The sequence below is a fragment of the Anastrepha obliqua genome, chromosome 2, assembly GCF_027943255.1.
Source record: "Anastrepha obliqua isolate idAnaObli1 chromosome 2, idAnaObli1_1.0, whole genome shotgun sequence".
Classification (NCBI taxonomy): Eukaryota; Metazoa; Arthropoda; class Insecta; order Diptera; family Tephritidae; genus Anastrepha; species Anastrepha obliqua.
Window position 1 is genome coordinate 95,125,034 of NC_072893.1, and position 288,358 is coordinate 95,413,391.

Below are 288,358 nucleotides of genomic sequence, written 5' to 3' on the forward strand. Positions count from 1 at the left end.
ATTCCTAAGAAATTTTCTGCTGGAAAAGTTTTGCTGTCGAAGTATGCAACCAAAATTTTATTCTGCTGGAAAGCGTGTACGAGATTATGCATTCATAGTTATACATAAGTACGTAGGTACATATCGAACTCAATAATTGCATTTTGCGTCTAGCAAAAAAAAAAAAAAGATTTACGAGAAAAATTATAAGCCAAATCCCTTTTATAATACAGGAAGTTTTAATAAACACAGACTCCTCAAACTTTTCGGAATTAGAGAACAAAGCAAAAATTTAGGAATCCTATGTATCAAAAAATGATATTACAGAATTTTCAGTATATACATACATACATATGATTCCATCGATTAACCGATTTTAACGAACCACTGAATATAAGTTAGATTAGGTAAAGATAGATGAGAGCAGATAATTCATATGAAAGAATTGAGTTTGGATTGAACTCGAATGTAAAGTGTTCCGGCTTTTTAATAAGGTAGACGTAGGTAGAGAAAAGTGTTAACATCTTAATAAAACTCACACATTTGCGCATAGACTTTAAAAATCCGCAAGTTTTGTGTATATTTTAATTTTCAAATAAGCTTGCATTTAAAATGATATTTTTTGCTAACAAACATAATGGCCCCTATTATGAGTTACATTCGATCTTCGATATTCGTTGGTTGTCGAAGATCGAAAATCGAATGTCAATTTGGTATTATGAGCGGTGCAACCCTATCCAAATTTTCGTTGCTTACCGAATTTAGAGTCGAATGCAATTTTGCTTTCGATTGTGTAGCGTATTGAGGGAAAACTTGTTAAAGTGTAAGTTGTTTGCGATTATTTATGGTTTTATAGTAACCAAATAATAAATATATACTAATTTTGTTAATTTTATGCAGGTCGAAAGTCGTGAGTACCAAACAACAATTAGAAAGGCGAATCCACAATTCGCAAAAGGGATTTGCACCAAAGTTCGAGCAGCAAAAAAATGGGAGGAATTTACGACGGAGCTGAATTGCTTGGGACCACCAGTGAGAACGGCAGCAAAATGGATTAAGCTTAATAATGTTTTTTTTTGTGATGTTTATAGAAATACATTTTTATTTTCCCTTGGCAGGTATGGGCTGAAATACGTAGAGGAACTGAAATACATATTTTTTTCGAATGGCGAATAATTGAATAAAGAAAATTTATAACAAAAATAAAACAGAAACTGTGGCGTAAAGGTTTCTATTTAATACTTTTTAGATTTTTCTATAATATTCTCAAAATTTCATTTCTTATGTTTTCTACTTCTCCGTTATTTGACTCCACTTCAATATCTTCAGCATCATCGTACACAGTGGGGTGAGCAAGTCCTAGCATACCTTCATTACCAATACTCAATTGGTACGATCCCTGAGCACAAAATCGCAGAACTGTGTCTAGCTTTAACATACTTGGAATCAATTTGGCTCGGGTGTACTGCTGCAACTGGTTTTCTGTACTGGACAGTAGGTTCACAAACACCTCTTTAGATAATCTAAAGTTCTTTAAAAATCTGTAAGGAAATTTATGTAATATTAAGTACGTCAACACATTTTGAAAATTCTAAATTTACTCAGTGAAAGCCATTTCTAGGGGGTTGGATGCGTCCCTCAACTGTTTTCTACTTCTAACTAGTTCCACTAATCTTTCATCGTCCGATGAATCGTCAAACCACAACTCCGTTGCACTCATTTTCACAAAAAATACTTATTTTAACTTTTAAAAATAATGTTAGCAAAGAATTTCAACACAATCGGTTTTTCTTTTATTTTGATTTGCTGTATCAGCTGAGAAAAAATTATCTATTGTAAATGCGTCGAGCGATCGAAATTCACAATAGTCCTATTCTTCAACGAATGAGCACCATAATACCAAATGAAAATTCGTTCGATCAGCACTTTCGACTACAGTCGAAGATCGAATGTTGCTCATAATAGGGGCCAATATTTCACATAATATGCTCAAATGTGTTCAAATCATAGATGTTAAATAATGATTAGATAATGCTAATGATTGCTAATTAGCTTTCTTTTGTGAAATTCTCTAATTCATTAAACAATTAGAATTAGTTCAACTAATTCCCATTAGATAATTGAAATTTTTATTCCAATGGTAAAACTAATTGCAATTGGTTGCCATTGGCAAAAAAAATTGGTTGACCTTTACAATTAGAAATCTAATTGACTTCTGCTAATGCAATTAGATATTCAATTAGTTAATTCTAATTCGAGCTAATTAAATATCTAATTGCATTAGCAGAAGTCAATTAGATTTCTAATTGTAAAGGTAAACCAATTTTTTTTGCTAATGGCAACTAATTGCAATTAGTTTTACCATTGGAATAAAAATTTCAATTATCTAATGGGAATTAGTTGAACTCATTCTAATTGTTTGATGAATTAGAGAATATAAACCAATTGCATCAATTGCTAATTCTAATTGGAATTTAACATGTTTGGTTCAAATTAATAGGGAGCGTGAGGAATTATGAAATTAATTTTTTTTTTTTTGTTTTTATGCTTTATATAAGTATAGTGCATTCTACAACAAAACCCATATAACGCAAAGCTCAAATTTTGAAACTTCAAGGTATGAATGTAAATTTGAAGCCGCACGAAGTACGCCTTAATTTTTGGGATTTTTTTCGCATACGATGTGATCAATTTTCTTACATGTAAAACGCATATTCGGCAGTATTTTATATGAAAGAAAATGCGCAACACCTCAGCGAAAAAAATTAGCAAAAACCAATAACACTTTTGAGCCATTTGAAGCTTCCACTTTGCGTTACCAATAATAATTGGACTATTTTTTTAGTTTCTGAATAAAAAGTCGGAAATTTTGATGTAATTGATTTTTTTTTAATTTGTTAAGTTTTTGTGCGTCTCGCACTATGTTTGGAGCTTTGAGTTATATGGTTTTTGTTGTAGAATGCACTATACCTTTATAGGAACATAAAAACTAGTTAAAACCTGGTAGTTCGTTGTGCTCTAATTATCTTGAACACATTTGATATTATGCAATAGATATTATGAACAAAAAATATCTTTACAAATACATGAGTTTGTGTTTTAATTATTTTAAATTATTTAAAATTGTCTTCTCCTCAGATATGTTCTCGGCATAGCTGTTAGGATGAGAATATCCCCGATGCAGCTGGTGTAATAAACTAAAACTGAATGAAAATAAAACAATTGGTTATTTTTGAATAAAAATGAAACGATTTAATTAAGTTAAATTGTTTACTTAAATTCTGTATTATTGTATACTTCTTGTTCTTGCACTTAACGCATTGTAGATATTCGTTGAAAAAAGTATTTTTGTTGTTAAGTTTGCATGTTTTTCTGCATATTTGTTTTTGTTTGTTTGTTGCGTTATTGTGTATGTGGTATGTACTACGATTGTTGTAATAACTTGTACAATATTAAATAATAATTTAAAAATAAGACAAAGAAAATATTGTTCTAAAAAAAACATTACATACATATGCACTTCGACACATTAAGTGGAGTTGAAGTAGCGTTAGAAATAGTAATAGTAGTAGTGTACATACATATTGTAGTACGAATGGACTAATGAAGTTCATTTACTTTACATATAAATGTGACTGCTGCTGCTGCGGCTGAGGCAACGCATTAAACTAAATCTATTTATGTTTTCTCCTGCGGTAAGCTTCTGAAATTCACACAGCAGCGCCTACATGAGCGGGACCAAATGTCTCTTGATTGCCGCTAGAAGACAAAACCAATCAGACGAATACGGCTAACAATTAAATACAAAGATATCCAGTTGGAAGAGAATGTACTACATTTAAATATGAAATAAAATTATATAAAATTGTAAAATAACTTATAATTAAAAAATGGAATTGTAACAGAAACAGAGTTGTCATAGTGTGAAAATATAACTTAAACTCGGAAAGCAAACTAGGAGGATTGTCAAACTTATATTTATAGCATATTCGAATTTAACTGCGCTCTGATGACTATAAAAACGCGTACGTGTACGTGCACATTCACAAGACTCAGAAGCGTTTCAGAAGCGTAAGGTAAGTTGCTGTTGTATGCAACACACAACCAACTGGATATTAGACAAAAGATGTATAAATTAAAAACGAAAAGAATACTCGTACAGCACAGTGTGTTATTTCTTGCTCGTGTGTGGGTGTGAAATAGATTGTTATTGCTGCATACGTGACGCACTTGGAAAGTATTGAAACAAAACATACAAGCACATATTTGTTTGAACTGATTTCATTTGTATCCCTTCACTGCTCTGTTACACGATTACATCAATTCAAATTGTGACAGTTTGGAAAGAAGCATTAAAATAATAATAATCATAAAATTGTGATTTAATAGAATTTAAAAACATTTATAATTATAATAATGTGTTGTAGTTTTGTTTCGAATTTTTTGTGTTCCATTAATGACAAATACATTTTTAACATCCACTTCTTACTCTACCCGATGTTTTCATACTTTTTTACTTTTCTATATATATAAATAAATTATTGTACGTTATAACGTTAATAAAACAATTTTAATTTTATTCTCATTAGCTACGCATATTTCATATTTAAATCGCAAACTTTTCTTATTTTTTAATTACGTTGCGATTTATTCTACTTCAACGTTTACTGTACTCTTGTAGGTACTCAACGGTACTTTAATTCGGATTCAAAGTCATTACGTGTTTTAAACGAGTTTCTTCCTCGACACTGGAAATAATTTTTATATTCATACTCATTTAATTTAAATTTAATTTAATTTTTTTAAACTTTCAGTTACTCAAAATTCGTAGCAAATTTGCTTCAACACTTTGTTTTTAACGATTTTTATAAATCTTATTTTAAATCTTAATCGCAGTTTGTGTAGTTTTATGTGCTTTTCTTTTGCAATTTCATGGTATATGTAAGCAGGTATGTATGTATGTACGTACGTCAGTATGTAATATTTGCAATTCATATGGAGTGTGGCCATACCCACAGTTCATTACAATTTTTCGTTTCTAATTAGTTTTATATATAATTATATATATTTATGTATATATATATGTATGTAGTATATATGTATAATCATGGATTATCGAAATTTTAATTGCTAGCGGTAACAAACAAACAACAAATGCACCATCATCAGTATATAGTAGTCGCAGCCTGCCTTATTCTTATTATAATTATTATTTCCAATAGCTACAACATTGTCTTATATCTTTTTTTTTATTTTTTTTTTTTATTTTTTTGTTCTTTGTAACACACTGTTACACCAACGACGTAAACACCCAGCTACACTTAGGCGCGCGCACACACGCATACTGCCACCAGCCAGTCAAACGGCTGGATTTGCTTGTATGTGTTTGCTTGGGGCTGGGATTTAGTGTGTGATTTAGTTTTATACTCGTTTGACGGCATCAACGAAGTTGCTGTCGTTGCATAGTATGTATAGTTTTTATTGCCGTTGTAGACTGCGTAGACTGCGATTTTCAATTGCATACTGAATTGTCAGCTACGTTTGTAGTAGTTATATCGTCCATATCGTTCAAAATCAGTGCGTTTGCTGTTGATGTTGATTTGTTGTAGATCTCGAGACTGGTCGACAGCGTACTCGAGGCGGCAGTGTCCATGTCGTAGTGGCTGTAGGTCATAGAGATTCTTTGGATGGTACCCAAATGATTGGTCCCGATTGTGACCAGATCATCGCTTTGACTTTACTGTAGATCTCTTCGATGGTGTCTCCTTGGACAACTCCTAATCAAATATGCGAAATAATGAATAAATAAAAAATTTATATAATTATTCGCAAAAAGTTCATTAAAGTTAATGGTAACCTGTAAAGTATTCCCCGAATTCTTGCTCCATTTTAATTGCTCTTTCGTATGTTTTCTTCGCTTGCTCTTCTGTCATACGTCGATTCATTTCCCTGTAAAAATAAAATACATATATACATATATTTATAATTTTGTTATTGTTTGCACTAAGGTGTTACAACTTCATTCATATAACAATACCACAGTAGGCATGAAACATCAAATGATACAGAAAAGATTTTATAATAGCGGGTGCCCCTCAGTACACAATGACAAATGCCCGAGTACATATCTGCCATGAAAAAACTCTCCATTTGTAGGACAACATCAATACGACCACCACAAATTGGAGAAGGAGCGCGGCCAAACACCCAGCAAAAGGCGTACGCGACAATTACACTATTATATATATTTTTATAGCATATACAAACACCTCTCGACCAAAACTAATGACCCCTAACGAAGTTTCGGCGCCTCAAGTAATTAAGCGAGTTCACTTTTTGAAGCAATTCGAACGAGTAAGGATGGCCGTCCCTAACTTTTCCCGACGTTTTCACTTTAACAGATCATAAACTACATTAAGGGGGGAGCCTGGTTTATAAGGTCAAAAAAATCAATTTTTTTTTTTCGTTTTAAGCGATTCCTAATATATTTCAGAATATTCACACAAAGTCACAGAGCCTAATTCTCAATATTTCCGTAGATACAAAGCCAAAGGTAGGCGAGCGTTAGGTAGTTACGCTGTGACCGGACAGCTATAGTATAAACTTTATCTTCTTTTCTCGACTTTTCATTTTTATGATTTTTTTGAATTGGCGTACATGAATGAAAAAAAACTAATGAACCTTTTGAAATGAATCATAGCTTGTTCCCTTCAGTATTAAATTCTCTTCTATTTGAACTAACAAAATAGATTAAAAAAAATTTTCAAGATTTTTATACCAAGTTGAAGTGAATTTTTTTTTATAGAAAGGCATTTTTTTCTTTAAAACCTCCAAAAAGTTGAAATTTTGGAATTCCTCTCAGTTTTCTTAGTTCAACTAGAATAAAAAATTATGATAATTAGAAATCCATTTAAATTTTTTGCTTTAGATAATAATTACGAGCCTTATCTTGTACGCCAGTTGGAAACTCCAGCGTTGCAGCGCCCTACTAATTTCTATGTTAAAAATTTTTTCAACTTATTATAACCTGTACAACATTTTTTTATACTTTTTAAATGTTCATCAAAAGATAGAAAAAACTTTGCAGTGCTAAATAAATTTTTTCCTTAAAAAAAAATCGCAAAGAGATGCAATTTTTAGACTTCATAAACCAGGCTCCCCCCTTAAATCATATCTACGAAAATGTTCCGAATGAAAGAGTAATCGCAAATAATGTAGGCAAACTGAGTGCCTTTATTCAAATGAACCAATAAATCAAGCACAGTATTACAGTTGCTGAAGTTTTACTGTTGCCAAATACCGTTAGATGGAATAATATTTTGATGCATGTTTATTTTCGAGCGAAGTACAGTCTTCACTGGAATTATCTGAAACCCTTGGATTACTAGACCAAACACAGTTGTTTTAATAGCCATTTTCTCCCATAAAAATTATTGCCTCTAATCAAGTGAAGCGGACTGCACGATACTGATTTTATCTCAAAATTAACACCGCGGAAGAGCTGTTACTGTCAAAATAACATATGATTAAAAAAATACTATATAGACCACCCTGTACATTGATCTTCCAGCTATATTAGGCTAAGCAGCCGCAAAAACTAAAATGCTTACCAAGCTCCTCCCAAAACCCTCTAGGACATCCGTGTTAGTTAAAATCGGGCAATTGCAAATAAGATGTTGCTGTATTGTCTTCTCGACAGCTTCCGTCCACTCTATCTGCTTGAGTGTATCCCTATCACGCAATGCCTAATAGGGACGGATGTTGGTGGACGAAAATGTAGTCTACTGAGATTAAAGACAGAAAAGAATTGGTGTCTTCAATCGTCAACAGATTCCATACAAATTCCACGACCCTCAATTGAATGAAATTTTTCGTTTAATAGAAACTGATAAGTTCGTAAAGATATCCGTTGGTATCTATTTATGTTTTCTATTTCAAAGCCAGCTATAGAGACCAACTAGTCTTTGTCTAAGTGGCAAATAAATCAGATAATTTATGTACGAAATCTATCAGCCGTTCGTTAAAGATGCTGGCGCCATTACGTTTGATGTCAGAGAATATTTGGTTAAGGTTTGGCAGTCACCTGACTGTCAGTCAAAACATAGATATTTTCGATATTTAAAAGTCACTGCAGCCCTCAGACATGTACAGGGTGGGCCATATAGCGTTTGCTTTTTGAACCACCTATTTTTTTGAGAATGGTAACACAAATGACATGTCAAATGTGTTCATAATTTACTTAAAGATTTGACATTTACGAAATGGGACGCTATACGCTTGAACAAAATTGGAAAATATTGAAAACCTATTTCCAAAGTGGTGAGTCTTCTTCTTTTTCCGCGGTTACAGTAAATGGCGAGCGTTACCGTGACATGCTCAACGAGTTTTTGTTTCCAAAAATTGAAGAGGATTGAAATGGACGACATTTGGTTTCAATAGGACGGCGCAACTTGTCACACTGCCAAAGTTACACTCCAACTTTTGGCTACCGTTTTTGAATTCCGATATCAATTGGGCGCCTCGGAGCTGTGATTTAAACCCGTTGGACTATTTTTTGTGGGGAGCCGTTAAGGACAAATGCTATGCGAACCATCCAGAGACGATTGATGCTTTAAAACACGAAATCGAAGTTGCCATTCATGAAATTGGAGCCCAAACAATCGAAAATGTGCTTAAAAATTGAGTTGATCGAAGGCCTACTGTAAACCCAGACATGGCAGTCATTTGAACGATATTATTTTTTATTCATAAATGACAATGTTAAATCTTCAAAATAAAAAAAAAAGTTTTAAAAAATATTGATTAGTTTTTTTTTTTTTTATAGCCGATTCAAAAAGCAAATTTTACATGGCCCGCCCTATATATAGAAGCAGAAATATGTCGATAGAAATAAGGAATTACGCTATGCATGGATGGACCAACCAGTTTTTCCAAACCACGTCTAATTGATTGCCACTCATCGCTAGAGGATTAGCGAGTTAAGAATCTTTTAGTAGGTGATAAAGTTAGTTTCATTGGAACTTAAACACTTTTTTACTTGTTATAATCAACTTTAAAAATAGTCACAAAATGAATTACTTAAATCTTGATCACTTACATTATCGAATCCACAGATTTCGGTTTGATAAATATTGCAATTGGATAGAGTTGAGCGACTTGTAGCCGCTTAATGGCATTGCCCGACACATCCAAAATGCAATGTTTACCCTTCTCCGCTACTTCACGCACACTCGCCACCGATGTGCCATAAAGGTTGTCATTGTACTGTCCCGCTTCGATGAATAGATGGTTTTGTATATCGCGTTCCATTTGCTCACGTGACGATACAAAGTGATAATCACGACCATCTACTTCGTAATCACGTTTCGGCCGAGTCGTATCTAAAAAACAGACGAACGCAAAAATAAAATTTATAAAAATTTATTACATAATACGAGTATACATAAATACATATATTGCCGCTCTACTCACGTGGTACACAGGAACCAAATTTCTCTGGATATTCCGATATCAAGTCGTCATTGATGCGATCTTTTAATGGGCCGAGCACGATAACCGGCCGCGTATAGTTAATGGATAGCCGCTGTACGGCCTCATACGATAGGACATTCTCTTCGGATGCTGTAAAATACATATAAAACGGGATGTCATGGCGGCAATGAAGAAATGGACGAATGAACGAAATAGATGTATTCAATGCAAAATATGCAATTGATATCTCATTGGCATTATAAGATTAAAATTATATATTGTAAATAAGTTAATTTCATAAATATTTATTGGAAAAACGTTACTAAAGTATTTGCGGATCCCTACAAACGCTATGTGGAATGCAATGACTGCATCACGCAGTCTTTTATTTTAAAACGGTTACTTTTTTGCTTGCATTCACTGTTTTGCTAAAAAATATTAATTTTTAATTAATCATGGTTTATTTTTATTTTTCAAACATTTTTTACAATTTAAACAAATAATTAGCTATTTTCTATAAAAAGAGTAAATCCTAATTTATTTATACTAAGTATTTGTAAGCGGCTGAACAAAAAAGGCAACAGACACAACAAAGCGCAAACGAGGGACAGTTTAAGATACACAAATAAAACGGTTCATCTGAACAAATTAAAAAAAAAAAAAACGAGTATACAGGAACTGAGCTTATGCAAATGATACTGAGACACCACAGATTTTTATAAACACAGGACATTATTATACGATTATATTAGACTAAGTATATGCACTAGACCATTACTTTAATCCAGAAAACACAAGTAAAAAGGAAAATTCAAATAAAATTAATACTGAGCCTAAGGAGATGATCTGAACATTTCTCTGCCTTATATAGTTATACTGATTTTAAAGGAGTATATACAAATCTTTACCAAATAAAATTCAGTATTAAATAATGCACTATTTAAGGCAGGATGGTCCAATTACAAGACTTTAAGGGACAACTCTATGCGGAATAACGAACTACCATTTAATTTAAAATATACACTGGTACTTGACGAGCCCAATAACAATATTTTACACAAGATCACGGATTAAGCACATCAAAACCCAATCGTCTGCCAAACTGGACGCAAACGAACGAACATATTCCTGATGTTGTAAAATCATAAAAATATAGTAAATTGTGCGATATGCTGCTGGAGTGGAGCATAAGCGCGACTATCGTAGAAACGACCTTACCCACCATTCCATTGTTGCTTCTTTAGTTGGGCATCGAAAAATAATCTTTACAGATACGTTTTTTCCCTGGCTGCTACTGAATTACCCCATATTGTGATCGGAAAACGCACAATTGGTTGCCGTTTTTTGTTTAAAAAATGTGGGGTATCCTAGAATATCAAAATTAGTATGTGTCTAATTTAACAAAGATTCAGTGCGAGGCAGTTAAATGAATGAAATCGTAGCACAGAAGTAAAAGATTATTCAAAAACAAAATTGGATGTTTAATTTTGCGCCACCTCGTATTTGGACCACCCTTAACATAAATTAATAACTGGTATTGATAAAAAAATTTCTTATCAGACTTCACACAAAACGGTTTCCAGCTATGAAAGCCCTTGCTCCTCAACGCTATTAAAGACAGAATGTTCTAAGTCTAACAATTCAAAGGGCATAATAATTTTTTTTAAAAGACAATAATATTATTAAACACTAAAAATTAACAAAAATATATTTTCATTCTACATTCAACATGCTGAGAAAAATATAAAACAAAATATACTATAAAGCTAATCAGAATTGGCATAGCATCACATAAACATTCACAATGTACACTTTGATGGCTAAGACAATTAAAGTTTCAATTCAATTACTAAAAGTCTTAACTTCTCTACCAAAAATAATTTAACAAACAAACAAACTCGCATGATGGCATGCCTTAAAAAACAAAGATAATCTTGGCTTATATTTAATTACTGCTACTCAATCTCATAATTAGGGTCGCTAACTGATATTAAATATAGGAAAATTTGAAATTATTTTTATGAGTTAGGTATTGTTAAACGGTATCGACCGATTTTCTAATAACAACAAAAACATCTATGTACACCTACTTATAATATTGCAAAAGTTCGAATTTGTTTCTAAGAGCCGTGGTTTCGAAAGATCTCGCCTTCAATAATAAACAATGGCATATTTCTTACGACAGCAGCCGTAGTCGAATGGGCTGGTGCGTGACTACCATTCAGAGAAATCGTAGGTTCGAATCTCGGTGAAACACCAAAATGAAGAAACAGTTTTTTCCAGCAGCGTAATATATATGTAATGGTGGTTACACACTTTATTAAGAGTTTGACCAAGCTTCTTCTCCCATTTGTGGTTTGCGTCTTGATTTTTTCCACAAATGCAGGACCCTCACTAAGGAAAATAAACAAGGGCAACTCAAAGCTATTCTATAACACTACTTTTCTACAACTGTATGAACCATCTATTATGCGAAATTATAGTTGATTTTTTGTATTAATTTAAAAATTGAAGACGTGGCACTATGAACTATAATTTATCAGTAAACTGGAAAATTAACTGGAAGCTGAATGTAACTTCCGCCATAAAATCATCTCTGGCAATGAGGTTCATTGCTTGTTTATAAGGTATGTGAATATATAAAATAAACACTTTGATGTGAAAACAGTCCTCATGAAACTTTCGAAAAAGTAACTGTATGATGGGGTTTTCGTACTTGGTTTTCCATCTCACCCGTGTTGCATGTCATAATCATAAAATCTCAAGAAATTGGCAGCATAGCTAATTTAATTTTACTCCTTTCGACTACGTTTTCATATGTTTTCGTACGGCAAGTCACTGATCTTGTTTTTAAGTCTGCTCCGATGCAATGATCACTTTTACCCAGAATGGCTTTTCAAACCAAATCGTAATGCAGTAATGACCTGATAAAAATTTCGGTGAAGCATTAATCGTATTGACTTCATTGAAGACGAAATCCCCCAGAATATCTTAAAAATCCTTCACAATTCATAAATGAAGATTATGTTTTGACACTGTTAACTCTATGCTGTCAACTATCAATGCTTTTCATTTCAATCTATATAAAAACAGGTATTTCTTAATCTGCTACTTAAAGATGCTTTCCATTTCAATTCAACCGGGCTATTCGAGTCATGTTCTTCGATTTCGATGTAACTCAAATATGTTGCTCTCTGGTCAAAATAATGAGACACGTATTTTTTTGTTCGCCCGAAAAAAATTTTTTTCAAGAGTTATCGGCAATTTTGTTTTTCAGCTCAAACTCGATTTTTTTTAATTATATAAGAAAAAAAATTTTTTAAATGCCCATAACTTAGCTAAAAATGAACCGATTTTAATAATTCTGGGTTCAAAATGATCGTAATTACTTACACGAGCGACTTCATGTAGAAACAATTGCAAAAAAGTAGTTGAAAATTTTTTATTTAGCAAAAAAGAAAAAAAATTGAAATTTTTTCGAAATTCAATATTTCAAAAAGTGTATTTTTTTTTTTTTATAACTTTTTCCAAATCAAAAGGACATCTCAAACTTTAATTGAGTTGAATGCCTAGTAGCTAAAATGAGTTATTTTTGAGTAATGAATTTTTGAGTAAAAAACCCGTTTCGCACTTTTTGTTTTTTCCAAAATAAAAAATTTTCAACTACTTTTTTGCAACTGTTTCTACATTAAATCGCTTGTGTAAGTAAAAACGATTATTTTGAATCCAAAGTTATTAAAATCGGTTCATTTTTGACTAAGTTATGAGCATTTAAAAAAGAAATTTTCTTATATTATTAAAAAAAAATCGATTTTAAGCCGAAAAACAAAACTGCCGATAAAGCTTGAAAAAAAATTTTTTCGGGCGAACAAAAAAATACGTGTCTCATTATTTTGACCAGAGAGCAACATATTTGAGTTACATCGAAATCAAAGAACATGTCCTTTTGAATTGAAATGGAAAGAATCTATATAAGAACATTTTTTTAATTACTCATAACTTAGTCAAAAATATGCCAATTTGAATGATTCTGGGTTCAAAATAATCGTAATTACTTACACGAGCGACTTCATGCAGAAACAATTGCAAAAAAGAAGTTGAAAATGTTTTATTTTGCAAAAAACAAAAAGTGCGAAACAGGTTTTTTACTCAAAAATTCATTACTCAAAAACAACTCATTTTAGCTACTAGGCATTCAGCTCAATTAAAGTTTGAGATGTCCTTTTGATTTGGAAAAAGTTATAAAAAAAAAAAAATACACTTTTTGAAATATTGAATTTCGAAAAAATTTCAATTTTTTTTCTTTTTTGCTAAATAAAAAATTTTCAACTACTTTTTTGCAATTGTTTCTACATGAAGTCGCTCGAAGTCGCTCGTGTAAGTAATTACGATCATTTTGAACCCAGAATTATTAAAATCGGTTCATTTTTGACTAAGTTATGGGCATTTAAAAAAATTTGTTTCTTATATAATTAAAAAAAATCGAGTTTGAGCTGAAAAACAAAATTGCCGATAACTCTTGAAAAAAATTTTTTTCGGGCGAACAAAAAAATACGTGTCTCATTATTTTGACCAGAGAGCAACATATTTGAGTTACATCGAAATCGAAGAACATGACCCGAATAGCCCGGTTGAATTGAAATGGAAAGCATCTAAATCATTTTCGAAATTCGAATTTTTATAGACTATTCTGCATATTTCTGGTAAACGTAAAAACTACAAAACAAATAATAATAAACGTCCTTTGACTGCTAGAACAAAGTGCAAAAATTTAGCCATCGCCTCGAAACAAGCTTGGTTTTAGGATGTCGCGCGAATGGGTCGTTTAATAGTTTAACTTAAATGCATGTCGTTCCTTGGTGTCTTGGAGTTTTAAATTTTCTCTAATCTATAAAACATAGAATATGTTTTTAAAGGACTCTTACTTGCCGAAGAGGGGGAAAATCGGAGCGCTAATTATAAGATACTATTAGAAATATGGTAAATTATATTCTACATACACAAACAAGTTAATTACATTACAACAACAATAAAACAATTCTTAACTTTATATGCAATTAGCACTTACAAACCAAACCGAAACCATAACAAAACCAAAAACGAACCAAAATAAAAGAAATCAAGTGTCAAATGTCGAAAATGCGACTATTTTCCGGTTTCGTTAGGTGGTTTGGTAGGTGGATGCGTTGAGAACCTAAAAGGGGCAAAAAGGTTTGCTAGAACTACAGTATACGAATTAACGAGCGAATGCGACGAAGGGTAGGAAGCACAAAAAAGGACAAGTCATAAGTATGTGATAAAGACTAGAAGGAGGCAAAAATCCATTGTTTTCTCGCTACAGATTGCTTTTTCATACAAAATTCAAAGTAAAAAATCAATCGAATTCCAACTACGTATTTAAACAGTGTGAGTGTATGTTTTTACGGGTAGGGTGTATACGAAACAGAATGTTCGATAATGGGTCGATAACTGTGATAGTGGTTGAATGGGTGATGGTGATGGGCAGGTTGTGTGAAGACGAGCAAGGAACAAGAGAATATATGAGGATCATACAAACGAACTAACGTAAAAGCTAGTTGAGAATAAAACGAGTAAAGTGAAACTGAAGAGCAAACCAAAAAATACAAACAAATATATCAAATAACAGCCAAACCCAGAACAAAAGTCAAACTGAAGAACTCAAGTCAAATGCAAAGTCAACAGCCAAAGAAAAAACGGAAAATTAAAGATAGTTTTACCAAATCAATTTCTTTGTTGACATACTTAAAAATTCAGTGGTCTAAGTTCTATACGTCAGCCCAAAACGAGCAGAAAGGCACAAAAGGGGAGAAAACTAAAATAACTTCATTAACACAAAAATAATTGATATGTGAAGGTATGTTTGGAAAATTTTACTACAAATTAAAGTAGCTTTACAAATTATAATTATTAACAATCAAGGATATCAATCAAGCAACTGCAGCACGTCGGGTTTCAAACGTAAAACAAGCCAACGTAACCGTAACGTAACATAACTCTTGTGTCAAAACGTAACGTAATTAGTATAAGATTGAGAATAACAATGTAGGAATGAAACAATTTGTGACTATTATTAAGACGTTGCGCTGAAACGAAACATGGACCAGCAAAACAATTGTGTAGTGAAGGAGTTAGAGAAAGAAAACGAAATATAAAAAATGCACAATCGAACGAACGCACGAACAAAATATACCAGAAAGAAGACGCTTTAAGAAAAATTAATATTGAAATTAAGAGAACATAATACTGTCATTTTAATACTTTCTTTCTTTAATGTATGCTTAACTTTGATACTACGATTTCATTTAAATTGCTTTGGCTTTTAATATTTTTGTTTCGCTCATCAGAAACACTAACATAGAATACTTTTGTTTTTTTACTTGTAAACTTCTAAGCTTGTTTTTTGTTGGTTACTTAAACAAACTAACTTTTAACGGTAATTAATTCAAATGTTTCACTTGTTACTTAAAATTTGCTTTAACATTAATATTTTTTTTTTTTTTTGTTATTTAAAACATTTTTAATGTTAACACTTTTTAATACTTTATTTTTTTTATTTCTGAATTTATTCATTTACGTATTACTTCAGCCGCTGAACTTACGATAGTCAGCATCACTATTCTCCAAATAGATTAGTGTTATCTGCTCCATATCTGGCAACTCCACACGGTAGATAATTTCGGCTTTTAGTGCAGAGGATGTGATGTTGATTCATTGGTTGTTTGAACAGTTGTTTGATTGGTAGTAGTTAAATAGTAGTAGTAGTTGTTGTTGTTGTTATGATGGCAGAATCGTATTTTTGATGGTTGGTAGTAGTGACACAAAATAGTAGTAGTAGAAGTTATATTTGTTGGACGCAGATATATATGCATTCCATATCGGATGTTTTCAATGTGATTTCGATTTCAATTTCGCATTCGATTTGATTTATTGTACCAAATTGATTTGTGGTTTGGTTTGGCCATTTGTCAATAACGAGATTTTTTCGAATTAAAACATTACAATCAATCAATCAGTCAATTAATCGATATCGATTTAGAAGAGCAGTTGAAATAGTAGCAGAGTAGTAGTAGTAGGTAGTTGGTAGTGGAGTAGGTAGTAAAAGTAGAGGTGGTAGAGTAGTAGGAGCAGAAAATACGACAAAATTCAAAAGAAAAAGAAAATCTATTATTTTTGTACATTGACGGTGTATATTATTTCAATTCAATTTTCAGTGTGTCTATGAATCTTGAAACCAAATATAATTGATGTTGACGTAAATAAGTATACATGTTTGAAACTTTACGTTCGAATTTTAATACTACATAAATTGCAACCAATTGATGAATTTGCAACGAAATGGTACGAACTTATCTACGGGTTCCAACAAAGGCAGGAAGGAAACGAACAAAAGGTAGGATCGCAATGAGAGAAGACGCAAAACGAAAAACCTACGATGAGAACGCAAAAACCGAATCAAAGCAATTAAAGGCAATAAAAAAAAAACACAAAAAAAAATTAAGTGATTTATGCCGAGTATGCTTTGTTGCTAACCGAGTAATGGTGGTGATGAATAGTGTGTAAAGCCATATAGAGCTGAGGGTTCTATGCGGAGTCAATATGATATTTGCTAAATAAAAAATCTTTTTCAGAAATTCACTTCGTTAAAACAACTCAAAAATCGATAATGTAATGAATAGTACATAAAACCAGGGCGCGTTTTATGTGTCAACCACGTGTAGCAATACATGCCGCAGGTGTTGCATATTCTCAGGCACACTAATTGCTTACGACAAATTTGTATTGCAAAATTCAACAAAGCAAATATTAGAATGTCATTGTCAGCCTAGTAATTTTCTTGTGTGGGTGATAAATATTTTTAAGACAATTTATTTCGGGTTCAAATATGGTTTGTCTGAGGATATGTTGGAGGTATGTAAAGCCATTACTCTTCCTGGAATAATAGACGTTGTAGCTTAAATACAGGTGGTTCAGCCTACAAACAGATAAAAAAAAATTAAGAAATAAAAAGAAAGTAACCGGTGTAATAAAATGAAAGCCCAATGGAGCAATGCCTTAGCAAATTCACAATATATTGTTCGATAAACTAACTGGATCACCAAAGAACACAAATCCAAAACACAGATAGCCGATGGTAAAGTTACAGGAATTTTTCAAAAAATATTTATGGGCAAAGCTATATTTATCAGGCTGATAAGCAAAGAAAACAAAATCGCGGAGTATATATTGAGTTTTAGAAAGTAATAAGAAAACTTTTCGATAGTTAGTTCACATATGCGTAGAAATATAAGTATATCTATTAAAAGTCTGAGCATTTCTAAGAGTACGATGTACCGAGTTTCGGTGTCAAGATGAACCTCTGAGACGCAATGGCCTTAAACCTAGAAAATGTACTACTACATTTTCTTATGAGCTCGTGAAGATACGGCGGCATTTCGGAATCAGCAACGGTTTGTTTTAGGTTTTGATAGTCCGCTGGCTGGCGAACATAATCAAGATCAGTAATGCACGTGCAGGAGCCTTCATTTGCAAAAATAAACAATAACATCAACTCTCAAGCCTCACAGCATCTCAAGCAAGTGGAATTTGGTTCTTGTTGTTGTTTTAACAGTAATAGACCAGTGATACATCCCGTCAGTGAAGGGTGTATCACCGGTCGCCTTCGTCTGGCTCATCTAAAGGTAGGCCCAGGAAACTTGCTGTTTCGACAGGTTGGGTCCAGAGGAAGAGGGGAGGGGTGTTCGATGAGTAGGTTTTAGAGGACATGTGAAAAGGTGGTTAGTGTCGTGCGGGGTGCCTTCACTTGCCGGACATAAGTTAGGTATATCGGGGTCAATTCTGGATAAGTAGGAGTTTAACCTGCTACAGTATCCAGAACGTAATTGTGCCAAGATTACGCGGGACTCTCGGGGAAGCTGGAGCTCTTAATCTGCGATGGGTGGTGGTTGGACTCCGATAACGGCATTCAGTGGACGGGAGCTTAAGAAAGTGGTGACGGTCTCCCGGTGAATGTCGTTCAATGACTGTCTAAATACTGTCTGGTCGAGTAGATTTCTGTCCTGTTTTGTCCTGGATCTCGTCGGCGTAGTTCAAAAGATGTATCCTAACGTGCCTAGGAGGCGGCTCTGGCTCAAGCAGGTGTCTGCAAGGATGAAACCTACAGTAGCACCCTAATAGGAACTGCTTGCTAAGCAGTTTGTTGTGCTCCATTACAGGGAGCATCTGTGCCTCATTGTGAAGGTATTGAAAGGGGGGACATCAGGACGCAGGTTGGGGTGATACACTGCTCACTAGACAGGGCTAGTGGGGAAAACCGCCCCGAGTCATTCCGGTAACGTAGACCCGGCTGCCATGGGAATGAGTGGTAATGGATTCGGCTTCAGAAGATGTTCAGAGAGTATGATTGTGTATATAACACCTTTTACTAAGTTTAATTTAAGAGGAGCTCTTTTGTTAGATATTCTTTGTAAAAAGATCCATGGGTACGAACCTACGGAATGTAGTATTATGGCACCCCACCACATAAAACTATTAAGCAATCTCGCGATACAAATCCGTAAGAGATGTACTGCAGTTGGATATAAAGGAAAGCGTGAGTTGTGAGATTTTTTATTTTTACTGCGATTTAGACACAAAGTAGCGTTACTACTCATTAAAACCAAGTAAACTTAACTTTTTGCAGAAATCGTTAATTAAAACTCTTCTACGCAGATTTCTTTCTGCTTATGTTTATGTTTTGACTTTTATCACCATTACTAAAACAAATCTATTTCGTTTCATAATACAGGGAAAGTTTTTGGATTTGAGCTGTTTACTTCGTATTCGTCGTGCATATGTTATTGGAATCGACTTTTCATCCCGCAAACGATTATGAAATTACTGAACTATTTTTTATGAAACAACTCTTTGAAAATATACAAAGCATACAAAATAAATAGTATTGTCCTTTTTTGTAAGAAACTTATTTTCTTTTGCACATAATTAGGGCGATCGGATAAAGGTGAATGCAAGTGAAAGTTTAGCCGTTATCAACTGGCATATACCCCGAGGGAAACTGTGTGTGTGTGTGTGTTTAATTTACATTTTCGTTAAATTTACTGGTTAAAAAATATCACTGCTTGACGGGATACATGATTTTGGAGAGATAACAGTAAATTATTTTCTTCGTTTTTTTTATAGAAGATGAAGTAAGGAAATCCAGCAATTGCCTTAACTTCGCCCACTTATTTCGAAGAAACTGGAATATTTAGCATTTTTTGTTGCCTTAAAGAAATAAGTGAGGAGATTTATTATTATAGTTTCAAATAATAAATGTAAACGTTAAAAATAAGGACAATCCTAATACATATGAACTTACTCTTATTTAAATTATTTCATGCATTTACGCCATACTGTCTCATATACGGCGTTCACGAATCAATACCATATGGGAATCCCCATTCGCACAACACAAAGGCAAATAGAAACATAAAATAAATGCACATTCTACAAAGAATATAAAATTTTGAAAAATTAAAAGAAAAATAAACGATCATAACTAAGAAAAATATACAACCAAACGTTTGGAATCTGAAATCTGCCAAGCCAAAGCAATAATGAATGTGGCTTCACACAAATGCAGCGGGACAAGAAGCTAAGCAGGATTTGGCGTATGCTGGATATGACACAATATCGCCAATTTTATAGTAAAAAGATGTACATACATATATAGGAATATAAGAATATGTAGTGAATTTTGTCGTAAAAACTAACATGTGGATAGGTTTTTGAGTTTAGTGAAAAAGCCACAAACGATCGGGTTGTTTCTTAGAATCTGCATACAAATTTCTGAATGTGTTCATTTGTCCATCTGACATACTACTCGTATATTCATATCCATACTATATTGACATGTGGGGATAGACGAATTTCTCTGTTCAACCTTAAGGCTATGATAAGTAGCACAAAACGGGAGTGTGGACGTGGGCATAATACAATGTTCACTGCTTGTATGTACATATGTACATATATATGTGTGTATATGTGTATGTGTGTATTTCACTAGAAAACTATGAGATGCATACGAATTTGCAATAAGGTATTTGTTATTTTTAATCAAATATGCATGAAATTAAAATATTATATAATGATTTTAAAGTATTTGTTTTTTAGTTTAAAAAGATTCTTAATTAAGGAAATAAGTATTTAAAATATATAAATATTTTATCTTTTTTTATGATTTAGTAAATTAAAAAAAGAACTACAAATTTTATAAAATCAGACAAACTCGTTTGGTTTCGAATATTCAAAGTATTTGTATATCGAACTGAAAAATACGATATGTATGCACGTAAAATAGTTTTGAAAAACCAATTTCTTATTTTCCAAACTTCTTTTTTGGTTATTGCAGCCTCTGTGTGATCGGATCTTTTATTATTTCGCTTATCGCATGGGCAACCATAATTTCTTATTAAAAAATCAACTGATCTTGATTGGAAATGGATTGTGATTACAATACACAGATCAGTTTGGGCGAACAATTCTTGGAGCACGGCTTATGAGAGAATTTTGAATTGAATTTGTCAAAATTTTCATACACGTTCCAGGTGTTCAGAAGGGAAAGTAAATATTTCTGGCTTCAAAACAAGTTTAAGACACGCTTTATAGCAAATGTCTGACCGCACCTTTAGAGGGCGGCAAAGCATATTTCAAAAAATACTATATTGAAACATTTTTATGGCAATGTAAGTACACGTACGCTACAGATTAAAATTTTAATTTGGAATTCGCGCAGAAAAATATATCACTCCGATTAGTTTTTAGTACATATTTGGCATACAAGGAGTTTTCAAGGGAAACCAATTTGTAAAGATGTTATTAATATGTCATTTTATAATTCAAATTTATTATCCTGAGATACTTGTTACTATGAAGACCAGCTAATGTAATCCTAAAATTCGATTCTCGCTTAGCCAATTTTTAAACTTTACTACTACAATGCACAAATGAGTATTTTTATTCGGCTGCGAGTAATCTTTATATCTATTGGATTTAATTTTTTTCCTAAATTTTTTCTAGATATTTGGGATTTCAGAAATGAATAGAAGATTTTTTTTCGGAAAAAAAATAGGTGGTTCAAAAAGCAAACGCTATATGGCCCACCCTGTATAAAATATAGATCGAAAAGATCCATATTTTTTTATATAACACTTGTTTTGTTGTAAAATCGATCAATACTCTAGATATTAGAAAGTTTTCTGATCAACCTTTTTTCTTTAATCCAAAATCTTTGGCGATATCTCGAAAACTATATGAATTTCCAGACCTAGGGTCCGATTTTACTTAGGGATTGGACGGTCTGATTCTGAGGTAAAAAAAGAATAATTAATTATTTGTAAACATCTATTTTATTGTGAACTAAAGCTAATCTAATAACAAAACAAAATATTTAAATTTTTACACTCCCTCAATAACATTTCCCTATTTGTGGGCATCAATGATTTTGCAAACCAATAAAAAAAATTATAAAACAATACACTTACTTGCACAAGAGATGTATGTACGTATAAATAATATGATTTTTATGTAAACATTATTTGATTTAAATGGTATTAATAATACACCTACATAGATTAAGAAACTTGTAAAAAATATATGGAAAATAATGAATTACGTACAAGTACACGTGTGTGTATATTTTCAACTACTTATGTATAAGACTCTTGGTCGTTTGGCGATTTTTGGTTGGTTAGTTTCATTTGTACTGTACATTGTAAGTATTTATAAGTATGTATGGGTATTAAAAGCGCTACTGCATAGGTGAATGAAGGCCTACGTGAGTTTCAAATAGTCAAAAGAGAAATACAAATGGTTATGTATTTTTAAGTATTTTTACATGTTAATGTAAGTGATCAGGTAAGAAAATCAAAAATTACTGAATCACAATAATCAAGAATAATCGAAAGAAATTAGCAAATATGTGAACTACAGTTAAAAGTACGTTAATAAGTAGTATGTTGTAGAGATAAGAGTTGTACAGAGTATATCATAGATATATATATATATACATATATATACGTATGTACATATATATGCATGTAGTATGTGGTAAACGGTTAAACAACAGTAAAGTAACTGGTACATACCTCCTTCAGCATTGGCATCGTCTTGTGTGTAGCAAAGCATAAAAGCTAGAAAATTAAAGAATTAAGAAGAGATTTCTTTCAGTTAAAACAGAACAGCAGCAGTAGTAGAAAAACACAAAAGAGTAAATGGACGGGGTGTGGGGGAAAATAGGCGGATGGGAAAAAGGTGTACCTATGTATGTAATAATGTATAGAGTTTATTGTTTGGCCAGCACATATAAAAAGCTGCTGGAAATGTATGTTTGGCTGAAGAGAAATTCAGTACTAAACTTAATTTCTCATGGCTTGGAGTTTTTGTAATTGATGAAAGGCAAAGAGATCAAACTGGTATACTTTTTGAGCAGCAAATGTTAAATGTTAAATGTTTGAAGATTGCATATTTCTCATTATACATATGTACTTGCTGTGATTTTTTTCGTTGGCATAAGCAATAGCGATTTTACATATAGAAGTTAGAGTAAAAGCAATTTCAAATGCATCACATTTTTTGCTTTGTGTTTTTTTCGAGGTGTTGGAGTAGAACAATGAGTTTTTGGAATAAAAAAAAAAACTACGTGGGAAGGTGATTTTTTAATAAAGTCAAGTGAAAAAGAATTGCACATGATGTATGTTTGTAATTAAAAGTTTTCAATTCGAAAATTAAATGGTAAAAAAGTAAATAATATTAATTGAAGAGCAATTAAGTCAATTTAAAAATTATTGCTTTTGGTCCAAAGATGTTCTTGTATATACTCGTACGTAGCACAGATGTAGGCTAAGTCATTTGCTTGCGTTTTAGATGTACAGTAAGGTGCAAAAATGGAACATAAATAACATAAGTTACGTTTAGTACCATATCTACGCAAACAAGCTTGTTTATTTGAATCCAATTGTACATGTATTATATAATTAGTGTGTAAGCTTTCAAATGAGCCCATAACGGTTAAAATCTAACAACACCAACTACTCATTGGAAGAGCTGAAAATAAAAACACAAATGTTCCAATTATGCACCGCTTACTTCATTGTTGTTCAATGCTTTATTTTAACGGTTCTTTTTAAATTTGGCTATGGTTTCTTTTGTTCTTTTTCTGGAATTGGTGTCATAAAGTGGTAAAGTGTCAAGTCATTAATAAATAAAACTATGAAACCAAGTGTTGAAGAAAATATTGTAAAATCTGTGCGGGACGGGTTGTCAATTCGAGAATGTGCCCAAAAATTCAAAGTTAGTCACACCACAGTGCAAAGGCTTAAAAAAAAACATGATTTATTACAAGTTAAGCAAAATCCTGGGCGTCCACAAAAAAAGACCGAGAGGGAAAGCCGGCATTTGGCTAAACTAGTTGCAAGCGGTAGCGTAAAGACACCGTCAGAAGTCATTCAGACAATGAATTTGAAAATCAGCAAATGGACAGCGAGACGAAATTTGAAAAATTAGGATTGAAAGCTGCAGAAAAGAAGAAAAAACCGCTGCTTTCAAAAAAAAAAAACATAATGAGCCGAAAAAAGTTTGCTGAAGTACACACCGATTGGACTAATGCAGATTGGCAGCAGGTACTAAGCAGTAAAGGTTCAATAATTAATATAATTTAATGCATATTTTTGTTTTTTACAGGTGATATGGTCAGATGAAACAAAAATCAACCGATTTGAATCGGATGGCTGTTCATGGGCTTGGTCAAAAGATCCCCAGCAGTTAACAAAATCAAGCGTGAAAGAAACAGTGGAGCATGGTGGTGGCAACATAATGGTTTGGGGGTGCATAACTTGCACTGGTGTGGGTCCTTTGATCAAAAACGAAGGAAGAATGAAAAAGGAGCAGTACTTGACGATCTTGCAAGAAAATTTGACTGCTGCCATCCACAAAACCGGTCTTGCTGTTGAAAAAGATATTTTTCAACAAGACAATGACCCTAAACATACGGCAAAAATGGTGTCCAGCTGGCTGAAGTCCCAAAAATTTTCGGTTATGCAGTGGCCAGCACAAAGACCTCACATGAACCCCATTGAGAATTTGTGGATTCTCGTAAAACAAAGCTCGTACACTATAAAAACCCGCCAAAAGGGATGAATGAGGTCTGGGAGCGAGTCCAGGATGTGTGGTACTCCATTTCGCCACAAACTGTGGCTAAATATACAGAAAGTATGCCAAACCGTATAAAGGCATTAAAAAAATCGAAGGGGCTTTGGACGAAATATTAAAATAATTTGTTTTTTGTACTTTTTTTATAAATAAATAAGCGGTGCATAATTGGAACATTTGTGTTTTTATTTTCAGCTCTTCCAATGAGTAGTTGTTGTTGTTAGATTTTAACCGTTATGGGCTCATTTGAAAGCTTACACACTAATTATATAATACATGTACAATTGGATTCAAATAAACAAGCTTGTTTGCGTAGATATGGTACTAAACGTAACTTATGTTATTTATGTTCCATTTTTGCACCTCACTGTACATAGAGTTACTGTGTGCGCACTCTTAGACGATACCAAAAACTAAATACAAAGTAATCAGTAGTGATTTAGTTTTAAATTTGATTGTATCCATCGTATGCTCTTCTGCTGCATTTTTGTGTACCAGTAAAAATTACCATATTAATAGATCCCTAAACCGAGAAGAAAACACTCTAAATTATGACTATATGAGTATTGTTAAATACCGGGTAAACCAAAAATGTAAAACGAGGAAAAGATTGTACGTAGAAAGACGCACTGAAGGTATCAGCGATTGAAAAATATTGTTAGATTTGTAATATTGCAGAAGATATGTTATGTTAAAAGCCTGCCGCTGTGCTTAAAAGGACCAATTCTATTTCCAGTATTAATTTGTTAATATTTACAAAGTCACCAAGCTATCAATGACAAAACTTTTTTATATATATTAATATACATACATATAAATTTATTGAATTTAAAGTAACTTTTAAAAAGTAAGTATAAGGTTTTATTTTTTGTTTGTTTTTAATTGTCATTTACTATCCGAAGCAAAACTTAGCGGGAACTTCATACGCGAATGGCTCAACCAATAATCTGGACAAGTTGAAGTGAGTATTAAACAAAAACGGCGTCTGCCAGAACACTAAAGGCAGTTGTCGCAGACAATGATGGCATGCCAATGTTGGACCTAACAACTAGTCGAAGTAAGCATGCAATATTTTTGATAAAGTATTCAAGATTACTAATTACTGCCTCTAATCAATTTTCCATGTAGAAAACGGAATTAACTCCTCTGTCATGCGGCATACGGAAGACCTCGTGGTCTTTTGTGCCATCTTCCCTTATTCAACTTAAGATAGAGCTGGATTGGGCTGAGCATATATATAAGGTTGGCCAAAAAGTCTTGCTGTATTTCCGTAAGCTTGTCTTTGGAAGCGCGTAGTTCTAACTGTATTCGTCGCATCGGTTCACGCTAGAGCTTTTTGGAAAGCTCTTTTCACGTGCTAACACGTGTTTGATTAATTGTTTTTTGCTTTTAGTCGTTCGTGAGTTATAGCGTCGCAAACATGGAGCAAAATAAAGAGAAAATACGGCATATTTTACAGTACTACTACGATAAAGGCAAAAATGCAACTCATGCTGCCAATAAAATTTGTGCAGTTTATGGACCCGATACAGTTTCTATTTCCACCGCACAACGATGGTTTCAACGTTTTCGTTCTGGTGCAGAGGTGATCGAAGATGCGCCATGGTCCGGAAGGCCTGTCGTCGAAAATTGCGATAAAATCGCTGAATTGACCGAAAGAGATCGGCATAGTAGCAGCCGTAGCATCGGCCAAGAGCTGGGCATGAGTCATCAAACCGTTATAAACCATTTGAAGAAGCTTGGATTCAAAAAGAAGCTCTATGTATGGGTGCCACACGACTTGACGCAAAAAAACATTTTTGCCCGTATGGATGCATGCGAATCGCTTCTGAATCGCAACAAAATCGACCCGTTTTTGAAGCAGATGGTGACTGGCGATGAAAAGTGGGTCACTTACGACAACGTGAAGCGCAAACGGTCGTGGTCGAAAAGCGATGAAGCTGCCCAGACGGCGGCCAAGCCTGGATTGACGGGCAGGAAGGTTCTTCTGTGTGTTTGGTGGGATTGGCATGGAATCATCCACTATGAGCTGCTCCCCTATGGCCAAACGCTCAATTCGGACCTGTACTGCCAACAACTGGACCGCTTGAATGCAGCACTCATGCAGAAGAGGCCATCTTTGATCAACAGAGGCCGAATTGTCTTCCATCAGGACAACGCCAGGCCACACACATCTTTGGTGACGCGCCAGAAGCTCCGGGAGCTCGGATGGGAGGTTCTTTTGCATCCACCGTATAGTCCGGATCTCGCACCAAGTGATTACCACCTATTTATGTCCATGGCGAACGAGCTTGGTAGTCGGAAGTTGTCCTCAAGAGAGTCCTGTGAAAATTGGCTCTCCGAGTTTTTTGACAATAGGGAAGCGAGCTTCTATAAGAGGGGCATTATGAAGTTGGCATCTCGTTGGGAACTCGTCATCGAACAAAACGACGCATATTTGACTTAAATCGCATTATTATAACCAATTTTATGAACAATTGAAAATTCAATAAAAATACCGCAAGACTTTTTTGACAACCTTATATTTTTCTTCTGAATGCAATTGACCGAGATGTCGCGCTATAGCGCCACTCTAATAAGTACAATGAAATAAAAATGTTAGAGTACCGGAAGAAAATTCCACAACTTCCGTTGTTAGATTTTTCAATATTTGTAATAATAATAATATACATATCTACATCCTTTGGTAGGTGCCTAGACTTTTTTAATTTCTATAATTTGTTGTTTCGTTTGATACTTGGTGACGTTAGAGTAAATATATTATAAAAAATTAGAACTTCTACAGATCGCTTCAACCAAATTAGTAAAAAGTGGTAAGTATGTTGTATAGTAAGTGAATATTTTTTACAATTAGCATTACCCAACATACTTTTAATTATTATGCTAATTTCTTAAAATTGATATTATTCTAAGTAATTAATATGTAGTACAAATTGTGTAGAAAATATACTAAACGACTAGAAAAACTTGGGTTCAACACTTACGTTGTGGTTCATTTGAATCATTGTTGTTAACACTGTTAACATCAAGTTCGCTATTGCTGTTTACAACTCCGTTTGCTGTACACAGGCACGCATACACACGCATATGTGTATGACGTGTTGATGACGATAGGGCAAATAGCCACGCGTAGAGATGGAGATGATGATGACGAAAACGGAGACAACGGATAGGCCCGTAATAGTTAAGGGCAAGTGTGTTATGAGTATAACAAGCGAGCGTTTAATTTTTGTTTTTTTTTTTCATTTGTAATTATTAATAAATTCAAATTGTACACAATTACATTCCGTATTATATGTATTTGCGAGTTCATGTATGCAAATTAATGAACGGATAGATGAGCGATCAAACATAAGTGGCAGGTGGTTACGGAGTACGAGGTCGATGCATGTTGATGTTGGACGCCACAAAAGATATTTGTTTTAATATATAGTTTTTCAAATGTTTGGTTTGTTGTTTGTACGTGGTGGTAAGTAGTGTACGTGATTTTCATGTAAAAGCAAAAAATTTATTAATTAAAAATTATATTAAAATATGCAATAACATAACAAGAAAACACAAACATTATTACAAATCAAACGCATGAACTAATTATTGTAATCAAATGACAAACTAACAAAAAGCATAAGCAAAACCAAACAAAAGAAAGTAATAATTTACATAAACAGACATTAAAAAATTGGTATAGGGACAGTCGAGAAAGATAATATATAACAGCAGTGCTCAGAATGGCCTTACACTGCCTAAAAAGGGGAGGAGATACTTAAAAGCCTGCATAGAAGAAAACTATCATAAGGCCATTGAGAATTGTTTGCGTTTCATAAAGCCTGTTACGCAGCTAACTTTACTACAAAAGCGCACACACACACACACTAACGGCCTTACATTCTCATTTACATACTTATACGCACACTTTCCACACACCCTTATTACTACTTACGCTCTTGATCACTGCCATCTTCTCCCAACTTCTCGTCCCGACTCTTCATAAACGGAAATTTTCGTGAAAATGTGAAATTCTTCTTCTTACGGTCGAGCGTTGATTGCTGCATGAAAGTACGCGCATAGTATTATAATAAATGCAAGAGACTTGTATTAATTAAAATTCCATATTACATACTACAACTACGGCTACTCCAACCGATCAAGTTCTACTGTACCTCATTACTGACCTTGTCCAGGTTGTTGTTGGCAGCGGCATGACCTTGAAATTTGACGCTGCGATCACGTGCACGCATCTTTCGCTCCCATCGTCGTTTCGATGGCACAATACCGATTTGTTCGTCTTCGCTGTCGCCCAGCACGCGACGTGCCTGCCACCATTCGTCATCGGATGCGTTGGTCACATGCAATATATCGCCATGGCGGAATGGCAGACCACGCGATGGCAGACCATCATCACGGTTAGGGTCGTAATCGAAGAGCGCGCGCACGTACAATGAACGCTTTTGGGAGGTGCGCAACAGGGTGCCAGTACCGCCAGCCGACAGCGCAGCCTGCTGTTTTAGCTCCTGTATGCGCGCCTCAAAGCGATTGTACTCCTCGGGGCGATATTGTGCGACTAAGGTGACAACGCCACCGGAACTCTGTGAACGGGACGGAAGGAGGAGAATGATTATTATGAACATTGAAAGAAAAATATATTTAGACAAGTTCGATAATTAAACATTATAATTGAAGAAACGAATTGTTTTTAGTATTTATTTAAAAAATTTATATTTATAGTTGACACGCACTGGCTAGAGCGCATTGGAAAGGTTTTTCGCATTTCTGCTCACGCACCTAAATTTAAGTAAAGAGCTGGCACTAGCACTCACACGCCTTCTCTATAAACGACGAAACTAGTTTGCCGTTCAAAGGTGCAGTAATTTTTTTTTTTATGAAAATAAAATAAGATATTTAGCCTATAGAAATATCGTTAAAAATTCAGTTGTTTTCTAAAAATAAGCTTTTTATAAAAATATTTTTCGACATTTTACAAACTAACTACTTTATTTCGTTGCTCAATAAGTTTTCTAATTGATGACAAAGAATAAGATTCGAATGAATTGTTACTCAAATATTGCAAAATGTATTGCACAGCCTCCATACAAATTTGTTAACAAAAAACTCGTCGAAAATTTTAAATTAATGCAAACTCTTTAGTGGCAATGTTCCACATCTTTCAATGTAGCCTAACTTTGAAAGCCGGCGAATGACATACAAAAAATCTGAAGATCAACTTTGGCTGGCCTACTTGGAAAAAACTTGACTCAATATAATACAAATAAGATATAGGCTTTTACAGTGTCGTATTTCATAACATTTCCGAAACTTAATCTAATTAAAGAGTTTTTATGAAGAAAAAATAGAATGGTAAGCAGAAGTTTGAGATAATAGTACAGACTTAGTTTGAAAAGACAGGATGCATAGCCAATTTGAAGCGGCTTGAATTTGAATTCAATATTGTTTATAATGCAATGAATTCCACAGCGGTACGGCTGTAACGAAGACCATTCTAGACATATGTAGCTGAAAACTTAAATATGATGCATTAAAGTTGCATGCACCAGATGACCGCGCAAACGTTAAATTGAAAAAAAAAAGTTAATTCGAGCAATGGGTGTACGGGATAACACCAAATGGAGGCCAAAGAGTTTAGATAAGCTGCAGTCAATAATTTGGATCGAACAATCGAAAATTATCATAAAATCTACATTTAAGATATACTTCCTGCCAGTATTGTTGATTAATAGTTGATATTTGTTTAGCGATGCTTTGTCCAGACAACCATAAATCAACTCTTGGTAAGATATGTATAAGAGGCAGCAATTTTAACGAGGTTAAGTTTGATGTCTAGAGGAGCATAGGAAGCAGTTTTCCAAAGGTGCCTCAATACAAAATACAACTTACAAACTAAACGCATTAGGGTAGTATTCAGTTTAAAGTTAAGAGTTTTAACAACTTTCTCTAACTTAACAACAATGTCATTCAATATAATTAGAGAAACATCAACTAGGTTGTGGGGAAATATGCTATGACTATTGCCTGTGTTTTGGACACATTACGGTTAAGCTTATTATATTTCGACCACAAAGATGTAGGTTCCAAGTCCGCGTTAATTCTATAAACGAAATCCTCCACTAGACCTGGAGAGCTGAGAGGTATATTGGAGCATCATCAGTAGACATCGGATTCTTATGCAAGTGCATATTTTGCTTAACATCACATGAAGTTCGCACCTAGATAGAAACTCATCATAAAAAAATATTCAATTTGCATTAAAAACCGATCTCTAATCATCAGCATAGAGATTAATTTATACATTTTTGCAGTATTTTCCTACTTCTTTGATCAAATCGGGCCACGAATAGAGCCTTGCAATACACCATGTTTTATCGGCATTAAGCCGGAGTGATTACCCCTAGTTGGTATTGTTTTTCAAATCCACCATTCATGATGGATCCTAGTGCCTAGGATTTATACAGCCGAACCTGGTGGCGAGTTTTGAAAAAGTAAATTCATCATGCCTATCAACCTTTTCGCTCTGCCAATTACCCAGATAACAGCCAGAAAAACACTGCAACACGTTGAAACTTTCGTGACCTTTATCAAGCCAAATAGTTTATGTTAAAAATTAACGTGTTGACTTCAGAGTAATCGGTATTTAGCTCACTATCAGTATCTTGTAGCCAATTCCAACTGTGCAAGAAAGAAATCGCGCCTAGTGACACAACAAAGGGTCTAATCGTTTCTCAGCTAAAGCCAGCAAACAGATTTGACACTCACGAAAAGAATCGAAATTCATGGGTGCAAATACATAGATAAGATGCTGGTCCGCAGGAAAGATACGTAACATTTTTGAAACTCCGGTAGATTACAGAGGATTCAACGAAAAATTTTGTAAGGAATTTAGTACAAATAATAATTTTGCTACTTTCAGTTTTTTGTGAGTGTTCTTAGCCTTTGAAGTGATGTTGGTTTTTAAGCTTATTTCACAAAAAGTATATAATTTTTGAAACGCCAACTTTAAGATATGCAACATACAAAAAATACAAAATTACACTCACCTTCAACGCCTGAGCAGCCTCTTCATGAGTAGCGTTCTTGAGGCTGACATTATTTACGCTCATCAGCTGATCGCCACGCTTCAGCTCTCCGCCTGCATCAGCGGGTCCGCCAGCAAGTATAAATGAAACATAGATGCCTTGACCATCCTCACCACCGACGATGTTAAAGCCCAAACCTTGTGGACCCTTTTGTATGGTGATTGTGCGCGGTTCACTGAAAATGGGAAAAGAGAGAACGGAAGGTGAGGAAATTCCAAAGTAATTGACACAATTACACACAAATAATTGATAAAGACAATTACGTGAACTAAATACACAATAACACAATACCGAGTTTATATAAATGTACATATACTCGTATATGTACGTAATTGAATGCAAAATTTGAGTTGTGCGTAAAAACTTCTGATTTGAAAAATATTGAACAGCTGAAGGCCATATTAGTATGTACACCGGCATACGCACTTTACTACGCCAAGTTCACCGGCGGCGGTGGCAGTCTTAACTCCAATTTGTAATCGCAGCACGTCGCTGTCACTGTCGCCTCCGTCTAAGCTATTTTGCGATTCACTGACGTGAGAGCCGCGTTCCAATCGCGATGTCACTTTCTTCTTAGATTTAGACTTAGGCTCCAACTCCAGTTTGGCATTTGAAGGCAACGAATTGGATTTTTCGAGCTTATGCGATTTGCGTAGCCGCGAAATGCGCTCATCCATGTTGAGCAGATGCAGCTGCAAGCAACTCATTTTGATGGTGGTTTGCGCTCGGCGCGTACCCACCCACTCGTTGTTAATCACTACTGACTTGCTGATGTGAATTAATTCAATTAGCCACAAATTCGATTCGACTTGCAATTGACAATTTATTTAATGCAACACGACAGCCAATACCAATTGGCACAGCTGGTTGGCCGACCACCCGCTTTGGACTTGTGTATGCAACGAAATGTACAATTATTTTCGGAATTCCGCTTTGAAAGCGGCAATGACGCCAACTACGACGTCGACGCGCGTTTGCATAAACAAATTCAAGTTTCAATTAAAAAACCAAACAAAAAGTCCAAACTGGGAGGTAAAAAACCTCGCGCAACACCTTCAATAAACACAATGGCAGCGCGAAAATAAAATACACACTAGCAACAACGACGACGCTGATAGCGGGCTAGCTGAAAGTCAACGACAGTGCGGTTTGACCAAGCCAGGCCCGGCCAGCTCTGGCCGCAACAGCTGTATCCGTTCAAGCTGCGTCAGATGCGTCAGTGCAAACCAAACTTGTATTGAACAAAATAAATATATACAAAAAGTAATTAAAATAAAATTGAATGCACGTTTATCGTTGGAATTGCAAAAGTTAACTGAAATAAAAATAAAGTAAAAAAATTAAGCACCGCGCGTTGCGATTATATGCGAAAAGCGTTCGAGCACAGACGAGATGAGCGCGGCGGGTACAGTCGCCGCAGCAGCACATAAAAGTGCCTAGCCAGCTCACTTGCGTTTTGCACCTAAGTATATGTATGTACTCGTATACCTTTAAGTAACACAAGCTCACTCAAAATATGGTTAGCAAGTGAATGAGCGATGCGACATGCCAACCGCTCAGAGCCAAAGCTTCGTCAACGCGTTAGCACACTGTCACCACCGCTTATAGTCATCCATCAGTTAGTCAGTCAGTCAGCTAGCAGTTAGCCAGTTGCCAGTTATGCAGTAAGTCAACAACAGTCGGTGGATGTTAATTATCCGCACTGTGACGCCTATTTTCAAACGTTTCGGATTCTGGCGCAACAAACAGATATACAGATAAATATACAGAAACGCGAGCACCTAAGAATGTTAGCTTGCTTAAAAGTTGCGCATATTGAATCATAATACAATGCCCCTAAAGAGCGTCACTTGATAAGAATAAGGAGATAACGATGATGACTTAGTAAGGAAAGTAGAGAAATAATTTTCCCTAGACTCATACAATCAGTTTAAGTTGATGAGTTTTGATTAGAAAATATTTCAATAGCCATTATAAACAATTTATAAGATCTGGTGGCTCAAAATAGATCTCAAATTGGTAGCTGCGAGGTATAAATTTTAGGTCTAAGCTAATAAAAATATAAAACTATATATAAATTTTCGATGCGCGTTACATGGTTTGAATCTTGATTGAAAGAATTCATATCAAAGTCCTTAGAATTATACTATAATTGGCGCGTACACCTTTTTTGGATATGTGGCCGAGCTCCTCCTCCTGTTTGTGGCGTGCGTTTTGTTGTTGTTCCACACAAATGGAGGGACCTACAGGTTCAAGCCGGCTCCGAACGGCAGATATTTCTATGAGGAGCTTTTTCGTGGCAGAAATACACTTGGAGGTTTGCCATTGCTTGCCGAAGGGCGACCGCTATTAGAAAAATGTTTTTCTTGTGGTGGGAGAAATGATGAAAAAGTGTCAAAATTGTTTTTGCATAAAATCCTCCTGCGCCGCAAAAAACCGTTTTATCACTCTATTTCCACACCAATTACCAAGGATGATGATTCCCAAGTTTGGTCAATCTGTAATGATGAGAAACAAATTTGTGCGAGCAACTGCGGCTGCCACGCCACTGGGAAACTGTTCTTCAGACGGCAACGAAGCAACATGAGTAGACACTGTGTTGATTTTTTTTTCGTAAACAAACCGCTATCATGACCCCGGTGATGTCAGCCAATCAGTTTTACTTTCAAATTCGCTAAGAGCAGGTTAACGATATAATCTTGGCCACACCGTCTGAATTCTTTTCCTCATGCCAATTATACCCCTCATCGCATATCAATTGATTTAAAAATAACTTATTGATGTAACTATAATAAGCGTGATACTAAAATTGTCTATATCTTTTTAAAACTCAATCGAACCTGAAAAAAATTGCTAAACATTGAATTGCATTCGGAGTTTGATCTAGCTCATAGGTAAGTTGCTTGAAAATCGGCTGCAAAGTTCCTACTGAAGTCTGGAATAAACAAGAAAGCGAGTTGATATCAACGTGGTAAAAATGCTTGGCTTATGGTAGAGCGAGTTTTTTTCGTGTTCCTCTTACAATACTTTCGAGTAATTTAGAGTGTGCTAAGATAGCCTCTACCTTCGTCACTCAAATCTCTCCTCAACACGTTGCTTGCGAAGATAGGTTATCCCCACAAGGCGACTCCCAAAAATGGAGCATTACATATTTAATGCTTAGAAAACTTCTGTACAGCTCGGTACTGATTCTACTCCCTGGTATGAAAATCGCAAAATATACGACGATCCATCTAAAAAATACGCAGTTATGCCCTTGAGCCCCGACTATTTGCATTCGTCATAGATAGTGGGAGCTCACGCCTCAGCAGTTGTGGTCGCAAAATTAATGGAAATAGGGTCCCAACTCGTTTCATACCCCCCCTATTCTCCAGACTTGGCTCGAATCCCTTCGACTATTACTTGTTCCCCAATTTGAATAAATGGTTGGGGGGAAAAAGGTTTTATTCAAATGAGGTGATTACGGAAACTAATGGCTATAATTTAGGCTTGGACAAATCCAATTACTCGGAAGGGATCAACAAACTACAACAGCGTTGAACGAAAAGTGTAAGCCTAAAAAAAGAGTATGTCGAAAAATAAAAAAAAAGGTTTAGCCGAAACAATTACTACTTAATTTTTTGCTTTTGCACGGACTTTCTAAACGACAATGGTATAACCTTTCTCAGATGTTTTTTGTTTTTCAAAAGCCAACTCGGCACGGCAACCGCGGTATTTATCATTCCCGTGGCTGCGGGTTCTACGTTACCGGAATGACTTGAGTATTTCCCGACCAAGAGCTGCCGGCCTAGTTAACTAGCCCTGTCTAGTGAACCGTACCTCACCGCGGTATTTATATATTTGAAATATGTTTGTAAATGTTGTTATAGCAATTCACTAGGCCTTGCCAGTGCAGGGTAGTCAATAATCGCCATCGTGTAACTCATCTAACGGTAGGCCAGTAAACGTGCTGTTTCGGCAAGTTATGTCTAGAGGGAGAGGGGTGTTAGGTTAGCGCGTTTAAGAGGCCATGTGAACGTGTATCGTGCGGGGTACCTTCACATGCCGGACATATAGTATATTGAGGATGTAGGGGTTGATTCTGGAAAGGTAGGTGTTTAACCTGCTACAATATCCAGACCGTAATTGAGCCAACGTCTTGTAAATCGTATAGGTTGCTTGCACTTTAACGACTTAAGCCCACCTTCTGCCTCTAGAAAAATATCTCACTTGCTTAGCCCTAACAGCCTTATTTCTAGCTGTTACAGTTGAATGTCATTAAATTTTCGGATTTTTCTGACGATAATTTTATTCTTAAAGAGCTCACGATAAAAAAGGGTTATGAACTTCACAACAGCTATGTGAAAGTTCATTGATGCGAAACAGCTGTAAAAATAATTAAGAGAATACAAAAATTCTTTTTAAATGGGCCACGTGTATCTGAGGAAGCTAAGAGTAAATAGAATAAAGAATTTGTGTGTGCCAAAATGTTCTAATTGCTGAAACAGCAAAACTTTATTGCAAAAGCAAAAGTTTGGATGAACACCCGCGGGGAAAGCAGAGGAATCACTCACTATGCCCACACAATTCTCTCAACTCAGAAGCCTTATTTATTCCACCACTGCCTTTCATTTATCTAAAACAGAATTTAAAAAATTAATAATAATAATCACTTATTACTTTTTGCTTTGCTCTTTAACATTTGTTTTTACTTGTGACCTAGGAGCTGGTGCTCGCAGTTTTTCTCTCAATTGAAATGATTGAGCTTTTGTAAGAAAACCAAGACGTACAAGTTGTGATCAAAAGCGATTGATTTATTTATTATTTATTAATTTACATAAAATATATTTGGCCCAATGGGATGGTGCGGGACCAATAGTCGGGAGTGCACAGGTTCGAATCTCTGGGCGTTAAACACCGAATGACAAACAAGTTTTCTCTAATGGCGGTCGCTCCTCGGCAGACAATGGCAAACCTCCCATCGTTTTTCCGCCGCAAAAATCTCCTTAAAAAAACCATCTGCCGGCCGGAGGTGGTGTCCGTCTGAAAAAACTATGCAGACGATAAGATCGACCAAACACCTAATAAAGAGTGTAAGCGTCAATTATATACAATATTGGCAAAAACTGGCCCCTCTCCTTGCAGGATTTTTATATTGCCAAATAATTCAATAAAATCAACGTAAATAAAATATTGCATATTTTTGTACCATATTTTTCTTATTAATTCGGTATTAATAAAACACAACAAAAATTATTCAACACTTTTATATAAAAAAACAAAAATTGAAAATATCCATAGTATTCAAGAATGAAATGGCCAATTAGAGCAAAGACCATCGGCTGGGACACTATGTAGTTTACGACGGAAAATCTACGGTCACCTTTCAAACAAAAGTTGTATAATTGCGATGGCTGTTCATTACAAATATATACATTCAAAAGAGCGTCCAGTAAGCCAAGAAGTACAGAGCACTGCTCTATTTCAAGCAACAACGTGAATGGAAAACAACCACATAGGAAAATACGTTCATAATGTTTTATTTCAATGTGTTAACATTCATATGTGGGTATACCCAAATATTTTGCGGAGAAATTCATAAAATTATACGGCAATTGATAATCTAAATATTCTATAGGCTCTATTTATAATTTTTTATTTTTATTACTATGAAATATTTCCGTGCAATATTACTATCTGTTGTCATAATAAATGTATGTTTGCCTGAGATAAACAATGGTTATCTTTGAGATCGTAATGTTTTTATAGAAATAAAAATGTTAGGTAAGTGTATGCAATGAGAAAACGAGTATATTAGTTCTTGGACGAATGCTAAAGGAAAATGTTGCTATTTTGCACGAACAAAACGTAATTACGAAAAAAAAATGGATTTAAACGAGAGGATCGCCGTAAAAAGTCTTCTCCGTTTAACGTGTCTTCTAAGAGAATATAATCATGAGGTTTTTAACGACTAAACACTATGCTCGAGGTAAATCAAGTATATAATTCTGAATATCTGATTTTTGTGGCAAAATATAATTACTCAATCTCATTTAGTGGTCATCAATAATCAACTTCAGTTCATCTAAAAACTATTTCCATTTTTCTGGGCCAATTAGTTAAAGCGGCGCAATCCATGAAACATTTGTAAATATTTTCTAACGGTGAAATAATCAAAGCATCTGCTTATGTGTAAGCGTATATATGTATTTTTTTATATTTTTACAAATATATATACACTGAATACATACATAACTCGAAAGCACGCTAATAGGGCTGGCACAATGGGTCCTTTGTGTACATTGCGGCAACGCATTTGACTGACGCGACGTGTAAAATATACCTGCCACAATGAAAGTATTGTATATAAACAAAAAAGCAGCAGATGTTCTTTTCGTGAAAGCAAATACCATATTTCGTGTTGTATGTATAAAGAGGTTTTTGTTGGTTGTGAAATATATTATAAAGAGTCAAACCACGTCAAGTGGGCCCCGAATTTTCCACCAAATTCCCGATTTTAAAATCAAATGCATTTTTGGATAGAGAATTTGTCACATATTAATTGCTGTGAATAGTTTTTTTTTATTTCGCTTTTTGTTTATGTTATTAACAATTGAATTTTTTTGCATGATATTCTTGTAAAATCAATATCTCAGAAACTACAATTGATATTTTGATGAAATTTATTTTGGTTACCGAAAAATGTTTACTCTACCGATTTAACGTCCAAAGACTGTGTATTTGTTGAAACAATAATTTTTAACAATAATTTTTATGAAAAATCGCAATTATTTTTGCGTTCTTCACGCTCTAAGTGTACAATATTACAGCCAGATTAAGCGCACAATGCTCACCTTTAATAATCTGTAAAAAAAACTTTGTTCATCCAATCCGTTCTGAAGATATCGAATTTTTTGTCAGTCGAGGCACTACTAGTCCAGTCAAAAGAGACAAAAAAAAAAATAGCCAAGTAAGCAATTTTAGGAGTATGCGAGTTTATGGTTTTATTATGTAAAACCCATCACTGTGAACTTAAGTTTGAGTTTTCGGGGTCGTGGGTTCTGTCCCGCGGCCGCGATCTTAGAAATAAGGGTGCAACTGGTTTTTTGCGTTTATCTCGTGAATTCCGAAAGTTACGAAAATTTTGTTAGATACTTTTTTGTAGATAATAATATTATATATAACTTTCATTCAAAACTTTTTATTGTAAAATTAATCGTAAAAAAGTTATAAACAAAATTACGCGAAAAATTAAGGGATGCATTTTTTTCAAGCGTAATAACTTTTATTTGTTGATTTTATGGAAAATATACATCAGAGCTTTTTTATAGAGCATTCTTTTGTGAACATTTTTGTCTATAAGTTTTTTCCGCTATCTTTATTTAGTCTTATGATTTTGAGCTGCTAAGCGGAGCAACCAATACATAAGCGAAGCCTATAAGCGTATATGAATATCATATTCATTGCATTTATCTACTTTTCTTAGTGATGGTATAATGTATTATTGTATTGTTAATTTTGTACGCAATTATATTCATATTTTATATAAATTATTCAGAAAACCGGACCATAAAATAACGTTTGCTTCAGAAATATGGTAACGATATTTCAATTTGGAATTTATCAGCGCGAGAAACAATCATACGTTTCCGCAATACTGGCTATGAAACTTTATCAAAGTCATTGAACATGACGACCTTGACTTATCACCCATCGACATACAGGTAGGACCTGACATTGACATTGACATGGACGATCCAGAACCTGGACTATCAAAAAAAAAATTGAATAATAAATAAAAAATTAGTGGATTAGGCCTACAGAGGAGACCACATAAAAAAAAAACGCGCTGCAGACTCTACCTCTTAGGTAGTGTGGAAAGAAGTCTCAATAATTTATATAAAATATGAATATAATAAAAATATAATAAAAAAAAGTTATTATGCTTTAAAACAATTCATCCCTTAATTTTGTTTATAAATTTTTTACGATTAATTTTACAATAAAAAGTTTTGAATGAAAGTTGTATATATAATAGCATTATCTACAAAAAAGTATCTAACAAAATTTTCGTAACTTTCGGAATTCACGAGATTAACGCAAAAAACCAGTTGCACCCTTATTTCTAAGATGGCGGCAGCGGGACAGAACCCACGACCCCGAAAACTCAAACTTAAGTTCACAGTGATGGGTTTTACATAATAAAACCATAAACTCGCATACTCCTAAAATTGCTTACTTGGCTATTTTTTTTTTTGTCTCTTTTGACTGGACTAGTAGTGCCTCGACTGACAAAAAATTCGATATCTTCAGAACGGATTGGATGAACAAAGTTTTTTTTACAGATTATTAAAGGTGAGCATTGTGCGCTTAATCTGGCTGTAATATTGTACACTTAGAGCGTGAAGAACGCAAAAATAATTGCGATTTTTCATAAAAATTATTGTTAAAAATTATTGTTTCAACAAATACACAGTCTTTGGACGTTAAATCGGTAGAGTAAACATTTTTCGGTAACCAAAATAAATTTCATCAAAATATCAATTGTAGTTTCTGAGATATTGATTTTACAAGAATATCATGCAAAAAAATTCAATTGTTAATAACATAAACAAAAAGCGAAATAAAAAAAAACTATTCACAGCAATTAATATGTGACAAATTCTCTATCCAAAAATGCATTTGATTTTAAAATCGGGAATTTGGTGGAAAATTCGGGGCCCACTTGACGTGGTTTGACTCAAAATTAATGCTTATTGAAGCGAAAGAGGCTTTTAATAGAATTGATGATAGTCGTAGACCGTGCGCACGACCATAACTTCGAGATCTGGACGCACATTAATTTTGCAGGACAACTTGGTTAAACATAGCCTTTTCTCTACGCTTTCAAGCTTATATCGAAAAAATAATGATGCATTTGGATTGATTTAATTCATTTAAATTCCATTTATTTTCTGCATTTGTGGAATGTCTTCCGTACATGAAACAACAAAATGAAACATTTTTTTTAATTGTGGCCGGCCCTCGGCAGACAATGGCACGATTGTAATTCTGGCACGAAAAAGCTCCTCATAAAAACCCATTTGTCGTTCGGAGCCGGCTTAAAACAGTAGGTCCCCCTATTTGTGGAATAATATCAAGACGCACGCCACAAATAGGAGGAAGATCTCGGCCAAACACCTAACAAAAGTGTACGCGCCAAATATTTATTTATTTTTTATTTATTTACAGCTGCTGAAAGAATCTAACTTAACTAAAATGGATCAAAGAAGTTGCATCAAATTTTGTGTAAAAAATGGGATTACATAAGTGCTCAATAACACTTGAAATGTTGACAGTGGCATGCGGTGAGAGTACTCTGAGTCAAAAAAATATTCTCAAGTGGTACAAGCTTTCCACAGAAGGTCGAGAAGATTTAAATGACGATGCTCGCCCTGGACGCCCCAGCTCATCAACAACCGATGAAAATGTTGAGAAAGTGAAGAAAATTGTTATGGAGAATCGTCAAATCACAATTAGAGAAGTTGCTGAGGGTGTCGGCAAATCGGTTGACTCATGCCATGCAATTTTTTCGGAACTTTCGGGGATGAAGCGTGTGGCAGCGAAGTTCGTTCCAAAATTGCTGAATTTTGACCAAAAACAATAATAATACGTGGTCACAATAATAACACATCGAAGCCAAAGCCCAATTGTCCCAATGGAAGGAGAGCAAAGAGTCGATAGCAGAAAATCGTCTTATTTATCCCTCTCACTACCAAACTAAACATGCTATATTGTTAAAACTGTGAACACATCTTCGAGACGAGTGTATCAACATAAAAATAATAATAATCGAAAGTCGAGTGTATGTAGTCCGCGAAATGTGAAACCTTCACTTGAACATACCTCGTACTCACTGATACTGATGGAATCGTTGTAGTATAACCTATATATTTTTAAAAAAGAGGTTGCCTGTAAAGTCGGTTTACTGACAATAGTTTAACGTGACAACGTCATAAGAAAATACTGATGGAATGGTTGCATTTTTCAAAAAAAAATTTTAATTTTATTTGTTTGACAGATATTTTGTATGGATATAGAGAAGGAGGGAAATGGAATCGCAATGGAATTGATCAAGTTACATTTACACAAACGTGAAAAATTAGGAAACATTTATCAAATTCATAAAAGATATGTTCAATTTCGATTGTTCATCGGACGTTAATAAGTCAACAACACTAAGAGGCACCATCATCGATTTGACAGATTACACTCGAAACACTCCCTTTCATTTCCTACTTTTCCTAATATCGTCCAATTCTCAACAGAGAAATGGTTCATTACCATGCACACAGAAAGAAGGCATATGCAAATACATACAAATATGTGAATTTATATACATATGCGCATATACATACATATATAGTATATTCTCACTCAAGCAAGAGAGAGCCAGATGTCGAACGTTGCCGAACGCGGGGGCCGATTGTGTATCTTTGTCGTTCATTCCACGCTCTCTCTTGTAGTTCAAGCAAGGTAACGACGCATGAAAAGATAACGCCGCATGAGCATTTTTTAGTGCGTGCAGCCGGCTACATCGAATTATAAGACGTTATTACATCAAAAATAAATATTATTATAATTATTTAGATTTATTTATTTGAGCATTCGTTACCGAGGCCATCAGCTGCAAAAAAAATCAAATATTGTAAATAGTTACAACTTGGCTAAATTTTGCCGTGCTATTATTGTGAACACGGCTGTATGTACATACATATATATATACATATATATATTTACGAAGTAAGACAAGCGTCCTGGCCCTTATGTAATTATATTTAATTTCGAAGTATCCCGCCTGAAAGTATGCAATGAAACATTGCAAGAAGCTTGGTCCCCTCGTGGGACGGGCTCACTAGAACGTGTATATACCAGCAAAAACACGGTATGCTCTACTCCGTCGTTAGGGGGCGTCCATAAATTACGTGAGATGTTTAAGGGGGGAGGGGGTCGAGTCAAATCTCATCTAATCTTACGTTGGAGAGAGGGGGGGTCTCGGCAAATATCACGCAATTTGTTTTCTGATTGAAACAAAAAAAAATTATACTATTTTGGTCCATTATCCAGATTGTACATGCTTAAGATTTAATCTTAAGCGTAATCGTAGTATGATTAAGATCATTCACTAATTCGTTCGAAAGAAAATAATTTCATTCATACTTCGGCGTTATACATTACTACTGTCAAACCACCATATTTGTTTTATACCAAATAGCTCAATTTAATCTGAATTTACTGTACAGTGTAGCCCGTCGTTTGTTTTCGCGCCACTATCAGCCGAACGCGCGACTCGATGAACAAGAGCGTACGAGCTGAGTGGCAGCGACACACGGACAGGTTCCAACCTTCTTTGTTTATCCTTGTAAATGTTTTACTCGACTCAGTTCATGCTCTTACTAATTTAAAATAAGTTATCAAGATTTTTATAACGCATACGTCAAAAGATACGTCCATAAGACGAAGAAGTCCTGCCACGACGATGTGATAAAATTATGGAATACTGCGAAGCAAAAATTCCCGAAGAAAGAAGAGTTAATACATCACATTAAACATGAGATTGAACGGCTTCTCAGGGAATCCACTGAGAGGAAAGTTCGGTCTACTTTAGCAAGTTGTTTCATATAGTGGAGCAACTTATATAGCAATACGAAGTGGCAAGCACTCTTCGTCAACTGCAACTAGTCACGCTCAAGACTTGGACACTCTTTTAACAATTGAGTCTTTTTCAAAATTTATAAAGAATATAGACGGCAAAGTTAAACTTGTTCTTATAACCGTCACGGTGGGCCTGACGAGGATAATTTCAAAAAGGCAGGGGATATTTTGGCTGAAATATGGTCTGCAGTGTGCATTAAATATAAAGACCCGAATAATGACACTTCCAGCGTTCCAGACCTGCCAGCCGAAGAATGGTATACTGAGCACGTTAGAGAGAGCCAATATTTACTCCAGGCATATTGCAGTTGATTCATTTTTATGCGTGCCTATTTTATTTTTTTTTTTGTTTTTAGTTTTTTAACGAGCGCGAATGTCAACAAATTTTTATTAAGAGTTACTATACAGTCATAACTCTTATAACTCTCAGCAATATTGATTACTAGTCTTAACTAGTCGTAAATAAAAGCACGAAGCAATTTTTTTTCTTTTTACAATAACAATCCAACGCGTTTACATAAGAAACCCACATTTTGAAAAATCTCACGTGAGATTGGGGGATGGGGAAAGGGGTTGAATAAAATCTCACGACATCTCCCCAGGGGTGAGGGAGGGTCAGAAAATTTAAAAAAACACCTCACGTAATTTATGGACGCCCCCTTATGACAAAGTTGATGTGTTTACAGTTCATTACAAATTTGTTATAAAATGTTGGTGTGGACATTTCGTAACCCATTTTGACCCAATTTAGCACCACTTAAAGGGTCTAAATAAATTTATAAACCATCCCTGGAATACCTACAACAATGCACCAAAAATATAGGAGTATATACTGGATAGACACGCAAACAAACAAACATTAATTTTTTATATATTAGATATGCTTATATAATTAGATATACTTATATAATTGGCACATATTTTTTGATAAGCTTTTCTTGGCAATGTTATTGGGAAAAAAAATCAAGCATAAACGCACTCGGCTAAGGCGGCGACATTAACATAACATTGCATATTCTAAAAAGTATTTTTCAGTACTTTGTGGAACCTCTTTTAGATTATATATCCGTTTTTTGCGTTCCGTCATTGATTTCAGCGAATTTGTTATTGACCCTTCTATATAATTGTCATATAAAACTACCCACAGGTTGTCTTGGGTTTCCTCTTTCTTGTTTGCAAACAGTCTACACGTCAATAAAATTGCATTCTTTGATTCGCGTTAAGTCCGTATGAAGCAATAATTTACTAAATAATTTCTATTTGTTTATACCTGACATAAAAAGTTCAATTTGTGATTGTTTGCCCTACGACACACCGCTTAATTTAACGATACATAAATATAATAAACACCAATACACAAATTATAATGCACTTAACGAATATATATGTAGTATATAGTATAGTGTCATAGTATAGTATAGACAAGGTGGTGCAAAGTTAATCACTGCATCAGAAAATTTATAATTTTTGCATATGGTGCCGTACGCCAATCATATTGGATACTTGTAAACTAGACAGCTCAAGCAATGGTAAAAAAAATTATTCAAAACCAAAAATTTTGACTAATTTGGCGCCATCTTGTACATATACAATTCAATTAGTGAGTGCACTTACCGAGTAATATCCTCAGTGCTGACGGCACGTGGCGTTCCAGGTGGCACAGTGGCCAGTACATTCGATGACGCATACCTAGATGCTGGTTCTATAATTCGCATAATTATCAAAAAATCCGACGAATAATTGAACACAACACGCACACACAAACATTGCATTTCGATGGAATTTTGGCATTTGTACAACAGAACACGAATTTGTACGAATGTATGTTTTTAGTTTTTTCGGATGTATGTTTTTGGAGAAGAAATGTGAAGATACGAGGATGAAAACAGGTGAAAGAATTAATGTGATTTGCGGATTATAAATAAGATTAAGAAGAAAAATATACATTTGTAAGTTCATATTTATATCGTTAACTATTGGAAAGACTTAAATGTAAAAAACAAATCCTAAGTAAAATTCCTTTTGGGCGGATATAAATAGAAAATAAAAGGCGATTCCACAATTTCTTGTGTAGCTTCCGCAACGTGCTATTGGCCGCATAACCAAAGCAAACAAATTGAGAACATAAACATCTTAAGTATTTGTAACCAATTTCAAATAACTTTTCATAAGCTGCAGGGGACTAATAAAGTAGCATTGGCATATCCATGCACGCAGTGCGCGCTAATGCAAAATACGTGACACCATTCGAGTAACGAACAAGTTGAGTTTTGTACAGTAGATGCATACATATTTGTTTTGCACTTAGACGGATTGGAGAAAAAGTAAAATTAATACAGCCTTTTGCAAGCTATTTGCATACATAAATTGAGCTTGAGCATGCGTAAATAATTTCGTGAATATAAAAATACATATTTCTATTTGAAAGCTAGCGCTAGTTAAATGAAAACGAATGTGCAACATAAGCGCTGCTCACAGAGAAGTTTACGGAAACAAAAAGAAAAAACCGCTAGAAGCATTAAATTCAAAGGCTAATTATTTGTGTATATGGCCCTCATGTTGTAGTGTACTATGTCTATGTCTATGTACATATGTATAAACAAATGGGTGAAACCTAAAGAGTGATTGCAAACATCAAAAGTTATTGTACTTATGAATTATACTACACAGCGATCAGTTCCTATGTGTATTTTTACGACCAGAGCATAAATGGAAATTACTTTTTAAATAGCGAAGTTCCATATCTGAGCTGTCATATCGGCCAGTTGATGGATTTTTTCTGACTTCATGGTTTCGTATTTTAAATTTTTTTTAAAAATAATTCTTCAGTTGTTTGTCCCTTAGAGCTAGTACAGATATTCAAACTTAGCATTGTGCTCTTTAATACGTTTAATAAAAAATATATATTTTCCTCAAAATGTTAAAGATTCGTCTCGTTGTTTCGCATTTTCATTAGAACTTAAGTCACACTTAAATGAGATCAAACGGTCAGTCTACATCAAATTGGGATAGTAATTTTGTAATTTGAAGTACATATTAACTTGAAGTTGATGATGACACAAATTTTTGAAAATTATCGTTATATGGAAGCAGTGCATCATGTGTGTTGTTTGCAGATGAACGAACAGACAAATATATATGGTAACATGTATAACCTGTATATATGTATATAATAAAATACATATTTTTTTTTTTTTTAATTGGCGCGTACACTTCTGTTAGGTGTTTGGCCGAGCTCCTCCTCCTATTTGTGCTGTGCGTCTTGATGTTGTTCCACAAATGGAGGGACCTACAGTTTCAAGCCGACTCCGAACGGCAGATATTTTTATGAGGAGCTTTTTCATGGCAAAAATTCACTCGGAGGTTTGCCATTGCCTGCCGAGGGGCGACCGCTATTAGAAAAATGTTTTTATTAATTTTGCTTTCACCGAGATTCGAACCAACGACCTCTCTGTGAATTCCGAATGGTAATCACGCACCAACCCATTCGGCTATCTCATTTCTCATTCGAATTACTTATCTTACATTTATTTATCTACAACCACAAACGAACCCAATGCACCACATAGATTTCATTTTGCTGATTTTGGAACTACCAACATGGACATCTGACTGGTGGAAATTTGTTTCCAATAATGCTAGTTTTTATTAAATTTTTAAATATTTGTTTTGCGTTAACATCATAGACGATTAGGCCACGACATAGCGTAAGTAGATTGTCTAAGACAGCTTTTATGAAGCACACCACACATACAAGTCTGCAGCCGGTTCTACGTTAGCGGAATGACTCGAGTTTTTCCCCGACAAAGGGTTGGCGCCCCAGTAAACTAGTCCTGTCTAGTGCACTGTACCCTACCAGTTTGCAAATTGCGAAAATTAAAAAAAAAAACCATGTGTAAAAACAGGCGATCAAGCATTTACTGAACGAAATCTTATACGTTTATTAGTGGTCTGTCGGTGGTTGCCACTTAGAGCTTGCCTACAAAATATAGGTTGCAAAAGGTCATTCTCGGTCATCATATATACACGTATTTTGTAAGCTCTACTTTTTATTCAATTCCCACTGAACTTCTACTTGATTTTCTCGTCAAACAACGAAGAGTTTTTTTTTCCATTCCGGTGCTAAATTTTTTCTATATCTGATGAAGGCAATCACTCTACCCAACATTTGTTTCCAAAAGTGTGCTAACAAATGGATAAATGGCTCGAACTATATATAAAATATAGTATAAGACATGTATGTATGTTTGTATGCCTAACTACAATAGCAATAACTTTGTTTTTGTAGTGCTAACTTTAAATAAATCAGCTTGAAATGATTTATCTTCGAAGCTAAGTAGTATATTGCTGTTTGTATATGGTTTTTTTTCCTGATATGAGTATGCATGTATGTTTGTATGTATGTTTTGTCTTACGAGGCAAAGGTGAATGGGATCTGGATGCTGTTGCTACAACACCAGCTGCTGTGGAGGAGGCGGGTACTGAGGATTGAATATTGTTGTTGATGTTGTTGGTGGTAGCTGTGTGGCTGGCATTGTTGTTATTCGTGGTGATGATTTGGGGTGATGGTGAGCGAGCAAAATCAACAACTGTTTTTCCAATATTATTAATCGCACCTGTTGAATGCGAATTTATTTGACCGAATTGTGACTGTGATGAGCTGACTTGGTGTTGCGTTTTGCCAACGATCAGAGTTACTTTGTCCGTAATTGACTTGAGTGTGGCAACCGCCTGCTCATGTGTCACATTCTCCAGATTGGTTTCGGCCTGCAAGAGAAATTTATAATTAATGAGATATACGCGACTAATACAAAATAATATTAACATACCGCATTGGTGCGCACCGCAATCAGTTTATCGCCGATCGACAGGCGTCCATCTACCGCGGCGGCACCGCCTTCCATTATTTTCGTTACATAGATACCGTTATCGCCCGGTATATGCTGATTACCAATACCACCGGCAATGGAGAAGCCCAAGCCTTTGCTTCCTTTCACCAAATCAATCTCAACTACTTTTGGGCCTGTAGGAGCACTAGCCGCTGCTGGGGCAGCACTACGCGGCAAGGTGGCAGAAGTTGCTGTATTAGTGTCAGCAACAGCACCACCGCCACCGCCACCGCCTCCACGTTTTCTTTTCACATGCAATTTCACCACATTGCCGGCTTTCTTCAGTGCATCCACAGCGGACGCATGTGGCACGTCCACCACAGAAACATCGTTCACTGACACAATGATATCGTTAATGGCCAAACGACCGTCTGCGGCAGCGGCACCGCCCGGTATAAGTTTCGTTATATAGATGGATGTATCCGTGCCGATGTGAGGATTATCTGTACCGCCTGCAATCGAAAATCCAAGACCAGAATTGCCGCGCTCCAAGGTTATATCCTCATATTGCCAACTCTCATCACCGTTCACCTGGAAAAGTAAGGGAAAGAGATAATCTGAATTAGTAAATTTAAAGGCAATGAAGAGGTTAGTGTTTTTATGAAGGATTAAAAAGACAATAACAACAACAGCAACAACAGTAAAAGGTACGGTATCTCGGTTTGCTATGAAATGAATACAAAAAAAGTTATGAAGAGTGATAGTATGGGAGGAATCGATAAATATACCGGACGCCCTTTTTCAGTGAAGTGTCATGGTCAGGTAATGTCATATAAAGAAAGATGATGCCACGCCGTTTTACAAAAATGTTATATAAACGCATTCTATCATCTAAATCATCCATACCCACTACTAATTTTATGTTAATTAAGTAATTTCTTACGATTGAGAAAATACAGAAGGTCGCGCATATCACGGCGCCGTTACTCAGTTTCTAAAGTCATCAGAATCAGCTGTTGGACTTGCGAAATTGAAATATATGGCAATTTTCTTTCAATACGTTTTTCGACACGGTTTGTTATTGCATTAAGTCATTGCCAGTAGCAACTTTAAATTTGTATGAGAACATATTTCAAATTTATAAAAAAACTGCCATTCAATTGAACCGAAAACCTTTCGCTGCTTCTGAATTTGTAACGGTTTTTCTTTTTAAACATATTAACCTGTCAGCAGGCTGTGCCTGGTTTATACAGAGCGCCAAAAATAGCACAATCACTTTTTGCCATGATAAAGTTCTTAATGGCCGACTTCTCGGGTTCTGTTTCTGTAGATTCATCGGTCAATAGCACTCCATAAGCCCAATGTGATAAGTAAGCTCTTCAGCTAGATAAGCATACCATATATTGTTTCTAGCCACGGATCAATAATTTAATTTAAGGTTTAATGTTACGTTTTAATTGGCAAATAAGCGTAAGTCAGAAATTGATTTCAATTTGCTTAATACACCTTGCCAAATTGGAGTTTTGTATCATGATTCAATTATAGTTGAATAAAAGTTTTGCATGACTTTTTTAAAATTTATCTTCATTATCCTTTCTCTTACACATATTGTTTTCATCAACCTAATCTAACTTTTCAGTTTTGTTTACTACATCTGGGCAAAGAGTGTAAACTCTTCTTAGTTCTCACTAAGCTCATCTCCATTTTGGTCACGGCAAAGTTATGATAATTTTAGAGCTTCAATCGGCGCAATCTCATATTCCTACATTCGTGACATTTTTTTCTACTATTATTTGGAATGCCCAGCTGCCACTATACCAAAAAGGTTTCTACTGATTGGATTTCCGATCGATATCTGCTCGAGTTATTCGTTGGTTCCTCTCATTATTTAGCACATTTCTGTCTACATCACACGTTTGTTTACATACATACATATAGATATTTATCTCAATTCCATTAGCTCTTGTAAAAAACCATTATATGAACAAAATTATATACATACATACATGTAAATGTATTATATTTATATATAAACAATATCACAATTGAGATATGATAACAAAATTTACACAGGAAAAGCAAAGACAAAAATTTAACCAAACCGAGGACGAGAACAAGAACGGGACAACACATCAAGTTAAATACTATATACCGCCCAAACAGGTGAATATTTTAAAATTGCCACAAATATACACTTAAAGAACTAACAATGACGAAATGACCCAGGTGGGTCCGCTAATTGTGCCAATTTGTGACAAAACACTTGTTATTATGACCAGGTTAACCTAGGCAGTCAACACACACACCACACAGTTCTTTCAACAAGCAGCAAGCAACATTCAATGCAGTTAATTGAGAGTATTCAATATTAGTCAGCACATATTTACATACACATATAAAAAAGAATAAAAAATTATAAAGAATAAATTGCTGACAATCCTCTAGTACTCAGCTTACCTTCGTCGATGATGCTCTGTGTATCTGAAAAGCAATAAAAGCAAATTAAGAAATAACAAAAAACCAAACATAAGCATAAGTAATATGAAAATTACAAACAATAAGAAGAAAAAATATGAAGCGGAAAATATTCCACAGTGCAAAGTTCCTTGACATTTGCATGACAGAGCAGTAACGCCCAGTCGAGTAACTACTCAACAATAGCTGAATAACATCAATGGTAATAGGCCGCCGATGTCGATGCCCTTGCCGCCGTCGCCCCCATACCTACACTACGCATGTTACTCTTGCTGTTTTACAATGACCCAATTCACTTATGGGACTGTGAGGCAGCAGCATTTTTTTGTTGGACAACATTTGTATATCCGCTGTCATTGCTGTTTTTCTTGTTGCCAGCATTAGTATTATTGTATGTATTTTCCTTTCTTATTGCACAGTATAGAGTACGCACACGCCCAATCGCTTAACCGTTTTATGGACAACGCACGACTCACATCCGATGAAAGATAAGCCAAGGCAAATGCGGAAGTCAAAAGATCATTGCCATGCTATGCTGCCTAAATAATACTTAGCTTTGCGCTCATGTGTATGTGTAATGTAAACTAAAAATCAGTAGTGGCCAAAAATGGGGGAGAAATAAATTAAGTTTAAAAGATAAAGAGAAATTAGCAAAAAATAGCAAGAAAATCATGTACACAAAACTTTTTCTTAAGTGCCGCTTACATCGCCTAAGATCGAAGTTATAGCCGCTTCTCAATGAATTTGACTGAATCAGCTGTTGAATTACATACGTCACAGCAGATATTTTTTGCATAGTCTATACAACAAACTGCATCATTAAGTGTTGCTTAGAAACATAAAAACTTTTAGAGAGAATTGACGTAACTAACTAATATATAAAAATTCAAACCACCTTTTAGGGTATCCTAAACCCACAAACACTTTCAACACACCTCGTATTTTTGTAGTGATTCTTAAAATTCTGCATTGTATAAAATCACGATAGTTGAAAGCACCTTAAAAATGTTCATAAAATTTTATTCAAATTTATTGGAACTGCACAATTTTCTATGCATTTCTAATATTTACATAAGCCTAACATAATTTTGAACTGTTAATTTTGACAGCTGAATTTGATATCCGCGCTAACTAATACGAGTACGGCTGTGTATGCCAGAATTCGGAATTGATACCAAACGAAGTTTCAGACAAAATGACGCCATGTCCTGTCCGCAATTATTAATAATCCATTTAATTAACACAAAAACAAAAACAAACAAATGCATGCAACCAAATCGTCAATTCATAATGAGACCACCTTACTTTAATTAATTACCTAATACTCATTAAGTCATTTAACATTTGCGAAGAGAATAATGAGCTCTGCAATAAGTGAAGTGCCTATAAAACCGTTGCTAAATATATAAAAAGATAAAAGGTACGAAAATCTACAGGCGTAGACATGTCATTCGCATCAGGCAGCTTACTTAAATAACTGTATATACATACTTAGCGAAATTTACTTCGTTAATTAACAGCGAATCAAGCTAGCTGGTTCCCAACTAGGGGCCACGCGTTAGTCAATCAGCTAAGCGACCAGCCAGCCAGCCATTCGTCTATTCATTCATCATCACGCGGACCAGCAAGGAAGTCAAAGATTTATACTTGTCTATATTGTTAATGGTACTTTTGTTGTTATTTGTTTGTTTGCGCAAATAGACAACAACAAACGGGTATTCAAATTATAAACGGATAACTCGACAAACAGCGAATAAAAGCACTTAATTGTAATTGAGAAGATTAAAAGTCAAATACATAGGTGGAGTTGGACTTACGGATGAATGGATATAAACGAAGCGAAAAGAATTTACAACTGAGATGAAGAAATGGAAAAGTGAAACATACTATTATATTTTTATTAGTTCTATAGAAACTGCTTGATTTAAGATTGAATGGATCAAAATATTTTATATTCATTATCGGTATTTAATTATTGGTATTCATCCTCCCAGGAATTCTCGGAGGAAAATTTGTACAGGGATTTCCAGGTTCGAGCTTCTTTTTTTAAATTAAAACTAAACACATACTTTAAATAAGAACTCTTTATCTCTTTGTTTACATACATATGCAGTAGGGGGAATTTTATAATTTTTGAATGATATTTAACATTTCCCAATTGCACACTTCCATATATCAATTCTTTTCGCGAAATTTTCAATGATATTCAGGCATAATTGGAGCTCTTTTTCAGAGCTTCAGTTGTTTCTGGTTTAGTTACATAAACCATATTTTTGAGATGGCTCCGTAGAAAATACGAAGCATTTCCTTTCTTAAGTATTACACTGTCTAATGGAAGCGTGACCGTCAAAATTCAAACATAGAGTTCTGTTATAAAAAAATGTTAATGCTGCTAAATAGACCTATTCTTGTCGCAATACGCGTTTTGCAATTTGTTAGTTTTGTGAGAAATTTAGAAAGCGTACATAAGTCGTTAACGGATTAGGACCAAAAAAATACATCTTTATCATGGATTGATAAAAGACTTGCAAGGGCTAAGGCAAACTCAGAACAGAATTGGGCAAATCTTACTTTTGTGCGAATAGTTGCATACGCCACTCCTGGTGCACTGCTGATAATCGACAACTTCAATATGAACAATTGTTAAGCATCCAGTAAAGGTTCATGTTTGAAGCTGATTCTCCAAAAAACGTTTTTGGCCGTTTATCTGATCAATTTGTATGCAGTTTTGACTAAAATTGACCAAAAAGCATAAGTAACGTGATCTGCGAAGGTGTTTGGAAGAACCAGCCAATCTTGGATTTTACAAGAAGAAAACGATAGCAAGCATCGAAGGTGTGTAGGGTAGAAACGGCAAAATGGAATTAAAATGTTGGATTGACCTTACAGTCGCCTGATGCCAACCCTATTGAAAATGTTCGAGCAAAAACACGAAGTAAAAGAAATATACACGTTCAAAGAGTTATCAAGATAGTCCCTGGCCGGATATAAATCCGGGTCGTTCCGGTAACGTACGACGCGTGTTATGTTTTTTGAAACCAGCGTTTTAAATCATCGTAGGTTTCACCCTTGCAGACACCTGCTTGACCCAGAGGCGCTTCCTAGGCACGTCAGGAGACACCTACTACACTACGCCAACGAGATCCAGGACAAAACAAACAGAGACTCACTGGACCGGACAGTGTTTAGGCAGTCATTAAACGACATTCTCCGGGGGACTGTTACCACCTTCTTAAGCTCCCGTCCTATGAATGCTGTAATCGGAGTCCAACCACCCCCTATTGCAGATTAAGACCTCCAGCTTCCCCGTGAGACACGTGTAAAACTGGTACAATTACGTTCTGGATATTGTAGCAGGTTAAACTCCTACTTATCCGGAATTGACCCCGACATACCTAACTTATGTCCGGCATGTGAAGGCACCCCGCATGACACTAACCACCTTTTCACATGCCCTTTAAAACCGACTCATCTAACACCCCTCTCCCTCTGGACCCAACCTATCTAAACAGCATGCTTCCTGGGCCTACCTTTAGATGAGCCTGACGAAGACGACCGATGATTTACTCTACACTGACGGGGCTTCTCTTACTGCTACAACAACAACAACAATCATCGGACTCATTCAATATAAAAAAATTAAATATTGTACCAAATAAAATGCCTTTGTATTAGAAATCGTGGAAGGTAAACATGTTAACCTAATTTAGCTATGATTGATGCAACCCTTTCTAAGTCATTGGTATATAAGTATACACTATTACCCCCTTTAGTATTACAATTGGTAAAACAAAAACAAAAATTATGATAAAAAGTTAAGAAGTGTTAAATTCAGTCCAGACTAAACTTTACATACCCCCGCACATTTTATTAAATTTAATTTGAGCTGGCTGCTAATTTTTGGAAACACGCAAACTCATAGACAATAAGAGTTATAACTTGTAACATCAGAAGAACGATCGGATGTCAAGCCTTAACATATAAAAAGTAGGCGTGGTTTTTACCCGAGCTCAATAATATTTAAGTCGTGGCACCGGACATTGTTCATAATTAAATTTGCGACGAATTTATTTTATTTGGTTCCTCATTTGTACCAAATTTGAGTAATTTTGCATTATTTATGCATAAGAAAAATATCACGTTTTTGCTTTTTGATTAAAATGTTCAATAACTATTCACCCTGAAGAAGAAGTGATATGTGTACCAAGTTTTATTCAAATATGTAAGTTAATTTTTGCTCGAGTTATCGTCTCATGGACGTACGGACATACCATTTCTCTCGTCATTCGGAGCATTTCAGTCTATATCTAACATTATATTTTATGCTGTTACATATAACCGTCACATTAATACTCGCAGTTATAAAACAGATGTGAGCGCAAATCTGTAATAGGTAGTTGTTATTTTTTTGGAACGAGAGAGTACACAGATGTACAAATAAAATTATGCGGCAAAAATAGGTAATTCATTATAGCATAGAAAATGAGAAATTGCTACTTTGTTACAGTATTGCATGTCAGTGAATCTCAATTTTGATGTATTATGTAATATTTACCAAAAACGGTAGCTTCAGCAAGAAATGGAAACGCTCAAAGTAAATTTCTCATGCAATAATGCAAGAAGCATTGAGTTAGCTGCACTTGCATTTTAAAGTAGCTTCCACTTTGTAGTAAAAAGTAATATTCATTTCATACTTATAAAATGTAATTTCAACTCAATTTTTAATTATGAAGCGAACTAGTTGCTATTATATTTCTTCAATAATTAAATTATAAAAGCGAGTCATTTCTTTCAAGTATAGATATGGTAGTAACACAACATTTTCAAACTCTGAGTTCCCCAACAAAAACATTAATAGCATTTTCAGCGCGAATTTGTGACTTTAATGAGCTCTTTGCAAAAGTTAATGTAAAGTGAAGTGAATTTAGCTCAGTGCAATTAGGTATTTTTGGTAAGATATTAAACTTTTCATAGTGATACAGTATGAGCTCGTATATCTGAGTACTTGATACTCAGACTGATAAATTTCTTAACCGACTACATTACGGCGCAAATAATATATCGATTTTCTTGTAAATATAAACTGCATAGTTTTATGTGCCAACAGTCGGAGTTATTTCACTTAAAGAAGTAATGAAAGAAAACAAAGAGGAGTTTGTTTTTGAATAGATGAATTTAAAAGTAGTCGAATCTACTCAAAGACTGAGTCAAATTCAAGAATAAAAGCTCTTGCTGAAAAACTTCTTACAAAAATGTATGCAAATACGTGAGAAGCTGTGAAGAGAAAATAAAATTAACTTTTTTTGATTCTGTTCTTTTTCTTTGTGTCTCAACTACAGGGTTTTTCAATTGGCGCGGGTCGATTTTGGCGCCCTGAGGCAGCAATTTTGATTTGGTGACATCTATCAAATCTTTTGTTTATTATTCAGTTGTTTATGCCAAATCATCATGGCAGGTTACACAATTGAACAGCACGTCCAAATGATAAAACTTTATTATCAAAATGACGTTGCGCGCATTGCACCCATTTTTCGGTAGACGTGGTGGCCCTTCCAATTTCTTATGGCCCATATTGAACCATATGGACCTAGACGACATGTGGTTCCAGCAGGACGGCGCTACGTGCCACACAGCAAACGCCATTTTATTCTATTTCAACATCTACCCGCCCTTATTGAAAAACCCTTTACTTAAAAATATTTGCTCTTGTAACATAATCTTACTATACTTATTTTGAAAGAGCTTCGTAAGACTGCTGATGTAAAAATCCTCGGTAAGAAAAAAAGCGCAACATGTCCCGTAATTGCCTCGATTTTTATTAATTGCCGTTACCTCGTTCAACTGTGTTTAATTTTTCGTCATTCGCTATCGTACGTCATTGTTCCTTGTAGTTAAGTGGCGGACGTTTTACACTGACTTAACTGACAAACTTAACTAACTTATGAACACACTGACGGTTGTTTTCTTAACAATGGCCAACAGCAACGGTAGGCAACAACAAATGTACGAAACGGCGAAAGAATTTATCGCGGTCAACGTTTGGTAGTTATGCCACTAAACTGAGATGGATAGTGTGATTTGGTCAACCCTTCGGGCCTTCCAATGACCTAGTGCCTACCCACACAATGAGGCAAAAAAAGCAACAAGCAAACTTTTCTACATACATACTCGTATGTACTTACATACATATTTATAAGCCAATTTAGATCGTCTATGCGAAACTGTCATTCACGGCATGAAAATCACAGGAGAGCAATACTTTGCAACTCTACTCCCTACAACACTGACCATCTTGCCACTTCCCATATTCACTCACAACTGATGCACGCGAATTTTCAAGCGATTATTTCCACTATGTAACGTTAAAGTACTTTTGACCCTATGAGGTCGGAAAGGGGGTAACTAACAATCGTTACCCCATATATTTCGTATTAAGTCTCTACAAGGAAAAGTCGAAAAGTGTGGGGCGTGCAGGGGAATAAAAACTAGAAAATCGCATAAATTACAGGTTAGTGGTTAGACACGCTAGCGACAAATGGGACAGCAAAACAAAAAAAAAACAAAAACAAAATAGAAATACACAGCAATGTAGATATTCAAGCAGTTTCTTTAAGCTTAAAAAATCGTTAAAATTCAAGTATTTTAAATTAGAGTTGCCTTTTATACTGCATTGATCACACAATTTATTCGCACACTCAAAGTTTATAAACAGATACACTCGATACTTAGGACGATTTAAACAAAGGAATAAAGTATTTAATTTAAATATTTTTATTCAGTACTTAAGAAACAACAACTTCCAAACTCATTTCTGGAATTAGAGAACTTAAGGTAATAACGAAATAAGTCAGAAGTTAATGCAAAAATATTATTCGTACATAGCCATATAAGGAATATTTTATTAAAAATATTTTATTAATAACTGCTTCCAAACGTCGGTGCATACCTTTTACCAATAGTTTGGTTTCATTAGCTGCAATTTTCTCCCACTCAACACTTAAAGCTGTCTTTAATGACGCCTTTGACGTTATTTTTTGCTCTGATTCTCCTTTCTAAGAGCTCCCAGACATGCTCAATTGGGTTCAGATTCGGTGATTGAGGTGGAGTTTTAAGCTGCTAAGTGGTAAATAAGCCATTTTTGCACGAGATGGGAGTATTTTGGGTCATTGTTCAAGTTTAACGGCACTATAATGCAAATTATTCTTCAAAGCTTTTAAATACAGATGTTTGTCCATTTTATCCATGCTTAATGGCAGGAATAAGATTTTTTTCATTCAGTTCTGTATTGTTTTTTCTCGAAACTTTTGGAGAGCCATCTGATTCGAAAATATTAAATCTCGACTAATCTAATATATCTAATCTAATATATAGCGTTTGGCGAGCTCCAATCTTTTCTTTCTGTTAATATCTGAAATGTAGGACCTGCGGCGTGCCTCTCTGCTATGATAACCATGCAGACAATTAATTATTTATTTTTATTTTATTTATTTATTTATTATTAAAGTCAAAACATACAACCATAGGTTATTTTTACAATGATTGACCTTAAGAATATTTTACATAAAAGGATTAACAGTAAAATCAAAACTAAAATTAGAATTAAAATTACAGATAGTAGTAAAGAAGTATAAGATGGAGAAAGTATTAGAAGGAAAGTAAGGTAAAAAATAGTAGTAGCAGGAGAAGGGATTAATGGGAAGAGATTTAAAGTACATTCAGCAATTTTCGGCAAGATAGCGAAGCAATTTATTTTTGAAACACGAGCTTTCTTTTATACGTTTAATTTTGTAAGGTAAGGTATTCCAAAGACGGACAGAGAACACAAAGTATTGACGTTCAGTCACCAAACAACTGTATTTCATCGGGACTAAGTTTAACGAACGGCAGGACTTTGAAGGCATAAGTCGATCTTTGAGGTATCTGGGTTTCTGAGTGTTTATAATCTTGTGGAGTAAAACTAAACATTTAAACCTAAGCAAGTCGTTAAAGGATACGGAAGCAATTTTTTTCGCAAATACTGTAATATGGTCATAACGTTTTTTACAGTACACGTATCTAGCAATGTTGTTATAAAAAACATTAAGCTTGCTACGACACACACTATCACAAGGAGTATATAACTCGCAACCATACAGTAACGTTGGTAACAAATACGTTTTAGCTAGTAGCAGTCGAGTGTTTACTGGTGTAAAATATTGAGTTGTCCATAAATTTCGGAGCATACCATAAACTTTGCCTATGACAGTAAAAACGTGGTTGCTCCATGTCAAAGTTCTATTAAATGTAACCCCTAGATTTTTAACATTGTCCACATATTTAATCGCAGCGCCATTTAGTTTGACTTGTGTATAGCCATCGAGCTTGATATATTTTTTGTAAATAACGATGCATTGGGACTTATCAGGATTGAGAATTAACCCATTTTCAGAAGCCCACTTGCTTGTGAGGCTCAAGTCAGAATTCATATTACTTATGCAAATGTCAATGCAGCTAATGGGACAACTAACATATAATTGAACGTCATCAGCATATATGTACATGGACATCACTATATTTAATCACACCGAACAAATCGTTAATGTACAAGACAAATAAAAGAAGGCCAAGGATAGAGCCTTGAGGTACACCTCTGGTTACAGGGAGAAAGTTTGACATGGTATTATCACTACATACGGTTTGTAATCGGTCACTAAGATACGTTTCTATAAGAGTCAAGGCCGACGTTGACGGACTGTTTGTGGACTTACTTTTTTATGCAAAGACTCTTGAATATTTCGGCATAGTATCGTGGTCTAGTATCGTATCCGAATGGTTTGGTGCGTGACTACCACTCCGAATTCAGGGAGAACGTAGGTTCGAATCTCGGTGAAAGACCAAAATGAAGAAAAAGTGTTTTCCAATAGCTGTCGCCCCTCGGCAGGCAATAGCAAACCTCCGAGTGTATTTCTGTCATGAAAAATCTCCTTGTAAAAAAAATCTGCCGTTCGGAGCCGGCTTCAAACTGTAGGTCCCTCCATTTGTGGAACAACATCAAGAGGCACGCCACAAATAGGAGGAGGAGCTTGGGCAAAAACTCAAAAAGGGTGTACGCGCCAAATATTTTTTAAATTTTGCGACTGATGCTACTTTGTTGCGTTCCTCACGTAGAGTCGATATTTTTCGCCATCCCGCCACCAATCTTATTTCGTTTTCAGCAATATTAGTAAAAACACAAACGATTTTTACTGTTACTTTTGCCGCAACAATATTATGAGCTGAATGTGTACGAATAAATGTTTTGCAGCATTTTTCCATCATCAACCATGACTTCATTGTTTTACAATGTTGGGTACCGAAGCATCTCAATCCCATCTCCTGACACTTTTCCATCAATGATATTTAATTTGACTGCTTTGTATTACCTTTTGAGAGAGTATTTTGAGTCACTGGTTAGACATAATGAAATTATAATGAACTTAAATCTGCACGACAAACTTAAGGCAATTAAGTCAGCGTACAACTAAGTGATAGGTGGCTAGTCTAGTTGTTTTATATCAAGGAACTTTTGTAATTTTCCAGGTACAGACATGATTTGAGCAAAGTAGATTAGGTTAAAAAGTAATTTCCAGGATTCCTTGAATTCAATTTACTTCATCAGCAGAGTTTTACAGAGAAAGAAAGAAGAAATTTTCAAAGGGCGCAAGGCCTGAGCTGATATATTCTGACCCAGCGGTGTTGTTGTTTTAGTAGTGCAGTGTCATTTGAATTATTTTCCTAACTCGCATTTAAGTAAAAGGCTAATCCGTAAGAATTCAATTTTTTGGAGTCTAAATTTTTTTGGTCTCAATTGCATATTTAAAGTAACTGGATGAAATTGAATGAATTAGATGGCGTTGGAGAGTAATTATAAATTTAAATATTTGTAAAAAAATGATTTAGAATAAAAAATTACAGAGGAAAGCAAAGGTGTTCCCTGTTTTGAATATTTTCGTTTCGAATCGAACTTTCGAATGCAATAAGGTGCTTTCCCCAGCCAGTATCAAATTTAGAGAAAAATAAGTTAATTAAAACAAAATTAAGTGAAACTTCAAATCTATATGTAATCTTGGCAGAAAGTCAGTATCATATCTCCGCGGAATAACATTGGGAAATACGGCAAATTTATTTGCAAAGCCAGCCGAAGGGGTTTTTCATCTTGGTGGCTTTGTTAGCAAGCAAAACTGCCGGATCTGGGCATCTGAAGCAGTATACTTTGCCCTTTCAGTGTAGTGTGAATCACCCGTCGTCTTCGTCTAGCTCATCTAACGGTTCCTGTTTTGACAGGTTGGGTCCAGAGGCAGAGAGGTGTTAGATGAGTGGGTTTGATGGGGCATGTGAAACATACCGGACATATGTTTAGTATGTCGGAGTTAATTCAGGATAAGTAGGAGTTTAACCTGCTACAGTATCCAGAACGTAATTGTGCCAAGGTTACGGGGAAGCTGCAGCTTTTCGTCTGCAACGAGTGTTAGTTGGACTCCGATAACGGCATTCAAAGGTCGGGAGCTTCAGAAGGTGGTAAATGTCTCCCGATGAATGCCGTTTCTTGTCTGTCTGTACACTGTCTGGCCCAGTGATTGTTGGTCTGTTTTGTTTTGGAACTCGTCGGCGTAACTGAGGAAATGCCTCCTGACGTGTCTGCAAGAGTGGGACCTACGCAGCACCCTTACAGAAACTGCTTGCCTAGCAGTTTGTTGTACTCCCTCACAGGGAGCATCTGAGACTCGTCGTGTAAATGTTAGGTGGGGACATCAGTAGACATCCCGTCGCAGTCCGCATGGTAGTGTTTTGACAAGTCTGAAGCTTCGCCCACTGCGAATCACTAGTTCCAGGCGACCAGACTGGCGCAGCATAGCTTAGAATCGGCTGGCCAATTGCCTTATATGTCGATAGCACCATTTCTCTGTCTTTGGCCCAAGTGTTGCCCGCAAGCGATTTGGGAACCTTGTTGCGATTTTTGACTTTAGTTGTATGCGCCGAGATGGAGAGCAAACAAGGTTACACCCAAAATTGTGGGTTTGTTAACAGTCGGAATTGGTGTGTCGTTGAGTTTTACTTAAATTGCAGTTTGACCTCCTTTATGCAGGTCCTTTAAAATGTTCACCGTGGACTTCGTGGGGGAAAGTTGTAGGTTCCTCCCAGTGAAGAAGGGAGACAGGCAGGCGAGGTAGTCGTTTACTTTGGCGAACAGGCCATCAATGTCATTGCCTGCCGCCATAATCGTGCAGTCGTCGGCGATTCGTGCTATTTCGGTCATCTATGAAAACTACAGAAGTATGATGAACGATTTTTTGTGGCCGGAAATTGAAGCCATGGATTGTATTTGGTTACAGCAAGATGGCGCGGCATATTCCACAACCGAACTTTGCGCGTCAAGTTCGGTAATCGTATTATCTGCCGTCTTAGAGAAGGTAATTCGATATTTCGGAGCTGCGATTTAACGCTGTTAGACTTCTTTGTGGGCTGCCTTGAAGAAGCGAAGTTATGCGAATAATCCGTTATAGATTCAGACTTTTAAAGGCGAATATCGTGAGATAGAACCAGAAACTGTTACTAAGGTCTTGGAAAACTGGGTTAACAGGATGCCCTGAGGTAGCCACATGAATGAGATTTTTACTTCTTCGAATAAACCAAAAAAATGTGTTGTTTTTTGTTTTTGAATATTTACAAAACAAAAACACCATTATAAGGATCACCCTGTACAACAGTTGCATAACCAATGTATGTACGTAGAATACTCGATAAGACACCACACCCAAATGCTAGAGGCTAACAATAGAGCGTCTGATAGCAACTAAGCTGTTCCAGTTGGGTGCCACACATACAAACACAAGTATGGTGCGTTGTGGAACGGCTATGACTAAGTTGTTTTTCGTTTCATTGCAAGTATATATGTACACGTGTAAGTATTTAAACAAGGCGAAAAGTCAAATCGCTATTGGCAGCTAATGTCGCTGAATGCTCAATAATTTCATAAAGTATATTTATTTTGTTCATAATATTTACACTTCTTCCCCCTTTTATTGCAGCAGTGAGGGGCTACGCACCCCCTGGGCATCACTGACCAAGGTGATGATGAAAGTGGTGGCGAACCTGCTGGACGCTGACGTAGTTATTTACTTGGCGGCTTTGAGTGATTATATCATATCAGCATACATATCTACATACATACTTTATCAAACTAAATCGACGACGTAGCATGCATACTATACTATTGTTTATAAATATGTATGTACAGGTATTGACAAAAAGGTATTAGAATTCGCTTTGATAAAAGCTACATTCAATTATTTTATTTATTTGATTTTTTAGTTGTTTTCGGTTATGCGTATTTTTATGTACTTCTAGGTGAACTGAACTCATAAGTAGCTAGCATAACGTATTGGGTGTTTTATTAGAGGTATAGGATTTTTTTCTTTCAAAAGTTTAAAATTGGACTCACTATGCAGGCTTGCCATAATGACATACTGATAATGTTAAGGCATTACCTGTTTTTTGTTCATAATATTTACACTTCTTCCCCCTTTTATTGCAGCAGTGAGGGGCTACGCACCCCCTGGGCATCACTGACCAAGGTGATGATGAAAGTGGTGGCGAACCTGCTGGACGCTGACGTAGTTATTTACTTGGCGGCTTTGAGTGATTATATCATATCAGCATACATATCTACATACATACTTTATCAAACTAAATCGACGACGTAGCATGCATACTATACTATTGTTTATAAATATGTATGTACAGGTATTGACAAAAAGGTATTAGAATTCGCTTTGATAAAAGCTACATTCAATTATTTTATTTATTTGATTTTTTAGTTGTTTTCGGTTATGCGTATTTTTATGTACTTCTAGGTGAACTGAACTCATAAGTAGCTAGCATAACGTATTGGGTGTTTTATTAGAGGTATAGGATTTTTTTCTTTCAAAAGTTTAAAATTGGACTCACTATGCAGGCTTGCCATAATGACATACTGATAATGTTAAGGCATTACCTGCATCCACTTGGTCATTGGTAGCAAATTATATTGCTCGCTCTTTAAACCAGTCCTACGACTTTGCTATATGATTGTTAATTTCAGGGTATACTTCAATCAAATCTATAATATTTTCAATCAAAATACAAACATCGTATTAAATCGATGTGCCCACTTGTCGTTGGAAGCTGCCCGATAACAATTTTCAGCAAATTACGAGCAAAAAGTGCATTGCCTTGTCCGGAAGTAAGAGTTCTCATATATTTTTTAAGCTGCGGCGCATTTATATGCCTCCACAGGTAAGACATTGTCAAAGCGTTCCCACGACAGTCGGTTCCACGTAACCGGAACGACCCGGATTTATAATGAATTTTGCTCTAATAATGCTAAAAACAAAAACACATTCAAAATAATAGAAATGCAAAGGTAAATATTGTTAAGCATCGCCAAACTCAAAAAGCAAAAAGACAGTAAGTAATAAATCAAATGAGCAGATAAGCGAACACAGCTTTGCCTGCATATTCCCACTGAACTCAGCTGCACATTTGGCACACAGCGAACACACACAAACAGTTTTTTTGCGAAAAAGTGTAGTTTCGTTTAAAAAATTTTGGTTACATTAAAAAATAGTTAACTAATTTTATTGATGCAATACAGAGTAAAATTTAAAATATTAACTACAAAGAAAAAATCCACTCGACTGATTAGTTTTTGATGTAGCAGCAACAATTACGATTTTTACCACATTTTTGCATATTGCAACGCACCTTTACACTCCTTCAGAATGTTACGTTATAATTAACCTTCCCAGATATCTAAACTTTATACAGCAAAAACCCCGTGCAAATCGAAGCATTCTGTGCGAAGTTAATACATTGCATACGTATTGTATTTAGGGACTTTGGTTTATAGCTGTATAGGTTTGTCATTGCCTGTAACCCCCTATTAGAAAAAATCCTTTCTATCATTTGATGTTTCATGCCAAAGTTGGTTTCGAGTCCGAGCCCATGGCTTTATTTATTCAGTCAAAGGAAACCAAATTCTTACTGACTATAACAATCATAACAAAAATACTTAAGTATTAAACTAAAGCTAGAAAAAAAATTTAAAATCATATTCTGGAAATCATGTCATTGTCATAATCAAATAATGGAAATAATATTCCCGTTTGCCGCAATTCGACAGGGTCAGCATCAAAGGAGCATTATTGATGTAAATAGAATTAGTAATCACGAAATGGTACATTAAAAACAAAAAAAAAACATTAAAAAGGAGGTCAATCCATTGATTATATTAAACACAATACTTCAAGCAAACTTCGAAAAGAGCTTGCACTGTACAAGGTTTTTAAACCCAAAAGCAAACAACGAGATTCATACATAGGGATAGGCTCGCTAAATTTCACGGAGCGCAGAGCAAATTTTATCAAATCTGTTTGAACTCGCCCGAATACATGGTCTGGTCTCCATATAAGTCGAACCTAGGTCGTACTAAAATTTAAGGGCATATACATATGTAGATCCGAGAATGAGCGCATAAGATTTAGAAACAATGTAAGAAACACAATGTAATGTGAGTAGTAGACTTCTTCGTAGTCCAAAGTGTTAATTCCAATTGGAAATTTACTGGTACATTTCTTGAGATGATGACACTTGCTGGAACCACTTAGTACTCAGACGACCACCGTTACATGAGATTGACGAGGACGGCCGATAACTTCCAGGCGCTTAACAGGGACTAGTAAGCTGCTACAACAACAACATCTTTCCTGGACGAAGGTTGATACGCTCAGTATGAGCTCGTATTGACTGAATATTATCCATAAGCCGCTAAGAGGAACGATTATGACCATTTGAGAAGTATTCCGTTTTAAAAAAATTTGCACGATTTGCAACATTGTTCGGGCACAGAACTTTGTATTTGCCAAAGTATACTTCACAGTAACGTTAAAACTTATTTACTTAGACTGCTGGTTTAACTGATATCCCTCCTATCGAAAGTTTTAAAAATATAAACACACCCGTTACTATTGCGATTGCGTATGGAGTGCGTAATAATGAAAGAATGTCACGGGCCTTGGCGATTTGAAAAAGTAAATGAAAAAATACATTTGATAAAATATTTTAAGTGCAAACTAACTTAACCATTACATGCTTTTGTGAGGCGCGTGCTGTAAGGTGAAACTATTTCACACCTTAGTTTGACCTCTCAGTGTTAAGCAATATTTTATGAACGTCTAAATGCTTCCGTTGCTGTGGTGAGTATTGAAGAGGCTTTTTTTAAGCGTAAGTGTGCATGTGTGCATTTGTGTTATGCTGTATGTATATAAGTGCTACCTTTTCAGTGACACTTTCGAAGGGAGCTCACATTTAGCACATACTGTACCTAGAGACACAAAACTATATTTAAATAAAATTAAATATCTAATACGAGCACAACAGCTCGAGATGATTAATTACGGTTCTTAGTCACAGTAACACTACATATACATATGTGTATAGAAGAAAATATGCCGTTATTTTTACTTAGGGAGCAGTAGTAAATTGAAAAACTTTAAAATTGTATTTTCTAAATTTTGTGTTGTGATTCTTGCAGCAAACAAAGTATGCGTATGTAAATAAAAACCAAATTTTATTTAGTCACTATGCAAAAAGTGTTTGAACAACTTATACACTTATATTATAAACATCTACATAAACTGGGCTGGAAAACTGAGCTGTAAATAACGAAGCTGTGCATGGATCCATGTTAGTACGAAAGAAGCTGTTGACACGCTGCATCGCAAAAATAATTAACATCTCTATGTCGAAATGGCAAACATTTAGTTATATATATTTTTTGCGAAAACTTAATTAATACAGCATTTGTACTCAATGCCAATTTTCTGTTGCCAATTGTGTGTTTATACGTACATATGTGCACATAAAATATTTACTCATCCAAACACATATTCACAATACTACCAATGGAAAAGTAATAAAATTCAACCGTAGCAAAAAATATCTAGTTTTTGTTTACATAATCATTTCTTTAAATTTACATCTGCGGTGGGCGGCTTCAATATTTATACGTAGAGCCAGGCCCATAAATTTCATGCAACATGTTAATAAAACCAAAGCCAGATGCAATATCTGGAACGGCTTTAGTACTTTCATATTTTCATTGGTATGAATTGGCGTATTTCCTGAAAGACTATTTATGAAAAAAAAATTTTATTATTATTATTACTTATTAAACATAGTATAAAATACAGTGCCTAATGTCTAAAGAAATATAGTACAAGTAGCTTAGGCCATCGACTCTTTAGTTTAATGTTAAGTACAGGGTGGGTCGTATAGCGTTTGCTTTTTGAACCACCTATTTTTTTGAGAATGGTAACACAAATAACATGTCAAATGTGTTCATAATTTACTTAAAGGTTTGACATTTACGAAATGGGACGCTGTACGCTTGAAAAAAATTGGGAAATATTGAAAACCTATTTCCAAAGTGGTGAGTCTTCTTCTTCTTTTCTGATTTTCACATCGGTGACTACGTCAATAAGCAAAATAGTCGGATTTGGGGCTCAGAAAATCCACACGTTACTGTAGAGAAGCAAATGCATCCACAACGAGTCACTGTTTGGTGCGGTTTTTGGTCTGGCGGCATCATCGGGCCATTTTTTTTTCGAAAATGAGCGAGGAGCCGCGGTTAAATGGCGAGGGTTACCGTGACATGCTCGACGAGTTTTTGTTTCCAAAAATTGAAGAGGATGACATGGACGACATTTGGTTTCAACAGGACGGCGCAACTTGTCACACTGCCAAAGTTACACTCGAACTTTTGGCTACCGTTTTTGAAAACCGAATAATCAGCCGAAATTCCGATATCAATTGGCCGCCTCGGAGCTGTGATTTAAGCCCGTTGGACTATTTTTTGTAAGGAGCCGTTAACGACAAATGCTATGCGAACCATCCAGAGACGATTGATGCGTTAAAACACGAAATCGAAGTTGCCATTCATGAAATTGGCCCCCAAACAATCGAAAATGTGCTTTACAATTGGGTTGATTGAATGGCCTACTGTAAAGCCAGTCGCGGCAGTCATTGGAACGATATTATATTATTTTTTATTCATAAATGACAATGTTCAATCTTCAAAATAAAAAAAAAAAGTCTGAAAAAATATTGATTAGTTTTTTTTATAGCCGATTCAAAAAGCAAATTTTACATGGCACACCCTATAGTAGATACATATGAAGTACGTGAAAAATAAAGATAATTAGAACCAAAATTATTAATTACATACATTATTACAAAATTTCATATACTTAAATTGCTTTCTTGAATGAAATTATATATACTTAAAATGTTTCGCGATGTTACAGATTTTAGAGTAGAGCGGAGTTCGCAGAGCCAAATTAAACATTCATTGCTCCGCTGATGCTAATCTGAAGCAGAAAGGACAGGAAGCAGGAGAACCTCCAGTGAGTAAATGCTGATGCGTTACGTTGGTGTGGCCAATCCTCAGGCGGGTAAAAATTGTTGATTGGTGACGGGTGGTATTACTAGGGTAAACTAGCTTACTACGATCTGGGTTGACACTTTTATACTTGTGAATGAAACACGAGCTGTATGCGATTCTTTAGGTCTTTTTTTATCTAAAGACGCAAACTGGAAGGTCGGTACTGCTTCAAAATAACTTCCAGTTTGATCGGCAAACTCATTTCCAGTTATACCGGAATGACCAGGCGCCCAGAGCAATTTAATTTTATTTATGTATTTGATGCACATGTCACGTATTTGAGAAACTGCTGTGGTGAAATTGTAAACGTTTCTTTTAGGAGGAAAAATTCCAATATTTTTTGCGTATGCAACACATCGTCGCAGATTGGAGTTGAGTTTAAAAGAACGTTTGTGACGAGAAGCTGCAACCAGGTTTTTCTGAATATCCCTGTTGGTTGAATTAAATAATTTTGGAATGAGCGGCAAAGTAAATTCATATAGCCTCTCTTTTATTGCAGGGAATCCGCTTTCACCCAGGATGCATAATATTGGAGATGTTGGAAACGCATTAATGCTGCGACGCCCTGGTGCATGATATTGGAGTTTGCACACCAACCAAAAACGGGCAGGGCGTAATCAATTTTGGAGAGAATTAAGGCTCTTGTAACATTAACTAGCGTGTTGGTATGAATAAAAGAATGCATACATGAGAGATACTTAATTACATTTAATCTTGACAAAAGCTGTATTCTTAAATTAATACATCGATCCCGAAAAGTTAAGTTTTTATCAAAGTAAACACCTAAAATTTTTAAACAATTTACCCTTTCTATAATATTATTGAGTTTATCCAAGTATTATGCAAGTATTTGGCGGTAAGCGATATATTAGCAGGGGTGTATGCTGTGGAAAGCCAAATTTCTTTTTCATTTGTATATTCCTGTGGAAAATTACTATCTTTGGAGTAATTAGACCATTACTGGGCAAACCGCTGTGCCGTGGCAAAGGAATCTGTTACAACATTATTGTTGGATATTATAGCTTTAATTTGGTTTTGTCTGACTCCGATTAACAATCTAATATCAGACCAAATGTTTTTTTGGTGTTGAAAGTGGGGAAATTTTGGACGTAAATGATTCAAAGCTTTGTTTTTTTGACTCCTTAACAGCCCTCTTAAATAAAGCATTTGATTTTTTGTAATTAAGAAGGTTTGTTACAGTCATACAACGCTTACAAATTTTCCAGTGCTCTCTTTTTTGAGTACGCAGATTTTGCAGAATTTTGGTCCAACAAACGGGGAAAAGATCTCGAAAATTTATTTTTGGTCTGAGGTATAAATTTATTGGCCCCTGAACGTATTATTTTTGTCAATACTGCTGTTTCTTTATTAATATTTACGGGTGAAGATAATTCATTATTGGCGACTAAGTCAACAATTTCTAATTGATACGAGTTCCAGTTGGCTAGTTCGGTCTTAAAACTAGGAATATGCTTGAAATTTTCAAATGTTTAATTTGTTTGTATAGATATAGAAATGTGGAAATGAACGCTACCTCTTAGAATGGAAGAAATTTGCCAATGAGTTCGAGGCTTAAATTGGGGAGAAATGAAAGAAAGGTCTACATTAGTAAAAGAAGAATGTGTAGAAAAATGAGTAGTTGAACAGTCATTTAGGACGGGGATACGGTACACTAGACAGGGCTAGTTTACTGGGGCGGCAGCCCTGGGTCGGGAAAAACCCGAGTTATTCCGGTAGCGTAGAACCGGCTGTCATGGGAATGAACAGTCATTTAGTAAAATGAGTTGATGCTGAAAAATAAAATTTTCTAAGACCAGTCCCCTTGCATTGGAACTTTTTGCACCCCACAGAGGACTCTATGAGTTGAAGTCACCAGTCCACAACACAGGAGAAGGGAATTGGGAAAATAAATTATTCAATTCGGATTGAGAAAATTTTTGTTGTGGAAGCATGTAAGAGTTTACTAAAGAAATGTATTGATTTAAATTTATTTTAAATACCATAGTGGATATTAAACTAACAACATTGATAAGCTCGTGTGGAATGTGGGATTTTATTAATATACCAAATCCTTGTTTGTTGGATTGTATATTTGGTAGGTTTGAGAAATAGCCAATGTTTTGTCTTGGATAGCATATGGTATTTGGATCTATATTATATGAAAAATGGGTTTCTTGAAAACATACATATTATGCCAGGATCTTCTTCTTTGATTAGTAGTAGTAGCTCATTGTAATTATTATGGTAACCGTTTATGTTCCATTGAATGATTTTTACTGGCATCATTCAGCCTTTTATAAAGTTGCCTTTAAAGAAGCGGGAAGTGTTTGGAATATTTATAAATAAGTATAAGTACAAAAAAATAAACGTATGCTGTTTGTAGATGGTATATGTCTACATACTTATTTACATATACAATTTTGACTTAGAGAACAAAATCTTTAAAATCGTTGGTGCTCCTTACCCACAGGCTGGTACAAAAATTGTGCCATGCCGAATAGGCAGCGAAGTTATTTAATTTATGGCAAACTGCCAATGAAAAACAGCCATGAATAAAAATTGGCTATAAACAAATAAGAAAATTCACACGCTGAAAATCATAACAAAAAATCGTTTTCGTGCGCTCAATTCAAAAATGTTCTTACATATTTTAATTCACTTATTCCTTAAAATTTCAATGTACGCATGCATTAGTGCCTGAAACCTGCGACCAGACCAATTGGAAAAGATCCCAAGAGATAACTTGTAAAACAGGATATGCAAAATCTTGTAAGAGCTTCCTGCTGACATCTAACCATTAACTAGCCGATATTAACGCATTCGAAAGAAAGGAGAGAAAGAAAGAGAGAGTAGGCAAATGCCAGAAGAGTTTCCTATTTTCAGCAGCAATTATCAGACATGAATCAGGTTCAACACGTTTCCGTGCAGCAACAACTATACAAAAGTAAGTACAAGAAAAAAGACAGAGTAATCTAAAACTAGAAGAAGGTATGCGGGAATTTATACGAAACATAGAAGAAGCAATAATTAAAAAGTCAACATTTTCGCCGGTGGCAGCGCACCCAAGTGGGACTGGGTGACGCACCAAATCGTAGACAACTATAGCTACAACGGCAAGTGTGCGAAATATGTATATATTAGCAGCCCAATAGAAAAAGAAAAAACAAGTGTGAGGCAGCAACAAATGCTGCGGCACAATAGCGTGATTGAGCAAGTTGTTAGTAAAAGTTCTACCGCGCGGAAGGTACAACGATCAACGAAAATATTGCTTTTTACTCGCAGCAGCAGCGTGTACGTTATAAACATCCACGACGAAAACAGACGAAGTAGGCCATACTGGGCTTAGCAAAATAATATGATGCCAGTATTGTAATCCGGTGAAGATGGATAAAAAACACCACGAAAGCGAATACGCGCTGTGCAAGAGAAGTTGTGTAAGATGAACGCGCAAAGATCCAACTAATCTCGAGATATACCGACTTCATGTAGTCCTATTAGAGCTCTAAATATAATCTAGTAGCCGTCACATATAGCTACATTTGGTGTGTTTTCTTACGTTACACATCTCAGTATCGCGATCAATCCCTAACCATTTTTAAGGGCGTTGGCAGCACTGATACAGAATTTGTGTTTTGGTATTCTTCACAACATTTGCTGTGTAAGGGGGGGGTAGGGTCTCCAAATCGAAATTTTTTTCTTCACTCATCTTATAGTAAATCTTTTCATACTTTAACTGAAAAATTCGACTTTTTTAGTTTCAGATGATTCTACGACGAATGCCGATTGGCACCGCAGAGCACCTCTCGAAAAACATATCTCCAAAAAACTCTGTCATGGGCTTATTTGTCAATATTTTATTATTAATATTTTTTAAAAACTTATTGAAAAGATGTACAATAACATGCAACTGATTTTATTAAAGTATCTTAAGCCATATTTCTGTAAAAAATTCAAACAAAAAGTGTTTTTTTTTAGCGCTAAACCCTACCACCCCCTTAAAGCAAAACAGCATTGAGATAATGCATTAACAGAAAATGAATGACCTGTAACTGAAAATCGGGATAACATGGTTTTTTAAGAGCTAACCAATTCAAACGTTATCATTGTTGTTGTAACATCATAAATATTCCGCATTAATATTTAAAGAATGCTGCTGACTGACGTAGAACCGACTGTAGTGAAAACTCGCCATAATTCTTTATGTATAATGGCGTAGCCTTGAAATTTTCTCCAAAAAGTCTCATTCCACACAAATTACGTTTATCTCTGAAAAAAATCTTTTTTTTTTTAATTTATTTCATATAACCTCATGTTTGTGCACCTATACAATCACTTGCCAGTATTACCAATTACAAAACAAAACGAAGAGAGGGGATCATAAATTGAATCTGATCTCTATAAGGTGGCATCGATGTTGACGCATTTGCGTAAATTATTTAAATCCGCATCCCGATCACAGTTATCGTTCTTTTGTTCACTTCCACAGCTGCCAACTTGGTACTTTAAACTCTAGATTTAGAGTTTTTTGAAAATGAAAGTGATATGAATGGATTTAGTGCCCTTTTTAGTGATTTTTCCCCCCTGAACTCAAATGCAGAAATTAATGTACATATGCTCTTATAAGACAAATTCGTACCGTTTATCTCTTTTTCAGTAAATGTATTGTTCTACAAAAAAAGGATTAAAACGAGAAAATTATTCTTTGATTATTATTATTATCCAAGAAAAATTTCATAGGCCCTTATTGCGGATACTCATTTTTTCATTTTCTCAACAGATAAATTTTTTAAAAGATTTTAAAATTTTAAAGGACTATGGCTAAAAGTTAAGAGCAAATAGACTTTGAAATCAATTAGAGGTAGAACTTTTCTTTTTATAGAGGATAATGTATAGAGAGTAATTGATTTTACAAAATCTTTATGGGCAAATAAATTTATTTCTTTTGTCAAATAAAAACTGTTATAAAAAGTACTCTTAGATTAAACCAAATTTAATACTTTTAGTGTTGTAAAATGATTTGGTTCAAAGTTTTGCTGCTTTTTAAAACTTACAAGTTGGCAACATTGAACACACCCAGTAGTGATTAGGTACAATAAGCGGGCGTCGCCATGCTATCGATATCGCGTTGTCGATGTTTGTGGACAGCTGTTGCCCCTTCTCACTTCGCTCAACGCATAAGCCATTTCGCGTTCAAACGCATAAAATTAGTCGCCACTGGCGTACTAGCTGGTGCCAGCGAATGCCAGCCAGTGAATTTAAAAATAAACTATGGAATCATCCAACGAATGTGTCCATAACACCCTGATACATCGCTCACAAAATTGGAACATTTGGAGAGAAGTCACATAATTATTTTAGTTTGACGTAATTCGTAATTTATCAATTTCAAATTTTTATTCTAGCTTTATAAATATATAGCGACCTATAGTACAGATAGTGTATTTAAGTTCTGTATTATTTTGGGAATTTATACAAAATTTTATTTACCGAATCCAAGTTAAAAAGCGATGACACTTTTTTAATGAAACCACCACCACTCCCACTGCCATCCGGACGCTTCTTCTTTCGAGTTGTCATTTCGTTGCACCACAACACCGATCCTCAAGAAATTACAAAATTATCCTACACAGTATATGAAAAGTAATTTTGCTTCACTTATATTTTGCGATTTTTCTGTCCTAAATACACTGTCCGCCAGTTGCTTTGGGTGTCACTCGTTGCGCTATTGCGCTTATTCGACTTTATTTCAAATTCAATTCAGAATTTCTTTTACGCGCACCAAAAATAAAAAAAAAATACACTTTTCATATGTTAGAAAACACTGCGCGCTGAGCTAAAGCTGCTCCTTCTTATTCTTCTTCTTTCACTCGCCGCTACTGTTTGTTGTTGCACTCTTTTGTTGACCACTTTTTGCTCTCACGCTGCCGAACGCTTTTAAACAAATTACTTGCTCTCTGCTTGACTATTTTCCCGTTTACTTTCTGTCACTTTTTCCTCTCAGCGGCAGATTCGCGTGCTCCTATGCCACTACGCTGCCACCACTACAACTTTTTTCTGTTGTTACTCATACGACCATCACAATTTATTTTCATGTGTGCAACTTTTGCTATTTACTTTTCGAGTCATTTATTTTTAGCACATCTGTTATTTTTCGCTTTTTTCGTTCGTGCATTCAATTGCACGACAACTGCACCCCACTGGAGCTGCGTCTAAAAAACTAAACCAACAAACTGTTCACAAATGCTAAAGCCGCAACACTTTGCTGACGATGAACATGTAACGCGGCAATAGCGACCACCTTCAACCATTCATTACTCTTGCTACGACCGCTGAGCATTACAACACCACCAAAAATACTACATGAAAAGCAGCAGCACCAGTGCTATGTATCACCAATTTCAAATGGTTTCAAACTTTTATAAATATAATAAACTTTACGGAAAGATAAGCCGCGTTTACAAATAAATACAAAATTAGGAAACAACTTTCCTAAATCCAACATTCCAATTCGTTCATTCACTGCCAGCGCAACATGTTTATCACCACTTCAATTCGATACTCGAAACGAAAATTATTTCACTAATTAAAACATAGCTGGCAATGCTGTTCAACTATTTGACACTCATGAATTGGAATTGGGCTTCTTTTTTAGATTCATTCATTCGCACTTTCATACCACTTTTTAAAACTATTCAGTTTACGCGCTACTTTCGACACTTTAACCACCATTCTTTACATTTAAACATTGCACAATTAACTAGCATTAATAAACAATTGTTTTCTTTAATTACACACATGAAAATACCGATTTTTTCGCGCACTAAAACGCCGCTACACAAGCAATACTTAACGTTCTCTGCAATACTCGTATATGCAATATAAGCAACAAAAGAGATGAGAACGTTCACAGAGCAGAGTTCCCACCGTTCATTGGCGTTCGAGTTAGAGAAAAGGTGAAAAGAAGAAAACAAAGGATAGCGAATAACCGAATCCATGAACAGCCATTGGCAACATTTTAGTGAACTTGTTGCGGTGCTCAGAGATGCCACATCGCATAAGTACGGCAGAGGTAGCTGTGGTGAATATGTTGAACAGCGACTTGTATATCTAATTGCCAGGACAAGTTGAACCTTGCAAAATTTAATGTTTAATAGTGGTATTTCTGTATCTTTTTTCGGTTCTTTATTAACCTTTTCTGTCAAACCTGCTCCTTATATATGAAGACAACAAACTTTCAATTTAAACATTTTGAGTACTCTATAAAGGCCAACTTAAAGTACGTTCACATATGCATTATTTCCAATAAATCCACGAAATTAACCTATCCGTTCACATATGGCAAATTACCTGCAAAATTGGAAATCAGCTGTCAATACTGTTGTGAAAGCTTTCTTTATAGAAATTATTTTGGTGAAATATTTCGGTGTTTTTGGTATTTTTAATTATTATTAACGATAGCTAATTTAGAAGGAGAAGAAATAGCTAATTTAATTGTGCAATTGGCTGCTAATAATAAACAGTTGGAAGAAATCCGTAAACGACGTTTACAGAGGTTTCAAAAAGTTATGGCAGCAATACGCATTAAAAGTTCGATATTACATTTTATAATGAGGACAAATCGTTCATGGAAACACGCTTTTTATCTATTATATGAATGCATAGTTAATGATACCTAACAAATATTTTATTAGAATTATATCTACAAACGTGTTTCCTTTGCCGTCATCAATTTTATTTAGTTTTTACTTTGACGTTTTTCTTTACACGCGGAAAAATAATGATCTATTAAACAGAAAGCACAGGGTTGTATGTATGCCAAAAAGTATGTTTATTATCTAGGACTAATTTATAATCTCAGATTTTGGGAGAGACATTATGTAAGGGGAATCTCGCTTTTTAATTACGGACTGGGAGTTAAGTATGAAAAAGTAGATCATCTGCTGAAGGTATTATAACAGTAAAAAAGTATAAACAAAAACATTAAAGAAAGTTTTTGGAAAATTAAATTAAATTCCCCTAAAAGTTTTACAATCTATTGTCCATTAGCTAATCCCATTCGGCAGATCTTAAGCTCGAAACCTGCACTGGACAGAAAACTTCAAATTATTAAAAGCATTTGCTGATACTGGTTATCTCTCGACAGGTAGGGCTCGTAGTTCATTGTTCGCCTTGATCACTAGCCATAAATTCAAATCAAGAGCGTAATCGAAAATAATCTTCCAAAGAGAGGTAAAGGAAAAAAGTTAACGAAGCACAAATTTGCCCTCACTTACAAAAACCGGTAGAAAACACATCAGCTGAGTTTGTTTAAAAGTCTTTGTTTTGTTCAAAAATTTACCGTACAACTTTATATACTCATTTCTTTTTCGATTTTATCGTTTCTGATTATAAACTACAAATTTCAAGCCGGCGCAAGGGCTAAAGTGCACAAAATACCAAATTCCACAAAAAATCACATTGTTTGTTTACAACAACTTCAATCATAAGCTTACAGATATATTTTCGTGACCAACATTTTTTGCTATTTTCTCACCAAGACGCCATCGTCTATGTCATCCCTTGCAATTTGAGGAATGAAAAATTTGCTTAAGGCTTAACCCGACCGAAAATGGTACTTAAGAGTGTGGAACAATATTGAAGTATCGGATATTCTTTGTGGACCCCAAATACGGCGATTCTTTTGATTATTGCAGCTAGCGAGATGAAATTATTCATCTGAATTTTCGGGTTTTTACATTTTCTAATATATCTCAACTGTGTAACCAAACACTGAATTTCTGCCTCACCACCGGTTATATTTTAGGTATCAAAGTCAAAAAAATTCGATAGTTCAAATCCTTAACGAGACGCCCTGTATATTTTTGAACTTCGAAATATACAATATACTGTACAAATATTCGACTTGCGTATAATTAAATGCGACCTGATTCATAGTAACGTAAAGTCAAAAAAGATACGATACTATTGTGAATAGTCGCATCCATACTAGGTGCTAGCAGTAGAATAATTGATTTGGTGATTTCAATGTCTAGTTATATTGTTGTTTCGTTTGTTTGCTTACATTTTGATTGAAATTTTGACACTCAAACCAACAAATTGCAAATACATACATGTGAAATACGTGAAAAACATGCAAATTTTGGTTTTGTACTGCTGCTATTACCTTGCTGTAAACAAAATTATCTCAATATTCGAGAAAATGGTAACCAATTATTCTTTACATAAAAAAATTAATTGAATGCAATACAAGGTACAAAAATTTAATATATGTAGCACTAGTGCAAGTCAGAAGTTCGGATTGGAGCTGTAAAGCATTTTATTCACTTTCTCGATTCATCATTTTCTGCTCGCTGGAAAACTCCGCTGCTCGCCAAGCGAAAAATTTGTATGTGAAAGGAGCAACAATTTAGCGACGATAGCCGCTTAGTTCACAAGTTAGTTATGCTTCGGCCAGTGCTCACAAGTATGAGTGGCGACACTTTTTCATTATATTTTGAGTACTCTAGGCGTGATGCTTAGAAAGGCAGTTTGAGCGACATGCCGTGAAGAGTAGGCTGCTTGTCTTTCGACCGCCCTTTGACGGGATGAAATAATTTTGCGTACTTTTGAGCATAGATAACTAGATGTGAAACTTATTCATTTTGAGGGAGAGCGCGCCCATGAGGACGTTTCAAAACTTGGCAGCACTCACACATTATGGGATTTTGAACAGCTGATAGGCGAAATGGCAGACTGCCAGAAGAAACGCGCCAAAAATAACAGACGAAAACAGTTCGTTTTTGCTTAATGGAGAAATGACGTGTTGAAATGTTTATAATTATTTGTCTTAAAATTAATTCAATTGAAATGTAATAATTTGAATTTAAGTGAGTTTGTAGAATCCAAAGCTCGTTATATCCTTTTCGACTTCTACTTTTAATTAGTCTTATGTACATAATGTAATTTTATTGAAAACTGTGTGTTGGTTTATGTAAATTTGTATATACGTAAATATTCTATGGTTGAAAAGCGTAGGTAAGGGAACTGAATTTGTGTTTGAGATATTTTACAAAAATTAAAGGTAATTTGCTTTAACTTATTCTGTTCGTTGTTTGAGAATTTTTTTTTGTTACCCAATTTTTGTGTTATATTAAAAAATCGCACGTTTTTAATTATAACTTATGTTCTTCGCGTTCATTACTTTATTATTATTAAATTACTTTTGTATTTCAGTTTTAAATAATTTCATTTACATATAAATTTTTAAATTTTTTGCTTATTTATGTACATATTTCATACGGATTGTGCTTATTTTTAGTATATGTAGGTGTTTACGAGTAATATACTATTGGGCAACCGCACACTAAATACTAACCTCAATGGTGGTGTGGAAACTAAAAATTCCAGACCTTTGGTTCAAAAATACCCAATTCATGTTTCTACCGGTGTGGCAATATTGGAAAATGTTATAAAAAATGCACATTTTTCAGCGCTCTCACGAGAAAAAGAGTTTCACATCTAGTCATCTATGCTTTTGAGTGGGACACTTTGAAAAACACTGCTTTTACATAAAAATTTTATTCACTACAGTTGGTGAAGTCGCTAACATTACCTGCATAGAATTTCGTAGTGCCTTTCAATGGGGGAAAAGTTTAACCATTACGCATCTTGAGTTTTTCATTCTCATTTAAAGTAAGGGCGGCCGCCGTACCCAAATACATTGGTACGTGACTACCATTCGGTAGTGCGCTGGTTCGAAACCCCGAGCATAAAGCATTTCTAAAAACAGTCGCCCCTCGGCAGACAAACTACTACTAAACGTTTACTTTTTATAAACATTTTTCAATGACTCTAAATTTGTTTATGAACACAATGAAAATAATAAATTTAAAATTTTCACCGTTTGGAAAAGGTAGATTACTTTGATGTATAAATTAATCACTACTTACAGTCACTGATATAAGCAATGCAGTAGCTGAACCCAAAACATCAACGAGAAGAGTTTTAGCTATTTTTGTAGTACTTTAGTAATACTATTCAATATTGCGAAATCTCTCTTCTGATAACAGGCAAGTTTCATTAGACCGCGTTCAACAAAGCAAATTTTGTTGCTCAAACTTTGCAAATTTTCGTTTGGTGCTAGCCGTCGTGTTCATCTACATGCCTTGCAATTGTTAGTTTTTGGTCTACAGTCAACAACAACATTGAAAAGAACGAGAACACAAAGATTTTTGATAGCGCACGAGCATCAAAAGTAATCACTTGAAGCAACAAATGTTTAGTTGTACGAATGCGATTTAACTAATACTCATTAAGTGCTTCCAAACAAATGTAAATTTTGGCAGCTGTTGTTGTAGCAGCATAAACATTCTTCATACATATGTACTGCTGTGGGCAAAAGGTAAGGGAAATTTGGTTGTAAAATGAAAAATCTTTATTTATTCTTGTAAATCAATTTCATCCCCTTCAAAATAATACCCTCTCGATGAAATACACTTATGCCAACGATTTTTCCAATCCCCGAAACATGCCAAATAGTTCATTTCCGGTATAGCCATCAACACCTTCTTCAATTCAGCTTTTATCTCCTCAATCGACTAGAAACGCGTTCTCCGGAGTGGTCTCTTGAGTTTTGGGAATAGCCAGAAGTCACACGGAGCCAAATCAGGCGAATACGGTGGTACGGTGGAACGATATGCGTGGAATTTTTGGCGAAATGGTCACGAAGAACGCGTGCAGTGTGAGACGGTGCATTATCGTGATGCAAAAACCAAGAGTTGTTGGCCTATAATTCTGGTCTTTTTAGACGAATTGCTTCACGTAAACGACGCATAACGGTCAAATAATATTCCTTATTAACAGTTTGGCCACGTGGAAGGAGTTCATAGTGCACCACACCACGAAAATCGAAAAAAAACTGTCATCATGACCTTTATTTTTGAACGACTTTGACGTGCTCTTTTCGATCTGGCCTCGCCTTTAGCCCGATATTCGCTTGATTGGTCGGCTGTGTCAGGGTCGTAAGCATAAATGCAAGTCTCATCTCCCGTAATGATGCATTTGAGCTTGTCCTGATAGTCTGAAAGCATTGTTTCACACACATCAACTCGACGACTTTTTTCCAAGAAATTGAGAGTTTTCGGTACCAAACGAGATTTGACTTTTCGTAGGCCCAAATGGTCTTTCAAAATGGTTTTCACAGATCCTTCTGATATTCCGATTATTTTTGAGCACTAACTCCTTCACTTTATTGACGTGTTGGTCATCTGTCGACGTCGATGGTCGTCCGGAGCGCTGCAAGTCATCAACACGTTCTCGACCCTCTTTGAAGTCTTTGTACCACTTATAAACATTTTTCTGCGACTTGGTCGAATCACCAAATGCCTTCTGCAACATGCTAAAGTTTCCGCAGCCGAAATTTCATTCCGCAAACAAAACTTGATGGCACTTCTCTACTCAATCAAATCAGACATTGTAAAAATCGAAAAATGCACTCTTGGTCGTTTGGTAAACACAAGCGTAAATATATTACTGATAATGACATTCACATGAAAGTTGGCCCAGATGTTATTAACAGTGCTGCCAACTCATGAAAAAAATAACTAGATCGAAATTTTAATCCCGCGAACTTTGACAAATAAATTCACCTTACTTTTTGCCCACAGTAGTATATGGGGAATGCTGCTGAAGTGTCAGTCCTTAGCCGGATGTAAATCCGGGACATTTCGGTAACGTAGAACCGACTGTCGTGGGAACGAGCTCTTTTCCAGTGCTGCCAGCACACCACCTTGATCAAAAAGTTCCTGGAACAACTGTTAGGTGACGCTCTAATTTGAGTTGCTGAGCCAACTGTTTTTTTGTTTTTCTTTATGAGGTTTCCGCAACTGTAATTAACATTCCTACCAAAATTGTATCGCCATTGTTTGACATTTGTAAAAGTTACGATGTCTTGAGTAAATCTACCTCTGCACGTTCTCTCGATTTTTTACAGTTTTAAAAATGGATCTGAATTTGGAACAACGAGTTTGTATTAAATTTTGAGTTGCAAATGGATTTAATGATGCGAAAACTTGAGAAATGTTGGGGAACTGTTAATAGTAGACTGAAACGGTAAAGACACTCTATAGAAAACAGCCGTTTATGAAAGCTTCAGAAGAGGGTGAGAGTCCACCGCGGATGACAAAACTGGCAGGTCGCCGACATGGAAAAGTGATGAAAACAGTGCCATAAATTCCATAAATTTTGACCAAGAACGAAACGAATACCATCCAAAAGCCATCGAATTCACTTGATGTAGCTCCCTGTGATATTTTTGTTTGATCAAGTCAAAAAACCCTACGAGGTATGCGTTTTAGCAGCCAAAAGGAAGTAATGGGAAAAATCGAAGACGGCTCTGATGGCTATACTGAAAATAGGGCTCCAGAAATGTTTCAAGAGCTGAAAGCGATAATATCAATTTTGAGGAATAAACTTGTATTTTGGCTTTTCTGAATATATTCCGGGGTCTTTTTGTTCAAGGTCGTATGTTTTTTATACCACTTGATACATCTATTCGCTACTCGGAAACGCTTGGCGAATTGAATTTGCCTAATAAAATTAAATAATAAAGTTCATAGAAAAATTCATAAAATATAGCAAGTGAAGAAATTAATCATATTACACAGTGTGACAAAAAAAAATTAAATATACTTTTATGGAGACCTAGCACAACTTGTGGCTATAGAAAAACTAAACAAAATGATATAAAAAAAAAATGTGTGATAATATGTCAGATATTTTCGTAAGTTTTAACCAGTTCTGTTGTACGCAGTATAGTACATATATACTCCAATAAATATTACGTATCTAATAACGCATCAAAACACGTCCTTATTCCCATTTAGCGTAAGTTATACCTACATACCAAATTAGTAAAAAAAAAATAGAATCTTAAAACTCACACAACTCTATGAATTTTAATTCAATTACAGTAAAATATAGCTCATTCGACGCAAAATTAAATTTACTATAACAGTAGTGTACTAAAAAAAATCCTCAATATCGGATAATATCGTAAAAATTATGTCAAAGTTGAAAAAATAGAGAAAAAATAAAAAAATTCCAAATACTTCCCCCTACATTCTCGTCAGTTGACATTTCAGAAAAATTGTCAACACACTGTCAAAAAGGCTTGTTTTTGTTCTTTCGAACTAAAAAAACAAATTCGAAATCGGATGGAAATTGGCGAAGTCAGGAGTGATTCTTCACATCAGCCTACTGAAAAACGGTTTTATGGCCATAAAACGAGATTTTGGGGGTGTATTGGAAATTTCTCCTATACCATTTTTCTTAGTTTTACTATACCTACAAGTTGTACTAGGTCTCCATAAAAGTATAAAAACACTGTCGCACAGTGTTATAGAGAATAATTTCAAAACAATATAATGTAATTCAGGTGATAAAACACCCCAGCTTAACTTTTCGAAACAGACTGAAATGCAAAACCTTACACAAATAAATATTATATTTTGTCAATATCTTTAAATTATAAAATTTCCGTCTTAAAGCATTTTGGTAGGTGCATATTAGAACCGCTAACTACTTTTTTAAACAATAAAAATCTTACCAATATTAAAAGAAAATTTAAATATTGTGATAAATATATACGACACAATTAAAAAATAAACAAAAAATGCATACAAACCTCTTAGTTCGGAGAAATAAAATCAAATGCAGCATGCCATATAAAAAACCAAGGAGCAGTTTATTTATTTAAAATTAGCAAACAAAATGATAAGCAAGTACAAAAACGAATAAAAATGCAAACTGTATACAAACATATTAATTAATTTAATAAAAATTAGTAAAATATACACAACAAAATGGAAGTGCAATGGGAAATATTATTATAGTAATAAAATGGTGGTCAGGCAGAACACACCCACCCTGCCCACAACCGTAATAAAAACAATAAAAGCTCAGCGTAAAAATTTACGAAAATAAATTTGTTTGTGCTGCGTAAAATGTAATAAAAAAATAGTATATTTACGGCACACGACAATAAATTGGAAGGCAAACGAGCGCGGAAAATATTCCTTATGGGGATAGAGAATCGAAATACGAAAGCAAAGGAGCGGAAATGGTAAATTGCTAAAAGGTGCAGCGATAATACGAATATACTTTATATACTCGTAGTAAGGAAGGAAGCTACTGCCGCACCCCAGTTTGTTGTATTTGCTTAACGCCATATTTATACATTTCTTTCATATCCGGTTAAATTAATATGAGAAGTCTGCAGTGAAAACTGAAATAAATATTTCCCAGCTTTATTAAATTTAGGCGTTGCCTGTATTGAACTTGAATTCCGCCTTTAGAATTAATTAAGGAGAGAGGCAATAAAAAATACATCCAAATTAATTCAAAGCTCAGCAATGGCGAATTAGCTAATTATACACAGCGAATAAATCAAAGCAATTCGTTTAGTACTCAATGAGTATTTCGTTCTGGGATAGATGCAAGCAGATGTGTATCAACGTATAAAACTATGGTATTTTGGTATTAATTTCCCATCTGAAGGCAATTAAAATGATAAATTGGTGATTCACAAACGATCGAGCTGGAAACAGAGCTATTGCTGTTTTTGTTATTGTACATACTATTATTATTGTTATTACTGTAGACATTGGCACTTACAGCTTCGCTGCTTGCAGTGTCCACATTAGCACTTGACTGCTGCTGTTGGCGATTATGGTAGGGCGCCGCTTCGGGTGAACGAGCCGCTTTGACAGCACCGCCGCTACCACTTTCACTTGCTGCTGCACCGCTTGCGCTTACTCCGGCAGTCTCCTTCGATATTTCGGACTCACCATCCACTTTCATGCGCTGATTCTATGAAAGAAGAGAAAACGACAAAAAATACATAATTAATACTTGGCCACAAACGTATCAGTTCGCAAGCACGATTAGTATTAAAAACACTAGCAAAAATGTTTCTTAAAGTATGTAAATATTGCAATGCACTCTTAGGTAATTGTTCTAGATTTATAGAGCGCACTCGTACGTTTCCAGTACGTACACTTACATTCGCGCAACAGCAGGCATATTGAGTACCGCCGCCCCCGCCGCCAGTATCGCCACCAATACCACCACTGCTGCCACTACCCCTATTGCTGGCACCACTACTGGTGGGCGTCTTTGCCACAGTCGACGCACTGCTGCTTGTGTGCTTAGTAGATGTAGATGTTGATGTTGCTGGGGGTGGCGCCACCAACTGCCTTCTTCGTCGACGTATACGCACCGGCGAACGTGTACCCACATAATTTGAGAACCGACGGCGCGAATGTCGAACGATTGACACCCAGTCAATCATAGTAGGTTTTAGAGTTTTTTTTTTGGAACTAATATTTTTTTAAATGGAATTGATATGCATGCAACTGATTTTTGCAGCTGCTACGCGTTCAGGAAAAAGCGGAGTGGAATTTCATTTGAGTGGAAAATTATTTATATTCTTATTTTTTGCAGTAATTATACTAACGCACTCTACTCTCTCTTTTCTCTCACATAAGTACTCATTTTAAAAACACTTTGTAATATTTTTCGCTTCCGAACTTTAAACATTTTGGCACGCACTAAATTGCAGCTACACGAAGATGATATATATATAATACATACATACATACGTAGTACCTATAATCACTGTCTCTAGACACATGCTAAAGGTGTGAGTCACGCTTTTACGGTAAAATAATTGCAAATTACAGTCTTAGCCCATTCTTCTGAACAAGTTTATCCCTAATGACAGTACACATGTACATTAGGGCGGGTCATATGTTTCTTTTACTTCGTTTCAGTGCTAAAATATAATATTTCACTGGGAATTCTGAACCAAAAAATCCAGGGAAGCATAGCTCAAAAAAGTATTTCGAGCCTCCTTATTTTTAATTTTAGTTATTAATTCTCAATCATGTTTTTATGTTTTTTTTGCTAAATTTTGTTGAAAGAAAATTTACGTATGAAATGTGTGTTTCTTCAGTAAACCATAGAATAGAGTTTATATGCACAATCATACGAATGTTTCCGCCAAAACATAGCACTTATTCACTTATGAATATTTTTCATTTTGTTTGTAGGATAAACCTTTAGACGGTAACTGAATTAAAAAAAACGAGTTTCGAGAAATTGTGGGAAATGCACACAATTATTTATATATTACATATTTTAAAGGTATGACCTTTCCATTTTTATAATATATGTATATACATATGTACAGTGAAACCTCCCACAAGCGGACACTCACGGTTCCACAATTTTCGTCCGCTTATGGGGGTTGAAAAAAACTCTAGGTTAAAATTACTGTCCCACCTCTTTAAATAATTTTTGTATGTTCTTTTATGATACGTTCAGTTTTTTTCATCATTTTTTTCATCTAAAGTCTTGGCGTATTGGAATCCAGTAATATCGTCTCTTAGAAATTGTTTAATGCGACGCAGTTGTTCTAATGCTTCAGGATATGACTTGATCTGACATTCATCCTGGACACATACATGATTTGAGTCTTCGCTTTCTCCGTCAGATAATTCCTCAGTATTAATTTCGTCAATGACAACGTCAATATTATTGTCTTTCAACTTCGTCGATTAACAAAAACTCTTCTGTATACTGACCTTGCTGATTTTCATTTAAAATCTTTATCAAAGCCGCTAGTGTCGATATGGGAATATCATCCTCTGCCTCGAAGTCAGAACATTCAAGCGGAGCTTTTTGAAACCCGGCTTTCGAAAAACAATTCTTAATTGTTTCTGCCGTTACGTTGTCCCATGAAGATTTAATAAAAAAACAGCCTCCAAAATGTCAAAAGTTTTTGAAAGTCTGTCCATTGGAATGTTTCCTAATTTTGTCAAAATATGTTTGATTATATGGCATCTGTAATGACACTAAAAATTTTGTATTATACCCTGATCGAGGGGCTGACAAACGGATGTTGTATTAGCAGGTAAAAAGATCAACTTTATGGTATCTAGTTTAATATCTCGAGGGTGAGTTGTAGCATTGTTCCAAAATAATAAAATTTTTCTCTTCTGGCAGCCCATTTTTTTATCAAGCATTTCTAGCCACTCACACATAATTTCACGAGACGTCCAAGCTTTCCGGTTTGACTTCCATTCGACTGGCAAACTTCCTATATTGCCCCTTTTAAAGGCGCGTGGGCATGCTGCTTTTCCGATAACCAATGGCTTTTCTTTATCTTCAACCATATTGGCACACAATCCTCGAAATTAACCTCGGAAGATTCCCCACATATTCTTTTGAAAGTCACATTATGACGCCTACGCCATTTCTCCAACCATCCATTTGACGCAGAAAAATTTTGAATACCTAATCGGCCAGCGATTTCTTTTGCTTTTTCCTTTTAATAATACCCGATATTGGTATATTTTGGCTTCTGGCCTTAACCAACCATTCGAAACTCAAATGGTCAGTTTTTGAGCCATCCGCGTTTAAGAACTTTTTCTTTTTGTTGACGCCATCACCGCCCATCCATATTCTTTTAATATCTTTTATTTCAACTATTGTCTATCTACTATCTTTGTTGTCCGTGGATTAGAGTATCGCGTCCGCTTATGAGAGGTTTTTATTGTTTTCTTTACACAATTTTTCAGTGATATATTTTGCTTGTCCGTTACCGAGAGGTCCGCGTCCGCTTTCAAGTGGTGATTAGAACAAAAAAAAAAATGAGAAAAAGTGTCCGCGTCCGGTTATTAGAGTGTCTGGTTATTAGAGTGGAATTCGCTCTAAAAACACAACATAAACCTTGGTTCCTCAGTTTTTGTCCGGTTATGGGGAGTGTCCGCTTATTGGAGGTGTTCGCAAGGGTAGGTTTCACTGTATATGTATCAGGGCTGTAGGGAGCATATCCGGGCCCCGGGGGAAAACTGCAAATGCGGGCTCTTTCCAATTATGTCTAATTCATATAAATACGTATAATCTCGAGTCCGGGCCCCTCTGAAAACTCCGGGCCCGGGGGAAAAGTACCCGTGACTTATTACGTTATTATGATACCTTAAGTTCACTAATTCCAGAAATGAATTTGGAAGTTGTCACTTAAATACTGAATAAAAATGTTACTTTTTACCAATATATTAAATACTTTGTTCCTTTGTATAAATCGTGTTAAGTATCAGGTGTAACTGTTGATAAACTGTGAGTGTACGAATAACTTGTGTGACCACTGTTGTATCATATTTTGCTTATCGAACAGTCGCGAATTGATTTTCTATCATCGAATAACATTCTTAGCACGATATTTTCGCTATGTGTAAAAAAGTACATTATTCTGTGTTACAGAATTTATGAATTAGGGCAAATCAACATTCAAAAATCGCGTCTAAAGTATGAATTGCGATATTAGTACACCACCATAAATTATTAAATTGTGGAACTTTACTTATATATTAAAGTAAATTGGTATTATAAGTTATTTGGCAGTTGCATGGATACATACAATTCTGCTCGCTTTTAACCGAGCCAAGAAAATCTACATCCTATTTACGTAAAACAATCAAATTCATATTTTCTACTGTTGAAAGAAAATGCAATCACATCAGTGAGGTTCAGCGCACTAGACAGAGATAATTTACTGGGGCGACAGCTCTTGGCCAGAAAAAACCCGAGTCATTCCGGTACATAGCACCGGCTACCATGCGGTTAGGTATCGGTCTCTACATTTACATAATTTTCTCTCTAGCAACTTTAAATTTGTGTACAACTACAGGCTCTCCACGCTGGGCTTTGAATTCAATATTTGAGAAAGGAATATATATTCCACACAAACTGCTACCCTGTCCGGTATTCCTAACCGATCACAAGCCATGGCAGACTCCAAAGTGTCGTATCTCTGAGTATAATGACCACGTTGCGAGGCGAGTAATTGCACTTCGTCCATTGCAAGATCACCACACCACATTACGCAGATTTTGTCGGATCTAGATCGTATGTTGTGTTGGAAACAGAAAGTATTCTTGGTATGAATTTGGATTGGCACTCATTTTTTACATGTTCTGGTATAGTCAGTTTTCTCTCATTGCTCATTGATTATGAATTCTCGTAATTTTCTTTTTTAGCTCAACGCCCTTTTTGGGTGTTTGCCCGAGCTCCTTCTCCTATATGTGGCGTGCGTCTTGAGGTTGTTTCGCAAATGGAGGGAAAAGATTTTTCATGGCAGAAGCACAGTGAAAGGTTTGGCATTGTCTGTCGAAAGCCGACCGGTAGAAAAAAACATTTTTCATGTTAAAATAAATATCAAAACTAAAATGACTAACTAAGAACTTGCACGAACCTTTTGTTCAGAATTTCCAGTGGAATACTTTAGTTGCCGCAAGAAGGTCGGTTATATTAATTAAGAACAAACTGACCTGCCCTAACATACATATATATAATACTTAGGACTGTACGTAATAATACGTATTTACATATATATCTAAGAATGTCGGAAAGTGTTAATGATATCTGAGCGCAAACACTTTCAAGGTGATATCAAGTCAACGCGCGGAAGTAATTATCAGCATCTAAAGCCATTAAGGACGCTCACCTACGCATACTCGGATGGGCATATGAACATATGTATTATATTATATATTGTATGTATATGTATATCGTTATTCGTTATTAAATAAATAGTCTTCTTAATTTTTTTAGATGTTTACATTTTCATTACATCGAATTAGCATCCCTTTGGGGTACTCGCAAATACCTAACAACAGAGGCATAGAGAAATATTCATTGTTTTCCAAAAATAAGTATGTTTTCTAAACATTTCAAACGAATTTTCAAAGGCGCACTTACGCCAGAAGTGAGCAGAAAAAGAGCAACTGAAAGGCCATGCAAGTTCGGCTACACACTGAAAAACTAGAAAAGGAATGCACCAACAAAAGAATGCGCCTTAAACAACGAATAGCTTGTGACTAACACATGCTGACAGGATCATTGTGCTCATCACAATGCCCGTTGAGAATTTCAGAAAAATACATTCATTCGAGCATTCAAAACAAAAAAGGAAGAAAAGAAAAAAAAAAAACACCAAAATCTGTTCTAGCACAAAGTTTAACTCTTTCCCCTCAACACATAGGTTTCTATGCACCAGAAGCGTGTCTGAATAATGGCACAAGTCTTACGAGAGGAGCCAACACCATCAAGCAAAGTGTGCGGAGCGTGACAGTCAACCTCAGTTGTGGGTCAAATGTTAGCATAAATCCACACTGCCAAAGAGCTGAGTGAATAATGCCCAGGTGGCGTTAAATTATGTGTAAAGGCATCACCGTATAATGGGATTTATGCTGATATACAATACTTTTGTACTATTTCGATGTAAATACTTAGTGATTCGTTTTATTAATGAAAGGAAAAGATAATAACGCATTAGCAGAGATTTCCAAGGCGCATATATGTATGTATGAATTTATTCTCTTTCGGGATGTTTGTTATAGGCCACAGCGCTATGCAATGTACAGCCTCTTCTTAGGAGGTGGATACAGAAGTGGTCACATAATTAGAAACAATAAGTTATTAAGTTTTATTACTTATTAAGTCTATGATTACAAATCCTTCCTACAGATACTCACACTGCTTTGTAACATAAGTTATGAGCAGTAATACTCAATCTTTGAGCCTAAAAATAGATCTACGCAAGATGAAATCAGGATCGTGCTTTCAATAAATGCTGTCTACCTCTGATAATGACGACAGTTTGTCTAGTAATATGGAATTATGATCTTATGATGATATTCTGGGCATTGGTTATGAGTTGGATAATAACACAGTCCAAGCAATTTACAAAACTGTTAATCAACGAGGATGTCTCCAGCATCGACGACCTTTGGTTCCAGCAAGACGGCACAACTTGCCATACAGCGCGCTTAACAATCGCGCATTTCCACGACAGTCGGTTCTATGTTACCGAAACGACCCGGATTTATATCCGGCCAATGACTGTCACTCCAGCAGCATTCCCCGTATGTAAGTATGGGGAATCTTTATGCTGCCACAACAACAAAAACATCGTTTTATTGTAATATTCAAGCCACTTTGGACGCCATAGGACCAGATTTATTGGAAAAAGTAGTCAAAAATTGGACTGATCGAATGGACCATGTAACTCGTATCCGCGGCGGACATATGCCGGATTTCACATTTAAAAAATAAATACCATCAAGTTATCTACCAGATTATAATAAAAAAAATTCATTCCATCAATATTTCTGTTGTGTATGGCAGGCAATGGCAAACCTCCGAGTGTATTTCTGCCATGAAAATGCTCCTGATAAAACTATCTGCCGTTCGGAGTCGGCTTGAAACTATAGGTCCCTCCATTTGTGGAACAACATCAAGACCCACGCCACAAATAGGAGGAGGAGCTGGGGCAAACACCCAAAAAGGGTGTAAGCGCCAATCATATATATATAACAAGAGTAATCGAATATACCCTTTTATTTTATTTTCTGCATAAGGAGGATATTTTTCTGTATTACATATTTGTGATCTATTCATGGAACTTTCAATTTCCTTCTTTATCTACCACTTTTCTGTGTTGTATATGTACTCAGCTTAAAATATAGTACCTGGTGCTCAATTGTACGGCCATCACTGTATCTGGATAAGTAAGTACACGTAAGCACTTTCAATTATATTCGCAATTTGCTTAAACAATTCCTCATTGCAATAAGCAAAGAAGCGTTGTTATTGTTATTGTACAAATACTGTTGTCAGCAATCTGTTGGGGGCATAGCCGCTTTTTTTAATTCATATTTATTGCATGGCCTTAACCATTCTTTTGGAGTTTTATTTTTGCCAGTCCTTCTTTGTAAAATCTCATTGTTTTGCTGTGATCTGTTCGTTTGTATGTTTTTGACAGCGGTAGAATTTTAAAAACATTGTTCATTTAATTCTTCCAACAGCGCAGATGCCACAAAGTATGTTAAATGGTACAAGTCTTTAGTGGGTCACGGATAAAAGGATGAAAGTTGGTTGGTTAATTGCACTGCTGCCAGAATGTGATGCCACAATACAGCGCACAAAATCACATAATATACAAAATTTATAACTCGCAGCATCAAGCAGTGCCGGATGCCTGTAAAAATATTTTTTTCTTTTATAATAGCCTGCACTGTACTAATGGAGCTATTCTAAACTTATATAAGCATGTTCTCGGTCTACGACGTAAAACAGTCTTCTCCTCTTGATATAAAAAAAATGATGATCAGACGTGCTTTGCTTGATTCGGAAGATGGAGGTCTGAAAGTGGGCCTCTGTACAGTACGGGCCTCTTTACTGGTACGTACCAATATCATATCAAGCCGTTGATCACCACTACATACGTATTCCCATGCCATTCAAGAGCGCAGTATTGGCTGGAGAAGAGCTAACTATAAATACTATTAACCAATAGTTTAGCGTAGTGTAAAGTCCAACTAATTCTGATTGTCTGCTCAGTCGCTGCCAGTTGAATTGCAAAATGCGCGCACTATAACTGAGCAGCATATCAAAAGAAAAAGTAATTTTATTTTTCTGCAGTGCAACCCAAATTACGATTATTTTTCTAGGTTTCAGGATGTTAGACGTTACCTTTTTTCTGCCTTTTCAGGGTCAAAATATGCCTCACACATATTATTTCTAAACATCTATCCGGTGATTTTTGTCCTAACGGTTAAATTTTCATTGGATTTAAAAGACTTCTTTTGATTGCAATCATTCACTCATCCATTATGGCTTCACAGCGTGGTTCGGATGCAACTTATGTAAGACCAAAACCCCACCAATAATTGCGCCTCTCCGCAGTTTTAAGCCGACTGCAAACGGCAGATGATTTTTTTGTTGCCATTGCCTGCCGAGGATTGAGCGCTATTAGAAACAACTTTTTCTAGAATTTGGTGTTTCATGCACGGATATTCGAACCCGCATACTTTCAAATATAGTCACGCGCCTACCCATTGAGCTACGGCGGACGCCATTTGTGAAAGAACATCACAACACGCAACAAGGGACGCCACAAATGAAAGAAGGAGTTCAGCCAAACATCCAAAAAAGGGTGTAAGCGCCAATTATAAAAATATAAGGCACGCAATGAAATATCGAGAAGATCGCTTCATTAGTCGAGTTTGATATTCATAGGCCAGACATAGGCTGTGACATAACAACTTAACCCACTTTTTCTTACAAAACTAATCACTAATTAGTCCAAAATCTTATTTAAATTCAGATTTATTTCAGAAGGTGCAGTTAGTCATCTAGTTACTGTGACGAAAGGAGCTCAATTGCGCGTTTCTAAGAAATCTTGCTTTTCTAGTGCTTCATACTCTTCTGAAGAATGCTGCTGGAGTGACAGCCTCTCACCAGATACAAATCCTTTAAATCCGATCGATTCAGGAACACACGCACGACTGTCATTGAACAGGAACCTCGAATGTACTTTGGTGAGCCGTCATTAGAGGGCAATTGCTGTCAGATACGACGAGAATAAGAAGCGAAGTCTGGAATTTTTAAGAGCTACTCCTTGGCGCAATATGCGTGCTTCAGATTCTTTTATTGTGATTATTTAATGCCCACATTTTACAAGCTTCATAACTTGGAGAAAACTGAAAAAAACTTCATCCGTACTTCTTGTTAGTAGTTTCGCTTTTCACTCATGTGGATATAAGGCAAAAGCTTCACGGTTAGTTGATATTGCGAGTGTTTTATGATTCCAATTAGTTTGAAGTGGTCCGAAAAATTATTTCGCTTCATCGTAATAAAGTGAGTTTTGAGTGAAAACAGTTTCTGTTTAACACTTCATTCACCAAACATTTTTTATACTTTATGTAGAACCCTATAATATCATTTATCCCCACTTGCTGATGCATACAATGTAAAATATAAATAAAGAAAATTAATTTCCGACTCAGTTTCTGAAAATTAAAAAATGAATTGAGTCAAGTAGATAAGTATCTATTGCCTGTACACTTGTTTGCATAGGTACATATATACACATACATACGAACGCGTCAAATGCATGTAATTCGGGTATGTATGTATGTATTTTTAAGATTTATCGTCAAGCACAATTCATCAACATCAAGTTATTCACTTCTACTACAATTGATTCGGTTATTTATAGAAATGGTGATTTTTTGTTGATTTAGAAGTTTATAGCCATCCTGACTTCTAAGCAGATTTCACATTCTCGGTGACGTGTTTAAGCAGTTGTGTTTATTGCATGCTACACTTTCGAGTTAGGAAAAAAAATCAAACGAAAAGACGCTATAAAACGCCATAATAAGCATATAGCTGCATACTTTTTTGTCTTTCTCTAATTGTCTATACATTTCGTTAGTTTTTTTCTCCGGCCCAACAATACACGAAACATTGCAAAATTTCAACAAATATTCGAAATGTTTGATTTTTTTAAATTACTCATACGCACACGCCGCCCAAAATGCTTATCGAAAAAACCGACCGATTCGCGGCACTGTCCGCACCGCAAAAACGCACTACTCTTCGACATTTGCACTTCTCTGCTATCACCGACTGACAGCATTGGAGAAGCACCACGACACTCGAACCTATCCGCTTGGCCTAACTAGCGCAGCTTACTGGTTCGCCTGCCTGGCTACCTATGTATGTAGGCTGGATGGCTGGATGGCTGGCTAGCTGGCTGGCTGTCTGCTTCGTTGACTCGCTGCCGGCGTGAGTGTGTTGGCGGCGCTCATCATTTCGTTGTTGGCTTTGCAGCGCAGTAAATTTACTGTTTTAGTACGCATGTCCCAGGCAACGCGTCGTTAAACGTCCGCCCCCGAAGCCAGCATCACCGCGCATCTACATTTAATGACACTTTACTTTTTAAATGGCTTATAGACACCCTGTATGTGGCTCGCTCGCATAGTTTCATTGCTTTCACTGTTTTGCTTATTTTTGTTATTTTCTTTTATTTTTGTTGCCTCTGTTTTTGTATTCGTATTTTTTCCATACTCTTTCAATAGAATAATAGACAATGGAATGTCTTCAATACTTTTGGCATTCGGTGTTTTATTTTTACGACTTGTTATCTTTGTTTGTTTTGTTTTTCCTTTGTAGTTCATCTACTACATATATATATCTCTACCATTTCCTGTGGTTTTATCAACATTACATATTTTTAGCATTTTTCTATACTTTTCTCCTACCTTTGCCTCTCACAAAACTTTTGCCTTCCTATCCTTTTTTGCTTTCGAATTTCTTAAGACTTTTAGGTAGATAAGATATTCAAACATTTCCATGGCATATCAAGGATATGTGAACACAACGGCATCAACACAAAAGTCAAAGTGTAGTTTTTGTTGCACGCATACATACATACTCGTATATTTTACATTTACGATGTGACGTTTACAAATCAAACAAGTAATGAAATAAACAAGATGAAAGCATACAAGCTGACAGCCAGACACGAGCGCAAAACGACACACCTGAATACATATACACAGTTAAATGTATTTATGTATGTATGTACATTTAAAAGCATATACACGAATACACATGCAAACGTGTACCCCACGTTGATACGAGTGATTGATTGAATAGGGCAGAAGAAATTTTTGTTATGGCAGTGCTTTGCTCGCATCAACTCGGCCGCATCGTATGGAATTTCGCACAACGACCTGTGATCGAGTACACATACACACTAACAAACACAAAATAAACATAGTGTTGCACAGTGTGAGCTATGTTGCTTTAAACAGGGTTAAACAGGTTCTTCTTTTTTTTAGGATGGGCGGTATGTAATGGGAAGGTTGCATATAGCTCCAGCGAAATTAATGGCTTCGTAACTGTATTTGCGGCCGCCGTAACCGAATGAGTTGGTGCGTGATTACCATTCGGATTTCAGAGAGAGAACGTTGGTTCGAATCTCGGTGAAAGACCAAAATACAGGAAAAGTTTTTTCTAACAGCAAACCTCCGAGTGTATTTATGCCATGAAAAAGCTCCTCATAAAAATATCTGCTGTTCGGAATCGGCTTGAATCTGTAGGTCCCTCCATTTTGTAGAATAACATCAAGACGCACGCCACAAATAGGAGGAGAAGCTCGGCCAAACACCCAAAAAAAGTTGTACGCCACAATATATGTATATCAAAATCGCGAAAACAAAGTAACTGTTTTTTAGTAGCGTCACCATAGTACTCAATTAAGGCGAAGTTTATTACATATAGATACGCCTTGGGCAGCACCTTAACAAAAGTTGTCATCGATGTATCTCATCTTTTCCGATACTCAATATATCGTTAATTATCAAATCGATGAATCGTTTGCATACATACTTAAATAATATATAACTGTATTTGCTCAAAGTATTGTAAATATTTGGTCGAAATAATCCTCCTACTCTACTCTGTGTATCTGAGTAATGTCACCAGTAACCCATTTTTTTTTCAAAAACACTGGTTCGTCCAATTTTTGGATGCGATCTGTAGGAAAACTCATCATGCCAGTCACCCCATCAAGCAATCGATATTTTCTGCGCGAAATTCGGGTTCCCAATTTTTTTGGAGGTTTCCATTAACCACCTCGGAGCTACGATATAAATCCTTTAGACTTTTTTACGGGGCGCTCTGAATAAAGCGCTAATTAAAGCCAGCCGTGGAAACCAGCCATATATTTACTTTTTAAAGATAAACTTTTATTTAGATTACCTTGTGTGTACTTTCGCTTAGAACATCCTCTAGTTAATTTGTATTTCACTTCGGTGTTTAAAAAGGTTCCGGTAATTATGTTTATCCTTTTTTTGTAAGTTGATTGACGAGTTGACCTGAAACCAAAGTGAGCCAACTTCGCCTGACTATTATTTGCATTGTTATTAAGCTTAATTCTAAGAAAATTGCGCGACTACCGCCCACTGTGGGATAGAAAATAGAGCGTATGTAGAGAGAGCACTTTGATTTCGGAGATTTTTTTTCATAAATTTCGCTATATTCAATTCGATGGAGCACCTAAACATCTGTCAACAGCGACGTGTCATGAACTTTGAATTCACGATGTTACCTGCTAATCAAAACAAATCTCCGCACACTTTACTGCCAATATGCTAAATTGAGACACAACGGAACTAGAGCTTTTTATTTATTTTATTTTTGCTTTTTTTCGTTCTCCACATAAAGTTTTATATTTTACAGATACACATTCGCTTTCGCCGTGACACGATTATTACCACCTGTGTGCTATTTCTTTTCGGCAAGTTGTTGTTTCTCTGACGCAGTTCGCAGCGGGATTTTAAAATGCTCTGCCACTTAGGTTACGTATACAACATGTACGTGTTCTATATATGTATGGATGTGTGCCGTACACTAAACAGGGTAAGAGTGTGGAAGAAAAAAGTTTGCAGCTTAAAACCAAGTAAGTTAAATTATGTGTGCGTGCCTACGTGTGTGGTGAAAAATGAAATAAGAATAAGAGTCGTTTAACTGGGGAGTGGAATGTTGTGTGGTAGATGTATATGTACGTAATTTCATACCTAAAAAGCTTTTACATTTGTTTTCTTCCCAATAAATGCTAACTTGCAAGAAGTTCTATCAGACCAATTATCGTTCCAATACTCTTCAATAGAATTTTTTTAGATTTAAACTTATATATTAAATGCTTAATTAGCGGTTAATTTATTAACTTAACTAAATAATTTCTTCTAAGTAAAATATGTTTTGTTCATTATATCTATATATATAAAAGAAAGTCATGTTAGTTACACTACTTATAACTCGAGAACGGCTGAACCGATTTGGCTGAAAATTGGTGGAGAGGTAGCCTAGAACCAGGAGACGGATATATCATACTTTTTATCCCACTCGAACGCGTTTCCGTGAAGTCACTATAAAATGTGGTATAACAAAAACGCATCTGATAATTTAAAGATCTTAGAATATTTCCTACATAGTCCCATTCTTCATAGGGATGATATACTATCACCCAAACCAATACTCTTCAGGAACATCCAAGTTATAATTAATGAACGCACAGACTGGAGAACTAATTCTATCACTTTCAAACCTGGCTCTCAGCTATGGTCTACTGATAGGTCCAAATTAGAAAATGGTAGAACAAGGGCAGGAATCAATGGGCCTAAATTCAAAAAATCGATTCCGATGGGACTCTACCCAACAATATTCCAGGCAGAAATACATGCCATTGAAATATGTGTGAGAGAATGCCTTAGCAGGAAAATGAGGGGTACTCACATCTACATACTTTCAGATAGCCAAGCGTCTCTAAAAGCCCTTCTATCAACAACTATCACCTCTTAATTGGTAAATGATTGCCTAAACCTTCTCAACACGTTAGGAAACCTCAACATAGTAACACTAGGCTGGATTCCGGGACATGAAGGACATGAGGGAAATGAAATGGCTGATGACCTTGCAAAACAAGGAGCAAATATGCAGCTTACTGGTCCTGAGACTTTCTGGGGACTCACAAAAGGACACATTAATGAATTTCTCAGAAAATGGGAAGAAAGAAAATTTGCTGCACACTGGCTAAACTGTGCCGGTCAGCGTCAAGCCAAACTATTCCTAGGTTCCAACAAAGGAATATCTGACAAGCTTCTCTCACTAACCAGAGTAGATCTGCGTCTTTTAACAGGATATCTTACAGGTCACTGCAGCCTGAGGTATCATCTAAATAATATTGGTCTATCTGAGACCAATGTCTGCCGCTTTTGCGAAATGGACATAGAAAGCTCAGAACATGCGCTTTGTGAATGTCCTGCGTTGGGCAGACAGAGACTTCATCACCTTGGTGGTATCGTAGTATCTCCATGCAAACTTTGGAACAACAAACCCAAAATTGTGCTAAAATGTTTAAAAAGCTTAAAACTCTAGGGTTACAAAAATAGGTCTTTCACAATAGACCAGCTCTGTTCGCAGTGCGTAATGGCCTTCTAATACTAATAATAATAATAATAATAATAGGTCTATTGCAAAAAACATAAAAACAACTTTTTAAATGACAGTTTGCACGATGGTCATGCTCGACATGTAGGAACTGCCCCTATGTACGTATGTAACTTCAAATTCGTTTGTTAAAAATAAGAACGGCCTTAACCGAAACCCATTTACGTGCATACATATAAACATATGTACGCATATCGGTAATTACGTTTCAACTAATACACATGTGCCTACTAACATACATGCGGTTATTGCTTTTTGCCAACATCGCCGAACAAATTACAGGAGCAGCATTAAAAATATTGATGAGCCAAATATTAACAGACGCAAGTAGTTGCTGTTGCTGTGCAACAACAAGAGAAAAATATTGGAAAATAACTGCAGCAACAGCAGAAATATTGAGTTATAAAAATATAGGCACTAAGCCACGCATTAGCACAATTCGCAAGTGTTTACCTTGCTGTGGCTGCCACATATTCAAAATCCATATACACAATTGCAAACATGTGTAGGTACAGCCGTTGAAAAATACTTAAGAACTTTGCGTTAGCAGCCATATATGCCCATGTTTTATATTTGCTTAGATCGCATTCACTGAAATACGTTCATTTATGTATTTCTTTTGAAGTTTTCGCATTGATTTTTTGCGTTTTAGTAGAAGCACTGATATTTTTGTAAGAAATGTACTGTAAGAACGATTCGGTCTTCGTCCAAAATTTTGTGAATGGTTTTCTGTTTTATATTGTAACTGGTAAGTACGTAAAAAATAAATTATCTGGAGTATTCTTCATTTAGTTGAAACGATTCGTTAATAGCGAAAGAGAAAAGTTGCACCTCAACTCTTCTAAAAAGAACAGTTGCGCTTCGGTTGACACAAGCAGCGCTTTACGGTCGACTGGCACGGAAGAAACCATTGATAACAGCATCGCAATGAAAACGCCGAATTTAAAATCCCGGATTCAAAGTTAGTGGCGTTATATTTTATTCAGTGATGAGGCGAAAAGAGAGTTGGTCCAGACGGATGCAGGATTCGACCCCAAGTTTGTCTCACCAATCATAAAGCACGGGGGAAGCTTAATAATGGTGTGGGGCTGCTCTTGATGGAACGGTGTCGGACCAATTCATCGTATTGAAGGTAATATGGGTGCGGTCAAATACATTCAGATACTTTAGAATGTACCTCATGCAGAAAAGAATTTACCGGTGATTTCGAAAATTCATCTTCGAGTGCCCACTTAAATATAAAAAATATACTCCGTACGCAGAATATCGCAAATCTGGATCAGCCATTTGAAAAGGCCAAGGCAGCATGGGAATTCAATCTTGTTGAGCGTTATATACGTTTAATAATGTCAATGCAAAGGCGCTGTGCAGCAGTAATAAAGCACAAAGGATTTACAACAAAAGACGAATATATACTTCCCCTTTGGCACCTTTTTTATGGTTTTACTATTATTTTGCTTCGTTCTAAAGTATTTTTCTCAAACGATTTTCGAATTGTAGAAACTTTTGTACATGAAGAAAACAATACTGATACAGATTCAAAACATTTTAAATTTACAATATAAAAGCAAAAATGCAAAACATTTAAGTGATTTTATTGAAAAAAGTCTCAAATGGAGAGAACTGGGAAGCTGGTAGTTCTTAAATATTTTTCAACGGCTGTATGTATGTATATATATACAGAAATGCCCATTCGCTTTACCGCACATCCAGGCAACCAGCTTTGTGATTTTGCGAGAATCCTTCTGGGAAATCGACAAGCTGACGCGTGCAAAAATGCTTTCATTTCTGTATACTTATGCGTGGGCGTGTGTTCATTTGGTCGCCATAAAGCTATTCCCCGTCATAAAAGCTTCAGTAGTTGAATAAAATCAGGTGCAATAATTCTAGGTTTTTTCTCTCATTTTGCCATCGCTTTAATAACCCATAAAATCGCATTGTTTGTTTGGCACATTTCAAACGGTAGATATTCATTCACTTATTCCTTCGCTCGCTCACTCACTCATTAATTTGTTGTACATTCAATCACATGTACGAGTATATATGTAAAAACACTCATTCACACATTCGCTTAGTAATTTGCTCTTCGATTACCAAAAATTACTTCGAACTGAGTGTGTACCTATTACTTATACTTTTGTGTGTGCGTGTGTGTGTTTATGCTTATACATATGTATGTATTTATTGTATTCAAGCTGGTGAGTGTATTTTTACAATTTCCGGTCGGTACTTGAAAACACGTTCGTTTGTTAAGTAGCATCCGCTCTCATCTCTCCTTACAAATACTTACTTAACTTGAACCTTGTACTGTGGACAAAGAGTGTACAACTGGTAAAAAACACGGAAAGCTGAACTCCTCTAATTGGAAAACAAATGAAAAAGGGATTGTTTGTATTATATTTAAAAGAAAGAAGGAGAGATACTTCGAAGTTTGCGAAGTATTTGCGGGTGGGTGTCTGCAACGAACGCCAAAGAAGTATATTATTTTAGTATAATACATATATAAATATGTAGTATGGTGTATATTTTAAAAGCTTGCAAAAGCTAAGCTCTTTGAGGATTTTTACTGATATGAGTATTTAAAAAAAAATGTAAGTGAAGAACATTTTTGGTGCCTAAAACATTAAAAACTTCACCCATGAATGCACGCCAAAAAGTGTTTTAATTTATTTACGCTGATAATTATAATATACAGTATTATTAAAATTGCGATAAAAAAAATCGTGTTTTAATTTGCTCCTTGATGGAAAGAAATACCGTTCAAGCGAAGCAATGGCTTGAAAAGTATTGTGGGGACTCCGCTCCATCAGAAACAACAATAAAACGATGGCTTGCTGACTTTAACCGGTAACACCTGAAAACATCAAAACAATCCACAAAATCGTTTTGAATGATCGAAAAGTGAAGTTGCGTGAGTTAATTGAGATCGTAAAGATATCAAAAGAACGTGTTGGCTTTATACTCGTATTGCATGAACATTTGACTATGAGAAAGCTCTGTTCAAAGTAGATGCCGCGTTTGCTCACTTTCAATACAACGCACCGTGTCGCAAGTCAATCAAAACAATAGCAAAACTACATGAATTGAACTTCGAATTGCTCCTACATCCACCGTATGCACCAGATATGGCTTCCAGCGACTACTGGCTGTTCGCAGCCCTAAAAAAATGCTCTGTTATTGCTGAAACTGATGCCTATTTTGAGGCAAAAGATAAATCGTTCTACAAAAGTGGTATTAAAATGTTAGAGCGGCGCTGAACTGATTGCGTTGCTTTTGATCGAAATTTTGATGAATAAAGCTAATTTTGAACAAAACAAAACGTGTTTTCTTTGTTGGACCCGGACTGTTCAGCCCATGTGTTATATAAGGAAAGTAGTTCAGAAGAGTATACTTTGATACCAATGCCTTGACTTTTTAGGAGAATCACTTAAGGGGTAACACCACTGTAGAAATTTCAAAAAATTGATTTTTTTTTATAAGCTTAAAAAATTCTTTGAACCTTTTAAAAAACAGAACAAAAAGTTTTATACGTTACCGAAGTCTATTTCATAAATATTTTAAGCTTTTAACCAAGCGTTAGTGACTGCTACCTAACGACTTCTCCAAATTTCCAAACTTTAAACGCGTTTTTCTCAAAACACGTTTTCTGAAATTGGCACGCAGCATAACTCAAACCATTTTAAATATTTTTAATCAGGTTTTTCACTACGTCTGTATAATAACCTTCTTAAGAGAAGAGCGTAGGGGATTTTCGATAGATTAATTTAAACGATTGTTATAATTATTTAAGTGCCGTTTTTTTAGTCCAAAATAGAGTTTTTTCCTTCAAATGCTAATTCCACAAAAATAAATATTTTTTAAATCCCCTACGTGTTTCTCTAGCTATTCTTATCTAGATTAAGAAAAAAAATGTTTCTTTGTTCCAGATTAAAATTTGCACCCTCTGTGCTGCGTGCCGCGGAGCTCCTTCAAGAGAAACCACATTACAAAAATGTCTCTAATGCCGCCATTTTGTAAAATTTTTCGATCAAACTTTGTAGTTTTGTATTTTAGTATATAAGTAATAACTTCCCAAATCAGAGTGATTGTTTCCCCTTTCCTTCTCTACAAAAAAATTCTTTAAAAATCGTGTTTATTTTACGCGTGTACAGTGGTGTTACCCCTTAAGCTACAATCAATTGATGATCCACACTTTTAAAACTGTATGGATGAGAATTTTGGTTTAATAATTACAAAGTGGCGCAAAATTAATCACCTAATTATATTTTTGAATACTTTTTTTTACTAAATAAAAAATTTTTTGAGTAATGGAAATCTTTATTTTGATCTTTACGCACTCCACCATTTGCCTGTTTGTATGATGCGGTAGGCTATTTAACAAGTGTCAAATATGATTGACTTACGACGCAATTTGCAAAATTAGAAATTAGAAATAGAGTGATTAATTTTGGACTAGTTCTGAAAATATTATATTCATGACAATGCTTTGACTTTTTGGAAAAGTTTCTCAATTTATAAAAATAATTATTATAAAACCTGCTTGGATTATCCATCTAAATACTCGACTTATTTGGGAGTGATGTTATAAGGAAGTTCGATGACTTTTTATTAAAAAACATAACTATTATAATAATAATCATACGACTATGAGAAATTCACTGGTAGTAATATGTCGCATCCGAACAGCTTATGATTTTTATGAAAAGGTTTTTCATGACAAAACACTCAGAGGATTAGCTTCAATTATTATTTCTGAATCCAAAACCCACTGGCGATATGTTGCGCACAAACACACAATACTGCTTATATTGGGTAGTCGTAAAAGTCTTTTCGTATTTTGTCAATAGATGTCGTTGGAGTCATCTATCTCCAGTGCTACCAATCACATTGTGTCATATCATATGGTGTTAGAAAGGTGACATTTTAAGCTTCATTTAACAAAAAAAAATTAAATTCGGAGGAGTTGAAAAAAAGTTATAGCTGTTCAAATATGAGTGAAAATAATGAAAAAATCGCTATATTTTGAAATTTTTGTATAAAAAAGAGAAGAATGCCACGCAAGCCACCAATGACATTTGTGAAGTTTACGGAGACGATGCTGTATCAGTTCGTGTAGCACAACAATGGTTCGTTCGCTTCCGTTCTGAAAAATTCGATGTGTAAGATGCACCTCGCTCCGGTCGACCTATCGTTGAAAAAGTCGATGAAATTATGGAAAAAATTGACCAAGACCGTCACATAAGCTGCCATGATATCGCCAAGGCACTAAACATTCATCATCAAACGGTTTTGAACCATTTAAAAAAGGCTGGTTTCAAAAAGAAGCTCGATGTTTGGGTACGACATGAATTGTCTGTAAAAAATTTAATGGACCGAATTAACATCTGCGATTCTTTGCTGAAACGAAATGAAATCGAACCATTTCTGAAGCGAATGGTAACAGGAGACGAAAAGTGGATCAAATATGACAATAATGTGCGAAAAAGATCATGGTGCAAGGGTGGTGAAGCTCAACAAATGATCACAAAGCCAGGATTGACGCCTCGAAAGGTTATGCTGTGCGTTTAGTGGAATTGGAAAGGAATCATCCACTATGAGCTGCTCCAGCCTGCACGAACGATTGATTCTACACTTTACTGTCAACAACTGATGAGATTGAAGCAAGCAATCGAAAAAAAACGGCCAGAACTGATCAGCAGAAAGGGCGTCGTCTTCCATCAGGACAACGCTAGGCCACACAAATCTTTGATGTCTCGGCAAAAACTGGGAGAGCTTGGAAGTTTTGATGCATCCACCATATAACCCTGACCTTGCACCATCGGACTACTATTTGTTTCGGTCAATGCAGAACTCCCTTAATGGAGTAATGTTGGCTTCAAGAGAAGCCTGTGAAAATTACTTGTCGCAGTTTTTCGCCGAGAAACCACAAAAGTTTTATAGTGATGGAATAATGTCTCTAGAAGTAAAATGGCAAAAGGTTGTCGACCAAAATGGTACATATTTGGTTTAATAAAGTTCATTATAAATATAAAAAAATATGAGTCGAAGTTTGATTAGAAATACAAAAAGAGTTTTTCGACTACCCAATATTTTGATATCATTGGTAATTGTATATTTTAAACGCTTTACAGCAATTAGGTAATAGCGCAAAACTGTTTTGCCTTGGGTACCAGGTAGCATGGGAGTATCTGCATTCATCGGCAATTAATGATTTCAAAACAAAATCACATTGGCTTTTTTTGAATAAGGGAACGATTTGTATGTGAAAAAAAATCTTCATAACATTTTCGTTCGCAAAAAAAAAAAAAAACAAAGCCGTGGGAGCTGACGAACAGCCGGCTGAGCTATTCAAACATGGCGGTAAGGAGCTGGTAAGTTGCATGCATCAGCTCTTATGCAAAATATGGTCGGATGGCTTCTAAATAACGCGTATAAGGTTCTAGGGAGCATATCGTGTGAAAGCTTAAGGGGTTATATACCTTGTGTTTTTCAAAAAAATCAAAATAAATTTTATTTCTTTATCGTAAAGTACAATCCCTTGAGAACATTTTCCAAAAATTTCATAGAGATCTGAGCAATAGATCGAAAGTTACAGCGTTTTAAATTGTGCGTCGTCACGGCCTGAGCGTACGGCCTCATGCGGCGCTTGAAACTTTAAACGCGATTATCTCAAAAACGTGTTTTTCCAAAAATGCTTTTGCGGTGGACGCGATTGCAAAAAAAGTATTCAACCGATTTTTATAATTTTTTTTTTAAATTGTTCGTAATTGATGTCGCCTCTTAGTGAACGATCAACTTTTTATGTATAAATTTTTATTTTGCAGATATGAATTTTTTAATGCCAATTTTAGGACTGTAGAAGTGGAGTTTTTTAAAAACATGTTCCTATTTTCACAAAAATCAAAATATTTAATATATTGATCGTTCACTAAGAAGATATAACCCTATACTAATGAAATCTTTTCGATTTTTTGATTTCAGTTGACTTGGTGGACTTGAATCGCGTCCACCGCAAGCCTCTTCCAAAAAAAGGGTCTTGGGGGAAAACGCCATAACTCCGCCATTTTTAAATATTTTTACACAAACAAAGCCTTTTTTTTCTTTAAACATTGTAATATCCAATAATAAAAACTTTTATACAATAAAATTATTGCTACATATCTTTAAAAAAAACCCAACTTTCGCTAATTTCACCGGACCACAAGGTATATAACCCCTTAAGCCACCATCAACCAACTGATTGGACCTTATCAGTATGGCTTTAGACCTGGAAAATCCAAAATCGACAAGATAGTCACACTCCGCCAACTCTTGGAAAAGACCCATGAAAGGATAATCGACACACACCATATTTTCGTTGATTTTAAAGACGCATCCGACAGCACGAAAAGGAATTGCTTCTATGGCGCGATGTCTGAATTTCGTATCCCTGCGAAACTAATACGGCTATGCAAAATGACAAAATGCTCAATATTAGTAACGCTGTTAGAATTGGGACGGACCTCTCCAAACGAGGTTTAAGACAGGGTGACTCGCTGTGGTGTGATTTCTTTAACCTGATGTTGGAGAGCATCGTACGAGCCGCAGAACTTAATCGCTCAGGCACAATATTTTATAAGAGCGTACAATTGCTGGCGTATGCCAATGATATTGACATCATCGGCCTTAACAACCGCGCTGTTAGTTCTGCCTTCTCCAAACTGGATAAAGAGGAAAAGCGAATGAATTTGGTGGTGAACGAGGACAAAACGAAGTACCTCCTGTCATCAAACAAACAGTCGGCGCACTCGCGCATCGGCACCCACGTCACTGTTGACAGCTAGCATTTCGAGGTTGTAAGAGACTTCGTTTATTTAGGAACCAGCATTAGCACCGAGTAATAACGTCTGCCTTGAAATCCAACGTAGATTCTCTCTTTTCAACAAGTGCTACTTTGGACTAAGCAGGCAATTGAGTAGTAAAGACCTCTCTCGACGTACAAAACTAATACTCTATAAGGCTCTCATCATACCCGTCCTAACATATGGCGCAGAAGCGTGGACGATGACAACATCCGATGAAGCGACGCTTGGAGTGTTTGATAGAAAGATTCTGCGGAAGATTTTTGGACCTTTGCACGTTGGCAACGGCGAGTAACGCAGGCGATGTATGAGCTTTATGACGACATAGACATAGCGCAGCGAATAAAGATCCAGCGACTTCGTTGGCTGGGCCATGTCGTCCGACTGGAAATACACGCTCAGGCTCTGAAAGTATTCGATGCGGTACCAGCTTGTGGTAGCAGAGGGAGAAAAAGGCTTTCTCTGCGTTGGAAAAATCAGACCGAGAGAGACTTGGCTTCTAACTGGAGCCGGTTAGCACGAGAAAGAGCCGACTGGCGCGCTTTGTTAAACTCGGTCAAAATCGCGTAAGCGGTTATCGCGTCAATCAAAAAGAAGAAGGTGTATGTATGCAGTGAATTTTTATACGTACATACCTACATACATATATAATTATTAGTTTACATATAATTATGCAGCGCAAATTTTTAAGAGTATCCTTAAATTAATTTTTGCTTTCACCGAGATTCGAACCAACGACCTCTCTGTGAATTCCGAATGGTAATCACGCACCAACCCATTCGGCTACGGCGGCCGAATATCATAAAAATATCTGCCGTTCGGAGTCGGCTTGAAACTGTAGGTCCCTCCATTTGTGGAACAACATCAAGACGCACACCACAAATAGGAGGAGGAGCTCGGCCAAACACCTAACAGAAGTGTACGCGCCAATTATTTATTTTTTTTTTTATCCTTAAATTCGCCTCAGACTGCCTAGCTCACTCGTAGCAACGTTGCGTTAACGGCTGTGTAACTACTTCTGGCTTATATTCATATGTACATGCATACATAAGTATTCTTACATATGTATGTATTTTATTAATAAAAGTGCAAACACGAAATATCGTATATATGTATGTAAGTGTGAGCGTAAGAGTAAGAGTAAGTAGATAAATATATTTGCGTGTGCTGCATTCATTTTTAATTAAATTTCAAGCAAACTAATATATATGAATGTATGTATGTACATCTGTATATGCAGAAGGAACGTTACGATTTCTTTAAAAAACGAGCACCAGGAAATGAGATAAAAGTTGCGTGATAGGCATACAATACCTCGATAATAATAATGTAGCGACTTATACAAAGGCTAGCACTAGACTAAGCATACATACATAAATACGAGCACAAAAAATACATCTAGGTACATACATATGTATATATAAGTATAAGTATATAAATTGTAACATATGAAAGCAATTTATTTAGAAGACAGAAGCTAAATAAATTCGAAATAGTCTTTCGAGCTGCCAAAATCATGTGAAAAATGCAAAAAAAAAAATATATATAAACGAAATAAGCGAAGCATATATTTGTAGCGTCTAATATCGTTATGTGTTTGTGTATACTGTGTATAGGTGTATATGTGTATTTATGTTAAGATAAATAAAATATTTTTTCTCTTCCGAGCAAGACAAACATTCCACTAAATCAGAAACATTTTGACAATTGACAAACAGGACATTCAATCCTACATAATAGGTATGCAGCGAAAATCTCTTACCAACAGCAACTCATCCACACCAGTGTGATCGCCAAGCGGAATTATCGAATGTAATGGTTTTGGATCTGATATTGGTTCCGTGGCAAATGCATAATTTCGATTAAAATTTCTCATAAACTGTAATAGAAAGAGCGAACAAAGGAAGAGCACAGAGAAAGAAAAGAAGAAATTGGGAGAAATAAGCTGGATGTAGTTTTTTATTGGTTATTAAAGATATTATTTATATACGAGGTGAGTAGATAAATAAATGTCTCAATGGCAGGGAATGGCTAATTTTTATGCGGAAAAGGGATAAGATAAAATAATAATAAATACAATTTTATGCATACAAAAATAAATGCTATATATCTTCTCTCAGTGGAACTGGTTTTATCATTCCAATATTCCCCAATTTTCCCTACCCTTCTGTGTATAAGTATTCTATGTTGGGTACTTCTCTTTTTGAAGCGAGTAATAAACATGTAAACAAAAATTTTCTTTGACCTTCCAAAGGAGGATGAAAGAGCACAGAAAAACTCTGCTTCACCTTCCAAGCTAGTAATGAGGGGGTGCTCGCAGAAAAATATCCCGCAAGCCTCCGAAAAGAGTAAGAAGAGACGACTACACAAACCTTTTTATTTACCTTCAAGCGACAACAAAGTGACCAAAATTATTAATATTATTGGGAGGTTGAGTTAGTTTTAAAGATTTTTTCGAAGATTTGGGGCTTTATTGTGGAAAAACGGTACAAAATATTTTATTCGAAGTATTGGCCATCGCTAGCTACAACTTTCGCCCATCTTTCGGGCAATTTCCGGATGCCGTTTCTCCAAAATTCTGGCCGCTGCTTGGCTATCCATGACTCAACCCATATTTTGGTAGCCTCGTACGAGGAAAACCGCTGGTCCGCCAAATCGAGACTCATATGCCGGAACAAATGATAATCGGAGGGAGCTATGTCTGGACTATATGGCGGGTGGGGTAACATTTCCCAGCCAAGCGTTCCAAGGTATTTTTTGACAGGTTGAGCAGCATGCGGCCGAGCGTTGTCATGTTGCAAAATAACCTTGTCGTGCCTTTTTACCGTTTCCGGCCGTTTTTCTTTCAATGCCCGGCTTAAACGCATCAATTGCAGTCGGTAACGATCCCCCGTGATTGTTTCGCCCAGTTGGAGCAGCTCAAAATATACGACGCCGACCTGATCCCATCCCAGAAATTCGCACGTAAAAAATCGCCGTTCGACGTCGCGCAGCTTCAACTCGTACGGGACCCAATGTCCTTGCTTTTGGATCATTCCCATCGCGTTTAGACGCTTGCAAACGGTTGATTTATCAACGCCCAATGATTCAGCAAGCTCTTCTTGGGTTTGGCACGAGTCCTCGTTTACCAATTCCCCCAATTCCGCGTCCTCGAACTTTTTGGGCTGGCCAAGACGCTCCTTGTCTTCGGTGTGAAAATCACCACTTTTGAATCGTCAAAACCAGTACTCACATGTTGAAATCGACGGAGTATGGTCTGGGTAGGCCTCCTGCAGCAATTCACGGGCTTGGGCTGTATTTTTTTTTCAAATTGAAGCAGAAAAGCAAAGCTTCCCGCAAATTGCGTTTCGACGGCACGAAAGTTGGCATACTCGGAGCACGAAAACACTGCGTTGTTTATACTTCAGCGAAATGACAGATACTGATAAACAAAGCTTAGGGATGAGGCTTTGTCATGAATATATATTCAGTATTGCCAACGCGATAAAGTGATAAATAGCGCCATCTGTGTGTCACCTTTAAAACTAATTCAACCTCCCAATATTTTTACATACTTCCGAGATAACATCAGATTTGCAGTACTTAAAGTCTTGTTTGCACAATAATTCACAGAAATAATGAATTTCAGTTTATTTTCAGTATACTTTGATGCAAACGCAAGTTTTTTACTTTTTAAAGCTTTTCTCCGTATTTCCCTTAATCCGTAGGAATGATCCCTATTAAAAATATAATCCTTATTTACTTATCATCAAAACTTTGATCACCTGGTCACTTAAATTTACAACTAACTTAAATCGGTGGATCAGCTATCCTTCAGAAGGAGGAACAGCGCTCTACAAACATACCCCGTTGATTAAAAAAATTCCGAAATGTATTAAAAAAGATCCAAAATATTCTTCAAAAGTGAAATTATCGCCTTAAAAGTACTCCCCATCAATTGCAAACCACTTATGCCAGGATTTGATCCAGCGCTCGAAACATTTCTGGAGCACTATTTTCGGTATAGCCATCAGAGCCGTTAAAACGCGTACCCCGTGGTGGTTTTTTAACTCGATGAAATAGAAAAATATCGCATGGAACCATATCAGATGAATTCGATGGCTGTTTCGTTCTTGGTCAAAAATTCACGAATAATGATGGCACTGTGCGACGGTGCGTTCTCATAGTGGGAAATCCACGAGTTTTTTTCAATACATCCTTGCTTTTTCGACGAATTGCTTCACGCACGCGTCTCATAACACCCAAATAATAATCTTTATTAACTGTCTGACCTTCTGGCTAAAATTCGTGGTGTCATTGTAATCCATAAAAACCGTGAGCATCGCTTTCTTTTTTGATTAAAAACGACGTGTCGTACTGATAAACCCACGTCTCGTCATTCTCGATGGATCCCCGATCTCTTTTGAAGCGTTCATGCCACTCATAAACGGCTGGCGCCCTCTGGCGATTGTTCCGGGAACTTTTTGATCAAGGTGATATACCTGTATATTAGTTTAAACTTCAAAGACTCACACGCGTAACGCAATATCAATCAGAACACATACACCTACTTAGTTACCCAACAGTGATTCGTAATAAAATTAGATGTCAAACTAATCCATTACTAACAAGCATTTAATTCAATTTCTCCATAGCGCTGGCGATTATGTGCTAAACAACTTTTGCATTGTGCATACAAATTTCCTTAATGCTTACAAGTAAGTATGTATGTATGTGCATATGCATTTATAAGCATTTTCATGACTGTGGCTTATTCACCGCAGCCAAAAGCACGCGGCTAAGCATTGAAGGAAATAGTTAGTAATGGCATGCAATATTGCATTGCATACATATGTATGTAATATAGTGCCTATTTTGCACACAGTTAACTACATACATACATATACATACATATGTTTAAGTGTGTAAGTGCCTGATAAGTATTTTTACCATATAATATTTGATTACGTTTCAAAAGTTTTGAGCGAGCAAACAGATCCATTTGAAAACATAGCTATATATACATAGATGTAAAGGGTGATCAATTTAGAAGTATCCGATTTCAAATTGAAGTATTTAAAACAACGAAAACTCAAATTGATTGGTCAATCTTTATTATTTTTGTGTCGAAGTATTCATGTCATTTATTTTTTAAAGATAATCCCTTTCAAATGTTGGCCGCAAGTGCGCCGTAATTCGGCCAGCCGTAAACACCAATTTTGAATGAGGAACGGAACACTAGACAGGGCTAGTTTACTGGGACAACAGCCCTTGGTCGGGAAAAATCCGAGTCACTCCGGTAACGTAGAACCGGCTGTTATGGGAATGAATACCTTCTTAACCTCCCGACCCCCGAATGCGCCGTTATCGGAGTCCAACCACCACCCATAGCAGACGAAGAACTCCAGCTACCCCGAGAGTCCCGCGTACCCTTGGTACAATTACGTTCTGGATATTGTAGCAGATTAAACTCCTACTTATCCAGAATTCAGTCTGACATACTAAACAGATGTCCTGCATGTGAAGGCACCCCGTACGATACCTTTTCACTTCAGTGGTAACTTGGGAAACAAGCTCGCACGGGGCCATACTCGTATCAGGTGAATACGGTGCTTGCTTGATGGTATTTACTTGGTATTTACATGGGTTTCGTCGGGTAAAAAATGCCTATTTTCAATATTTTTTTTTTCTATGTAAAAAATTATTTATTTAATTCAAACTTTTTTCTGTCTTATAGATACATATTTAAAGAATAATTTCTGAAATTTTCAAAAAAATTAAAACTCCTCCATTGCGACGTCATTTTCGGTGACCCCTCGAAAAAAAGGTGCGTCCGCGTTGTCAGCATAACTCCTGACAGGCTCATCAAAAATGAAAAAACAAAAATAAGTGCTTTAGTTAAGACCATAAACTCGTGCTTGAACGAAGGAAAGAAAAAAAAGTAAAAATTGGAATTTTGGCAGACATTTTTGCAAACAAATGAAAATTTCGGTCAAATTTGCTTGACATTTTGTTTTTTTTAAATAGTTGTAATTGAAAAAAAAAAAAATCCTTCGTTCAAGCACGAGTAAATTGTATTTCGAACACTTGTGTAAAATTTCATCAAAATCGGTTGAGTAGTTTTTGAGAACATTTGACAACCGACTTTGAAAACACGGGTCCGAGAAAATCGCGTTTAAGGTTTTGAGTAACAATAAAAGTGGCTTTGAGCGCACACATTCCAAAGGCTGTATCTCCGAATTTATTATTCGAATCGATTTGAAAATTTTGGATAATATTCCTGAGAAGTTGTAGAAATTATTAAGGGGTTAGGTGGGTTACAGAGGTTCAAAAAAAGGGTATTTTTACTATTTTTTTTTTAATATATACAATCATATATTTTATTTAAACAATTCAGCATATAAAAGATACATATTTAAACAGTATTTTGTGAAATTTTTATTTAAAAATTCCGAAAACTCAGCCGTTGGTACCTCATCTCCCTTAACGTCTCACAAAAAAATGCTCTTGCCGTGGACAGCATAACTCATTATTGGTTCATTTAAAATCAAAAAACCAAAAATATTTCGTTAGTACATGGATAAATCTCGTTACTGGACGAAGGAAAAAAAAATAAAATTTAATTTGAATTTTTGACAGACTTTGAACAAAAAAACACATTTTTTGGTCAAATTTTCGTCATGTGTTGGCTCGAAAAAATTAGTTGTAATAAAAATAAAAAAAAATCCTTCGTTCAATAACTTGATAATGTTATTCCAAAGATGTGTGCAAAATTTGAACAAAACCGCTTCATAACTTTTCGAGAAATCGTGTCCACCGACTTAAAAAATCGAGTTTTGAGATAAACGCGTATACCTGCGAAACGCTGCACTGACATGGCCTGATGGGCGGAACTTCTGAAGGGTCTATCTCGTAGAACTTTACTCGGATCAATTTGAAATTTTAGGAGAATATTTTAAACATATTATACTATTTAATAAGACAAAAAAAAAAAATCGATTTTTTGAAATTTTCAAACCCACCTAACCCCTTAAGCAAAAAAAAAAAATAAATCGATTTTTTGAACCAACGAAACCCATGTAACCCCTTAAATAATCCAGCACAATTTGGTTTGCCCACATTTCCGGCCGTTTACGACGTACAGTAACTATCAAACGCTTCAAAACGGATAAATAATATTCTTTATTCACTGTCTGGCCCGATGGAAGGTACTCATGGTGCACTACGCCTTCGCTATCAAAGAAAACAGTCAACATCACCTTCTCGGCACATTTTGATCATAGGGTAAGGGCCGATGATTCCTCCAGCTCATGAGCAAGTATACTTTCGTATACTTATACTTATTGCTCGATTTGTAAACGTTGTTGAGGCCTAAGTCTATCCATGATGAAATGTCAATGAATACTAAAAAAACTATGTATTTAGGATAACAGTAGTCATACGTGATCTGTCAGAAAAAAAAACCCTATGGGGTTTAACTCCAATCTGACCACCCTTTATATATGATTGTGCACGTGTAGAGACATAAGCCCTTATGTAATAAAAATTGCAAAGTGGGGCAACAATTTGCAGATTGACAAACCAGCCACCACCGTATCACTGCGCCAATTGATGTAGCCGACACTTAACAAATTACCTTGCAATGACTGCACGAGAAATGTTACTTACGCATCCTCCGCTACTGCAGTCAGCTATGTAAGCCAATAGCGTTTTCTAGTTTATTTTCCAAGAGCTTTGTGGTTATAAAATGAATTCAACTTTGAAATAAGTTTATAATCACAAAATCGATAAAATGCAAATGTACAAAGTAATTTACATAGTTACGTACATACATATGCATGTAAATATATAATTTCCTCACTGCCAACGGAAATTTACATATTACATATTTCCTTCACGTGAAGTGGGTTAGTGCTCGGCTTGAAGGTTATTAAAGCACAAATAACTGAAATAAACAGCTTTCCTTCCTTACATTTAGAGCCGTTACTAGATTTCTCCATGTCCTTTCACTACTTTCACCTTCTACTTGCATTTTTGTTCTGAAAATTTGCCCCAGAACATATCTTAAATTCTTAGAATTATTCGTTTTAGATTTATTGGCAGTTGCTTGATTTATTGACGGGGGAGTAGATAATGGCAGTGACGTCTGGAAAAACGGGAAAATATGCCAAATGATTTTATATGTTACATAGTGTATGTATGTACATGCATACTTGTACATATTTATTTACTTCCTCCAAAACTTTTTGCTTTGGACATTGTTACGTCGAAGTATTCTTTGGAAAACTTTGTGCATCAGCAACTTTCAAACTAGTTGAAAGTTTCCCATTTCACTTGTATTGAGCAAAATACTACGAAGTAAATGCGAACAAACAAGCTTAAATACCAGGGTGATCCGACCAGTCGGTTCCACGTTGGCGGTTGGTTGGTTAAAGTGATGATTCATCCAGAATCCGACTAGCGCTTCCGCACCATTTTTTTGCCACATTCTTGTTACCAACTTGTTTAACAGTTATTTACAGCAAGACTATATCCAGTCTGTGCGGTTTAGGAACCTTATTAAGTTGTTGACATCTAAGTCAGAAAGTTGTTCGAGACTCTCTCGTTACGTATACGTTGGGTATAACGTCTATTGGCGTAACTGAAACTGTTAATTTCAAAATGTCATAACTTTTTTTTTTAAAATCGTACAATAATTTAAAAAAATGGGTTTTAAAGCTAAAGAGTTGTACTACGCGACCATTTCATCGAAAATTGAAAAAAAAAATTTTCTATCCCAAAAAAAAATTATCAAAAATGGCTAAAATGGCCATTTTTTGACCTTTTAGGCTTCATTTACCAAAAATCCTGACGTGATGGAGCATTTTGAAGGTCAGATTCGTTTTCAGCGCATAAAAAACTACAAGAAACAAGTACAGCCATTCTAGAAACTCAACCTCGCAGAACTGTGTTATTAATTGCAATGAAAATGATGTAAGCCCTCTAAGCCCACTTTTTAACTTTTCAAAGAGTGTCGCTCAATAGGCAGTGGGAAGCCCTAGAGAAATTTCTACATAAAAGCAGTTCAGTTTGGGAATAGGCCTCAAGAAGCAATTTATTTATAATTTATAAATTATAATTTTACTGTAAACTATGGCTATAGAGTCCGTCAACTGTTTAGATATAAAAATATACATACAGTGACTCACAGAAGTATTTTGCCTAGTCCCTTGTTTGTAAAAAATTCAAATTCTTATGTATTAATTAGACGAATTTACTTGTTTAATGCGTATTCTAATTATTGGGCTTTTCCCAAAGAAATTGGGTAGTCAGCAAACACAAATATTGTACCTTCAAATAGTTTCAGCAAAAAACATTTGCGGAAATGAGAATGTGTGCTCACAGAAGCATTTTGCTTATTATTTTTTAAAGCGTTACACGATCAAGTTTCGTTGGTTTATTTATCTTTAGCTGAGCCAGCGGCTACTTTTTCTTCTTCTTCAGGTATTAAATTCCTTGTGGAACATAGGGCATCAACCACGCCTGCGCCCCATCTCGTACGACTTTTGATAATGTACTTCAAATGGTTTTAGCTCTTTCCGATGCCTCCAGCTTCCCTTTCAACTGTTCGCCTCCAAATTTCCCTTGGTCTACCAGGCTTGCGACCAACATTCGTAAAAAGGTTCAACTCCAATGCCTTTCATGCAATGCATGCATCGTTTTTGCGTAGAGTGTGCCCAATCCATCTCCATTTTTGGCGTTGCGGAAGCATTTCGACTGGCTCCATTTGCGCCTTTTTCAGTAGATCTGGGCTCCATGTACAGCAAGCATGAAGTAGAACCGATACTTTGGATTTGAAAATTCTCATTTTAGTGTGAACGTTGATGGCAGAAGACAGCATACATCGTTAGGTTGGTTAAATGGCAGCCCTAGCTAAAGGGCTCAATTGGACAAATGTTAGGAAATTCGTCCGTTGTGGTGCCATACATGGGAGAGGAGGAAGGAGATGGGAAGGAATAAGGAGCCTTGGGATTAGAAACGATGATGACCATACATTTTTTTTTTTTTTTACGACGGCGCCGACGGGGGCTGATTTGCGTTCGTAGTTAGCCGTAACAAGCTACTAATGAACTTCACCAAATTTATGATATGACCGGCTATATCCGCAGGCGTAACGAAAAAGTGAGAGCCCAGATTTCTAAGTCTTTGCCAGACGAGAGCAGGGCAGCTGAGAAGAAGGTGTTGAGATGATTCCACCTCGTCCTCCAGACAGTTTCTGCAGAACGGACTTGAGGCAATCCCAACGGACAATGTCCGGTAAGGATGCCCACCAAATTTGAGAGCTGGGGCTTGGTTAGCCTTAGGAGTTCCCTTGAGCGTCTCCGATCTACCCGTGGCCAGAAGGATCTCGAGACCTTGCACGTTTGCGCACTAGCCCAGCGCTCGCTGAGTTGACTCGAGGCCCATCTTTCCAGGAGCAGACCACAGGTTCTCAGGGGAACCCCAATTTTCTCATTTCGCGAAGAGACCGTCTCCAAAGTTCCCTGTCTAGCCAGCTCATCAGCCCAGCAGTTTCCCTCTATGCCGCTGTGCCCGGGAACCCAAATGAGCCTGATGATGAAGTATTCGGATGCAATCGTGAGAGAAGCCAGACATTCCCCGACCAATCTCGATCGCACAAACAGCGAGCCCAAAGCCCTAATTGCCGATTGGCTATCGGAGTAGATATTTACTTCCTTAACGGTAATTACCGAAGTAAGCAACCAGTCCACCGCTTCCTTAATTGCGGATACCTCCGCTTGGAAAACACTACAGTGGTCCGGGAGCCTAAATTTAAGTTTGATGGGAGGCTCCTTACAGAATACTCCCCCACCAACCCTTCCGTCCAACTTCGAGCCATCCGTGAACATGTTTGCCATGCCTTGCCGCCGAATGTTGCACCCCGCCCACTCATCCCTTGAGGGAATGTGAGTAGAAAAAGGTCCGCTCGGACCTAGCGTGGGTGTACAGTGGTCCAGCACCATAGAAATGAACTCAAAGTTTTTAAGAATGCTAGAGTGTCCGTAACTTAAGTCTAGCCTATGGTCCGAACACTTTAATCTGATTGCGGCGCGTGCAGCGGTAGTTTTTCATTTCACTCCGCAATTTGGATGCGGTAGCAGGGCAGCTTCCAAGATATCACCAATAACAAGCAAAAACACCACAGGTTATAGAATACACCCTTGGTGAACGCCGCTTTGTATACCAAAGGGGTCAGACAGTTTCCCTTTATGTATAGGTAGCATGCGGCAGCAAGCAATCTAATATGTTGCCCGTATTAGAGATAAAATTTTATCAGGCACATTTCTTTGTCGTAAAGCCGCCAAAATGAAGTCCCGCTTAACGCTGTTAAAAGCTTTCATAAAATCTATAAACACAACATGCAAGTCTGGGTTATACTCCGCACTCTGCTCGATGATAATTCCTAGCGTATTAAGGTGATCAATACACAAGGATCACTCTTGCTATAGCCACAGCGGGGAGTACACAAATACCGCGCCAGTTATCGCAGATCTGCAAATCGCATTTTTTGAGATCTTAACGACTATGCCCACATTCTATTCCTTCGGGAAGTGTTCATTATTCCAAGCAGTTTGAATACGGGGGCACAAAAGTGAGGCAGATTGCGCTGGATGGCATTTATAAAACTCGGCGGGAATTCCGTCATTGCCGGGAGCCTTGCTGTGCAATTGCCCAACGAGATCTTGTGATTTAAAACCTTGTGACTTTTTTCTTTGGGGCTACGTGAAAGAGAAGGTCTACGTCAACAGCCCAGAATCGATTAAAGAGCTCAAAGATGGAATTCGTGAGGCTATCGAGGACATAGGGCAGCCACTTTGCAATTCGGTTATGGAAAATTTTATGGGAAGGATATTGTCCTGTAAGCGTGGCCGTGGTGGTCATTTGCCTGATGTTATTTTCCACTATTAATGGCATACCTTCCTCTTTATAACGAAATAAACATCCGATCATTTATATTAAAAAATATAATTTTTCTTTGAATATCAAAATAACACCTCTGTTTGAATGCATTTTGATCATAATTGTGGTACTGTGCCATATATGTGTGTGTATCGAAATTGCCATAGGATAAAGAACTAGCAATTAATCTGCCAAATTTCGTCGAAGTTGAATGATACCTAGATTAGGTTAGGTTTTAGTGGCAGTTTGTTTGAAATTAGACAATGTAGGTCCGTTGTGGACCCACGGTGTACCATGTGAACCTCAGTGTTTATTTATCATGGAACCTTTTAGACACTCTTATGAAGCGTAGAATAGGTTTTATCCCAACACCGGATAGTTCCATAAGAGAGTCAAAATAGTATTTTCCTAACAACCTTGCTCTACTCCTACTCCTGGACAATTTCAGAGGAAGTCTTCTACTGTTTCTTCCTCGTCTCCACCACTTTTGCAGTATAATCCATACCTAAATGCATTAAAAAATTATTTAATAAACTACAAAAATTTTAAGATTTACTTAATTCTTTTTACATGCAAAATACTCGTGTGAGCCACTGTGTGTATATATAAATATACATATGTATGTAGTTATGATACACCGAGCGGCATGCACAGTGCGGCCGATTCCCAAAAAGCTGGCCAAAAGTCGAAAAAAAAAGTTTCTAGATAGAGTTTTTTTGTCTTTGAGTTGGCTACAGTAATGCCTTGAGTAGTGAAAACCGTTCATAGCAACGTCTTGTACCCTAAGTATCCTCTGTATTTTCAGTCGCAACGTGGCCTTCGTTTGAGCATCGTATTACTGTCGATGAATAGTGAAAGTTGTACACATTTGAAAGATTTTGTAATGGAGTAAATTGAACAAAACCAAATGGAATCATCTTCGGAAGGTTAGTAAAATACGAGAAATCTTTAGTACATATCAATACCTCGACACAAAATTTTTAGCTGCAGCAATACGTAGATACATTTTTTGCAGTTTTTTTTATAAAATTTGAGTTTTCAAACTGTATAGTAATACAACACCGTCATATGCTGCTTTGAAACCTACTAGAGGTTACTCAAAAAAGTAATGGTTACTGAATAAAACAAGATTCAGCTGCTACCACTTGCTACCGTGCGACCCCGAAAACATATAAATTTACATGCATCTTGATTATGTTCTTGAATATACGCTATTTCACGTGAGGGGGTGGCCAATAGGGGTGGAAGGGGGTGGATTTTCAAAATTTTAAGATCAAATTCGTAATCAGCGACCCCGACAACCCCCGAGTAAGAAATTTTGAATCAATTACTTAATTTTTTGAGTTTTGGCCAGCTTTTCGGGAATCGGCCGCACTGTGCGGCAGTAAAAGTTATTCAGGAAAAGTTGCATGTGAACATAACTCGATTTTTCATTTAATATCAAACGAATTAAAAAAATCCGTTTACATTTCATCTGGACAATAATGCCAAGACTTGGTACGGGCGGTACATGGTTCGAAATAAGAAATTCAAAGGATAAGATAGAGAATGGTAGAGGTAAGATTTTGCTTGATTTTTGTAATGATTTAGGATTAATTGTTTTAAATGGAGAACAAAAGGGGATCTCGAAGAAAATTTCACTTTCATCAGTCAAGTGGGAGAATCGACAATAGATTACTGTATAGCCAACAAAGATGTGTTACAACGCTTAATTTTGGACTTTGAAGTTGAATTTGTCCGACCATTTACCAATTAAATTGAAGTTGGGTGGAAGAGCCAGGAAACTATCAAAATGTTGCTTATTGCCAAAGTTGAATTGGAATATCCAAAAAATGGAGAAGTATCAAGAAAACTTAAATAAGAATATACAAAGTATAAAAGATATTAATATTCAAGATCTCCAAGAAGCAATGGAACAGTCATCGATAAGGAACCAAAGGAAATCAAAAAGGTTAGGCAAGAATGAGTGGTTTAACAAAGAATGTGAAGAAGCAAGAATCTCGTAATTTCAAAGTTTAAGTGCCCTTAGAGAAAACTATAATGAAACAAATAAATTCTTATACAGGTCAGTCCATAAGTTCGTGCGTATTTTATCCATAATTTCACTTTTGTACGATTTTTGCACACAAAAAATTACTCGCGGAATATAACGGAACTACAGGGTGGGCCATATAGCGTTTGCTTTTTGAACCACCTGTTTTTTTGAGAATGGTAACAAAAATGACATGTCAAATGTGTTCATAATTTACTTAAAGGTTTGACATATACGAAATGGGACGCTGTACGCTTGAACAAAAGTGGGAAATATTGAAAACCTATTTCCAAAGTGGTGAGTCTTCTACTCAAACTGTGAGAAATTTGAAAAAAAAAATTACAAAAAAAAGATTTGCCAACAAGACAGTTTGTGGATCAATTTGTTAATCACGTTCGTGAAAGTGGATCGTTCATGGATAAAACAACACGTGAACGTACTCCTACAGTGCGTACACCCGAAAACATTGCTGCTGTAGCCGAAAATGTATTGTACGTGAACATCCAACAACCTCAACTCGTCATCGTTCCCAAGAATTGAACATTTCACGCACTTCTTTGAGGAGAATTTTGCATAAAGACCTCGGTATGAAGCTTACAAAGTTCAATTGGTGCAAGAACAGAAGCCTAATGACTAGAGATCGGATTTTTATGCAAATTGAATATTTTATTATGATGAGTTTCTACCTATGTGCGAACTTCATGTGATGTTAAACAAAATATGCACTTGCATAAGAATCCGATCTCTACTAATGACCATCCAATGCGTTTTCGGTTCGCTCAATGGGCAGAAAATCGTTTGACCGAAGATGAGCATTTTTACCGAAAAATCATCTTTTCTGATGAAGCTCATTTTCACATCGGTGGCTACGTCATTAAGCAAAATTGTAAAGGACAAATGCTATGCGAACCATCCAGAGACGATTCATGAAATTGGAGCCCAAACAATCGAAAATGTGCTTAAAAATTGGGTTGATCGAATGGCCTACTGTAAAGTCAGTCGTGGCAGTCATTTGAACGATATTATTTTTCATTCATAAATGACAATGTTCAATCTTCAAAATAAAAAAAAAAGTTTGAAAAAATATTGATTATTTTTTTTTTTATAGCCGATTCAAAAAGCAAATTTTACATGGCCCACCCTATACATACTCAGAGAAGTAATAGTTTTAGACTACCACTGTTTAGAACAGAAGTCGATAAGAAAAATATATTCTATAAAGGATTAAAATGTTTTAACGAGTTACCAACTCAAATAAAAAAATTTGTTAACATGAGCACTTTCAATAGGCTGCTATTTAATCACTGTAAAACGTTGCCGATTAGATAGAAACTACACCCTTCTTTTACTTTAGATAGAAACTAGACCCTTCCCTTCCAGTGGGAATATATGTGTTACATTAACTATGTTGAACTATAAATTACGCCGTAAAAACTTGATAACTGTAAACTATAATTGTTTTATTGTACACACATATGTAGGAATATTATTATTGTACTACTTAGCATATAAGCATATAAATGTATATATTAGGTTTTAAGACCGTAAAAACTAAATAAATAAAAAAATAAAAGATTGGACCAACACGATGTCCTAAGGAGTTCAATGGCCCCAGTAAGTCAATTTGAAAATTTTTTAAAAAGCTGTTCGCCAAACAAAAATATCAAAACATTCGCATGTTGAATGTAGTACCGATTTTCTTAGCCCACAACTGTACATGGAAATATTCGTTTCAGCACTTTAATAGCCTTCGTTTATTTCCTCGAGATGCCAGCACACATATGCATACACGTACAACTTTGTAGCTAAACGAAGGCGATGCTTGTTGCTACTCGTCTGCGAAAAATAGCAAACATATCCCAAATGTTTATTATTGCACATTGCCAAAAAATATTGAGTTTCGCAGAAAACTTATGAAAGAAGAAATAAACTTGAACACTCATACAAACGCATTCATATATACACAAACGTCAGGCTGAAGTACTTAAAAGTACTTGATTTCATTTTCCAATATATAATTGCAATCGCGAAATTTCACGCGCACATATTATATATGTACATATGTATGTAAATCAAAAGCTTCTTTCAAGCTGGCATTTTTGGCATTGTTATAGTTGGGGTGCAAAATAAATTAATTAGGACACGTCGAAAAGCAACGACTGGCGAGTGGGGTTTTAACGAAACTAGGTCAACACCATTTTAACATCAAGGCAGAAACTATTATTACTCGAACACGGCAATAAATGTATGTACTTATACATTTTTACTTTTATACAATTTAGTACACTCAGAAAAATATAAGATTTCCCCTGACATGGAATAATTTTGGATATAATGTACTTATGTATATACATTAGATGGTGCCACCTTACAAGAAAACAAAAAGTTTGCCGTACACTCCTGAGTCTAAACTATTTTTGCAAAGCGATTTCGCAAATTATTTTTTATGGCCGAACACAGGGGCCTTTTTGTTTTTTGCTATTTTTCGGCATAACTTCGGCGTCCACAGTCGGATTTTAAAGTGTGATATATCAATTTCCTTGCCTGCAGTTTGGTTGGCTTTTGTTTAAAGTTCATTGTCAGATGTGTCTCGTTATAGTACTTACCACCCTAATGACAGTAAATTAAATCCCGCCAAAAATCATTAAACTCTTGCAAAGGAAGTATTTCGAGTATACCAGTAGAACTATTTGAACCCATTTGATTATTGCTGAATGTAGAGGTCGCCCTTTTACATTTTTCATCAAGTCTTCGGCATTTAGCAAAAAATTCCATGCTTTCAAGTTATAGACCCAATGATAGATAGATAGAAGTTCATTTTTATCTATACTAATATTATAAAGAGGAAAACTTTGTTTGTTTGTTTGTTTGGTTGTAATGAATAGGCTCAAAAACTACTGGACCGATTTTAAAAATTCTTTCACCATTCGAAAGCTACATCATCCACGAGTAACATGGATTATATTTTATTTTGGAAATAGGGCACGAGATATAGGTCAAAACGTGGACCCGGGTAACCTTCGGATGTGTATGTACAATATGGGTATCAAATGGAAGCTGTTGGTGAATGCTTTAGTCCAGAGTATTTTTCATGCCGCTCCGTGACTAGGGTCTCGAGATAGAGACCAAAACGTGGACCCTAGAATGTGTTTGTACAATATGGATATCAAATTGAAGCTGTTAGTGAATGCTTTAGTACAGAGTATTTTCCATGCCGCTCCGTGACTGGGGTCTCGAGATATAGGTCAAAACGTGGACCCGGGTAACCTTCGGATGTGTATGTACAATATGGGTATCAAATGGAAGCTGTTGGTGAATGCTTTAGTTCAGAGTATTTCCATCCGCTCCGTGACTAGGGTCTCGAGATAGAGACCAAAACGTGGACTCTAGAATGTGTTTGTACAATATGGATATCAAATGAAAGCTGTTGATAAGTGCTTTAATACGGGGTAATTTTCATACCTATTGATGACTAGGGTCTCGAAATATATGCCAAAACGTGGACCCGCCGTGTCTTTGCACCGAATTAAACCAAACTTACGCACATTGTTAAGTAAGTATTGAAAATGGGTTTCGTAAAGTTTGGTTGTAATTCGGAGCACTGGCAACGGGTACAGCATTCTTTTGAACCAGCCATAATGTCGCTTACTTTTTTAACGCTTGGAACTGAACTGTCAAATTGACAGTGTGAGTTACAATGTGTCAATATTTCTTTCTGATTTGGATGCCATAAGGAAAAAACGTAAGTGCAACATGTAAAAATTGTTTGTGAATTTTTTTGGAGTGGATTTCGGAACAGTGAATAATTTCTTACGAAATTTGAGAATTTAATGTGAAATCCGAATGAAATTATGTGTTCGTGGAAAAAAAATTTTTTTTCGTTTTTTTTTTTGAAAAATATAAATGGATAATGGTTAAAAAAGCTCCAATGCTTAATAAAACATATAAATTGAAACGAAAAATTCATGGATGATCAGGAAAAAAGACGATTGTTTCTTAGTTATTCATATGCGTTGAATTGAAATTTAAAAACAATCTTCTTTTTTCTCGATTTTCAATTTATATTTTATATTTACTCAAAAACAAATAGAAAGACAAAAAATATTGTTTATGCCAAAGCGCTTGAATAAAGAATAAAGAAATAAATAATATGAAAACCATATATTTTCTGTTCTAAACCATATCTATTCTATTTTAGTGTGCCCAGCGAAGGGGGCCGGGTTTGCTAGTTAATTATTAAATATGAAATACAAAAAATATATAAAAATATTATATGACATAGAAGTCGTTTGCCGGAAAAAATATCAATATTATTCATCTAATATTAATTGCCTACATCGTAGAGCACCAATAACAAAGCTCGTAAGATTTCTCGAATTTGGATCGGTATCGATGATTTTGTACTATTTCAGACTGCACTAGAAAGTTATTTCCAAAAGCTGTGTGTCGATAAAATTTTAATATGGGGCATCTTCCTAGAAAATTTTGGATTGTTTCAATTTCATTTAAGTTACAGATGGAGCAGCCTTTCTTATACAGCCCATTTAGCATAACGCTCCCACTCTTAGTTTTCAAAATCAAGAAAATTCTAAAGTAGTTATGTGCTATATTATGATCCAAAAGCTATATTTAGCATTCAAATTTCTTGTGTCATTTTGCCCATCATCCCATATTATATCCTATTTTGTTGAGTTCTCTAACCCAAAAAAATTTCCTTTTAAAACCGCTTTTGACAGAAAATAAGGCAGTCTCTCATTCGTATATTCGAATGATATACATACGACATATATTTCAAGTGTAGTGATAGAGTATAAATGTGTCTTTGTTGTAATCCTGTATCAAGATATCAAGATACCTCACACTAGAGGGTGCGCAGTCAGGTAATTTGAAAATCTTCTTTATAAAACACAAATGTAATTTATCCATCCATTATATTTATATATATAATTGGCGCGTACACCCTTTTTAGGTGTTTGGCCGAGCTCCTCCTCCTATTTGTGGTGTGCGTCTTGATGTTGTTCCACAAATGGAGAGACCTACAGTTTCAAGCCGACTCCGAACGACAGATATTTTTTATGAGGAGCTTTTTAATGGTAGAAATACAATCAGAGGTTTGCCAATGCCTGCCGAGGGGCGGCCGCTATTAGAAAAACTTTTTCTTCATTTTGGTGTTTTACCGAGATTCGAACCGACGTTCTCTCTCTGAATTCCGAATGGTAGTCACGAAAAACCCATCCATTACATCTTCAAATAATCCATGCCCCTACACCTGAGTAGCATAAGAGACCCAATATGTGCAATACAATTTTGAAAAGGCAGATAATATGTAGAGCTAAATAGAGGGCCACAGCCGAATGGGTTGGTGCGAGACTACCATTCGGAACTCGGAGAAAACGTAGGTTCGAATCTCGGTGAAAGACCAAAATGAAGAAAACGTTTTTTTTAATAGCGGTCGCCCCTTGGCAGGCAATGACAAACCTCCAGTGTATTTCTGCCATGAAAAAGAAGTTCCTCATAAAAATATATCTGCCGTTCGGAGTCGGCTTGAAACTGTAGGTCCCTCCCTTTGTGGAACAACATCAAGACGCGCACCGCAAATAGAAGGACGAGCACGACCATACAGCCAAAAAGGGTGTAAGTTCCAATAATAAATGTAATATAAATAGGGGGAACCTGACCTAAAATGAAAGACGTTAAACAATATATTGGAGGTTGAATTAGTTTTAAAGGTGACACACAGATGGCGCTATTTATCACTTTATCGCGTTGGCAATACTGAATATATATTCATGACAAAGCCTCATCCCTAGGCTTTGTTTATCAGTATCTGTCATTTCGCTGAAGTATAAACAACGCAGTGTTTTCGTGCTCCGAGTATGTCAACTTTCGTGCCGTCGAAACGCAATTTGCGGGAAGCTTTGCTTTTCTGCTTCAATTTGAAAAAAAAATACAGCCCAAGCCCGTGAATTGCTGCAGGAGGCCTACCCAGACCATACTCCGTCGATTTCAACATGTGAGTATTGGTTTCGACGATTCAAAGGTGGTGATTTTCACACCGAAGACAAGGAGCGTCTTGGCCAGCCCAAAAAGTTCGAGGACGCGGAATTGGGGGAATTGGTAAACGAGGACTCGTGCCAAACCCAAGAAGAGCTTGCTGAATCATTGGGCGTTGATAAATCAACCGTTTACAAGCGTCTAAAAGCGATGGGAATGATCCAAAAGCAAGGACATTGGGTCCCGTACGAGTTGAAGCTGCGCGACGTCGAACGGCGATTTTTTACGTGCGAATTGCTGATCGAGCGACAAAATCGGAAGGGTTTTTTGCATCGGGTGGTGACTGGCGACGAAAAATGGATCCACTACGATAACCCAAAACGCAAAAAATCATGGGGTTTGCCCGGCCACGCATCAACGTCGACGGCCAAGCAGAATATTCACGGCAAGAAAATCATGCTCTGCATTTGGTGGGATCAGGTCGGCGTCGTATATTTTGAGCTGCTCCAACCGGGCGAAACAATCACGGGGGATCGTTACCGACTGCAATTGATGCGTTTAAGCCGGGCATTGAAAGAAAAACGGCCGGAAACGGTAAAAAGGCACGACAAGGTTATTTTGCAACATGACAACGCTCGGCCGCATGTTGCTCAACCTGTCAAAAAATACCTTGGAACGCTTGGCTGGGAAGTGTTACCCCACCCGCCGTATAGTCCAGACATAGCTCCCTCCGATTATCATTTGTTCCGGCATATGAGTCTCGATTTGGCGGACCAGCGGTTCTCCTCGTACGAGGCTATCAAAATATGGGTTGAGTCATGGATAGCCAAGCAGCGGCCAGAATTTTGGAGAAACGGCATCCGGAAATTGCCCGAAAGATGGGCGAAAGTTGTAGCTAGCGATGGCCAATACTTCGAATAAAATATTTTGTACCGTTTTTTCACAATAAAGCCCCAAATCTTGGAAAAAAAACCTTTAAAACTAATTCAACCTCCTATATAAATATAATTACTTGTATAATTGGCGCTTACATCCTTTTTGGGTGTTTGGCCGAGCGCAATTTAAATTAGATTTTTATAAATATATTTTTGGTTTCTAATTGAATGAAATAACAACATTTTTTGCTTTTGGCAAAAAGTTTAAAGTATTTTTTTTTTTACAAAAAAATCTAATTAATGATCTAATCTAATTTGCTGATCTATAAGTAGGTACTGATGTCACCTTCTCAATGCACTTTGAGTGAACTTTATTTTTACAAAGCAATAATTATAAATAAAAAATAAATAAATAGTCAAAAATTGTCAATTTGTGGTGCTACCATAATTTTGCAACGGACTATATTTCCGCTCTGAAAATGATTGAACCAACGGTTTACTGTCCTTTTCTTACGATATTCGTGTTCTATACTTCCTGCCGGAGCGGAAATCTCGTTTCTAAACTGAAGTAGATAAAGTGACCGAAAATCCCTTGGAGTAAAAAAGAGAAACATAGAGCATTGAAATTAGCAGGGAACGATCGTTACCAATACCCTCACAACTTACACAACCTTCTAGTTGTGTCACAAACGTGATGTGCGCATTTCATAGTTAGCAACAATTTTTTTTTAATTATAAGAGATATTACTTTCCATCAACTCATCATTAACTGTAGTGAGACCTCAAAGCTGCATGCAAATATGAAATTTACGAAAGTTAAATGTGCAACCACAAAGGCTAGACAACAGCATTTTTTCACACTGGTTTGCAACTCAAGCTTTTGGCAATTGGCAAGTTCACTGGCTTTTTGCCAGCCGGTGGTAGTAAGTATTAAAATTTTGCCAGTACTGAAAAAAATAACAAGAAACTACTTGGTGGCTTTTTTACTTACGTCAGCGATTTTTATTGCATGGCCATCCTGTTCCCATTTGCTAGCGATTTGCAGGGTTTCCGCTGTCTTCTGTTGTATTGTCTTCGAGTCGTCCAGCAGCGTTAATTCATAGAATTCTTGAATATCTGCAAAATAAAAATACAAAAATTATTAGTTCAGCAAAGTCGTATTCGTTGAATACATACGCATACATATGCACACATATAATTTTATGTACAAAAACAGATTTACACTAAGTAAAATTAAAAAAAAATAAAGATAAATATACCTAAATCCAAGTTTAGATTCCGATCTGAATAGGATTAGATTACTAAACCAGCACTTGGTAGAGAAAAATGTGAGCTACTCCAGAGCTAAGAGCCAAAAGTTGTGGACCAAGCTGACAACTGCAACAGGTGGGGTAATCTTTTAACCAACTACTCAAAGAGATATATTTGTAACTCCTTGATATGTTCAGATCGAGGAGATTAAAGATAATGCGGTCGTTGTTGTTGTAACAGTTTGTAACAGAGACGGTTTGTTTATAAGTTGCCGCCAATATAACCCAACGGTAGGTCCAACAGGCGAGCTGTTTCGACATTCAGGACAAAACAGGAAAGGTGTTCCAGGGCCGTGTAGAGAGCATTCGGGCCCCAGGGGAAACTTGAGATGCGGGCCCTTTCAAATTTTTTTATTTATCAAAATGCGTATTATGTTATAGTGAGCCTCGAGTCCGGGCCCCTCTGAAAACTCCAAGCCCGGGGGAAAAAGTACCCGATCCGCCCCCCTCTCGTCGGGCCTGGGTGTGTCAGATGAGTTTATTTATAGGTGCAGGGAAAAAGATGATGTATTAGTGAAACGCAGAAGACATGAATATTGTTTTATCGGTGTAAATTTAGCATAAGTAGGACTTTTACATCCTACAGTAGCAGTACGTGCTAGTGTAAAAGGGGGTTTGTTCTTCTTGTTGTTGTTGTTGTAGCAGCATAAACATTCTCCATACATGTACGGTGAATGCTGCTGGAGTGACAGCCCTTGGTCGTATATAAATCCGGGCCGTCCCGGTAACGTAGAATCAACTGCCGTGGGTCTCTCGAGACAACTAAATCTGTGCATCGGGATCAAAACACTGAAATAATGGTTCTTTATCGAGTAAAATCAAAGTTATTCCGGCGGGTACAACCTAATGTCTTGTGAATGTCGTTATTCCATTGTTTTTGTTGTAACAACATACACTCGCCGGAAATGTTAGGGGAAGTGGCAGTTCTTAACCAGCTGTAAATCCGAGCCATTCCGGTAACGTAGAACCAAATGTCGGGGAAACGTCTACCGATATTCCCAAAACTGAAGTTACTGTAGGATGTATTTCTGAATTGTGTCAGTGTATTCAATGATACAGCTGCGGGCAGGTTTAGGACGGCTTGGCTTCCAGCAGTAAATGCTGTTCGGAGACACCAGAAGTCCGGTGAGTGGTGTTTTGGCAAATCCTATTAGATCCCAGCAACTAATTGGGCACCGCGTTGTTTAAAACTGGGTTCTCGATCACTTTTTATGTTGCCATCTACGAAGGCGACTCCCAGTAATGTGGGGTTGACACAAATCGTAATTTGTGCGTGATGATCCGCGACTTGATGAATCCCGTTATCGTTGTTTTCATAGAGCGAAAATTGAGTAGTTTCTTATAATGGAGCTAGGTGAAACCTAGAAGTAACCCCTTACTTTGGGTACTACTCTTGTTCACAAGCGTCTTTTAATTAGGATTAAAAGCATATTTCTTACATTGGATATTTCATTATACGTTATCGCATTTCTGCAGTAAGAAATAGCTAATCTTATTTATTTGCTTTTTTTCTTTCTTTCTTACAGTTATACATATGCCATAATTATCAGTTCAGAAGTTCTATTAGCGGAATTCGATGTATATCTAACATTTAATACAATAAAATACATTCGAATAGCGTACCATAGTTTTTGGTATACAATTGATTTATAAATAACTTAAAGATCCTGGTGCGTGAGGCTCTGCGCCACACATCAGCCGCTCCTAGGAAACTGTATTGAGTGGTGGAAATGGATTCTGCTTCGACACCACCAGCTTATTGTGACTGTACGATATGTATCCCTTGATTTTACCCTCAAAAATTAAATTTGCCACTATGCAATGCGTTTCATCGATGCTCATGTCTGTTTCGCCAACAAACTGCAATGCCGCCTGAAATGCGCGCAAATCCAATTGATGTGTCTGCTTAATTATATATACACGCTTGAAGAGATTGCGATAAACAATGAACTTCAATTTTTCAACCAGCAAATAAATGCCACATTTGATAAAGAATATCTCATGACGCTGTATAACTTCGTCGAACTTGCGAACATTGCCCTCTTTAAGCGCCACAGCAAGTTCATGAAACTGTAGTAGGTCAAAACGTTCGAGGTTATGCTTCTTGGGCAAATAGCCAAGTAGCATTTTTACCGGCACTAAGTAGATCAGTATTAGCCGCTTGTTGCGTGGAAAATTGCGTGGGCAGTTGCGCAACGCAAATGAGAGAAATTCATCAGCGCTCTTGTAGTCCGAGTCAAACATTGCTTTTCGTCCTACAAAATATTTATACGTAATCTGTTCTGGCAATGGAAAGGATTCTTTGAAGGTGCTGCTATCGATGGCGCGTATCAATGGCTTACACAAATGCAATTTGTTGATGCGAAAGTAAACTTTGAATAACTGATTAACAAGATTGAGCATGCCAAGGCGTTTGGTGTCATCATCGGAAGATCTAAAAAACGAAGGTAAGGACAAAAAATTAAGGCTTTCGAGGATTAAAGAAGACTTTGTAAGGCAATAAAACGTACCTATTATCGGCCGCGCATACACGGAAGCAGCTCATAAGGCAGTCGGCAGCCTTTTCAAGAATTTCACCTGGCTTGTTACTGCTGCCAAGTTCTTCACACTTCTGCGCTAGTATACGTAAATCCAAGCAGGTTGTGTACATAATAGGCAGACACCAGTTCTCTTCCTTCAGCTGTTGCAACATTTTCACTACGGACTGGATGCATTGTGATTGTTGGCGATATGCTTGCATGAAGTCCCGTGCTACAAAAAACTTAGAGTTATTGAAGGGCGAAACAAGAAAAAATACACCGTGTATAAAATTTCTACTCACTTTCCAAACCTAAGTAATACAGCACTTTCAGATGAACGCAGACAATTTCATCAATAGGCGGATCCAGCATACGCTCCACTGTATTCTCTGGACACTCGACATATAAATTACGATTCATTATATGTTTGTCTTTGAGTGAAATAAAAGATGCCAATGTTTCGCCATCTGCCGCAGACCAGGCGCGCTGCACACCGCTAAGATAATTTTGCAGAGTGCCGAACATGCCAACGCTGGGGAAGAGAACGAGCAAGTTTCAAACCGATTTTTGAGAATTTAATTGTAAAATTGTTACTGCTTGCTTACCTTAATGAATCTTTATTGTTTTAGTGATATATTTCATAAAAACGGAGACCGTTGAATATTTCGCCAATAATTTAATAAACGTTTGACACTTTTGAGATGACTACACACACACATACATGGCACTGTCAAATTCCATGACATAAAAATCGATAAACAGGGAAAAAACAGTGAACACTTCACTTGCAGTGCAGAGCAAGACAGGCAACACTGTACAGTTACATTTGCACTGCTTTACCGACAACTACCTTTGCGTATGGTTGTTCAAATGAAAGGCGAGAAGAATTATTTTTGTATAGTCAGCATCTTTTTTGCACATCCGGATACCTTTTATTTTCTAGATCAGTGTTTCTTATTTAAATTTGTATGAAATACAAGTTTATGGCTAGAATATGAGGTAACTCAAGTGTATGAATTTGAATCAGGTATCCTTAATGCCATAAATGTTTGCCTGGCTCGGTATATTAATAACACCGAAAAACACAGTATTCACGTTAAGATAGATATATAAATAACTAGCATTTCCCAGTGGGCTTCGCACCACCATACATAAAATGTTTTCTTTATATCGCAAGAAATTTTTCATATTAAGTTTTCTTTATAGAACTCGTAAACTGTTTAAACAGTTAATTAGTTGATTTTTTTCATTCAACATACTTTCTAAAGATGTCACAATAGCCTTTTCTGTACTTTTTTAAAATTTCATTGTGGTGGTCACCTATATACAGGTAAGGTGAAAGAGCCGATAAAAACTTGTAATTAAACTTTGATTCTTTACAATAATTTCCATTTCAATTTTTTACGCTAAATAAATTATGCTAAAATAAATAAAGTTAAAAATGTTTTTCCAGTTCCTTGAATGCTCCAGTTTTTATTATATTTTCGTCCAAAATTAATATTAACATAATACAACACACAACACACAACACTTACAACCACAACAGTACAACAGAAACGCTCATAAGCGGCTGTGTATTTGTTGTTGTTTATCCCATACAGGCATTTCGTATGAGAGGAAACCATTACTCACATAAAATGTCATAACTCAGGAGCGGCTGCACCGATTTCAATCAAACTTCACACAAACCACCTCCTCAAAGATAGAAAAGAACTCTAAAATTTTTGTGGCAATCGGTTCGGCGGTTCTTGAGTTATAAGATTACCAAGGAAATGTAACTTCTTTTTATATATTATATATAGATAACAATTTTGGATACCATCTTAAGGGGTTAGGTGGGTTTGAAAATTTCAAAAAATCGATTTTTTTTTGTCTTATTAAATAGCATATTATGTTTAAAATATTCTCCTAAAATTTCAAATTGATCCGAGTAAAATTCTACGAGATAGACCCTTCAGAAGTTCCGCCCCTCAGGCCATGTCAGTGCAGCGTTTCGTTTTTAAACGCGTTTATCTCAAAACTCGATTTTTTAAGTCGGTGGACACGATTTCTCGAAAAGTTATGAAGCGATTTTGTTCAAATTTTGCACACATCTTTGGAATAACATTATCAAGTTATTGAACGAAGGATTATTTTTTTTTTATTACAACTAATTTTTTCGAGCCAACACATGGCGAAAATTTGACCAAAAAATGTGTTTTTTTGTTCAAAGTCTGTCAAAAATTCAAATTAAATTTTTTTTTCTTCGTCCAGTAACGAGATTTATCCATGTACTAACGAAATACTTTTGGTTTTTTGATTTTAGATGAACCAATAATGAGTTATGCTGTCCACGGCAAGAGCATTTTTTTGTGAGACGTTAAGGGAGATGAGGTACCAACGGCTGAGTTTTCGGAATTTTTAAATAAAAATTTCACAAAATACTGTTTAAATATGTATCTTTGATATGCTGAATTGCTTAAATAAAATATATGATTGTGTATATTAAAAAAAAAATTGTAAAAATACCCTTTTTTTGAACCTCTGTAACCCACCTAACCCCTTAATTGTTATTGAACACTATTAAATGCTTACAGACAAATGGTATACAAACTGAAATGAAGGCTATACAAAATTGACCTGTAAGATAAAGCGCGCGCTGTACATACACACCTGCATACATATATATACATACTATATGTATACATGAAGTGCGTTTCGTAACTATTTTTTTTCAACTTTCATTTAAATGGGATGAAAATCCACAAAGCGGCAGGGTATTTCACCGTCTATGATAACTGGTATGTAAGAAATGCTAAAATTCAAGGTTAGGTTCTTTAATAAACGAAAGCAAATTTACTATGTCCCTTTTCATTTGCATGTGATAACACTGATTTAAAGTCTTTATAGTTAATGGATAGTTTATATTTACTCCTTATTGGATTAAATCTGGCACAATGAAAAAACGCACATAGCTCTGCATCGATGGTCGTCGCGTGGCATTATTTGTTTCTTATATACCTTTAATAATGTTTTATGGAAATATAATTCACTCCACTACAAAAACTATATAAATCCAAATTTCAAACTTGCAAGTTTTAAAAAACATTCAGCAAATTTTCATAAAATTTCAAACCTTTTAAACAGAATTTTTAGAAAAATTTCCAGCGTGCAGTTTTATATATACTTGTATACATACATATATATAATTAGCCTTCACACCCTTTATTGTGTGTTTGGCCAGCTCTTCCTCCGATTTGTGGAGTGCGTCTTAATTTTTTTTTTTAACAAATGGGACTTTCAGTTTTATGCCGTCTATGAACGGTATATGGTGTTTTATTAGGAGCTCTTTCATGCAGAAATACGGTCGGAGGTTTGTCATTGTTTGCCGAAGGGCGATCGCTATTAGAAACAACTTACTTCATTTTGGGTTTCATGCACAAAGATTCGAACTTATGCACTTCCGAATGGTAGTCATGCACCAACTGATTACCAAGCTGGCTTAAAAAGTCCCAAAATTAGGCAGTGATTATTTTGTACGTACATATTTACATCTAGTGTACAGCCTGCGACAATTAAATACATCTCTGTGAATACTTTGTGCAATTATAGATTGGTTTTTTTTCGTTTGCGTTCAGCGGAGTCAAAGAAATATTACTGTTTTTCTAAAGGATGCATAGAACCAAATATACAGAAACCGTTTAACTTCACAATATTTTGCGAAAAACTGAATAATATCGAAAATAATGCGTTTAGCTTTTTAGAAAGGGTATTAATGGGATTATTAAGGATTAAGCGTGATTTAACCCTCCGTTGGACGATTTTTTAAAACCTTCGGTTGGGCTCCCGAGTCTGGCCTTTTTTCGTTCTGTTCGAGGATTCTTTTTAAAAGGTTATATCCATAAATTGATACAACATTAAATTCTAGGAAGCAACCTGGAAGCTCAAGTCGTTAGCTATAGTAGAAATATGTTAAATTCACGTCCAAAGTAGAAAAAGTCTGGCCAGACCCGAGTGCCTAAATTGTACTGAGTCTGAAAACATACATTATATATGAAGTTGTTTTATACAAGATATATTCGATAAATTAATTGCACTTTAGGCCGAAATGTTAAATCCTTAGCCCCCGTGAAGAGAATCCGACCATCTGCAATAGTAATTTCTTCGCCAAAGCTTCACCCTTTTTGATTTTGTTTTAATTAAAAAAATTCCATTGGCTCAGAAAAAAAACAATAACTGAAACCAAATAAATAAAAATTATGCTTTTTCAAATTAATACGAACACACATCTCTACATATATGTATGTATGTATAAGTATAGTATTCATAAGCAGATATGCATAAATAGGCGCCGTATAGCATAAGTGGCATTTAAAAATTCAAGAGTGTTTACAAGAGGCAATGGCGGGCAATAGCCAAAGTACAACATTTTCGTAACCAAGAAATGCCAATCTAAATAAAGCACAGTATTTTGTTAGAAAACTTTTTGTTTGTGAAAAGTATTTTAGTGAATCTTATTTAGTAGTATTTACGTTGCTCTTCGACTGTTTTTTGCTTTAATAAGCAATAGGCTATGTAATCGCCGGGCCAGCTGACACAATCAATCTCAGCAGTGCATCACCTAAATGGGAAGGCACTAGCAAAGACTTTTACGTATACTTGGTCCGTAAACGTATAAATCTGTGGAAAGCTACCTTTTTTCATGAAATCGTGTCAGTTGATCGTTCTCTTCTAGAGAACTGGACAGGTTATAATTTTTGGAAGTAATAAAAACAACGGAAAAAATTAGTTACGAGGGCGGATCAATAAGTCCGTGACTTTTTGTATTTCTGACCTCTTTACTGAAAAAGAAATACTGCTCCTGTCAACAGGCATCTGTCAGTTGACTCCTATCAAAATTTGAACGTGCTGCGTCAGTTAGTTTGTGTTTTACAACTACCTTTATCAGACTACCCAGTAATTTGAGGAGAAAATTGAGAAAACTGTGCTTATTAAGCCGATTCACCCTTAGAAACCCACTGTTTCGACTGTTGTTTGGTCTCTGGTGTGTAGTGATGGATCCATGTTTTGTCCACGCTTACAAAACGGCGCAAAAACTCCTCCATATTGCGATTAAACAACGCCAAACCTTTCTGTGAAGTTGTTACACGATTGCGTTTGTGGTCGACTGTGAATTACTGGGTAGTCTGATAAAGGTAGCTGTAAAACACAAACTAACTGACGCAGCACGTTCAAATTTTGATAGGAGTCAACTGACAGATGCCTGTTGACAGGAACAGTATTTCTTTTTCAGTAAAGAGGTCAGAAATACAAAAAGTCACGGACTTATTGACCCGCCCTCATATGTTTCGAAAATTTTTACTAGGCGATATGGTAATGGGCTAAATTATTCTTCAAATTAAATAAAAAGGGGCAACCAAATGCATATGTCCATCAGGAGTTGGTGCAAGAATGATAAGCAGCAATATTATGCAGATTAAAGTGAGGTTTTGGGAGTCATTTTTGCGTGGCGTAAGCTGGGATGATCTCTCTCATAGAATTGGGTGCAAGGAATCAACATATCGACCTCGTATAAACGAAAATGAAAAGTTAAGTTAATGTAAACACGGTATGGAATTAAAAAGACAACTGTGTTAGTCCAACAACTGGCTATAAAATTTACCAAGAATCGAATAATGTTATCATGATAAGTGCCACCATGATAAAAAAAATGGAAGGTGGTGCCACTCAATGATTTTTGTCGCTATGTTAGCCATTTGACAGAAGCATACGCACAGTTGAGATTAAAAGAGTTGCAGTGTACTGCAAAAAAAATTTGAAATTTAAACTAATAGCAAAGTCCAATAACAGTGAAAATGAATACTTATTTACTTAAGTAAGTATATGATGGCATGAATAAAATTTTAATTGCATGTGTTTACAATCCTAACTAAAGTATTGCTCTTGATACACTATTTGTCGACCTGTCTGAATTTGTCTTAAATTACGTGCGTATCCTGTTGTGTGGTGATTTTAATGTTAACATTTTAAAAAATGAGCCTATTGTACTAAACTATTCGACCAGTTGGCAACAGCAGGACTTTGTGTTGTTAATGGAATTACACAACCGAGATATTCAAATAACTCCCAACCTAGTCTTCTTAATTATTTTATAACATGTGACTTGTCACATATTCTTAAATTCGACCAAGCTGACTTTATATCTGACCACGACTTAATATTTTGTACCTTAGATGTTGTGATGCATCGTCCAAATTTAGGTGCCACCTATGAGTATCGTGATTTTAAAACGTTGAATGTTAATTATTTGTATTCAGCCATGAGTTCTATAAATTGGAATGAATGTTGGTTTCTTAGTTCTGTTGATAATAAACTTGACTTCCTCAACCGTAACCTATCCTCGTTATTTAACACGCATGTTCCGCTTCGTTCTGTAAATGTTTTAAATAGTTCATGTCCTTGGTACAACTGGAAAGTTCGAGCTGCCATTAGAAAGCGCAACAATTATTATGCTAAGTGGAGAAAAAACTTGACGGATACTTCTTGGTGCCGGTACAAGGAAATCCGAAATGAAACCACTGCAATAATACGACAAGCGAAACGTTGGTACAGTTTCTCAAAACTTGATCCGTCACTTCCAACAAGAGAACTGTGGCGCAACCTAAAAAATTTTAAAATTCATGGCAAGGAAAGTCCCAAATGTGAGATTGACCTTGATGAACTTAATGACTACTTCATTAGTGTTGGTAAGAAAACAAATTGTGCTCCTACTTTAAAAGAGTCCTCACCTTGTGCTGCTCTAAAAGAACAATTTCAATTTATGACAGTTTGTGAGGTAGATGTCCTGAAAGCTTTCATCCAAAATAAAGTCTAATGTAATAGGCGACGATGGTATCTCGCTAAAATTCGTCCGTATAATCATTTAATATATAATAGGTAAGACCCCTTACCCATATAATAAACCATTGCTTGACTAGTTTATGTTTCCCAGCAGTATGGAAAAAAGCTATAGTTTTCCCAGTCGCAAAAAAGGCAAATGCTATTTATGCTGGTGACTATAGACCTATCAGCATACTGCCCACATTTTCCAAAGTTTGCGAAAACTTGATGGCCACGCAAATTTCATCATTTGAACAGAACAATCGTCTACTCTCTCCACTACAATCTGGCTTCAAACAAAATCACAGTTGCTCGACTGCAATGGTTAAAATACTGGACGACATTAGAATTAGTTTTGACAACGGAGACGTGACTCTACTTTGCTTACTTGACTTTTCTAAAGCATTTGACTCAGTGAATCACAAATTGTTATGTTTGCAGCTTAAACACTATTTCGGCTTCAAAGACAGTGCGGTGAAGCTCATGGCCAGCTACCTTGGAGACAGAACGCCGAAGGTCAAGACCAGTAAATCAACATCTCAGTCTAGATACGTACACACTGGTGTTCCGCAAGGTTCTATCCTTGGTCCGCTTTTTTTCAGTCTTTTTGTCAATGTCCATGCGTATGCTGATGATATACAATTGTACTTGTCCAGTCGCATTGGTCTCGTTGAAGATTTATGTTTCAAAATAAACAGTGATTTGACTGCTATTTCTGTATGGGCTAATGAAAACTCTTTATGTCTGAACGCGTCAAAGTCATATGTCTTACCTATATGTAATAGTGTTGTGCATGTTGACAATATCCCTAAATTGTGGATAGGTACAAGTTCCCTTACCTTTATGGATAAGGTAAAAAATTTGGGGTTTATTCTCAACACAAAACTTACCTGTGCTGACCATATAAATAGGGTTGTGGGGAACATTTATGCTACATTGCGTAAGCTGAGAGTCTCTGCAACATTCACGCCAGAGAAAACGAGGCGCAAATTAGTTCTCCAGCTAATTATGCCTCTCATTACGTACTCTGAGGAGATAAACAGCAAAGTCGGCTCCACATCTTGCCATAAACTTAATGTGGCATTTAATAACGCCACGCGGTATGTATATGGGATTGGCAAATATGACCATATCTCTGCATGGCGATCAAGGTTACTGGGCTGTTGTCTTAATAGTTATTTGTCTGCTAGAAATTGCATATCTTTGTGCAAACTTACATTATTCAAGTCTCCTCCCTATCTGACAGAGAAGTTGATACCAGTAAGGTCGCGCAGACACAACAAATTCATCGTTCCAAAATTTAATTACCTACCATCATCTAGATTATTTTTCATTAACGCTGTTAAAGTGTGGAACTCATTACCCGACTTAACAGATTTAACTTCAGGGCACAAGTCTATAATTACTTTAAAAGTGTTTGATTGCATTAAATTAGGGCATCAAATTTCTCTCTACATTCTCTAATTACTACTTTTGTTCTTTCTTTTCTAAGTCCTTCTTTTCTTTTCCTACTGCTTCTTTTCTTCTTATTATTATAGTTAAGTGAAATATATTGGATTGATTCGTAAATGAACTGGTGTAAAATTTAGATTAAGAAACTTGTATGTTAAAAATATTCCAGTTGTTTATAATATTGTTGAAGTACTATTAAAAGACCTTAGTCTTACTATGTACTATTTATATAAACAAATAAACTGAAACTGAAACAATTGAGCGATGTACAATTAATGTATAATTTTCTGAAAGAGGTTGATCTTCTGAAATCTTCCCCAAAGTGCAGTGTCACAATGGACACTTATATTGTTCGGATGAGATCTGTGGAGCCGGAAAGTTTCCGTTTGTTGTGCTAAATGGTTGCATCAGCGCATTACGCGAAGTTGAGGCCGTGAAGGCTAAGTGGGCCTTTATTTGTATGCATTGAAGAATTTTTCAAAGGAGAAAAGTTCTTTTCTTGTAGGCTGTGTAACCAAGTGATCATAAAATCGTCAAATGAGTGCAAATTCAACAACAAAAAAAAAACAGGAATCATTATGACTATACAAAAGTTTGAAAAAATAATTAATAAATTCACAAACTGCGACGTTTGAGCAGAGAACCTTCCTAAGACATATAGGTCGTTTACGCAAATAGAAAATATTTGTCTTTATCATAAATAAAACAAATAATAAATCTTCCATATTTTGGATAATAATCTCAACCAATCTTCTTACCGACATAATTTCCACAGCTATACATAGAAAAGTGAATGACGACTCGCAACATGCATTGGCTTGCCGTGAAATGTTGCAAGCAACATTGATTATCAAATGGATGGTACTACGCCTATTTCTTGGTAAATTCGTGTATCTCGAAAACGACTTAATAAAATGGGTAACATATATTTCTTCCGACCTCATTTAGATCCGACATAAATATTATTGAGATCGGATAAAAACTACATCTATTTTTTATATGCAACAAGTCCTTTATCATTCCAAAAATTAACACCCATCCCAAACTAAATTTAACTAAAATGTGCTCGGGTATATAAAATGCAGTACAGACCGAATTCAACATTATAAATTGATATTTCTGATAGAATTTCTCCATAAGTGTAAAAAGCGGCCGAATAAGTTCAGTAACAAATTATCTACATATATACGGCTTTAAATTTAATTATATATATGTATAATTGGCGCGTACACCCTTTTTGGGTGTTTGGCTGAGCTCCTCTTCCTATTTGTGGTGTGCGTCTTGATGTTGTTCCACAAATGGAGGGGCCTACACTTTTAAGCCGACTCCGAACGGCAGATATTTTTATGAGGAGCTTTTTCATGGAAGAAATACACTCGGAGGTTTGCCATTGCCTGCCGAGGGGGGACCGTTATTAGAAAAAATGTTTTTCCTAATTTGATGTTTTCACCGAGATTTGAACCTACGTTCTCTCTGTGAATTCCGAATGTTAGTCACGCACCAACCCATTCGGCTACGGCAGCCGCCAATTTATATAAATTTAATTACCTCTTGCAATATACAAGGTGGCGCAAAATTAAGCATCCAATTTCGTTTTTAAATAACTTTTTTACTAAATAAAAAAAAGATTTTGAGTGATGCTTGTCTGTTTGTATCACTAGTGCCAGATATGATTGACGTACCACGCAATTTACGAAACTTATAAATCTTTCAAAAGGGTGACCAAGTTCATCACATCTGGTAAAACCAAGGCGAATTTGAAAATCGATATTTTCTAGTTTAAAAAATGCCCATTGTGTAGTTTAGTGAAAAGTTTTCGAGTGGAATTTTTGAACATTTTCGGCATATTTTCTTGTTTGCTCTAAAAGAAGGGAATGATGATTACGAACATAAGCCGATCGATCAATCAGTGGAATGACGTCAATGAAATCATAGAAAAACTTAAGAAAGACCAAATTTGAATCTAATCTTAAAAAAGTAGATACACAAAATTTCAGGCATGTGTTTTATATCATAAAGTCAAAAGATGAATCATTTCTTTGGGTAAGTTTATGTTTTGTGGCGGGAGAAAATAAATTTAATGCATCCACTTTAAACTGAACCCCTGCAACTCTTCCCTTTAAACTGTCAGTGCTCCCTCAGCGAAGAATGACAGCCAAGGGCACATAAGCAGATGCATAACAAAGCTAATGCACAATTAAAGGAATAATTTGTACTATGTTGTTGTTGTTGCTATTTCAACTTTTGTGCTTCACTTAGCAACGAGTAGCAGTAGGGAAATGCACAAGAGTACTTCTATAACACAGTGGGACTTGTTTAAAAATAACCTAGGTACTACACACGATCCCTCGATGCCTAAGTAGTGCCTATGAGTGTCCTCGGCAAAAGTGTATACAAGTGTCTGCATATGACGCATACAAATGCATGCATCTTTTATTGTAAGCAAGAACACGCTCATACCCGCTGTAATTTGTACAGTATGTACGTTTCAACAGCCTCAGATTTTCCCCTTTTCCATGCAATAGACACAATTGATATGACAGTTTAACGGGAACCTGTGTATCGGCTACAAAATGCATGAAGTGCCTTTCATTCGACAGCACAGGCCATAATGACAGAAAAAAGAAAAGTTTCCTGTTAAGCAACACAGTTGAACAGCTGCGCTGCGCTGCATATTCTGACTGGTTGATATTGATAAGGACATTGGTTGACTGTGATGAAATGTAGGTGTACGTAGTGACTTCAACGGCATGGCTGTATATGCATATGTACATACACACATTAAGCACAGCTCCCCACCCACAAGCAATCACTATACAATCATGCCTACATTCACCAAATTATTGTTAGTATATGGCATAGGCAAGAACTGTTGCACGTATGTCTGCACAAATATTCTACATTTACTTCTCTGTGTGCCACGACTATGACCTAAGTCATGACACACTTTCAAAGTCCAAGATAGTGTCTAATATTTACATTATAAAGTCATGTATGAAATGTATTGAATAGAAAATCATAATCAGCAACAGGCAACATCTTACAGAGGGATTATAAAATGTGTGCATGCATATGTTACCTTTGTCGTCATTGAGTGGGTGCGTAGGGTATTTATATACAAGAAGATGAGCTCCATGGCTCAAGAAATCTAGAATCAGAGAATAATTATTAATCGCGGCATGACATGGCTTCCAATATGTTTACCAAACCTTCTCAGTTCTTTACTGTTTATTAGCTCATTAATGCTTACCGTTAGTTGATTTAGTTAAGCTCTTGAATACTACGGTAAGTAAGCCTCAGTGTAAACAATGTTATATACATATATGTACGTATATATATATGTCATCTTAGGACCATGCAAGTAAGATATATAACCCTAGGAGCTTAGGGTTTGTTAGAGCTACCAAGAACCACTGCAATGTATACATATATACTTGATACTCTCTCAATACTCAACACTAAAAAACTATCTGAAACGATTCATATTATTTCATAAGGAGATTGATTAATAATAAATATCTAAATACAATTTGTATTGATATCACATCACACCTGGATGTGCACCCTACATAGGGTAAAGTGGGGTAGCTGTGACAATGGGGCAGCATTGACTTTAACATTTCGGTGTCAAAATGATTTAAAAACTTCGCAAACTAATATAATAACACGTGCTTATATGTAGTTTGGCAGTTCTCCTTAAATGTTCAGCGGAGCAACACGTGTTTCAGTGATTTTCGATTGGGTGATGTAATTTTTATGTATCGCTACGTAAGCATTTTTTGAAGTAAAAGCAATTGTTTTCTAAAGGCTAAAGTTATTAACTGGTGCTTCGAGATTTCAATTTTGAGAAAATAAGTTTTTAAGAATAAAATAATCAAAACAATGAATGTAGATAAAGTCATTTTGGGCACATTTAACTTTTGAGTGTGGGGTACTTCTGACGAATGCTAAATGTGCACCATGTTATAATTATGTTGATATGTTTGGTAACTGTAAGTAATTTGGCTTATTTATATATGACTTTTGTGCAGTAATGGTACGAAACTATAAGGAAAAGTCATCTGGAAAAGAAATAAATGAAGAAAATATTAAAAAATCTATGAATGATTTAAAAAATGGAGATGAGACACAAACTTCGGCATCAAGAGAACGACATTAATAATGCGGGTGAAACGTCAAGGTCCACTTAAACTTACGGTGGACTCTAGTAATAGTCATTCGGATGATGAATTTATTATATTGTACAACACTAAATATTCATCGCGTCAACTCTTCACAAAGAAACTCGAAGAGCAGCTTGCTCACTATATAAAGAAATGTGCATTTTACGCATACGGCTTGTCATACCAGACATTCAGAAAGTTTGTTTATGATTATCTATACTAATATTATAAAGAGGAAAACTTTGTTTGTTTGTTTGGTTGTAATGAATAGGCTCAAAAACTACTGGACCGATTTTAAAAATTCTTTCACCATTCGAAAGCTACATTATCCACGAGTAACATGGATTATATTTTATTTTGGAAAAAAATAGGGTTCCGTAAGATATTTGGATTTTTCGGACACAAACTGAAAAAAATCGTATATTGTAATATAATATAAAATAAAGTCAACTTTTTGTGTGTGTTCGCTAACCGGCCGTGTCTTTGCACCGAATTAAACCAAACTTACACACATTGTTAAGAAGGTATTGAGGATGGTTTTCGTATTTTGGTGGATAGGGCTCGAGATATAGGTCAAAACGTGGACCCGGTAACCTTCGGATGTGTATGTACAATATGGGTATCAAATGGAAGCTGTTGGTGAATGCTTTAGTTCAGAGTATTTTTCATACCGCTCTGTGACTAGGGTCTCGAGATAGAGACCAAAACGTGGACCCTAGAATGTGTTTGTACAATATGGATATAAAATTGAAGCTGTTGGTGAATGCTTTAGTACAGAGTATTTTTCATGCCGCTCCGTGACTGGGGTCTCGAGATATAGGTCAAAACGTGGACCCGGGTAACCTTTGGTTGTGTATGTACAATATGGGTATCAAATGAAAGTGCTTTAATACGGGGTAATTTTCATACCTATTGATGACTAGGGTCTCGAAATATATGCCAAAACGTGGACCCGCCGTGTCTTTGCACCGAATTAAACCAAACTTACGCACATTGTTAAGTAAGTATTGAAAATGGGTTTCGTAAAGTTTGGTTGTAATTCGGAGCACTGGCAACGGGTACAGCGTTCTTTTGAACCAGCCATAATGTCGCTTAATTTTTTAACGCTTGGGGCGGAACTGAACTGTCAAATTGACAGTGTGAGTTACAATGTGTCAATATTTCTTTCTGATTTGGATGCCATAAGGAAAAAACGTAAGTGCAATATGTAAAAATTGTTTGTGAATTTTTTTGGAGTGGATTTTGGAACAGTGAATAATTTCTTACGAAATTTGAGAATTTAATGTGAAATCCGAATGAAATTATGTGTGAATGAAATTTTTTTCGTTTTTTTTTTTTTTTTTGAAAAATATAAATGGATAATGGTTAAAAAAGCTCCAATGCTTAATAAAACATATAAATAGAAACGAAAAATTCATGGATGATCAGGAAAAAAGACGATTGTTTCTTAGTTATTCATATGCGTTGATTTGAAATTTAAAAACAATCTTATTTTTTCCTGATTTTCAATTTATATTTTATATTTACTCAAAAACAAATAGAAAAACAAAAAATATTGTTTATGCCAAAGCGCTTGAATAAAGAATAAAGAAATAAATAATATGAAAACCATATATTTTCTGTTCTAAACCATATCTATTCTATTTTAGTGTGCCCAGCGAAGGGGGCCGGGTTTGCTAGTGCTAAAATAAATCAGATCTCCGTTCCAGTTGGATGGAATGTTACTAAGGAAGCAAGTAAGTACAGGCTTTATGTTTTTCTCAAAAGAAACCCAACTATTTCATTGCGAAAGCCAGAGAAAGTAAGCCTAGTCAGACTTTCGGGCTTTACAGAATCAGCTGTAGAAGAATTTTACTCAAAGCTCAGGGGAATTTATAAAAAATACTCCTTCCAGCCAAAGGATATATAAATATAACTTAGATGAAACTGGAGTAACTGCGGTCTTAGAACCTCCTAAGGTAAGTATTTAAGTTCATCTGAGACAAAACACATAGTATCTAGCTAGAAAATGTATTATAGTCCATCGGTTTCCTCTTTTTTTTTTAATAGACTCTTGCTCGAAAAGGTCTCAAGCCCCCTCAGCAGAGCGTGGAAGCGTAGTCACCATGGTTGGGATTGTGTGTGCCAGTGGAAACCATTTGCCCCCGGTGTATGTGTTTCCTCGTATACGATTCAACGAAAGGTTCACATATGGATCCCTCCCAGGTTCTTTGGCTCTGAACTCAAAATCTGGCTGGATGTTGTTGTTGTTGTTGTTGAAGTTTAACCCATTCTCGTTTACATTCATGTCATTGTAGTCTCGAAAGCATTAACTTTTGCAGAGATAATGGAATTTTGATGCTTTCTTTTCCACCTCATACCTCGCACCGTTTGCAGCCCTTAGATGTGTCCATATTCGGACCATTTAAACAACTTTGCCGAAAGAGCTTCAACGATTTTACTGTTTCAAATATCGGAAAACAAATAATTATTTATGATGTGGCAAAAGTAACGAATCATCCTTTCCAAAGGTCATTCTCGTCAGAAAATATATTGAAAGGGTTTAAAAGTACAGGTATTTATTCCTTTAGGTAAGGTACCCCTCCAGCGGGGCACATTTGACAAATTGGCTATTTTTTAAAAAGAGGCCGAATAAGGTATTTACACTGTTTTTTGTAACTCCGTGGATAGTTAAATATTAAGATTACTTTCTAATAGTTACGACCAATTTTAAAAATCTACGTTTTTCTCGAAAAATATGCGAGAAATATGGCTTCGCAAAAAAGTTGTCACAGGTGCCCCATTTTCCCCTATCACATGTACATACATATACATAGTATGTGACTTTTTGTTTTTTTACAAATTCTGCTATATTGCAAGCAAAAAGTAGCGCATATGTTGCAATAGCTAATATTCAAAAAGTCCCGTGAGTCCCAAAATCTAATAAAAAACGTTCCGACTTAATTCAACAGTGATACTTGGCTTATTTTGACCGTGATATAAAAAATCGAGAAAATTCGTGGGCGTTTAAAGTGTGCTCTTTAAGGTGTTATACAAATTTGAACAGTTAGTCCAAGGAAAAATTAAAAAATAACATTTGGTATGCCAATCTTATGAACTGATTTCGATTTCTATTTTTGTCTACCGCAATTAAATGGCTTCCTGCTAATTGAAAATTCATCTTTTCCATCTACTTTTAGCGATGTTGAAAAATATGCATGGAACGCTAAGAAGTCTGCCGAATTTCGCGATAAAATAAAAGTGTAGTTGGACTTCTATTATGATATGTTCAAATTTCATTTTCCTCACTCACATTTGAATTAGAGATAAGGTTCAGATGGTGACGAACACGGAAAACGCTTTCATTAAGAAGCAGGTGTATTCGAAACGAATTACCAATGAAATTGTAAGCTCACTGTGCTCGCAGATTATTGCTGGAATCTTATGAGATATGATCCTGCATTGCAGTGAAAGAGAAAAGCTGCACCACAAAACGATTGCCGCTTCAATCGAAACATCAATAAAAGTCGAAATGTGTATTTTAGGCTTTAAGAAAATGCGATTTTAGACTTGGCTTTTTATCTGGGAACTGAGATGTGATAGAAAATGTTATTTACACATTCTAATATCAATATATACCTGTATTTATATAATTTCGCATACATCCTTTGTTGGATGTTTGGCGGAGTTTCTCCTCCAAATTGTAGTGTGCGTCTTGATGTCTTTCCATTTATTGGTTTTTTAAGAGGGGCTTTTTCATGCAATGGAAGGTTGACTAATGACTATTAGAGGCGACCGATATTCAAGAAAACCTTTTTTCTATAATTTACTGTTTCACGCCGGAGCATCTCGAGAGGGAAATAGCAAGGAATAATAATCAAATACTGGCAGCGCAGATAAAATCAAAAATGGGAAATTTTTTGAGTAGTATAATCTGTTGTGATATTACCAAGTTTTATTTATTTATTTATTAAACCGAAATACATGCCAAATTTTTGTACAGAACGTGATATTTGAAGAGTTGGAAAAAACAATGCATATTTTGATCTACGTAATAAATGAAGAGGTAATAAAAAAAACAGTGACAAATGTGAGGATTTTGGGACTAAGTTTCAAATTAAATAGAATTGGTCCTTATCGTATATTCTTTAGTTTTGCCCAATACTTTGCATCAGTGAGAATTTTTGTATTGTGGTTTTTTAATATTTCCATTTATTGGTCTGTGGCGTTTTTTGAATAATTGTAGTTTTGTGATAGTTGTCATGTGATATTGTAATGTTTTTCTTCAAATACTGACATGGAGCGACGATGTATTTGATTCACAAAAGCATGTGTGTATGTTATATATATATCTATATGTACGCAGACATATCCCGCAACTGACATTCAAGTAACAGACTTGATGGATTGAGGTACTTTTTTAATCAAAATGTTTCAAGCCTCGAAAGGATTCAATTGGAAGGCCCAAAACATTTATTTAGAAGTCAGCGCGTCATTCATGTCAAGAAATAAGCGCCGTAACTTTATCATCAAATGCAACTGACAGCTAACCAACCAACCAACCAGCCAACCAACCAACTAAATAAACAACATAACACTCATGCAACACCCGAATCATCCCAATTATGCAGCCACCCTTACTGTATTCCAATCAACGTTTGTATCTTTACCCAGTAGTGCCTATGTATATAGCGTTTCACAAATATTGGCCATGGTTTCGTCCATTGAGATAGTTGCAAGTGAAGCGCACGTTCATAAGCTTTGGCCCAAATACATGTACATGGCCTCGTGCATCAGCCCTGTAATACGCTGATTGCCATGGGGCAAGTATTGTGCAATCTTCTGCATGAGTGTACGTATGTAGGTGTGTATACGTGTATGCGGAGGGCCAATACCGAGGTGACGGCAAAAGTGGGTGAAAAATCCATAATCGATAGACTTCTGCACAATGTACTTTGCGATAGGTACTCAGTGTATAGGCCCAGTAGGAAAATATATTGGAATATAAGTTAATGCAGAGATTGTTGTGTTGCTGTTTTATTTTATTTGTTTTATATTTACAGGGTTCAAATCATCCAATCGAAATACTTGCTTTAAGTAAAAAAATTCATTCCTGGCATCATCAAACCTGGCAGGCTAAGTAGCTTTCTTTGACAATCAATTGTAATAGAAGAATAGGCCTATTATTTTCGCCCAGCGTTAGCCAGTGGCGAATAGATGAAGCAACTGGTATAAATAAACATATGTTGGTAGCGCTGGAAAGGATCTACCAAAAATTATATTTGTTTGGAAGCGCTTAATGAGTATAAGTAAGACCGCGTTCGTTTAGGGAAACATTTGTTGCTTCAACTCGTTACTTGTGATGCTCGTGCTCTGTCACCATCCTTTGTGCTCTCACTCTTCTCAATGTTGCTGTTAGCTGTATACATAAAAGTAACAATTGGAAGGTACGTGTAGAACTCGGGAATAGCAAAAGAGAATCCAGAATTAACAAAAGTCTTTCGGTATAAACGTGACCTAATGAAACTCTCTACAAAAAAATTGGCAGCATTGAAAATAGCGAGTTATACCAGTATTGAGAGAGGGAGCTACCGGGGAAAATTATCCGAATTAACCCCTTCCGGTATGATTTAATAATGAAGAAAGGCCATGAAATAACCATTGTTATTTAAAAAAACTTGTTTCATTTTATAATTCTTACATATTCTTAATTAATATTCAGTTTTACATATTGTTACATCACCTTGACCTTCATAGTCTGCAAAAATCTTATCCGTTATGGTATATATAGGGTGGGCCATGTAAAATTTGCTTTTTGAATCGGCTATAAAAAAAAACGAATCAATATTTTTTGAAACTTTTTTTTTTATTTTGAAGACTGAAAATTGTCATTTATGAATGAAAAATAATATCGGTAAAATGACTGCCTCGACTGGCTTTACAGTAGGTCATTCGATCAACCCAATTTTTTAGCACATGGTCGATTGTTTGGGCTCCAATTTCATGAATGGCAACTTCGATTTCGTGTTTTAAAGCATCAATCGTCTCTGGATGGTTCGCATAGCATTTGTCCTTAACGGCTCCCCACAAAAAATAGTCCAACGGGCTTAAATCACAGCTCCGAGGCGGCCAATTGATATCGGAATTTCGACTGATTATTCGGTTTTCAAAAACGGTAGCCAAAAGTTTAAGTGCAACTTTGGCAGTGTGCCAAGTGTCACCGTCCTGTTGAAACCAAATATCGTCCATGTCATCCTCTTCAATTTTTGGAAACAACTCGTTGAGCATATCACGGTAACGCTCGCCATTTACTGTAACCGCGGCTCCTCGCTCATTTTCGAAAAAAAAATGGGCCGATGATGCCGCCAGCCCAAAAACCGCACCAAACAGTGACTTGTTGTGGGTGCATTTGCTTTTCTAAAGTAACGTGTGGATTTTCTGAGCCCCAAATCTGATAATTTTGCTTATTGACGTAGCCACCGATGTGAAAATCAGAAAAGAAGAAGACTCACCACTTTGGAAATAGGTTTTCAATATTTCCCAATTTTGTTCAAGCGTATAGCGTTCCATTTCGTAAATGTCAAACCTTTAAATAAATTATGAACACATTTGACATGTCATTTGTGTTACCATTCTCAAAAAAATAGGTGGTTTAAAAAGCAAACCCACCCTGTACAACACGTTTTTCGTTTACAAAAATATATATTGACCGATACTCACATTAACTTTTTAAGACTGAAATCTTACAGACTAACAACAATTCGCTCGTGATTTGTACTAAGAAAATTTAACGGTAAACAATATGTGATGGGGATCCGTGATATTTCCACAAGTAAAACAGGTGTTGCCAAATTCAGTACACTAGAAATTTTAAACTAATTTTATTATCATATTCAACAGTATGCATGACGAGTGTAGCTCGTCATTTTTGCGATATGGCATGAAAAACCAATGACGAACTAAACTCGTAATTTTACCGGAAGGGATTAAGAAATATTATTAAACAAGTTAGGCTTAATTTCCTTCCCACCTGTATGCAGAGGATCACCGCATCTCTACAAGAGCTTATGAAATGGTAGATGGCACGCTTTAGTAAGCCGAAATATGATGCATCGGTAATCGCTAGTAAGTTATATGCTATATAATACCACCTCCTCTGCAGATATCCGCCGAAAGAAGAACTACACATTAGAAATCATATTATTCAACTCACTAACAAAATCCAAACTTAGATCAACAAACCCTGAGGAATTATCACCAGCTTTGATCTCAGAAAGCCACCATTGGGAGCCAATCACTACCCATCGAATTTCAGCGGCCGCCGTAGCCGATTGGGTTGGTGCGTGGCTACTACTCGGAAGTGTATGGGTTCGAAACTCCGGGCACGAAATATCAGGGATAGAAAAAGTTGTTTGCCTCAGTTATGGTAATGGCAAACCTCCGCGAGTATTTCTGTCTCCCCATGAAAAAACTTCTCGTAAAAACCATATGCAGTTTGGAGGCGGCGTAAAAGTGTAACTTCCTCCATTTGTGGGAAAATATCAAAGCGCATACCCAAACACCCAATGAAGGGTGTAAAAGCGCCAATATTAATATGAATTTAGCAAGCCCAAAAATTCCATCTTCAAAATCAAGAGCTTCAGAAAATATAGAAATATTATTTGTAAAATTCTCAATTGTATGCTTGAAGACATGCAGTCAGTGCACGCAAATAATTCATTCAATTTGTTTTTATATTTATATAATTTTCCTCCACCATTATTTACTCTCCCTTCGATTATCAATTTTTACCGATTTATTTATTTTCATTATTTGTAGATTAATGATAGTCTTGCATACACATTCACATACTACCATATATATCGTAAATAATATTATAAGTATACATACCCAACAACGCTTGAAACAAGCGTGATTTGAAAATCCGTATCACTCGTTCAATGGCAATACGCAGCGCACGATCCTGCGGCTCTGATAGTCTCGAATGATAGTCCTCTAATAATTCAAGGGCACGATGTGCTTCTGCAATAATAGAGAAATCAAAGTGAGCTATAGAAAGCTGTTGCCAAATTAGCAGACGCATGCTTGTATATGTGTATGTGGATGCACTAAAAGCTTAACTGAGTAAAGAAGATTGACAATTTAATAGGTCTCGCGGTTAAATAAATTAGGTTAATTGCATTATAAATAATAATGTGCTGGAATGATGCCACCTGCATGGAAACAAATATGTCTGTGTGTATACAAGTATATGTGCATTTGAAAAATAAATTTTAATTTGTGTTTTGTAAAAAGTCGGTTTGGCATACTTTGTATATCGGCGAAACGTTCGTCCAACGTCATTTCCGGTGCAGTCTCCTCAATTTGGCTGGCTTGACCAAAAATGGTAGACCAATAGCCACGTGTATCGTCGTCACCTCCAACTGCACCCTCCACATCCATGTTATCCTCCTCATCTACATCCATCGCCATTGCCCTAGTCGCTTCGGCATCCTCCGATTCCGTCACGGTTATCGACACCGCTTTGGCAACAGTCTCTGCTGTTTCAGCCACTTCTGCGTCCATATCATCATTATAACTTTCCTCTGCTCTCAGTACCGAATCGAATGTATCTTGTCTCGCGTTCGTCGATTGGCCATATATGCGTTCACGTTCAATCGATTCGATCATCGATTTAAAACGGTTCAATTCAAAACGTAAGCTTTCGGACATATTCGTTAATTGTATATTATTCGATTTAGAAAATGAACGTTGTCTAATTCTATTGCTTAGATTATTCGTATACACTTCGTTTTCATCACGCGATATGTCCGATTCGGACTTTTCAAAGTAGCCAGACTCGATGTCTGGTGTTTTAAGGCCGCTACTCAAAAGATGTCCGTACTCGAGCAGATCCTGCGCGGAGTAGTAACACTCAATGGATTCGCGTACACTATCGCGCCAACTTTCTTCGTCCACCAAGACGCTGGCGGCTGTAGGGGTAGTGTGGCTGGCGTTGTGTGCACTTTGCTCTGCTGCTGTATCTAAACATTGCGCGCTCGAATATGCACCGTCCCTAGTATTTTTGCCGCGCTCGTCGTCGATACTAACGTTAACGTTAGCGCCAGGGTCTGGTTCCGGATCCTGCTCTGGTTCTGTGCTCTCTTTTGGTAGATACTCGTTTTTCTCTGACTCTTCGGTGGTTTCTACGGTAGCTGATTCCACTTTAACAATTTGTGTATCGAGTTTTGTTGTTAATTCTTCAACCACTTCCCCGTGTATATTATGGATTGCATGCGATGTTCTCGGCAGTACAGGTATCTCAACATCACAGTCTGGTAACTCTTCTAACGCAACGATGTGCCCTTCGCATTTTGCATCGATTTCTTCAGACACTTGTACGGCATCGCTTGAAATATTTGAGTGATTGACGACTAGTTCGCTTTTAGTGACGTTGTTCTCACTCAATGCTAATGTAGTTTCATTTGTAGTTTTTATGTTATCTATAGGGCTTTCTAAGCTCTTAAATGGTTCATCAATGTCCTCTTGCTCAGAGCTATCTCCTAAGTTTCCAATAATCTTTATAACTTGCACTGTATGAACTTCAACTTGGCTCTCTGCTACCTCATCGCGGTTGGTGAATAATTCTAAAGCATGCTCTTCATACTCATGTGGGCGTTCGTCATTCTTTCTTTGGTTTAGCGGCACTTTTTCTGAGTCCTCTTCCTCTTCAGACGAGTCCTTTGAGACCTGTTTAGCTCTTTTTTTGTTATTTCTTAGTTTATTTGGATTGAGTGGGATTTTCTCCGCCCAGTCATGTGAGTACTGTGGCCGCCTTTTAGCCCGTTGCTTACTACTTGAACGTCTATTAATTTTAACTTTTTTTGTATCTGTAACTAAAAGACATGATCTTTCACCACGCGCACTATTGCTCCCAAAATCGTCTTCACCGTCGTCATCATCAACATCATCTTCATCACTATCCCCATAATCTTCGATGTCACTCATGGCGCCGCAATCAACGTCCCGCATATCCTTAACATCCTCTCCATATTCCGGCGCTGAGGAATCATCGTCATCCTCTTCGTCATCGTGAAATGTGCAATTATCGCTACTCATTAATAAATTAGGATCACTACTTTGCTCGCGTTCACTGTCAATGTTCATGTTCGGTCCGAAAGCGCGGTTTTTAATTTACGAAATGTATGGAATAAATAAAAAATTGTTAATGTTGTTCGGGAAACTAATTAAATGTCAGCACTTGAGATTGATGCACAATATTTTGTGTATAAGTTTTGGGTACCGCGAAAACCCGTTTCGAGAACGTCGTGTCACAAAACCACGTCTTTGACTAAGCGCTAGATTTTATGGAAGACATACAAAACGTCCACAATTACACATTACCATCGAAAAAGAAGCTATCTTCCATGTATGAGTGAGCAAGTGAATTTTGATGCATGTATGTATGTGTATGTATGTATGAATGTAATACCCAGGGTATAATTCTATGTAAGCGAATAAAGAAGGGTCAAAACAAAATTATTGTAAAATAGTCACTTCGTACTGTACGTTGTATTCATATGCACATACATATAACACATACCTATGTTCATACACAAAAACAAGAAAAAACAATCAATATTGATCGATGTTAATTATGATTTTGAGCTCAGTTTAAAATATCTGAATATTTTTATGTGCAACTGTTTACATGTATTTGCACTAGGCCGGCATAGTTCCTAGCAGATTCGGATTTTACATAAAATAAGAATAAAAAGCCACTTGATTAAATCAATTTCGAGTCCATGTTATCTTTAATGAATACGAAATTAATATGAAGATTAATATTGATCATGACGAGGTGAGAATAGCGATAACGTGGCTAAAGAACAACAAAGCCGCGGGCGCTGACGGATTACCGGCTGAGCTATTCAAACATGGCGGCGAGGAGCTGGTAAGGTCAGCTCCTATGCAAAATATGGTCGGATGAAAGCATGCCTGCCGATTGGAATTTAAGTGTGCTCTGCCCAATCCATAAGAAGTGCGATCCTGCAATTTGTGCCAATTACCGCGGGATTAGTCTTCTAAATATCGCCTATAAGGTTCTAACGAGCGTATTGTGTGAAAGGCTGAAACCCACCGTCAACCAACTGATTGGACCTTATCAGTGTGGCTTCAGACCTGGAAAGTCTACCATCGACCAAATATTCACAATACGCCAAATCTTGGAAAAGACCCATGAAAGGAGAATCGACACACACCATATTTTCGTCGACTTCAAAGCTGCATTCGACAGTACGGAAAGTAGTTACCTGTATGCCGCGATGTCTGAATTTGGTATCCCCGCAAAACTAATACGGCTATGTAAGATGACGTTGCTCAACACCAGCAGCGCCGTCAGAATTGGGAAGGACCTCTCCGAGCCGTTTGATACCAAACGAGGTTTCAGACAGGGTGACTCGCTGCCTGTGACTTCTTTAACCTGATGTTGGAGAGCATCGTACGAGCCGCAGAACTGAATCGCTCAGGCACAATATTTTATAAGAGCGTACAATTGTTGGCGTATGCCGATGATATTGACATTATCGGCCTTAACAACCACGCAGTTAGTTCTGCCTTCTCCAAGCTGGATAAAGAGGCAAAGCGAATGGGTCTGGTGGTGAACGAGGACAAAACGAAGTACCTCCTGTCTTCAAACAAACAGTCGGGGCACTCGCTTATCGGCCTCCACGTCACTGTTGACAGTTATAAGTTTGAGGTTGTAAAAGACTTCGTGTATTTAGGAACCAGCATTAACACCGATAACAATGTCAGCCTTGAAATCCAACGCAGAATCTCTCTTGCCAACAAGTGCTATTTTGGACTAAGTAAGCAACTGAGCAGTAAAGTCCTCTACAAGGCTCTCATCATGCCCGTCCTAACGTATGGCGCAGAAGCTTGGACGATGACAACATCCGATGAAACGACGCTTGGAGTATTTGACAGAAAGATTCTGCGCAAGATTTTTGGACCTTTGCACGTTTTACAACGGCGAATATCGCATGCGATGGAACGATGAGCTGTATGAGCGACGACATAGACATAGCGCAGCGAATAAAGATCCAGCGGTTACGCTGGCTGGGTCATGTTGTCTGAATGGATACAAACGCTCCGGCTCTGAAAGTATTCGATGCGGTACCAGCTGATGGTAGCAGAGGAAGAGGAAGGCCTCCTCTGCGTTGGAAAGATCAGGGGGAGAAGAACTTGGCTTCACTTGGTGTGTCCAACTGGCGCCGGTTAGCACGAGAAAGAAACGACTGGCGCGCTTTGTTAAACTCGGCCAAAATCGCGTAAGCGGTTATAGCGCCAATTAAGAAGAAGAAGAATATTGACCAAGGTTTTATGAGGGTTATTTTTTTTAATACAAACCCCAAAGTAACAGTATGTAATTTTTTATATGTAAATCAAACTAAGACATCGAGTAACATTTAAATTTTAAAATATTTCAAAAATTTATTTTTAACATTTTTTCTACTTTTTTTATAATTATACACAAAAGTGTATTTTATCTATAATACTTTTTGTCTTCAGTGCCTTAACTCCATCTCAATTTTCGTATTAGTTAAAGAATTGCTTCTTTGAAAATTTTGAGATCTCCCAAATAACTTTTTTGTTTTAATATCATGTCCAATCCGAAGCTGTCGAAAAAATCGTCCCATACTAATGTACACGTATTTACCGTTATTAGTATGACAGTTGAAGGAAGGTCAGTGTTTCCTCTTTCTGCTAAGCTTTTGTTTGTTGAGTGAAAATGAAATGCACAATTTGTTGCACAACAAAAAATACTTAAATAATACAAAAAAGATATGTAACTGTAAATGAAAAAAGCTATACGTTATATACCGAAGGAAAGTGCAATGAGTTGCACGTGAAATTCATACCGAGTGTACGAGTACAAGTAAATAGATAAACGAGTAAAAATGCGCAAAAAGTATGTGCTGACGGTACCACCGTATCCCCTCTAAAAATATCTAATTTCCCTAATGACTTTCTTAGATACTTACGAATCAGAGAAGATTTTAGCTAAATTTTCAGAAACTTAATTCCCCTCATATCCACGAACCGAACCTAATCATACTGTGTTGCTGTATGCTGGACCCTAACATACTCGTATTAAGAAGGTTCGAGCAATCTTGCCATTTCTGAGGTGATTACTGTTGATAGAAGGTGAAAAGCCACCCGACTATCTGAACGCATGTAAGTATGTATGTGGGCTCCAATTTCCTACGGAAGCATTCCCTCACACATAAAATCCGCGTACACCTTACAAATATTTTTAAATTGATTAAAAACACAATATAAATTTATCGTTGAAATATTTTATTTATTTACTCTTTCATTATATTCTTGAGTTACGATACAAAAGCAAAATAAAATAAGATTCCTCACAGTAATTCCAGTAACATGCCAATATAGCAACCAGATAGTCTACGTACAGTTTTAAAACATATGGAAAAAGCTTTATAAATAATATTGGGTAGTCGAAAAAGTCTTTTCGTATTTTGTCAATAGATGTCGTTGGAGTCATCTATCTCCAGTGCTACCAAACACATTGTGTCATATCATATGGTGTTAGAAAGGTGACATTTTAAGCTTCGTTTAACCAAAAAAAATTAAATTCGGAGAAGTTGAAAAAAAGTTATAGCTAATATAATGTATAATGAAGAAATTCGCTATATTTTGAAATTTTTGTATAAAAAAGGGAAGAATGCCACGCAAGCCACCAATGAAATTTGTGTAGCACAACAATGGTTCGCTCGCTTCCGTTTTGGAAATTTCGATGTGAAAGATACACCTCGCTCCGGTCGATCCAGAATTGACGCTTCGAAAGGTTATACTGTGTGTTTGGAGGGGTTGGAAAGGAATCATCCACTATGAGCTGCTCCAGCCTGCTCGAACGATTGATTCTACACTTTACTGTCAATAACTGATGAGATTGAAGCAAGCAATCGAAAGAAAACGGCCAGAACTTATCAGCAGGAAGGGCGTCGTCTTCCATCAGGACAACGCTAGGCCACACACATCTTTGATGACTCGGCAAAAACTGGGAGAGCTTGGCTAGGAAGTTTTGTTACATCCACCATATAGCCCTGACCTTGCACCATCGGACTACCATTTGTTTCGGTCAATGCAGAACTCCCTTAATGGAGTAAAGTTGGCTTCAAGAGAAGCCTGTGAAAATTACTTGTCGCAGTTTTTCGCCGAGAAACCACAAACGTTTTACGCTGATGGAATAATGTCTCTAGAAGAAAAATGGCAAAAGGTGGTCGACCAAAATGGTACATATTTGGTTTAATAAAGTTCATTATAAATACAAAAAAAGTGAGTTGAAGTTTGATTAGAAATACGAAAAGACTTTTTCGACTACCCAATATACAAACACGGAAATTAATTATTGTTGTATAGCCACGATGTTTTAGGACTTCACCCGCATAACACTTCTCAAAACCTCCTTACTTGTTAGTGATTACAGATGCTCAAAAACGACAGTGGGGTGTTTTGAGTTGTTTTGAAGCCTTGTACCAGAGCCTAAGCGTAAAGATACTTGCTCTGTGTTTCGTGACGTTATCTTGTTGGAACCAAAACGTTCTTGATAAACTAAGATTTACGGTACTCCGTTTAAAATTCCCTTTTAAAATGTTCAAATACCCCCATTTATCAATTGGCGATTCAATACATTTTAACTAAGCCACACCGCTTGTCACCATGCATCTCCACACCACAACTTCACCACCACCGTATTTGACTGTACCAACAACATTTTGTTTCTCAAGAGCAGTTCCAGATTTGATCCAAAACAATTTGGCGACCTCTTATTCCAAAATTCCCGAATTCAATGCACTGTCGTCTGTTCACAAGTGAAACGGCTTTCTTGGAGCGACACTACCATGCAGTTTTCCAGATATTTTTTTGAAATGATTGGTTCACATTTTCAACAATTTTTGATGATGCAATTTGAGGGTTCAAAGAGAGCACGTCGGTTCAAATCTCGGTGAAATATCAAAATTAAGAAAAAGTTTTGTCTAATGGCGGTCGCCCCTCGGCAGGCAATGGCAAACCTCCGAGGGTATTTCTGCCATGAAAAAGCTCCTCATAAAAAATATCCGCCGTTCGGAGTCGGCTTGAAACTGTAGGTCCCTCCATTTGTGGAACAACATCAAGACGCACACCACAAATAGGAGGAGGAGCTCGGTCAAACGCCCATAAAGGGTGTACGCGCCAATTATGCTTAAATATGAACGAGACTTTATCAATAAAACGGTCCGCGGATGACATATGGCAAAAATAAATTTTTTGTTGGATGGTAGGACTGTTATAAGCTTCCATGGCAAATTTCAGCGTGATATGTCAACAAGTCAAGCTCGAGTGTGTTTTTCGAATTTAACGAATTTAATTTATTTTTCTTCAAAAAGAACAACGCAAAACTGGCGCTAAGGAAATGCTCGCCATGACTGATACGGACATCCGGCACATCATAACTGGTGACGAAATTTAGGTTTATGAGTATGACGTCGAAACAGCCCAACAATCATCGGAATGGCGCTCCCCGGAGGAGCCGAAACCCAAAAAAACCATGCCAAAGTCGCTCAAAAATTAAGGTTATGCTGACTGTTTTTTTTTTCGATTACGAAGGTGTGGTGCACTCGGAGTTCCTTCCGCAAGGCCGATCGGTTAACGCTGAATATTATTTAGACGTTTTAAAGCGTTTGCGCGAGAACATTCGTCTTAAAAGGAAGGAATTGTGGGACAACAAGTCATGGTTCTTGCATCACGATAATGCACCAGCTCACGCATCACGTCTTGTTCGCGATTATTTGAATAAAAATAATGTTAATATCGTTCCGCAAGCACCGTATTCGCCTGATATGGCTCCATGTGGCTTTTTCCTTTTCCCAAGCTCAAGTTGCCGCTCCGTGGAAAACATTTTGAAGTCATAAAAGAGAATTCGAAGAAGGAACTGAAATCCATACCGAAATCGGCCTTCCAGAAATGCTATGATGATTGGAAAAAACATTGGCATATGTTTATCGCCTCCAATGGTGATTACTTTGAAGGAGATAAAATAAAAATTGAACAATAATTAACCGTTTGTGTTTTATTAAATCAGTCTCGTTCATATTTGAGCAGATGGTATATATACTCGGTCTCCGAATTTCGGAATTCGATTTTAATATTTCCCAACTTTTTTCACGCAAAATTTACCCATTTTATAAATGTCTACCCATAATTTAAATAACTGAGAGATCACGGATTCCAAACGCTACATAGACGAACCACGTGCACGTATGTATGTATGCAGCCATGACAGTCTCAGTTTTCATTGAGAAGAAAAGAGCTAGACATCCATCAGTGCTTGTTGGTAGAAAGCTATAACCCATTCAGCTGGAACTTTTAAATGAAAAATTACGAGGCTGAAAATTAACAAGAGTAATTAAAGGCGGTTCCCGGCTTGGCTCTCAGAGCTCGAGTTTTATAGGTTTCAAAGGATCAATATATAATAATTTTCAAAATATAGGCGGAACTAACGAAGAAGTCCAAAAACTTAGGCACCCAATGTCTGCAGAAATTTATATTTGCCACTAAATCTAAAATCAGGCTTAGGTTAGGTTTGGCAGCCGCATCGCACATAGAGACAACGATGCCACTTAGACCACGAAATGGGTCCGTTGTGAACCGCGGGGGCTGAGCTACATTTCCTTCTCCATATTAAACCATCCTGAGCTTTTGACAAAGCGTAAAAGGTTGTTGATACCTAAAATGTATAGACTATCTATATTTGTTAAGAAGTAGGATTTTAAAAATCGGTTCCTGCTTCTGGCTAGAGCTGGGCATGTGCAAAAAAGGTGTTGAATTGTTTCCAACTCCTCCTCATTTCTGCAGCTACGACAGAAATCATGCGTGTAAACGCCTAATCTCTTTGCGTGATTTCCTATGAGACAATGTCCTGTGAGGGCCCCACAGTGCGGCCGATTCCCAAAAAGCTGGCCAAAAGTCGAAAAAAAAGTTTCTAGATAGAGTTTTTTTGTCTTTGGGTTGGCTACAGTAATGCCTTGAGTAGTGAAAACCGTTCATAGCAACGTCCTGTACCCTAAATATCCTCTGTATTTTCAGTCGCAACGTGGCCTTCGTTTGAGCATCGTATTACTGTCGATGAATAGTGAAAGTTGTACACATTTGAAAGATTTTGTAATGGAGTAAATTGAACAAAACCAAATGGAATCATCTTCGGAAGGTTAGTAAAATACGAGAAATCTTTAGTACATATCAATATCTCGACACAAAATTTTTAGCTGCAGCAATACGTAGATACATTTTTTGCAATTTTTTTATAAAATTTGAGTTTTTAAACTGTATAGTAATACAGCGCCGTCATATGCTGCTTTGAAACCTATTAAAAGTTACTCAAAAAAGTAATGGTTACTGAATAAAACAAGATTCAGCTGCTACCACTTGCTACCTTGCGACCCCGAAAATATATAAATTTACATGCATCTTGATTATGTTCTTGAATATACGCTATTTCACGTGAGGGGGTGGCCAATAGGGGTGGAAGGGGGTGGATTTTCAAAATTTTAAGATCAAATTCGTAATCAGCGACCCCGAAAACCCCCGAGTAAGAAATTTTGAATCAATTACTTAATTTTTTGAGTTTTGGCCAGCTTTTCGGGAATCGGCCGCACTGTGGGCCCCTACTAAGGTCCTGATTTGAAGTCTATTCAGTTTTATAATACTCTTGGATAGACGTGAATTTAGCGTTGGCCATGTTTGCCTAGCAATTTCACAGGTGTTAACGCTAATCCATCTCTGATTTGTAGACCTGATTAATGCGTCCTTAATGAGAAGCTTACAAGTTGCGAGAGGTATCTCCATAAAATTACTTATGTCTGGCAAACAGGTACCTTCTCTTGCAAGTTGGTCTGCCCTACAGTTCCCTAGTATATCTCTGTGGCCTGGAACCCAGCACAAGATTATACGATATTGTTTGGCCATCTCATTTAGAGATTGGCGACAACGTAAGACACTCCTTGATGTTGTTTGGAATGCATCCAGGGCTCGTAGGGCAGCTTGGCTGTCTGATAGAATGCAGATATCCGTTGATGATATTCCGTTTATCTTTAGCCATTTAAGGCTTCATGAATAGCGTTTATTTCCGCTTGAAAAACACTACAGCCTTAGTTTTGAATATTAGCCGTTTAGTGCCAATAATTTTTATGAATACATATTATATATTAGAGGTACCACAATGGCTACAACTCAAAAGAAATTTTTGGATGCATAGAAAACCCCGATGTTTTTTAAATCTATATTTATGGCTTCGAGTATATTTTGTATGAAGCCATTGGAGCCTTTATTGTGCTTAAGAGTTTAGGTTTAGAATTTGCGGACTTCTTCAACAGGTGCATTTATGAAAAAATCCGACATTTTCTATTTGTGGATATGGAGGTAGCAAATAGCAAACAAACTAATTACTTATATTTCTATATAAAGTATCCTTTTATGAAAAGAGGAAGTACCTTTCAACATTTTAGCACAACAAATGATTGCTCTCAGAAGTATGTATGTATGTAAATTATGTAAAACTGCCTTATCGCTATTTTCACACTTTTTTAAAATTCATGCGTTCATTTAATTGCCCTGCTTAAGCTATTGTGTTCAAAACTCCATATTTCAATATGCAAATTCAAAGCAACGAGTGTGTGCTTTCATGCACTCACACAGCCAAATAAATTTACTTGCATGCATTACGAGCATTAACGCCCAACAATTAGCACCAAGTGATTTGCACGTGATGGATATATGGTACTACACATTGGCCAGCTTTCAACAACCATCCAGCTGTGGAACGGATGTTATGCCCACCGTGAACATGGCATGTGTCCACTGTCATAAATGCGAAGTTCCGGTTTAAAATAAAAATTTCTCATATTTTTTCTTTGATTCATGAGACATGCACGCCGATTAAGTTATTTAGCGCAACAAATTGCCATTTGCACTTAAGTAAATATTTTTACACACATTTACGAGTAGCGTTGCCACAAGGAGTAAAGAGTTTACTGCTTAGGTATTCACATCCTTTTGCGATTTTTCGCTTTAATGCAACTAAATGGAGCACGGAAAAGAAGATTAAAGATACCCAGCTGGACATAAGTATCTACAGGAACATACGAGTATTTCTTATTTCTTTCATAATAAATGTCGGTAGATAGTCTCGATTTGTGCTGAAGAAGCCTCGAATTTTATAAGTAATAGTGAGAAATATAATTTATGACCAAGCTGAATCTAAAAACATATTCTTGACAGCAAAGGAACAGACATCGAAAAAGTCTCTGTTGTACGGACAAACAACAAACAACAACATTTCAACAGACTAAAGAAATAATTATTTAGTGCACATATCAAAGTTTGCGACTACAAACATAAAGGGTGTTTTTTTTAGAGGTTAGGTTTTCAAGTTGGCACTACTTTTTTCGTAGATGGTCTTTTTGACAGCTGTCACTTGATTTATTTGCCATTTCATAATGAATAGACTTACACCTGAACAACGTTTGCAAATCGTGCAAATTTATTACGAAAATAATGGTTCGGTTCGCGCGGTTCGAAAATAATGGTTTTTGTTCAGCGATGAAGCTCACTTTTGGTTGAATGGGTATGTCAATAAGCAAAATTGTCGCATTTGGAGTGAACATAATCCACAAGCCATTGCTGAGACGCCGTTACATTCTCAAAAAGTCACTGTTTGGTGTGCTCTATGGCCAGAGGGAATCATTGGTGCATATTTCTTTAAAAATGAAGCCGGCCATAATGTTACAGTCAATGGAGAGCGCTATAGAGCCATGATTAATGACTTTTTCGTGCCTGAATTGGACGATGTTGATGTGGACGACCTTTGGTTCCAACAAGACGGCGCTACATGCCATACAGCCAACGCAACAAACGATTTATTGAAGGAAACTTTTGGTGAGCGCATTATCTCGCGCCGTGGACCTGTAGCGTGGCCTCCAAGATCGTGCGATATAACACCGCTGGACTATTTCTTGTGGGGCTATGTGAAGTCGCTTGTCTACGCAGATAAGCCCGAGACGATTGACGTCTTGGAAGAGAATATTCGGCGCGTTATTGCTGACATACGGCCCCAATTGCTGCAAAAAGTGGTCGAAAATTGGGCCTCTCGGCTGGAATTTATTCGAGCCAGCCGCGGCGGCCACTTGCCCGAAATCATTTTTAAAACATAATGGCAAACCCTTATCTTTATAATAAAGCTAAATTCTTGGCCATAACATTAAATTATATACGTTTTATTTCATCTTGAAAACCTAACCTCTAAAAAAAACACCCCTTATTACGAACTCATTGAACTCTTTATCTACACTATGCTCTTATTAATATCACATCAAACTAGCAATACCACTGGCTTAGAATGTTGTTCACCTAGACATATAACCTTTCTCATGAAGTTTGTGAATCATTTCATTAAAATTTCCTTTTATGCAGCTAATTTCCCACCATTATTAGACAGCACGGGTTTCTGTAGAGCTATGAGTCCCTACACCATACCTGAATATAAGCTGTAGTATAAAAAGGAAAAAGCTTGATGGCGAGAAATGTGGGACAGATCTTCAGATAATCTATCCCAAAGGGAGCTCACGCAATTCTTAAACTAATTCGTAGCCGAAGGTTGCCTTTGTCCAGGTAGCTCTACCGGATCTGCAGTCTCACATAATTAATCAAGTCTGATGATGAATTTGGTACTGCTTTAAACCCGATGGCAGCCAAGAACGTAGTGTTTGTAGTGGGAGCACTCCATAATTCCGACTAGACATAATCCATTTAATAATCCGGACAATACACAATCCAGACAACAGTTAAAACAGTCATATCAAAATCCCGACCACACAAAATACAGATAATACGATATGCAGACTAGGCAAAATCCCGACAACTTTAAATTCCGATAAGCTAAAATTCATAGAAAACATTAAAGCTCTTACTGAAAAAAAGCGGCAGATGGTTGGTATAATAAGGAGTGAAGAAAAGAAGTAATGACTTCTTATAACTGAAAAAGTAGTATTATATCATGGCATTTCATTCATACGTCGGTAAATTGTAAATACGAGTATTTCATATAGAGTTGAGTAGCTTAACACAAATCGCGCAAATTGTATGGAATTTTTGTCGGAATATTTTGTCTGGACTGTGTGTTGTCGGAGTATGTATGGCCAGGGTTTGGTTATATCTGGATTTTATCTTTCGAGATTCTGCATTTTGGGAATTTATACTACAGGTTTAGATTTCGTTACACACGCGCTTGTATACCCGCTTCTTGTGCTAAATCAATATTTCGTAGCTCAGGTTTGAGCCTTTTAAAGCACATATGTGAGAGACTATTAGAAACTGGGCAGAGATTAAAAGTTTAAATCGTCATTGGACATAGGATAACCTACTTAAGAGGATTACTGCTCAAATCCCCCAAAATGCTCGCATTAACTCCTTTCAGTAATTAAAGAAGGAATCTTCAATTTCGACAAAATCAATCATCGAGCTTTAAAAAATACACTTAAGGTCTTCGGCGATGAATAGATAAATGAGCAAGCTTGTCAAAAAGCTTAAATTAACCACCATTACTATTATTTCTAATAATATTTTTATTACAAGGCAATACTAGGCTATATAAGCGATGCCTTTCGTCGCTTATAGAGTTTATGATCTTATTCTCGGGCCACATTCAATAGCATACGAGTATCTCGTCTCAATTATTTCGCTCTTTTATTAAATCAACTCAACTCAGTAGAAAGTTGGTATTTCGTCGTTTTGGCATTTCTGCTCATCAGCGATGCATATTGGCATATGCTGTATTATGCACTATGCAGAGCATAGTGGACAATCTTTTGTATAAAAAGTTATCGCAGTTTCTCTTCATTTGCAGTTTCAGCAGATGTGAAAGTGCTTTCATTTACTCTGCAAGCACCATCGAATATAATGTCGAAGAACCTTTGAATTTTAATCGACCGAATTTTGCCTATGTTTGATTTAAGCTACTACATATTTAATAGTGTTAGTGGGTTTTACATGACTTAGTACTAAGTGATGATTAAAATGAATGATACGAGTATGTTAGCGCAATGTTTGGAGGTTAGTGTAGTCAGTCAAAATTTTGTTTCCGTTTCTTTTTCTATAAATTAGTTTTTCTGTGTTTGGATGATCACAGTTGCTTACCTTGTTTCTTTACAGGCATTTTTGTGTGATCTTAATTTAGCTTTATTTAGATTAGCTTTATTATTTTAGTTTTGATAGCCGCAATAGAATTGTACGGTAATTTTGTTCTTTTTTTTTTAATTGCTGAAGCTTTGTTCGAAGAGAATTTGCTGTGTTGCGGCAGTTCACGTTTTTTTTTTCTTTTTTTTTAATATTTATATTTGTGTGTATTTTTGGTTAACAACTTCGTCACACGTCTCTACTCCACTTGATAGGGTCCACACGCCTACGGCTCAACACAATTCGACAACAGCAATACCTGCTGTATTTGGAAAAAAGGAAGGCAAACAAAAACAAAAAGAAAAATGTAGCAGTGCAGAGTTGGTGAAAATAATCGCTAAAAATTAACTAAAAAATTTACAAAATTGTTTGCACTTGAATTATGAGGTGTAGATATGCGCGAAAAATTGTGAATCTATGCCAATTTTGCTTTCAATGGAACACAATTGAACTTAATTCATTACGTTTAGAAACTCCTACTTTGCGTCGAGAAAAAATCTAGAAAATTTGTTTAAGAAAACAACAAATGTTGGTGTCACAAGAACTAAGTGTCTGGTTTATGATATACTATACACGCGCATGTACGAAAAATTTTCGCCTTCATAGTTTTCTTCTTTTTTTTTTTTTAGTATTTTTTAGTTTAATATTTCCTCTGCTTATTTTCCCCCCCAACTTATTCTCTTCTAAATATATAATACTGTCGCGACTCGATAAACGACCATTAATGTCAGGCGAAAAAGAAATTATGCCTGCAATAACATCGTCGTCGTTGGCGAAGCTATGTAGTGATCTCTACAACGAGCAAAAATGGCAGCAATGAAGGAGAAGACGGCGCAGTCAAAGGCAACGGAGGCGACGAAGGCAAAAAACAAAACATCACTTAGTTGGTCGCTGTTGCTGATAGCTATTGGCCGATGATGATGACGTTGATGTTGACGTTAGCAATTTTGAGAAGACGTTGACGGCGTCAACGGTGGTGGGATATAGCCTCGGCTGGCTGCAATATACAGATCTCAAATATGTACAGCGCTTATAGGCGAACCAACAAACAAATCTTCGACCGCAATGAAACTAAGATGCTCCGGTTGCAATGCTTGTTTTCATTATTTTCTTCTATGTTCTTGTTTTTCGACTGATCAATGGACCGACCGCCTTGAATTTCGCACATACCGCAAAATCGTGTTTTCGGAAGCAAAAACGAAGTGAGAAACGCGCGCGTATATCGAAATTTTACGCGAAAAACAACAGCGTCAGCCGACAGTCGACAGTCGACAATTGACACTCAACGGTTGACAATTTTTCACTACACGACACTTCCTTGTGACCGCAGGAGCATATGACGTTGTGAGCCACCTTCGTACAAATTCCGACAGCGATTTATTAACACTTATTTTTTTAATTATTGTAGTTTTTTCTTGTGTTTGTTGTAGATGCATGTGTGTCTACGTATATACATATGTATGCGGCGGAATTCATAATTTGGGGCAGACACCGTGAACACAAAAGTACGCAGAGGCAGAGAAAAAGTTATTTTCGCAATTAATATTTTGTGTCTCGTTAAATTTTCACAGCTATTTCGTGTTTCGTACTTTTGAATTTCTTTTTTTTTTCATTTTGACGATGGCATTGTACCATAATATTTTGGTATAATTCAATTTGGCAAGCAGCAGCTAAAGCAACTCATACACTTATGTACGTACATTTATGTACATCAGGTATCATTTTTTTTATCTACGTCAGGTCATCCATTAGTTGTCGTTGTCGTCTATCGAACTGTCTAGTCCATTCAAAAATAGATTTTTGGAAATAAAGTATAGATATGATTGTTATAAAAAGTATTTTCCTATACGAGCTTTGCTTCTACATTTTTTATTTTATTTTATATTTCCGTCTAAGCTTGAACTCGATTAAGATTCACAGCTCACCAATGTGCAACTAAGCGATACGTATCCGCACTATTTGCAATTTTAGAAATATACAAAGCTAAGGTAACCACTCTAGTGTATGTGTACCAATGCCACACATACATATAGACTACAATCAAAGGAGAATACCATACAAACGAATATACATATATTATATGTTCGTATCGATTAAATTTATGCGAATGACCGTAACGAAGAAGCAACGAAGCGATAGGGATGCTGCAACGACCGAAATATGTCAGGCCCAGCTAGGCAGGCTGGCACGCACGCAAACTCAAGCACACTCACATACTTGGTACGTGTGCGCTACACTCAATGCATACATACATCGACCGGAAGGCAGACATTGGAAGACGTTTAAAGGTTGTGAGGGAGAGTTGGCAAACCTTGCAGATGTTTGGGTAGGTCAATGGGCAGCAATGTGTGCCGAATAGTGGAAATTCTCAAATATTATACTTGACATAGAAGTTAAAAAATAAATCCAATTAGTAAATCCTAAATAATTATTAGGTTTTTTTTTTTAAGTAGATTATCGTGTAAGAATAATAACGAGATGCCCAGGTCATAAAAAACCATCAGGTTGAAAAATATTGACATACAAATCGATATCAATCAATGGATTGCTCCATATTCTATGGAGTGTTTTTTTAAGAGCTTGATAACTTAAAATAATAATACAAAATAGAAATATTGTTGGAATGATTTTGGCAGATAATTTCATGACATTTATTTTTTGAATATGATATCCGGCATATGCCCGCCTCGGCTACGAGTTACATAGTCCATTCGATCAGTACAATTTTTGACTACTTTTTCCAATCTGCCCGTATGGCATCAATTGTGGCTTGAACATTTCAATAAATCGATTCTTAGCGCGCTTTATGGCAAGTTGGATCATCGATGTTTAGCTGATTATATTTTAGGAACAAAAATTTAGTCAGCATGGCTCGATGGTGCTCTCCATTCACCGTAAAGGCAGCTTTTTCCTCATTTCGAAAAAATAAGGCCCGATGGTGCCGCGAATACTCTATGAACTTCGCGAACATATTTCTTTATTTATTTTTTCAAAGTATATTTCTTCGTCTAGCTCATCTAACGGTAGGCCCAGGAAACTTGCTGTTTCGACAGGTTGGGTCCAGAGGGAGAGGGGTGTTAGATGAGTGGGTTTGATGGGGCATGTGAAAAGGTGGTTAGTGTCGTACGGGGTGCCTCCACATGCCGGACATATTATGTTTAGTATGTCGGGGTCGATTCTGGATAAGTAGGAGTTTAACCTGCTCCAGAACGTAGTTGTGTCATGTTACGCGGGACTCTCGGGGAAGTTGGAGCTCTTCCTCTGCAATGGTTGGTGATTGGACTCCGATGACAGCATGCGGGGGTCGGGAGCTTAAGAAGGTAGTAGGGGTCTCCCGATGAACGTCCGCGTAATTAAGGAGGTGCTTCCTGACATGCTTGCGAGGTGGCTCAGGCTCAAGCAGGTGTCTGCATCGATGACACGTGCAGTAACACCCCAACAGGAACTGCTTGTTGAGCAGTTTATGATGCTCCTTCACAGGTAGCCTATGGGCCTCGTCATGAAGGTGTTGTATTAGGGACATCAGAAGACATCCAGTCGCAGTCTTTATGGCAGTGTTTGGGCAGGTCTGTAGCTTCGTCCACTGTGATTCACTGGTTCCAGGCGACCAGACAGGCGCAGCATTGTTTAAAACCGGCCGGCCTATTGTCTTGAAAGTCGATAGCAACATTCCTTTGTCTTTGCCCCAAGTGCTGCAGGCAAGCGAGTTGAGGACCTTGTTGCACTTTAATGGCAATAGCGGTTGTGTGCGCTGAGAAGGGGAGCAAACTGTCGAAGGTAACTCCCAATATTCTAGGGTTGTTTACAGTCCGCATTGGTGTGTCATCCACTTTTACCTTAAGTTGCAGTTTGACCTCTTTTGTCCAGGTGGTGAAGAGGGTCGCCGTATATTTAGTGGGGGAGTTTCGATATATATATATATATATATATAATTGGCGCGTACACCCTTTTTCGGTGTTTAGCCGAGCTCCTCCTCCTATTTGTGGCGTGCGTCTTGACGTTGTTCCACAAATGGAGTTTCGAGATGTATGTAGAAGTTAAAAAGCAAGGGTGAAAGGACACCACCCTGCGGAACTCCTTGCTTCCACGTACCTTGTGCACCCCTCCCTGTGTGAATTAAGGCTTGAACAGGTCTTAAGATGTCATCACCTGTTGCATTTGTTGCACATAACCGAGGTAGAGTTCGGGTGGAGCCGTTTGTGGTATGTGCAGCAGTAGAATACTTCTGGTCCAGGGTTGGGTTCAATACCAGCTCTGAAGCGAAGTATTTGGAACAAACATGCTGCGAGGGATTGCTCCTGTGACGATAAATTGGGGGTAGGGGGCGGTACACTGGACAGGGCTAGTTTACTGGGGCGACAACCCTTGGTCGGGAAAAACCCGAGTCATTCCGGTAACGTAGAACCGGTGTCAAACGATTCATTATGACTTGCCACGGATTGAACAGAAAAGTCCACGCAGTTCGCCGTAGCTGCCAAACCAAAATTATCGATATCGAGAGACTATGCAGCTGCTGCATGAGATCTATGCAGCTAAAAAAACACCTAATACTTTGTTATTGAAAACATTAAAAGCCAATATCACAGTCGAATGATGTCATTCTGTCAAATCCATCGAGTACATATGTAATTACGTCAACAAAGGGCTGTGAATAGTGTTAATAGATATAATGCACGAAACAAGAAATTGTGGCAATTTCAAAAAGGTTAATATCAGCACCAATGAGACTGTTGACGTATTTTGAGTTTCCAAATTCACAGCCGTCATCTAAATGTTATCCATCTCAGTGTTCATCTTGAAAATGAACAAAAACTCTATTTTGCGGCAGCCACTACACAAAACATTGTTGCAGAACCATCACACACAACACTTATAGCATTTTCCAAGACATTTTTGTCAGCACCCATTAAAGTGTATTTACACAGTACCTCCAAGCAATTCCGAGTGTTACTGTTTGGGGTGCTGTTGGTTAATGTGAAAGGTCATACTTCATTTGCTAAATTGAGAACGATGAGTGTCGCAGAATGTCAGATAAACAGAGAAGCTTGCCAAAAGCTTAATTTGCTCAACAATTACCAACACCAGGAAACGAAATTAGCGGGCGACTGTGCCAGTTGTCATCTGCGACAAACTCGAACAATATTTGCCACCATGTTGACCACATGTTCCTCATCGCACAATACGTATGTCTCATCAAGCACTGATCGCTATCGCGGATGTATGTGTGGATGCATATCCATCAACAACGAAAACTCATTCAAACGCGATTATACCACAACGTGCTGCATTTAATATTTATGATCGTTTAGTTTAGTATGAGAAAAACAGTGCAATGCTTGAGATTAGCATGCAGCTGTTGAAGAAAATTAAAATTATTTGTCTACCGAACGAAAATTTGCCTACAACACAATTCCAATTACAAATATCAAAATATTTCTTGTCAATTTGGTATTGGCTCACATTGGGCATCAAAATGGAATTGCTTTGCCTCTCGCTTCATCAGCTATAACGGCTACACGATAGATGGTCGAAAACTAGCACTTCCGGAAATCAAATTCCCTTTGTGTTTGCCCTCCTTAGAAGCTCCAACCTGTAACATTACTAAAGTTTTTAGCATGGCTAAGATTCTAAAAATTTACAAAGCTATTGGAGTACACGAAGAAATCGTCTAAATCACTTGATCGAACTCTTAAAGATTTGTGACCTAATACACAGCCGTTCCGTAGCGCTCTTATTGTAGCTCCTGGCGACTTTCGACAAACTCTTCTTGTAATACCTATATCAACATCTAATAAGCTAACGCTGCCTCAAAGCATTGCATCTTTGGAGACATATTCGAAAACTCACACTAAAGACGAATGTGCGCGTACACTTGCAGCGGTAATGCATCGGCAGCCACATTTGCTAAACAGCTATTGAACATTGGCGAAGGTAAATTCCAGTTGATGTAACGCAAAATGTATTTAATTTGCTTTAAACTTCCGTTTCGCATTGTAAAATTTTTACCTGCATATTACCACCAACTATAAGAAACATAAATGGCTTTGTCAACGTGCTATTTTGGACTAAAAAAAACAACAAAGCTAATGCAATCAACTACGCAACATTCAAAAATACATTGCGAGCGATTCTATTACCTGCAAATCGATTTGCGAATTATCCTATTGGGGTTTTAAGTTCTTTGGATCTGCCTCGTGAGCCACCGTATACATTGTCCCTAGCCAGTGAAACCGCTGAATCTATATTCGCTGCACTACGTCTATGTGACTGTAAAGTTCGTACGCATATGCAGCTCAGTGCTGCATTGTTTGCGATATTCGCCGTCGTCAATGTGCACTTACTTACTTACTTAGGTGGCCATAACAACCCGTTACCGAGTTACGGCCGACCTCACTAGCTCTCTCCAGCCACCTCTGCTCCGCGCACGCCTTCTCCAATTCTGTACACCAAGCGAGCATAGGGTTCCCTCCACCTGGTCTTTCCACCGGAGCAATGGTCTTCCTCTGCGTCGGCTCCCTTGGACTTCGCCCTCGAGCACCTTCTTTGCTGGAGCTTCTTCATCCATACGCACGACATGCCCTAGCCAACGCAGGCGTTGGATGGCGAAGGGTTGAACTAAGTCGATGTCGGCGTAGAGCTCATACAGCTCGTGGTTCATTCTTGAACGGTAGTCTTCGCCAACGCGTACAGGACCGAAGATCTTACGAAGAACTTTTCTCTCGAACACCCCAAGAGCGGCTGCATCGCTTTGTGACACTGCGCCATAAAGCAACACGGGTATGATGAGCGTCTTGTAAAGTGTCAGTTTGGTTATGCGAGAGAGGGCTCGACTACTCAATTGCTTACTTAGCCCATAGTAACACCTATTAGCAAGAGTGATTTTCCGTTTGATCTCCAGGCTGATATCGTTGTAACTGTTAACGGCGGTGCCAAGATAAATAAGTTCTGGCACAACTTCGAAGGTATAGTTGTCCGCAAACACGCCGTGTGTTCCGTGTTGTAGACAGCATATACTTCGTTTTACCCTCATTCACCGCCAGACCCACTCATGATGATTCCTTTTCGATAGCAGAAAACGCAGCGGTGACATCTCGCTTACAGCGGCCGATAATGTCAATGTCATCGGCGTACGCAAGGAGCTGGACACAATTGTAGAAATTAGTGCCATTACGATGAACACCTGCTTTTCGGAGCACCCCTTCCATCACGAAGTTGAAGAGGTTACATGACAGTGGATCGCCTTGTCTGAATCCTCGAACGGTATGGAATGGCTCGGAGAGGTTATTTCCTATCTTGATGGAGCTGATTGTGTTGCTCAACATCATTCTGCAAAGCCGTATGAGCTTCGCTGGTATACCGAACTCAGACATGGTGGCGTACAGGCAATCCCTTATCGGGCTATCGAACGCAGCTTTATAGTCGACAAAGAGATGATGGGTGTCGACTTGCTTTTCATGGGTCTTTTCCAGGATTTGGCGTAATGTGAAAATCTGGCCGATGGTGGACTTACCACGTCTGAAGCCGCACTGATAAGGCCCGATCAGTGTATTGGCAAACGGCTTAAGTCTTCCACATAGGACGCTAGACAGGACCTTGTAAGCGATGGTTAGAAGACTGATGCCCCGGTAGTTGGTGCAGATCGTCGGGTCACCATTCTTCAGTACAGGACAAAGAACACTGAGATTCCAATCGTCGGGCATGCTTTCTGCTAGCCATATTTTGCAGATGAGCTGATGAATGCTCCCTATCAGCTCATCGCCGCCAGTCTTGAACAATTCAGCGTACAAGCCGTCAGCGCCAGCCGCTTTGTTATTCTTGAGCCGCTGAATGGCAACTCTGACTTCGTCATGACTAGGTGGTGGAACTCCAAATTATCGTCGATTGGTGGTATCGGGTCATCTTCTACTGGGGCGGAATTGTGTGCGTCATAGCCAGCAAGTAAATCGCAGAAGTGTTCCCCCCATATGCCCAGTGTGGACTGTGTATCTATAACCAGATATCGGGAATGTACAAAGGTTCAAAAATCTTCCGCAAAATCTTTCTCTCGAATATATATTACATAAATACATAATTTTCACTATGAATGTTTTTTATAAAATTTCAGCACAAAGTCAAAACGATGCATACTAACATTTGCCCAGAATACCATTTTTGCAAACTATAAATGCTCGCAGTAATTACAACTACCAGACGCTCCTCATTTGGATGGTCGTTAACCCTACCGACGAGCCTTACATCAATAGGTTCATATGTATATCATTTGTGTTCGTAATTTAACAACAACAACAATAATACAAACAAAAGGCAAGGACAAAAACACCAACAAATTGTGGAGGAAAAAAGCTAATAAAGTGAAAGATTGACGAACCAGCAAGTGCCAGCGGAAAGTGGTTAGAAGCGACAATACGAGTAGAAGCACAGTAGGAATGTTGATGGAAGCAATAACCCCAGTAGTCGTACTCATACGATTGACGAACCACAGCAACAATAACTACAACAATGAGGGACGATACAAACCATTGGATAAACAGCAACATCCTATCAATCTCATTCAGTTCAGCTGACTTTGGGTCACAATCATACGCTTAATATTATAAAACTGCAGAGGATCTGTGTGCAAATGTGCCAGTGTATTTGTTGATTACTTTTTACTTACACACACATATTTAAGTGCTATTATTTATATGTAAGTTGCTTGCGTGCACATATCCTGCGATGAGGTTCATTGCCTTGCTACCGCCGGCATTTCATTATTCCAACACTGCAACGGCGATTGCCTGCCGAAGCAATGCTACCAAACCGTTTCCATTTGTCACTTCCTTTCTCCGTCCTTTACGGCAGTCCAACAAATTTGCTTCTTATTAAGGAACTGCCGCCAGTGTGGTAATAAAATTGTCCAACAAGAGGCGGCAATGTGGCTGAGCGTGGCCAAAGCAGTGTGAAAGTGTCAGTGGTGCGATTGTGTATGAGGGTAAACAGCACGAGGCATTCTGTTTTCCATTTTTTTATTTCATGCCGCCTGAACTGTTCATGGCGTTTTCTCATTTGGCATTCTCGAGTCATTTTTTTGGAACGGAAAAGGCAATGGATAAAAAACAACTTGTGTCGTTTGCGCAAACTTGCCACTCATTATTTGAATTATTAAACGCATTGTTTGTTATTTGTATTCATTATGCGGTGTTGGGAGTGTTGGGGCTCCCTCGAAAACTTTTTTGTACTCCTTCTCACAATGGAGAAACTGAAAATTATTTTACGAGTACATATTTGGCAACAAAGCACATCGTGGCTCAAACATTGTCGCCCATTGCAGACCGCAAAAAAAGATGTAAATGTGTGTAAAATAAAAAAAACTGACAGCCGGGCTTAAAGGGCAGGATCGAGCACCATTTTTGTTACACAGTGTTAATTAATCGCGAATTACATACGAATTCCCGAAGCAAGTAGTGTAATAACATAATAAAAAAACTACACTAATTGCGTAAGGTACTCGTATATCAAGAAGGTAGCAGCAATAGAGCAAAAACCGCAATAGCGTATATTTTGTTGTTAGGCAACAACAAAGAAAAGGCTACACAAAATTTGACAATTTAGAGAACACACAAAATTATAAAACATCAGCTCGAATTAGCTGCTCTACCGCTAGTTACTACTACCTTGTTGATGTGACTGGCTAATTGCGTATTTTTAATTTAAGGTGAACCGAGGATTGAAGGTGCTTCTGGGTGAACTCGTTTAGTCTTATTTATTTGAGCTTCATAGCTCATAAGGTTTGTTAGCGCGTACTAATGCGGTGCGGCTAAACACCTTTTGATAAATTTATTGTGACTTGTGTGTCGGGGGACTTTTGTAATGCGTCCTGCGCTTGGGGGATTTACGTGATGCGCCGTGTTGGTACACGCCTGTAGTATGTACGTTATGTTCACTTTAAATTTACCCTTTCATAGGCTTTTTGAGAGTTGCAGTGATCAGCTCGGCAAACGAAATGAAACACAAATACCCAACTTCGTGTGTACCTACAGGCGGGAAGGAATTTAAGCAGAAGTCGCTTAAACAGCGTATCAATTAATAATAAGTATAATGTAGAAAGTTTTAAAATTTGTTTTTATTTTTTTGTAATTAAATCATAAAATAAGAGAATTAAGTCAAGAGGGAAAATAAATGCAAAATTTTAACTGGATTTGGCGCTAATAAAGGGTGATTTTTTAGCTATTATCTTTTTAAACAGTTGGTTGAAAACAGCGGACGCACGTTTCGTGTTTTGTTTCACTGTCAAACATCTTCAGTTTGGTCTATAATTTAACCATGAATCGTCTTACAAGCGAACAACGCTTGCAAATCATTGAATTTTATTATAAAAATGCGTGTTCTGCTAAGAAAGTTTATCGCGCGCTTCTTCCATTTTATGGTCATTCATTTTATGGTCGACCCAATGAAGCGGCTATTCAAGCTATTGTCACTAAATTTAGAACCAAATTTACATTATTGGACATCAAACCACCAACACGCTTACGTAGAGTGCGAACTGAAGAAAATATCGCAGCTGTATCGGCCAGTGTAATGATGACTATCAATTATCGATTCGTCGCCGTTCGCAGCTAATGGGGCTGTGTTACTCAACAACGTGGCAAATTTTGCGAAAGGATTTAGGTGTGAAGCCTTTCAAAATACAGCTAATGCAAGAATTGAAGCCGAACGACCTACCGCAACGCAGAATTTTTGGTGAATGGACTCTTGGAAAGTTGGCCGGAGATCCTCTTTTTTATGGAAAAATTGTGTTCAGCGACGAAGCTCATTTTTGAATCAATGGGTACGTAAATAAGCAGAATTGTCGATTTTGGAGTGAAGATCAGCCAGAAGAATTGCAAGAGCTACCAATGTATCCAGAAAAGGTCACAGTTTGGTGCGGTTTATGGGCTGGAGGTATCATTGGACCGTACTTCTTCAAAGATGCTGCGAATCGTAACGTAACTGTGAATGGTGAACGCTACCGTGAAATGATATCCAACTTTTTTTTGCCCAAAATGCAAGAGCTTGACTTGCATGACATGTGGTTTCAGCAAGATGGTGCCACATGCCAGACAGCACGCGTATCAATGGACTTGTTGAGAGGCGAGTTCGATGAACATTTTATTTCACGTTCGGGACCTGTCAATTGGCCACCCAGATCGTGCGATATAACGCCTTTAGATTATTTTTTGTGGGGCTATGTTAAAGCTCATGTCTATTCAGACAAGCCTGCTTCAATTAACGCATAGGAAGACAACATTAAAGCATTTATATGTGAGATACCGGCCGAAACATTAGAAAAAGTATGCCGAAATTGGAATAAGCGCATTTGAAGCGCAGTCGCTGTCTACATTTGCATGAAATAATCTTCAAACATTAAATTATATGGACTGTACTATCGATTTCAATAAAAATTTCATGAATTTTTCTGAATTTTGTGTGTTTTTTTGAAAAACTTTCCTATAGCTTTTAAAAAATCACCCTTTATAAGTAAAATTTTTCAAATACTATTTCTGCACACAACTGGAGCAGGTTTAGACCGAAGCAAGGCGCATTCTTTAAAGGTGGTGGCACTAGATCAACAACAATGTTTTGTACGTTTCATTGTCAGAGCAAAGTATTGGCAAAGTAGAATACAAAGAATGAATTCACTTTGTTTCATTCTGTGCTGAGAGCCACATGGACACGGCGAAAGAAAAAAAAACAATTCAGCTGATTTGTCGATAACACCCTTAATAGGTTCCCTTAGACCGAAGTGCTAATAATAGTCGCATTCGATAACACCAAAATTTGTAACAGTTATTCCTACAAGTAGGCGTTCGTTAAAGCCAACAAATTATCCATTCCTGAAAAATTTAGGGAGCAAAGTGACAGTTTGATGGACTTGGACTTGGACTACACAACGGTGCTATTGCCAAACAGCGCATGACAAAATGGTCGCCAAATTTGACTTCTTTCTACGGCCTATACCAATAAACCTGAGATGACTCCAGAGCTGAAATATAAAATGAAATGATATAAAGTCCAAATTATCCCGAAAGTACATGGAAAATATTAATGTTGATGATAATCATATTTCCATCTAATCAGCAAATACAGGGTGGCTGATGAAAGCCGCTACAAAAAAAAAAATTGAATAACTTTTTTTCTTTTTAAGTTATCTATTCCATTTTTGTTTTAATTTGCAGATTGATCTTTAAAATTTATTAAAATGGATAACTGGGACACGCAAACAAGAATTTGGATAGTCCGCCGCTATCACGCACTGGAGTCCGTAGTTTTGGTACAGAGAGAGTACAGGCGGATGTTTGGCGGCGATCCCCCGAGCAGATGGACCATAATGAGACTGGTGAATAATTTTGCTGAGCAAGGAACAGTCGCAAGAAGGCCTTATCATCGAAACAAAGCAATCCAAGGGTTTCAACAAGAAGCTTATCTGCTCAACTTGGTGTCAGCCCACAGTCTTTGCAAACAATAATGCACAAAAATTTAGACTTATTTCCCTACAAAATTCAAATGGTTAACAAATTGAATACAGCAGACTTGCCGATTCGCTTGGAATTTTGCCAGAAGATCCTGCAAATGGTGGAAGAAGACCAAAACATGTTAAACTGCCTTTTCATGTCTGATGAGGCCCATTTCGATTTAAACGGCAATGTGAACAAACAAAATTATCGAATATGGAGTACTTCTAACCCACAGATCCTCCACGAGACGGAATTGCATCCACTTCGCGTGACAGTGTGGTGTGCGGTTTCTTCACGCTGTATTGTCGGGCCTTATTTTTTTGAAGAAAATGGTCACACCGTTACGGTTACTGGAGACCGTTATTTGAAAATGCTGAAAGAATTTTTCTATCCAGAACTACGCCGAAAGAGAATTCCTTTCAACTCTGTGTGGTTTCAACAAGATGGGGCAACGTCTCACATAGCCCAGACTGTTATGACAGAGTTGCGACGAAAATTTCCCAATAAACTGATTTCAAGAAACTCCGAATTTCGTTGGCCCCCCAGGTCGCCTGACCTTACTGCACCTGACTTTTTCTTGTGGGGTTTATGTAAACAAGAAGTTTATAAAACAAAGCCAACAAATTTGGATGAACTGAAACAATCCATTCGGGCAACAATTGCGGCTATTCCTGTCGCAACTCTCAAAGCAGCAATGAACAACTTTTTACTAAGATGCCGCACTTGTGTCAACGAGCATGGGGGGCATTTAAATTCAATTATTTTTAAAACTAGTTCAGCTACATTTAATAAAATTTAATGACCTTCAACTTGAAAAAAAAAATGAATTCCATACACTAAAAAAAAAGTTATTTGAGTTTCTTAATGTAGCAAAATTCATCAGCCACCCTGTATGACCGCGACAACAAGCGATAGATGTACAAATAGTTTTAATGCCCTACTTTGTTACCCCCGACGTAAATGGGGTTTAAGCAAATCAACTTTCTCAGCCCAATTTTAATAAATAAAACAAAAAGTTTCCCTTCAATCGAACTTTGCAAATGACTTGGCAAACTTATTATTTTCGTTTTGACGAACTGTTATGTAATAGTATAGCTTTTCACAGCATCCCGCCTAAGGTATGCAGAGTATAATAGAAAAGTATCAATTCTTATACTTGGAAGAATTGGCCTAAGCATATTGCTTGTGAGCTAAGCTTCTATAAACAAAGTCGCTAGATCATCGGTAAATTGTAGTTTCTTTCATGAACAAATTTTTGTTTTGCAAGCAGCGGAATTATCTAACTAGCAAAGAAGTGATAAATCGAATATGGCATTGGTTGTAGTCGACGACTATTTAAAAGTTGTAGACGGTGCAGAAGGTTCTATAACTTGGCAGCAAAGTTGCAACTTTCAGCTTTAAGCCACACTTATTTTATATTCTTATTTGCAATATGCTACATTTGGTTTTCGAGTTGAATGAACAGCGATACCTTTATTTTTTGCATAAACAGAAAGTAGGTCTCAAATTGAACTGAGCTTTATTAACCTGTCTGACAAAGGCAAAACATTTTTAAGTTTTGCTTACGACTGTTGCAGAAAACCCATTCAAATATCATAAGAAAACAAGAATATTATATAAAACATACAATAACATAATAAAATTTGTGAAAACTTATGCAATTTTTTTGAGAAAGATGGAATTCAATTTCGATAGATACCTTTTTTCTTCCTTCTGTTTTGCCCAAACCTTTCGATATTCTCAAAACATTGCGACCTTGACAGCAGTCCCACCGCATTTATATGTGCATACGTATGCTGGCATTTATACATGACACTGCAGCCCATTGTACACCATCTTCCCTCACCTGTCTATAGCGCTTGGCATTCAAATGCGACACAAAGTCATTAAAGAGGGAATAAACAAGGCGCGGTAAAGCAAACACAAATGGGCGGTCTAGAAATCTATTCAACTAGTCTTCATGTTGCCCAAAAATTCAAATAAAAATAATTGTAGGCATTAAAATATGGCCAACAAAAAACACGTACACAAACTCTCTCTCAAGTTCGAACACAAACAACCTAGAGCAGCCAGTGAAGTACAGTGTATACCCTGCATTTAAACCTACTAGTTTCGAACTACCTTATTTCCATATTGCTTTGCCGCTTGAAGATACCTACATTAGAAGGATATATCTTCTGCTCAAATATGAACTAGACGGTATCAATAAAACGGTCCGCGGATGACATATGGCAAAAATAAATTTTTTGTTTTTTGGTAGGACTGTTATAAGCTTACATGGCAAATTTCAGCGTGATATGTCACATAGTTTGTTTTCTGTGCTACTGTAAACAAGTCAAGCTCGAGTGTGTTCTTCGAATTCTCTTTTATGATTTCAATTGTCTCAAAATGTTTTCCACGGAGCGGCAACTTGAGCTTGGGAAACAGGAAAAAGTCACATGGAGCCATATCAGGCGAATGATGTGCCGGATGTCCGTATCAGTCATGGCGAGCATTTCCTTAGCGACAGTTTTGCGTTGTTCTTTTTGAAGAAAATTCAATAATTTTGGAACAAGACGCGCGGACACTCGTCTCATGCCCAAGACATCATGAATAATGGTATGAACGGATCCATTTGATATGCTCAGCTCACTAGCTATCTCTCTTTCGGTCACACGGCGATTTTCAAGCACAATTTCCTTTACTTTTCCGATATTTTCGTGATACTGATGTTGCTGGACGACGTTCATGAGGCAAGTTTTCAACCGATGTACGGCTCTCTTTGAACGATTTGTACCACTGGAAAACACGTGCACGCGATAGAGCAGAGTCCCCATAGGTTGTCTGCACCATTTTTAAGGCGTCTGAAGCCGAAATTTTGTTGGAATAACAAAATTTCAAACAAATTCTTTGAATTTCCATCGTTAAATTCGAAGAACACACTCGAGCTTGACTTGTTTACAGTAGCACAGAAAACAAACTATGTGACATATCACGCTGAAATTTGCCATGTAAGCTTATGACAGTCCTACCAAAAAATAAAAAATTTATTTTTGCCATATGTCATCCGCGGACCGTTTTATTGATACCGTCTGGTTCATATTTGAGCAGAAGATATATCCGGGATAGTCCACTAACGTAGAATTGACTACCAATTTGTGTTTTAAATAGGGAGGTTCCACTAAATATCAATTATCAAACCTGGCATCAGCCACATACCATTTAATGAACTAGTTTACAATACACAAAAAAGCAGATTTTCGAATCCTACAATATTTGTATTCACATAATTCTTATTTTGTGCAGCCTTGGTAATGGTAATAGTTGTACGGGTTAGGCTAACACTGCGAGCAGATTGATCTATTGTGCGCCCCTAATTACTTCATTATAATTATTTAGTATAAGGAGGAATCGAACCAGCTCCATAGGAGGGACCAAGTGCAGCCTTAACATTTCAAGTTGAACCGAAAGCCATAGTGGCCAGTACTCATTTTTCGTTCCTCGTAAATTATTTTCGTTCTTTTATATAATATTTCACAATTCTAGTCACTCTCGTACTAGAATGACTTCTTGCATCAAATACTCTAGTTAATGCTGGTTGTTTGGTTGTAATGACTGCTGGTTAGTTTGGCTTCTCACTACAGGCGGCTGCCGAAAGTATTTTATTGTTCTGTGGGGACTTTCATTCATTTCTCGTCGCGACTATCTACTTTTATCATATGCGTAAATATTATTTTTTTTTTGCAATACTTTTGGTAGCAGCAAACATCTTAATAAATTACACAACAGACATGTACTCGAACAAACAGGCAAACACAACACATAGCTATACACTTTAACGAATTCGTCTCCCCCTTTCGATTCCTCTACGCTGCACCTTGCATTGCCAGCTCGAGTACGAGCATTTGGCCAATACCTACAAAATGTACAAGTTCAAGTAGATACCCTGCAGGGAAAATCTGAATAAATAAAAGTTCTACTGTGATGAAGGAGAGACAGTATAACAAATATAAACCGTTTTCTCTTTTCAAATGCTTCAGCAAATTACATAGAGTATATATAATAAATTACGAATCATATTTTTATTTAGTTGCTGGCATTACCTGAACGGAGGGAAGTACTCGATTTTCTAATGTATTTCACGATTACAACTGTGCAAGTTAGGTCGGGTCGATTTGTGGGGAGGCAAAAAAATCGCCTATTGCTCTATGCAAATCATATTCTAGGGATCAAAATAAGAAAATTTGCCGAAGGAACCATACCTCTAAAACGAATTCTGATGTCCCCCAATTTGGGTCGAACTTTTTAGTTTCTTTTCTCATGTAAAGGCCAAAAATGGTGATATTTTGAAATGATTGTATGGGAAACCCCCCAGGGGAGTTCCAGGGGGTGTGCCACTGGCATGATTAGTGGGGGTCGGTCATACATTTGGGCTCGATTGGAGCACTCTAAATGGGTCAAAGTGGGATTTTTCAGAATTTGACCCTACCCAAAAGTTCGACCCAAATTGGGGGACATCAGAATTCGTTTTAGAGGTATGGTTCCTTCGGCAAAGTTTCTTATTTTGATCCCTGGAATACGATTTTTACAGAGCAATGAGCGATTTTTAAATCGACCCGCCCTAATGCAAGTGCTTCTATAAATATTTACCGAAAATTGAAATTTTATTTTGTGTATTTTATTGTATAATACATTTAGGGCTATTACTATACATTCAAAAAAAAGCATTCGATATATTTATAACTGAATTTTTAGTAAGCCGCCCCACAGCGGCAATAACTCCATGAATAAATTTTCTGGTTTATTGTTGTAGATCAGTGACTACACATATATAGATATTTCTATAGAAAATAATCCAAAGGATTTAATTCACGCCACCGTCGTAGCCGAATGAGTTGGTACGTGATAACCATTCAGAAGTACTCGCGTTCGAAACCCTGGGCACGACACCCCAAATGAGTTAATAGCGTGTTTGCCCCACGGCAGGCAATGGCAAACATCTCAGTGTATGAAAAAGCTCCTCTTAAATGACCTCCTCATAAAAAACCATCTGCTTACCGTAGGCAGCGTAAAACTGTAGGTCTCACCATTTGTAGAAAAGCATCAAGATGCACACCACATATCGGAGGAGGAACTCGGTCAAACACCCAATAAAGAGTTTAAGCGCTAGTTACAAATATGAAGTATTTAATTCACGCAGTACCTCTACGCGAAATTATAGGCTTATAGATTCTTTCTTACAATAATTAAATTTTAACGGCTATAAAATACACCTTATTCAATTACACGAGCCTTCATGTTGAAATGAGAAAACGCATTAAATATCATGTGATATAAAATCTGAAAAGATTGTCTAGAAAATCTAGAATATTAATTCGGTAAAGAGGTAATAGAGGTGAGAAAGTCCTGGTTTTAAATTTAATCGAATCCCGCTCATTCGAAGTGGGTTTCCTGCAGAGCGCCTATGCACGCGTATGCACGCAAGTGTATACAATTGTAACGGTTGCCTAGTCCCACTGTCACTGCCACCGCCAATGCATTGGTTGTGAAGAGATTTAATGCTAACACGCATCGATACGAGAATGAATGTAAATGTTTTAATGTTGGCAGGTGCGTATGTGTGTATCCAAAAGGTTGCTTACTTTTGCTCTTATTTATAAAATCGTTTTGTTAAGATTCGTTTTATTTCAAATACATGTGCAATATACACATGAGTACATGTAAAGTTTTTTTTTTTGGGCCTAGCCCTACATATTTATTTTTTGCTGCTGCTTCTTGCGCACTGAAATTTCTCGCGAAAGCAATAATTCGGTCTGATACGCAATTTTAATCATCCACGTGACTTGTAAATTCATAAATAATTATGATCAAGAAAATAAATATTTAATGCCTTTAAATTTATTTGTATTCAAATATTGAAGATAAAATAAGCACAATAATAAAATAAATAATTGGCGCGTACACTTCTGTTAGGTGTTTGGCCGAGCTCCTCCTCCTATTTGTGGTGTGCGTCTTGGTGTTGTTCCACAAATGGAGGGACCTACAGTTTCAAGCCGACTCCGAACGGCAGATATTTTTATGAGGAGCTTTTTCATGGCAGAAATACACTCGGAGGTTTGCCATTGCCTGCCGAGGGGCGACCGCTATTAGAAAAATGTTTTTATTAATTTTGCTTTCACCGAGATTCGAACCAACGACCTCTCAGTGAATTCCGAATGGTGATCACGCACCAACCCATTCGGCTACGGCGGCCGCATAAGCATAACATCAAGCAAATCTAAAGTGGTACAGGGACTCCTCTTTAAAGCGCCTAAAAAATTTCGTTGTCTTCACTCAACGTTTCAACCAAAGAACATTTATTCGCAACCAGTACTTATTATCTCAAATAGGTTTGCAATTTCTTGCCGAGGAGTGCGCATGAGCATCAAACCTAAGACCTACTGCCGGTTGTTAGGATAAAAGCAATTCGAAAAAGCGCACAATGATGTATTCTAATATTTGTTTTTTTTTTTTTTTTTGACTGCAACTATTTCATATCTTTCTTGCTTTTAACAGCACTGCATTTCATTTCGCTATCACTCCAACGTACTGTCACTCAGCTAAATGCATGATTTTCACGCCGTCAGCATTTTTGCGCAATCGATTTGCTTTTACGCTTTTCTGCTACACTTAAAAAATTATATTTCCCCCGTTTTTAGTAACTACCAGTGACATTCGTCTTGTTTTTGTTTTTATTTCTCTTGTTCTTTTGTCGTTGTCGCAGGTTCAGTCAGTTATCTCTCAACACCGCCTCACTGAGTACCGTCAGTGTCAGAGTCATAGACAACGTCGATGTTGCTGCCGACGTCGTCATTGCATCCCCAAAACATCAACGTCGCCTTCTACGCCTTGACACTTTTGTCAACCTAATGATCAAATATGCCTCCTTTCAACGTGTTTTGCGTCCTCTTAGGCACAAGTACCAAATTAAGTTCGCCTGCACGGATGTTCGTAAGTCACATATATTATATGTATGTATGACCATACAAGTTTTTACTTATAGAGCACTCCTCGCGGCCCTTGCAATAACTCTGAAAACACTCCATCGTACATCCCAACCGCGCCGACCCATCTTACCAATCATCCCTCACAGGGAGCGAACCAACGTTTCACCGTCATGCTGATACGTGTAAGGGCAAAATGTGTACCGTATACATATGTGTTTTTTAGGACACACATTTTATGCATGCCTACATATATTTATATATATATTTATGTATGGAGATGTGAGTATTACGCTTTGTCTGCTGCTCTTTGAGTTCTTCCTACGTCAAGGTGAACGCTACATGCAAATACCCACACAAATGCTTGCAGCACTTGTAAATCGTGTATTCATTTTTCACTACTATGTATTTTCACGTTTTTCACGCATTTAGCTTGGATTTCCGTACACGAATTTTCCGATTATCGCGTTTCATGCATTCGTTTGAGATACTCTTTTTACACTGGCAATCCGACCATTTTGCAAGAATTTTCATTACCTTATCGTCACTCTAACGCATTTTAAATTCGTTTATAATTAATTCCAATATTAATTTTTTCCAATAAGAATTTCATGTCACTCGTTGCTCGAGTGATATCCTGTCGATTGTGAATTTTCTCTTCGAATGAAGGTAAACTTTTTGAATATATACACAGTGAAGTGGCGAACGAGCAAGCGACACATATCAGTGTTCCCAAACAATATTGTTTTACCCGGTGTCACGGTGGTGCTTAGTACGGTTGGGGATTATATTCGTTGGGTTCCGTTGATAAAGCAGTGTGTAGCGGAAGTATACACATAAGTGTGTAAATGGCAGACTAGTGAACTCACTTTAGGGCTCTTGGCTTTTCAGAATTTACGAATACAGAAACTAAAATCAAATAGTAAAATTAAACCATACAAGAAGTATTGATTAGGGTACCAAATCAAACTCAGTGCGAATAAGTGATCGCATCTTTGTTTCTTTACTCAAAGTATTTATTATTAACTACAAATTAAATGCCGAACACCCCTTCAGCAGATTTTTTCATAGTCCATATTTACTCATTACAATATTAAAAAAAGCATACATTTCACTCTTTTTCTGCACTGCATTGCCAACACGAACTAAGGTCAGTGCCATTGTGTGCAGCTGTGCGGTTTTTACACACAGCTGCTTTTGCTTTAAGGCTCTTAAATTCTTTACCTATCATAGACCTATATGTACATCAGTCTTCTCCTGGTTCCGAGCCGGCATTTATTAGTTATTTAACGCATGCGTAAAATATATTTCGTATACACTCTGATGAGTGACACTAAACAGAAGATGCAACTATGCCATATATTGTGAATTAATGCATGGCCATTAACAATGGTGCCTTAATTCGTTTGCTATTAAAACCGTTAAATTGAAATAAAAAGAGGTTGTCTGTAAAGTCCGTTTACTGACGATAGTTTAACGTGACAACGTCATAAGAAAATATTGATGGAATGGTTGCAATTTTCAAAACAAAATTTTAATTTTATTTGTTTGATAGACATTTTGTATGGATATAGAGGAGGAGGTAAATGGAATTGCAATGGAATAGGTCAAGTTACATTTACACAAACGTGAAAAATGACGAAACATTTATCAAATTCATGAAAGATATCTTCAATTTCGATTGTGCATCAGGCGTTAATAAGTCAACAACACTAAGAGGCACCATCATCGATTTGACTTTTTCAAGACACTTTACACTCGAAACACTCCCTTTCATTTCCTACTTTTTCTATCATCGTCCTATTCTCAACAGAGAAATGGTTCATTACCATGCACACAGGAAGAAGGCATATGCAAATACAAGTATGTGAATTTATATACCTACGTATGCGCATATACATACATATACTATATATGCTCACTCAAGTAGGACAGAGCGAGATGTCGAACGTTGCCGAACGCGGGGCCGATTGTGCTCTTTGTCGTTCGTTCCGCGCTCTCGCTTGCAGTTCAAGCACTTAGCTTACATTTGCTTGTGTACGGAATAGATTCGTATATTTGATATGTCCATATGACTTGTATGCATCTTTACATATAGATTTGTTCTTTTTGAAAATTTAGCGAAATTGTATATGTATATGCATGTTTATATACATATATTAGTATACAACATATCTTATAAGGTATATGGTAAATATTACCATACATTTTTTCCTTCATATATAATAAAAAAATTAATAATAATAACATTAAAACAACAGGTAGTATTAACAAACTTGGTTTTATTTTAAATTCCTCAAGTAAATCAAATTAATAATAATCAATAAGAAGGCATATGCAAATACAAATACGTGAATTTATATATGTACATATGCGCATATACATACATATATACGCTCACTTAAGTAGGAGAGAGCAAGATGTCGAACGTTGCCGTTCGTTTTCTTTGTTCGTTCCGCGCTTTCGCTTGCAATTCATTCAAGGTAACGACAATGAGCAAGGTAACGGCAATGAGCAAGGTAACACTAATGAGCAAGGTAACGACACATTTTTTCGTGCGTGCAGCCGGCTAAATCGAATTATAAGACGTTATCACGTCAATAAACTAAAAACTAATTTCGGCTAGATTGTTTTTATATTTCAGACCCCGGACACCGATTATATGCCCAGTTGGAGCAGTCGATTCAATAGAGTATATTGCGGAGGCTGTTCAAGGACAGATCCCGAACATATTTATTTTAAAAAGTCGTCAGTGTAGTATTTCGCCTCCTTATCAAAGGCGGTCATTCCTTCTTCTAGCGTTGGTACAAATAAGATCAACAATTCGAGTATAGGTTTTGCTACTATTGAGAATGGATGATTTCTTCAAATAATATTCGAGCCAAGCGAGTTGGATTATTCACTCTGAAATGTGTCCGTGTATGCTCGTTGACAAGTCCCAATTTGGTTGTAATAGACGCCATGGCCTTGACGCAGAATAGCTTCAATACTCAGAGGATTTTCGTATTTATCAATTGCGCAGGCTTTCTAAGTCCGCTTATCATTTTAACTTTAAATACACTTTTTAGTAAAGCATAGGAATATAAATATAGATAATTATATTCGTAACTGGGTTGAACTTTTATTATTATTGAACTTTACATTCATATATATATATATTATATTTATAACATATATATCTCTGTTTTATGTTTTTTTATGAAATCTTTAATAACAATAAAATTATCAATTAAACTAAAGAAGCGCAGCGCTAGCATCGGAGTGTTTCTGCAGGCGAAAGAAATTTATAAATGAAATTATTTGAGAAGTACTGACTATAAACAACATAGACATAAACTCGGCAACTATACTTCACCCAAAAGCAATTATACTTTCATCCGTTGGTTTGTCGTGTGAGTAAAACCAAGTTGTCTGTAAAACTACTGCAAAAATCTTAGATATTCAGTTCGCTCTTCGTTCATAGAGTATTGGCCAAAGTGAACACAATATATAATATATATATATATAATTGGCGCGTACACCCTTTTTGGGTGTTTGGCCGAGCTCCTCTTCCTATTTGTGGTGTGCATTTTGATATTGTTCCACAAATGGAGGGACCTACAGTTTCAAGCCGACTCCGAACGCCAGATATTTTTATGAGGAGCTTTTTCATTGCAGAAATACACTCGGAAGTTTTCCATTGCCTGCCGAGGGGCGACCGCTATTAGAAAAATGTTTTTCTTAATTTTGGTGTTTCACCGAGATTCGAACCAACGTTCTCTCTGTGAATTCCGAATGGTAGTCACGCATCAACCCATTCAGCTACGGCGGCCGAACACAATAATACGCAGATATTCTGGTTAATATGAGAGAGATTCGCCAATTTCTCATGGACCCAAGAAGTAGACAGCATTGAAAAGCATTTATTTCGACACTATGCGCCGAAAGACGGCGCGATGGCAACTAATAATAATAATTCAGGTTAATATCTGTCTCAAATCCTGTCCTGATAGAAGTATCTTCTCCACTTTTTTTCGAGACCTGAGTCAGGCTGACTCAACTACCTTTACTTGGCGACGGTTACAAAATTATTGATATTTTTCTACAAACTTAACAAATGGAAGCACCTTTAGGTGTCATAAAACATGTGTAGAACAGCGTCAAGATGTTGACCACAAGTCAAATAATTAGTTTTGTCTCGGTGTATATAGTACAAGAGAGACTTCGTCTCAAGTGACACTAATCCTACTGCAGCGTAAAACTGTTGTCGCATGTTAAGCGGGATGCAGCTAACTATTCACTACGGAACTAGATACTGAATGTAATATTGGATCTCATCTTTTCGCCAACAGTTAGCAAGTGGCGAACCATACATGGCATACCAGTCTAATTGGCTATAGCCATACTAGCTAGCAGGGAATCTTGAATTGAATTGAATTTGAAAAGGTCGAGCCAAGGAGCACCAGGAGATTTGGTGGCTCCTAAAACACTCAGGCTAAAAAGCCCATTGTATTTAAAGCTCTGGAAAGGGGGTAGATAGTCAAGGAGGGAGGGAGAAAAGTATCAGAGAAAGAGATAGGAAAGAATAGAGACAGAGATAGAGATAGTTAGTCCTGTGAGAATTTTCCAGATTCTTTGGCAAATCTGTAAATATCCTCCAGTTTTAGAGAACGAATAATACTCATTCTCATGACATCGGAACCCAATACTCGTAGCCGTGCTCTAGCAAAGGCAGGACACTCACAGAGAAAGTGCTCAGTGCTATCCGCCTCCCCCAAGCATGACAGGCATACCGGGTCCTCGATGATTCCAATGGTGGCCATATGCTGACCCCATGGGTTGTGTCCTGTAATGATGCCGACCATCAACCGAATGTCTTTCCTTCTAAGTTTTAGTAAAAAGTTTGACAGTTTTCTGTTCGGACTGGTCACAAAACACTTTGCAGTTCTGCAGCGTTCTAGACCGGACCATCGCTCTTTATGTAGATTGCCGACATAATCGTTGATCCAATTCTTGATTCCTGCGGGACTGATTCCGATTATTGGCTCTGGCCCCTGTGGGGGCACCGCTGATCCACGGTTGGCCAATTCGTCGGCAATTTCGTTTCCTTGAACACCGGAGTGTCCAGGAACCCATATAAGTACAAGCCTGTTTTGTCTTGCGACAGAATTAAGCTTCTTCTTACATTCTTGAACAATCTTTGAGGTTTGCTTCGCGTTCTCCAGGGCCTTCAATGCAGCCTGGCTGTCACTGAAGACTCCAATCTGTTTCCCGCTCCATCTCCTCTTGATTGTCCATTCGGCTACTTTTAGGATGGCAAAAACCTCCTTTTGGAAAACAATCGCCATTTCCCCCATAGCATAGTGATACTTATTACTATCGTTTAGGCACCACCCGGCTCCAGACCCTATTTCAGTCTTGGACCCATCGGTAAAGAAAGTATCCGTCAAACCTCCCTGCATGCATTCTGGATTGCTCCATTGCACACGCAATGGAAATCTGACATCAAATTTCCTTCCAAATGAAACTGTGGGGATCAGGTCGTCTTTAGGAGCCAAAAACAGTGGATACTGCTCAGATAGCAACTTAAAGATTACTCTGTTTCCCGAAGATCCGTCTTCGTGCCAGAAACCATATTTATGGAGTCTACACATTACTTTTATTGCTTCCTGTTGTATCTTAAGATCCAGGGGGAGCAAATCAAGCATAGCATTTAGGGCATCACCAGGGGTTGTACTCATGGCACCCGTAATGCATAAATATACACTTCTTTGCAGCCTGTATAGTTCCCGGATTGTGGACTTAACCATGCTCCGTCGCCACCAGACCACAGAAGCATAAGTGATGATTGGTCTGATGAGTGCCGTGTATATCCATAGGACCACAGCAGGTTTCAGACCCCAAGTTTTGCCAAGTTTTGCAGGGAATCTTACTCGATAACTTTGTTGTTGCTTTCGCATGCAAATTTTCCGTCAAGATAATTGAACATAGAGATAGCGAGCGCGAAAATGGCGAATAGAAGAGGTCTATTGTAATTGGACTAAATATGTGATAGGTGTCTGAGACGCACACCTCAAATTGGACGAGGAGTTCGGCCAAGGGTGTAAGCGCGAATTGTGAAAATACCTACTTGAAAATGGTTAACAGTTTATTCATATTCGAAAGAAAAAACTGTCAAAATCACTATCACTTTATAGAATATATTTTGATTCTGAAACTCAGAAAATTCAGAGACAAAAATGAGAGTAAACGAAGAAACTGACGAGGTATAAAAAAATAAAATGCCAAAATAGGGCTCGGGCTCTTTAATGGTTTACAAGACGTTGCAGAGGCGAAACGTACCTTGTAAAACAACTTTGAAGGATATTAGAGACACTGACATGCAAATATCAATCGGAAAGTTACCCTGTCGTTTTAAAGAAAATTTACTTTTTTGTCATTTAACGCTGACTATTGGCGATGTATTTTTTTGTTAAAAATTCTACAGGGTTTTTCAGTAAGAGCGCTTCAACTTTTGGACTTTTTTGAATAAAACACAAACGGTTTGACTTTTTTGACTAATTTTTTTTTTTATTATCGAGTTTGAACATATACATTTAAGTATGAAATTCGATTTCTTTTGCATGACCACCGCGTGCACGTTTTACGAAGTCCAATCGTTGAACCCAATTTTCGACCACTCTTTTGCATAAATCAGCCGAAATTCCAGCAATTTCGCGTTCAATATTGGCTCTGAGCTCACAAATCGTCGCCGGCTTGTTACTGTAGACCAATGACTTCACATAACCCCAAAACGGGACGGCTTGTTAAATGGACCGTAAAATGGCCGTAATGCTCTTAAAGTAGCAGCAACAGACCGATTATTTTCATAAAAAATTTGCACGATTTGCAATCGTTGCTCAAGTGTGTAGCGTTCCATGATGAAATGTATACTAATGAAGTTTACAAATGACAGGCGAAAAATAAAAAATATTGCGTCATTCGCCCTCCCTATCGGAAATAAGTTGAAGCGCACCTATTGAATAACCCTATAATTGAAGCAAATTAAATATATGAATGTAATTTTACCATGGGTACTAAATAACTTCTTTCCCTTGTTAGTGTTTAGTTAATTTTTAGTGCTGGATGTCGTCCAGGAGCAGTGTCGGAAGTTAACAAATTTGTACAATGCAGTAACAAATTAAGATCATTGAATAACTGTGCCGTTTTAGTTACCCAACCATTATCTATCCCAGATGAAGAAATCGAGTTACCTGGTGAGACAAACGTTACGCTGGCACAACTATGTTCGGGGTATTGAAGTAGAATAAACCATGATAGATGTAAAAAACGAACTACACTAACTTTTTTTTAAAAGCCCACACAAACCCACTCATCTGCTTTGATCTGATCCGGCCGGCACAGCTCGCCTCGTGACCCTACCATTAGATGGTAGGCGAGGTGGTTAGTAAGTCTGACATAACATCAAACATCAAAAACAACAACAGCTAATTAACGTTTGTTGCTGTGGAAAAAGACGCTGTCTACAGATTGCATAAAACGTGAGTTGTCGAAAGATCAATTATCAGCCGAAAATGGTTTAGGTTCGGTTTGTGTGATCGTTTTGGTAATTGACGACTCGCTTTTACTCGTATGCATCACAAACTCTGTTAATCTACTAATCTAATCTAATCTACTCTGTTAATCTAGCACACAATGCTTTTAGCAATTCTAAACCAGGTTGGATTCTCAATGGGCTTAATAGTTATTGCAAGGCGCAATAACTGGGGAAACATTTTGAGTTTGAAAACCCTACCATAAAAGGAAAAAAAACAAGAATGTACCAAATTGAAAGTAGAATAGAACATTTTTTAAGGGGCTACGCAAAACAATACTAATAGATAATTATTTCTATTACTAATTATTTTTATTACTAATTATTTTTATTTTTATTAATCTCGTTTGTTTGTAATGTTTTTCTCTTACTTCATATTTAATGACAGCCACAACTTTTCACAATCATATTTTTATATTTTTTTAAATTAACATTCTCTTCGTTCAAATGGTAGAGGACGGGTAAAGCACCTAAACGTGTTGGGGCACAACAAGGCTTCGGCACCTTTTTCGGCTCCAACAAATGCACCAAAGTCTGAACAATGGCATGATTCGTGGCATTCATATGAGCATTAAGTGGAAAATTGCATTCACCACTGCAATAGTAAGCGCCATACCCATCTGGCGCAATGATCCAATCCTGTCAAATATAATTAAAAAAAAATTAAGATTGTTATTAAATTAAAAAAATGGTTTTATAAAATAAGCTTACATGCCAGCCCAGATCTTTGAAGTCGATATAGAGAGTCTGCATTTGGCAACTACGCATATTTTCAACAGTTCCTTCAAGGAACGGGTTTATCATTTCGGACTTCTTACGACGGCGTACATGCGGGGTATTGCGCTTCTTTCGACTATGACGGTTAGCAGATTTAATGAGCTGAAAAAATATACATGTTTATTCAACTTCCTAAATATAATGGAGCTGACGAAAATATAATCACACCTCAGGGCCACGAAAGAAACCAATCATGAATGGCTGATACTCATCATCACCTTTCGGATGCACCAAACCAATATCGTCCAATTTCACCTCTCTTTCCGGCTTATTCACCGCATGTGCTCCAATATAGAGTCCCTTATTGCTTTTGTGATCATGCAACCAAATATCCAAGCCTTGTGTCACATTCAATTCCAACCAACCCTGATAATCTGATGTCGTATTAACTGAGGAGAGCACCTCCAATTCACGTCGGCCCTCCATATTAATAATTGAATAAACAGTGATGGTGAACTCCTTGCCGCTGGTCATCCATTTGCCCTGAGTTGGATTTTGATATATACGCAGCTCAGCCATCATTAGATAATTATCGTCAGGTACATCGGACACATTAAACCAAAGCCGCCGACCATGCTCGTGACGGACCTCATCGACATGGTGGTCTAAAAGAAGAGAAAGTAAAGCAAAAATGAATACACACATAAATAATTAAACAGATTCAAAATGGCTGAGAGTATTTAAAGGCAATAGCAGTGTCGTCCCTTAGACGGCAGGTAGTCCACTTAAAATAATATACTGATTGCTCATACTGTCATATATGCATGTGTGTATATAAGTTTTTAATTTGAAAGTCGATTTATGTTTTTAAAAAGGATCGGAGCTAATGCCCCGCTTTATTGGACTCCAGTTTTAGACTAAAAATTTATTTTTACAATTCAATTAATTATACTAAGTTTTACAATATTAGTGCAAGTATTGCATTTTTAATTCTTTGGAAAGAATTGCCCAATTAGTGCCTGCAGGTCATATTCTGTTACTTGCATTTCCGGCACGCTTAAGAAATAAATTGCTTACCTAATGTCTACAACTTGTTTGTCTTATTAAATTACAATTAGGTAAAGCAAAAGCAAAGGAAAAAGAGAAAATAAGCGTAGCGCGTGTTAACTCCTCCGCATTTAAAAACGAACGTCCTCGTGCGTCTGAGTAGGATAATCTTCAGGATGTGGTTCGGGTTGTTGGAAATTTTTAACTGTTACCTCTTGTAATGGGGCCCTTTTGAAGAATTCGGAGACGTGTTTGGCCCCTCGCTTTGGGCCTTTCGTTGAAGTTAGTTTTAGTACCCCGATTGCCATTAGAGTTAAAGTTATACCAGATATCCCAAAATTAACTATTGATGTTGTTAATCCTTTATTTTTTAAAGTCTCGATATAGTTTATGTTTTTTAGGTGAAGTTCTTTCATCATTTCCAGGCTTAGTAATTCTTCTTCGGCCGTAAGTGTTGCATTTGGTTGTAGAACTGCAGGAAGGGGTTTTCCGCTGGAGATTTCTTTAGACAGAAATGTTTGGTTGTTTATTATAATGGTGGAGTTATGGTACTGGATTGCGAATGATCCAGTTAAGTTAATCTTCTCCTTGTCGATGTGAACGGTGTCGTTAAATCGATTTAAAAGTATTATTCCTGGGAGGACTTCTAGGACAGTGGGAATGTGTTGGTTGTTAATCGTGATGCAGCTAGGCGATCGGCTTTTGAGTAGATGAGGAATGCATGTGGAGTTACTGATGTCTACAATATTTTCCTTTGTACAAATTTTAATTTCATTATGTTCTTTACAGTTGCTTTTCTTTCCAAAGATTTTATTTTGACATCTTATAATTTTTTCAAATGGTATTTTATATAATCTATTACCTTTCTTTATTGCTTTTATTAATAGGGATTCACATAAATTGTTGTCAGTTATTGGGATTTCAATTAAGTATACAATCTTAGAATTACTAGAGGCTATCTTAACGTTACTGAATTCAAATGCCTCTTCTATATTAGTGAAGGGAATATTATTTTTCTCAATAATTTCTTTTATTAGTTTCATTTCAACGTTAGAAAATATATATGAATTTACAATGCCAACTTTGGCCCAATGTATTGCATAATTGATATTTATGATTTCATCTTTTATTAATTGTAGCTTAAATTTAATGTTTACAGCCATATCATGCTGAACATCTTCCTTATCTTTTAATATTTTAAATATTTTATTTGACACTTCCGTTATATTATTTATTCTTCCGCTCATTGCTCTATTTATTATTAATTGGTTATTGTTATTTTCAAGTAAATTGTTTATATGATTTTCTAACATAACGAGATCTTCGTGATCCGGGCTCCCTGTGAGCCATTTCCAGGCGGTACCAATTGCGTTTATGGATCTCTTGTTTACCTTTGGCTTTAATCTACTTAGGAAACTTTGTATTTCGGACATTTCATGGAGCAAGAAGGGGAGTAAGGAATTGTCGGGAGTTATTTTGTGTCTTATCGTGGAGTTGAGTTCGTTCAAAGTCCTTTGGTATTCGTCCGTGTCTATTGTATGTATAATTTTGTAAGTGCCATTTTGGATTTTGGTCCATCCTGTATTAAAGGTTGCAAGTTGTGAATTTGTATAATCGAGGATACGGAACTCGCCTGTGGCGAGTGGTATTATTAATCTGAAAGCAATAGATGAGTTAAGTTCTAATATTACTCTTGTGTACGGTTCGGTCTTTTTCTGTTATAACTACACTAGATTTGTCTTCCTTTACTATTTCCTTTTTGTATCTGTTAGTAAGTTTTGAGCCTAGTCTTTTATTTACTCGCACGTAAATAATGTCACCTGGCAAATATGTTTTCATTGGGGTCCTCTTCCGATTGTGTACTTCTAAGTCTTTTGCTTGTTTTTTCCTAAGTGCTTCGATATTTTCCTGCCGGGCCTTCTCGTACTGGTCGGGATTTGTAGAGACCCTGCGTCCAAAAAATATTTCTATCGGTTTCTTCCCTGTTGTCGAGTGGACTGTGCAATTGTACTCGTATACCGATCTGTCCAAAATTTCTAGGAATGTTCTATGGATTCGTTCCGCCTTTAGGCAGCGCGCAATTTCTGAGAGGGTTGAGTGGAATCGTTCCACCTGCCCGTTTACTGTGCTTGTGTAAGGAGGTGTCTTGTAGATTTCTATTCCAAGTTGATCCTCTAACATAAAACATAAGGAGGCTGAGTTTAATGCTTTTTCGTTGTCTACTACTATCATTTTTGGTACGCCGAATGCAAAAATTATCTGTCTCAGAGGTTCCCTAATGTCTTCCGAAGCTCTGCTTTTTATTACTCTAGCTTGGGCATATTTGGAAAATTTGTCGACTGCAGTAAGAACTAGATTTTTCTCTGTGTTATAAATGTCAATATGCACTATTTCACCGGGATATTTCGGAATGGGAGTTTCAAGCAGCTGTGGCTTATTTGGATGTCGGTCATATTTATTCTCCTTGCAAATTTTGCATTGTCTGACTAGAATTTCTATTTTAGCACTCATTTTTGGAAAGTAAAATTTTTGTAATAGTTGGATTTTATTTTCCTGTGCATTCCTATGGGCGCGTCTGTGTTCTTCTAGCATTTCTATTTCCTGTCTGGCTTCGTCTGTAAGGTCCTCGACTTTGGTTTGGGTAAAACGTATTCTGAATTTAGAAAAATGAAGATGGTATAATCGTTGGATTTTTCCCATGATTGGCTCTGAGGTAAAAAGTCCGTTTATTACCGAGGGATTTAAATAACGTTTAAGAATTGAAATTAGATTTTGTTCGTCGTAATCTTGTTGATTAAAAATGTGTCTATGGTATGTGGGAAAGGGTATTTTGAATTGGTAACTATTTTCGTCGCCATTTAGGAGCCAAATTTGGTTCTTGAAAGCATTTATAGGTCCTTCTACAGCTGGGATAAGATTGTGCGCAGAACTTTCGTCACTATGTTGCGTTCCTGTCAATGAATTGATTTGTGATACTTGTGGCGGTCTTGAGAGTGCGTCGGCCACAATATTGGTTTTTCCTGGTTTGTAGATTAGCTCGTAGTCATACTCTTCTAATCTGGCCTTCCACCTTTTCATCTTACTGTTGTGGTTTCTGTTGCTTAGGGCGAAAGTGAGTGGCTGATGGTCCGTAACGATTTTAACCTTCGCGGAACCGTAAAGGTAGTTTCGCAAGGAATTCAGCGCCCACACTATCGCTAGCATTTCTCTTTCGTTCGCTGCGTAATGCTCTTCGGCTTTAGAAAGAGTTCTAGAGATGAAAGTTATTGGCTTGTCGTTTTGCGATAGTACGGCTCCAATTGCGTAATTGGAGGCATCTGTTGTTAACACAAATTCTTTAGAGTAGTCGGGGTATGCAAGCATTATGTCTTTACCAATGAGTGATCGTTTAAGTTTCTCGAAGGAATCTAAGGCGTCTTTGTTCAAGGTTACCATGACTTTCTTTGATTGATTCTTGGACACTCGTCCGCCTTCCCCTCTTAAGAGGACTGTAAGGGGTTTCGCGAGCTTCGCGTAGTCTTTGATGAAGCGGCGATAATACCCTGAAAGTCCTAAAAATGATCGGAGTTCTTTTAGAGTTTTAGGTATTGGAAACTTTGCTATTGCGTCGGTTTTTTGTGGATTTGTTTTGAGGCCTTTTTCGGATATTATAAAACCTAAAAATTCCACTTCTGTTTTTAGGAATTGACATTTGTCAAGTTGTACTTTTAGATTTGCTTTTTCTAACGTATCGAAGATTTGTTGGATGTCATTAAAGTGGGTTTCCTGATCTTTACTAAATATTATGATGTCGTCGATGTACACGTAACATCTCTTTCCTATATGGTTCCTTAAGATGTCGTCAAGAGCTCTTTGAAAAATTGAAGGAGCGTTCTTGAGGCCGAAAGGTAGCCGGGTAAATTCGTATTTACCGTGATTTACCGAAAAAGCTGTCTTCTCTATATCCGATTCCTTTAGAGGAATCTGGTGGAAGCCGCTCTTTAAATCGAGTACTGAGAAGAATTTATTTCTTCCTAGATGTGCTAGTACTCCATTTATTTCGGGTATAGGATATCTGTCCGATATAGTTACTAGGTTCAATTTTCGATAGTCAATTACCATGCGAAATTTCTTCTCTCCTGAAGTGTCTGGTTTTTTTGGTACTATCCATACAGGTGAATTGTATGGAGACCTTGAAGGTCTTATTATACCATTTTGTAGCAAGTCTTTGATTTGTTTCTCTACTTCCACTTTCAGTGACATAGGGTACGGATAAAATTTGGTGTATATTGGTGTGTCCGTGGACGTCCTTATGCTTCCTTGTACTTTCGTAGTGTATGTCAGTCTTTCTTCAGGTTCGGTAAAAAGTTTGGGAAAATTCTTCGCAATTGCGTTAAGTGTGGTCTTCTGTCTGTCATTTAGGTGGTCAGTCTGTATGTCTATTGTGTTAATTGATTGTATGGTTTGCTGTTTTATTTTAATCCTGACTCTATCTTGTATTGTCATATAATTGTATTTTGTGTGGATTACCGCCGAAAGTTGCTTGAGGCTGTCATTGCCTAAGATGCCGTGGAATGACTTTAAGGAGGGTAATAAAAAAAATTTAATTTTTAGATCGGGTATTCCGAATAAACTAACGTTGGTGTGGTGCGTAATTTTTATTTTTCCAGCTATAGTGTTAGCAAAAAAGGGTTGGTCATTTGGGAGGGAATTGGGTACAATAGAGGGTTGCATATAATTGTTGTTTGAGCCCGTATCGATCAATATTTTTAAAATTCCTCCTTCCTTCGTTTTACATTCAAAATATGGAAGTGAGGAGTTTGCTAATCTAAAAAATGGATGTCCGAAAAATCCTCTGCAGCGTTGTCGTCTGTACCGTACTGTTCGAGAGTTTCTTGCACGTTGTAATTGTCTTGTCTAATTTCGTCGTGTTGGTTTGCATATTCCAAATCTTGTCGGTATGCGACGCTGTTGCATTGTTCCGCTTCTATGTTAAAGTTTCGTTGTCCTTTTTCCATACCTTGCTGGGGAGGTGGTGGTCTTTTCCCGTGAAATGCTAGGTTTTGTGGTGGCCTATTAATGTAATTGACCCTTCTCGTCTGCATGCTCTGGTCGATGTCCATTGGTTCAGGTCTTGGCATAGGCTTTGGTGCAAAAGGTCTAGGTGGTGGCAGGTGTCGAGGTTGAGAATTGAAGTTTTGTTGTTGTGGGAAAAAATTCTGGGGTCTTTGCCAGTGCCCTTGTTGTTGAGGTGGGATATAGGAGGGTGGGAGTGTTTGTCTCTGCATTGGTTGATTCCAATGGGCAAGGTGTGGGTAAAATGGTTTCGGTGCGGCGTGGGGCTGTGGGGGAAAATTCCTTCGTAGATTTACAGGTGGTTTCCTACTGACGATATTTGCTCGGTAGGTTTGATTCTCCAATTTGAGGCATAATTGCAGAGCCTCTGGAAGGTCTGCTGGTTCTCTTATCCCTAGGAGTCTCGGAAGGTCGCCATTGAGACCTCTAACGAAGGTATCCAACGCTTTGTTTCTATACGTGTCTACAAGAAGTTTCCGGGGTTCTGATCCGGCTTCTAAACAAGAAATTTTGTTCAGGATCAGAGAAAGGTTTGAATAGACCTTCTGATAATATTCGTGTATGGTTAGATTTCCCTGAGTCAGTGAGGCCATTTGGTACTCTAAAGTACCTAGGTCTCGTTTGTCGCCGTAATGCGTTGTGAGACAACGTGAAATCGCGGTCCAATTTAAGGGTGTGCTGTAGGACTCCAGCACAATGTCCGCTTGGCCTGTAATTTTGTTTCGTATGGTGTTTAAGATACCAAAGTATTTATGTGAGCCTCGCATTGGCTCGTACAGTTGTAGAACTCTATCGACACTTTTCTTCCAGGATCCGAATTCACCTGGGTCCCCTGAAAATTCTCGCAAAGAACGCACAACATCAGGAATTTTGTCGAGTTCACTGATTCCTTGGGGTCCTATGTTAACAGGTTCGTCTACCTCTATAACGTTCCTAACTGCTAACCTGTCGTCTAATATTCTATTGACCACTTCTGTTATTTGCCTAACTATGCTCCTATATTCTTCGTTTTGGAGATTTGCACCCGGAGGGATTTGACCCAGAACCGGTGGTCTTATCAGATTGCTTGGATTACTCATCTTCGCAATTGGACACGATTATTTACGCCTTATAATTTAAATAACGGAAATGTCAAAATTAACTTGTATTTAGATTTTGTCTTGATCCAGAATTGGATTGCTTTATCTTATTCCTAACTTTCAAATTATTTTTATTACACTTTATTTTTTGTCGATTAAATATTTTCTATAGTTCTTGGTTTGATCCTTACAAATTAGAACACGCTTTTCGTACCTATGCGAAAAATTAGTTAAAATATATTGCAATACACAATGGATCACTTCTTATTTAATATCTCTAGTTATTAATTTTATTATTTTGTAAATTTAAAAAAGGTTTAATTTCACTTAATGCAATAACACACTTCTTATTTAATATCTCTAGTTGTTAATTTTGTTATTTTGTAAATTTAAAAAGGTTTAGTTTCACTTAATGCAATAACTCACTTCTTATTTAATGTCTCAAGTTATTAATTTTATTATTTTGTAAATTTAAAAAGGTTTAATTTGACTTAATGTTTTTAGTTAAATACGCTAACTTACAGTAGGAGTAGCATTGAACTACTCTTCCCTCGCTGGCTGCACGGATGTATTCCTTTTTGGTCGTTCCGACCTACTGCGGCTCCTGCTGCAACACTTCGATGCGAGGTGGTCTCCGGACGAACACAAGAGAGCCTGAGTCTGCTGGAAATCCTGATGACCAGTCGGAAAATAGGGTTGGTGCCGTTGGGAAGTCAACTTTTAATTTCTTCCTTTCACAGACACTTTTAAACGTTGGTGCCGTTGGGAAGTCAACTTTTAATTTCTTCCTTTCACAGACACTTTTAAACACTTTTCACTTTTTCGCGACTGGTCCCTGCTCGGGCGCCAGTTTTTAATTTGAAAGTCGATTTATGTTTTTAAAAAGGATCGGAGCTAATGCCCCGCTTTATTGGACTCCAGTTTTAGACTAAAAATTTATTTTTACAATTCAATTAATTATACTAAGTTTTACAATATTAGTGCAAGTATTGCATTTTTAATTCTTTGGAAAGAATTGCCCAATTAGTGCCTGCAGGTCATATTCTGTTACTTGCATTTCCGGCACGCTTAAGAAATAAATTGCTTACCTAATGTCTACAACTTGTTTGTCTTATTAAATTACAATTAGGTAAAGCAAAAGCAAAGGAAAAAGAGAAAATAAGCGTAGCGCGTGTTAACTTATATGTACATATATACATATGCTTGCATACCGAAATATTACATGCTATCCGTAAGAGACCGCCAGAAAAGCAAGATACGAAAATTCGACTTCCTTCCATATCTCTCTTTTGCTCAATTCAAATTCAAAGGTATTGCACACTGGAGACCATTTCTTGGAATTTGTACAAAGGAAAGTGAATGCATAGAGCAACAAGTTCTTAAAACGCAATAAAGGCAAATGATTTATATATATAGGATCAGCAGGAGTTACAGATAAGAAATTGTGTTGAAGAAGAAACCCATTTTTTTCTTGCAAAAACAAAAAATCTGCATAAAAAGATTATACCTTTGAACCAAATTATTTTTTAGATAGACATATTTATACATACATAAACTACTTTTTTAAACATTCTCAATAGGCTAAGGAAACATTCGATACACAAACTCATTACTGTACTAAATTCTGTCCTATTAGTTTGTATGGCCAAGAACTATTCGATGCAATTAATCGGATTTATTACCACCAAGGGCGCACGGTCAGTGCCTTCTGAAACATCGAACTTTTTAAAACATATTTACAAACCTCCGTTCCCACCCGAAACCTAGGATAAACTTTACTGCCTCTAATTAATAAGCACTCCCGCTTAACTTAGGAAGTTAAGAAGCCGTCGGACGTGGCAAGCGCCTGAGCAATTTCGGAAAGTAACTGTACTTAGTATGTCCCTATATAGTAGTATGTACAGTACTTTTCAAAGGCAAAAGTAATTACTTTCCTAATTGAATTGCTTTCTCATGATTGCAGATAGTCTAACTGTCTGTAAGTTTCAATTTAGGAAATTACACTTTGCTCCGATTTTCAACTTGATCATATACATACATATATACAAATTCATTAAAATTTATTAATATATATTTTTCCTATTCTTTTTACTTACTTCTATTTAAAAATGTCATTATAATATCACTCTGGTCGATTGCTTGCTTGTCCAGATCTGTTATAAAATTCTCTTGTTCTTCGAGGTCACGTTTCGTACGAGTTTGCGCTTCTGAATTCTCCTCTTCGGTTAATCGATGATAAACATCGAGCAGAAATTGTGGTGCCGATTTTCTGAAAATGAAGAAATTTTGAATATAATAGATAATTTCATTTTAATTTTTTCTAATAACGGTTGAGCGAAAGAACCTAATGGAATTGATATATTCGATAACTGAAATTTCTCAACGGAGCCTGACAAAAATTTTGCTGTTGAAGTACAGAAACAACAGGAAACTGGTTGGTTAAGTTTCCTAAATTTTCGCAAATTCCATTTGAATGTGATAACTTCTTATTCAGGCGAGGACTTATCGAAACAGTACAACAAATTTTGATTTTTCGATTATAACAGAAAAGCGACAGTACAGGGTCCGGCAGTCGAAGTGTATCCAATTAAAAAGGTCAGACAGCTGATACCCGTGCATCAGCTGCGCGAGCTGTCTGAAGTTGATTACACTTCGAGTACCGGACCCTGTTGGGACGTTGGCTTGGTGGAAACTCGTTGAGGCGAAGTACTTACATGCGAACATATGTATGTATATATCTGCAATTTTGAGTATTTTCATAAAAAGTTTTTAAAGGCATCAATGGTAGATGCGGAGCGCTCAACAGGCTTATAGACATTCTAGACGTATTCAACACTCCTCAAGCCTATGTGCCATCTGGGAAAAAAATCCGTAAATTTGGCGCTGTGTGAATTCTGGAAATAAATATCCACCATTTGCCAACCTTATTCATGTTACTTTCCTCACATGGTAATTTGCCAAGAAGAATTTGTAAAAATCTAATTACTTTGACAGCTTTTTTGACAAACATTCCTTTCGAAAGTTCTGTACATCCAAAGTGCATTGATTATTATTACGCGCATACATACACATGTACAAATATGTACTATATTTTATGCATTGCGCCATTTTTATGTAATTCGAGTATTTGGAATATTTCACAGCTATTCAACACAATTTCATAAGAACGCGAAATCGAATACATCGCCCTTCTGGAAACAAATGGCACATGCAATTTGTAGACGAAATGGAGCCCAAGCAAATTAATCAAAAAAATATATATTTTGTTACTCAATTAACGAAATAGGAACAAAAATAAATAAAAACCAAAGCAAAAAACAACAAATGTCATCAAATACAAATGCAAAACGCAAGAAATTGCGATTGGAAGTGGTGAAGTGAGCAAAGTGAAAATAAATGATATGAACAAATAAGTGAATATAAAATTATTTAAATATTTGCATAACTAAGGTAAGGCAAACCGGCAAAGTAGTCAGCAAGTCTGTTAAGCATTTGTACGCGCTTACATACACACACATGCACATACTCACATATAAAGACAGTAAAGAAGTAAGCCACTCAAAAAAGGCAATGCAGAGGCGTTTGAAATACTGGATATACCCGCTATAACGCTTGAATTTAGCTCCGAACTGAAAACTTCAATAAATCAAACTGGTTTTGGCATGAAAGGAAGCAAAACGTAACAAAAACAAAAAGCCCAAGCCTGAGCATTCAAAAAGTCCTACTTGTCATTCCCATGACAGCCGGTTCTACGTTACCGGAATGACGCGCGTTTCTCTCGAACAAGGGCTGCCGCCCCAGTAAACTAGCCCTGTCTAGTGAAAAGTTTATCAAAAGTCCTATTTGTAATCTTGAATAGGGCACCTAAACTAGTGGCATATGCCGATGACATAGCTATAGTAGTTACAGGAAAGTACCTGGACACCATCAGTAATGTGATGAACAGCACTCTCAAAACGATACATCAATGGGCATCTCGCGCAGGGCTAGGGATAAACGCGGGAAAAACGGACATGGTACTTTTTACCAGGAAGTACAAAGTTCCGGCGTGGAACCTCCCGAAGCTAGGCAACATCGAACTACTTCTCAAAGATTATGCAAGGTACCTCGGAGTAATATTGGACAGCAAATTGCTGTGGAAGCACAACGTTGAGGAGAGGGTGAAAAAGGCCAGTAATGTGTTGTACGCATGTAAAAGAATGCTGGGCGTTACTTGGGGTCTATCACCCTCCCTGATGCATTGGTGCTACACAGCAGTAGTCAGACCGATATTGCTGTACGGAACCTTAGTATGGTGGACTGCGACAAAAAAACTGACATACTTAATGCCGCTGGAAAGCATTCAACGACTCGCTGCTCTGTGCATAACAGGAGCGATGAAGACCACTCCAACGGCGGCGCTGGAAATGATACTCAGCATGCCACCTATTGACCTCATGGCAGAAAACCTGGCAGCGAAATCCGCGAGGAGGCTAATGGCTGCGGGGGTATTCATCTGCAGAACCTTCGGTCACAGCTCAATAGGAAAGTGGAGCTCAGGTGGCACAGACTACATGACTCCGTACTTTAATTGGGAGAGAAGGTTCCGCACTACAATTGAAGAGGAGGGATGGCACAAAGGCATGAAGCCTGGCCATAGAACCTTTCACATCTATACAGACGGCTCGAAAACTCCAGACGGAGTGGGAGCGGGTATCTACTGCTCAAAACTAGGAATAAGGCAGCCTATCAAGCTGCCAGACCACAGCAGTATTTTCCAAGCGGAAGCTTTGCTGTGGGGAAGGCCGCGGAGCTAGCCTACACTAGAACAAGAAAGATCTCAACAATTAATATATACGTGGATGGTCAAGCAGCAATAAGAGCAATAAGCTCATATTGTATTAAGTCCAAAAATGTTCGACGGAGCAGGGAGGCCATAGAAAGGCTAGCCGGAAACAGTAGGCTGCATATCTACTGGGTACCTGGTCACAAAGGCATTACGGGGAACGAAATAGTAGATGAGATAGCAAAAAGTGCTGTTAGACTACCATTTGAACAAGAGAACGACATACCGAGACCGCTAAACACAATATACAATGAAATGGACGACCACATGAAAAGGCAAGTGAAAGCTAGGTGGACTAACCTGACCACATGCAAAACAGCAAAACTCATGTGTAGAACTAACGACAAAAAACTCACTCAATTCGTACTTACGCTCTCGCGAAAGGAATGCAGAACTATCATAGGTATGCTAACAGGTCACAATCTATTGGCTGCACATGCGTACAAGATAGGGATTGCTAACACGGACAAATGCATAAAATGCAGAGAGGATGTTGAGGAGACTTTAGAACACCTTCTGTGCGTTTGTCCGGCATTATCAAAAACGCGACTAAGATGCCTGGGAGCCCCACTGTTTGAGGGTCTGGAAGACATCTCAAAAGCGGAGCTCCCAGCTCTACTTAGATTCGCCAAAAGCGCTGACATCCTACATGATGTCTACTTTAGGGATTCATAGAGGTCGGTCTCCATCTGGTATCGCTAGGGACCAAAAGATCTATGCGTGGCTTATTGCCAACCAGGCTAACCTAACCTAACCTAACCTAATCTTGAATAGGGGAAAAAAGAAACAAAATATTGTTAATATAAATAATCTCAATAAATCCTTTTAAAAGTTGCTTAGCTCTCCTTAATTTTTGCCTTTGTTTAATACACCGTTAAATTTATATATATATATTTTTTAATCTTCGTTCTGCGTGCTATTCGATTTCAAAAAAGTATACGGGAAGGAAATATTTTTGAAACCAATTCTGAATGAGTTCTTGTTTTCCAAGCCGCTTTTTCAACTCACCTCTAACATCACGCCTAGCCTTTTGCTGCCCTTTATAGCTATTTAGGTTTAAGTTGAAATAAAGTGAAATTTGTTAAAGCAATAGAAATAAAAAACAGTTGGTGTAGCCGTGAAATTACATAGTACAACAAAAGTAAGTTTCCTTCCAGCTTTACTTTAGTTTCGGAACTACCAAAAAATTAAAAAAATTGAAAAATTAAAAGATTTGTAGGGCATTTCAAAGCTATGAATAGTTTACCAGTAGTTAGTGACAGTCAAGCAGAACAAAGTTGACCTCACCTAGATTTCATGTCATAGAAACATTCAGATGAATCTTCAGGGCAAGGTACAGCCAAGAATACTTTGGGGGGGCAAAGCACGTCTTGCCATAGTTCACGGAAAGCGTGGCCGAAAGAGAGAGAGTGCATATTACTACCACACTGTGTACTAACAGGGCACTGCCAAATATGCAAGAAAAGCTGGGCGTGTCTCTCTGAAGATATATATATAATTGGCGCGTACACCCTTTTTGGGTGTTTGGTCGAGCTCCTCCTCCTATTTGTGGTGTGCGTCTTGATGTTGTTCCACAAATGGAGGGACCTACAGTTTCAAGCCTACTCCGAACGGCAGATATTTTTATGAGGAGCTTTTTCATGGCAGAAATACACCCTGAGGTTTGCCATTGCCTGCCGAGGGGCGACCGCTATCAGAAAAATATTTTTCTTAATTTAGGTGTTTCACCGAGATTCGAACCAATGTTCTCTCTCTGAATTCCGAATGGTAATCACGTGCCAACCCATTCGGCTACGGCGGCCGCCTGGATGCTGGCGGAAAATATCTCCTATCTCTTTTGTATTACTCTGTACTGTTCCCAAACATGCGTCGATATATTGGGACTCCATTTTAAGCCGCTATAAATCAGGTGGCGGGGCAACTATTCGATAGATCCCGGCTCTGGACATAAATTACCAAATGATAGCAGATTTTCTGCTAGCGGTCAACCCTCGGTAGGCAATCTGCAAACCTCTGAGTGTATATCTGCCACAAAAAAGCTCCTCATAAACAACCATCTGCCGTTCGGAAACGGCTTAAAATTGTAAGGCCCCACAACAATTAAGAAACAAAGTCAAGGTGCACATCATAAATTGGAGGAGGAGCTCGATCACACATTTAACAGGGGTCTTACGCGCCAATGATATATAAAAATCAGGTAGCAGATATCGAATAGGATCCACGACACTCATTAGGACCACTGGATGGTTCAAGGGAGTATTTTTTTTACGGTCCTCCTTCTTCTACCTAAGTGCACCGCTGAATGTAGTGACTGCCACTTCTACTTCTATTAAGTAAATAACACTCTGCGACAGTCAAACAAAGATCCCACAATTTGTACTCGAATTATGGCGACAGGGAAACATACATAGCTAAATAGGTTCCCATTTTCCCGAATAGTGATGAACACTAAATGGATAATAAAATATGATAATCTAACATACCTCAGTGATAAATGACCATGCTTCCGTCGTGGCCTCTCCGACAATCCCAGAAACTCCAAAATCTCATAAGACGCATCCATTTTATCATCCTCGTCCAAAGCGCGATGCATTATTGTCTGATCGATGCCATTATCTATGTAAATGCCCGATTGACTTGCCGCTACTAACATCCGGGGGCCACCTTTCCCACTCAACAGTCTATAATCTATATCTACACTTAGCTGGGAAAGCAGCAGTAACACGAGGAATGGTCCCAGCAATGCCGAAAAGAATATCGTGTGCAGCACATTTAAGGGATTCAGCTGAGTGGCGCTAGGGCTGGCCGTGTTACTTCTCAGACGCTGACGCAGTGGTAAAACTTTTGAATGCATTATTAGAGTGTATCGATGTATGCAAATGATTTGGTTGATCTTTTGCAGATTTGAATTTTTTCCGTTTAACAAAAACGTATATCAATATTATTGCATTTCTTAGACGATTCGAGGCATTAATATTTTCCTTCGTTGTATGTATTATTTAATAATGGGTATGTATTGCTTTATAGAAAGAAAATTTCGCGTAGATTTTGTGCTCACATTTGCAAAATAGTTCACGTCCAAAAATTATAGTTTTCGCAAACTACATTTTCTGCTAGAAAATGTTCCAAAGTAGTAAACTTGTTTTTTCACCACCCGAATCTTTAAAATTGTTCCTTTTTAAAAAGTTCGACGGATTTCCCACGTAACTATTTATTTATTTATTTTATTGCTTATAAGTATCTGCATATAGAAAATTGTTGTTATTGCGAATTTATTAGACATTTGTTTAACCAAAAAACGTTCACTTGATTGCATATATTATATATTATTTGCACTCAATTTCCACGAAGATTCCCAGGTGAAATAACAGAAACTTCGATTTGTTTACAAAAATCGAATGTGTGATGCGTATTGGAATTGTGGAAGTGTGAGATCGAAATTAATAAAAATAGATAAGTGATGGGGAGACGGTTAAAATGTGGTTTTTAATGCTGTTTTGTATAAAGTACATACTCGTACACTTACACGCTTCGATCGCTGAAGTATGGGTATTTCTCCTGTGGATCCAAAATGCCACCGTGAAAAATTTCACAAGTTCATTTCAACAAAATTATAAATGAATCAAACACAAAAATATTATTAATAGTTTAGGGTGTTTAGTAGTAATAGGTTTTTAGGCCAAGCTTCACCTCCACTTGTGGTAACGGTCTTGATGCTTACTAGTAGATGAAGGCCACTAAAAGCTACTGACAATTAGGAACGGAAGATGGTTATCATGAGAATTTTATCTGTTGCAGAAATGGTGCAATAAAACATGTTTGGGGCAAGCATGCCAGCCTTTTTTTCTGTTGCTTAAAAATGCATGGCGATGTCTATTAGCATTATCCCATTAGAGCAAAATATATATCTTCATTTATTCAGGGAGCAATACTAAATTGCTTACTTTAAAGCATGTTTACTCAATATAACGGGTGATCAATTAAGAGGAGTTTTTTTCATTTGCGTCTTTTTTACAGATCGCGCGCGAGTTGTGGCAAACTGTCATCGTGGATTTGTTGAACAGCGTTTGGCATTTCATCATGGAAAGACTCACACCGCAACAACGTCTACAAATTGTTCAACTGTATTATGAAAATCAGCGTTCTGTAACAAATGTTTTTCGTGCGCTTAGACCGCATTATGGTCAACATAATCGGCCTGCCTTAAACACTATTCGACATACCATCAACAAATTTGAATCCGAATATTCATTGGTGGATAATTCTCGACCGAATAGACCACGTCCAGCAAGAAGCATTGAGAATATAGCGGCAGTAGCAGAGAGTGTACGTGAAAACCGCGATGAATCGATTCGGCACCGTTCTCAGCAACTTGGACTGTCGTATGGAACAACTTGGTCAATTTTACGGAAGGATCTTCATTTAAAAGCATACAAAATACAGCTCGTACAAGAACTAAAGCCAAATGACCTTCCTGCACGTCACCGTTTTGCTGATTGGGCTCTTGAAAAGATTGAAGAAGATCCGCTGTTTTCGAGCAAAATTTTGTTCAGCGATGAGGCGCATTTCTAGCTCAATGGTTACGTCAATAAGCAAAATTGCCGTATTTGGGATGAAGAGCAACCAGAACAGGTTCAAGAGCTACCTTTACACCCAGAGAAAACAACGGTCTGGTGTGGTTTATGGGCTGGTTGAATCATCGGTCCATATTTTTTCAAAAATGATGATGGCCGCAACGTAACTGTGAATGGTGCTCGCTACCGTACCATGATATCGGACTTTTTGCTACCTGAAATTGAATCTAATGATCTCTACGACATTTGGTTTCAACAAGACGGAGCCACTTGCCATACAGCTCGTGAAACAATGACTTTATTGAGAAGTCATTTCGGAGAGCAGCTGATTTCACGTTTAGGACCTGTGAGTTGGCCACCAAGATCTTGTGATATCACACCTTTGGACTTTTTTCTTTGGGGATTCGTGAAGTCCAAGGTCTATGCTGATAAACCAGCTACGATTGAAGCTCTGGAAGCCAACATTACGCGTGTTATTCACGACATTCCAGTCGAAATGCTCGAACGAGTGATTAAAAATTGGACCTTCAGAATGGACCACCTTAAGCGTAGTTGCGGCCAACATTTGAATGAAGTCATATTCAAAAAGTAAATGTCAAAGAATGTCCTTTCAAATGATAAATAAAGGTTTTGAACATAATTTACATTTTTGTTTTTTTTTAACTATTGAAAAAAACACCTCATGATTGATCACCCGTTACATACATAGGTATGTACTTATATATTCGTACAAAGCAGAAGTCGATCGGGATCTTCCTGGTTTCGTGGCGCGAAGATTTTCGAAGAAGTATTTGCTTTGCCTTTGACAATAAAATTGCACAATCGTCTCGTCCTCCTTCTCAATTTTACAAAAAAGTCTTGCAAATATTAGTACCGAGTCCTGCAAGTACATTTACAGTTAAATTTTACTCTAATCCTCGTTAAAGCTGAGTGGCATTTTATGCAGTTTTGCGACAATTAAGAATATCCAATATCACATTTTTCTTTCAATGACAATATTATTAAAATTTCATCTGCAGCTGAGAAGAAATTGCTTGCATGATTCTTGCTCGTCTTATTCCAATTAGCTAAGGTGATTGAATTAAAATTTAGTATCAACCCATGGATGCCTCTCGGGCTTTGTCTTGTTACGAATACCAATATTTTGGCTAAAGTTGCGGCTTGGTTAATCAGAAAAGTTTCCTCGACCGCTACGTTCAGGTATTTTCCAAGCTTTTGCTAAACTGGCGTGACTGACCGACAGAGAGGGGCTTCCCAACGTATTTCAAGCAAGTGCTCTTTTGATCCTGAGCCAACCCCTGCCTGAAAATTTGATTGAAGGTGTTTTAAGTATGGCGCCAAATTCGCATCACTACATCTATGCCTATACATATTTACACAAATGTAAATGATCTTTAAGTATTTTATCTTTTCAACTTCCAGTATTTACTTGTCATTTAAATACTATTTTTGTTGTTTTGCTTTATTGTTGTTTGTATGTAAGTAGTTGTGCTACACGCGGGTAGTGAGTGCCAATAAGCATTCCAGTGCTACACATGTACGTACATATATTATTCCTATATACATACATATGTATGTAAGTGTGTAACCTTTTATAACTATAGTTACAAACAACAAAAATTCACTTCGTAGTACTCGATATGTAGATTTACTCACATTAAGATGCTCGTAAAATATGCGAAATAACGACAACAACAAAGCGGTTGAGAGGAGAATTGAGATATTGGCGGAGTACTGCGAAGGAAACACAGCAATACAAAATGCCCAAAATATCTATGCACATGCATACACACACACACATGCATACATATATATAAACAGAAAGACCCCCAACGCATTTTACAACAACACCAACAGCTAACAAGCCAACCGACATTTGGAGACGGAGAGGAATCAAGTGGTTTAAATGGTGATCTTTTGCTTATCCAGAGTCTATGCAAGTGCACACATTCATATCTATATATATGCACATATATAGTAAAGATACATATCTACATATGTACATATATGTGTCCGCATATAAAGTAAAGCCGTTAAAGTTACGCACTATTATATTTTAAAGTCAAAAGTCATTGTATATTGTTTTAAATTCTTTATACTTCTTCCTTTTTAGTTTTCATTATTTTATCATAAAATTTCTTTTTTTCTATAGAACACACTTGATAAAAACCAAAATTGTATATTTCCTCCTTTTAAATAACAATACCCCGCGATTTATAAATAGTTGCCACAATAAGTTTTGCAAATCCCGACGCACTTGCTTGAGACTACAGAGTAGTTTGTATTGTTAGACCTTTGCTGAGCGTTTTCAATGTTATTTTTTAAAATCTTGTTATTTTTTTTATAATATATTATATGCACTGAGGAGTATGTTTTTCTCATTACTGGCGTATTTGTTGTAAGCGAAACCAATTGACGGCGCCACCACAACCCGTAGCATTGAAGTGCATTGCGCGAAGTTCCAGAAATAACTGAGAGTGGTGGCTGGCCGGTGGTAGTAGACTCAATTCGAAACGATCAGACCCGATCCGACAATGGAGGGTAGTGCGGCACCGCGGCAACGCAAACGAACCTGTTCTGCTCACCAACCAAGCGCCATCGCCATCGCCTTCGCCGTTGCCGTCGCCGGCGCTCCACACTTCACTCGCTTTGCAAAGAATATACTTACATTTATTGTATTAGTATCTACATACTGTCGATATTTAATACCCATTAGCAAAAGAATTCACTACTGGACAAAGTAAGTGAGTTGGTAATATGTTCCAATAAGAATACACTTTGTTATTGTTATTTTCAAGAAATCTGGAGATTCAATTTGTGTATGTCGTTGGTCCAACAACCCTTACTCCTACCGCGACGGTGACAGTAACTGTCGCTTTTGTTTTTCCATTTAATAAGAGTTACTTTTCAATTGGAGTTAACTAAGTAGCATACGTATGCAGTAAACTTCGCAAAATATTTTAATAATTCACGAAAAATATGAAATTTACGCCTTCTATGGTGAATTCTGCTCTTCTTCTAGTAATAAATCTCAATTTTCTAATTTTTTTATTGTAATTCGAGCTCAAAGCTTTTAAAATTGTTAAAAACTATTGTAGATGCCAGTAATCGGAGCAAAGAAATACATAAAATTAGTATAAAAATGGTTTGTTTAATTAACTAGTACGGACATTGGCATTTTACATAAGTAATGTATATTATTTCATTTGTATTTTTATACTTATTTGTATATTCTAAAATAAACACAATGTAAAATTATGAAAAATTTGAATATTGGATTCGTGTCTGTCGGTAACATATGTACGTATTTAAGTTGTTCAGATCAGTTTCCTAAAATATTTTTACTATGGTAAGACTCTGATTCTTACCAACTCATTCACCAGCTATTACCTTTTTCTACTGGGTAGATACATACATATGTATATGATACTCTTGTACGAGCTGGAGCGCAAGATGATTGAAACCAAATACATACATATGTAAAATAACTTGTTTGGCTTGTCAGATCGTATTGTACGAGTAGAGTCGCTGCAACAAAAACAAGAGTACGAGGCGGTAGATGGTATTTGTTAGAGAGAATCGATGGCGCTTACTATAAATGCACATATTTATTGTGAACGTACGAGATGATGCGTTGGCGAAGGATATCTGGATGAATGTAGATGCATGCATTGGTGGTACATCGTTTACTCTAGGAATGTAAATCCTGGCACTGCGGGATTTCAATATTTTCAAGTCCCGAAAATGAGTCCGCAAATAGTACCGGTATTTTGTAATTTCTTACATTTGTAATTTCTTACGAATCATAGGATATGGAGTCAGAAAAATCCTTTTACAGCAAAAAACAACATTGACTTTCACTTTTTAGCGAATATGGAAATGTTTTAAAGTTTTTTTCTTTTCATAAAATGTAAAGCAATACATATATATGTATGCCTTTGCCTTTCTCGAATATTTATTAGATAAATTGTATTGTAATGTATATGTATTAAAGTACGAGACTAAAAAATAAGTGAAATTTTTTCAACCAGAAAATGAATTGTTTATTTTTCAGTTGTTTTGCATTGATATTTGTACCGTGAAGGGCATTCAGAAAAAAGTGGACGCCGAACATGTGCCTTGTACAAAGCCAGTAGGATTTAACAGGATTTAGAATGCTGAAAGAAGTCGATTTAGCTATGTATGTCTTTCCGTCCGTCTATCTGTCAGTGTGCACGGTAAATAACCACGTTCATATCACATATAACGGTTATTTTCAAAAAAGATTATATAATACATAAAGCAAAATTATAAATAAGGCAAATTTACTCACATCTGGTAGAGGTGATAAACCAAACAAAAGAAACACGACGCAGGTAAAGTTTTGAAAAATAGACAGTGGTGTGTCCGCTTTTGGGTTAATAATAAAATAATAATATTGCTCTCCTCCTTATTAAAATAGATAAATATTATTATCGCATAGAAACCACGCCTACTCCTTATATGTTGAGACAAAATTTCTCTCCGCTCGTCTGATATAAGCCATAACTCTACGAGTTTGTTCGATTCCAAAAGTAAACAGTCAGCCTTAATTAAATTCTGCTAAAGTATGCGTGGGTATATATGTATGTAGAGTTCTGTCCAGTCCCTTACTGTTACCTTCGAGACTTTAAAAATTACACCTTTCTTAGAAAATACACTGATTAGAAACCGGAAACTTCGTGGAATGTAGCAAGAGAAAGAATCTTCCAATACTTCACAGGATTTCGCACAAGCGTGGTTGCAGCTATACGATCTACATGAAGAACTACATATGTCATGGCATACCGCACAGCAGAGAAAACAACGGAGCAGAACTAAACAAAGTCAAGTACATTCAAATGTTTGATATACAACTGGATTGCGCCATAACCTTTCCTGCTCATACAGGTAAACTGAGAAAAAGAGCGTATCAGTGCTGATGTGCTCGTGCCCTACGCTCAACGTTTACATGCGCTCAGTCAATTGAAGTACCAGTATAGAAATAGTATATAAACAAACTAAGAGATATTCTGAAGCATCTTTTTCTCGTCTTTCATCGTCGAACAAGAACAAATTTTAGTATGTACAAACATGTATTCATAGATGTATTTGTATAGAGACTCGCTGGATGATGGCGCTAAGCCAATAAATCTATGTACATATGTGGTTTTTTTTTATTCTTGTTAGTTTAGTTGTTTGCAGGTATTGTTGCGATCTTTGCATTTCATAGAATCGCTGCCACTTCGTACAGGAGTTAGTGCAGGTACCATAAGTATGCATGTACATATGTAAGCGTTTGCCACTTACATACATACACATAGCAGTGTACACAATCCCTGCAGGCAAAAGTTGAACTATGATAAAAATTAGGTTTCAAATATGAGAATTATCATTTTCTTCTACAGCGTAAGGGATAGACTCTACACAGTCTATTGCACTGCTTTCATTTTTCTGTTTCTTCCAAAAAAAGGGAATATATTGCTTAGTGTTAAAGGCCATGAGGTTCGTCTTTTAACAAATCTCTTCTAAAAGCTGCATATCTATTTATAGCGTACACGGCACAGATCCACAGGAAATGTTCCATCAACATATTCTCCTCGGAACTGGAAAAGTGAATAGATCATTTTCAGATGTGTGGAAAGTTTTGTAGCTAGCGCTTTTGAGAATAAAGATCCATAAGCTCGGCACAACTTCAGCCCTTTAAAGCCTTCTAATTATCCAAGGCATGTCTCATTCAGACGACGTTTGGATTGCCGCATTCATTTTGTAGTTGCAAGAAGGCTGGTCAATGTCTTAAGTGCAAATTGGCTGCCACCGCAGTTTACAGCCTTACGATTGCGAGTATAGCTGTCATGGCATTTTAACTATATCAGTACTTTAGGATAATTTAAAACCAATACGAAACTATCGAGAAAGATTTAACTTGTTTATAGAATGTTGTCGGATAAAATTCACCAGTTTCTTGTATGTAAAATAGAACTGTAAAGTGCTGTATTAGATTCAATGAGTTTCCCTACAGGGTATGTGTGTATGTAGAGTAGACATGTACGTGTTTATATATAATATATGTGGGTATTTTTGATTTTGTATTCTACCAGAGAAGTAAAGCAAGCGTAATTTCACAGTCGCTATGGCCCTAAATCCTAGTTCCTGCTTTAAAAGCAATTATTTGACTTTTTTTCTTACCTACATCTGCAAATACAAATGTACAGACTTAACTCAGGTATTCAGATTGAGAAGAAAATCTTTACGATTCACCCATGGAGAAAATATGCAGTGGTCACACAATTTATGCGTACACTCACAGTTTATAAGCAGATGCACCTGATATTTAACACGATTTATGCAAAAGAACAAAATTTTAGTATATTCGAAAAAAATTACATTTTTATTCAATATTTAAGAAACAAAAACTTCCAAATTCATTTCTAAAATTTGAGAACTTAAGGTAATAACGAAATAAGGCACAATTTTATGCAAAAATATTATTCGTACATAGCCACATAAGGAACATTTTATTAAAAATATTTTATTAATAACTGCTTCCAAACGTCGTTTCATACTTTTTACCAATACCTTGGTTTCATTAGCTGCAATTTTCTCCCACTCAATACTTAAAGCTGTCTTTAATGACACCTTTGATGTTACTTCGTGCTTTCTGATACTCCTTTCTAAGAGCTCCCAGACATGCTCAATTAGGTTCAGATCCTTTGAATTTTAAGCTGCTAAGTGGTAAAGAAGCCATTCTTGCACGAGATTAGATGACTGTTTTGGGTGATTGTTTTGTTGGAACAAGAACCCTTTAGCATCCAGTCCAAGTTTAACAGCACTATCATGCAAATATTCTTCAAAATGTTTAAATACAGATGTTTGTCAATTTTATCCATTTCTTCCTCCACGCTTAACGATAGGAATAAGATTTTCTGCATTGTTTTTTCGCCAAACTTTTGGAGGCCCATCTGATCCGGAAACATTATAATTCGAGTAATCACTGAATATGACGTTTTCCCCAAAAAGAATTTAATTTCATTTATATAGCGTTTGGCGAACTCCACTCTCTGCTTTCTGTTAATATCTGAAATGTAGGGCTAGCGGCGTGCCATTCTGCCAAGATAACTAGCGTTATATAGACAATTACGGACTGTTTCTGGGCTTACTTTTTTATGCTAAGACTCTTGAATATTTCGGCACAGTATCCACTGGCGGCCGCCGTGGCCGAATGGGTTGGTGCGTGACTACCATTCGGAATTCACAGAGAGAACGTCGCACAGTGCGGCCGATTCCCGAAAAGCTGGCCAAAACTCAAAAAATTAAGTAATTGATTCAAAATTTCTTACTCGGGGGTTGTCGGGGTCGCTGATTACGAATTTGATCTTAAAATTTTGAAAATCCACCCCCTTCCACCCCTATTGGCCAGCCCCTCACGTGACATAGCGTATATTCAAGAACATAATCAAGATGCATGTAAATTTATATGTTTTCGGGGTCGCAAGGTAGCAAGTGATAGCAGCTGAATCTTGTTTTATTCAGTAACCATTACTTTTTTGAGTAACCTTTAATAGGTTTCAAAGCAGCATATGACGGCGTTGTATTACTATACAGTTTGAAAACTCAAATTTTATAAAAAAAATTGCAAAAAATGTATCTACGTATTGCTGCAGCTAAAAATTTTGTGTCGAGGTATTGATATGTACTAAAGATTTCTCGTATTTTACTAACCTTCCGAAGATGATTCCATTTGGTTTTGTTCAATTTACTCCATTACAAAATCTTTCAAATGTGTACAACTTTCACTATTCATCGACAGTAATACGATGCTCAAACGAAGGCCACGTTGCGACTGAAAATACAGAGGATACTTAGGGTACAGGGCGTTGCTATGAACGGTTTTCACTACTCAAGGCATTACTGTAGCCAACCCAAAGACAAAAAAACTCTATCTAGAAACTTTTTTTTTCAACTTTTGGCCAGCTTTTTGGGAATCGGCCGCACTGTGCGGCGGTTCGATTCTCGGTGAAAACACCAAAATTAAGAAAAACATTTTTCTAATAGCGGTCGCCCCTCGGAGGCAATGACAAACCTCCAGTGTATTTCTACCATGAAAAAGCTCCTCATAAAAATATCTGCCGCTCGGAGTCGGCTTGAAACTGTAGGTCCCTCCATTAGTGGAACAACATCAATACGCACACCACAAATACGAGGAGGAGCTCGGCGAAACACCCAAAAAAGGGTGTACGCGCCAATTATATATATATCTACATATATCCTTGAAGTTATTTTTGGAGTTTGCGCGACTGATGCTACTATGTTGCGTTCCTCTCGTGGAGCCAATATTTTTCGCCTTCCGGGTTGGTGGTGATTGGCTTCCAATTTACCAGTATTAATGTAATTAGAAATATCACTTTGCACCGTAGAATGCGATTTGCCCAAAGCTAAAATTGTTTACTTACTACACAGGATTTACGAATAAATTGTGTGACCAATGTATGTTATAGGAATATTTTAGCAACTGTCAGAATTTTCAGCGACGAGGTGCCTCCTGATGTCTCCCCTGCAACGTCTCCAAAGCATGGCTAAGGAGCATATTAACACGTTCCCTGTCCGCTGAGCCACATATGGTTCAGGAAACGTGCGCCTGATAAGCACTGATACGTTCCTGAGCCATATGTGTGTCAGGGGGTAAAACTTCTAAAGCAAATTATTCGACTGGACGTAACGGAACTGTACAGTTTCTGCACTGGACGTGCTGGTACGATAATAAAGTAAAGAAAAACACCGGGACATACGAAAAAATATTTTTATTTTACCCAGAAATCACAAATTATTTTTAATTATTTCTTATTACAACACTCCCAGGCTTATCCAAATCAGCAATCTCGGGGTCACGCCCTATGTAAATATCATAATTCCGGAAAGATATCCTGCCTCTAAACGGCATCATCGACTCGTCAATGACGATACATTCACCAGGTATTAGTAAGCTCTTCCAGTTATTGATAACAAGGTCCAAAAGTGGTTTTATTTTGTATAGACGTTCGTTTTGATCCCTCGGAACTTCATTACCAACAAAGTGCCAGCAACGTAATATTGACGAGAACCGATTATATGGCATGTTTACGTTGGGAAATATTGGACTTGTCGGTCAATTTTGCATTTTTGTATTGGGACAGGGAACGTGTTAAGAACCTCAGAAAGCAATTCCCGCTGGCTTGCTACCGTACCGCGTCCTTTAGATACTTGCTGGAGGCTGAGCCCCCTCCCAGGCGAGTCTCTTCGACTACATTGACAAAATCCAGGATCGAACACAACTACTAGGCCAACAGTATATAGGCAGGCATTGAACGGCATTCATCGGAAGTCTCTTACCACAGCTGCCACGTGCAACCAGCGTAAACTCATACCCCTAAAACTCACTCTCCTAACATCCCTCTCCCTCTTATCTAACCCGTCGAAATACTTTAGGCGAGCTCAACACAAGCATTAGGGAAGTCATTGTCAAGATAACGTTGCTACCATTTGACCAATCCTGCACTAGTCAGAAATCCCGAGAAGACTAAAGAACTCGTAGCCTTCAGCTTCACCAATGAGAAATGCGGAAATAGCTCAACTCCACCCATTCTGAAGGAACAAGAGCTTGAGACCGAAGCTGAATAACTTCGCTCAGATATTGTGTAGCTGTTAAAAACTAGAGTCCCTAAGGAAAAATTAAACAACAGAACGAATGGAATGGATTACAACTAAACCAACAGAAGCTAATAGGGTCTACTCCTGATCTTACAGTGGGGAATCAAGCATATAGCCCCAGTGCTATCTAAACTATATATCTCATTTGTTTGGGTTGGTTGGTTGGTTGGTTGGTTGGTTAAAGCGGTGATTCTTCCAGAATCCAACTAGCGCTTCCGCACCATTTTGTTGCCACATCCTCGTTACCAACTTGTTTAACGGTTATTTACAGCATAACTATATCCAGTCTGTGCGGTTAAGGAACCTTATTAGGTTGTTAACATCTAAGCCAGATAGTTGTTCGAGATTCTCGAACAGCGGTTGGCCCAGGGTTAACATTCTGTCCTTCCATAGGGCAGGGCATTCACAGAGGAAATGGAAGATTGTCTCCTTTTTCTTCGGTTGTTTGCAACTGTGACAGTATGTATTGGGAGGGATACCCATTTTGGCTGCTTGTTCTCCGATAGACCAGAAGCCAGTTAGGACTGCCGTTAGTCTCCAGGCGTCCCGTCGTTTCATTCTTATTAATGCCGACGATTGCTTGAGATTGTAGGTGGGCCATAACGTTCTGCTAATTTTGCATTTCGTCTGGACTTTCCACCTACAGTCTGCGATTCGGAGGTATTTTAGGGAAATTGTGCTCTTGACTGCACCTAATGGTGTGAGTACCGATTCTGCAAGAGCGTTATTCATGGCAGATCCCCCCTCTTGCCAGTTCATCTGCTTTTTCGTTGCCTTCAATGTTCCGATGTCCCGGGACCCAGATTAAGGTAACTTTATGGTTTTCACTCAAGATGGTGAGGCTATTCCTACCTTGTTCCACCACTTTGGAGGTTGTTGTGGCCGAACCCAGTGCCTGGATTGCAGCTTGACTATCCGAGAGAATAGCGATATTACCCTTAAAAGAAAGTCTGCGATTAGTAACCTACAGGCTTCCCCAATTGCTAGTACTTCCGCTTGGAAGACACTGCTAGTATTAGGGAGACGCACAGATTTCTCAATTTTAAGTCTGTGAGAATATATACCAGCTCCAATACCGCAGCCCATTTTACTTCCATCCGTATAGACTGTAGTGTCGAAGTTGTTTAGAGAGAATCCCTTATTCCATTCTTCCTTAGTTGAAAAGAGAGTGGCAAAGTTCCTATTGAAAGTTACGGTCGGGACGATGTAGTCAGTTCTCACCGAGATTAACTGAGTTTGTCGCAATAATAGACTATCATGACCATACGTTTTTTCTCTCCAGCGGCCCGCTTCGTTTAACCTAAATGCACGCATGGTTGCCGTCTTCTTAATATGTAGGTCTATTGGAATAACGTGTGTCAGTGCATTGAGAGCCTCTCTAGGACATGATCTGATTGCACCGACCGTTATTGCGAAGGCTGATCTTTGTATTCTGCCGAGTAGTTTGGTATTGTACTCTCTCCCTAGAGCCTTCCACCAAACTACCGAGCCATACGATAGAATAGGCCGTATAACCGTCTTATACAGCCATAATGTATGCTTAGGTTGAAGACCCCATCTTCTTCCAAGCATACGTTTACAGGCATATAAAGCAATTTCTGCCTTCCTTACCCGTTCTTCAACATTTAATTTCCAGCTTAGTTTGGAGTCCAGAATTACCCCTAAGTACTTTGCGCTGGGTGATAGTGACAGAGTTTGTCCGTTAATATTTGATAGGGTAAAAGTTGGTACTTTATATCTGGTGGTGAAAAGCATAAGCTCTGTTTTACATGGGTTTAAACCTAGGCCACAGCCTGTGGCCCAAGAGTTAAGCTCGCCTAATGCCCTTTGGATGATCCCACTGACCGTATTAGGACACAGTCCTGACGCCATTAGCACATTAGCATTTGGGTACATACCATACAAAAGTTAAGGTAGCAGTTTCGCTGAAGACAGGGAAACCAGAGCAAATACCTTCAACCTACCTACCAATTAGCCTTGGCTCCGTCCCATTAAAGGTTTGGAGGAAGTCCTAGATCAGCATATTAGAGAGGTAAATCTGAAGGACCACTACAAAATTAGAAAAGGCTTAGAAGTCTAAAAATATTGTACTTTTATCGATATTTCGGGTGCTTTCGACAGTGTAACAAGCCATGCTGAGTAGGGACCCAAATCTAATAATCTTGGCGCTGCTCAAGAAAAATCATAATGAAACTAGGAAGAACACCTCTGAATGACTAAGAGTTCGGCACACTAAGTTATGTGAAAAATTTGGTGATCTGCAGCTCAGGGGAGCATAGCAAAACAATATCAAACTTATGCAACATCACCCAGAAGAGTTGCGGCAAAAAGAGCTTTGAATAAATCAGAAACGACAATTCTTGTACGATTCACCAGGATAAAAATCTGTCTATAATAGAATCGAAGGGAGTACAAAGATTAGTTGTTCCAAAGAAGTAACATATCTTCACTTGAAATGTTCACTTAGATGATGTTGCCAACAGCCGAATTTTCCGGCAAAAATCTAGTTTTAAAATATGGGGTATATTCCCTAGAACAACTTACTGTTGTTGCCAGTGCGGTGTAGTCACCGATCGTCATCGTCTAACTCATCTAACGGTAGGCTAAGGAAACTTACTGTTTCGACAGGTTGGGTTCTGAGGTGGTTAGAATCGAGCGGGTACTTTCACATGCCGGTCATATATTATCGGAGACAATTCTGGCTACAATATCCAGACCATAATTGAGACAAAGTTAAGCGGCTATCACGAGGTAGCTGAAGCTCTTCCTCATTCCCATGACAGTTGGTTCCCGACCAAGGGCTGCCGCCCCATTAAACTAGCCCTGTCTAGTGCGCTGAATGTTTTACTGTCTATTACTACTGTTGTAGAACAATAGTCAACTACGAGTGTTTATATGGCTTGGTTGCTTAAAACTAGGAAAAAAGCTGTGATAACGAAATTACGTAAATTTTTAATATGTATTGGTGCGCGTCAGAATAACAGGGGCAATAAGAACTTAGCCCATTAATGCACCTCCGTCCCAATCATGACAACAGAGCAGGCTGCCTTAGGAGTACTGAGAAATAATAAAAATTCTGACCAAAGATAAAATTTTCACTAAAATCCATAAACAACCCTGTAGTGCACTTGAGTTATAGAATAACTCCCGTGCTCAAGATTTCTAGGAATTTCAAGATTGGTTATTTTTGGAGACAGGTAACCCATACATTGAACCTGTTACAGAAATTTTACACGCAGATGGGTTAAAGATTGTAGATGATACGACTGGGGCGGGTGTCTTTAGTCTGGTTATCCCACAGTTTTTCAAGCGGAAATCCGTGGCATAGAAACCTGCGGTACAGAATGCCTTTACAGAGGGCATCCACATTTTCTGAGTCAGCCTTATATACACAGAAGTCTCACAAAACAACATCCAAACTTGCTGAAGAATGATTCACTGTCCTCAATACCCCTGAAGCAAGAAACACTGTTTTTAAGCAGCACAAAGGCAGGCTCACCAGGTTATTCTTATTCCCAGAAAAGCATCAAATAGGCTCGCAAACATAGATAGAATAGACTTACAAGAACTCTCACTGACTACCATACGGGGCATTGTAGTCTCCTTCATGAATTAGTAGGAGCAAGCGCCTACGGTTTTTACGAACTGGAGGATGAGGTTCATCCGAAGCTGTGATGGTAATAAGTTGAAAAGATTTTTACATTAAGAATCCTAGCCCATCGCAACACGCCATTCGTGAAGCTTAAATTTTTACGAGTATAGTGAGCTGAAGGGGTTAGGGGTAGTCAGAGGCCCGAAAAAATGATGATTTTCACGAATTGTTTTTTGCTACTTAATTAATTTATTTAACAAAAATAAAAACATAGCATAAAAACATCATGTTTTAACTTGACTTCACCAAAATTTCAAAAAAAAAAATTAATAATTGCAAAAGTTATCGCTGTTTGTGTGAAGCCCGTTTCTCCAGAAGTCCCTTGCGGTGAACATCACAAGTCCTTGCAGATTCATCTAAAACCAATCGGACAAGAAAAATTAGTTTTATTAATAGATAATCTTGTGCCTGATCGAAGCTTTTTTTTTCAAAATGAACAAAATGGCGGCCTCAGAAAATTTTTTCCAGATTTTAGAAAAAAAAACCAACAGTTAATTGTTAAAAAAAAATCGAAATTTTTGAAAAAAAAATCCTTCGATCAGGCACAAGTTTTTTATGTTTTTCAAAAGCTGTATAAATTTTATTGAAATCTACGTAGTGGTTTTTAAGTTACAGTGTTCACCAGTTTGAAAAACATAGTTTTGAGAAAAACGCATTTAAAGTTTTGCTATCGGCTCCGGAGCGGCCGAGCGCCTTTTGTTAATTGTTGAATAACTTGAAAAGTATTTGTCGGATTCACTTCAAATTTTTACACAATATTTTTAAAACATTATACTTTAAGAAAATGCAAAAAAAAAATCGATTTTTTGAAAATTCTGACTACCCCTAACCCCTTAATGAGCAGACACCTGCGCGCAACCGCACCTCCTGGTAGACAGACACTGTTTGCTTTCGTGGACTAATATATTTATTCTGAAAGTTCCTAAATTGTTTTTACGTTTATCAACTTAAACTATTTCTGTTGTAAAATAGTATTTCTTTTATTGGATGCATGAATAACTCTATAACTACAGCTGTTGTCAGCTAATTAGAAACGCTCCCTTTTGATAAACGCTTGATGAGCATAATATTAACTGTTTAAATTTACCGTTATTTTTTCTCTTAAAATCATTTGCATTGCTTTTGTTACTCTATTTACTACCCAATGCGCCTAGTTTTGTAGTTGTGAAATTGAAGTACCGTTAATATTATCCAACGCAGTGCATGGGTTACTTAGTTCAAGGTAAATAAACTGAGACGAGTAATTAGAAACAGTTGTTCAATGGAAGCATATTCGGCATGTTGTGGTATTTTAATAGTAATATAATCGACTTTTTGGTATGTATATATTTTAAATTGGTTGTTTAAAAGCAACTAAAATATTCGTCTTCAATATGTGTAATGGGAAAAAGCAGCAGCTGTACACCTGCCCTGCGCAGCTCCATTTTTGACCTTCGTAAAGCTGGAAAGTCGTACAGTGAAATTTCTAAACAAGTCAAATGCTAAAAAAAATGGTTTTTAACGCCTTAAAGCATATCCAACTTTTTAAGACTGTTGACAATGTTCCACGTAAGAAAAGGCCCCGGAAAACTTCAGCAGAAATTGACCGCAAGATAGCAATCATCTCCAAAAGAGACCCAAAAAAGACTTCCACTGACATCCAACGGGAAATTCAGGATCAATATAATTTCGAAATATCCAAGAGGACAATTGCTCGGCGTCTGGTCGAATCTGGACTGCATGGCAGAGCAGCACGCAAGAAGCCCCTTCTAACCAAGATACAAAGGAGATGGCAAATAGTCTTTGCGAGATCCCATTGGTCATGGATTCCAAATCAATGTAAATATATCGTTTGGAGTGATGAAACCAAGATAAATCGCATAGGCCCAGATGGTAGAAGGTATGTTCCACGGCCAATCAACCAAGAATTCAATCCTCGCTACGTTTCACGGGTAGTGAAGCATTGTGGAGGATCAATCATGGTGTGGGGATGTTTCTGGTGGAATGGTGTTGGCCCAATCCATAGGATTGATGGAATTTTAAATAAGGAGAAATACGTCAATATACTAAAAAATGTAATGTTGCCGTGGGCTGAGGAAAATTTGCCTGTTATATGGAAGTTTCAACAGGATAATGATCCAAAGCACACGGCAAAGTTGACGAAACAGTTTTTCGACGAAAATTCCATCAATGTTTTGGAATGGCCATCATCCAGTCCGGACGTAAACCCAATAGAGCATCTCTGGGGTGACGTTAAAAAAGCCGTGAGTGCCAAAAATATCCCAAATATGGATGTCCCTTTTGTCGAAGTAAAAACGGCATGGCAAGCAATACCTGTGGCGCGCTGTCAGAATCTCATTACATCAATGCGCAATCGAAGTGAGGCAGTGTTGAAGCAAAAGGGTTATGGAACCAAATACTAACATAATCTTTATGTTGATCTGATAATACATTACTGTTTCTAATTAGTTGCGCTATCCAAATCGTGCATTTCACATGCTTTAAAAAAATATATATATATTTAATAAAGAATTGCGATTAAATTGTTTTCCACTAGTTTTTAAGTTTATCATATGTTTAAATAAAATCGGAAAAAGTTATGAAAATACGTGTTTAAAAGGAAAATGGAAAATTTATTTTGAAATAAGTGTCGTTTCTAATAAGCTGTCAACAGCTGTATATATAACGCATTAAAAAAAAACCGAAAGTTTTCATGTTTTTAAATCAGGAGAAGAATAAAAACAGTTTTTGTTTAAACTATCATCATATATTTTTATTAATTAACAATAAAGTTTGGGTTCTTGCTATTTATAAGTGGCCTACCTTCTTACGTTAGGTAGTCAAGATATAGGCCTGTACATATTAAAGAGTTGGTGAAGCAAAAATTATCTGTGTCTTAATATCGAAAAATTTTGTGTTTTGTCTGTCTACTGTAAATAAACACATCCCTACATTGCCCTCTTACACAGTGAAAAGCGAAATAAAGGTTGAATTTTTGTTTAGAATACTAGGCCAAGATCAACAATCAAACGCAAAGCAACCCCACATCATTAAATAAAAAAAACAATCGAAATCAAGACGCACGGAACCCGGTAGATTTTTATTTTTCCCGCACGACACTAACCACCTTTTCACGTGCCCCATCAAACCCACTCATCTAACATCCCTCTCACTCTGGACCCAACATGTCGAAACAGCAAGTTTCCTGAGCCTACCTTTAGATGAACCAGACGAAAACGACCGGTGATCTACACTACACTGACAGGGCAAAGTTAACTGCTACAACAACAACAACCAAACATTTAATAGATCGAATAGCGCAAAAGTCAATAAAAAATAAAAACTACGCGAAACAATTAACACATTGTACATCATTAATCGTCAGCCCATTGCAGTCATCCACACACAAATTATCCGAATAGTTTCATTTAACACGATTTGAACACAACCTTCTGAACTCGGTCATACACTGTCGACATTCCCCGACAGTGTTCTTAACAAGAAGCTCCTCCCCTAAAATTTTTACACAGAAAGCATAATAATAAGATACGAAACTCTTTCATTTTGAGTGAGAGCGCGCCCAGGAACTCGTTTCAATGGCAGCATTGACAGTTCCTGGGCTGATGAACAGCTGGTAGTTGAAATGACGGGCTGCCAGAAGTAAGGCACCAAAATTAACTGACAAATAGCAGTTCGTTTTTGAGTTAATGGAAAAATGTCGCGATTCAAATATGATATATATAATGATTTGTTTGAAAATAAATTCAATTGAACTGTTATAATTTAAATTAAAGTGTGTTTTTAAAATTTTTCATCATTATCGGCTTCTACTTTTAATTCGTCGTCTGTACATATATGTACGTATAGGAATACATTTTACATACATGCGTGTGAGTTTGAGATATTTTAGTAACACACTTTCGATAACTACTTTTAAATTATAAAAAAATTCAATTATCTGCTTTAACTCTTTATGTTCGTTTGTTACTCACTTTTTATGTTATATTAATGACTTGTAATATTTTATGTACTTATTTAAACTCATGTTTTTCGTGCTCATTACTTTATTTTTATTTAATTACTTTTGTATTTCATTTAAATATAATTTTTTGCATATTTATGTATTCATACTGATTCTTCTTATTTTTATTATATACCTAGTATACGGATGATATAAGTCTGCGCACTGAATACTAACCTCAGTGGTGGTGTAGAAACTGAAAATTCCCAATATTCGTTTCAAAATACCGATTCAATGTTTCTTCCGGTGTTGCATTCCTGACGAGTGTTATAAAAAATGCACATTCTGACAGCGCTCTCACGAGAAAAACAGTTTCGCATCGTGTTAGCTATGATATTTGTGCTCAATAACAAAATTAGTCAACACTAGCCGTCGGTCCAAATCAAGAGAGTTATCGAAAACTCTCTCCAAATAAATTACCTGAAACATATTTTACAAATTCCCGCTGCAAATTTTAAAACGGCACAAGTGGCAAAATTACACAAAAAACAGATTCCACGAAAAATAAATGTTTTACAAAAATTTCAGTCATATGTATACTTCCAGATATATTTTCGTGATGGATAATTTTTTCTGGCTAAAATTTCTCCAGCGTGAGCATATCTCTTGTATCTCTTGTCAGTTTTCGCTCTCAATTTTAGAGTGACGGCTAGTTTTTTGGTGTTAACGAACGCCTATTTTCAAAAATTAAAATTTATATTTATATAAAATTTATTACAAATTTTTGTTTTATTGAACACGACTAATAAGTATAACCTGTAAAGCCTATTCAGTGATTATGTTTATATTTATTAAAATAAATTAGTATTAGTATTTTTAATAATGTTTGCGTACAATGCAAGCAAATTCACGACCTCTTCAAAGCGAATGATTGAACTTAAATTTTTGTGATGTCCTCGTCAATAAATATATATGTATATTATGAAAAGTATTTGGATTTCTTTATTTATTTATTTATATGTAAGAGTAATAGTTATAAATAACCAATACACTAAAATTTAACAAGAACTCTGGCTACTAAGGCCTTCGGCTCGAGATTCATACTTATAAGACTATAAGACTATTTTAGATAATTTAGAGATAATTTACATTAAGTACTAAAAAAAAAAAAAAAAAAAAAAAAAAAAAAAAAAAAAAAAAAAAAAAAAAAACTTTGTGTTATTCCGGATGAACGTAACAATAATTTTAAATATTTAGTTTAGCTAAGATTTGAAAGTTTAGGAAAGCGTTAATATTATCTGAATTTGCTAATTTCAGATGGTCAGAGGGTTTGCTGCTGCCAAAAACTGTTGTTCAGATCTGACTTAGGCCAGGGCATTCGTCCAGGAGATGTTGTACTGATAAATCTGGTATATTGCAGTATGAGCATGGCGGCTTCAAGGCTCCATTTAGTAAATGACTATGAGTTGGAATTGAATGTCCGATTCGTAGACGCACAAAAGTTCTGATACCTCTGCAAGGAGAGTCAGATGGGAAAATCGGTTTAGTTCCACGGGGATTATTTAATTTGTAGTAGTGATGATAGGCGGCCCAATCATGCGTGAGTTTTCCGGCTAAATAATTTGACGCATACCTCCGTAGGTCTTTAGGAGTGAGGTGGTTAAATAAATGTAATGGCTGCATCCGTGCTTTATTTGCACGTTCATCAACAACTTCGTTGCCTTTGATTCCAGCATGACCAGGAACCCACATAATTTTTATTGCGTCTTTCTTTTCATATATAATACTAGCAAACCCGGCCCCCTTCGCTGGGCACACTAAAATAGAATAGATATGGTTTAGAACAGAAAATATATGATTTTCATATTATTTATTTCTTTATTCTTTATTCAAGCGCTTTGGCATAAACAATATGTTTGAAGTGAAAACTTCTTTAGAATCGTTGGGAGTGATTTGAGGAAAAGAGAAACGAAAAAAGCGACCAACTTGGCTACGAAGCGTTATATTATATGTTGATATAAAAGTAGCGACGAAATAAATAAAAATAACTTTTGTTTTTTCTTGTGATTTGAACCAAGGATTTTGGATCGGAAGCTCACATTGCTAGTCGCTCGGCTACCGCGCCATGCTGTCGTCGCTGGCCTAAAAGTTATTTAGTTACGAAGCGTTATATTATATGTTGATATAAATAATTTTTGTGAGCGTGTAATTCTCAAAAGTTTTATTAGGTTTATTATTTAAAATGTATTGACTAGGTAGTGTGGTTATCAGCTTAACATCTGATAGATCCTCCATCGGAGGACAACAAATGTTAAACTGATTTTTGGAAATGGGCGGAGTGTTTTAGGGGCTTGCTCCTTCTCTGCCACGGGTTGACCCGGTATTGCAGTACCGCCGGGATTTCGGCTTTGAATAAATACAAGAAAAAATATACTAATACATTTAGCTTTGGTGGGAAGAGCCATAAATTTTTATATGAATACATGTAGACGAAAATGGAATTTTTTTTTGAAATTTGCATTGTAGGACATTTCTGATTATTTATTGAACAGTTTTTTGGTTTAGATACTGAAAGTCAGTTTAAGTGAATCGGTATAAATATTTCGTACATTAATTTTTGAAGTGAAAACTTCTTTAGAATCGTTGGGAGTGATTTGGGAAAAAGTGAAACGAATTACATATAAACGTAGCGACGAACTAAATAACTTTTAGGCCAACACCGACAGTATGGCGCGATTGCCGAGCGGCTAGCAATGTGAGCTTCCGATCCAGAATTCTTGGTTCGAATCACAAGAAATAAATTTTTTTTTTTTTTTTGAAATTTGCATTGTAGGACATTTCTGATTATTTATTGAAAACAGTTTTTTGGATTTCAGCCTTGAATAAATACAAGAAAAAAAAATATACTAATACATTTAGCTTTGGTGGGAAGAGACATACATTTTTATATGAATACAAGTAGACGAAAATGGAAGAAATTTGTAAGTCTGTTTCTTCGGTCCGTTTGAGTATTTTTTTTTGACAACATCGAAACCAAAGCATTTGTATCATATTTTATCTATCATAAGCCACTCGCATCATATGTTGAAATTGAAAACATTGAGGATGAATAATGATAAAATGAAGAAAATAAAATATGAACTTTATAGCAATATTATAATGAACCTATAATTGTCTTGCTCCTAATGCTGCTTTCGTCTTATTCTCTCTCAGTTTGTTTTACGGAAGGTTTCACTTCTATCAAGTCTAACCGTTAGACTGGTATTTTTTTTTGTTTTTCTATTTGTTTTGAGTAAATATAAAATATAAATTGAAAATCAGGAAAAAAGAAGATTGTTTTTAAATGTCAAATCAACGCATATGAATAAACAATCGTCTTTTTTCCTGATCCATTGGAGCTTTTTTAACCATTATCCATTTATATTTTTCAAAAAAAAAAAACGAAAAAAATTTTTTTTTCACGAACACATAATTTCATTCGGATTTCACATTAAATTCTCAAATTTCGTAAGAAATTATTCACTGTTCCAAAATCCACTCCAAAAAAATTCACAAACAATTTTTACATGTTGCACTTACGTTTTTTCCTTATGGCATCCAAATCAGAAAGAAATATAGACCCATTGTAACTCACACTGTCAATTTGACAGTTCAGTTCCGCCCCAAGCGTTAAAAAAGTAAGCGACATTATGGATGGTTCAAAAGAACGCTGTACCCGTTGCCAGTGCTCCGAATTACAACCAAACTTTACGAAACCCATTTTCAATACTTACTTAACAATGTGCGTAAGTTTGGTTTAATTCGGTGCAAAGACACGGCGGGTCCACGTTTTGGCATATATTTCGAGACCCTAGTCATCAATAGGTATGAAAATTACCCCGTATTAAGGCACTTATCAACAGCTTTCATTTGATACCCATATTGTACATACACAACCAAAGGTTACCCGGGTCCACGTTTTGACCTATATCTCGAGACCCCAGTCACGGAGCGGCATGAAAAATACTCTGTACTAAAGCATTCCCCAACAGCTTCAATTTGATATCCATATTGTACAAACACATTCTAGGCTCCACGTTTTGGTCTCTATCTCGAGACCCTAGTCACGGAGTGGCATGAAAAATACTCTGAACTAAAGCATTCACCAACAGCTTCCATTTGATACCCATATTGTACATACACATCCGAAGGTTACCCGGGTCCACGTTTTGACCTATATCTCGAGACCCTATCTACCAATAGGTATTCAAACTATACGGAAATCATCTTCAATATCTACTTAACAATGTGTGTAAGTTTGGTTTAATTCGGTTCAAAGACACGGCGGGTCCACGTTTTGGCATATATTTCGAGACCCTAGTCATCAATAGGTATGAAAATTACCCCGTATTAAAGCACTTATCAACAGCTTTCATTTGATATCCATATTGTACAAACACATTCTAGGGTCCACGTTTTGGTCTCTATCTCGAGACCCTAGTCACGGAGCGGATGGAAATACTCTGAACTAAAGCATTCACCAACAGCTTCCATTTGATACCCATATTGTACATACACATCCGAAGGTTACCCGGGTCCACGTTTTGACCTATATCTCGAGACCCTATCTACCAATAGGAATCCAAACTATACGGAAACCATTTTCAATACCTCCTTAACAATGTGTGTAAGTTTGGTTTAATTCGGTGCAAAGACACGGCGGGTCCACGTTTTGGCATATATTTCCAGACCTTAGTCATCAAATTACCCCGTATTAAAGCACTTATCAACAGCTTTCATTTGATACCCATATTGTACATACACATCCGAAGGTTACCCGGGTCCACGTTTTGACCTATATCTCGAGACCCTATCTACCAATAGGTATCCAAACTATACGGAAACCATCTTCAATACCTCCTTAACAATGTGTGTAAGTTTGGTTTAATTCGGTGCAAAGACACGGCGGGTCCACGTTTGGCATATATTTCCAGACCCTAGTCATCAATAGGTATGAAAATTACCCCATATTAAAGCACTTATCAACAGCTTTCATTTGATACCCATATTGTACATACACATCCGAAGGTTACCCGGGTCCACGTTTGGACCTATATCTCGAGACCCTGTCTACCAATAGGTATCCAAACTATACGGAAACCATCTTCAATACCTCCTTAACAATGTGTGTAAGTTTGGTTTAATTCGGTGCAAAGAGACGGCGGGTCCACGTTTTGGCATATATTTCCAGACCCTAGTCATCAATAGGTATGAAAATTACCCCATATTAAAGCACTTATAAACAGCTTTCATTTGATACCCATATTGTACATACACAACCAAAGGTTACCCGGATCCACCTTTTGACCTATATCTCGAGACCCCAGTCACGGAGCGGCATGAAAAATACTCTGTACTAAAGCATTCACCAACAGCTTCAATTTGATACCCATATTGTACATACACATCCGAAGGTTACCCGGGTCCACGTTTTGACCTATATCTCGAGACCCCAGTCACGGAGCGGCATGAAAAATACTCTGTACTAAAGCATTCACCAACAGCTTTCATTTGATACCCATATTGTACATACACGTCCGAAGGTTACCCGGGTCCACGTTTTGACCTATATCTCGAGCCCTATTTTCAAAATAAAATATAATCCATGTTACTCGTGGATAATGTAGCTTTCGAATGGTGAAAGAATTTTTAAAATCGGTCCAGTAGTTTTTGAGCCTATTCGTAACAAACAAACAAACAAAGTTTTCCTCTTTATAATATTAGTATAGATTTCTAATCATATTGATGAGGAACATATCGTTTTTTGGGTTCTGCAAGGCTTCGATGACGGATTTGCTGTCGCTGCATATTAGATGTTTTTTGCTCGTTTGGGAGGCAAACATTACTGCTTCATACAGTGCAGCTGCTTCTGCTGTGAAAGCTGAGCAGTATGTAGACAGTGCACCGACAGAAATTGTGGCACCGTCGCTATTTGTTACAGCAAATGTTATGCTGGTGTCCGATTTGGATCCGTCAGTGAATATAAAATCCCATTCTGCACAAAAAGGTTCAGTAGCTTCGCTGTAGTGCTGTATGTATTCGACCGATGCTGTTTCAATTTTTTTAAGGCAGAATAATTTGTTGTAAAAACAGGATTTGAGGGAAACCCACTGAGGGTATGTTGGTGTTCTCATAAGGATCGGAGTCGATATGATGTTCAATTCTTTGGCGAGTGTGATGCATCGCGACAGGACCGACGGCTTTTTGCTTTGCATTGTAAGCTGTGACGACCTTTCGACTATGTTGAATAGAAGTTTGCTCTTGCAGTGCACAATTTTTGGTATTAACATCAGCGTCTTGCTCAATACTCTGGATGCGATATCTGGTAGTCCTGCTTCCGTTAAGACAATATTCCTTTGGTTGGGGATGTAGGGAAAGCCCGGATACATCGTCTAGCGGCTGTGTGATATGGTGCTTGCAGTAGTTTTAGATGATTTTTAGCACAGTGCCCGTATTAAACAGGGCGAAATCAATTTTTGATAATATTAACGCTATCGTTATATTTATTAGGGTTAAAGTATGTACTAAAAAGTGTTTAGACTAAAGATATTTTATAATATTTAATCGAGATAACAAGCTTATTCTAATATATTTACAATGGTCTTTAAATGTAAGTTTTTTGTCAAAGACAACGCCGAGTATCTTAAGAGTGTTAGTGTGGGGGATTATAGTGTTAGAAATGGAAAGGGAAGGGAAGATACACTTATGTTTACGGCAGATGTGGAATGTTGCACACTTGTTCAAAGCAATGCTAGCTCCTGATGATTTAGACCATTCAGAGATCTGACTTGAAATATTTAGAAAATGAGTTTTTATCTGCGAAAGGTCGTTTAGGTCAGAGAAAATTACCAGATCATCAGCGTAAACAAAATGACTAATAGATGGGAGTGGGGAAATTAAGGAAGTAATTTCATTAAAAGCTATGATGAACAAAATTACTGAAAGAGGGGAACCTTGAGGTATGCCATTGTGTAATTTTAAAATATTAGAATTGTAATTGTTGATACTAACAAAGAATTTGCGGTTCAGTAAAAAAGACTTAATTGTATGGTACATTTTGTTGCCAACTTTCCAGCGTTTAAATTGCCGAAGAACAATATGAGGACCTATACTATCGATTTGGATTTGTATCTCTCCAAAAATGGCTCGAGCCTAGCACGTACGAATTACTTTCACAAACATGAGCACACATTTACTGTGGTTCCTGCTCTGACAGACGTAAGGCACATTAAACAGGTAGCAGCAAGAGCAATGTAATTTGTTTTTACTTTTGGTCCCTAGAATGTTAAAATGTTCAAACAAAGATTAATAATTTAGAGTAATTTACACAAAATTTGACAATTAGAGATCAAACAAATAGAAAAAATCAAAGTTGCCTCCGGTTCTTCGGCGAAATACCGTGCAATTGCAAATATGGTCTGAATCGAAAAAAAAAAATGTTTACTGCGTTTTAATTGAGTTTTACCATGAGGTTTGAAGATGTTTGTGGAATAAATTCCCAATGGCCGAAATTTAATTAACGGAGTTAAAGGATTTAAATGGTTTTGAGCTGTTGGTAAAAAAGTGTGCTCTTCATAAGGGAATTGGTTTGACATGAAGGCTGGGTGCCAAATAAAAGTTCATCCAGCAGCAGATATTAAATCAAATTATTAGCTCTAACAAATATTTCCCCTATGCTAAATCTTGTGGCATCAACGCTGACCTAAATTCAACTACGAGTAATATCATGTTGATTCCAAAATATTCCTTTTCATTAAAGTAAAAATTAGTATATAGGTATTATAAAATATTATATTGTAGTTTTTGTATAGGGTGGGCCAAGTAAAATTTTCTTTTGAATCGGCTATAAATATAAAAAAAAACTAATCAATATTTTTTCAAACTTTTTTTTTTAATTTGAAGATTGAACATTGTCATTTATGAATAAAAAATAATATCGTTCAAATGACTGCCACGACTGGCTTTACAGGCCATTCGATCAACCCAATTTTTAAGCACATTTTCGATTGTTTGGGCTCCAATTTCATGACGGGCTTAAATCACAGCTCCGAGGCGGCCAATTGATATCGGAATTCAAAAACGGTAGCCAAAATTTCGAGTGTAACTTTGGCAGTGTGCCAAGTGTCACCGTCCTGTTGAAACCAAATGTCGTCCATGTCATCCTCTTCAATTTTTGGAAGTAAAAACTCGTTGAGCATGTCACGGTAACGCCTGCCATTTACTGTAACCGCGGCTCCTCGCTCATTTTCGAAAAAAAAAAAAATGGCCCGATGATGCTGCCAGACCAAAACCGCACCAAAGAGTGACTCGTTGTGGATGCATTTGCTTCTCTACAGTAACGTGTGGATTTTCTGAGCCCCAAATCCGACAATTTTGCTTATTGACGTAGCCACCGATGTGAAAATCAGAAAAGAAGAAGAAGACTCACCACTTTGGAAATAGGTTTTCAATATTTCCCAATTTTGTTCAAGCGTACAGCGTCCCATTTCGTAAATGTCAAACCTTAAAGTAAATTATGAACACATTTGACAAGTCATTTGTGTTACCGTTCTCAAAAAAATAGGTGGTTCGAAAAGCAAACGCTATATGGCCCACCCTATGGCTTGTAGTTGAACTACATATGCTACATACATATATTAATTTTATTGAAAATGTATCTCAATGCTTAACGAATTGAACAAAATCTATGGAAGTATAATTTTGGTTATTATAACATTTACATCCCGCCTCTGATAATATAATTTGTTAGAGTAGTTGTATATGTATATACATATATGTAATTGGGGCGTACACCCTTTTCGGGTGTTTGGCCGAGCTCCTCCTCCTATTTATGGTGTGCGTCTTGATATTGTTTCACAAATGGAGAGACCTACAGTTAAGCCGACTTCGAGAAGTAGATATTTTTTATGAGGAGCTTTTTAATGGTAGAAATACACTCGGAGGTTTGCCATTGCCTGCCGAGGGGCGGCCGCTATTAGAAAAACTTTTTCTTAATTTTGGTGTTTTACCGAGATTCGAACCTACTCCCTACCTTCTCTTTGAATTCCGAATAGTAGTCACGTACCAACACATTCGGCTACTTCGATCACATTTAGATAATAAAAAACAGAGATTGGATAAATTTATGGAAATCCTCTTAGCACTTTCCTTTCCTTAGTTAAGAAAAGCGACATCTGCTTGCGAGATCTTTTATTTCTGGAATGACTAATTTTACTTGATGGCAACGCTAGTGATTTTTTCGCACTTGTGGCAGCATTCGAGGTATTCTTTTCTCATTCGTTTCAATTTGCTTGACTGCCATGCTCGTGAATCGCGATTCAGAAAAGTTGGTCGCGTGAAAATCTTTTAATTTTTTGTTTAAAAGGTAAATATCGCTTTTTATAACATATCAAAATGTTTTTTAATTGTTGTAAATTGGGTGTGTGCTAAAATCGAACAATTTACGCTGATGCCAAAGGCAGAAAATTGAAAGTGAAAATGTTGGGAGAAAAGAATTTTCACCTGAAATGACAGTGGAAAAACAGAAATCTCGACGTCGACATAATGGTGCGTGTGTGTTTGAGTGTGCATGTGTATTGCTATTGAAAAATCGGATAGTGTAATAAAGGTAAAATAGAAAATTTGTTAATTACAGTGACCAAAAATATATTCTGCACTGGATCATATGTATGTAAGTGCATTTGTGCAAATGGGGATGTCTGAATTGAACCGTTTTGCCTTCTACCTCGGCACCACCCATCTCCCCACTGGAGCTTCTATAAATTCCTGTTGAACCCCTTTACGCGCGCCCAACTTTTTCTTAGTTATCGGATTTGAGTGGGAACGATTTTGGTTGGTCGGTTGCTTGACAGCGACAGCAGAGAACGTTGACTATGGTGGTAGCAGAGAACTACGTTGAGTTAACGATTTAATATTCTCTGCGCCGCGTTTGGACCAATTCGCTGTATTTGTGTTCCATTTCATAACTGTTTCACGACTTCCAATTTGAATGAGGGGCCAGATTGGACTCATTATTCCAAGTTCCAACTGTACTTTTTTCCGTTTATGAATTTGTGGACAAGAATTTTTTAGTGCATAATTTTCCTTATAACCTTCCAATAAGATTGTTGAGAACCCTTGCAATAGCAAGAATAACTATTAGAAAGTCGCTAACATGCCAAGCTGCATGGGCGCTCGATGCATATCCTTGACACTGTCCCACTTTTTAGTATTATCTGTGTTTTTAAGGTCTGAACATTGCAAAATGATTTCCACCGTTTTTTTGTTTTGCGAGTATCATATTACGGAGGCAATATGCCTCGGTCAACTGATTACTGAACTCTCTATAGGGACTCCAGATTTGGGTGTATCGATTTTGTATGTACATTGACATACTATGTATTGTTTATATATGTATGTGCACATGTGGTATGTTCATATGTGGCTACATATTGATTTTCGAGTGTTATCAACTGACTGTCTAAATTACATCAGATTATACGAGTGCTAATTTTGATAACTAAAACGGAGTTTTAAATATTGGGATTTGGTGTTGGAATATGCATATGTACATATGTATGTATATATGTATGCGAATAAGAAAACTATCACTCGCCCAGTTTCAATAAGAGAACCGGAAGGTCAATCGGATAGTTTAACACAGTGCTCCTAAAAACTCTTCGTACAGGAAGTGTTATTATAAATAGAGACTGATTTGAAAATCATTTAATAGGGAACCACCTATTTCATAGAATAGCTTTCTTAATGCATCCCTACATGATTCCCATTTTTAAATCCATAAATTTAAAATCCCTGGAGATAAGGAGCGAAATACTGGCATTAACATTGGTTTTTGATAATATCACAGACTGTGACCTTCTAGCAAATGATTTTTAATACATCTCACATTACAGATAAAAAGCTAAGTCTAAAATCACAATTTCTTACTAAGTAAAATAGTCGTATCGATTTTAATTGATGGTTTGAATGAAATGACAATGATTTTTGCAAGAGATGGTTTTCCTCTTGTATATGATTTCAAGGGCATCTCGAATAGTAATCTGCGATCGTAGAGGATAACGTTTGGTGAGAACTTTCTTTATATAATATTTATAACTAACTGAACCCATATTTTCGCAAAAAAAACTAACCAGGCAATGACGAAAATGCAATTTTAACCAGATATATATATAAGTATATATGTATTATATATAGTCCAGTGTAAGAAGGTTGGTAGGTAGGTCTGATTGTGATAACACTGGAACTTCATCCCTACACTATGGGATCCCTTTTAAACCATCCTGCGGCTTTTATAAACGAGTTTAGCGTCGTTAGCTTAAGGGGTTATATACCTTGTGAGCACGAAAAAATGGAAGATTGTCATAATTTCTTTAAATATGTTTTAGAACTTTTATTCAAATGAGGTATAAATCATACTGAACTCTCGAGGAATACATTTTGGTGTTTTTATTTTAACAAATGTTATTATTTATTGTTGATATCGCTTCCACGGTCTGTAACTTTCTTCCTAGTCATTAATAATTTTACGACGCAATGAATTTTCAAATTGGCTCCGTGAAAACGGTAAATGGTTTATTGCTCTTATTGAAACAGCTTTAGCGGGCTTAAAACGTTAACTTTAAAATTGTAGTTGTTTGATCAACACTTTTTGAATTTGTGTTTTAATATCTAAAAATAGTTTGTTTTTAAACTGTAAACAATTTTAAAATTTATTAGGGTCTTAAAATTAAAATTTATTCAATTTCAATACGAAAATTTTAGAAAAGTTTTACTTAAAGCTAGATATCATTCGAAGAAAGCCGTTTATTTCACTTGTGAACAGAAGAAAGTGCATTGAATTTGCTCATAATTATATAAATAAGATTACAGGGATTTGGAAGTTATTTTTTCAGACGCTGATAAATTTTGTATATACTACATATTCTGGGATACGAGGTCGTAAAATTGTTTGAGCAACCAAAACACCCAGCCGAAATCGTTAAGCTTTGGCTCTTGTAAAAGGCTCCAAAACAGCTCAAAACACGCCATCAGTCGATCGATCTGAGCCCTATTGAGCATCTGTGAGATTTATTAAAAAAAATGAATTCGACAGCATGTAATAACAAGTAAGGTGGCTTTGCGGGCAGAATGGGCGAAGATTACAACTGAGGAAACAGAGAAGTTAGTAAATCAATGCCAAATAGATTGAGTGAGGTCCTAAACCGTCGTGGCTATCCAACAAAATATTAATTTTTGTTTTTGTATATTACTTATAAAGCTTTTTCCATAAGTTTTAAACCTACGCAGACTATCTGGTACTTATATGTTGTTGCTATCACTTATCACTGCTACATAGTAATTACATCCTTAAGAATTAAATTTTACAAAACAAAAACATGGATGGCACTAAAAAAATGTTTAGTAATTGTAGAAAAATTACTGACTAAATATTTCTCATAGAAGTTTAAAACGTTTTGGTTTTTTTACAATGAATTTCTTAATATGGTGCTTTCATTTCTTTGTGTACGGATACATTTTCTGGCAAGTGTATATTTATGTACTTTAAAGTAAAGAAAAATTATTTTAAAAATAATAAAAATTAAATATTTATTTTAAATTCAATATTTATTTCTCAGCTATGACAAGTGATAAGGAAACAAGACCTAAGATAAAAAGGAAATTTATTTCTTTATAGATAAAAATCAACAGCTCTGTAAAAAATGTAAATAATTTGTATAACGCGTTTTATAAGGCCAAACGGGGGAGTTATACGAGAATACTCCTACAACGCGTTTTCTTGCAACTTGAAACCAATCCACCTTATGTAATATTTATTAAAAACTGGTATTATAATGGGGAATTCGGTATATTTATTCAAAACTGGCATCCAAAGCTTATCCACACTGCTTGGCATGTAGTACCATCCATTGTTCTTCAAGAGCTTGTACCTCGTAGTTTTTAAAAGGTGTTTGAGAGCATTAATGTTATTCGTTTATAGTGAGTTTGATATTAATGTATGTACGTAAACGTAAAAACAAAGTAGGATTATATAAAACGTCTACTTTGGGTGGGTTGGTGTCGAAATTCTGTATGTACAAAATTCTAAAAACAAAATTCTGCTTTTTAAAATTCTGCTTTCAAAATTCTGTATTAAAATGTAATGTTAACAATGTTAAAGAGGTAATGTAATTATTTAATTTATTATTATTATTATTCGAGATATTAAATAAAAAATAATAATAATAATAATTTTTTCTTCGGCCGCGCTTCAAAAAAATAACCCTCATCAGTCCAACTCCGTCTACGCAATCCACCGTATTTTTGCGTAGAACTCTTCTAAAAAAACGAACAGCTGCGAAGAATTATAAAGAAAAGAAATGAATTAAGTCACACTACATATTTAAAAAGAATTCCAAAAAATATTGTAATTGGCTAAACTAAAATATTGTTATCGCTTAAACATACACATACATATGTATATTTATGGAATAAATGTTTATTTTGTTACTTCTTGTATGACGAAAATCACAAAACTAGAATAAAGCAGAATTTTTCGCATTAAACATGCAGAATTTTGAAAAAGTAGAATTTTGGAAAGCAGAATTTTAAAAAGCAGAATTTTTTTGCAATTTACAGAATTTTATCAACCAGAATTTTGTAATACAGAATAATGACACGATCCCACTTTGGGTGCCGCTATGAGAGAAAGAGTCATTTGATATAATGTTGGGCTTAGATTAGGTGTACAGGGCCATACGTTTTTTCCTTGATAAAAAGATTTTATTTTTTTAATTTACATGTGCGACCTGCCGAGAATCAAACGCTATTAGAAAACACGTTATGTCGCACACTGGGCAGCCGATTGTGATATTAATTTTAAAATGAACGTTGAAGAACCAAATTTAAGTTACCAGCTTCTACAACATACGATCATATATGTATGTAATGACTGAAAGGAAACCTCATAATAAAGTTTCTTACAGTTAAAAGTATTAAAAATTTCATTAAAAAATTACATTGCCCCCGTCATGGCTGTTCCTATGTTTGGAGAAAAATTATGAAATTTCCCCCAAAATACAATTTTGGCCTTATCATGCTGACTGGTTCACACGACGTCAATCACATTGTATCCGATTGTACGTCAAAAAAATTGTATCCGATCAAGAACTATCACCCAACAGTATTCCATGCTATTGTATTTTGTTACAATGAAAACAGAAACAGTCTGCATCACTGAGCCCACAGAGATTTGTTTTTCTTACATCGATGTGTTAATCAGGTGGGCGCACTAAACATGGTCGTATTCTCGAAAAGTGAGCTTTAAGCTTTTGAAAGTGTAAACGTTCGAACTCAAACGCCATATCTGTTGGGATCATTGGAACATGTGACAACAGTAAATTTCCCCCTTAAATTTAGGTTTCAAAATTGTAGCTTAGAAGACATTCGTTATCGCCGAAATTCTTACTCCGTTGCCAAGTCTCGATTAATTGAAGTTTCGTAAAAGAATGATAGGCTTGTAAAATTTAAACATTAAAATGTTACCGTTGGGTAATTGAAAACAACGGCTTGTCCATCACAAGATCGATGGATTTATACGTTGTTACTTTTGCCTGGTATTCCGTTTTGTATGCTAAAATTGATGACATTGACTTTGTTCTGATGATTTTCGTAATTCCGCGAAACTGTTTTTCGTACCGTTCGGCAGACGCATCTATTGCAATTGAAAACGCATATTGATTTTCGAAGTCAATTTCTTTAAATTAAATAAATGAAATAATAATTTAAAAATTCATTTAGTTCATCAGCGGGTGTTGAACGTGGTGTGGGACTATCCACTTCTCTCCAAATCGTTCAGTATACGAGGCAGTGCTTCCAACGCTTTTTTGTGAGCCATTGTGCATTCATCCCATATGATAGTTCACGTTTCAAAAAGTTTGTCATTTCCAAATTTTTTCTGATTTTGTACTATATGTTGTATCAGCCGTGTAATAATGGATAAGGACAAACGGAGATATATTATATATATAAAATAATATATATAATAATAATAAAATAACTTAGTTAGAACTGGTTTCCGGTTTTTGCCATCATATTTTCCTCACCCAGGTATATAGATTTTAACTTGGACAAGGTCGCAGCTTTTTACCCGTATGGAATGCAAGCATCTATCAGCGACTCAATTCTAGCAAATATTGTAGCTTCGCACTGAAATGTTGTTCAAACCACATTCGTTTCTCTTTTCACTGTCGACACAGCGTTCGTTGTATGAAAAGTGCGAAATTGTGCTACTACGTACTCGCACACCGACTTCTCATAGCTTTACACGTACACGTTAAAAAAGTAGCAATGTGTTTACCTACTCACGTTGTTGCTATTATATCTGCTTGTTCGCATCTTAAATCATTACACGAGTATCAAACCCACGAAGCCGTTCACCGAAACAGACAGCACGTTATGCCAAGCAGAGCGATTTGCTTGACTTTCCGTTTTCCTTATGATTTGAGTATAAATTCTACAAATACGAATACACATTCGCGCGAGCAGCAATTTGGGTTTATATTATTGAATGAAAAGTGGTTGTAGTGGCTTTTAGCGGTGTACCGCGCTTAGCAATGCGAAAACTTGTATTCAACCAAAATCAAAATGCTGATGCGATGAGATATGCAGCTATGGAATGCATGGAATTTCAATCTTCACACTGATGTGTGCGCACGGCGGGTACCAATATTATTTTTAGCGTGACCATCACCACAATCAACTGGTACCCTCGATCTGTAAAATATAGGAACATTTAGGCTTCACTACAACTTGTGAATGTTTAAAGTTTGCTGTCACCATTGTAGATGCAGACTTGTTTTCGAGCGTATCTCTTTTAAGTCTTGCTTTGTTTGCATATGTATTGTTTCCATTATGGAAATATTTATATGCTGACATACATACATACATACATACTACATATACTCGTATATTAAAAGGCATATTCAAAGCTGAGTATGTACATACGTAGGTATAAATTATAAAATTTGCTTTTGAGTATACCCCCTCGTACTATTCTCCACAAGGGTATTAAATTTGGGCTCGACAACTCAAGCAAAAATTAATATATTTCAAAAATATTTCCTCCAAGTTACGTTCGTATTTAAAATCGGCGAAACCCACATCCCATATAACTGATATTAAATTATTACAATATTATTATTTTACTTAAATGCGCGGGTGTATAAAGTTTGGTTCGAACCGACTTTAGCACTTCCTTACTTGTTGTTTCACATTTTTATATGCGGCATAAACGAAATACCATACCCAACGATTATTAATCTTATATGTACATATGTGCGATATGCGAGACATTTTTACTGAATTGAGGTTATGTCAGGTATAGAAAAGTGTGTAATTTATTTATGTAAAACTGTTTTTTTTTTTTTTCTTTTTTTTTAAGTACACAAATAAGCCATGTTGTTGTTGTAGCAGCATAAACATTCCCCGTGCATATACGAGGAATGCTGCTGAAGTAACTGTCTTGGCCGGGTATAAATCCTGGTCGTTCCGGTTACGTAGAACCGACTGTCGTGGGAACGCGCTAAAGTGATAGTCTTTGATGTTCTATGCCAAGCCTTGGCGCCTGTTCAATTACCTTGACTTTCATCCTACTCTCTTAACCCTTATAATAAGGTTATTGAAAGTTTTTATTATTAAGGTAATGTGAACACCATAGAACATCAGAGGTCCACCTCTTCAGCCCTGGCGGGAGTATCGACTGTAAAATGTCATCTAGTAGCGTGGCGTGGCTGACTGTCGAAAGCCTTTTTTAGATCCATCGCTACTAGGACAGTCCTCTCGCAGGGGCGGTTTTGGTTGAGGCCGCGGTTTACCTGAGTGTTAATGACGGTGAGTGCCGTGGTGGTGCTATGCACTCTTCGGAAGCCATGCTGGTGTGAGGCTGGGGTCAGGTGTTTCGTAAAGAGTGGGAGTAGAAGTGTCTCAAGAGTCTTCCCTACTGGGGAAAGGAGAGTTATGGGCCGTAAGACTCCCCTTGGTTGGCGGATTTCCCAGGCTTCAGTAGTGGGACCACTCTCTAATTTCCACTTATCAGGAATGATGAGAGTGGCCATAGACAGGTTGAAGGCCAATAAATATCACGATTCAGTGTAGTAACCCAAATATCGCGGTATTCATTGATTGTGTAGGGTTCGCCTTGGTAATTTTCGAATCGTCAATTCCCAGTGGGCGAATCACATGAAACCGAGAGGTACACCCCGCGCAGCAACCTTACCATATCAGGTCCGTCATCTTCCATCTTCTTTTGAACGAGTGATGTGGATACCTTGCAGCTCTCTGATAAGATTGCATTTTACCACGCGGTTTCTTGTTGTTGTTGTTGTTGTTGTTGTAGCAGCCTAAGCATTCCCCACACATATACGGGGAATACTGCTGAAGTGACAGCCCTTGGCCGTATATAAATCCGGTTCTTTCCGGTAACGTAGAACCGACTGTAGTAGCGGTAACGCGGTTTCTTGTTACTTTACTTCGGAAATGTGAGTTGATAGCGCGGAAAAGAAAACATCCATTTCCGCTTGTTCATACTGCTTGCTCGGAACAATACTATGGGTGTCGGTATGCGCATGCCGTAAGGTCAGATAGTATTTCGAGGATGCTACATGCAACGACGCTCGCCAAATTCACCACACAAAATAGAAATTATGTAAAGAACTGACTGCATGGATGCAGTTAGATGGCATTCCGTAAGGGATGAAATAATTCCCATTACATCATATGCACACGACGCCGGTTTTGGGGTTGTGCCCACAGTTCAACAACTTTAAAATTTGCTTTGTTGAGCGATGATGAGATTTTCTACACCTACACGTGCATTCACACGAAGAGGCACACTCTTCGCCCTCTCAGAAGCGCTCATATTAACTTCCACGCATTCTTCCAGCTGTACTCACAAAAGAGCTATGCTTTTTTTAATTTCTGTTATTCCTTTATGTATACTTTGGCATTTGCGCGCGCATGCCTCATTTTCCATTTCATTCCAATTTCGTGTAAGCTCCCATTGTTCAAGGTTCAATTCTATCTTTTCTCAATTCAGTAGTCAATGTGTCTTCAAGCTCCAGGCCTACTCTCCAACTTTGCTGTATATGCTAAGTATGTATGAGCGTAACATTTTCCCTTTCTACAAATAAGAAATGTGCAATATTTGCACGGACTGGCCTTTTTTTGTCATCTCACATTCAATAACCTGTTCGCCTATCAGCCAGTCACCCCATCGGCTCCTCTGCCTCTTCTTTCAATTTGAATGACTACACGTATGTGCTTTTGTCGTTTTGTTTCCCATATTCGTGCTTTTATGGCTGCTATGGCGTACGCTGTTTGATGTTTGTAAATTGTTTATTTTTTTTTTATTACATTTGTTTTTTCTTCTCCTCTTTGCACACCAACCTCAACCAACGTATGAGTGTCTTTCGTGCAGTTTTTGCCTTGCTACCGTGTCATGACATTCCGATTGGTCTTTATGTTTTGATTTGGCTTTTGTTTCCCCATAACAAAAAGTTTCATTATTTCGCAGTTGACAAGAAGACAGTGAAGATGCAACAAAGCAACACGTATACATAATACCGAATTTAGAAAAATTAAAACACGAACTTTGTTTGAATAAATATTTTCATAAATTGGATTTCGACTGGAACTCTTACTAAAATGAAAAATTAATTTTTGCTTTAGAAAACCCCCGAAAAGTGCAGAAAAAATTATCAAACCAAGACTGGTTTGCTTTTTGGGAGCTAACTACTCGTTGAGTTTGTTCATAAATGAAGGTGTGCCGGAGCAAGAGGTGGAAGTGAGTAGTGTCTACATGGCTAAGCAGACCGAAGAATGTGAAAAAGAAAGCTCTAGACAAAGTGAAACGTTCGAATTGATCTTGCGTGTGTTTTCCCCGACTGTTTACCCCGATTTCGGAAGAAAGCAATGGCTAACGTAATTGTGAAATTCATTCATTCATTCACTCAATTCGCAGTTGATGAGTTGGAAAGAATCGAAAGAAAACTGATGATTTAATAATATATGCACATAAATACATACATATATTAATTACTGAGATGCTCAAGTTGATCACGGGCATGAAAATTCAAAACGACGTATTTACTGTAAAATGGATATGTGTGTATGTATGGTTCGCAAATTTTACATATCCATTTTCAAGTAAAAAAAAAGTTTACTAGAAAGTTTTAAAGGTCATTGCCTTGTGTGCAAACGTCTCGCACTCGCCATCACAATGAGTGTGCCTCGTTTTGGTGAAAAATCCCCAGTAATATTTTTGCTTATTGCGATAATTTTGTATATTGCATTATTGAGCACCCACATATACAGGGTGGCTGATGAATTTTGCTACATTAAGAAACTCAAATAACTTTTTTTTTAGTGTATGGAATTCATTTATTTTTTTTCAAGTTGAAGGTCATTAAATTTTATTAAATGTAGCTGAACTAGTTTTAAAAATAATTGAATTTAAATGCCCCCCATGCTCGTTGACACAAGTGCGGCATCTTAGTAAAAAGTTGTTCATTGCTGCTTTGAGAGTTGCGACAGGAATAGCCGCAATTGTTGCCCGAATGGATTGTTTTAGTTCATCCAAATTTGTTGGCTTTGTTTTATAAACTTCTTGTTTACATAAACCCCACAAGAAAAAGTCAGATGCAGTAAGGTCAGGCGACTTGGGGGGCCAACGAAATTCGGAGTTTCTTGAAATCAGTTTATTGGGAAATTTTCGTCGCAACTCTGTCATAACAGTCTGGGCTATGTGAGACGTTGCCCCATCTTGTTGAAACCACACAGAGTTGAAAGGAATTCTCTTTCGGCGTAGTTCTGGATAGAAAAATTCTTTCAGCATTTTCAAATAACGGTCTCCAGTAACCGTAACGGTGTGACCATTTTCTTCAAAAAAATAAGGCCCGACAATACAGCGTGAAGAAACCGCACACCACACTGTCACGCGAAGAGGATGCAATTCCGTCTCGTGGAGTATCTGTGGGTTAGAAGTACTCCATATTCGACAGTTTTGTTTGTTCACATTGCCGTTTAAATCGAAATGGGCCTCATCAGACATGAAAAGGCAGTTTAACATGTTTTGGTCTTCTTCCACCATTTGCAGGATCTTCTGGCAAAATTCCAAGCGAATCGGCAAGTCTGCTGCATTCAGTTTGTTAACCATTTGAATTTTGTAGGGAAATAAGTCTAAATCTTTGTGCATTATTGTTTGCAAAGACTGTCGGCTGAGCAGATAAGCTTCTTGTTGAAACCCTTGGATTGCTTTGTATAGCTGCAGCTACAGCAGCGATCGTTTCCTCCGTCCGAACTGGTGGGTTTCGATGATAAGGCCTTCTTGCGACTGTTCCTTGCTCAGCAAAATTATTCACCAGTCTCATTATGGTCCATCTGCTCGAGGGGATCGCCGCCAAACATCCGCCTGTACTCTCTCTGTACCAAAACTACGGACTCCAGTGCGTGATAGCGGGGGACTATCCAAATTCTTGTTTGCGTGTCCCAGTTATCCATTTTAATAAATTTTAAAGATCAATCTGCAAATTAAAACAAAAATGGAACAGATAACTTAAAAAGAAAAAAAAGTTATTCAATTTTTTTTGGTAGCGGCTTTCATCAGCCACCCTGTATAATAATTATACAGGGTTTTTCAGAAGTATGATAATGTTCCTGCCTCAAATACAAATATGTGTTTACACAATTCCCATTTAATCTGGCATCACATTCTCCGTTGAATCGCGAGTTTTATCGATCAGATAACTACTCAGTTCTCCTTGCATAAAAATTACGTTCTAATGGCCTCTGGTGACGGTCAAGCATTGTTTGACAAGAACTTTATATGTGTGCGTGTCGGGTGCTTGACGCTAATATCTAAAATTTTTGATTTTTACCGACAACAAGTATGTGTGACACGACGCCACCCGACTGCACTAACACACACAAAGCGCAGTCAAGCATGCTGTATCGTCACCAGAGGCCATAATACACATCAGTAATATTGATCAGGTAAAAAGTTCTAACAATTTTACGCTTTATTGCGACGATGAAATTAACATATATGTACATACAGGATTCTCCGATTTGAAATACGTTTTATCCATTTTAAACACAATTTCATAATTCTGCGATTGAAGAAGACTTGGCCAGCTCAGGTTTTACAAGTCTCTTGAGACCATCTAGAAAATTTTATAAATGCTGGGAGAGATAATAATCGCCTGAGGCGTAGTGTCGACTATGCAGTGGCTGCGATGGAACCTTCAAGCTCTCTTATGTTAGCTTCTGTAGCGTCGTTAAAATTGTGTGCAGCATTAAAAAAAATAATTAACAAAAATAAAAACGTTCTTCGTGATGGGAAAGATTTAGCCTGATTGAAGCAGCTCTTAGTGGATGATACCCTTCCAATCCCACCAAACACACCAAAATCTTCTTCCATTAAACTGAACTTGGCGATTACTCATCACTTTCTCGCTCATTTGGCTACTTGATTCTACGTTACCGGAATGGCTCGAGTTTTTCCAGACCAAGGGCTGCCGCCCCAGTAAACTAGCTCTATCTAGTACACCCCCTCGGTAATCGGTTCTACATTACCGAATTTATATCTGACTGATCAGTGTGGTTTCGTACCTGGAAAATCAACCATCGACAAGATCTTCCTAGTACGTAAGTCATATTGGCGATTTTAAAACTCCTTTCCATAGCACGAAAAAGAGTTGCCTATTTGCCGCGGAAAATTAATGCACTTATGTAAAATGACGCATGAAAAAATGGCATCTCTCCGAGTCGTTTGATACCAAACAGTATTTCAAATAGGGTTATCAGCTATCATGGGATTACTTTAACCGAATGCTGAAAAATTGTACGATTAAGTGCTACTAGAAATACTGGTGTCAAGGATAGAGGATGCAAGGTGAATGAGTCTGATGGTGAAGTAGGACAAAACGAAGTAACCTCCTATTACATAACAAGAAGTCAGAGCACTCGCGGTCACTGTCGAATTTTATAGTTTCGAAGTAGTAAGGGACTTTATTTAATTGGGTACGAGGAAGAAACTTTCGAAGAGAACGATTAGGTATCTTAAATCTAATTCTTTCCCAAATAGGGAGAGTTTTTAACACTGTTAATAAAGTTATAAGTAAAAGATAGACTGTACGGACCTGCGATTCAAGATTTAAAAACATGTGACGAGAAGGGTATCATTCCCGTGGCAGTCGGTTCAACGTTACCGGAATGACTCGGGTTTTTCCCGAACACGGGCTGCCACCTCAGTAAACTAGCCCTGCCTAGTGCACCGTACCCCAGAAGGGTACGACGGTTTGGGACTCGCAAGTTTAAGGGCAAATTTGAGAAAAATGTTACTTAACACGTTCAACCCAATTTATGGCATCCGACTAAACTTGGATACCTTGAAGACCGCATGGTGCAGTTGAGACCGAAAAATTTAGTAAATAATAATTTATAGGTATGTATGTATATGGCATCTGATATGTTTTTCATTACAGAAAAACTTTTAAATCATCTGCTTAGAGCAACAATTTAGGAAACGAAAAACTATGCTATTAATATCATTGAATAGCACGAAAAGAGGTGGACCGAGGACTCTACCTTGCGGTACCCCAGAAAATGGAACGAAAAAGCTGAATATCAATAGAACTGTGTCCTATCTGACCTGCATACTTGGAATTATGCAGGAATCATTTTTCAGCTCTGCTAAGTTGTAAAGACAAAATAATTAAAAATCCGAAACCCCGTCTGAGACGACGGAATCTAATTACAAATAACAAAACTTATCCATGTCATTTGATACCAAACAAATTTTCAGACCATAATTTTCGCTTTATAAATAGATGTTTGTTTTATTTGATCAAAGGTAACGTGAACTCTAGTAGCCACCCTCTCTTTTGTTTACAAAAAGTACAATGATATCACGTGAGGTGCAAAATCACGGCTCCCCTTTTCGTTAAACAGTTTTGATATTCAACTACGAATACCACAACTGTAGTTGCATAAATAATCGGCAACCAGATAAAACCAAATAAACATTTTAGTGTTGTTGACCCATTGGGGATACAGACATTTATACGACTTAGTACATTAGCCTTTGCACCTCAACAAGTTTTGGCTCATTCCTTCTACATAAATCTGGACACATTGGCACTAAATATATAATACATATATACATACATATGTAGTATACTATATTATATATATAATTCCTACTAACGTTCCGAAAGTCAAACTTCAATCACAATGTGCATATGTACATACATACAAAAAGCCAAATAACCCTGAAATTAGCCTCCAAAACTATTGTAGGGGAATCGTAGAAGTTTGTAAGAGTATTGAAAATGTTTATCGTCGACCTGCCACAGCATCAGATTTGTTTCTCTTTTAGATAGGAGCAAAACGAAAAGGTTATGAACCTTTCATTTTCATTTGTACAAAACTCGACACACTGCTCCCTAGAAACGTATGCCATTTTTACTTACTCGCAGGTTCACTGGAAAAAACAATCGGTGGGAACAGTAATAAATGTATGGGATAGAAAGACAAAAACTCAGTATGGGTACATAAGAAAGGAAAAACAATTATGTAGATTATCACAATAAATGGTTTTGTGACTGTTTAATTTTTGTACTGTTGATAAGTAAAAGTGAAACCCAAAATTTGCTGGAATGCAAATAATCAATACCTTCTGCTGAGTCTTAGCGCGGACTGATTCGCCGCTTTGTGGAAAATCTTAAAGTGACAAGTTCTGAGCTGTTGTGTGTCTTTATTGTTTGGGCTCAACGAGCTGCAGAAAAGGCAAGCTCAATGTAATCGTTGTCTTATTTGTTTTCTTTTCACTTCCTACATACTCGTATGTAGATATGTATGTACTTACATACATATGTGGGTATATCGACGAAATGTAGCTGTTATTGGCTGCTTCCACTGTAAACTTTTTTCTTTGCAGTATGCAATAATAGGTTCGTTATCTGAGCTTATAAATATGTTCTTTTTTGTATTGTTGAATATTTTTGTGCTAGGGCACAGTGTTTCCCTTCCATATAAAATGTGGGCAAAAATGAATGTATGGCAGGTTTAAATGAAAATTTGTATCTATGGGTTTTCTTTTCACACAATAATGACACATTCATTCCGCCCTGCGGCAGAGCTGTCAAATTTTCATATTCTTTTCTCAAACTCTTATGCATTGATTAGGCGAATGCGTGGAATTTACTACCCTCTAAAATAAGTGAGGGTGAGCGTCGTTCAGCTGATTTTTGTTCGTACACAAGTTCATAAAAATAACTATACGAAAAATTAAATTTTTGCAAATGGAAGTAAATCGTTCTATTTCATTATATTCTATATTAAAATTTATAATTTGTGGAAGAATTGAATTTTTCTTGGTCTATTCTCATATGAAATACGCAACATTTTCACAGGGTGTGTTGCAATATTATCTCTTTTTTTTTCAAACAAATCGCTAATAGGAATTTGAAGACGCAGATTTTAAAAATGCAATTTGTTTTCTGATAACTTTCACTGTACGAGTGCATGTAGGTCGAAGTTGAAAATATGTGTTCTTGTAGCATTCTACCTGTTTTTGGTATAAATAAACTTTGGGCAAAAACGCATTTTGCTCTTAGAGGGAATCCTTACCAAGGCGTAATAAACACTCAAAGCACCGAATCCATGAATGTGAGGAAGATAAACCGCTTAAGAAAACTCTTAAAAACTCATTCGGAATATTTATAGTATACTTGGAATATATAAAAATATAAGTTAAATTTCCAGCATAATAATAACGAATCTTAGTGAAAGAATGATTTCATGAATTTGGGAAAAACGCATGATCTCAGAAATTGCACACAAGTAGCAGGTTCTTTTTATACATACATACCCTATGATCTGAAAGTACCGGGAATGTTTAAATAAAACAAAACAGAGTTAAATTTCAGGCAAATTTATTTTATCTCCTTCAATATATGACTCGTCTAAAGCAACGCACATATGCCAACGTTTAACCTAGTCCTCCATGCACCCCTGGCAGGCCGACGAAGGGATGATCTTCAGCTCTTTCGTCGCATTCTCTTTGATCTCGTCTATCGACTGAAATCTCCTTCCACGAAGTGCATACATTTTTTATTTATTCCATTACAAATTGCCATTTGGTTATTTGGGGAATTCCGTAGTTAAGCGTTTCATTTAATTTTATTCCAAATTTATATTCCCATAGTTGTCTGTTAGAAATAAAACCAACACCTTATTAAAACAATTAATTCTTGATATTTTTTCCGTGAAGAGCTTTGCGCAGCTTTGGATATGCTGTGATTAAAATTGTTAGTACTATTTAGTATAATTAATTTAATAGGGAAATTTCGTGTTGATTATTTTTAGTTGATAAATTTCTTTTATAAAAATACCAGACAGATTATCGCATCAGATAACGAATATTTCTATTTTTGTCCACTAGAGCGGCACTGTGCGGCGTGTTAGTTACAAGTTACAAGCCCAGCTTTATTGTAATACAAACACATACATGCACCTAAGTTGTTTATCTCATTGTGTAGTATTACAAGATGACAATATTTTCATTTGTCTGTATCTATGAGTTGAAATTCCATTACACGTTTTTAATAGATATTCTTTATTAATATCCGGATAAAGCATTGTGTATGAAGTTCTAATTTTAAGGGGCGCAATGGGCAAACATAACCTCGTCATGCTTAGATCCCGTCTTTTCTGCAATTACATTTTATAATAATCTTTCATGGAAGAATACATTCGCAGGTTTACTACTGCCCGATGTGGGGCCGCATTTACTATAATTTTGATATCTTTGCTGAAGCCGGAATGGCGACTTCGACATTTGGATTATTGCCAAAAAGCGCTCGTCACATACTCCCATTCTTTATATAGATATGCAGATTTTGGAATGGTAGTCCTTAAAAAAAAAATGAATAGTTCCGGCAACGTTGACCCGACTGTCGTGGGAACGATTATCGCTCACTTTATAAATCTCAAAAAATTATATAACATTTATTATTGTTCATATTAATGTCCATGAAAACCATTGCGAATATTGAAAAAATATAAAGTGACTTAATTATGTGAGCACAGCTCTACCTGAGTTATGAAAGTTTTATTGCATTCCTTAGAACTCCTGAACTACTCGCAGTTTTGTCCATTCCATATCAACTGTTCTCAAGTTCTTATAATTTAATAGGAACATTGCTGCGGTGACAGCCTTTATGCCAAGGATGATAATTTTTTGTAATTCGCCTCAAATGAAATACTTGTACACTGTGCACATCGTGAATATGATGCCTTTTGCCACTTAAACAATTTTCTTTAGATTGCCCTTCAAAATGGTTTTCTGCGGCCGCCTTCACTATTCGCCGTTTTCATATGTTTTCCTTCCTTTTTGAAAAAACGAGGCCTATCTTTTCATCACTGTAAAATGTAAAGACGGTTACATTTCATTTTTACAAAGGAATATATCACCGCGAACGTGTTATTTATAGTAACATTGAGTCATACAATTAGCCTTATCAGCAATGAGATGGTGAGTCATCAGCAAGTACCTTATGGCCTCTGGTGACGGTCAAGCATTGTTTGACAAGAACTTTATATGTGTGCGTGTCGGGTGCTTGACGCTAATATCTAAAATTTTTGATTTTTACCGACAACAAGTATGTGTGACACGACGCCACCCGACTGCACTAACACATATAAAGCGCAGTCAAGCATGCTGGACCGTCACCAGAGGCCATTAGAGGTCGTAATATTGTCAGCCACCCCTTGTACATGAATCCAAATACAGAAGATCAACTGCGTGCTTGAATAAAGGCTTTACACAATATGCGCTTATACAGTTAATTATACATACATTCTTTCTCAATGTCGTCCAACAGCTGTTGAAGGCACTGGTTATTGCACTTTTGTTGTTTATGGTGTCAAATATTTTACAACAATGCAGAAATATAATAGAAAGCAATGCAAATATTCTAAGTCTATGAATTGAACTTTGGACATACATATATGTATACATACTTAGAATATGTACACCTAATTAAATAATGTTTTCTTTTTTATAAACATATGCAATTTTTGATCTTTGTTGCTAAAATCATATTAGGTAAATGAGTAATGTGCTGCTCTCTCTCATACGCCACTGTCTGCTCGCCACCCTCTCATCTTTCCACGCTTCTAATTTTATATCATTTACAGTTGCGAACATAAAAATCCGGCCACCGAAAATTGCAGTCTTTGCCACATTACTTATTTATTTGCTAATTATTCGAAATTAATATATTTTTAGTTGCAGATTTTAAATATTTTCTTTTCATATATTTTGCATTTTCAATAAAACAGTTTTGGTATTTGAATATATTTATTTGTAATATCACAAACAAGCATTATATCACCTTCTAAATTGGCTGCAAAAATGTTACCAGTAGTTTGTCTTGAGCACTGATTTAAGGGGTTATATACCTTGTGGTCCGGTGAAATAGCGCAAGTTGGGTTTTTTTTAAAGATATGTAGCAATAATTTTATTGTATAAAAGTTTTTATTATTGGATATTACAATGTTTAAAGAAAAAAAAGGCTTTGTTTGTGTAAAAATATTTAAAAATGGCGGAGTTATGGCGTTTTCCCCCAAGACCCTTTTTTTGGAAGAGGCTTGCGGTGGACGCGATTCAAGTCCACCAAGTCAACTGAAATCAAAAAATCGAAAAGATTTCATTAGTATAGGGTTATATCTTCTTAGTGAACGATCAATATATTAAATATTTTGATTTTTGTGAAAATAGGAACATGTTTTTAAAAAACTCCACTTCTACAGTCCTAAAATTGGCATTAAAAAATTCATATCTGCAAAATAAAAATTTATACATAAAAAGTTGATCGTTCACTAAGAGGCGACATCAATTACGAACAATTTTAAAAAAAAATTATAAAAATCGGTTGAATACTTTTTTTGCAATCGCGTCCACCGCAAAAGCATTTTTGGAAAAACACGTTTTTGAGATAATCGCGTTTAAAGTTTCAAGCGCCGCATGAGGCCGTACGCTCAGGACGTGACGACGCACAATTTAAAACGCTGTATCTTTCGACCTATTGCTCAGATCTCTATGAAATTTTTGGAAAATGTTCTCAAGGGATTGTACTTTACGATAAAGAAATAAAATTTATTTTGATTTTTTTGAAAAACACGAGGTATATAACCCCTTAATAAAATTGTGCAGTACTGCTGCGAATCGATTATCCATCCTCTATTTTGAACAAATAATGTTTTACATTAAAAAAGGCAAAACAAGCAAAATTAATATTTCTGAAATATTTAATGAAAGTAATTTTAGTTTTAAATGGCACTGCATTTGAAAAATTTGCTAAGTTTTCCATTACTGTAGTAGATGTATTTGGATGGAGGGGGGAGGGGAGGAGGTCGGTTCTCCATCCACAACGCCCATTAGATAGAGCAAGGTCCCATCATTATAAATTTGAAAGCCACAACCCCCTACGGTCACTATACAACCCCCATAAAGGCTTAAAAATTAGTGAAAAAAAAAATTTTCACTATTTGTAAAAATATTTTTGTTTTGTTAATACATTTCCAAACAAAAAAGCGTCGCAGGTCAAAATTTTTACTACAGGTTGACTGGGCTTTATCTTGTTTCGCTTTATTCTTTATCCTTTGACAGTTCGTCCCCAAATTTATTTTGCACGGTATTACAAACGTTTAGAAGAACATATGTAATAATAGAATTTTAATAAAATTCCTAGTATTATTGAATAAAAATAGTTTTAAATCAAATCTTCAATTAAAAAAGAGTGTTTAAAAGTAAATATTGTTACTTTTCGGTGTTGTATTTAAGCAAAATAAGCGTCTGCCTGTAATAGGGCATTTTCAAGCTTATGCAAAGTAGAAGCATTTTTAGCGTTAAATATTGCTATTAATTCTTAATGGTAATTTATAAAAAGTACTATAAATCAAAAGGCTGATATGTGTTATAACTTTTTCAATTCGGTCCACGCAATTAGACATTATAAGCAACTTTTCCGTGGTAGCAATGGAAATCCAGCCCGCTAAATATTTTTTTTTTTGACCAAATATTAAAATATGTGTACATAGACATATAAACAAAAATAGTAAAAATAGTAATTAGTTTTTCCAGTGAATCTTATTTTGCCGATTTTTATGTCCGCAACTGTATTCTTGGTTGTAATTGCATGATCTTTCGTGTGTTTATATTACCTACAAGTTTCCTTTTTATTAAAAATGTTTAATACTGATTTTTCGATCCCTCTTTTCGCTAGCGCTTTGTATTATTTTTGCACAAAACGCATTTTCCTCTCATCGTTTTCTTTCACTTACACTCTCTTCCTACCCAATTCTCTTTTATTCTACTTGCCTTTATGTGATTTGCTCTCGGCAGCGTATTTACTCAATTGACTTGAATTGGGGTTAGGCTCCAGTCGTCTCCAACGCTGCGTAGTAAAGCGAAATTTCTTTGTTTCATTCAGTCATTCTTCAGTGCGTTCGTTGTATTTTGGTGCGCTTGACTTGAGCAATAGCTTTGTTGAAAAATAATTCTGAATAAAAAGTTTACGCTTCAATTCTGGGCAAGATTTGTTTCATTGCTATTCGAAAGCAATAAAAATAAAATATCTAAAAAGATGAAAGTGTTTGACAACAGGTAAATGACTGATGATTAAAATAATCCACAAACTAAAAGTGTTCGTTTGCAGTTTTTATTAATAAAATATATAACTATATATTTGCATTCACAATTGATATATAATTACAACACAAATCCTATTCGTTGTATTGGTCTGTCCTCTAACATTTTTTCTTTGTTCGGTTTTGTTTTATTTCTTGTACTCTAAAATGAGGTAATTTTTCTAGAAATAAAAAAGATTTAAAAGCATCTCAGCAAATAAAAAAAATAAAAATTGTGTACATTAAAAATTATATAATACGTACATACATACATAGTTGAATTTGCGCGAATGCGATATAAATAAGAAGTAATAGAAAACAGCATAGTTCGGATGAAATAATATAAATCAGTACTTAGCGTGGAAGATAAATCTTGGCAAGTTCAAGCCGAGCTTCGGCAATACTGCTGTTTCCGTGGCGCCGCAATTTAATGGCGGATTCTTATAGAACTCGACAAAAAAAAACGAAATGAAAGAGTAAAATTTTGTGATATCTCGCTTAGTTTTCGAGATATTAAATAAAAAATAGCCCTCATCAGTCCAACTCCGGCTACGCAATCCACAGTATTTTTGCGTAGAACTCCTTTCCGTGTTAAATATCTCGAAAACTAAGCGAGATATCAAAAAATGTTACTCTTTCATTTCGTTTTCTTTTGTCGAGTTCTATAAGAATCCGCCATAAGATTGCGGCGCCACGGAAACAGCAGAATCCCCCGAGCTTCGAATTGTCAATTGAGCATACCTTTTGCTTTCTCCATTAAAAAAATAAGTAGGAGTTTAGCCTACCGTGGGCATCGTTCCTAATCATTTGTAGGGTTCTGAAATGTTCCTTTCTCACCATAACCTTTTCATCTATCTGTTAGAGTTATACCAGTTTTATGAGGTATAACCATGCTCGCTGGAGGCGAATCTTGCTCGGTAACTATGTTGGTGCTTTCATACGCAAATGTTTCGTCAAGCGATCAGAGCCCAAACATAATGAGCTGGGGAGTGGTGAATAGAAAACGCCTATAATCACATTCGTTGGGAAATGATGCAGTCCTTGGTATAATTTAAATCCGAGTCGTTCTGGGAAGTAAAGCCGACTGTCGTGTGAAAGTCTTTACCCGTTTGATGGATTGAAATGACAATTTTCACCAAGGTCTGACATGATAAAAGCATGGACGGGCATGTTTTTTTATCCTTAGCAGCATTAAAAGGTGTTTCGCCAGAGCGCATGCAATCTTGTAGGAACAGACTCTGGGAACTCTATTCAAATAATGCATTGGCCTTATTCGGAACCGGTTAGATTACTTGGAGTATCTATTATATGGAGTAAATTAAATTTAAATATTATGTTTTATCTGAATTTTACAGCGTAAAAGAACTAAATTTTTAAGAAAATATTTTGTACATCTAATTTTTTTTGAATGAAAAATCAAAACCAAAAAAAAACAATAAAAATGGTTTGCAAACGGCAAACGTGCTGAGAGTGCCACTCGGAGGTTATTGTGAATTTTCAACAAAAGAATTCACATAAACCGATTTAACACACAACAACTCCAATTCAGCTGAATTTTTGTTTACAATTGATGTACGTAATTTATGCCGCCCACCATTTTTCATGCAAAGTACCCGTATGCACGTGACATCGGTGTATTTTTGTTTTAATAGACGATAAAATAAGAAGGCGGCTACCAATTTCCCGGAGCGTCGATTAAAAAAAAAATATTAACACTACTGGCCGATCGAATAAAGTCATTAGAACATCTTGAAATAGCATTGAGATTTTCATACAAACTAGGTACAATAATTAAAAAGCGTCTGATAGACATGTTACTTGTGTTAGTTCAGCTATCTAGCGACTATGTTCTGATTAAGTACTTAATCAGATACTGAGCAAACGTAAATGTGTTGCATAAATGAATTAGCCGGAATCTGTCCATTAAAGACAAGTGTGAATAATACAGTTGTCCTTCTTATTTAATGTTCTGAATTTTCTTTTACGGTGGTGGTTGCATTATTTTCTATAGACTGCCTTGTTGTCTTTTGTTTTAAAGTACAAACGTAGATAGTAAAAGTGTTTCTGAAAAGGGCTACTAAATACTAATATAATTTGACCATTGTTATTATCTTGTGCACGATGAAAGTAGGCCTTCCTTGAACGTCTGTCCATAAAAATTTATTATTTCCTTGCATATTACTTGTACATATAATTTCACAGGTATGCTCACATCAAAATGTGCTATCAAGAATGAAGGTGTCCCATTATTTTTCGCGTTTTCTTTTGTTCCTCGCTGATCTGCTAATGCGCGCTCATTGTTAGTATTGCAATCCCAGTTTCTTTTTTTTGAGTATTCTGCTAGTGATGTGCGGTTGCGAGTATTTAAAAACCGTTTCTGTCGAAAGAAAAGCTATAACAGAAATGGCCCCTATCGAAATAGCTAAACAAAAGATTATAAACAGTTTTCACAAAAATTCCATGTATATTTTTTTACTTTCTTTTTAAAGAAAATATGTAAATAAATATTATTATATTCATTCCTCAGTTCATATTTGTGTGACAAAAACTTTATAAAAATAAAATAAGTGAAATTAAATTTAAGTATGCATTTTCCACACGTTAAGGTTTTATTTAAACAAAGAAATGTTTCCATTGATAACATGTTTTCTCGATATTGTTTTTTCTTAGACGATTCCGTTCTTTGAAACAAGTTCACCAGCTGTTGGAAATACTCTTTCGTTGGCAACCGAAGTTGCGCACATTACTATCACTGTTTTGTGACAATCCTTCATGAGAAAGAATATAATATAAAAGTCTGTTTAATGCGTATCTTGTGGTCGATTCGGTTTAACTTACCTGTTAGCCGCGCTCAGAAACCGCTATGGTGTTGACCGTGGAATGGCGATATTTTTCAAGATTTTGCAACTGTTCGGAAAAGCAATTAAAGATTTGTTGGAAACATTAACTTAATCTTCCTCTTGAATAATGATGAATGTAAAGGGAATCAATAATGAAAGAAAATAATAATGGTGTAAATGATCAGCTTATGTCTCGGTTCAGTCTTTAAAATATTTGCATTTGCCAAATGGCCTAACTTTCCTTTTCATCGTTTATTAGTAAGATGAGTGTGGATGGTATATCTTCCTTCTATAAATAGTATGAACACATGTATGTGCCTGTAAAGTATGTAGTGTGTGTACATACAAATATAATATATATACATATATACATATTCACATGCCTAACTGCTCTACCACTTACTTTGGCTGTGTAGGTCTAACTTTAATTCTCCAATTGTTGTTAACGCTCGATCAGCTCTTTTAATATTGGTTTTATAATTTTCTCTTTGTTTTTTTTTTCTTTTCACAAACACATGACAAACATGTTTACCTTCATTAAGATATCATACTGTATTCACATTAGATATATGTATATACATATGTACAATTACGGTCAAGATAATAGCGCGCGACATTTGGTTCTGCCAACTTTTGACTATTAATTTGTTTATTTAATTTACAAACATATATCACTTCACATTATAAGAAAAATTATATAACTGAAATTTTCAAAAAATGAACAAATTTTAATCAAACTTTCAAACTGTTTAGTAGGAGTTTTTAGAAAAATTCTATGTATACAGCTTTTTGTCTGTTCAATATTGGTATAATTCTTCAAGATTGAACTGGTTATTTGCCGGTGTTGCGCATTTTCTTTCATATAAAAAATTTTAGCCATAATGCCGAAGTCCAAAAAACATCAACAATTCTGAATAAAAATCCTAGCCATTTAAAAATTCTGAATAAAAATTTGAAGATTTGTTGATTTTTTTAAATTTTGCACAAAGTTTGAAACTCTGATTTATATGGTTTTGGTTATATTAAAAAAAAAAAAGATGAAGTGGAATAAATAAATAGTCGCGGTATTATTAATTTGACCGCCACTGTATATATAGGCATATATGTATGTGTGTAAGTACGCGTACGCACATACATATTCATACTTAAGTGCTTTTAAAGCTTTTAATATAAGTAAACGATGTGCAAATCTTCATTGGGGAAAGTACAAATATGAGTAGAAATAACTAGTATATTGAATGAAAGAAACAAATGAAAACTGAAACTCGAACGGGGGAAACCGCGAACGACCTTGACGACAATAGTGGCGACGACAGCAGTGACAGTGCAACTATGAAATTACAACAGATATAATTAAATATATGTACGAATATTTTAGTTGGAAATGCGAAATGATAAGCCTAAAATTGCACACATAATATAAACATGAATATGTATTATTTTCCGCTATGAAAGGTTATCCTATAATCCACCCTGTGTTGGTTGGTAGACGCCACACAATAATAATTCTCATAATATTAATGCACAAGCAATGATTAAGTTGTCAAAGCTACTCAAACGTCTCGGTAAACTTTTTTACAGCCTGTAATAGTATTACTTTGATTACCTTAAGATCAATGCGTTGAGCAAGCTAGTTTTAAATACTTTTTATCACAGGGTGTCTGTTTTTATTGTATAGTGTTTTTTTTTTAGATGTTTTTTGAATGTCCATAAATACCAAATGAAAGTGGTGATTAAAAAAAATTAAACGAAAATTATTTGTATGAACAGCACCGTTAGGGGAAAAAATTGCAAAAAATCAACAGGAATTTTGAACCTCTTGAAACATTCAATGATATATAATATTAATTCAATGATTAATAATATAATAAAATATATAAATTCAATGATTAATAATATAATATAATATAATATAATATATATATTTATTTATTAAAATTTCTAATTTTTTTTTTTTTTTTAAGAATTGAAATTCGAAAATAAATAAATTAGCAAAATTTGATATGAGTGGAGTCGATTTAGCCATGTCTATCCGTTCACACGATAACTTGAAGCTTGGCATTGAAAATTGGCGAAATCGGTCAATAACTACGCCCACCCTTCATACAATGATAATTTTCAGAAAAAAAAACGTATAAACTTTGTTATAAATAAAATCAAAAAAATAAATTTAAGTAATTTAAAAAAAATGGACATATTCAAGCCCTCTTTTGAATTGCTTCGGTAGCGACTTAATAAAATTCGCCTAAACGTGCACAAACATACTCATCTACATATAAATTTTCTCCAATAGAAATAACAATGCATTAAATTACAAAGCGCGCCGCTTAAAATTGCAGATTTGTCCACCTTGACTGTCTGCCTGCTGTCTGTCTTTCTGTTTACTTCATTGTCATTGCTTTTTGTTCTACTTTGCTTCGGTACCTAATTTGTTTCGTTGTTCTCCTCCGCCGTTGAGCTGGCTATTGGCCGCCATCCTCGTGGCTCGTGTCGATATCCATATCAGTCATATCCCATATTCTAACTACCTGCATTTGCGGCAGCGGATATACAATACATACATATACTCGTAACATTACAGTAAACAGGATATCGAATGATAAGTGTGCGAGACAGTGGAGATGTCATTGTAATATGTATTGGTATTGGTGCAGATTACTTAAGTACATATCACGAATATTTTTCATTTTTCGCCAATTTAGGAAAAGTGCATATGAGACTTGGCGGTTGAGCCGAAGGCGTGTTTAAACGGTTTATTTAAGCCGTGGTACGTCGTGAAAGAGAGAGGAAGAGCATGCATGCACGCACGCTTAGGTGTGCGAGTGTGTGTGGGGAAGCGAGTCGGAGCAGCGGCATAACCGATTGTATGTGTTCTTATTTCGTGGCATGTGGGCACTGTGGCTGCCTACTTTCTGACGTCGCTTCTGCAAACACCGCCACTGTCACTGCCACTGCTGCGATGATGCTAAACACCGTGCTCCTTTTTCGACTCAGTTTCTTTTAGTACCTTCCTAGATTTGGACTTTGAATATTCTGTTTTTACAACTTGTTTAGCGCTTGCAGTTATCAATTGTTTTTGCCGTCATTCGCCTAGAGACGTTTGAGTAGGGCGACAAGCAGCATTGCTAATCAACCACCATTAGGCAACGGCTGTGCTAATGGAATCACGCGTACACATTGCCATTATCGTCATAAGTGATAAAGTGAAATAAACATTTACTACGGAATTTGTTTTGTTATTTGGTTTCGTTGCCTTTAAGCGTTTAAATGATAAATTCGAAAAATATTAAAAACTAACTAAAATGCATGTTGGCGAAACATTGAGAATAAACAAAAGTTGAATGTGGAAAAAGCCGAAGTAAAAATACTTACGGAAGCGTAAGAGCACGATGCTGCTTGCTTGCTGAGTTTCAGTCACTTTTGGAATGTTCTTTGCTACGGTTCGAGTGTCATTTTTAGTGAAGCGTGCTTGTGAAAGGTGTGATACGATTTTTATTATTTTCTTATTTACTTAAAACACTGATTTTTTTACTATATTTTATTTATATTTTCTACTGACACTACTTACTAACCCCAACCCTGTGCTAATTATTGAACTAAAAAAATATTTGAAAATCAATAGAATAGAAAACGCGCGGACAACTACGCGTAGTATTGGAGAGTCGAAGCAGAAAATCGGCAAAGCGAAAAGCTGTGACGAGCGCAAAAAACAACGAAACGCAAGAAAGATAAAATAAAGAAAAGTCAAAGAAATAACCACAATATTTAAAATATCGTGCGTTAAGCGGAAAATTAGGTAATTTTAAATAATTTCCGAAAATAAAATAAGCGCGCTACGAAAACGAGAACAGTAAATTGGAAATATGTTATGCAAAAATTAAAAAACCTCGGAATGTTTAAAAATGTTTGCTAAAGTAAAAAATTAAATAACAAAATTTTATTTTAACTAAATTATTGAAGCATAACAAATTTGAATTATTCAACTACAAAAATCTACGAACAAAACGAACGAAAAACGACCATATGTAGTACCTACTTACAAACATATATACTCTACGACGACATCACCGTATCAACATACAACGTTTTTGGGCCAAACGACAACAATAGCAAACATCGTTGCTGTACAAGTCAGCAAGCTCAGGCATCAGTTAGTCAGTTGTGGAAGTGATCAGAAAACTTGCAATAATCGAAATCAGCTGAAAGTTTTTACTCACACACGCTTACGCCCATATTTTCAAATTCACATACAAACAAAGCCATACACATACACAATATCCACGACAAAAACACAGCTGACTGCGATAACAACGGCGACGTAACGATGATGAACGAATAAATGTACGTAAAGGCATTGTTGGCAAGTATACTAAAATTAAATAAATCAAGCAATAAAATATAATAGTACACAAATTTCCAAAAAACAAAAAAATCGTGTGTAAAGCTAAAAATCATATTTCTTTGTTCTTATATAAGCTAACCGAATTGTTGTTTGACGTAATTTCGTAGTCATGTGTTCTAAATGGAAGCAAGAAGCAGATAAAACATAATATGCACTTTGGCTCCTCGTGCAGCAGTTTCCGTTTCAAAAAAGAAAATTACGAAAAAGTACAATAATAGCAGAAAACAATTGGCATACTATCACGTATTATGCTAAATACGTATGTCGTATGTGTGTGTGTGTGTGCTGTTACGTTTGTGTTTGTTTGACGATTTTCCGCGCTCGTTCTCTGCTAGCTCTAGGCATTTCAATAGACCTGCTCACCCTCTAACCAGACACTCTCTCGCTGCGCCTAATTGGCTTTGCTCTGCTTTTATCTTTTTGGTTTATTTTTAACAAATTTTATTTTTCATTTCTTGTTTTGTCTATATATTTTTTATTTTTACGTTTAATATCTGCAATACAGTTTTCTCATGTGTTGTAATTGACAAAATTTTTAATAATCAATAGTTCAATCAACAGTTCCGGAATTGTCATCTATCAGTTGCTTAATTTGTGAATTATACACTTATTTTCGAGCTGTGCGATTTTTTCTTTTAATTTCTAGATTATGTAATTTTTGTATCGCCTATACCCATCAGATATTATCAGTTGGCAATTTGTTTTTCTCGTTAAATTTCATTTTATCAAAGTTTAGTTATGACGTTTCTTTCGATAAACTTAATTGCAATTTTGTAAGGTTTGTGTAACTCACTTATGACTTAAGGGGGGAAGCTGGTCTAGAATTTTGAAAAAATCGAAAAATTTTTTTTTGTCTTAAAAGGTGCTTTAGGGTCTTAGAAATAATATACCAAATGAGGGATGCCAGCGAAAATGTCTAAATGCCCAAATTTTTCATTCGACGGCAGTGCCTCGCAGGTATGCCCCGAACGCTACTTACAACTTTAAACGCGTTTTTCTCGAAATCACTTTTTTTAAACTGGCCGAAGACATAACTCGAACAAATCTTTACCGATTCTTACGAAATTTTGACAATACATTCGAAATACCTTTCTCCGGAGACGTACGTAGGATTTTTTATTTATATTACATAGTTTTTTTTTAATCAACAATTTTATGTCGTTCTTTATAGTGAAAATTGTAACTTTTTGTTCAAACGTGCACCATTTCGCGAAAAAAACAAAATATCGAAAAAATCCTACGTACGTCTCTTTCTGTTGTTATATAGAAACTAAAAAAATTTTATTTTTTGATCCAGGACAAAAATTAAGGAGTTTACGTCTTCGGCAATGGACCCACTAGAAAAAAAGGCGCCTTAGGAGAACTGCTGGACAGCGGCCATTTTGAAATTAATTCAGACGAAAAATTTTGTATTTGTACCATGAAAGCTATATTATTAAACCTATTTCACAGATTTTCGATTGATTCCTTTGTTGAGTCAAAATAAATTCATAAAATATGCCCATTTTTTGCGCTCTAGACCAGCTTCCCCCCTTAAAGAGTTTATTTACATGTATGTAATAGGAAATTTGTAAATAATTTTTATCAACCCATTTCATATTTCAATTTCATAAAGCTCATTTAAGCTGTTTACTATAAGTGTGGTGGTGGTTTTAGACTGCCTTTTCAACAGCCATGATGATTAGCTCACTTCCGACCGGTGTTGCGTATACGCAACAAACCATTTTATTCCAAATATTGAAGAAAAAAAAAACGTAATAGAAAATAATCTCCGATAAGGTTTATTTTCCTCTCACCACGGATTTATATCCGGCCAAGGACTGTCACTTCAGCAGCATTCCCCGTATATGTATGGGGAATGTTTATGGTGCTACAACAACAACAGATACAGCGATCGCTTATAATATAAGAAAAATTAATTTTGTTGCTTTGGCCTTCGCTTTATGTATATCGATTTAACTGTTTTAGTTTTGAAAGGAAATCTAAATAAATATACCTATTTAATTTTTTTATTTATTGTCGTCATTTAAGAGGAAAAAAATATTTAAGATTTAACCCTTTCAATATTAACGGGACACATACGTCCCAATGAGTGTTTTCGTTTTACTAAATGCCAAATATTTCTTTGCATCGCTGTGTATTTTCTTCCCATCAGTTTTTTACGAGATATACCATCAATTATGCTCCGTATGGCCCGTTATACTTTGTATTTTTCTCTACACATGTATTGCAGTCGTAGTTAAATCGTAGCACGTGCTAGGTCAGTAAGTGGAAAAACGACAATTATAGATCTACTGAGTGTTCATTACGGGTGGGACAATGTTTTCCCAGGACATTTTCTCAATTCCTAGAAATAATTTCTTTATTTATACAAGAGGACATACTATTTAGATCACTAGTAATAACTTTTCATGGTTAAATATTTTTTCCCCTTAAAAAAATCCGTATTGAAAGGGTTAAAGCCGCAGAAATTATTATACATTTAATATATTTAAAAGTTATGACCTTACTAGGCGAATCACCATTAAGGTGACTAATTAGCTAAGATCACTTGATCAATTGTTCCTCATATCAATCGAACCTACTTACGTTTTACACTAAACATTTTTTTTTTACGATTCTTCTCCTGATGTTTACATTTAATTATTCACTAATTTCCTTCGACTAGCAAATTTTCTTCCTGGTTTTGGTTATTTAGCTTCCATGTAGCTCTTGGTCAAACCAACTTGTTAACGCAATTTAGGATTATTCCACGCCCAAGGGACTTTTCTCTTCACAGACTTACTACTTTAATTGTTTAATAATAAATTGGCGCATAAATCCGCAATAAGTGTTAAAGTCAAGCTTCTCGCGCCATGATGCGTTTCTCAAATTAAGGGTCCTCCAGTTATATGACGTCTCTGAAGTCGAACTCTGTGGTGTGTGGTTGCATGCTGATGACCATCCGTTATTGATATTTTATATTTTATATTTGCAGTGGGATGATTTATTTCGTATGTTATGCCAGTTTTTAGCCCATGTAGGCAAATACCGAAATAAAAAAATTATTGAATTGAGTAGAACTTGTTAGAAAAGCAGCTTATATTTGTTCAATATTGTTGTATAATATTACTGTATATATATGTGTATGCATATGTCTGAAGTCGAATAGATAAAAATGTGCACTTGCCACTGTTCGCGTACAATTCTGCATACAAGTATGTGTGATATCTCTATGTTGCTACTTCTATTGCGAACTGATAGCGAATTCGCTTTTTTGTATATGTATAAGTATATTCGCAGTGCTGTTCGAAACTAGCTTACCTTGCATTTTTATCGTCTTGATTTGCCTTTTTCGTTTTTATTTTCTCTTCCATTTATTGGCGGTTTTCTGTTATTTGCAGTTTTTTGTTGTATGAAAAACTCTCTACAACACTATTTTCAAAGTTAATTTTCACTACCTTTGGGGAACTTCATACCCGCTCGTATTTAGAAAAAATAGTGGCGCTAAAAGTATACATATGTAATATATGCACATATATACGATAACTTGACTATGTAAATTGTTCTCTTCTCTTGGCTTTGCCATTATACATATGTACATATCTCCCAGCCTTTCAAGTCCATGTGCACCTGGTATGCTCGAGAAATAGTCACAACCGTTGGTTGTTGGTTGTGCATATCGCTCGAACACATTTTGCCATAGTCGAGCTGGGTGGTTGATTATCTGCCTAATTCTATCTTCTTTATCTCTATTTTGTTCTGTGAAGTAAAAAGGAAGGAAAAGTCAAAACTAATTATTTTGTGCTTTGTTTTTTCTGTCCTCGCCACAGACTACACACAAGCCGCCGTATCATGCAGTTCCTAACGCTGCTGCAATCTGCAAAGAGCAGATGATTTCAAAACGTTTGGTTGCTTCTTTTTGTGTCGTCGTCGGACGAAAATGTAACTAGCACATGCGTCCGTATACAGTTCGGCTTAACATTTCGTGCAGCGCTCGTTACTACTTGCAGTCTACATTTTGTTGATGCATTCGTTTTCGTTATTGAAAACTTTCGTTGTTACAGTTTAAATGTTTTATAGTGTGTGCATACATATATACATATGCTCATGTATTTTTTCACATCGCTATAGGCATTTAAGTTTTGCTACTCCTTTATGCATTTTAAGGCCTTCCTACATACATAGGTACAGTGGCTCACATAAGTATTTTCATGTGAAGACGATAAAAAGTAAATCTTTACTTGTGTGATTTTTAAATTTATTTGACAAATTATTAAAGGTTAATGCTACTTAATTAAGTCGGCAAAACTTAAAACTTTTCATATAAAATTATCAATATGTAAAAAAATTAGAATTATTTGCTCACAAAAGTATTTGCTTTTGACAAATTATTTAATATTTCGTATGATAGTCATTATTATTGAATAAAACGTCTTGCCATAGATTATACAAACTTTCGACGTAATTCGGGAGATATTTTTCCTCATTCATCGAGCAAAATTGCCTTTTGGTCACTTTTTCATGAAATTTTCTCTTCCCGCTCTTTATCTTCGAGATAGTCCCAAAGATTTTCTATAGGAATCATGTTGAAAAGTATCCACATTTCATCATTATAAGCTTTAAGTTTTGGATCATTATCTTGTTGATATAAAAAAAAATCTCGTTCCATTCTGCCATCTATAAAAGTTAATTTTCCCACTCCCTGAGCTAACACACAATCATGACAGAACCTCCGTCATAGCATACTACATCCACTACTACCAGGATATTGTTAAAATATTTAAATTTGCTAACTACCCAATTTCTTTAAGAAATGCGCAACAATTGGAAAACGCATTAAAAAATTCAATACTTAACATAAGAAATTTGAAATGTGCACAAACTCTAAAATTAACTGTGAACGTGAGAAACGCGTCAACTGTGCAAGTGCAAATGTCGCTCATTCCCTTTTCTAATACTCATCTAAACGAACAGAGTAAGTGGAGTAGACGATAACATGCGGCAACAGCTATGAAATCAAAATTGAGTTGTGACCCGTTTTGGAGTTTTTGTTTGTTGCAACAGCGACTTGTAGCACATTTTTTAGTTGGTGTGTAAGGTGGTGTCACTATTGTGATATGTTATTGTGGCTACTTCTGGTATCAATTTTTGTAAGTTCAGGCCAAACGCTGAGTCTGGCTGTCTGGTGGTGCAGCTTTTGAAGACTCAGTAACTTTGACTTTCGGTGTGAGCATTTCAAAATAGCGGCGTACACATGCTTGCATGAGGGCGTGCCCTTCAATAGAGTAATAATGACATATTTCTTGTGGATCTCTACTGTTAAGTAACTCGGCACAATAATCCGTTGCGTGCTGTGCTAAAGTGTCTGTGACATAGCAGTATTTCATATAGTTAACTGTTCAAGGTTATCTAAATAGAAAAACTATTTTAAACAACTCAGCTCTCAAGTTTCTTGACTCGACATGGGTTAATGTTGATACCTTAAAACTGTGGGTTTTCCATTTTAGGAAAATTAATATTTTGTAGACAGTCATCGGTATCAGTTTCTGCATTCTTATCTAAAGTTCTATCCAAATTTATTTTTTTTTACTTTATTTCCTTATTTTCTTATAAAAAACTATCATATCAAGTTGGTACTGCTGATTGGTGCAGCAATGAATTGATTACACATACATAGTTTGTGAAGAATGCAATTTAAGATAATTATTTCTAGATTTTTAACTATTTAATATTGAAAACTTGATATTTGGCCTCGTATGCGAATTGCTAATTGGTTTCAGTTTCAAGTAGAAAATACTAGACATTGTCTTACAAATACATAAACACTGTAAATTTGCCTATTATTCAAGTACCTAGGCCTAGACTCTCTAGAAGACCTAGTCAGCACACATTTTCCAGGGTGTGCGGACACTACAGATCTCGAACCTAGAGGAGATACTGTGCACGACATCCCGACGAACGTAATTACGACCCCAACAAGATATAATGGGCTATACAAAGTTTCGACCCATATAAATCGCCAGGACTGGATGGAATCTTCCCAGCCATGCTCCAAAAGGAAAGCCATCTTGTGGTACCATGGTTAAGAACGATATTCAGGGGAGGCTTGAGGTTCAGCTACGTTCCTGCATTGTGGAGAAAAGCGAGAGTTGTGGTGATTTCAAAAGCGTTTATTTCAAAAGCGGGAAAAAGCAACCCTCTCTCCTCGAAGGAGTACAGGCCCATTAGTCTGACTTCATTTCTCCTGAAAACGTTAGAGAAGATTCTAGACACATACATTAGAGACACAATTGCGCCAGACGAATTATCCAAGGCGCAGCATTCTTACACTAAAGGCAGATCTACTGAAACTGCACTTCACTCACTTGTACTAAACATAGAAAAGGCGTTAGAATATAAGGAGTATGCTCTAGGAGTAGGACAAATGCAGGAAACACAGAGAGGATGTTGAGGAAACTTTGGAACACCTTCTGTGCGTTTGTCCGGCATTATTAAAAGCGCGACTAAAATGTCTGGGAGCGTCTCAAAAGCGTAGCTCCCAGCTCTACTTAGATTCGCCAAAAGCGCTCACATCCTACATGATGTCTATTTTAGGTATTCATAGAGGTCGGTCTCCATCTGGTATCGCTAGGGACCAAAAGGTCTATGCGTGGCTTATTGCCAACCAGGCTAACCTAACCTAACCTAAGTACCTAGGCAAATTTAATAATTGGTTCTTACCTATTATCAACAAAGAGCTAATATGTATTCGATAGCCCGCTTAGCCCCCTTTCTATATACATATGTATACATATATATGTATAATTAGCGCTTTCACTCTTTCTTGGGTGTTTAGCTGATCTTTTCTTTCTATTTGTGGTGTGCGTCTTGGTGTTGTTTACTATTTATTTATTTTACTATATCCCTTTGCCACTTTTGACGGTTCTTATCTTATGCTTCAATTTGTATTTGCACAACCTCTTTTTTTTTGTCGGCAATGACGTCACTCAAATGCTTTTGTTAATACATACATACAAATTAGCATTTCAGTCATTTCAAAGTTTAAGTAAATTGTTCTAATCTTGACAATGTTTTAACGAATTTGAATTTGACTAAAATTAAATACATTTGTTGGGTTATTAGCGAACGCCACTTTCTTATCACAAATAATAAATGGTGAATTCATTTATTTTCATTTATCGAAAATTTAATTTCACTTTTGTTGTTTGGCTTTAGTCAAGAAAAATAAGGAAAATATTTAGATTTACACTTTAAGTACTAACTGAATGATTACGATTATTTAATGTTAAGTGAATTATGTGATTTCTCAATGAAAACAAATGGACTTATACCACTTTCAAAATAAAATTTTTGTGCATGTGTATATATTATATGTCTGTGTATTGCAAATAATTATTTTATTTATGATTTGTTGACTTCATTATACATATATTGTTTGAATCAACCACATCCATTGTAATTAGCACAATTCTTTCACCTTCAATACATTACCTTATTAGTTGTTGTTGCTATGCTCATTGTTCCGCACTTACTCATTCGAAGAAAAAATGATTGTCTGTTGATGACTCACTGTCTTTTAAATGGCTTCTATTATTTGCACAGCCATGTTTTTTTTTTCTATGCCTACTTTGCTGCTATCATATCAGTGCATTTGGATGTGCGAAGTCGTTTTAACTTTTCACCACATTTTTAGCAACGACGATAGTAACAAATTTTTGTAATTAGCTTTCATATTTATTATACTAATACATATTGATCTTTTTTTTATATTGAATTTATTTGTTTCTACACCATGTAATCATTTAATTTTATTTGTTTTCAAATTTAATGTACAGGGTTGGCCATATTAAACTGACCCATTGAGTAACCCTATAACTTTTTACTGTAATTTGAAATCTAAGGTTTACGTCAACAAGCCAAAGACATTAGGCGCACTTAAGGCCAATATCCGACGGGAAATAGCCGCCATATCGGCCGAGACGCTGGCCAAAACTATGGAAAACGCCGAAAAACGGGCACATTACGCTATACGAGCTAAGGGCGACCACTTGCGCGATATCATATTCAAAAAGTGATGTAAACGAATCTCCTTGAACTAAATTAAATGTTTTTCACAATGAAACACAAAAAAATGTTTCTTTTTCCATATTTTTTTAATAATCACATGGGTCAGTTTAAGATGGCCAACCCTGTACATATCCAAATACGTGCTAAGGGCGACCACTTGCGCGATATCATATTCAAAAAGTGATGTAAACGAATCTCCTTGAACTAAATTAAATGTTTTTCACAATGAAACACAAAAAAATGTTTCTTTTTCCATATTTTTTTAATAATCACATGGGTCAGTTTAATATGGCCAACCCTGTATGTATTTAAAATCGCATTATCTGGTATAGTATTAATTTGGGCCTAATAATTAGACAAGGCACTCATAGTCCATTGCGGCATTTTGTGCCTCTGCACCACTAAAGCAATATGCCACCTACGACCAGAGTACATTGCAACTAGTTGCTGTCGAATGCATCAATTTTTCTACAGTTTTTATTTTGGTTTGATTGGGTTTGGGTTTTGGTTTTTAATTTTTCCATATTATACACCTGTACTCCATATCTTCCGTAAACAAACGCACGTGTGTTCATTCATACATGGGCATATGTGGTGTATTTTATACATTTTACTACAACAAATAAGAGTAGAAACTGTGAATAATGTATGGGTCAAAACATATGGAAATTACACTAAGTATAACATTTTATCAGCTGAAGCAACAAGTGCAGGACAGCAGCTGTAATTGTGTTTACATACATACATATACTTAAGCATACATTCCGGTTTACCCTGCAGTTGTTGTTACTGTAACAGTTCACAAAATCCTACCACGCGCACTGAAGTTATCGGTCGTCGCTGTTGTCTATCTCAGGAATGCTTCCTTCCTTGTTCCGACAGGGTGGTAGGGACTAGAGCAAAAATGTGTTACATGAGTGAGTTTAAGGAGACGTGTGGCAAGAGCTGGTTAGTGTCGTCCGGGTATTTTCACATACCGAACATGTATTGAGTATCGCACATACGGTTATATATCGAGTGTGAGCTGCTGGAGTAATGCGGCGGCGGCAGTAATGGCCCGTTTCTTGCCCGACCAAATGCTGCCACCTCAATAAACTAATAGCGTTGCCTTATCATTGCCCTCTACTTTTTTCGTGCTCGATTCTACATAAAATAAATATAATCCGTCGGGGAAATCCTGCGTTCGATTTTAAAAATGCCACACTCAACGAAGACAAAGGAGATAAATGTATAGGGTTATTCTATAGGTGCGCTTCAACTTTTTTCCGATAGGGAGGTCGAACGACGCAATATTTTTTATTTTTCGCTTGTCATTTGTAAACTTCATTAGTATACGTTTCATCATGGAACGCTACACACTTGAGCAACGATTGCAAAATCATGCAAATTTTTTATGAAAATAATCGTTCTGTTGCTGCTACTTTAAGAGCATTAGGGCCATTTTACGGTGCATTTAACAAGCCGTCCGAGTGGTCGAAAATTGGGTTCAACGATTGGACTTCGTAAAACGTGCACGCGGTGGTCAAGCAAAAGAAATCGAGTTTCATACTTAAATGTATATGTTCAAACTCGATAATAAAAAAAAAAATTAGTTAAAAAAGTCAAACCGTTTGTGTTTCATTCAAAAAAGTTCAAAAGTTGAAGCGCTCTTACTGAAAAACCCTATATTCTCTTTAGAATCTTTGTCTGGAAAGTTAATTGTCCTGCAATCAGCTGACTACTTAAAATGATAATATTAAGGAATTGTGTGTTTGGTGCTCTTTTTTGAGTAGGCAAAAAACATGCCTTTTTACAGGGTTTAGTTTAGTGCAACATTGCAAAATTTGTACATTTTTTTGTAGAAACGTTAATACCAAAACCCTGGTTGGGGCAGTGTACTACCCTGCAGTCAAGCCTACTAGTTAGTTCTGAACTACCTCACTATGCTGTCTGTCTTCAGCATTACCTGAAGAAGAGACAGCCCTTCGCCGAATATAAATTAGAACCGTTGCGTTAACATAGACCCGACGAGCAATCGCTTTTTTTAAAAAGGGGATGTCGTACTAAATATCAAATTATGAGATTATGCTTCATTTAACCCAGTGTATCATTTTGCCGTTATACATAAATACTTTAAATTAAAGTGCCTTGTTTTTTATATTTTATGCATTCATTTTCAATATTTTCACTGACCTGAAAACATTTATGGATTTTTCATATTCGTATTTTGTTGAGTGTTATGCTACACATATGCTACATATATTTATATTCTACACATTTTTAGTCAAGCAAACATTTTAAAATTAAATACTAATTTATTCCCAATTTATATCTTTCGTCATTGCAGAATAAAAAAACACCTTATGCAAGTGTGGAACAATTCTAATGAGAATTTAATTCCATAACAATCAAATGAAAGGCGAAATGGATTACTAAATGCAGTTGAAATTAGTCAACAGCAGCAGGAGAAGCAGCAATTAGCAACATTGCATTGCGCAATAGTCACGCCCACACACACACGGAACGACGACGACCAGCACCCAGCAACCCCAACCCGGCCAACGAGTAAAGATCAGCAGAGACCATAAGCTTAAGTTGTAAACACAACTTGAAATTTTTGGCCAACTAAAATTGAAAACGGACCCTTAAACAAAAGATCAACAGTAGCCTTCCCAATAGCCCCCTACAAAACCATACACATATACACCACACAACTACAGAAGTCATCGAGAACAGTATAATTAAAAGAAAAAAGTAAAAGATTTGCCATCAGAAGGCAGCCAATTCTATTAAAAAAATATTACATACATGTAATTAATTGAAGACAAAACGATCAAACTGTGAATAGCAGCACATTGAACAAAACAACGGAGAGTGGTGAAAATTGAACATCACAATAATACAAACGGCAACCGATCAATGGCTGTTGCACCAAAACGATGCATAATTATCAAGTAACAAATGCAAGCGGATTAAAAACATAACAAAATCGGCCACGCCCCCGAAACATCAAGAAGGAGCGGGTGTACAAAATAAAAAATTCACTATGATTTGAATATAATTTGAAAAAGGTGGAACTCAAAATCAACTCAGCAATCAATTTTTTGTTCACATTTCTCCACAAGTGTTTTAATTGCTTTTGTCACCTGATTTTTCCAATTAAAAATCTTTTCCGAAGAAAATTGAGTAACATCGTACATATTTGTTGGATTTATATGTTGAATAACACACACATAAAATTAACATAAAAAGTAAACCAATAATATTAGCAAAAAAAAAAAAAAAAACGCGTATAACATTAAAAAAAAATTAACACAGCAACAAAAAAGGGGTTTATGAATAAGCAACAAATTCAAACCAAAGAATTGAAAGCAAACAAAAATCAAGTAGAAATAGATTACTAACAAATTGAAGTAAATAAATAATTAATAACCTACACAATTGAAGAGCAACAGTAAATGTAAAACTGTTTTACGTCTTTCCGATATCTACATGCTACATGCAGTATATCTAGAGAAATTTTCCTAAATATGTTTGCAACATTTTCTGAGTCTATGCTATTGTCGCAATAACTGCAACAACAACAAGAGTAAAGCCTTGGAATTATGCACGCACCGTTGTGCATTGCCAACACAGAATCGGATGTTGCACCGAAAAATGCTTAAGTTCTACATAAAATATTGCTATCATTACAACAACCACAACAGCAATTGTCGACTATTTCAGCACATCAATAAAGGAACTACACCAGGCGATCAGTGTTAACACCGATAGGAGGAGGAGTAGTAACAACAACGGTTACGGCAACAACTCAAATGCAAGTTGTCGCCGTACGGTGGTCGCCAGCGATAATTGCATTAGCAGTCGCCATTGTTCGTAAGGCATCAGCGACTGGATTTGCAAAAGTTCGGTCTTAATTTCTGCGAATTAGCCAGAGCATAACGTCCAATCACCAGTTGCCACAACAACAATAGTGGCAGCCAGCAGTCACCTTAATTGCATCCTTGGCGACAAAAACATCAACACCAACACCCACGACCGTTTCATCGTTGACGACCTGCATGACGTGATTGCTTTGTTCGGTTCCTCTTGGATCACTAAGTTAAAGTAATAGGTATGAGAAGTCGTTTATTTTTTATGTTCCTTTAGTATATTTTATATGTATGTACGAGCAGAATGTGTGGTAGGGCATGTGTAGTTTGTAATATTAGTGAAACTAGTATTGTTGTGTACTACCTACTAATACATTTCATCAGCATTTACATTCATTCACAACATGCAACATTAATATGCTTATATAATAAATACACTTATGCTCACATAGTTAAGTCACTTTCACTTCTTACAATATTCGCAATATTTTTTTCATGCTACACGATTTTTAATCAAGAAAATGGTTAATTTGTAATAAAAACCTTATTAAACAAAGTTTCCAGCTTTGTACAAACTTGACAAAAATTTTACTGATTCTCAAACAAGGTCTTCAAAATTTTCAACTTAATCAGAATCTACAGAAGAAATCGTTTTTCCCCCCATAATGTTGAGCATTTTTCCCATATAAATCACATTTTCGGACGTCTTTTGGCATAAAACTGCATATTGCGAAGTGTGCTAAAGATTCTGACTAAATATTGAGCAATTTGATGACAATTCTTTGATATCTATGAAATGTTTTACGAATTTACGAAAAATATTGCAAATTTTGTAAAAACATCAAGGAAGTGCCTTAGTTATGTAAACACAAGTGTATATAAACTGTATGTCGTCACCAGGGTCCAATGTCATTTATTTTAAATTTTAATTTTGTAAAATTTATTAACATTTTCTTTATTTTTTATTTTTCACTTTATATTGTTTATACTACGTGCATATGTACATAATTGCATAAAGTGAGTTGCTTCATGGGTTTTGCCTGTCTTCTGCATTCGCGTATATTGAATTAAAGCACAATAATTTGATTTTACATTTTCATTGAAAATCATTTTATTTACAAGCTTTCTTAAGTTTCAATCCAAGGCGAATCCATAACAGGTGATAACAGTTAAACAGCTAACTTTTTTTAGCCATTTGATTGTAAAATGAAAAATTTCTTGTTGTTTTGCTAGTGAGTTTGGTTTGTACTACTGCTATCACCTTAAATGAATTCGCCTTATTTCAATCGTTCGATTGTTAGTGAATTGAGAAGTTTGGTTGTAAATAAAGAAGTAAATATAAACAAAATTGCAGTGGACCTCAACCAAGGCGTATCTATAGAAGGTGGTGTGTTTAGAGTAGTTGATTTCTTCTTCTTCAATTCGCTTTTAATTTAGAATGCCAGTAAAACGGAATGACGGAAAGTTGTTGTAGTGTTGTGAATGCACGACAAACTAATTTTATCTATTTGTCATTCATTCCATTCTTCTACTCTGTGGAATGTTGTCCCAATGTTGTTGTTGATTGAATGACACCATTTTGTATAGATTCGCCTTGACCTCAACGTGCACCACAAGCACTTATACATACACAGTATGTATATATGTACATATGTATTGTATATGTACCTATGAGGGTTTCATAGGTATTTAAAACTAATAATAGTGTGTTCCCTCGACAGTCGGTGAACTGTCCTAACATTTCCATTTCAAATGGCGTCAAGCTAATTGGATCGCTGTATTCGCATATGCAAATGGTGCGAAAAAATAAAAATAGAGTTGTCAAATTGCAAAATAACAGGAGAGCAAGAGATTTGGTAAGCCAGATCTTTAGTGAAATTCACGGTCGCCACCTGACATGTCTGTTTTAACAGAGCTTTTTAGACTTAACACGTTGAGTGCCACCATACAACAAAAAAAATGGTGTTCGTCCGGCCACAATTTTTTTTTTACATAATACAACAGAATTTTGTTCAACAAAATGTAGGCCATATGATGCCACATTGGTCTCATATCCATAGGCCAAGCAGCATAAACAATGCAATGGCTCTAGTATGGCGTGAATACACTACTACTAATAGCCTCTATGAAGCAGCTGCATCAGCACAAACCGAAATCTCACACATTATACCGTGAGACCAAGTGTCACCACGAGGCCTGAAAGTCTCTTCGCACTGTGAGACCAACCTGGACTCACATGGCACTCAACGTGTTAATGTATAGAAGAACCCTTCTTCATTTTTCCATGCTCCGCACAAGCACACATACATTTATATCTAATCAACATACTCGTACATATTCTTTGTTATAATTTGAATTATTTTCTTCATCTTCTCGCATGTTTGAGTAAATAAACGTAAATGATTATTTTCAATTGGTATGTTTGCTTTGTGTGCACAATTACAACTGTATGATTAGAGTTTAGTTAGAATATTTGCAGGACTTCGTTAGAATCTGAATCCTTGACTATTTTAACATCCAGCTATGTTTTATATAAATCAGTAGGTTTCAAATATGAAAAATTCGTAAAAAACACTATCACCATAAATAGTTATAAGCACGATTATAAGTAGATCAACAATGCCAGCACAACCGGTACATGATTTCTAGTTTCAACATACATTCAAGATTTTACAACTGTTCATCTTCATTCCCATTTGAAGACCCTCAAATCAAGAGATTTTAGTTGGCTGTTGTAGACGTTATTATCTAACATTTGGTTTATTTTCTAACCCCTTTGCAAAATAACGGCTGATTTTTTAAATATAATAAATACAATGGCTGTCTCTAAGCAAAGGCGGACACCACAGAGCATCCAAAATCGCACTTTATAAGTCTTATTTAAAGAGAGTAGGTGCGAATAAGTTTAACAACAACCTTTTCGCCGCCATTTCTGCCAGTTGGTCATAGCACATAGCACATAGTATTCGTCACAAAGCACATGCCCTAGGGTTGAAGCACTAGATTTCTTTTCCAACTTAATATAATATTCGGTCAACTTCTTTGTTTAAGCAGTTTTTAAGCTTATTTCTAAATTGAATACGTTTATGCATAAGACAGCTGTTCTGGAAAATCCCGTTGATTAGTGAAACATTTTACTTGAATATGACAAATTTTTCTGCCGAGTTGTGTTTATTTAATTTCCTGTTACAACTGTCACGAGTTTGGCTTGCACATGATTTTGCTACTGTTATCTTTTAATCGACATTTTGAAAGTATTGTTTGTTTTAGAAAGTAAAATAATCCGTGTTTTAAAAACTTTCAACTTTCAAAACTTTCTGTAGTTTAAAGATACAGTTGAACACGTCGTGTTGCACTACCCCATCTCCAAGAGTGGGCAAAAACTACATGAAAAACTAGATTGCGCTAAAAAAGACAACATCATAAATAGATATCAAGATCCACGAACTGTCGCACGATGCATGACCACAACTAACCACAATCGGTGCAAAATGGTCTCGTCGCCCGGCACCATGTAGTATTTTACAAAAATTTCTTTGTAATTTATTTATAATAATAATAATATTTTCAACGACGTCCTATTTTGACTTACACCCACAGTATTTTGATTTGTAATCAGGGATCCAAAATAACAGTTGTCACATTTTTCAAAAATAAAAAAGTCAAAGACAAAATATTGTAGATAAAGATAAAAATTTCCAATGTCCGTAAGCTCCCTAGGACCTTCTTAATAATAAATCCTGCATACTTTTTATTTTTGTAACATTTTGGAAGAATGTCCAATATAAACTTTTCAATCATATAAAAACGTAACGGTTGAAATTTTTCGACAAATAAAATGTTTTTCTAAATAACATAAAATTCTTCAGCCTGACTGAACTAAATTTGGTGCCAATTCGTCTTGACCTCAAATTTTAAAAATATATGAATTGTTGTCATTGGGTCATTCTGACTCAACCAACGAGCTAGGATCTGATTCCTTTATAGCTTAAGCGTAGTTTCATATTTTGTTCGTAAAGCAAAAAGTTCGCTAAGAATGTAATTAATTAATAAGAATAACTGCTAAACAATTCAATCGGTTGTAATACTCGCACATACAAAGGTACTATTTTCGTGGCGAGATTTTTAGGTGCGATTTTAATATAGTGTTGTTGCTTTACTGGCTCAAAGAACTTGGAAGAAAAAATTGCTTATATGTACATTGAAAAAATCCACAAATATTTCACTATTTTGACTTGTGTACAAGTATTAAAAAATCAGAGCTTATCATCCCTTTTAAGTGGTTTACTCGAACTTGAGTTGGCAAATCTGTCATCCGATGAGAACTCTCTCCAGCTTAATGATGAAATCCTAATTACAAGATGGTTTCCTATAAAAAGACATTCCTATTGAGATGCAAATTGCAGACGTCAATGCTTTAGGTTAAATAAATTTCCTTTAATACATAAGGATCTCGAATTTTCCAATATATTCCATATGTTTTAATGATTCCCAATAATCAGTCCCGTGTGGCCTTCTCTAAAATCAATATTATTCAATCAATTCCGCATTATCTTCGTTTTTAATTTTTTTTTTTTTAAGTTTTTCCCAAAACTGCACTTGCTTTAAAAACAAAATGAAAAAGCAAATTAAGAGTAGTGTCAAGTAAAACGGCTTTTCGTCATTTTATGATGTGCTGACATCCTAATGGTTAAGAAGAAAGATAAAAATAAAATAAAAAAACCAGCTGCTCTACTGATATTACCTTGAACAGATTCGCCTTGATCAAAGACATTCGAAAGAAATTATATGCAGATCCTCATCAAGAATCGTCATTTAATTTATTGCTATTCTGAGAATCAGTACTATAGTTTTTATCTCATTTATTGAGTCAATACCAAAAAATCATATATTATAGAAATCAATACGAATTATTGGTACCAAATTAACTCAAATTAAACTGGCGTTGTTTTTTTTTTTTGTTATTTAGCGAAAGCTTTTATTTTTGCTTGAAAAATAAGTATTATTTTAATCGTTATTTACCGTTAGAAAAAATACGTCAAAAATTTACTTTTCTTGAAACTTTTATTATAAAAGGCATTACCAGTCTGGGTCCCTGTTTGTAATTAGTAAACGTTGACTTTCTCTCTCAAGCACAGGGCTAATAATCTAAAATTGTATGCTCTTACAAACACTTATATATTCAATTGATACTAAAACTATAATGTGTTTTATTCTTTCTCATTATTTTTCTTCAACGAAATTCTTGCTGAAAAAATGCGAATAAAATTTTTTTTGTTAACTAGGTATGAAGTATCCGCAACTTGTATCGACGCGTGCGGTGAACGCCATATCTGATTGGCTAGTATCCCGCTTGGAGCAATTAGGCGTTGAGGCACCACAGATCTATACTAGGCTTCTCCTATCTCTCTTACAATCGACTATTCAACTAAACGATCCAATTGAGTTCAGCAATTTAGAAGTAATTAAAAGTATTTTTTAAGTGAAAGTTTATAATTTAAATCGATGCTTTAAGCTTCTTGTCGTTGGGTAAAGATTATTATTTTCAATAATATTTCGCAAATTTTTGCAAACCTTCATAATGAATATACTCTGTAAATAGCTGAAAGTATCGATTTGATTTGCAGCTTTTAAAACGAAATTTTACAGGGTATTACATGGTGATAATATGGTCAAGTTAAAGGATTTACGAAATTTATACGTATTACTAAACAGTTTTAGCATAAGTATTGAAAAAAACCTTTTGGCGATTTTAAAAATCTTCGTACAACCGATTTTTTATTAATTAAGATCATCACCGATCCTTTAACACATATGCATTGCCGGCAAAATCACCCTGTATTTTTAATCGCACAATTTGATTCATACTCATTTATTTTTTTATCCAATATTACAGTCATTTTTTGCAAGTCGTAAAGGTGGAAATAGACGTTACCTTGACACCGACGCCCTTAAAAAATTCAACGCGGTGCAGTGTCTGAAGGATATTGTTTCCTCGGAACAAGAGGTATGTAGACAAAAATGTATATATTTTATATGCTACTTAAAAACGAATTTAAAATAATGTTCAATTTGACTCGGCAGGTCGATTTATTTAAAAAAAAAACAGTTCATGAAGAAATATAGCTAACAGAAAAGTTTTATTTTATTCTCTATGATGATGTTTCTATTGCTTTTCTCTTGTAGATCGCAACTATTGAAAATCTCGTCGATGAGTTGTGTGAAAAACTAAAGGACATCGAAAAGCAAACTGGTGATAGTGAAGATGAGGATAAACAATTAGTAGCAACACTCTCGCTAACTCAACAGCATCACCATAATCAATCACATCATCATTATCACCACAGTCATTCGCACAAGTCGCACTACAATCACCAAACGAAAGAAGTTCCATCGCATAGCAAAAGTTGCAGTGCTAGTGGTCGAGTTGAAGGCGGAGAAACTGTTCAAGCGGAGGCAACAGCAGGCGTAACACCAGTTAATAATCAGAAGAACGTCTCGGAAGAACAATTAGGGGATCGTGAACTAGACCCACGTGATCTTTATTTTCGCGCTTTTCCAGCGCTGTCAAAAGAGATGGAGGATTCTTTAAATTGGCGCCGCAATTCAAAGTGGCTGACGTGGCCTATGGAACAACGTAATCAGGACCCATCGATTTCGACTAGCAGTTCAAGCTCGACAATTTCTAGCAACTCCGCTGCAGATAGCGGTATTAAAGATATCGCTACTAGCTCTGTCACTCAAACCAATGCTAGAGACAAGTTAGATGAAGTGCTGAAAAATGCATCAAAAGTACCCCGACAAGAGTTGTGCGATGACGTTGCCGATGTTAACTATAATGAGGCTAATGCATCTGTCTTTGCTTCTGCTAATGCTGCTGTTGGCGGCATAAAACGAAAATCAAAACGTCGCCGAAGTCGAGGTAAGTGCAAGTTGGTAGTAAACTTGAAATTTCGCGATGGTTCAAGCTTGTTCCTGATTTTTGATTTTTCAAATTAAAATTTTCATTATTTTTAATAAAGTTTTGCCGTTATTTTTTTAGCTTTATCGAAATTAAAGTCAAGTCAACAAAATGTGCGTAAAAATCCCGCTACCAGCGTTGCATGCGGCTCTGCTTCAATTTCCATGCCAAATAATGGTGGCAATAATGCATCAGCAGCAGGCGCCTCCATCAAAACAAAACGTAGTGCTTCTCCTACCTACTGGGATACCGATTTTGAGGGCTGTTGGGAGATGGGACGCGATCTGATCAAAGAGTTTATTACGCGTCAAAACAGGAACTATCGCAATCGCAGCACTTCAGAGAGTGCTGTTGCGTACAATAAGAAAATCGCCATTGAAGTAGCGGCAAGTATCAAGGACGGAGATGATGATTGTCATAGCACTAATGAGAATGTTATATTCGATGGAAAGCAACAGCAAACTAAAGGACCCACTGCTCAAATTAACGACATTGAGAGTGACAAAGATAGTAGATCGGCAAATGTCGTTACACCAATATTGCCGCCAGTGGATTTTTCTTTCTGCGATGACTACGATGATACACTCGCTTCGGTATCAGAATTAACTAATGATGTCCCCTTGGTACCTTCCGCAAAACGTCTATATGAACGCGAACTGATACCAACCGATGCTAAATCTGACGAACAGTTGGATTTCGCACAATTCGAAGCTAAATTTAATAGTAGCGTAGAAGCTTTGTGGAAAGATGCTGGGAGCGGTGATGAAAAAGGTTTCGAGCCAATTGGAAATGGGAATCAAATGCACGCTTTTGGTTTCGGCAGTACCAGCAGCTCGCACTTTCCTGGGCTTACTTCGTTACCATTCGATGTGCCATTCTCACAAAATGTAAAAAACTTTTGGGCCAACTATTATAATCACCATTTTGACCTAAGTAAAATGCTACCGACAAGCGTGATCGGCGGGAAAGCAAGAGAGCTGAATGTTGTGATGCAGAGCAAAGCGAATGATAGTGATAGCGGTGTTTTTAAGGTAAGTGAAAGTGAGAGGGAAAACAAATTAAATAGGATTTACATGTCTATTCTTATAATACGTTCACATATGAGTAGATGATCTACTTTTTCGCGTTTAACTCAAAATCCGTAATTAAGAAGCGCGATTTCCCATACAAAATGTGTCTCCCAAAATCTGAGATTATAAAATAATCCCAGATAATAACGATACTTTTTGACATACAACCCTGTGTTTTCTGTGTTATCGATAATTATTATTACGAATGTAATAGCTTCGGTAGACGCTCATGCATGCATGTCCAGCAGCTTATAAGTGTGCGTGTCGGGTGACACACGTACTTGCTTCGCGTCACACATACTTGATGCCGGCTTTTGCATGATGAAAATCAAAAATTTTAGATTTTTTCGCTTTGCATGACCGTGTCGCAGTCTGCATGACATGCAGTAGTGTCTCAGTTTGTGCTGACATTGGAGATGAATAGGTGTGCGGAAGAAATTCAAGTAAAACTGCTGCAGTTATAAGCAACAACAAATCATCTTCCGAAGACGACATATTTACGTGCGCACAAGCGTCATGCACCCGACACGCACACATATGAGCTGCTGGACATGCATTCATGAGCGTGTTCCGGAGCTATAAGGAGAAACATCAAAATAAATACGGGTCTGTAAACATAATTCTAATAAAATGTTTGTTAAATACTATTAATTATGGATTCATTTTACAGAAAATTGCGTGTATCCATAAACGTCTTGTCCTCTTATTACTTATTATAAAATGTTATATAGAATTTCCAATGATGCCATAATTTTTTGCTACCTCAGTAAACGTCGCATACGGATTTCCTCCAACTGTTCTTTATGAACAGCCTATTGCGCAATTAAATTAGCTGTTCCTTCTCCTTGCATTTTCTTCATATCGTTAGTAATAATCAAAGAAACCAAAACCACCGAAATATTCCACCAAAATAATTTCTATGAACTCTCAAAGCAGTATTGGCAGCTGATTGTAAATTGTGCAGGTAATCTGCCATATGTGAACGGGTAGATTAATTTGGTGGATTTATAGGTGATTAATGCATATGTGAACGTATTATTAGCAGATATCACAATTGCATATCATCTCAATTTTAAGATTTTTCTTAAGATCATTTGTTTATGTTTTTAATCAGTTGTTTGTCTTTATGAACTGCTTGGTCTCAGTTTTTCTCTCAATTGTGATAATTGTTTAAGCGTTTTCGTGAGGATACCGAGTTGTGATCAAAACCTTAATTGTGACCAATTAATTTTAAAAGATAGATTAAGAATAGTGCGACTTGTCTAGGACAGTTTGGCGTCATTCTTATTAATATATTTTATTTCAACGTAATTGATATACATACTCACTATAAAAATAACTCCTATAAATCCACAAATAAAAATAAGTTGCCTTGATATATCCTTAATGCTGGCAGAGCACAATCCAGCGATTTGTGCCTAGTCCGTAGCACACATTGTACACAAATTCATGAACCATTCGTTGCGATCGTCGTACTGTTAACATGCGAAACAAAAGAGCGGATGTCGCGATTGCTCTTGCAGTTATTTGCATAAGCGTTAAGAAAAAACAACGAAAAAATAAAAAAACGTGTTTTGAATAATTCACTTTTTATTTGCTATAATGATGGCTCATTTTTTAAAAACTATAAATTCTTCTAAAAATGTTGAACACTTGTCATTTTCCCGCTACTCTTAGCTCGACGACGGTCAGTAAAAAAATGGGAAAATCCACAAACTAGCAACAAATCCCAGGTAAATGAAAAATTTCAAATACTTTGAATATGTGCCCGCACTTCGCCTTATACGATGGATTTTCTTTCAATCGCAACAAATCGATGGGGATTGTGCCCTGTTTGTAGCCAAGTTAACCCATATGTTGAAATTTCAATATTTGGTTGACTCCACCATAATTATTATATTTAACTAATTTGAAAGCCAAGTACTCGGGATTCTCACTTAGCTATAGCGAATATATCTTGACTAAAATAAAAGTTTACCGTATATTTTCCAAATTCTAGCTTTTTAATATAAAAATTTTAATTTTCTTGAAAACGTTATAAGTGTCCAAAGAGAAACAGAGTTCCAGATAATCTTAAGTGCTCATTTTACTGACTAAAAAGAAATTCTGAAATATTTTCCTTTCTTATATTTTCCTTATACTTGTTCAGACCAACAACGGCATTTTAAGTGTTGATACTTCGGAGAAACCTATCAGTTTCTCCAAACCTCAAGCTGACGTGTGCACTACAGCCTCCACCAGTACCAGCGACTACTACTCGATGCCCAGCAATTTAGACAGAAATAAAGCAAAATTGCAGCGCTGCGGTTTGCGCCATAACAGCGCCTGCAGTGACAATGGCGCTGCGGGTGTGCATAGCGGCGGTATAATAGGAGAAGAACGGAAAACACCTATAGCGCTGTTTTTGCAAAACTCAATTTGGTCCAAAAATGCTAATCTTGGTGGCGGGGACACAGATGAGAGTTTCTACTTTAAGGTGCACAACTCGGGCAAGCAGCTAAATCAATATGACGGGGTTGGTAATAACAACAATCGTGAACAGAAACTGCAGCGGGATACTGATACTAGTGCCATTAACGTTGGAAGCGGCAGCAGCAGCAGCTTTGGTTTTACCGCACCCTATACAACGTCTAAATGGTCAGAGGGCATAAATGCTGGACCGCCTCAAAGCAATATGACAATGGCTCCACCGCAGCAATTGCAACAAGCTCAGTGTGCAAATCCAAAGAACAATTTTAATATTTCTTTGAACTCTCTGAGTGGCACCGACTGCACTGATTCATCATCTTCGGCTTCATTACCCGCCACTACAGGTACTAATTGGCAGGCGGCCAAAGGCAATACAAAAACTGGTTTACAAAATACTTGGGCAACTAGTGCACCACCGAGTGTAGAACAAACGCACGGCGCAAACACAACAAAGCGCCCACCAACACACCTCATTAGTGGCGGGGGTGATGAGGGCAATGCAGGCATCGTAACTATGCCAAAAATAACGCTCGCTAATCATTCTCCTAAAAGCAGTGGCTTCATTGAGTATTCACGTGTCAAATCAGTTTTACAGTTACAATTGTTAACCGAAGAAAAGGCATCGAGCACCGGTTCAACTAAGCAGCTTCAGCGGAATTACCCGCAGCTCAATAGCAAAGAACAACCACAGCAACAGTATGCGCTCGATTTGATGGATGATGGCGAAAATTTATTGACATCCGAACGCACACATTTCCATCCCATTAAGTCGTATGTAGATGGGCACACGTTTGATATTTGCAGCGACATAGATGTCGTAGAGTATGATCGTTCGGCCAGCGGATATCTCTATCTGGAGCAAGATAAATATCTCGAGTACACGCGAACTGACAACTTTATTGTGGAGGATGATGGTGGCGTTGGTGCCTCAGCCAACCCATTGTATGCCCATTCGAATTGTGAGGCTGCAACTTTTGGTGCCAACGTAAACTACAACATCGATAGCGGAAATGGCAAATCGAAACGTGTTGAACGTGATTTTATAATCAAATTCCGTGTGCAACGCACTGAGATCGCTTGTCAAACGGATGCAGAACCGCCAACTGAACGTGCACTGGTAACTGCAAATAAACGTTTCTCTAGTATGAGTGTGACAGCTACAGCGCAGCCACATCCACTTTCCTTGATTTTTTCGAATGCCGCTAAAAACTTGAAAGCGACTGCGGCCAATGAACTTGTATACAGCGACACTGTCGAGGCATTTACACGCGCAATGGCACATTTTCCGCCACTTTCGCCCACATCGAACAATTCCGCATGGCTACCAGTAGGAGCTGATTTCGATGGGCGCCAATCCACTAATGGCAATTGGAATATCTACCAAGAACATTCGAAGATGCACAAAAAAACCAATAAGAATAGCAACAATATGAAGAGCAATGCTAATGATGATGACGATGTTGACGACGAAGCCGGCGGCGATGAAGTAGATTTCTATGGCGGTGCTGTTGGCGTTGCGGATATGGACCACATCAGCACCTTTGACACTGATGTGGACATGACAAGTTTAGGGCAACAATGGTCCATGAATGAGATACGTAAAAAGTGCAAAGAAGCTGGTCACATGACTACTTATACCAATGCCAATAATAATAATTCCATTGGTTCTGGTGATGGCGCCGACGGTGGCATCGAGTCTGTTTGGGATATGTGTACGGCCTGTAACAGTGAACTGAAATCAATACCGGCCAACAGATTGTTGCGCGATGAACTTCAAGTGGAGGCGGATGAGATAATGAGTGATCTGAAGTATATGCAAGATTTATACATAGGGCGTGCTGGGGATGCGAATGATGCTGACGATGAAGATGATGGTGCGGACGGGGAGAGTGTAGGCGATACTGTGACAAGTGATAGCGATTGGTGTGCCGAGGACGTAAGTGCTGAAGTTGTAGAAGAATGTCCAGTCCAACCGAGGTCGAATGAACAATTTACAAATCCTCAGGCAGAATCGACGCATGCTTTTGAAGCTGCGGGT

General features: G+C 36.5%; 4 protein-coding genes and 1 pseudogene across 34 annotated transcripts in view; 2 read left to right on the forward strand and 3 right to left on the reverse strand.

Annotated features, from left to right (window-relative positions):
• Positions 1–3,205: 3,205 nt before the first annotated feature.
• LOC129237256 (disks large 1 tumor suppressor protein) lies at positions 3,206–185,442 on the reverse strand. 18 transcript variants are annotated; one of them, XM_054871871.1, is made up of 19 exons: positions 185,304–185,442; positions 165,293–165,590; positions 150,950–151,081; positions 127,770–127,894; positions 107,721–107,837; positions 83,868–84,062; positions 48,245–48,835; positions 47,831–48,182; positions 45,030–45,117; positions 31,704–31,917; positions 28,815–29,240; positions 28,595–28,700; positions 27,639–27,713; positions 22,593–22,637; positions 16,071–16,151; positions 9,451–9,600; positions 9,077–9,359; positions 5,837–5,928; positions 3,206–5,756 (listed from the first exon to the last, which is right to left on the reverse strand). In XM_054871871.1, the coding sequence occupies exons 2-19, from the start codon at positions 165,309–165,311 to the stop codon at positions 5,650–5,652; spliced, it is 3,198 nt and encodes a 1,065-aa protein (XP_054727846.1). In that variant the 5' UTR covers positions 165,312–165,590; positions 185,304–185,442; the 3' UTR covers positions 3,206–5,649. The 18 variants fall into 18 exon arrangements, with proteins under 18 accessions (XP_054727846.1, XP_054727844.1, XP_054727847.1 ...); XM_054871869.1 differs by having other exon boundaries at positions 165,293–165,593; XM_054871872.1 differs by lacking the exon at positions 185,304–185,442 and adding an exon at positions 185,123–185,143 and having other exon boundaries at positions 165,293–165,593.
• LOC129237258 (PCI domain-containing protein 2 homolog) lies at positions 129,529–131,323 on the reverse strand. Its single transcript, XM_054871873.1, has 4 exons — positions 131,213–131,323; positions 130,910–131,139; positions 130,599–130,839; positions 129,529–130,522 (listed from the first exon to the last, which is right to left on the reverse strand). The coding sequence occupies exons 2-4, from the start codon at positions 131,130–131,132 to the stop codon at positions 129,793–129,795; spliced, it is 1,194 nt and encodes a 397-aa protein (XP_054727848.1). The 5' UTR covers positions 131,133–131,139; positions 131,213–131,323; the 3' UTR covers positions 129,529–129,792.
• A 7,203-nt stretch (positions 185,443–192,645) lies between the features above and the next one.
• LOC129237627 (protein 60A) lies at positions 192,646–212,099 on the reverse strand. 8 transcript variants are annotated; one of them, XM_054872494.1, is made up of 6 exons: positions 212,022–212,099; positions 207,546–208,303; positions 202,334–202,506; positions 193,285–193,721; positions 193,051–193,218; positions 192,646–192,978 (listed from the first exon to the last, which is right to left on the reverse strand). In XM_054872494.1, the coding sequence occupies exons 2-6, from the start codon at positions 207,914–207,916 to the stop codon at positions 192,718–192,720; spliced, it is 1,410 nt and encodes a 469-aa protein (XP_054728469.1). In that variant the 5' UTR covers positions 207,917–208,303; positions 212,022–212,099; the 3' UTR covers positions 192,646–192,717. The 8 variants fall into 8 exon arrangements, with proteins under 8 accessions (XP_054728469.1, XP_054728468.1, XP_054728466.1 ...); XM_054872493.1 differs by having other exon boundaries at positions 211,894–212,093; XM_054872491.1 differs by having other exon boundaries at positions 211,843–212,093.
• Positions 212,100–229,144: 17,045 nt separating this feature from the next.
• LOC129239875 (U2 spliceosomal RNA) lies at positions 229,145–229,328 on the forward strand (annotated as a pseudogene).
• Positions 229,329–236,235: 6,907 nt separating this feature from the next.
• LOC129236969 (uncharacterized) overlaps positions 236,236–288,358 on the forward strand; it is a 55,861-nt gene continuing 3,738 nt past the window's right edge. The window contains exons 1-8 of one of the 7 annotated variants that reach the window (XM_054871305.1): positions 262,891–262,996; positions 263,141–263,859; positions 274,296–276,062; positions 281,106–281,281; positions 281,717–281,827; positions 282,007–282,742; positions 282,863–283,812; positions 286,001–288,358. The exon at positions 286,001–288,358 is cut by the window's right edge and continues 714 nt beyond it. In XM_054871305.1, the coding sequence (XP_054727280.1) occupies positions 281,108–281,281; positions 281,717–281,827; positions 282,007–282,742; positions 282,863–283,812; positions 286,001–288,358 (4,329 nt within the window). In that variant the 5' untranslated portion in view covers positions 262,891–262,996; positions 263,141–263,859; positions 274,296–276,062; positions 281,106–281,107. Of the gene's footprint in view, positions 236,316–236,479; positions 236,559–245,644; positions 245,769–256,511; positions 256,656–262,890; positions 262,997–263,140; positions 263,860–274,295; positions 276,063–281,105; positions 281,282–281,716; positions 281,828–282,006; positions 282,743–282,862; positions 283,813–286,000 lie in introns of those variants that run through there. The other 6 variants (XM_054871300.1, XM_054871302.1, XM_054871304.1 and 3 more) reach the window with 6 other exon arrangements.

Excerpts from the sequence above, each read along its gene's own strand:
- LOC129237258 (XM_054871873.1), bottom strand. The coding sequence starts at position 131,132 with ATGTTCGGCACTCTGCAAAATTATCTTAGCGGTGTGCAGCGCGCCTGG. Across the intron at positions 130,840-130,909 it reads GTATTACTTAGGTTTGGAAA|CACGGGACTTCATGCAAGCA; the intron begins GTGAGTAGAAAT and ends AGTTTTTTGTAG. Across the intron at positions 130,523-130,598 it reads GTATGCGCGGCCGATAATAG|ATCTTCCGATGATGACACCA; the intron begins GTACGTTTTATT and ends TTCGTTTTTTAG.
- LOC129237256 (XM_054871854.1), bottom strand. The coding sequence starts at position 153,205 with ATGAACATTGACAGTGAACGCGAGCAAAGTAGTGATCCTAATTTATTA. Across the intron at positions 107,838-127,769 it reads ATGCAATAAAAATCGCTGAC|TTTATGAGAAATTTTAATCG; the intron begins GTAAGTAAAAAA and ends TTTCTATTACAG. Across the intron at positions 45,118-47,830 it reads ATCCCATTCACCTTTGCCTC|AACCAGCATCTAGGTATGCG; the intron begins GTAAGACAAAAC and ends TGCGAATTATAG.
- LOC129237627 (XM_054872494.1), bottom strand. The coding sequence starts at position 207,916 with ATGCATTCAAAAGTTTTACCACTGCGTCAGCGTCTGAGAAGTAACACG. Across the intron at positions 202,507-207,545 it reads CATGGTCATTTATCACTGAG|AAAATCGGCACCACAATTTC; the intron begins GTATGTTAGATT and ends CTTCATTTTCAG. Across the intron at positions 192,979-193,050 it reads TCAAAGATCTGGGCTGGCAT|GATTGGATCATTGCGCCAGA; the intron begins GTAAGCTTATTT and ends TATATTTGACAG.